Consider the following 288,358-nt stretch of genomic DNA (forward strand, 5'->3'; position numbering starts at 1 on the left):
TGCTGTTACCCTGCTTGTGAGGCCATCCACTGAGTTTTTCAGTTCAGCTACCATGTTTTTCAGATACGTTATTTCAGTTTGGAGTTTTCTGATTTCTGTCTTTGTGTTCTGTTCAGATCAATCTACGCTTTCTTTGAGTTCTACAAAAATCTTCCATATTTCTATTCTAAACTTCTTATTTGAGAGGTTAATCAGATGGTTGAAATTTTTGGAGTTGTCCGAGCTATCGTCTTAATTCTCTGTGCATGGTGTTTGCCTGCAAGGATTCCCCATAGTCACGCTTGTAGTGAGATTTTTTCTGCGTATTGTGGTGGGGTTCGTTGGTTAGAAAGTGTGCATGGCCACGAGGTGAAGCAGAATGGCTGAGCTCTTATGCGGCTTCTAGATGACAGGTTTTTTTTTTTTGGGGGGGGGGGATGCACTTCCTATGCCTCTGAGGAGAGCTTCAAGTATTCAGGAAAGACAAATAAGCAAAGAAAAGAGTTCCTCTCAAGTCCTCAGGGTAATCCAAGGCACAGCAGGAGGGCGGAGCCAGCCAAGAACTCTCTGTAGCAGGGAGGATCACAGGCAGGAACCCTAATGAAATCCAGTGGCAGGTGGCAGGAAATACCATGGCCCGAGATGGCTTCTGCGACCTTCTGACACCCAGCAGAAACCAGCAGGAATCAGTGTGCATAGGTCCGGACCCACCTCTGAAGCAGACAGGATCACTGGCAGGAATGCTGATGAAATCCAGTCTTAGGCAGCTGAAAACTGCATGGCCCAAAATGGCATCTGCGCCCTTCTGAATCCCAGCAGAAACCAGCAGGAATCAGTGTGTGTACGTCCAGACCCACCTCTGAAGCAGGCAGGATCACCAGCCGGGACTATATTTTATATGGGACATATATGGGATTATATTAAGCTTAGAAGCTTCTGCATCTCAAAGGAAATAATGCCTAGAATACAAAACCCACCCACAGAATGGGAGAAACTATTCACTTGATACCCATCTGACAAGGGGCTAATTTTCAAAATATACAAGTTACTGACAGAACTTAATAAGAAAGAAACATATAATCCCATTAAAATGGGGAGAAGAAATGAACAGACACTTTCTCAAAAAAGAAATACAAATGGCCAAAAGACAAATGAAAAATGCTCCACATCACTAATCATCAAGGAGATGCAAATCAAAACTACAATGGGTACCATCACAAACCACAGAGACTGGCACACATCTCAAAGAAGAAGATCAATCAGTGCTGGTTGGGATGTGGAGAGAAAGGAACTCTTATTCACTAATGGTGGGAATGCCATCTAGTCCAGCCTTTATAAAAAATAATATGGAGATTCTCCCAGAACCTGGAAATTGAACTCCCATGTTATACAGATCTTCCACTCAAAGGGATATACCTTAGGAATACAAAATACAATTCAAAAATCCCTTCTGCACACCTACATTTATGGCTATTTACAATAGCCAGACTGTTCATTGAAGCGCATTTACAATAGCCAGACTCTGGAAACAACCAAGATGCCCTTCAACAGATGAATATCTAAAGAAACTGTGGTACATATACACAATGGAATATTATGCAACTGTCAGGAGAAATGAAGTCATGAAGTTTTCTATACATGGATGTATATGGAATCTATTGTGTTGATGGAAATAAGTCAGAGAGAGAAATAGACACAGAATAGTCTCACTCATCTATAGATTTTAAGAAAAATTAAAGGCATTACTGTGATAAGGTCCAGAGACAATAGAGTTAAAGGCTGGAAGGGCCAGAAGTACCATCTCACAATCTGAAGCCCACCACAAAGAGTGGTGAACACTGTTAGGGAAATAACTACACTAACAACTAGCATGACAATATTAAAGAATTAGAGAAGTAGAATGCCTGTTGTGAATGCAGGCAGTGGTGGGGTGGAGGGGGCCATTGGTAGTGGGAATGTTAATGGGGTGAAGGGGGTTACTCTGTGACTGAAGCCCAACTACAGACTTGCTTGTTATTATGGTGCTTAAATAAAATAAAGTTTATATAAGAAAAATAATTATATAAAACACTCAAATTAATATGTAAATTAAATTTATATTAAATTATCAACATTTTTATATTTTTTGTTTAGGTCATACCAGGAAATGATAAGGATCCACTCCTGGCTCTGTTCACACTAATCATTTCTGCTGGGGTCTAACAGACCATAAAGAGTTGGTGGAAAGGATAAAAAATGAGCCAACTGGGAAAAAGTCAAGCATCCTACCTACTGTAATATTTCTCAGACCCAAGCATTATCAATTGTTTTTATTTGTTTTTGAGTCCTACCTGGTGATATTTCGAAGTTTACTATTGGCAGTAGTTAAAGGGACCATGTGTGGTTCATATTTATCAAACTCAGGTTGGCTGTGTGCAAGGTAAATGTCCTGCCTTTTGTACTATCAATATGGCCTCTAAATATTATCAATTTTTTAAAAAGTACAGTATATTTATCAACATGCTTATTATAAAGAAATTGCAGAGAAAAATATATTTTCCTTTATTAGATTCTGAAATAAGACACATAAGAGTCATGTTTTTTAAAAGCAAGCTATTAAATAATTTATCAGTGAGAGACTGTTGGCATATAAGTACACCATTTAATAGTGTATATCCTATGAGACTATAAGTACTTTAGTATATTTGGTGTGAAAAATGTTTCAGGAGAAAAGTGGGAAGATATTATTTAGAAGTCAAGTGACAACTTAGCAATAGATACTATTCATGGTAAAAAATAATTAAGCATTGGAAATAGATGGGAAAAGAAAGATTTATTGTTAATATGATTTATTGTAGGCTGCTATTCCCTTCCTTTTTATGATGCAGATACATTACCTTTATACAATGCTGATATATCAATTCTAGCATATTAATGATAACCAGTGCTAGTGATAGTTCAACAGAATACTTGGTTTTCCTTGCTTTTCAATTCAATGCAGGGAGATTAGTTTCAATCCCCATTTTATTTCTTAAGCATATATCTAGAAGTTTCACTGAACACTAACAGATATGGTCCACAATAAAATACAAAAATTGGCTTCAAAACTTCTATTAAGAACAGTACATAATGAAGTTGGCAGAAAAATACCACATGCCAGTAATTATAGTTGATTTAATGTAGCTATTTATTTCCTATTGTGTTAAACTAATAATATATCTTTATATTATAAGGATCTGTGAGTTGTTTTCTTTAAAAAGTACTATATTCATGTCACTATCTCAATTTGTCAATTATGGGGATTCAATAAACAATGTAATCTCACGTACATATTGAAACATATCAGGTCCTATAATGTCCCAAATAGTATATTTTACAGTAGTGTGTAAAATTAAATAAAATGTGTTCTTTGAAAGATCACAATTTGGCAAGGGGACTTATTTAAAAACATTGTTATAGAAGACAGAGAGATAGGATGGTGGTTAAGTACTTATCATGTATGAAGTTGACTTGACTTAAATTTCCAGCACCAAATATGGTCTACTGAGATGACCAGGACTGATCCTTCAGTGCAGAGGTACATTTAAGTCTTAAGGATTAATTGGTGTGGCCCAATATCCCCCAGAAATATAAACAAGCAAAAACTCTATTGTTAAAAATGACTTAATTTAAGAGACTGGAAGGATCAATTGCATGGTTTTTTGGAACACACAGGAAAGCTTTGTTCAACCAACCTGTGGATAAAGAGCAATTAAACATAGTATGTGATATCTGAGATAATATTGTCATTTCTATACTGAGTGACTGAGTAAATAAGAAATGAGTTAACCATAAAGAAAGTGCTGTTATCAATAATTGTGGGGGACCTTAAAACGGCTTTGTCAACACTGGATAGGTCAACCAGACTGAAACCCAACAAGAATATACTAGACCTGAGGAGAGAAATGAAAGAAAGAGGCCTAGTGATATATATATATATATATATATATATATATATATATATATATATATATATATATATATATATATATATATAGGACACTCCATCCCCAGAAACCTAGATACACATTCTTCTCTAATGTACATGGGACATTCTTCAGAATAGACTACATGCTGGCACATAAAACATACTTCCATAATATCAAGAGCATAGAAATTTTGCAGACTACCTTCGCTGACCACAAGGCTCTGAAATTATTTGTGAATTCCAAAGAGACTCAGAAGAAAAACTTTAACACCTGGAAGTTAAACAGCCTCATAGTCAATAACCAGTGGGTCCGAGATGAAATCAAGGAGGAAATCAAAAGGTTCCTGAAAACAAGTGACAATAAAGACACAAACTATCAGAACTTATGGGACACAGCAAAAGCAGTACTGAGAGGAAAATTTATAGCTTTGCAAGCACACATCAGAAAGGAAGAAGGAGCTTACCTGAGTAGCTTAATGACACAGCTAATAGAACTAGAAAGTGCTCAACAAAAGGACCCAAAAATAGGAAGACAGAAGAAAATAACAAAGCTGAGAGCAGAAATCAATGAAGTGGAAACCCAAAAAACAATCCAAAAGATCAACGAAAGCAGAAGTTGGTTCTTTAAAAAAATAAACAAGATTGATAGACCACTGGCAAACCTAACAAAGAAAGAGAGAGAGAAACTTGGTAACTTGTATTAGGAATGAAAAAGGAGAGATCACTACTGATATGACAGAGATTCAAAGGGTAATCAGAAACTACTTTGAGAAACTCTATGCCACTAAAAATGAGAATCTGGAAGAAATGGATAAATTCTTGGACACTTATAATCTTCCACGGTTGAAGGAAGAGGATGTAGCATATCTAAACACCCCCATCACCATTGATGAAATTAAAACGGTAATCAAAAGTCTGCCAAAAAACAAAAGCCCAGGCCCAGATGGATTCACTAATGAATTCTTTCAAACTTTCCAAGAGGAACTACTACCAATCCTGGCAAGACTCTTTCATGAAATTGAACAAACAGAAACACTTCCAAATAGCTTTTATGAAGCCAACATCACCTTGATACCTAAACCAGACAGTGATGCTACGAAAAAAGAAAATTACAGACCAATATTGCTGATGAATGCAGATGCAAAGATCGTCAACAAAATCCTGGCAAATAGGATTCAATGCCTCATTAAGAAGATCATCCACTATGATCAAGTAGGTTTCATCCCAGGAATGCAAGGATGGTTTAACATCCGTAAATCTATCAATGTAATACACAACATCAACAACAAGAAAAATAAAAACCACATGATCATATCAATAGATGCAGAGAAAGCATATGATAAGGTCCAACACCCATTCTTAATCAAAACTCTCAGCAAGATGGGAATGGAAGGAACCTTTCTCAATATAGTTAAGGCCATCTACCACAAGCCAGTGGCAAATATTATCCCCCAAGACAGTAGCAATTTCTGAGGGCATAGCCAGAAAAAACCCTTGAGCCTCACCGGTGTTGGCCACCCAAAAACCATAACAAACACAAAAAAAGAAATGTAATAAATTGACCTTGTTAATATAGATATATACCTATTCTCTTTACAGACTGGTTGGATTCTTTGATGAGATTATATGTAATATAACAATATCAAATAAGACTAAGTATATATATGTAAGTGAGTTATTTCACACATTCATGGATAGACAGCCAAGATAAAAGTTCCAGACTCAAGAGCAAGCCTTTGGCCAGCTTGACACAGATTGTAAGGGAACTAAGACAACCTGCATCTTAAGTACCTGCCAGTCCAGACATACACTCTGATAGTGAAAGGCATTTAGTTCTAATCTACCACTGATATAGTTGTAATTAAAACTCAGCACAATTTGTAAGAAAGACATTTTATTTGGGTCACCATTTGTCCATGGAAACATATTCATTACAATTATTTTAGTGAGTACAGTACAGTAGTAGGGTGTTTGCCTTGCATGCAGCTTACCAGCATGAATGCGGGTTTCATCCCTCGCATTCCATATGGTCCCCTGAACGAGGAGCGATTTTTTAGTGCAGAGCCAGTAACCCCTGAGCACCAGTAGGCATGGCCCAAAAAACAAACAAATAAAATTGTTTCAGTGATCTAAAGCATTATATTTGCTTCAAAAAAGCCTGCAATCATTATGTTGTCATTTTTAACACTTTTATTATTACGCTAAAGTAAAATAAATGTGCATAAATTTAAATTTAATGACAATTTTGATCATATAAATTTCTTTGAATGTTATCTAAATTTTGTTGTAACTCATAAGGATATTGAGATATCAGGTTGATATAAAAGTTTTTAAACCAGGTTTATTACAAGTCTCTTTATAAATTTCATATGGTATTTCAAGTAGACCTCAAGTAGTAAGTTCTCCTTTTTAATTTACTTTTTAATAATATATTTATTTAAGCATCATGATTACAAATATATTTGTAGTTGGGGTTGGGTTTTATTTATAGGAAATAACATCCCCCTTCACCTTCCCACCACCAATGCTTCCCACCTCCCTCCTACCCCAACCCCTGCCTGTCTTGGAGATAAGCATTCTATTTCTCTCACTCATCACCATTGCCATGATATTTGTTAGTATAGTTATTTCATATTTTAATATGAAATGGTAACCGTCATATTGTATGCAGGTCCTTTCAGTCCTCATCTCTGTTGTCTCTGACTATTTTGACAATAATGTCTTTTATTTTGCTTAAATCCCACAGATAAGTGAGACTATTCTGTCTCTATTTATCTCCCTCTGACTTATTTTAAGCAGCATAAAAAATTTCATGTCCATCCATGTATAGGAAAAAGTCATGACTTCATTTTCTTGACAGCTGCATGGTAGTCCATTGTGTATATGTACCACAACTTCTTTAGTCACTCGTTTGTTGTTGGGCATCTGGGTTGTTTCCAAATTCTGGCTATTCCTGATAATGGCGATGAGCTCAATGCAGGCACAAAAACCAGAGACCCTTTCAAAGAAATCAGACTTCCCCTCATTAAAATGAATACTGGCCTCATAAACCATCCCTGACACCCCCCGAGTGGCAGTAGAGTAGATAAAATTTGACTCAAACTGCTTATCCTTCCTCTAGTGTCTTGTTTTCTTCCAAGTAGTCCTTCCTCCAAAATATCTTACTCTATCTGTTGAATGACTTTTTCCTCATATAAAACCAGCTCCTTTTTGTGACTCCTGTTCTTATGATTATATTCTAAATTATCTTATGTAAAGAGCTTTTTTTCTATCATATCCATAATAAACTTCCTAAATTAAATCTCTTCTAATGAACCAGTAGGTGTAAGTTTTCATTTTTCAGTCAGTGCTCTGACAGATATAATTCTTAAGTGAAGCAAACAGACAAGAAAACTGAGGCATCTTGGCTGCCTGATATATGTTTCATCTATGATATATACAAGAGTGCTAACAAGACAATAAATTAGATTGTTTGACTTTTGCAGTAAACAGAAATGTTCCAGGCTTCTGAGCCACAATGACATTGTGATCCACAATGTCACAACTGCTCAACTTTTAAAATAAAAATAGCCATAGATAAAGCATAAAATATGCAGGCAAAGCTGTCCTTGAGAGTATTTTGTGAGGTAGATTTGGCTTAAAAGCATTAGTCTGCTGACCCTTGTGCTGAGTAGAACAAGGTAGATTGCAAAGTTCATGGGTTTCCAATATATTGCATATATATTACCTGCTGATGTTTCCCTAGTGATTTGAATCATTTTTGATTTTTCAGAAAGACTCTAAGAAGGAGCCAGCATGGATAGTGTTAATAGACTCTTGATTAGAAAGTTCTAAGAGCCCATCTGGATGGTGGAATGATAATTACAGACAATGAGAGACGCTGGAGGCTGAATTAGAAGCTTTGATCCATTTCCTCAAACTTATAGATGAGAATGGAATCTAGCATTCACAGTAATTAGATCCTTTTTTTATTGAGAAGAGGAAAAAGGAAAAAGTAGAAAGATAGAGAGTGGGAGGGAGAGAGGTGGAAGTAGAAATTAGGAACTTATTTTGCTGGCAAATTCCAGAAGCTTTCAGCTATCTTTGATGATACAGTCATTGGTGTGCTCTATCTTCTTTACTCTTGATTCAAAACGTTTTTTTCTACACAAATTTGAAGCCCTAAAAGAAGTGAGAGCCTGGTTTGTGACACAGTGATAGGACAAAAGCACTGTATGTATAGGTCCTGGATCTTATATTCTCCCCGCACAATAACAGTAACAATGAAGCACAAAATTAAACCTAGCTTAGTAAATATTAAGGAGTGATCTGATCTGATTCTGGTAAAGTGCTGTGACAACTCCAGGCATTAGTTTTATCTAAAAAGTTCTGTCATCTGCATTACATCATTTATAAGATATCGTTAAACGTTGCCTTCCAGAATGCCTGTTTTAATTTTTAAGGCCACATAATTGTGTTCTAGTTCACCAGAACTCAGGGAGTTCCTGAAATAAATAAGAGAGATGAACAAGAAGCTTTATGCATTTGTCATTTTCCCTGCACAGTAGCTTGACAAATGGCTCAAAGACTAAGATTATATTTATTACCTAAAACTACATTCCACTGTGTCAATTAAAAGCTTAGATTAACTTCAATTTATAGTAAAACAAAGAATTACCCTCCAGCCTGATGAGAATCTGATGTCATATCTGTGGCAAACAAGATATGGGTATAGTCACATGGCCCAAAGGAAAAAATATTTATTTTACATGTCTCAGGGTCAAGGCACACTTTCCTGGAGCAAAGCAAGAAATCAGTTGATGGTCGATGGTTTGGAGACCAGCAGGGAATTATAATCAGCACAGAGTTTGAATGAGCACAGGGGCTTTAGATATAGCACAGGAGATAAGTAATTTGCCTTACATGCAGCAGACCCGGGTTTGATCATCATCCCATATGATCCCCCTAAACTTTCTAGGAGTAATTTCTGAGCACAGTCAGGAATACTCCCTGAGTGACGCTGCCAGATGTGACACAAATTAGTATCCATCAATTTCAGGGAAAGATTTTAAGCCTTACATAGCCCAAGGTGTGTTAATGAGTTTTTCTTTACTAATTCTTGATTAAAGCCATCAAGACTCAGTGTATAGAAACATTAATTAATAAATGTTCTAGTCATGAGTCTCCTGCCAGAATACAGGATGCTGAAGCAAGATTCATTGCCCTGTAATTATTTTAGCTTAAGTCTTGAGCAAAGCTGAGTACCACTGGGCTCCCAACAAAGCAATGTACTCTCTTTAAACACTAACAAAGAAAATATCAAAGAGGATTCATTTCTGAAGATTTCAAAAGTGAAGTGTGCTATGACCTGAGAGTGGAGCATAATAGACAATAAAAAGTCAAAGTTCACTCATGTAGATTACCACACACATATTTTTTTATTTTCTAATAACTGAACCAAGTGCCTCCATAATGAAGTACATAGAGGCTAAATAGATAAATGTTACATTCATACAGTAGTCTTCACTGTAGGTTGAAAACATTCTGTGATAGTTATTAAAAACTGGCTGTTCAGGCCATTTTGCTACATAAACTACCGTGAGGTATACTCACAGATCTCTGCAAGTAGAATTTGATCATTAATTCAGGGTGAGTCATTATTTGCATTTTCAAGCTTTATTTTGGCAATAAGTCACGTGCTATTTATTCTAAAAAATATAATAGGTTATGTATGTATGTGTGTGAAATCAGATACAATTGATTGTGTGTGTGAGAGATAGGAGAGTGCAAGAAAGCATATGCTTCAGTGTATAGGCCTTCTAATGTTTCAGTATGTGGGCTCTGAGTATTTGATACACTAATTTCTGTCTTTATTTGAAGTTAAAAGTGGACTAGTTAAATAAATTATGGATAGCAAGGCTTTTATTTGTCTTTTAAGCATTCATTAATCATTTCTCATGACTTTCCTAGAGATGTCATATAGGTAATGAATAAAATATGGATCATGGATCATGGATCACTTCATGTTTTATATCTAAACCAAGATTAACATGCTTGAAAAATGAACCATCACACACAAACATATATGCAAATACAGAAAGATATGGCATAACAATAACTTTATTAATTAATATATAAACATATACATATGCCTATTAAATACTTATTAATTATTTTCATTAAGTCAGTATATTCTATGTTATGTATATATTCACGACAAAAACAAGCTTTATTTGGGGGAAGCATTCTTTTGTGCTCAAGGCTTACTTCTGGTTGAGCGCTCAGGGAAGCACTCATAGAGGTTTCACAGGACCATATGGTATGCCAAGGATTGAACCTGGATAACATCCTGAAAGGTAAGCGAAAGGTAAAACCTAGTGCTAAAGTAATTGCAACATTTACTTCAATAATTTAAGTGCTATGCATAGAAGTACTGAAATGACAACATAAAGTTGAACTTTAGACACGTTTCAAAATGAAACATAAATGAGCATTTAATGGAAATATTCATTTTTATATGTTTGGAAGTTACTAAAATTCTTTCTTGTCAGTTTCTTGCTTTTCTGTTTTTTTTTTTTTTTTTTTTTTTTGGTTTTTGGGCCACACCCGTTTGACGCTCAGAGGTTACTCCTGGCTATGTGCTCAGAAATCGCCCCTGGCTTGGGGGGACCATATGGGACGCTGGGGGATCGAACCGCGGTCCTTCCTTGGCTAGCGCTTGCAAGGCAGACACCTTACCTCCAGCGCCACCTACCCGGCCCCTTTTTTGTTTTTTTTTTTTTTTTGGTAGTTTCTTGCTTTTCTGTGATATATTTATACTTAGAATATCTTAAATGGATTTCTTTACTAAGCAGCTCATCTACTTGAACATATTTATGCCTCAGCATTAATATAACTTATACATTATCATTTATAGTTAAACTTTTATTCATTTCAAAGATTATAGATATATGTACATATATACATAAAACACACTAGAATAATACTCAGCTACAATAAAGATAACATAATACTATGCGTTGCTCTGTGAATGGAATCTGAAAGTATCATACTTTGTAAAGTTAATAAGAAAGAAAGAAAATATAGATAAATATCTGTCATATATATTGGGCAAAAAGAAACATTGTAAGGAAATCACAAGTATGTAAAGACTACATAAACTGAAAATGTCTACATAATGCTAGATAAGAGGGTTAATGGGGGTGGATTGGTAGTGACACTTTGGATGATGGTATGGAGTAGGAAAGCCTATGCACAAAATGCTATAATTAATAATATAAATATTATAAGCCATGTTCTTTTATATCTGACAAGAGAGTGAGATCATTCTATGTATATACTATGTATATTTCTTTCCTGCTAACTCATTTCATTCAGTATAATACTCTCCATATCTATCCATGTATAAGCAAATTTCATGACTTTATTTTTCTTCTCTTCCTTCCTTCCTTCCTTCCTTCCTTCCTTCCTTCCTTCCTTTCTTCTTCTTCTTTTTCTTTCTTTCTTTCTTTCTTCCTTCCTTCCTTTCTTTTCTTTCTTCTTTCTTTCTTTCTTTCTTTCTTTCTTTCTTTCTTTTTCTTTCTTTCTTTCTTTCTCTTTCTTTCTCTTTCTTTCTTTCTTTCTTTCTTTTTCTCTCTCCCACTTTCTTTTTTCTTTCTTCTTTCTTTCCTTCTTTTTCTTTCATTGTTTCTTTCTTTCTTCTTTCTTTCTTCCTTCCTTCCTTTCTTTTTCTTTCTTTCTTTCTTCTTTCTCTTTCTTTCTTTCTTTCTTTCTTTTCTTTCTTTCTTTCTTTCTTCTTTCTTTCTTTTCTTTCTTTCTTTCTTTCTTTCTTTCTTCTTTCTTCTTTCTTTCTTTCTCTTTCTTTCTTTCTTTCCTTCTTCCTTCTTTCCTTCTTTCTTTCTTTCTTCTTCTTTCTTTCTTTTCTTTCTTTCTTCTTTCTTTCTTTCTTTCTTTCTTTCTTTCTTTCTTTCTTTCTTTCTTTCTTTCTTTCTTTCTTTCTTTCTTTCTTTCTTTCTTTCTTTCTTTCTTTCTTTCTTTCTTTCTTTCTTTCTTTCTTTCTTTCTTTCTTTCTTTCTTTCTTTCTTCTTCCTTTCTTTCTTCCTTCCTTCCTTTCTTTTTTTTGGAGGCCACACCCGGATGCCCTAGTGCTGTGCTATAGCTCTGGCTCCAGACTTCATTTTTCTTAACTCCTGCAAAATAGCTTATTATTTGGAATTCCAACTTTATTTAGCTACTCATCTTTTCTTGGTAAATTGGTATGCAGAGAGCTTTTCCACTTGGTGTTTAGGGTTCCTCTGTACATTCCTAGGAATAAAATTGCTGAATCATTTGGGAGATCAATTGCTAGTTTTTTGGGGTTTTTTTTTTAAGTAATATTCGTTTTTTTTCAAGAGGGAATGTATGACAATAATATCCAGTAAAGAGGCTCAGGAGGACCAGATATTGATAAGGAAGTTTGCCACAAATAATGGAGCAGTGTATTTCAGATCAAGAAGGGACCGCTATGACAGTGACGATGGTAGTTAAATTTTATAACTTTGGAGAAGAATTGGCTGCTGAAAGGTGATAAAGTGATATGCATTTTACCACTTCATTAACAGTAGTGCAAACCACAATATTTATAAAGGAAAAAAGGAAGAAAGGCAAACACAAAGAGATGTAAAATACCTGTATAGAGACAGGCAGAAGGGAGGGTGGGAGGGAAATGAGGAAGTGGTGCAGAGAAATGGGTACTGATGACAGGCTGTACATCTTTAGATTGAAACTCAATCATGTACAATTTTGTTACCACAATATTTAAATAAAATATTTATTTTATTGAAACAATTAAGAATTGTGAGCTACAGAGTCCTCTATAGTTAAATTTCAGATATACAATTTTTCAAGGCCCTTCCCACCACCAGTGTCAACTTCCCTCCATCAATGGCCCCAGAGTGCATCCTATCCCACCACCCATTGCCCCATGGCCTGCCAGTGTAAAAGGTCCTTTCGAGTTTAGATTGTTAAAGTTTAGGTTCCTTGAATTCTATAGTCATTGACTTTGGCTTGGATATTTAATTTTGTCTTTATTTATTTCCCTACCAATGCATCCGAGTCCACTTAGTCCCTGGCCCACAGCCTTTTATTTGTTTCATAAAAATTGTATAGAAAGATGTGGGAATATGTGGTAAAATAAATTAATCCATGTTCCAGGGTTCTATTAAAATAAAGTATTTAATTGATAAAAATAATATTATAAATCATATCTAAAAAGGCAAAACAAAGAAATTAAATTGTAAAAAGAAATAGTCAAATATAAAGTACATGTTTGCATATAAAACTATATATGGATGATAAAAATGGAGAAAAAGTAAATTTTTTAGGGTTGATGTTCTCTATATTGTGGTAGGAAAAAATAAATGGATAGAAGGATGGACATGTTATTTTGCTTAGACTCTGGGGCCATCTTTACTCAAAATAATCTGTATTTGTGATATCATAGTAACAGTTCCTACTGAAGCTCATTGCAAGTCACCTGACCTTACATTCATACACCTACATTATTATATGACAAAAAAATCTACTCTGGATATTTTGAAATATATCAATTTGATTTTTTTTGCAGCTAAAGATCATATAAACCTTTTGCATTCTCTGGTTCACTATTTTCTGCTATTCTTATCCTCCTTAGAATTATTGGAATACACCTACACACATTATTCTGTTCCATACAGAAATAAATATGAAAGCATAGCAAGCTAATGGTCTGTGGTGTACAGAGTTACAAATTAAGCAAGTTTACTTTTATTTATTTTTATTTAAAATAATTATTTAAGCACCATGATTACAAATATCTTTGTAGTAGGTTTCAATAATAAAAAAAGTACAGCCCCTTCACCAGTGCAACCCTCCCACTACCACTGCCCCCATCTCCCTGAAGTCTGACAAATTAATGTTGGTGTTACTATATAATATGTCTTTAGAACCCATAATTATTTTGGGGGAGCATAATTAGTGGTGCTTAGGGATTTTTCCTGGCTTTGTGCTTGGGAACACACCTGGGACATCTAAGGAGACCATATTGGGTAGCAGGAATTGAACCTAGGTTTGCCATGTGCAAGGTGAATGTTATTAAACCTATGTTATTATCAGCTATTAGAAGCATAGTTCCTAGAAAGAATAGACAGATGAGAGGGAGTTCAATCTAACACAATTTGCCATTTGAGTTCCATAATCTTATGGTTAGGGACACCTTATATCAAGAATTTCTAGTGTTCAGATTAAAATAACTTGACCCAAAGGGTGAGACATCACCATTTCACCACTCTTACCTTGTTTTCAGTTTTCTTACCAGTAATAGTTCTTCTACCTCATGCTTCAATTACATACATCTATTTTGTGCCTGAATTTTTAGATAAAATAAGTAAAATGCCACTTTTCTTCAAAGACTTCAGAGGAGAGCAGGGGTGGATCCTGGCATTTCTTATACAAATGTAAAACTTACATGAACTAAAAGTTTCAGTGAGAGGTAATAATAACTATATTTATGAGTCTGGATAAATTTAAAATATAACTGCAGAAAGAGGTGTCAAGAATTTTAAGTATAAACACATGTGCTTAGATTCTCAATAGACAGTAACTTAACTGTGGTACTTTACATGTCTTTATGAATTTTGTTCCATCAAAAATAAAACAATAAAATGCATTTTGTTATAACATAACTTTTCAACATAATCTAAAGCAATGTGAGTGATATTTCTCTGGAATTTAATACTAATTTATCCAATTTCCCAATACAAAAAAATTTGTAAAGTAGTCTTTGTGAAAAATTAATCTGTATAAATGAAGGACAAATTAGAATTTTTTTAGTGTGAATTACAAGAATTTGCTGCCTACTTTATCAGAATAACCTACAGCTAACTATTTAAATCATCTACCTAATTAAAGTAAATATTCTTGACTTTATTATTTAGAGTTTTTTATTTATTTTGTTTTTGAGTCGCACTTACTATGCCTCTGTACTATAACTCTGGTCATTTTTCTTGAAGTTGATCAAGAAAAACTAAAAACTCAAATTCTAAAAAAACATACTTTGCTTAAATCCCACAATTATTTTTGTTAAAATAGAATGACTGCCTTTCTTTCATGCTCCTTTAATGTATATAATAGATATACATAGAATTTTCACCTCAATAGTTCCCTTTATTTTTCTTTATATTTTTTTGTTTTGGTTTGGCTTTTGAGCTACAGTCAATAGTGTTCAAGTATTACCCCTAGATCTCTTCTCAAAGTCACTTTTTTTTTGGGGGGGGGGACTGTGGGAACCATGCAGACCACCTGCATGCACTTTAACCTCTATACTATCTATGTATCCTTTCTTTTTTTCTTTTTTAACTTAATTGTATCAGTTATCGTTGGTTTTCCTGCTTATTATGTTGTTTATAAAATATTATCATTGAGGGCGCTTGATGTGAGCATGGTTAACAACATAGAAGATGTAGAACAAGCTCACCACATTTCTTGCCAGGAAGTGAGCAGAGAGCCCACAACACAGAAGAGGTGTGGCCAGTACATGGCAAGAAATGCATGTCATTCCACTTGGAAGCAACCATATTTCTTCTAGTCCATGAACTCTAGCACAACACATAAAAATTAGAATCACACTGCAAAGGTCAGTGTAGGAAAAAAAAAACACAGAAACTCCAACATGCTTAGAGAATGGATATTATATCTCTGGAGAACCAAGAAGTACTGACTACCTATACAGCCTAATAAGGACTTACAGAGGAGATATTAAGGGGATACAAAAATCTAAAAATATGAAATGAAACAAACAGTAAATCAAATTCCAAAGAATATGAATGTAGAAATAAGAAAACTTCAAATATAAATAAAGACTGAAAATTTTGGTAGGTAAAAATCCTAACTGGAAGTCCTAACCAGTAGAGTAACAGCTGCTGAGGACTGCTGAATCAGGCAGTTGGAAGATTAGCTATATAAAACTTTCATACAACAGAAGAGTTTTAAAAAAGTTTTAAAATGAACGGAAGATAGGAAAAATACACAAAATAAGGAAACAGATGAGAATCGAACTCTGAGATAAATTTAATAGAAAGAAAATACCCTGGAAGAATGACTGAAGAACATCAATCTGAGATATACTTAGAGCTGAAGAGTGCATGCACCCACATCCTGTTTACCCAAATACCAGCTGAAAAAGATTAAAGAAAAGCACCTCAAGACACATCCTAAATCACAATGATTAAAACCATAGAAAAGCATAGAATAATGAAAGCTGATAAAAGAAATATTTAAAAAAAATTACTTACAAAGGAACAACCTTAAGGTTTACAGCAGATTTATCATAAGCAACCCTCCAGGCCCAAAGACAGTGGTGGGATATACAAAAAAAAATTCAATGAAATAAATGCCTCCCAAGAATAACCCAGCCAGACTTTCATTCAGGTTTGAAGGAAACCTTAATGAATAAACAACAGCTCATAAAATCTACAAACTCAAACGGTCTTAGAAGAACTGACAAGAATACTTTAAAACAAGAAATTCCCAAGAAACACACCATACTTCCACAAAGAGATGACATAAAATGTCATGACAATCATCACACTCAATGCCCATTGACTAAATGTACCCAGTTTGAAGACACAGAAAGGCTAAATGGGTTAGAAAATGGAATCTAACGTATTGCTGCCTAAAAGAAACATATCTGAATATTCAGAGCAAACAGACTCAAAGTCAAAGATTGGAAGACAATTCTTCAAGTAAAAAATTACTTTAAAAGCTGGGATGGTGGGGCCGGTGAGGTGGCGCTAGAGGTAAGGTGTCTGCCTTGCAAGTGCTAGTCAAGGAAGAACCACGATTCGATCCACTGGCGTCTCATATCGTTGCCACAAGCCAGGGCAATTTCTGAGCGCTTAGCCAGGAGTAACCCCTGAGCTTGGTCAAACGGGTGTGGCCTCAAAAAGCAAAAAAAAAAAAAAAATTGCTGGGATGGCCTGTTACTAATATCAAGTACTAATATTACTGGTATCAGTAGTGATACTAATATCACTAATGTCATATAATAGTAATATAAGATGACACAGACTTTTAGGCTTAAAATGTTTTAAGACATAGGGATGGGCATTTCTTCATAATCAAAAAATTGTATATCTGGAAGAAATCACACTCCTAAACATATATGCAGATAGTAAGGAGCCAGCAAAATAATTAACGAATTGCAAATAGACTTGAAAAAATACGTCAATAGGAACACAATAAGAGTAGGAGAATTCAACACAACACTGTCTCCTTTTGCTAAATCACCCAGGCTAAAAATCAACAACGATATACTTCACTTTGAAGTAGTAAATGGAATTCAGAAGGTTAATTTAAATAGAGGATTTTTCATCCCCAGAAAGTTGAATACCCATTCTTTTCTAGTGCACATGGCACATTGCCCATGATAGATCACATGCTGGGCCATAAAACATACCTCCACAAAATCAAGAGTATAGAAATTGTACAAACTACCTTCACAGATCATAATTTACTAAAAATAGAAATGAAAACAAATATAGACAAATAAATAACTTTAATACCTGGAAATTAAGCAGCTCACTACTGAACAGCCAGTGGTTCAGAGAAAAAAATCAAGGAGATAATCAAACAATTTCTGGAAACAAATGAGAATAAAGACACAAATTATAAGAATTTGTGGAACACAGCAAAAGTTTTACTAAGAGAAAAATGTAAGCATTCATCAGGAAGGAATAAAATGGCTACATAAATAACTTAATGGCACGGATTAAAATTTGGAAAATGACCAACACCATAAACTCAAATAGGCAGGCAGAAGAAAATTAAAGAACAAAATAGAAATTAATGAAAAGAAACCTCCCTAAATATAAAACAATTGAAAATATCAAGGAAAGCAAGAGTTTGTTCTTTAAAAAATATACAATATCAACAAATGATTAGCAAGACACCCAATGAAAGAGAGACAAACTTAATAAAATAAATCAGAAATGAAAAGGTGGGATTACTATAGATACTAATGAAATTTAAAGGGTAAACATATATTACTTTGAGAAAATTTATGACACAAAACAAGAGAAACTGGAAGAAAAGGAAATATCCTTGGACTCTTAAAACCAAGGTTGAACTAAGATAATCTGAAATACCTGAGCAGATTTACCATTGTTGAAGAAATTTAATGGTATTCAAAAGGCTTCACAAAAGTTAAAACAGAGTATCATATAGATTCATTAGTGAATTCTATCAAAACTTTTAGGGCTGGAGCAGTGGCACAAGTGTGCCTTGCACACACTAACCTAGGACAGACTGATCTCCTGGCATCTCATATGGCCCCACAAGCCAGGAGCTATTTCTGAGTGCATAGCCAGGAGTAACCCCTGAGAGTCACAAGGTGTGGCTTCCCAACCCTTACCAACAAAATATTTTAAGAGGACCTACTGCCACTCCTTTTTAAGCTCTTACAAGAAACTAAAAAAATGGAAACACTCTCAAATACTTTTTATTAAGCTAGAATCACCTTGATATCAAAAGTAGACAAAGATACCACAGAAAAGAGAAAATAACAGGCCAACAGATCCATTACCACTTGTGCCACTGCTCCATGAACACTGTGCCATGATGAACACAGTGTCACATTCAACCTTGTGTAATGAACTCTGATATGAACACTACACATAGATTTGGAGTATTATATCATTAAAATAGCAATACTTCCCAAATCATTGTACAGATTTAATACAATTCCTATAAGAATACCCCTGATGCTTTTCAAAGAAATGGATCAAGCACTCTTGAAATTAATATAAAATAATAAATAGCTAAAGTAATCCTGGGGGAAAAAGAAGATGGGAGGCAACACATTTCTTTAGTTAAACTATTATAAAGCAGTTATCATTAACACACATGGTATTGATATAAATGCAGACTCTCAGATCAATAAAATAGATTGAATAATCAATTAATCTTTGATAAAGGGTCAAGAAATACAAAATGGAGCTAGAAAGCCTCTTCATGAAGTGGTGTTGGGAAACTGATCAACTACATGCAAAAAATTGAACTCAGATCTCTCTTTAATGTCACACACAAAGGAAAATAAAAACTTTAATATCAGACTTCAATCAATAAAGTACATAGAGGAAAAAGTAAGCAGGGAACTCCATGAAATTGAAGCTAAAGTCATCTTCAACAATGAAACTCCACTGTTCAAGTAAGTGAAAACAAAGACAAACAAATGGGACTACATTAAATTGAGAAGCATCTGCACTTCAAAGGAAACAGTAATGAACATAAAGACTACCCATATATTGGGAGAAATTATTCACTCAGTATCCATTACTTAAGGGATTAAAATATATGATATACAAGGCACTATAAAATCTTATCAAGAAAAAATATCTAACCCCTCTGAACATAGAGAGAAAAAATGAACAGATATTTTCTTATAGAAACTATACAGATAGCTGACGTGAGCACAACACTGGTGGTGGGAATACCCCTGATTCAATGATACTATGTACCTTAAATATTACTGTGAAAGACTTGTAATTCACATTGGTCACAACAAAAATTATTTAAAAAATAAAAAGAAACTATACAGATAGCCAAAGGAAATGAAAAATATTTCATGTAAATAATCATTAAGGAGATGCAAATAAAAACAATAATGAGCATCACCCAGACTACAAATATTGGCACACATCACACACACAAATAAATAAATTCAGTGCTGGTGCAGATTCAGGGATAAAGGGACTTTTTCTGCTAATTGGAATGTAGATTAGTCCAGCCTGTTTTAAAAACAATATGGATAGTTCTCAAAACACTAGGAATTGAGACCTAGTATATCTAGCAATACTGTTCCTAGAGATATACTCTAGAATCCCCAAAACACCATGCATGAAAACCCTCTGCATCCCTATGTTTATTGCAGCACTGTATGCAATAGGTAAAATATACAAACAACCAAATTGCTTGAGAAAATATGAGTAGTTAAAGAAACTGGTACATCTACACAATGGAATACTATGCAGCTATTAGAAAAAGTAAAGTCATGAAATTTGATTATCATGGTTGAATATGGAGATTGTTATGCTGAGTGAAATCAGTCATAAAGTGAGGGATAGGCAATAATATCGCTCGTTTGTGGAATATAAAAAATAAAAGATAATATAGTAATCATATAGACAGACAATAGAGATGAGGATCAGGATGACCAATCTATGATAGTAAGCTTGCCACGAAGATTGTAAGCGTGTTAAGCAGATCCTTCGTGGGGTCCGGGAACCTTTCACAGGGAGAGAAGTGGAAGCACGAGTGGACGAATATGAAATATAAAATAATGAAATAAATGAGACCGCACAACATGCACTGTATGGGGACCCTCCTAGAAGGGACGGGAGACAAATTTATGTTTCAGAGGATGACATTTTAAGCACAAGATCTGGAATGCAGGGTGTCATCAGGGAGAACAAAAGAGTGGGAGATGTTCCAGAGAAAGTACAATTAGGGACAAAGCCTTAAATTTACATATTAAAAGACCGTTTTTCAGGTGAGAGAGAACTCTGCTGGAGGGTAGTGAAACCAGAACTAGAGATGTTTTTTGTTTAGTAAAAAGCAGGTTTTTAAGATACCAGGAGGAGAGAGACAGAGATATTTATGATGTCTATGTAGTAGCCACAAAATAGATTTTAGGGGGGACGAAAATAATTGTTTACCATCATAGAGCTAGACTCAGAAAAACAAGCTGTTGGTGCCAGGTTATACGAACTAGCCAGCAGGGAACTTTTGGAGGACTTTTGGTACTGACATTTCTTTGTCTGTAGGAGAGCTGACGCTGGATTTCTATAGTGGCCAAATAGAGAGAAAATGTAATGTTACAGCCATGTTGGAATTACCGCCAATGATCCACGCAAAGGGTCAAATGATTGACTTTGCTAAGCAGGCCTTTTGGCAAATAATTCTTTTGGAGGAAGGCACTGCACCAGGGGGAAAAAACACATCTGGTGCGTGCTTTCCTTAAATGAAGCTGATCACTCTGGACAAGAACTGGTTGCTAAGAGGGAATAGAGTGATAGGCATAGATCACCTTTATTAAGAATAATGTAAAATACAGTGCCCAAAACGAAATAGAGAGAGATGAGAAAAAGGTAAAATTACTGCCACAGAGGTAGGTTGGGGAAGGGCATGCTAGGAAACTGGGACATTAATGGTGAAAACTGCACTGGTGAAGAGTGTAGTACATTATATAAAAAATTTAATCATGAACATTTTATGACCATACTATCTAAATAAAGTAATTATAAAATAAAAACTATTACTTTATTCTTTTTGAATACCACTAAAATATGTAATTTACTTAGGGAATTGCTTTGAAAATGTCATTATTTTCAGAACTCTTAGACCTTTCTATGATAATTTGTTGAATCATTGAGAACTCTGACTTCCATTGGGCAAAAAAGGAAAATGTAATGTAAGTAAATTCTTTGTAATTTTACCAAACGAGTTGTTTATTTTTATATATCTCTATCACTTTCTTTGCCTATGTAGTACTTGGTCATAGTACATCTAGTTGGACAATGCTTTCAACTCTTTGCTGCATGTAATATAGCTACCTGCTTTCATATGCCTACATTAATATATTGCTAATATCACATATCTCCAAATGAATTCAAAAATATCTATTATGTGGTACATTTATAATAAAAATTCAATAAAATTATGTTAAATATTCAACTGGCTTTATTAAATAATTCATAAATTAGGCATCATTCAACTAACAAGTATAAAAATAGACAAGAAATTGCACACAATGGAAGATGGTTACTGGCAAAATTAGTACACAGACAATTAAATATATCCACATAGTTTTTGTCAAAACCTAAATTTAGTTTTATAAAAAAAAGTGATTTAGCATGTTGATTATCTCAAATGTGCTGGCAGAGATATTCTGTTTATTTAAGCTTGGCACTTTTGAAAGATTAAAAATAAAATAAAATTTAGGTGAATATAGAGTCTTTTTGTAACATGCAAATGATTTTATGAAGTGTATTTCTTTTTTTATGTCGAGCTTTACTACTCAATAAAGCTTTCTTTATCAAGTGATAAAGCTCTCGAAAAAGTAGCTGTGTGTTAAAGAATGGAGCTTCTGAAGTGTTATTTCTTATACTATATTTTAAAACCAAAAATATTAAATTATTTTAATTCCTATTTTGCTATATATTTTATGTTAGCTATCTATTGCATTTCATCAATCATATAACCATTGTAAATACTCACTGAGCTATCCCATAACTGGGGTAGCACATGCCTTTTACATAACTATAATGCTCTTATTGTTCTTAAATACAGTTTAATACAGTTATAATACAGTTATAACCTTCTTTAAGGTAAAATTTAATATAAATTTTATATTATATAAAATATAATATAGATTTTAAAATATAAATATATTTATAATAAGATATAAACTTAATATACATTAAATAAAATTTAATACAGTTATAATCTTTAAGGTAAAATTTAATACATAGTTAATAAAATCATTTCTCTATTTTTGAAGTCTCAGTATTCTCTTGTATCAATATAACCAAGATTATTATTTGCTCTTGCCTTTATAATTTTAATTTTTTAATATAATGCTTGTCTTTATTTTTATTTTCCATGAACTTTATGCAGATTTTTGGAGCAAGGTACAAAATTTGTCTTCCCATTTCTTATATTGTCATAGAGAAATATCCATAGTATATGAGAAATTAGACACAATATGGCTTGTTACCTCACTACCAGATTTCTTGCCACATTGTAATGAGTATATTCAGTTCCTGGGGTGCTAAGAACTGGGTTAAGTAAAGATAGAGAATAAATTGGGTAAAGATTTCGCTAATCTTAACACCAAAGTGGCATCAAGCTGTACCAAATATCTATTGAATCTATATACCAGGGAATTGATCTCTGCCACCTAGATATTAGGTAGACATTGTTGACAGCCATGTAAGGACATGCATTGAAAAGAAGGAACTTAGCTTCAATATCCATTGAGAGTCCACATCCTTGACTTTGCAGAAAAGAATTTCAGGAGTAGATAAACAGTATAATAAGTAGAAAAAATATCACGTAATGGAACACTTTCCAGGTAGAACTTTACTTCTCTAGGTAGAGAAGCTATAAAACAAAACAATAAAGAACATGCACCAAAAAGAGAAATACAAGTATCTCCAATAGAAAATACCGTGGACTGCTTTGGAAAATTGGTTACATATGACTCTTTCATACCCAATCTGATTTGGCTTGAGCTAAGTGTTTTTACTAGGAACTTGTCAAGGAGAGAAACTTTTAGCTATAGGGGTAGATTAAATCATGTTACTCTATAAACATTAGCTTCTTCATGCTAATTATTCAAGGAAGTGGTCTCTCCTGTACTACGCACTATCAACAGGATGATTTTATTTATATTACATATTGTCTATCCAAACATTTTTGTTTTGATGACTTCCTTTTTACCAAACTCTCCTTGATTTTATGAATTTCTGAGATTTATTGCCAAGGGATCTTCACTAACTGACTGCTTACCTCAATTTTGTTTAATTCATTCCCTAACTGGTATAATTAAAATTCCTTGTGGGAAAGTTATAAAATGAATTATTGTTATTATCATTATGGCTTTATTACAGAATATTTTATAAAAGTTAATGTTAAGTCAGGGAAAATAAAGAAAATGATAATAGTTGGTGGAGTTTTAGAATCCATAAATTAATAAATTATGATTATATACATAGGTCACTGTGAAAATAATGTTCTTTATTAAGTACCTATATAATAATAAAACAGATCCATAACAACAGAACCTAAATAAGCTTAAGCTAGTACACAATCAGTTGGAAATGAACACATAAAATGAATATACAACTTTCTTTTACTGACGTTCAATGACAAAAAAAGAAAATAATTCTGAAACCATAAATATAGTAGTTTGAATAAATAATTATTAAGCTAAATCCATTTTTAAAAGACATTTTTGTAAAAGAGGGATGTGCTAAGATATTCAATGTCTATAAATCAGATTTTCTTACTAAATCTATCAATCATAATAGACCAGCCATGTCACTTGTACTAGAAAGCACTCCTGTTTCAATACTATCATATTCAGAATCTGACTATCTTTTGCTTAATAATATTAATTGATTTTTTAACTCATTTATCACAATATGAGAAAAAGTGGGTATTTTCTTAACTACTTATATATCCATATCTATTGAATAGTATAAGTGTATTCTACTCATTTGATTATATATATGTGAATTTTTTACTTGTTGTCAATATATGTATATACAAATACACATATAATTACTTGATTCACAATATAAGTTAAAATTTAATGAAAAAATATCATTATTGTAGATATTATCAAAGATTGTTTTAGGGATTGAGGTTCTTTCAAGTAAAGTATATTTATGGTTGAATAATCTATGCAAAGAATATTATTTATAAGTAGGAAAGCTTTCAGTTGCAAATGAAACAAAAATCTCTGGTCTTGCTTATCAGAGAACCTGACACTAAAAAAGTCTCAAGAAAGCTTTATGCCCAGGTCAAAAGATTTAGTGGTAAATGGATACTGATAAATATCCTGTGATAAATTCAAGACTCTTTTTCCTAGGGTTTCTGGGTCATACATGACTTTGCTCAGTATTATTCTGGGCTATGTACTCAGGGGCACTCTAGAAGGGAATTGGCAATCTATTTGTCAGAAATAGAACCCACTTGGTCTTGTAACAGGAAAAAAATTTATCTGCTCTGCTATCTCCCAGGTCCAAATTAAGCACACTATACATAGGAGCTTTGGTACTTTTCACCATGCACATAACAATAATTAATATATGAGCATACTATTTTTTTACAAAAGTAATAAGACAATTATGGACTGAATTTAACTTATAAGTATCCTACAAGGAATTTTTAATTATATGTTATTATTACAGTTGTGTTATATATTAATTATGCAGTTTAGGGAAGACTATACCAGGGTCCTTGACATATGAATTTTAATAAAAAAGCAAGTTTCAAAAAAACCTAGGAAAAACTTCTTGGCTTTCTATTAAGTTCATAAAAATGTATAGGAATATATTTTAGTAAAGACATTATAGTGTAGACAATTCTAACACAATGAAAGTTTGGTGTGATAGTGCAGAACCAAATTTAATTTGTTTATTAAGTGGCCAAATGATAGCATAATAGATAAGGTACTTGTCTTGCATGGTCCCAACACCAGTTCAGTTCTCAATACCCCTGAGATCTATCAGGAGTAATCTCTGATCAGACAGAAGTAAGCCCTGAACAAAACTAGGTATAGCCCAACAATCAAAAAGAAAAGAATGAGAGCTCTACTACTGATTTTGTGACTCAAAATGTATTTTATTCTCATATGTCATCATTTTATTTTTTTATGTGAATCTTCCCATTTTTTAAAAATCTCAGATATTCATCAATCTCCTTAGTTTTGACAAATATAGCCATCTAACTTAAACTCATTCATAATCTTTATGTCTAGATAGATTACTCTGGATGGAGATAATTAATTTCAAGCAATTTCTATATTTTAAACTTTTAATATGTCTAGTATTCAATTTATTTTGTCCAGCATAAAAAGAACCAAGAAAGGAAAGAGGGAGTCTATCACCCCCATATTACCTCTCTCTGAAAGTTTATCTCTTAAAATGGAGGTAAGAGCAATAAAAGGAGTCTGGAGAGTTCTGAGTTGGACAGAAATCAGATTCTGTCACAGGATCCTCCTTTAATCAATAAAATCTCTTACTCCATTTGAGGAACAATAATTTTAGTTTTAGCTTATGGATGACCTGTGGGAGTAGATGGAAACAGGCCATAAAAATGAAAACAGAAGGAAGGAGGAGTCACTCACATTAGTCACCCGAAAGCAGGCTAAATTATCAAGGAACCTTGAACTAACATTGATGAAACTTAGAGCTCAACTACTAGCATAATTTTTCTTCTACACCAACCCTCCATAAATCTGTTTCCTATGATGACTTTCCTGTTTAATTGAATGTATTTTTTATGCTATTGCATCTCCTCAGCTTGGGTTACATTTCTACAAAACTTTACCAACTTCTGTTACTTAGAAAGCACAATCTAAGTCTTGAAGTGTACTTATTTAGTGAAAATAATGCTGAAATTCCTATGGAAAACTAAAAGGTTCAGAAACGGGAGCTATAATAATGTAATTATCAGTCAAATTGATGAGAAAAGTTTAAAAGGGTTTTTTAAGTATGTGTATACCTCTAATATAAACAGAAAAAGTAATCCAAAGCCACATAGTTTACCCACTTACTTTTAGAAAGTAGTTTGAAAACTTCAGTAAAAGAATGGGGGGAGAAGAACAGAAAAGTAAAGTCAGTGATATTACAAAAGAAGCTGAACTACAAGAAGTATGCATTTTTAAGTTTTACATTCTTTATTAAAATATGTAAAAAGCATCAGAGGCGACAGTATAGGTGCTAAGGTGTTTGCCTTACATAGATCCAAATGTTATAACCCCTCAGCACATAGCCAGAAGCAAGCATCCTGTGCACTTCTAGATATGCACCCCCTGAAAAAAATATAAATTTAAAAACAAATAAAGAAATTGAGATTTCCTTTATATATAAAATATCCAGGTAAATGCATACTTCATAAACAACTTGTGTTTTGTCAATGTCTTATTTTTGATAAACCTCCAAAACATGTCTTGGAGAGGTCAAGTGACAAAATTTGTTCACAGACCAATGCTTATGTACAAGTATAAAAAAAAGTACATGCCAAATAGATAACATAAAGGTTGTGGTAAATGCCTTAATGTGTGCCTCCCTTTGAATCCCAAAACTACAGAGTGATACACACATGCTCAGTGTTGCCCTGAAAGTACCTATTCTAGCAAAGCCCTAGCCACATGGAGTATGAAGATCACTGCATCCTCACATAAAGGTATAATCATTAAGCAGCCAAGATATTAGGCAAAAATGCAGAGAAACCATAGTATCCACTAAAATATTGTTTGGAAGGTCTGGAAGAAAAAAGAAAAGAAAAGAAAGAAGGAAAAAAGAAAAAGAAAGAAAGAAAGAAAGAAAGAAAGAAAGAAAGAAAGAAAGAAAGAAAGAAAGAAAGAAAGAAAGAAAGAAAGAAAGAAAGAAAGAAAGAAAGAAAGAGAAAGAAAAAGGAAGGAAGAAAGGAAGGAAAGAAGGATGAAAAGAACGAAAGAAAGAAAAAAAGAAAGAAGAGAGAAAGAAAGGAGGGAAAAGAAAGAAAATGAAAAGAAAGGAAAGAAAAAATAAGGAAAATATAAAGAAGAAAGAAAAAGAAAAAGAAAGAAGAGAAAAGAAAAAGAACAAAGAAAGAAATAAGAAAGAAAAAGGGAGAGAGCAGGAAAGAAGGGAGAAGGAAAGAAGAAAGAAGGAAAGAAAAAGAAAAAAGAAAAAAGAAAGAGAGAGAAGAAAGAAAGAAAGAAAGAAAGAAAGAAAGAAAGAAAGAAAGAAAGAAAGAAAGAAAGGAAAGAAAGAAAGAAAAGAAAGAAAGAAAGAAAGAGAGAGAAAGAAAGAAAGAAAGAAAGAAAGAAAGAAAGAAAGAAAGAAAGAAAGAAAGAAAGAAAGAAAGAAAGAAAGAAGAAAAAGAAAGAAAGAGAGAGAGAAAGAAAGAAAGAAAGTAAGAAAGAAAGTAAGAAAGAAAGTAAGAAAGAAAGAAAGAAAGAAAGAAAGAAAGAAAGAAAGAAAGAAAGAAAGAAAGAAAGAAAGAAAGAAAGAAAGAAAGAAAGAAAGAAAGAAAGAAAGAAAGAAAGAAAGAAAGAAAAAGAGAAAGGGAGAGGGAGAGGGCAAGAAAGGAGGGAGAAGAAAGAAAGAAAGAAAAAGAAAGAGAAAGGGAGAGGGCAAGAAAGGAGGGAGAAGAAAGAAAGGAAAAGAAAAACAAACATCAAAGCTTAAGCACCTGCTTGGAAGTAATTCATCTGAGATTAAATTTATATATAGCTCTGGCCCTAGAAAATAAATTTTATTTTCAACTTTAGGAAACACAGATGTCAAGCCTTTTAGAAAATCAAAGTATAAAATGTGATCAAAACTTGGTGTTCCTGATTTAAAATATCCTCCTTTCTCAACTTTCCTCACTCATTAGTAGGATATGCAATTAAGGCAAGCATGATAACTGTTTTAAAGATTGCTTTAAATATGAAGTAAACTACAGTATGGCCTGTATAGTGCAATTCAGTCTAAAGTATAAAATGCAAATATATATTAATAATTACTAAATATCACTAAATAATACAAATTATAATTGGTATTAATTTTGGATTGTTAAGTCCAATTTAATATTGTTTAATATTAATATTTAATATTGTCCATAATAATATTGTTTTATGATTTATTTTTATTAATATTTTATTTAAACACCTTGGTCACAAACATGATTGTGGTTGGGTTTCAGTCATATAAGAGGACACCTCCCCATCACCAGTGCAACATTTCCACCATCAATGTTCCAAATATCCCTCCACCTCACTCAACCCCCACCATTCTAGACAAGCTTTCTGTTTCCCTCATACATTCTCATTGTTAGATAGTTCGCAATGTAGTTATTTCTCTAACTAAACTCATCACTGTTTGTGGTGAGGTTCATGAAATGGGCTGTAACTTCCAGGCCTCCTTTCTTTTGTCTCTGAAAATTATTGCAGGAACGTCTTTCATTTTTCTTAAAATCCATAGATGAGTGAGACGATTCTGGTTCTTTCTCTCTCTCTCTCTGACTTATTTCACTCAGCATGATAGATTCCATGTACATCCATATATAGGAAAATTTCATGACTTCATCTCTCCTGATGAATGCATAATATTATTGTGCATATGTACCACATATGTATATGTATCACATATACATATGTGTATATGTACATATTGTGAATATGTACCATTCATCTGTTGAAGGGCATCTTGGTTGTTTCCAGAGTCTTGCTATGGTAAATAGTGCTGCAATAAAAATAGATGTAAAGATGGGATTTTTGTATTGTGTTTTTTTATCCCTAGGGTATAGTCCTAGGAGTGGTATAGCTGGATCGTATTTCCAGTTTTTAGAGGAATCTCCATATCGCTTTCCAGAAAGGTTGAACTAGATGGCATTCCCACCAGCAGTGGATAAGTGTTCCTTTCTCTCTGCATCCCTGCCAACACTGCTTGATCTCATTCTTTTTGATGAGTGCCAATCTCTGTGATGTGAGGTAGTACCTCATCATTGTTTTGATTTGCATCTCCCTGATGGTTAGTGATGTGGAGCATTTTTTTCATGTGCCCTTTGGCCATTTGTATTTCTTCTTTATCAAAGTGTCTGTCCATTTCTTCTCCCCATTTTTTGATGGGATTAGATTTTTTTTTTCTTGTAAAGTTCTGTCAGTACCTTGTATATTTTGGAGATTAGCCCCTTATCAGATGGGTATTGGGTGAGTAGTTTCTCCCACTCAATGGGTGGCTCTTGTATACTGGGCACTATTTACTTAGAGGTGCAGAAGCTTCTCAGCTTAATATATTCCCATCTGTTAATCTCTGATTTCACTTGTTTAGAGAGTGCAGTTTCCTCCTTGAAGATGCCTTTAGTCTCGATGTTATGGAGTGTTTTACCTATATGTTATTTCCTATATCTTATGGTACAGGTCTGATATCGAGGTCTTTAATCCATTTGGATTTTACCTTTGTACATGATGTTAGCTGGAGGTCTAAGTTCGCTTTTTTTGCAAGTGGCTAGACTAGACAGTTGTGCCAATACCACTTGTTGAAGAGGCTTTCGTTGCTCCATTTAGGATATTTTGCTCCTTTATCAAAGGTTAGGTTATTGTATGTCTGGGGAACATTCTCTGAGTACTCAAGCCTATTCCACTGATCTGAGGGTCTGTCTTTATTCCAATACCATGTTGTTTTGATAACGATTACTTTGTAATACAGTTTAAAGTTGGGAAAAGTTATGCCTCCCATATTTCTTTTCCCAATGATTGCTTTAGCTATTCAAGGGTTTTTATTGTTCCAAATGAATTTCAAAAGTGTTTGATCCACTTTTTTGAAGACTGTCATGAGTACTTTTAAGGGGATCGCATTAAAAGTATACAATGCTTTGGGGAGTATTGCCATTTTAATAATGTTAATCCTGCCAATCCATGAGCAGGGTATGTGATTCCATTTCCGCATGTCCTCCCTTATTTCTTGAAGCAGAGTTTTATAGTTTTCTTTGTATAGGTCCTTCACATCTTTAGTCAAATTTATTCCTAGATATTTGAGTTTGTGTGGCACTAATGTGAATGGGGTTGTTTTCTTAATGTCCTATTTTATGATTTCTTACATAAGGTCACTGAATTCTCACATTGTCCTAGAAATTAGGGACCTTTGCTAAGAGTAAGAGATGTAAAGTACCAAGGTAAAATTTCAAAAACAAGAAATATGCCACTGACTGTTAGAGACTTTGTTTTTATGAATTATTATTTGAACACAAAAATATGAATTTCAACTCAGCTTTTAGAAATTTTATGTAATTTTTGCACCTGATCTCCAATTGCAAACCTTTGTGTAAGATTAGACCCAGAATCAATGTGATCATGGAAATGTGTGCATCCAGCTTTCATCTGAATATGAATTTATCATCAAATGTGTAACTATGCACTGCTCGATGCCAGTTCAGTGAGATGTAGAGGTAGATTTAATAAATAAATGCAAGGTGGAAATGTGATAATATCCATATCCTTTACCAGTTGGAATTGTTCTTTTCTTAGCTGAGTAGAACTAATTTAAAGTATGGAGATCAAGCAACCAATTGATAAGAACAAAAAATGTTAATAGATTCCCTACTGACAGGAAGTTAAAATTGATATGCGTTGCTATTTATGGATCCAGAATACATATATTCATAGTGGAAGTTAGGTGAATTCACAGCTATATAGAATAGATGACTGAATAAAGATCAGTGAAATAATCAGATATTTAAAGTCTTTTATGTTTGAAAATTGTACTATTTAGACATTTCACTTGAGGACATCAGTAAGTTGTTTCACTTAATCATGCAAGCTGGTTTACATAAGTACTAGGATAAAGATAAAATGTCTTCCATTCATACAACAAGCCTGCACAAATAATTAATTGGCTATTTTTTAAGTGGACAATTTCATTTCTCCTTTGTTTAAGATTTACATCTCTAGAAAGACTCAATTGGTACTCAACTGATTTTCGTTCCAAAAGTGTTTTCTTTTCTGTTAATAGTGAGACATTGTTAAAGCTGGAATATTCTGAGTGAAATTAAATTTAATAAAAGAATGTTAACAATTTTATTCCTATGCATTTATTTTATATTTCTTTAATAATAGTTTTATAATATTATACTATGTGGCTGCTTAAATCTATAGGTGAATTTTTAACATCAAATATTCTAACATAAATAAATATCAAGTGAATTGTGGATGAATATATATATATTTATGCATGTGCACACATAAATGCATATGTGTATAGTGAGAGACAAAATTTATTTTGGGGCCACACACAGCTGTGTTAGGACTTACATTTTTTGCTCTATATACAGAGATCACTAATGAACAGGCTCAGGAAACCTATGGGATGACAATGATTGAACCTATGTCCACCATATTCAAGGCAAACACAAAACCAGCTATAGCCCCTTCATTCTAGACAAAGCTATATTTGCTATAGACAACAAAGACCTCATTTTATTCTAGCAACGATATTGTGATATTAAAATACAAAATAATTCCCATTTCTGATTGATACAAGTTCAAGGACAAGCAGTTTTCTAGAAGTAAATAAAGTTGCAAATTTGATGTACATTCTAAGAAAAATCTGGCTGTTAGCGTATATATATATATATATATATATATATATATATATACATATTTTTCTGTGAAAGATAAAAAGACAATGATTTCTCTTCATCTGTTGCCTCTTGCATAGAGAGGTTTTCATCGACTATTCAGTTGTGGATTTGCAAACCTTAATTATAAGCACATTCATTCTATTGTTTCCATGTACTATAGGACAAAGAAATACAATTAGTCACATATTGTAATTAACCTTCCTGATCTGCTTGCTTTTGTATATTTGAAGGACTAACTGGAGACCATAAAGTCTTTTGTATTAGGAAGAGCAAGTCCTGGGATTCATCAGCAAGAATAATCAAGGTAATTTATTCTGACAAGAAAAGCACATTGCTTTCCACATGCAGATGACCCAGATGGGGATGGATTTCAATATAAAATTTTAAAATTTGGTAAATATTAACTTAGAATGTACTTATTTGCATATGTGTGATTGTTTTAACTCATTATCTTCCTCCATTCTATGGCTTGCTCTTTTTAAGAAAGAAATAAAATATAAAAATTTGATAGACAAAATTATAATGATGCTAAGCTTATGTTTATTTTTTAACTGCTAATGTAATTCACACTTACTGCAACCAGATGCAAAATTAAAAACAAATACTATTCTTTCATGCAAAAATCCTATAGTTTAAGTTTAATTTTCCTTATAGAGAGTAAGGTGACAATTATTGAGAGAATGAAAACAAATTGTTCATATCTAAGTCCCAACAGAGAAATGATACACTCATAATGTTCTAAGTACATAAACACTAAAGTTTCTTCACTTGTAAAATTTGGCTTATAAATGCATCACATGAGATTTATCTAGTTGATATTTAAGTAAAACATGTGATGCTTAATAAGATTTAAAAATAGTTTTAAATTGCTCAGTTTTAATATCCGGACTCTGTTCTTGGGCTGAAAATAAGCAGCATGTTTGATTCAGGAAAGCAGAAAATTTATTCACAAGTCAGTAAGACACAAAGCAAGATATGCGATCCCTATATTTGAGTCAAGAAGGGTTTTATGACTATTTTTCTTCTTAATTCCTATTGTATTTTTGAAAAAAATAGTGAATAAGAACCATTCTTCTGCCACACAACATCTGTATTCCTGAACAATACCATACTTTGCCAAAGTGTTGCAATAACTACCTTAAAAGTCACCATTGTGGGAAAAGTGAGTTAGTGTAGTACTGTATAAGTCGTCAAACTAATTTTTAAGAAGGTGGAGGTCTTGTGGCAGTAAAGATAATACAGGGATTAAGGCACCTGTCATGCCTACAGGTTACCATGTTTCACCTTTAGACAAGTTATTGTTCTCTGAATACTACCAAGAATGATGTTTACTATAGACTTAGGAGAAAGCCCTGGAATAAGCCTACCAGGTGCAGTCCTGAGAGAGAGAGAGAGAGAGAGAGAGAGAGAGAGAGAGAGAGAGAGAGAGAGAGAGAGAGAGAGAGAGAGAGAGAAAATGTAGGTATAAAACTGAGAAATAAATTTCTAAATTTGTAAAATGGCTGAGAGTTGCATAAAGTCTACAATAAATATGACTTCTTTGTATTCAAAGAAACTGGAGCTTACTTTTAAACCAGTGATTAAAAGTTTTAGCTTAGGGGCCGGCGAGGTGGCGCTAGAGGTAAGGTGTCTGCCTTGCAAGCGCTAGCCAAGGATCAGGACTGCGGTTTGATCCCCCGGCGTCCCATATGGTCCCCCCAAGCCACAGGCAATTTCTGAGCGCTTAGCCAGGAGTAATCCCTGAGCATCAAATGGGTGTGGCCAAAAAAACAAAAAAAAAGTTTTAGCATATAAATTATTAAAATTGGTACAAGAATTAAATAAAATAATAAAGAAAAATTACAGCATCTTACCATTGTTTTGTGATTGATTCCAGGTACATCGTAAATGTTTAACACATACATATTATTTTTATGTTTGTAGGACATTATTTGAAGCTTTTGAATTACATGGAATCAATCAGGAATTAGTATTATATGCAAATCAATAGTGTTGGAATAAATTTAAGTTTTTACATTTATTGAATAACTTTAATTATAACAAATATTAGCAGTGAGTTGTCATGGTTGTCAGTTAGTTTAACCATATTATTTGAATAACTCTGTAATTTGTCTTTTAAACAGCTTAGAGAATAGCAATTATTAATAGTAACAAGAAAATATCAAGATACATCAGACCAATCCGAATTTATGGCTGACTAATTTACTTTTTATGAGATACTGTCCTAATTTAAACCTTTTCTTTCCTTTTCTTTAAAACACTGTTTTTCAACCTTTTTTGTGCAAAGGCAAACTTTTTTTAGGAAAGAAAATATTACCAGGCACACCAACATTAGAAAATGTTAAAAAAAAAATCAACTCTGTGCCTATATTGACTATATATTAAGTAATTCTCTTGAATAGAAATCAAATAAACACAAAATATTTTATAATTACTTTATTATGAAATAATGAATCATTTTATAATTGTTCATATTTCTGTTCACTTAGCTGAACACAAAGCTGATATTCTGGAAGGAATTGAAAAAAGCCACACATATAGCTCTTTGTCAACAGCTCTCAGACTCTCTCTGTCTTTAGTTTTTAATGCAATCAGGCTTGAAAAGCTCATCTCACAAGGATATGTAGTGGAAAATGGTAGCAATGTCAAAATAGTTTTGTTTGCCACAACAGAGTATGCAACCCAAAACCGGCTAAAGGTAGATCAGCAAATCTTAAATTAAAATCACGATTTTGTCTCAGTTCAGTTAGTTCCTCCTGCTCCTGTAAAGTCATGTCCTTTCCACCAACTGATACTGAGTTATAAGGGTTCCTAACCCAGTCAAGGCATTCAGTTGAGACTGAAGAGAAATAAAATAACTTTTCCTTGATTGTTTAAAAATGTTTAATTATTATCTCACATGGTGCAGCATTTATGGACACCTTGCCATTGCTTGATGAGTGTGAACATTTCAAGATTGCCACTTTTCACATGTGGATACCAGACTTGCACCTTTGAACGGAATCCATTATCTATACTTCTAAGCAGGTTTTCATTTCTGCCTTGCAATCGTGTGTTCAGTTCCTTCAGATGATGAAAAATATCTTCCAGGTATGGCAGCCTTGCACACCACTCATCACTCGCAAGCAGCTTAGCGTAATCTGACCTCTCATTTGTCAGAAACACTTTAAGTTCCTCCTGCAGCTCATACACACTAATCAAGACCTGGCCACATGACAACCACCATACCTCCGTATGAAACAGCAAGGTTTTATGCTTCACTTCCTTCTCCTCACACAAAGCTGCAAACATGCAACTTTTCATGGGTTGTGACTTTACAAAGTTTACCATGCACACAACATCATCCAACACAGGAACTAGGTCTGTTGGTAAAGTCTTGGCTATGAGGGCCTCATGGTGTAAAAAAGCAATGCATTCACAATCATATCTGGATTTCTTTCTTTCACTCTGCTTACAAACCCTTTGGTGCATCCGACCATGGCTGCAAAAAGCTTCTCAGTTTAATGTCATCCCATTTGTTTATATCTGCTTCTACTTGTTTGGACCATGGCTGCAGCTCCATCAGTGCAGACACTTGAGCAGTTTTCCCAATTAAGATCTCCGTGTTCAAGGTATTTTGATGTGACCCCGAAAATTTCTTCTCCTGCTGTTTTTTTCTGACAATGCCTTGCAAAAAAGGAAGTTTTCTCTAATTGCATCACAATTCACAAAACACACATTGACCAAGAGTTGACCATGTCCACTGATATCAGTAGACTCATCAAGTTGCAATGCAAATTTCTCACTGATATAGATCTTTTCCAAACCACATTTTTGATGTCTGAAGACATGTCATTAATACGTCGAAAATTGTGTTGTCTGAGAGAAGGACTTTGGTTATTTCCTTAACTGCTTCAGGTCCCAGCATCTCCTCTACAATAGATTTGCAGGCGGGAAGTATTAATGTCTCTGCCACAGTGTGAGACTTTTTTGACTTGGCTATAAGTTCAGCAACTTGATAGCTAGCTTTAAGATCTCTTTCATTTACCTTTGAGGTTTTTCTCATGAAAGTTTCCTGTTTCTCTGTGTTTTCACGCAGGAGAACAAAAACGTTTGCATTCTTGTTTTGGAGATGGAGTTTAGTTTTACTCTGGACCATAGCCCTGTTAGATAGCTTTTCACCATACACCACGCACAGTGGAGTTGGTTTCTTTGCATCTCCAGTGAAAGTAAATCCAAATGAAATATGGCTTTCACTATACTGCATTGTGCCAGAGAATTTGCTTGAGCTAACTATCTTTGCTTTCTTTTGATCCCCACTTGGGCTCTCATCTGGCTCTGAATTTTTTTCAGAGTCCAGTTCTTTCCTTTTCAAAAAGCTGCTCATCACTGCAGTATCTGCTCCTGTCTCACTGTCCCTCACTACTTATTGTGCTTGTCTCCTCCAGATAGCTGCTGCCCATCACACTCAGCACTCTTCTACACATGTCTCTATCCAAAACCTTCAGTCGGTGCTCTTCTGCTCATGTCTCCTCCAGACCTATCACTCAGTGCTCTTATGCACTGCTTCTGTGATAATCCTCCCGAGTCCAGATGCTCTTCTTCTCATAGGCAATCTATGGCGATTTTTCTTCCTGTCAGTGTAATCATGATACTAGAGACATTTATAGTTCATAACGTGCAGCTTCAGCTCACAATTAGGCCAATCCAATGATTTTTCTATTTGTGAGCCAAAGCTTCATGTTACGAATAAAATTCAAATTTTTCCATGGCACACCAGACAATATCTCATCACACACTAGTGTGCCTTGACACAGTGGTTGAAAAATGCTGCTTTAAAACACACACACACACACACACACACACACACACACACACACACACACTTCTCTTAAAATCTCTTTCTTGTTTGTTTTAGTTTGGGGTCATATCTAGCAGTACTCGGCACTAACTCCAGGCTTTGCTGTCAGGCATCTCTCCAAACAGGGCCAGTGAACCTATATGTGGTGCCTGTGATCAAACTTGGATTGACCACATGCAAGGCAAGAGCCATAACCTCTGTACTGTTGCCCCAGCACAATCGTACAAACTTTTAAGATAGTTATATATGTATATATAACTATTATATATATATATATATTGATTTCTTTTAGGGACAATCTTTCGTCTACACCTGGCAGTGTTCATTGGTTAATCCTGGCTTTATGCGGAAATCTCTCCTGGCTTGGGGGACCATATGGGATGCTGGAGATGGAACCCGCATCTCACCTGGGTCAGCTGTGTGCTATAACATTTTTATAAAAGTTGTTTATTAAAAGCTAAGTAAAGGAGAACAGAACTGGAGGGTAGACTCTGGCTTACTTTATAGTATACTATAAAATTGTAGTAATCAAATTAGTATGCTATTGGTGAAAGATTAAGCAAATAGATCAATGTAATACAAAAATGGGAACCAATAAATAAGTCTATATCTATGTCTATATCCATATATGACAAGGAAATAAAGTCAATGTATCAGATATTCTCTCTTCAATAAAAAATGCCAGGAAAACAAGGCATCCACAGAAAGAATTTGGCATAGCTATATTACTCCATAAGAATTGATACAAAATAAATTGCAGACATAAATGTTAAACATAGTACTGTGAAAGTACTGAAGGATATATAGACTTTAATAGATTTAATGTCTTATTATAATAAATTAATTAAATAATTGATAAATTGTACGTTAGTAAAATTCAAGGGAGGTCCAGAATAATGATGAGTCAATAGATCTCTTGAATTACATGTGACAGATGTGGGTTCTATTCATAGATTATTCTATCATTCCCTAAATACTGTCAAAAGTTATTTGTGAATACAGTGCCAGGATTGAACCCTGAACACTGCCAAATGTAGACCCAATACCAGAAACAAATAAATAATGGAATTAAGTCAAACAATTTCCATATATAGAATAAAGATAAAAGAATGTATATTGAAGTACAAATAGAAATAACATATACTCAAAATATCTGCTAAAATAGAATCCAATTCAAAATACAAATATTTTCTTAAAACTACAAATAGAACAAGGATTTTAACACTTACACAAACTATTTATAGATGACAAATTACTATAAGAATATATGCTGCAAAGTATATATTATAGATATATGATAGATAGATAGATAGATAGATGATAGATAGATAGATAGATAGATGATAGATAGTCGAGAATGGCAAGATAAAATCACAGAGCTCTCCTGTATGAATTTTTGAATATGTAAATACGCTGGAAAAAAGTGATGTTGAGAGCTTGAAGCAATAAAAACTTTTTTAAGTGTTTAATAATATTTTTATTTAAGCACCATGATTACAAACATGATTTTAGTTGGGTTTCAGTCATGAAAAGTACACTCCTTTTCACCAGTGAAACATTATCACCGCCAATGCCCCCCTATCTCCCTCTCCTCTGGCCCCCTTCCTGTATTCGAAAAAGGCATTAAACTAAAATACATTGTTAGTGCAATGTAAACCAATACTATAATTTGGGGTCTGAAGAAATAGTACAGGGTTTTAAAGTATTTGCCTTTCAACACTGCTGATCCATATTTAAACCCTGGCATCACTTATGGTTTCCCAAGCCCCACCAAGATTGATTCTTTAACACAGAGCCTAGAATAGCTCTGTGTACCACAAGGTGTGACCCTCCTTATGCTACCAATTTGGAAAAAAGTTTGTTAAAATTGTACTTACATTTTTATGTTGAGTTCAAATAATAACATCTTTGTTATGATCATTATACATATGTGTATATTTACAAATCGGAATTACTATGCCGAAAAATTAGAAACTTTAAATTTCCATTATACTTAGTGTACACTGTCATTTGAAAGCATACCTTTCACTTTTAAGTGCATATAAAATATGCACTATGAATTACAATCACTTTTCATAAGACAAATATTATAAAATAAAAAAGCCCTAGTTTAGGGCTTGAACTATGACCTGCACAATAATCATGATCCCCAGTCCCAAAAGGTCCGGCAGAGATAATTGTAACGGAATGGGGCTTTTGGAAGCACAAAGAAAGACGCTATCCTAGGTGCCACCCTAGGTTCAGTGCAAAGACCAAGATCACCAACCACAGAAGATGGATTAAAATGATACTGAGGTAACAGAACCTCTAGAACCACAAAGACTGACTTCATCATATGTCCCACCTCAGGATCTGTGCAGATACTGAGACCTCTAAACATAGAGCAGAAGTCTTCCACACACCAAAAAAAAAAAAAAAAAAAAAAAAAAAAAAAAAAAAAACAAAAAAAAAACAAAAAACACCATCGGGAAAGTAAAGGATCCTGATCCTGAGCAATGTCTAGAGTTGATCCCATGACAGTATGCTCCAAGGACAGAGAAACCCCATATCTCTTAGGCCAAGTGAATTCCTTTTTGAATGACCCCAACATTTACTGTGCCAGGGCAGGAGGGAAAAAACAAATACAAGAAGCACAAAATCTTGGTTATTTTTTATATAAATAAATATATATATATATTACCTTTATTTATTATTGTTATTATTATTTTTGATTTATTTATCTATTTTGGTTGATTTTTCTGTTTGGGTGCGATTATTGAAAGTGTTGTCCCCAATTATTTTTTTTTTCTTTCTTCCTTTCTTCTCTTTCGTTATGTGCTATACCATGTTTCTTAATTCAAGATTCAAGACCATGGCGTGATTTTTGTTTGTTTGTTTTAGTTTTTTTTTTTTTTTGGTTTGTTTGTTTTGTCTGTTCTTTGAGGTGCTTATCGATATAGCTGGAGCCCTCAATTCATGGGAGGACTGCCCTGGTTTGTCTCTAAGGAGGCGAGATTGGGGAACAGGTGACTAAGCTGGTAGAGCAGTTCACATGATCTGTGGTGGTTATTCATTGAAAATGTACCTCATTATATCTGCTTTTGCTTTTCTTGGGCAGCCCTGTCAGCCAACCCACCAGCTGTTAAGCAGTTTACAAGTAAATGTAATTTTTTTTTGTTGTGGGGTTTTGGTTTTTTTTATATTTTATATTACATTTTGTTTAAAGTCCTATGAATGTATATGTGTGATTAAATGGCTTTTTCTGTTTGAAAAAAAATAAATAAAAACCATTACCAAAAAAAGACAAATATTATATTAACTAAAAATTAAATATAACATCCACATTTGCATAATTTAGGTGTACATATATTTTATTAATGTATTTACTTCAGTACCATGACTATAAACATGTTTGTAGTTGGGGTTTAGTTATAAAAAAAAGAACATCCCTGTTCACCATTGCAATCTTCCAACCACCAATGCCCCCCTTCTTCCCCAACCCTTGCCTGTATTCAAGACAGAATTTTATTTCTCTCTCTCACTACCATTATCATGATAGTTGTTGGTGTAGATATTTCTCTAACTGCATTCATCAATCTTTGTGGTAAGCTTTATATCATGGGCTGGTCTTTTCAGCCCTCATCTCTATTGTCTCTGGGTGTTGTTATTATTATACTGTCTTTGATTTTTTTTTCTTTTTTTCTTTTTGTTTGGTTTTTGGGCCCCACCCAGTTGACGTTCAGGGGTTACTCCTGGCTACGGACTCAGAAATCGCTTCTGGCTTGGGGGACCATATGGGACGCCAGGATTTGAACCCAGGTCTGTCCTTGTTCAGGTTTCTGCAAGGTAAATGCCCTACTGCTGTGTTAATGTTCAGGCCCCCTTTGAGTTTTCTTAGATCCCTGAGATAAGTGAGACCATTTTTTGTTTATATTTCTCCCTCTGACTTATTTCACTCAACATAATATTCTCAAAATCCATCCATATATAAGCAAGTTTTATAACTTTATTTCTTCTAACAGCTGCATAGTATTGCATTGTATGGATGTACCACCATTTCTTTAGCCATTCATCTGTTATTGGGCATCTGAGTTGTTTCCAGATTCTGGATTTTTTTTTTTTTAGTTTTTGGGCCACCCCTGATGATGCTCAGGGGTTTCTCCTGGCTATGTGCTCAGAAATTGCTGCTGGCTTGGGGCACCACATGGTACACTGAGGTACTGAGCTGCAGTCTGTCATAGGTTAGCACAGGCAAGGCAGATGTCTTACCACTTGTGCTACTGTGCTGGCCCCTAATTCTGGCTATTTTAATAGAGCAGCAACTAACTTAAGCATTCAGAGGGCATTTTTCTAATTTTATTTTTTTTATTTTTAATTATGAGAACAAAGATGCAAAAAAAGAGGACAAGGTAAAGTTACAGTGGAAGGACAATCACCCATAACATAATTCTCAGAAGTCCCCTTGCTGATATCTTAACTTTGAAATTTCAGCCAAAGAACATTAAGATAAATAAGACAGAGGGCATTTTTTTTGTGTGTGTTTTTGTGGTCCTAGGAATTCTGGATAGGAGTAGTATAGCTGGATCATATGAGAGCTAAATGTCCAGGATTTTTTTTTTTTTAGGAATATACATATTATTTCCCAAAACGTCTGGACTTGATGGCATTCCCAACAGCAGTGAATGAGTTTCTTTTTCCTAAATCCCCTTCATCAGTGGTTGTTCTTATTCTTTGTGATGTATGCCAGTCTCTGTGGCGAGAGATGATATCTCATTGTTGTTTTGATTTGCATCTCTCTGATGATTAATGATGTGGAACATTTTATCATGTACCTTTTGGCCATTTGTATTTCTTCTTTGAGGAAGTGTCTGTTCATTTCTTCTTTCCATTTTTTGATGGAGTTTGATTTTGTTTCTTGTTAAGTTCTGTCAGTATATTGTATATCTTATATCTTGTATACATATACACCTTATCTGATGAGTGTTGCATAGTATCTCCCATTCCATGGGTGACCTTTTTTTACCTTACTCATTGTTTCCTTTGGGGTGCAAAAGCTTCTCAGTTTAATGCCATCCCATTTGTTTATATCTGCTTCTACTTGTTTGGACAGTGTTGTTTCTTCCTTGAAAATGCCATTAGTTTCAATGTCATGGAGTGTTTTCCTACTTTTGTTCTATATACCTTATGGTTTCAGGTCTTATATCAAGGTCTTGAATCCATTTAATTATAACCTTTGTGCATGGTGTTAGAGTTCTGAGTTTGCTTTTTTGCATGTGGCTGACCTGTTGCCCTAATTCCCTTTGTTGAAGAGGCTTTCCTTGTTCCATTTTGAGTTTCTCGCAACTTTATCAAAGATTAATTGAGAGTATTAATTAATAATTAATTAATTAATCAAGAGAGTCCTCTTTATTCTTATATGTGGCTCATTCTTTTTTTTTTTTTTTGAGTTATATTGGGATCCTCCATATTGCTTCTCTAAACTCCTTGTCTGATAGGTTAAATAAGTTTTCTGAACTTTTCAGGTCATGGGGCTTCCATCTTATTCTCTATGCACGGTATAGGCATACATTGTTTTCCCATTGTTTCAGTTGTCATGTGGTGTTTTCTATGTGTTGTGCTGTGGTTCATTGGCTGGGAGATGTCTGTGAACAAAGCAAAACTGAATGGCTGGACTCCTCTGGCTCCACTGTTTATGGGCGGGGTCATGTCACCTCTCTGACTTGCCATCAGGAGCTCTCCCGGGCAAGGTAGTTCACAGATGAAACAGAGCAGAAGCAGATCAAAATTGCCTCCGTGTGCCATTTGTATAATAATTGCCTTTGGTCTAGTGCAAAGCTCTATGACCTAGCTCAGCTGATACAGGTAATGTTATTTCTCTGTAATGGTTGATCAATTTCTTTTTAAAAATGACACCACGAATGTCATTTTTATAGTAGTAATCATTCTAACCTTGTTTTATTTTCTGTAATAACTCTTCTCTTATTTTCTAATTTTAAACAGCCACTACTATGAATGCTAGTTAATGTTAATCAGGAGGATAAATTCTAGTGTAACCTAGGTTAATAACTGTCTGTGAATATACAGATATAGATACACATATGCATTTCTATATACTGATCACAGAAAAATAAACATATACTTAAATGATATAATTTTAAAGAAAGGAAACAAATGTTTTACTGCAAAATGTAAGAAATAAAAGAAATGTAGGAAAAACAAAATTTAATAATTGTGAATAGTAATTTATTGACTTCAGTGGCAAGAACAGAGACATTTAAAATTATGACATCCCTTCATAAAGCATATATACATTTATCTGTTTTATAAAATATTTCCACATGTCTATGCCTATATATAGTTATTCACAAACAGTAATTAACATAAGTTACAATTGAATCTAGCCTCCAGACATAATATTAACTAGTATTCACTATATTGGCTATATTTCGAAAATAAAATTTTATGGCAGCTTGATATTAAAAATTAAGAGAAGTATCAGAACAGAGACTACAACATTATTACTTTTTTTTACCTCATATTTCTTAATTTTTCTATTTAATTGAGAATATAAAAAGAGTATGGGGATCAGGGACAAAGTTGTCACAGAAGCATTGGTAGAGATAAAAAAAAGGACAAAACTAAATACCAAATCCAAAGTCAACAACAATAAAATCAAGAGGCACAAAACATAACAAGTTAACAAAATAAACCTGTTACACTAATAGACAAAGGGCTAATGGTGGAGGTATGGAATGCATGATGGGAACTGGGGTTGACGGAAGTCAATGCTGGTGTTGAGAATGGCCCTAATTCACTGTCACTAAATGCCTGGAATACAAGATTTGTCACTCACAGTGGTCTCAATGAAAAATTAAGAAAAAGAGAGAACTAAATACTCAAGCCAAAGTCAACAAAGATAGAATCAAGAGACCACAATTATAACAGTCTAAACTTAAAATGGGCCTGTTATACTGGCTGGCCAAGAGGCTAAGAGTAAGGTATAGGATGCACACTGGGACCTTTGATGGAGGGAGGTCAACCATGGTGGTGGAAATGGCCCTAATTCACTGTCACTATATGCCTGAAATACTAATATATAGGACTTTTAATTCACAATACTTTTAATAAAAAATTATTTTGAAAAAAAAATTCAAAGCATTTTAGATGTCATAACCAAGTGGCAAGCATGTGTGAGCAGTTGGCTCATCCAACAGAAATGCATTGCATTTTAATGTTTTTTCTTTTGCATTTTTTTTTTTTTGGTTTGGGGGCCACACCCGATGATGCTCGGGGCTTACTCCTGGCTATGCGCTTAGAAATAGCTCCTGGCTTGGGGGACCACATGGTACACCAGGGGATCGAGCCATGGTCCATCCTAGGTCAGCCGTGTGCAAGGCAAATGCCTTACTGCTGCACCGCTGCTCTGGCTCCACATTTTAATGTTTTGAATTTGATAATAATTTTTGATACTGTAGAAGCTTATGAAAATTTTATTAGAAGTGTCTAGAGTCATTATTTAGGTGTGAACTAGACCCAAAAAATCAAGGATCTTTAAATCCTCCTGTGTCCTTGAAATGTGTTTTCTACTTTCCTTTTCAACTGCAGAAATTTCTTAAAGGAAATATATATGACACAGTTGTGTTTGTTAAGATTACCTCAATAGGGCAAGAGAGCTAGCACAGCAGTGGGGCATTTACGTTACATGTGGCCAAGCTGGGAGAGACCCAGTTTGATTCCTGCATCCCATGTGGTCCCCCAGCCTGCCAAGGGCGATTTCTGAGTGTAGAGCCAGGAATGACTCCTGAGCACTGCTGGGTGTGGCCCAAAAACCAAACAACCAATCAATCAATCAATTAATAGTTTAATACAAAAGATTATCTCAGGCTGGAGAGATAGCACAGTAGATGGACGTTTGCTTGCACATAGCCGATTCAGTACGGACAGTGGTTTGAATCCTGGCATCCAATATGGTCCCAGTGCCTGCCAGGAGCAACTTCTGGGCACAGAGCAAGAAGAACCCCTGTGTGCGGTCAGGTATGACCTAACTGCCCCCTTCAAAAAATGATCATCTCAAAAATACATACAACTTTTTAAGACCAATATTTTGTTTACTAATACAGGGATTGTAAAATACAGCATTTTAAAATCTCATAACTGTATTTCTATTTGTGGCATTTTGTACCTCCATAAAAATTTTGAAAACAATTATTTGAAGGTCATTATAAATATTTGGTATGATTTGGGTGAAAAGTTCATTTTAATAATGTTAATAACTGCAATCCAAGAACCTAGATCACCTTCTATTTTCTTGAGACTTCTATTTTAACAATAATATATAGTGTTTAGTGTAAAAGTCTTGCACTACCTTTGCTAATATTTAGGAATTTAATTCTTTTGTGTGTGTGTGTGTGTGTGTGTGTGTGTGTGTATTTGGGCCACACCCTGTGATGCTCAGGGGTTACTTCTGGCTGTGCACTCAGAAATTGCTCCTGGATAGGTGGACCCTATGGGATGCTGACAGATCAAACCACAGTTTGTCCTAGGTTAGCACGTGCAAGGCAGATACCCTACTGCTTGCACCACCGCTTTGGCCCCTAATTCATTAAATCATTGTGAAACAGTTAAAATGTTGTTAATAATTGAATTTTAGTCATACAGCACCATCCCTTTACCTGCATTCATTTCCTACTACCAATTTCCCTACTTTTCCTATCATATCCCTCTCTCTCAACTTTCTCTATTGAAGACATTTTACTTCCCTCCTCCACTGTTTTTAAGCTCTGTGGTTTTCAGTGCTGTTGCTGAAGGATATCATGGACATCACTTTACTTGCTTTGAATGTCCAGTTCTTGTCTAGAGTGATCATTGCCAACTATATTGTCATCACTTTGTCCTAACTGCACACTCCTCACATCTTGATTTCTTTTTTTTTCTAGACCATTATTTGCTTATAGAAATACAGACTATTGCTGTTTACATTTCTATATGCAAAGATTTGGAAGATATGTATATTTTAATTGTATTATGTGAAAAACCAATATGTAGGAATCACCATGGCAATGCAAATCTTACACATGAAAGTCTTATACATGAATAACACTACAACAATAAATGGCAGACACAATAAATGAAAAAACACTCCTTGTCCATTAATGAAAAGAATTAATATTGTTAAAACTACCATATTAGTCAAATCAGAAAAATTTTATACATTGGTTCATTTTATGCCTGGATATTTATTATTATCAACATTATAAATGATTATGCCTACTAATTTACATTATATCTATATATCAAGATCAGATTCCAAGGATATATAACAAATGCTACTAAATTTCTATAGAAATATAAATCTTCCAAAATAGCAAGAGGAGTTCTGAGAAATCTGGATATTGCACTTCATTATTTTAAAACATTCTATAAGCTGTTTAAGTCAAAAGACTGTGAATTTGAATAAAAATAAACTCTGGGGGCCAGAGAGATAGCATGGAGGTAAGGCGTTGGCCTTTCATGCAGGACAGTGGTTGGAATCTGAGCATCCCATATGGTCCCCTGTGCCTGCAAGGGGCGATTTCTGAGCATAGAGCCAGGAGTAACCCCTGAGTGCTGCTGGATGTGACCAAAAAACCAAAAACAAACAAACAAACAAACAAACAAACAAACAAAAAACCAAAACCAAACAAACAAACAAACAAAAAATAAACTCTGAGACTATGGATAGTACCAAAAGTTCAGAATTATAATCTCAAATGTATGGATAATTATATATAATAGAATATATTCACATATATTATATTAATATAATGTTAATATATTAATACATAACACAACACATATTTAATATGTAATATATTAAATATATATGTATATTATATAATTATATATATAGTCATATATACCCTCCACCTGTCACCTTGGGGTCTAAACTTTTGTTAGACTGGGAATATAACAGTGGTATAGTAATACATCCAAAGCAGTTTCAACAACACTGAAAAGATTAGATCTAAGCTGAAGCCACCAATACTTAATGTTTCTGCCAAGGTGGCAGGTGGAGAGTAGGGGAAGTTTTGTGAGGAAATGGGATGGCAGAGCTTGAGAGCCCTGGTGAGAGGAGTTGACACTGGTGATGGGCTTGGTAGTAAAATATTATATGCCTAAAACTCAATTATAAATAACTTTGTAAGCCGAGTTCTTTTATTAAATAAAAGTTTGGAAAAAACAAAAGAGAAAAAAATCCTCACTATTGTGGTTTTTTAAACTAATTCAGCCTCCATAGAATGCAATATGGAGACTTCTTAAATAAAACAAAAGTAAAACTACTAGTATAGCTATATATGTATTGCATATTGTATGCATAAGCATATACATTTATGTGTACATAGGTGTATATGTATAGATAACTATATATGTACACATAAACACACCATATGCATAGATACATACATGTATATATACATGTATACACACACTATAAGTATATTTGTACAATATTTGTACAATATACATGTGTGTATATGTACACACATGCATATATGTATATAGTTATATATATATGTATTGCACATTTTTAGTTTCATTACGGTCTGAGAATTACAAGAAATGTTTCCTGAGAGCAGAATCTGAAGTACATAAATTACGAGCACAACTCATTGTACTTATAAAACAAAAACAAAAAAAAATTGTTAAAATATTTTTCGTAAAATTATTTTTAAATAAAAGAATTTTTAATTGTTGAAGTAATAGTGTAACTTTCTAATTTAATGAACTACTACATTTATGAGTTCCAACTTGATACAAGCAGATTTTTATTTTAGAAATAAAAATATAAATATCTTCAGCACTCTATTGCTATCGTTTTAGATAGAGTTATAGTCCACTAAAATGAAGGACTTTTTTTTTCTAACTTACATTGAACTTGAGAAACCTTGACAGTGGCCTTTTGATTGCCAGAAGGAACATAGATATCATTCTGTATTTAACTAGTGTTCATGTTGTCTGTTGTAAAAATCCAATAAACCTTTCTCTTTAAAGAGAAGTTATTTATAGTGAGTGGTGTTTTTTTCCCTCAAGGGGACACATTTACTGTTTCTGTGTCAATAATTCTGTGAAAAAAAGTGATGATTACATTTGGAAAAAAGTGGCAAAATGGAATTAAATCAGATTGTGATTTCTGGTTTCTTACCCATGCTAGAAGAAAAACAATTGTATACTGAAAAATGGCAATTTTAAAATAAATATACTTCTTTAATTATTATTTACATACACAATAGTATATGGTGAAGATTATTATGTAAAATAAGCTTCATATATATTAATTATAACATATCCATTACTGTCAGAATAAAGATAGTACTAAGAAATAAAATATATCTAAGGAATGTGAATAAGTTAAAGCACAATTTAAAGTGACATTTGTGTACAGTTATATATAATATATAACTGATATATTTATTTTAATGTATATACACATAAATATTGATAGAGGTTAATATAAGATGTAGATTATTTATTGAATAAAGAAAATATGTCTTCTTCTAATTCTCTGAAACCTTAAAACTTTAGTTTCTTCAAAAAAAGACTATCAGTCATCTCTGAGACAGGCCAGACATGTAATCATTTATGCCATGTTTGCATATTTACTCTGGGGACAAGTTATATAGTTAAGCCAGAAATATGTATTGGTATTTTATTTTGAATATACTTAAATAAAAGTTTATAAGCTGCATGAGGCATATAAATGACACAAGAGTTATGCATTTTATGCCCAAACTAACTGGTCCCAATGCCTTGACCAACAAATTCTGAATTTAATATGACTCATAGGTAATTCCTTTCTGTTATTTTGATTTCCTGACCTGTAGAGTCATAGAAAGTGGACATTTACTGTAGCTATTATTAATTTAAATTAATTGAACAAAAATTATCTCCCAAAGCTCCCTTATGCCCTGTAATCATTATTTTATAATTACTTTTTAGCATCATGGTTTACTAATATAAGCATCATGGTTACAAATTTGTTCATACTTGAGTTTTGGTCAAACGTGTACACCACCATTCATCAGTGCACATATCCCACTACCAGTGTCCTCAGTTATTCTCCCTTCATTTTGCTTCTTTCTTCTTTCTCTCTTTCTTTCCTTTCTTTCTTTCTTTCTTTCTTTCTTTCTTTCTTTCTTTCTTTCTTTCTTTCTTTCTTTCTTTCTTTCTTTCTTTCTTTCTTTCTTTCTTTCTTTCTTTCTTTCTTTCTTTCTTTCTTCTTTCTTTCTTTCCTTCCTTCCTTCCTTCCTTCCTTCCTTCCTTCCTTCCTTCCTTCCTTCCCTTCCTTCCTTCTTTCTTTCTTTCTATTTCTTTCTTTCTATCTTTCTATCTTTCTTTCTTACTTCCTTTTTTTATATCTTCTAACTTTCTTTCTTTCTTTCTTTCTTTCTTTCTTTTCTTTCCTTCTTCCTTCCTTCCTTCTTTCTTTTTTTCTTTCTTTTTCTTTCTTTCTTTCTTCCTTCCTTCCTTCCTTCCTTTCTTTTTTCTTTCTTTTTCTTCTTCTTTCTTTCTTTCTTCTTCTTTCTTTCTTTCTTTCTTTCTTTCTTTCTTTCTTTCTTTCTTTCTTTCTTTCTTTCTTTCTTTCTTTCTTTCTTTCTTTCTTTCTTTCTTTCTTTCTTTCTTTCTTTCTTTCTCTTTCTTTCTTTCTTTCTTTCTTCTTTCTTTCTTTCTTTCTTTCTTCTTTCTTTCTTCCTTTCCTTCCTTCCTTCTTCCTTCCTTCCTTTCTTTTTTTCTTTCTTTTTCTTTCTTTCTTTCTTTCTTTCTTTCTTTCTTTCTTTCTTTCTTTCTTTCTTTCTTTCTTTCTTTCTTTCTTTCTTTCTTTCTTTCTTTCTTTTCTTTCTTTCTTTCTTTCTTTCTTTCTTCATTCTTTTTCTTTCTTCTTTCTTTTTTTATTTTTTTTTCTTTCTTTTTCTTTCTTTTTTCTTTTTCTTTCTTTCTTTTGTGGTTTGCACTATTTTTTAAACAGGTCTATTGTGCATATCACTTTTTCCCCTTTCACATTCTATATCTTGTCCACAGTGATCAGTTACAACTACCAGTGTAGTTGGAACTACCCTTCTCTATTCTATCTGCACTCATTGCTCTTTGTGGCAAGTTTCCTACCATGAACTACTCCTTCTGGCCCTCATTTTGAGATACTAAGATCAACATCTTGGTCTTTTATCATTCCTGGTTTTCATGTATTTTCAATTTTAGACACTGTTGAAATGTGAAAATTTAACCAAGATATTATATACAATGAAATATCAACATTTCTAGATGAGCATTGAAGATATAAAGGAATATATAATAAAGAATCTGTAGGACCAGAGAGCTTCTAGGGTTAGTGTTATCCCTCCCCAAAGCCAAATGCTAATCTTACCTGATAATCAGACCAGCCCACAGCTGGTAGTGTTCTGTGGTTGTTAATTAAGGCCTGGGGAAAGGATGAAAGACAAAAGCAGCAGGGAGCAAGACAGGTAGAGAAGAGACACAGGTTGGGTGCAGAGAAGCTGGTTAGCTTAGAAGCCATGTAAGATATGCACATGGCAGTTAGATCCTTGTAATAAAGCTGGATATCTCCTGAAATCTGACTGCTGTGGGTCATTTCTTTGCCATCACCCTGATATTACAGACCTGCCAGGCCGAGGGGCTGCAGAATCTGATCTGGCCCAGAAAGTCCTCACCATCTTTCATCCATACTAGAACTCACTATAATTAATAATTAATATAACAGGTTAAGATCTTGTTTTTTTTTTTTGTTTGTTTTTGCCCATATACCATATACTGTCAAGAATAATCTCTGACTGCCAATCCAGGAAAAAGACCTGAAAACCACCAGGCATGACACTAAAAATATGTGTAGCATAGCTTAATACTTGTGCAATGTTAATTCCATAGATATAAATTCTTAATAGATAAGGTATAATAGTATAGTTACAAATTATAACACTCATTTAACATTATTATCTTCTAAGCCATTAATTCATTTTTACTAGCATATCTTTAAGTGTTATGGCAAATTGTATATAGATTTTATAAATTTATGTTAGACTTACTATAAAGTCATATTTCAAATCTGCTGTGATACAAATAATGTGGTTTGAATACATATACACATAAGTCACTATACTAAATTGGATCTTTATAAAATTAATATGTAAATAAGTATCCAATTATATTTTATTTTATTATAAAATTCATATGTAAATAAGTATCCCATTATATATATCTTTTACTAGAGTCTTTAGGATTTTCTTTTTTTTTTTTTTTTGGTTTTTGGGTCACACCCAGCAGGGCTCAGGGGTTACTCCTGGTTCTATGCTCAGAAATCGTCCCTGGCAGGCACAGGGGACCAAACGGGATGCCAGGATTCGAACCACCATCCTTCTGCATAAAAGGCTAATGCCTTACCTCTGTGCTATCTCTCTGCCACCCCAATTGTATTTTAATAAGACTATCAAGATCCCTGGGTTTGGAGAAAGAATACAGTGGGCAGTTTTCTTGTATGACATTAACCTGTGTTAGATACCCAGCAGTTTATATAGTTTCCTTATCCCATCAGGTGTGATTCCTGAGTGTAGAGTTAGAAGTAACCCCTGAACACTGCAGGGGCAACTTTCCCCAAATAAAGGAAAAAAGAGTATCAAGGTCATTACATGAGATTCTCATAAAAATTAACTGTTTCTGGGACCAAAGTTGTAGTACAGTGGATAAGACATGCCATTGAGCTGAGGTTGATCCCCGGCCCCACATATGGTTCCCCTATCTCTAAAGAAATGTTTCTTGAGCCCAGAGCACATAAGTAAACATTGAGCATCACCAGGTGTGCCTCCCACCAAATGTAGTACGATATCCTTAAGACACAGTCAAGCAAAGATAAAAGTAATTTCTATTTTGGGAGAGGACAACTTCCAATTACATATTTGATAAGTTTATATTATTTAGAAATTGCTAAAAAACTTTATTTCAAAGCATCAGTAATTCAAATAAAATATGCAAAAGATTTGAATAGATAATTTTATAGTACAAGAAAATCATGTAAGTAATATTAAAATATTTGCAATTGTTAAATACTATATTAAAATTGATACTGCTTGAAACCTATTAAGAAAACCATTAGAAATAATGTAAATCAACAAATGTTAGGGAAACAAAGAACGATGATGATACTGATTATTTTTTATGATATCTCCCATATCTTTCTTGCTGGTTGGTATGTAAAATATATCAACTCCCTGCAGCTGTAACCATGCCCACAAATGCAGTCGCCATGTTGGAACCAGGCCAGCTCCATAGACTCTTTTCTCAAATGAGAGATGAACCTAGCCATGAAAGATTATGGCTATGCCAGCCCACACAAAACAAAGCTGCCAATCTCAGTAGGAGAGGGTGGGCCAAAATTCCACCATCTGAAGGCATACATGCTGCCTCAATCATCCTGCATTACTAATTTCTCGATGGCCTCCCTTATCACTGATGCTCTAATCCCCTGCAAAGATGCCATCTGACCACACTTTAAATACACAAGTTGTTGCACTGATATTACCTGGGCTTTTTTGGAACAAGTGAGGGCACACTCTCCTATATCTTCCTTCTTATAGGAAAGCCTGCTATCTGTAATCATCGATGCAGTTGCCATGTTCAAACTGGACCAATTCCATAGATTCACTCTGATCTCAAGTGAGACATAAACCAAGTTATGAGTGATTATGACTACATTGTCCACGCAGCACAACTGCTGGTCGTCTCAGGAAGAGAAGGTAGACTAAGTCCTCACCTGCTGAAGCCACACTTGCTGCTTCCATCAGCCAGAATCATTGTTTCCCTTATGGCCTGCCTCATTATTGACACTGTCATTCCCTTTGGGGACACCAATCTGACTCCACTTCAGGTATACTAGGTGTTGAGCTGATATCCCCAGAGCTTTTTAGAGTCAGTGCAAGCACCATTCTTCCTTTTATCAAGAGGTCCTATCCCTAAAGTTTGTATTGTCATAGCTTTGAATTTATGAACAACTTTATTTGTTTGATGCTTTCAACTCTAAAGAAACAACACAATTTAACAGGCTGGACATATAAAAACAAGCTCTTACTAAGCTTTTTACCATTGTACTTTATTGGTGATAGAAAAATTTTCACGGGGCCGGGCGGTGGCGCTAGAGGTAAGGTGCCTGCCTTGCCTGCGCTCTAGCCTAGGACGGACCACGGTTCGATCCCCCGGCATCCCATATGGTCCCCCAAGCCAGGAGCGACTTCTGAGCGCATAGCCAGGAGTAACCCCTGAGCGTCAAATGGGTGTGGCCCAAAAACCAAAAAAAAAAAAAAATTTTTTTTTCACAAATGTGCTTGCTATTCTACTTTGTTCTTTTTCTTTCCTTTTTCCCCTTTTCTCTGCCATCTTGTATTTTTAATTTAATTTAATTGAATTGAAACTATTGTGATTTATAAAGTCGTTCATAGTTGGGTTTCAGACATACAGAATCAGAGTCAACCAGATCAACTTCCCTCTAACATGTTTCTAGAGTGAGTCCCAAACATAACACTTTGCCCCCACCCCCAGGCTGCCAGTAAAACAGGCCCATTTAAAGTTTAGATTGTTCAAGTTTGGGTCTCTAGATTCCATTGTTGTTGGATATTAAGTTATGTCCTTTGTGTTGATGGCAATGTACCTGAGACTCCTTGGACTCCGACTCCCATGCTTTCATATTTGTATTTCTCCTCCTCCACTAAGTTTTGTTCATGCAACTCACTATACTCTGAAGCCTAGAGTGTTCAAGACAACTCCCATTTAGACCATTGCAGTTCTCTATGCAATTATTCTAAATGCCATATATAGGTGGTATCTTTCTGTATTTATCATTCTTATGGCTTACTCTATTTAACATAATATATTCCAGTTCTATTTATGGTGCTACAAATTGCATAATTGCAACTTTACTTACAGCTATGTAGTATTTCATTGTATATATGGACCACATTTTCCTGATCCACTCATCTGTTGGTGGACATCTATGTTTATTCCAAGTCTTAGCTATTGTAATGAGTACTGCAATCAATAGCTGTATGCATCTACCCTTCCGGATGAATGTTTTTCTGTCCTGGAGATATATACTCAAAAAAGTATTGCTGGGTAATATGGCAGCTCAATTTTGAATTTATTGAGAACCCTCCATACTATTTTTCATAGGGATTAGACCAGACAGTATTCCCATGAGCAGTGGATGAGAGATCCTTAGATCCTTTCTCACCACATCCCCACCAACAGAGATTGTTGCAAGTGTTTTGATATGTGCCATCCTCACTGGTTTAGGATGTTACCTCATTGTTGTCTTGATTTGGATTTCCCTAATAATTATGATGAGCATGTTTACATGTTTCTATTGGCCATCATAAGATAAGTGTCTGTTCATTTACTTTCACCAATTTTGATGGGGTTTTTAGGTTTTGTGGAGCTAATCTTTGTGAGTACTTTGTATATTTAGATAATAAACCTTGATCTGATGTGTTGAGTGCAAAAATTTCTCCCAATCATTTATCTGTCTTCGAAATTTAGCCCATTTTTTTTGACATTCAAAACTTTTTACTTTGATATAGTCCCATTTCTTCAGAATTGATGCTATATTCCATGTCATTGGCATTCTATCATTGAAGATTTTCTTTGAGGCATAATTATTGGAGTGTTCTTTCTAAGTTTTCCTCAATGAACCCTTTGAATTCAGGTCTAATTTTAAGGTCTTTAATCCACTTTGAATTAACTATTGTGTAAAGTATGAGATATTGATCTATCTTTAATTTCTTACATGTGGATATGCAATTATTCCAACACCATTTGTTGGAGAGATTGTCTATTCCATTTTAAGTTCTTGGTTTCTTTGTAAAAGATTATTTGATTATATATTGAGGGTTTGTAAGTGACTATTCTATTCTGAACCATTGGTCTGAAAGTCAATCTTTGTTCTAATATCATGTTGTTTTGATTACTATGACTTTGTAATAGAGCTTCAAGTTGGGTAATAAGATGCCTCCCAGTTTCTTATTTTTTAATATGAATTATTCTAGGTTTTTATGGTTTCACACAAACTTTATAATTGATTGTTCAATGTCTTAAAGGATCTTGTCTGAATTTGGATAGAAATTTTATTGAATCTATATAGTAGATTAGGTAACATAGTCATTTTGATAATATTTTATTCTTCCAAAACATAAGCATGAAAATTTTTATCTTTTTTAAGGTCTTCTTCAAATTCTTCCTTAAGTGTTTTAAAGTTTTAGTGGTATATTTTCTCATCTCCCTTGTTAGGTTGATTCCTAAATGCTAGTTTTGGGCCCTATTTTAAATGAGATAGATTTTTTGATCTCTTTCTCATCTGAGTTGATATTTACATAAAGGAATGCAACTATCTTTGGTGTATTGACTTTGTAGTGAGATTTTTTGTTGTATTGGTTTATTGTTTCTAGCATGTTTTAATAGACTTTTAAGGCTCTTCAATGTATATTACTAGGTCATCTGCAAATAAAATGTGACTTCCTCTTTTATAATTTGTATTTCTTTGATTTTCTTTTCTTTTTTTATTGCTATTTCTAGAACTTCTAAAACTATGTTAATAAGAGTGAAGACAATGAACATTCTTGCCTAGTTCCTGACTTTAGGGAAATGTTTTCAGTTTTTCACCATTTAGAATAATCCATGATGGGCCTTAGAGATACATAGAGGTAAGGCATTTGCTTTGATATGCAGAAAGACAGTGGTTCAAATCCCGGCATCCCCTTTGGTTCACTGAGCCTGCCAGGAGAGATTTCTGAGTGTAGAGCCAGGAGTAATCCCTGAGTGCTGCCCAGTTGTGACACAAAAACAAACAAACAAAAAAGAAAAATCCGTGATAGGAAGCTTACCACAAAGAGTGGTGAGTGCAGTTAGAGAAATTACTCTTCTAACAACTATCATGATAATGATAATGATTGAGAGAAATAGAATGCTTCTCTAGAATACAGGCAGGGCTGGAGGAGGACAGAAATGGGGACATTGATGGAGGGAATGTTGTACTGAAGGGGATGTTCTTTTTATCACTGAAACCCAACTACAAGCATGTTTGTAATTATGGTGCTTAAATAAGGTTAATATTTTAAAACGTAAGCAGCTGATCTCTGTATGATCTCTATATGCTTCAATAATTATATTTCTACAGATAAAATTATCAGAAAATAAGAGTAATATGTAGAAAATAAAAAAAAGAATGTTGGATAGATAGCTTATACTATCTTGAGGAAGGTTCATTTCACTCATATTTTTCTGAGGGTTGTAATCATGAATGGCTGTTGGATTTTGTTAAATTCTCTCTCTGCATATATATATATATAATCCTATGATTTTATTCAGTCTTTTGCTAATTTTGTGTATGATATTAATTAACTTACATATATTAATCCACCCTTGCATCCTGGGGATAAAGTCCTCTTGCTCATGTTGTATAATCTTTTTGATGTGTTGTCAGATTTGGTTTGCTTTTTAGTTATTTTCCCTCTTTGGTTCCATTTTTCTCCATTTTTTTAAGTAACTCTGCCTTCACTTATCTGGAAACAATTGTATTATGACCAACTATGTCAAGTATGTATGCAATTTCTTTAAATAAATTGAAAAATAATATATAAATAAATTTTTTTTCATATCTGAGTAACATTTTAAATCATGCCATTAAGATAGTGTGGTTAAAATTAATTGTGTTTATTTTATTGTCAGGCATTTTTTTCTTTTTTTTGTTTTTTATTTTATTTTTTATTTTTTTATTTAAACACCTTGATTACATACATGATTGTGTTTGGGTTTCAGTCATGTAAAGAACACCACCCATCACCAGTGCAACATTCCAATCACCAATGTCCCAAGACTCTCTCCTCCCCACCCGACCCCCAGCCTGTACTCTAAACAGGCTTTCCATTTTCCCTCATACATTCTCATTATTAGGACAGTTCAAACGGTAGTTATTTCTCTAACTAAACTCATCACTCTTTGTGGTGAGCTTCCTGAGGTGAGCTGGAACTTCCAGCTCTTCTCTTTTGTGTCTGAAAATTATTATTGCAAGGGTGTCTTTCATTTTTCTTAAAACCCATAGATGAGTGAGACCATTCTGCGTTTTTCTCTCTTTCTCTGACTTATTTCACTCAGCATAATAGATTCCGTGTACATCCATGTATAGGAAATTCATGACTTCATCTCTACTGAAAGCTGCATAATATTCCATACTGTATATGTACCAACAGTTTCTTTAGCCATTTGTCTGTTTGAAGGGCATCTTGGTTGTTTCCAGAGTCTTGCTATTGTAAATAATGCTGCAATGAACATAGGTGTAAGGAAGGGGATTTTGTATTGTATTTTTGTGTTCCTAGTGTATATTCCTAGGAGTGGTATAGCTGGATCGTATGGGAGCTCGATTTCCAGTTTTTGGAGGAATCTCCTTATCGCTTTCCATAAAGGTTGAACTAGACGGCATTCCCACCAGCAGTGGATAAGAGTTCCTTTCTCTCCACATCCCCGCCAACACTGTTTATTCCCATTCTTTGTGATGTGTGCCATTCTCTGGGGTGTGAGGTGGTATCTCATCGTTGTTTTGATTTGCATCTCCCTGATGATTAGTGATGTGGAGCATTTCTTCATGTGTCTTTTGGCCATTTGTATTTCTTCTTTGTCAAAGTGTCTGTTCATTTCTTCTCCCCATTTTTTTGATGGGATTAGATGTATTTTTCTTGTAAAGTTCTGTCAGTGCCTTGTATATTTTGGAGAGTAGCCCCTTATCTGATGGGTATTGGGTGAATAGTTTCTCCCACTCAGTGGGTGGCTCTTGTATCTTGGGCACTATTTCCTTTGAGGTGCAGAAGCTTCTCAGCTTAATATATTCCCATCTGTTAATCTCTGCTTTCACATGCTTGGAGAGTGCAGTTTCTTCCTTGAAGATGACTTTAGTCTCAATGTCCTGGAATGTTTTACCTACGTGTTGTTCTATATATCTTATGGTTTTGGGTCTGATATCAAGGTCTTTAATCCATTTGGATTTTACCTTCGTACATGATGTTAGCTGGGGGTCTAAGTTGAATTTTTTGCAAGTGGCTACCCAGTTGTGCCAACACCTCTTGTTGAAGAGGCTTTCTTTGTTCCATTTAGTATTTTTTGCTCCTTTATCAAAAATTAGGTGTTTGTATGTCTGGGGAACATTCTCTGAGTATTCAAGCTTATTCCACTGATCTGAGGGCCTGTCCTTATTCCAATACCATGCTGTTTTGATAACTATTGCTTTGTAGTAAAATTTAAAGTTGGGGAAAGTAATTCCTCCCATATTCTTTTTCCCAATGATTGTTTAGCTATTCGAGGGTGTTTATTGTTCCAAATAAATTTCAAAAGTACCTGATCCACTACTTTGAAGAATGTCATGGGTATCTTTAGGGGGATCACATTAAATCTGTACAGTGCTTTGGGGAGTATTGCCATTTTAATGATGTTAATCCTGCCAATCCATGAGCACGGTATGTGCTTCCATTTTCGCGTGTCCTCTCTTATTTCTTGGAGCAGAGTTTTAAAGTTTTCTTTGTATAGGTCCTTCACATTTTTAGTCAAGTTGATTCCAAGATATTTGAGTTTGTGTGGCACTATAGTGAATGGGGTTGTTTTCTTAATGTCCATTTTTTCCTTATTAGTATTGGTGTATAGAAAGGCCATTGATTTTTGTGTGTTAATTTTGTAGCCTGCCACCTTGCTATATGAGTCTATTGTTTCTAGAAGCTTTTTGGTAGAGTCTTTGGGGTTTTCTAAGTAGAGTATGATGTCATCTGCAAACAGTGAGAGCTTGACTTCTTCCTTTCCTATCTGGATTCCCTTGATATCTTTTTCTTGCCTAATCGCTATAGCGAGTACTTCCAGTGCTATGTTGAATAGGAGTGGTGAGAGAGGACAGCCTTGTCTTATGCCAGAATTTAGAGGAAAGGGTTTCAGTTTTTTTCCATTGAGGACAATATTTGCCTCTGGCTTGTGGTAGATGGCCTTAACTATATTGAGAAAGGTTCCTTCCATTCCCATCTTGCTGAGAGTTTTGATCAAGAATGGGTGTTGGACCTTATCAAATGCTTTCTCTGCATCGATTGATATGATCATGTGATTTTTTTTTCTTTTTTTTTTGTGGTTTTTGGGTCACACCCGGCAGTGCTCAGGGGTTATTTCTGGCTCCAGGCTCAGAAATTGCTCCTGGCAGGCACGGGAGGACCATATATGGGACGCCGGGATTCGAACCGATGACCTCCAGCATGAGAGGCAAACGCCTTACCTCCATGCTATCTCTCCGGCCCCGATTTTTATTTTTCTTGCTGTTGATGTTGTGTATTATGTTGATAGATTTATGGATGTTAAACCAGCCTTGCATTCCTGGGATGAAACCTACTTGATCGTAGTGGATGATCTTCTTAATGAGGCATTGAATCCTATTTGCCAGGATTTTGTTGAGGATCTTTGCATCTGCATTCATCAGCAATATTGGTCTGTAATTTTCTTTTTTGGTAGCATCTCTGTCTGGTTTAGGTATCAAGGTGATGTTGGCTTCATAAAAGCTATTTGGAAGTTTTCCTGTTTTTTCGATTTCATGAAAGAGTCTTGCCAGGATTGGTAGTATTTTCTCTTGAAAGGTTTGAAAGAATTCATTAGTAAATCCATCTGGGCCTGGGCTTTTGTTTTTGGGCAGACATTTGATTACTGTCTTAATTTCCTCAATAGTAATGGGTGTGTTTAGATATGCTACATCCTCTTCATTCAATCGTGGAAGATTATAAGATTCCAAAATTTATCCATTTCTTCCAGGTTTTCATTTTTAGTGGCATAGAGTTTCTCAAAGTAGTTTCTGATTACCCTTTGAATCTCTACCATATCAATAGTGATCTCTCCTTTTTTCATTCCTAATACGAGTTATCAAGTTTCTCTCTCTTTCTTTCTTTCTTTCTTAGTTTTGCCAGTGGTATATCAATCTTGTTTATTTTTTCAAAGAACCAACTTCTGCTTTCATTGATCTTTTGGATGGTTTTTCGGGTTTCCACTTCATTGGTTTCTGCTCTCAGCTTTGTTATTTCCTTCTGCCTCCCTATTTTTGGATCCTTTTATTGAGCACTTTCTAATTCTATGAGCTGTGTCATTAAGCTATTCAGGTATGCCCCTTCTTCTTTCCTGATGTGTGCTTGCAAAGCTATAAATTTTCCTCTCTGTACTGCTTTTTCTGTGTCCCATAGGTTCTGATAGTTTGTGTCTCCATTGTCATTTGTTTTCAGGAAGGTTTTGATTTCCTCTTTGATTTCATCTTGGACCCACTGATAATTCAGTATGAGGCTGTTTAAATTCCAGGTGTTAAAGTTTTTCTTCTGTGTCCCTTTGTAGTTCACATATAATTTCAGGGCTTTGTGGTCAGCAAAGGCAGCCTGCAAAATTTCTATCCTCTTGATATTATGGAGGTATGTTTTATGTGCTAACATGTAGTCTATCCTGGAGAATGTCCCATGTACATTAGAGAAAAATGTATATCCAGGCTTCTGGGGGTGGAGTGTCCTGTATATATCTACTAGGCCTCTTTCTTCCATTTCTCTCCTCAGGTCTAGTATATTCTTGTTGGGTTTCAGTCTGGTTGACCTGTCTAGTGTTGATAATGCTGTGTTGAGGTCTCCCACAATTATTGTGTTGTTATTGATATTATTTTTCAGATTTCTCAACAGTTGTATTAAATATTTTGCTGGCCCCTCATTCGGGTGCATATATGTTTAGGAGGGTGATTTCTTCCTGCTGTACATATACCTTGATTAATACAAAATGTCCATCTTTGTCCCTTACAACTTTCCTAAGTATAAAGTTTGCATATCTAATATTAGTATGGCCACTCCTGCTTTTTTATGGTTATTGTTTGCTTGGATGATTTTCCTCCAGCCTTTTATTTTGAGTCTATGTTTGTTCTGACTATTCAGGTGCATTTCTTGTAGGCAGCAGAAGGTTGGATTTAGTTTTTTGATCCATTTAGCCACTCTGTGTCTCTTAACTGGTGCATTTAGTCCATTGACATTGAGAGAAAGAATTGTCCTGGGAGTTAGTGCCATCTTTATATCAAAGTTTGGTGTGTCTGTTGGTAAGCCTTGTCTTAAAGTATGCCGTTCAGTTTTTCTTTCAAGAATGGTTTTGAGTCTGTGAAGTTTTTGAGCTGTTGTTTGTCTGTGAAACTATGTATTGTTCCTTCAAACCTGAAAGTGAGTTTTGCTGGGTGCAGTATTCTAAGCGAAGCATTTATTTCATTGAGTTTTGTCACTATGTCCCACCACTGCCTTCTGGCCTTGAGTGTTTCTGGTGACAGGTCTGCAGTAAATCTCAAGGATGTTCCCTTGAATGTAATTTCTCTTTTCAATCTTGCTGCTTTCAGAATTCTGTCTCTGTCTATGGGATTCGTCATTCTGACTAGGATGTGTCTTGGGGTGTTTTTTCTGGGGTCTCTTTTAGTTGGCACTCTTTGGGCATGCAGGATTTGATCGCATGCATTCATAGCTCTAGCAGTTTCTCTTTAATGATGTTCTTGACTGTTGATTCTTCCTGGAGATTTTCTTACTGAGTCTCTGGGACTCCAATATTCTTAAGTTGTTTCTATTGAGCTTATCATAGACTTCTATTTTCATTTGTTCCCATTCTTTGAGTAATTTTTCCATTGTTTGATCATTTGCTTTGAGGCTTTTTTCCAATTTCTTCTGCTGTATGGTATTGTTATGCATCTCATCTTCCAGTGTACTGATTCTATCCTCAGCTGCTGTTAACCTGTGGGAAAGCTCAATCATGTTTTTCTTCAATTCATCTACTGAGTTTTTCAGACCTGTTATTTGATCTGAAATTTCAGTTTGGAGTTTTCTCATTTCTATCTTCATATTCTCTTGATTCTTATTAGTGTTCTCTTCTATACTTTGTTTGAGTTCTTTGAACATCTTCCATATTGCAACTCTAAACTCCTTATCTGAGAGACTGACTAGGTGGTTGGTCAGGCTCAAGTCATTAGAGTTGCCATCTTCATTCTCTATGTCTGGCACTGGCCAGCGTTGTTTCCCCATTGTCGCACTTGTATTGCGGGTTTTTCTACGTGTTGTAGTTGTATTCATAGGCTAAATGATGTGCACCGTTGGGAAGGGGAGCGGAGCAACCATGCTCCTCTGGCTTCCTCCCTTTCTGGGCGTGTCGACACACCTCCATGGGCTCATGGAAGGCAGGCTTGCAAATGAGCTGCACCCAGGATGAAATCAGGCCGAAAATGCAGGACAGCAGAGAAGAGAGGCAGAAGGGTGCTGGCATCTGAGATCCAGCGGAGTTCAGTGGCTCCTCCCTTTCTGGGCGTGTCGACTCACCTCCACAGAAGGCTCACGGGAAGGCAGCCTCCCCAGAAGCTCACAGGAAGGCAGGGCTGGCTGATGAGCAGCACCCAGAGAGTGAATCAGTGCCGAGAAATGCAGTGACAGCCGAGAAGAGCAATAAAATAAAATTTAACATTAAAAAATAACAACTACTATGATAAATACTATGACTAAAACTGTTAATGGTGGAAATTGTTTGCAACTATCATTTGTATTATTAGCTGTATACAGATACAAAAATTAAGACCAATTGTTATTGTATTATTGTTGCTCATTACTATGGCAAACACATTCCATAATAGCAAATGTTCCTTTATAGCAAATTCATATAAATAAATATACTAAACTGCATATTTATAAAATGGTATATTATTTAATCATACCATATCATTGTACTACAATCTATTGTGGATGAACTTACACAACGAAAATATGTGCATTAAATTTTAAACTCCATATTCACATAATCAATCTGAAGACAACTCATTATGTTTCTCATACAATATTTTTTCTCACTAGGATGAGTGTTCCTCAGTTCTTTGTTATTAAGTTTTTGTTATTTATTTCCTTTTTCAATTTAAATAATCACATATGAAAGACTAAGCTTGATAATGTACATTTTAATATAGCGCACCTATACTGGAAAAATCTAACAAGTGCTAGGTACTTAAGAATACAGACTGTTTAGAACCTAATTCCAGAAATAAAGGTAAAAATCTGAGAGATGTCATAGTATCAGATGTTTGTCCTTATATCTAGAATAGTTCAGTATTTATAAATATATAATGTTTAGTATTTATAATATCATTTATTCATTCTGTCAAATCATTGTATAATTAACTGCTGTGATTGTCTTACATTGTCAATATTTATAACTCCTAATCTTTTGTAGATTGACAATGTACTTTGACATTTTTGCATGCTCTGAACATAGCAAACATCATCTTATTTATTCATAAATAAACATTGCAAAACCCTAGAAACTATATTGTCCAGAAAAATATAGATTTTAATATTGATTAATTATAAATTATACTAAAAATAAAGATATCTTTATATCTCAGTACTACTTTATAAGAATAAGTATTGCTGAATTTTGTTGATTATGTACCACATGGCTTTGTTTTGTGCCTGATTCATGTTTAGTATCTAGTAATGCTTTCTATTCCTCATGGTCCCTACCTTTGGAAAACTCTCTCTCTCCTCTGTCTGGAGAGGGATATTCACAAGGAATAACTACAAGGAATGACACCCAATAATTTAGCTCCACGCACTACAGTGAAGGGCTTCTCACAAAGTAGTTTTAAATATTTAAAAAGATATCATTATAAACTAACAATTCTAGGTCCATTCCTGACATGTACATTCCTTAAGGACATTTATCTTTACTTTGGAATCTATTCAGTGGAGAATCATAGTTAATTGTGTTTTCTTAGAGTTTTCTACTGAATGCTTAACTGAATGAGATCATAGAACTTTTTTGAGAGTCTAAATTAGCTTTTGAATAATAAGTTGCCCTGTAATTTAAAGCAAAGGAGAATATAATGTATAAACCGGTGGAAATCACTCTCAGGCAATGAAAACTATATAAATAAAAGAACCAAATGGAAGTTGTAAAATAAAAAAATATAATAAATTTTAATTGTACATTTATTTTTAGAAATATATGAGAAAAATGATCTAGGAAGAACAAGATAAGTAATAATCATAAAATCATAATAATCATCAGAAAGTGTTTTGTAAAAAAAACTTTAATTGGAGGATGCTCATTCCCTATCTTGAGTAAATATAGAAAAATATGTGCTTGACTTTGAATCAAGCTACTAGGTGTCAAGTTCTATACTTACACCATTCCCTGGAGGTAAGATCTGTAAAACCAGTGGACCAGTCCAGCCTTGTACCTACTGCACAGCGAATGTTTTACACCTCATTGAGGACTCTCAAATGGTCACCTCACTAAAGGTAGTTGAAAATATCACAGAAATCATTGCCGTAATGAGTTTTCATGTTTAATAACTCCAAGCATAAAGAATAGCTGGCTTTTCAGAGAACATCTATTCAAAAACGTGGTTCACCACACCTGAAGCAACCCAAATCGCACAGATTTTTGTCATTGCCAGAGACATAGATTGAATTGAGGATAGTGTATATGAATGTTTTTCATCAAAAAGGGCAGAATTTTCATCAAAAAGGGCAGAATAACCAAGCTATTGCCTTCCAAATGGCCACTTCATGAAACTTCAAATCATCCAGAAAGGACACTTGAGAATTTCATTGCAGTCACAGGACTTTGTAGCAATAATAACAATGTATATATTAACAAACTTAATATATATATATTTATCACATAATCTATAATTTATTTTGAGTTAATTATATTTAAATTTTTTAAATAAATATACAACCTACCATTTTGCCTAAGTTAACTTAAAGAAAGCATGTTTTATAATTTACAGTGAGTATTCTTATAATTCAAATCACTCTTCTTTCTTTTTACAGAACACTCTGAAATTAATGGAGTGACTAAATATTGTATTAATTAAATTAGGAAGTAATACTAGCAAACAGTAATCAACATATATGGACAGTTAGAACTTCTACATAATCTATAAATAAAATGTCACTATTACAGACATGTTTATAGTTGGGTTTCAGTCAGGAAAAAAACATACCCCTTCACCAATGCAACCTTCCCACCACCACTGCACCCTATCTCCCTTCTCCTCTGCCCACTGCCTTATTTGAGACAAATATTCTACTTCTCTCACTCATTACATTGTCATGATATTTGTTAGTGTAGTTATTTCTTTAACTGCACTCACCACTCTTTGTGGCAAGCTTCATATCATGGGCTTGTCTTTCCAACCATCATCTGTATTGTCTCTGGGTATTATAATAATACTGTCTTTTATTTTTCTTAAATTCCACGAATTAGTGAGACTATTCTGTGTCTACTTCTCTCCTTCTGACTTATTTCACTCAGCATAATATTTTCCATGTCTATCAATGTATAGGAAAAATTCATGACTTTATTTTTCTTAACAGTTGCATAGTAGTCCATTGTTTATATGTACCACAGTTTCTTTAGCCATTCATCTGTTGTCTGATATCTAGATTGTTTCCAGATTCTGACTATTATAAATAGTGCGGCAAGGAATATAGGTGTTGCACACTCTTTGTAAAGACTTGCACCTGGGGGGCCGCAGCAGTGAGGCGGAGTGGTAAGGCATTTGCCTTGCAAGTGCTACCCTAGAACGGACCTTGTTTGGATCCCCAGCATCCCATATTGGTCTCCCAAACCAGGAGCTATTTCTGAGCACATAGCCAGGTGTAACCCCTGAGCATCACCGAGTATGCCCTCCCTCCAAAAAAAGACTTGCACTTGGTTACTGTAAGCTGAAAATTGCATAAGTAGTTCATAGAAAATCCCAAAAAATTGAGTAATGTCCAGCAAGCATGAATAGAATCATAGGGATTACATTCCAGATATCATACTAATCAGGCACCTGCTTTTTATTATTGAACCATTCCCTGTGCTCTCATATAAATTTGTTTTAGGAGTGGAAATTTTCTGCTTCAAAGTGAATTAGATTATTGAGAATAATAAACTGTAAGTGAATTTTCTTTTATTGCCTTTCTAATTTTAGCCCAGATCTTGAGAATAATCACAGCAACTAGGGGACTCTTAATCTTAATTAAAACCTATAGCCACACACAAGTCAACAAAACTCTTAAATACCATTATTTACCTGACACATGACACCTTGTATCTTATACTATCATGGTATCATTATTTATTATCAATTCACCCACAATTTGTATTTACATATCTACATGGGCACAGAGAGTTTGAACAATTAGCTATTTGATTTTGTATCATCAACTAACACATGAATCTATCTTCTTATCTCATAGCCCGGATACCTCTCACTTAATAGACCAATTCATCCTGACCAGACAGCTCAACTAAGAGACAGAGAATGACAGCAAATCTCCTTGGAAACTTCGTTCACTCTAAAGAATACTGAGCTAATGGCCCTTCATAAGAGTTCTCAAAACAACATATGCTCGGTCATATTGACAATCACAGTGTTGTCATTGCCTATTTTATTGTATATCTACCTTGACAGGATATAGCTTCTCTACAGCTAGAGATTGTGACTATATAGCCATCCTGAAGATTGTGTTATACTTTGAGTAAGTATCCAAACAAAATAAATGTATATATACATATACTTATAAATGAGAATTGATAAATACTAGGAATAAAGAAGAAAAAAGAGTAGTAAGGAAAGTTACACTTTATAATTTAATAGACAGAGATAGAATAGTGGGGAATGTGACATTTGATGAGGTCAGAAGAAGTTTAAAAAACAAACTTCTGTATTAAAAAACAGGATGGTGAGGGCACAGGTCTACAAACATTACTAGAAAGGTACAAGTCAAAAAGAGGTAGAACAATTAAGGTCAGAGGAAAGAATATTTCCTTTCTATAACATTATAACTGTCAAATACAATACAATACTGTGTATTTTTCCTTTTATTCCTAGAATAATGGAGTGATTGAGACAGTTTAAAAAGAAACACAATGATACAGGTTTAATCTGATCTGGCAATCAATTTTATATGTTTAGTTGACCAGGCCATGACTTATGGAAATATTTTATTAAACATTATTCTCTGTATGACTTTGAAAGTATTTTTGGATCCTATTAGCATTTTAACTGGAATGTTGAGTAAAGCAAATTGAGCTTCCTATTGTTAAAGGATATAATCTAATCTATGCAAGAAAACCCAAATTTGAAATGAAAATTCATTTTCTCCTTAACATACTAAGATAGGATATTGGTATTATTTTGCTTTCAGACAGACAAGAACTGAAACCACTGGCATCTTTTCTTCTCAACTACCAATAGTTTTCAGGATTTTTCAACTTCTAGAAATAATATGTCTTTTTATTCTGCAAAATTCTGGGTGCTGATGCCTCATAATTAATCTATTTATATATATATATATTTGTTCTTTTTCTGGAAATAATCATTATATACCAAGAAACTATATAAAATATCTTTATGAATATTCAATTGAGAATCCATGAGAGCTAAATGTTTTTCAGAACATATGAACATCCATTCAGAAGTATTTCTTAGATATATTTAGGAAAGACATTTAATAATTCTTGAATGAATAAGTCTGACATACTGCATTCAACTGGTAAATCATATGGCCAATAGGATTTCTACTTCCACACTTGAAAAACCCTGACATTTTATATAGATAACAGAACTTTAATATTTTGTATTAAAATACAATAGCTATACAGACTTCAGGGAAACTCAAAGTATTACATACAAACACATTTTCATTCTTACCTTTAAATCTACAATTAATACATATTAAATAAAACTCTACATAAATAATTCATATGGTTTTTACCTTTAAGAATACCTATGTCAAGGTAATTATTCCAAATATATGTATCTATAAAACATGGATAAAACTACTTACTTCCCAAAATCTGAGGAGTATTAAATTAGATAAATGGGATATTGTAACACACAGCAGGTATACAAAATATATGAAGCCTTTTTGCTTATTGATCTTAACCATATACTAAGTACACACTGGTAATGTAAAATCATATTGTGTTCTCAAACAGGAAATCCTAGCTTCCTCTATATTAAAATATTAGATTTACAATGTCTTCAATTGCCTATATTTCCATCATTGGAAATTGAATAAAATAAATTATGAGTTAATCTAAAGTTTAAAAAAACAACTCAGAATTTCCATAAAGCAGTTGAATTGTAAAATGTTACTTCTAAAGGATAAGATAGAGAAAATCAATATAAAATACAGAAATATGGTATTATTAGTTTTCTTTTTCCAAAGCATCATGGTCACAGTTCCTCTGAACAAGTTATTGTTTTTTATGAGCATTGTGTAAAGCACGATAGATTTTTTCTCTTTCTATGAGTTGAAATATTAACAGCAAAGACAGAAACAAATGTAGTATGCCAATATTTTATTTATAAAACTTCCAGGTACTATAGTGATTTTGCTTATTTTTCTGTTGAAAATTTGAGATTATTTAACTCTGTGGCATTTGTGACTTTTTTCTTTCTTTTACTGTACATCGTGAATAATATCTTTCAAGAAATAGCTCAAATACTATCTCTGTGATTCACAAGACCATAGAATCACAAAGTAGAGTGTTGACAAGTTTTACTACCTATGCAATCATTTTTTTGTAGATTTTATTGTAGTTTTGGGATATATATTTCAAGTTATGATGGTGCTTGTTTTATTGTCTCATGGTTTCTTGCTGCCACAGCTGTCCTCTCACAGATTGCTGAGAGCACCTCTTGAGTGTCTGATTAAAAAAATGGTAAGAAAAAAACAAGAGAAATAAACAAATTCTGCTTTGTTGATTAAATTATATTCATCCCACTGTTGGAAGTTTGAGAAGAAGGTTAGTGGGATGTAAGAGATATACTAGATATAAGTGACGACTAGAAGAACAGGGAAAAATGAAGAAAGTAGATAATTCCAGGGAAAAGAAATCTATGCATAAAGGCCAATGGAAAGGATCTATACCCAAGTTTTAGAAAAGTGGAATAGCAAGTAGTGATCTCAAATAAATATCCTAGAGTTAAGAATTTAGAGTATCTGTTAGAATAGTCTAGAAAATATATGTGAATTTTTTGTTTTTTATTGTATAAATCAATTAGATCCTTGGCTAGTATTTACTTATGTCACCATGTTCTAACAAGGCCATCACCATAGACTCACTCTTTTCTCGAACTACTTGTGAGCCAAGTCGTGAAAGGGTATGGATACACAGGCTTATGCAGCAGAAAGTTGGCCAACTATGGAGGAGAGTACAGGATAAGCTTCTGACCTATCAAAACCAAGCTGCTTCTTCTATCATCCAGAAGTATAGGTTTCCTGATGGCCTTATCTATTGGCTCCTCTCTGATTTCTTTCAGATACACAGAGCTGAGCAAACTTCAGATGCACCAATTGGGGTGATATCACCAAGTTTTATTAGTTTTGGGATGATATTTTGGAGCAATTACAGGCACATGCCATCCATAACTTTCTTCTTTAGGAGGCCTGGCAGCTGAATATATGCCCCTAAAAGTCTCAGTATCTTTAATAATGCTTTCAATTTTTGGACAATTTTATGTCTTTGATACTATCACCCCTATAGGAACACACCAGTTTAACAGAATGTACAGCTAGCCATAAGATCTTACTAAACCATCTCCCATTGTGTTAATAATGACTTCATTGGAAATACAATAATTTTCACATATGTACTGTATTCTTTTATTTTTCTTTTTTTATTTTAAAGCTTTCTCCACATCTTTTTTCTATTTTTTCTATGATTTTGCTTTAACTTATCTAAAAACAAATTTATTATGGTCAACTTTAAATACAGTAAAAAATAGTTGGAAAATCTAATACACATTGATACCTCAGGAAAAAAAACAAGTACTGTGGAATCAACTTCACTGAAGGTGTGAAAGATGTATACAAAGAAATCTATAACTCACAACTTCAAGAACTACAAGAAGTCTCAAGTAAATTGAAACATATCCCCTACTCTTTCATTGCAAGAATTAATTTCATTAAAATAGCAATACACCCCAAAACATTATACAGATTTAATAGTTATTATAAGAATAGCATGACATTATTTAAAGAAATAGATTAAACACTTCTAAAATTTATATGGAACAATAAACCTCCATAAGTAGCTAAAACAATATTCAGCTAAATGAAGATGGGGCATCATGTTCCTTATCTTTTAACTGTACTAGAGACATAGTCATTAAAATATATGGTATTAAAATAAAGGCAGGCTCCCAATTTAATAGATTAAAATTGAATATACTTAGATATGTTCCCAGATATATAAGTTAATTTTTAGTAAAGAATCAGAACATGTGAAGTGAAACAAAAAATAAGCACCTTTAATAGGTGGTATTGAGAAAAATAGTCATCGATATCCAAAAAAATAAACTCAGACCTCTTACTAGCACCATGCTCAGAAATTAAATTAAAATTTATTAAAGACCTTGACATAGACCTGAAATCATAAGGTACACTAGGGAAAACATAGATTTCTCCATAATATTGAAGCTAAAGTTATCTTCAAGGATAAAACAATACTGACTCAGCAACTGAAAGCAAAGATAGACAAATTGGACTCCATTAATTAAACAAATTCTACTCTACAAAGGACATAATGGCTGAAATACAATGACTACTATGGAACGGGAGAAATCAATCACTCAATGCCCACAATGATAAGAGATTAATATCTCTGATATATAAGGCACTGAGAGGGTTTAATAACAAAAAAATCATTCCATAAAACAATGTGGAAAGGATATGAATGAATTTTCTTCCAAAAAGAAACAAAAATGAAAAAAAAAAAGATTAAGAAATGTTCCAAACCATGAATCATCAGTGAGTTGAAAATCATAATAACAATGAGATATTACCACCTTACACCATAGAAACTAATACACATGAAGAACAACAAGAACAATTAGTGCTAGTGTGGATGTAGGGAAAGGAACTCTCATTAACTGCTAGTGGGAATGTTGATTGGTGGAGTATTTTTGGAAAAGAATACAGGCTTTTCTCAAAAAAAGAACTAGAAATTGAGCTTCCACATGACACAGTAATACCTCTTGCAGGACTGTACCCTAAGGGTCCCAAAACACAACACAGAAAGTCATCTCCATTCTTATGTTTATTGTTATATTTTATTATTAATATTCATAAATACTCTTATTATTTATTTTTATTTTATTATTACTTTTATTATTCACAATAGCCAGTTTCTGGAAACAACCTGATTGTTTGAGAAGATATGAATGGATAATGAAACCTTGGTATATCTATACATTCTAATACAATGCAACTTTTAGGAAAAATCAAGTTAGGAAATTTGCTTATACATGGATATATTTGCATAGTATCATGCTGAGTGAAATAAATCAGATAGAGAGAGCAGATATAAAATAATGACACTCATCTGTGGGATATAAAAAAAATAGTATAAAAATAATTCCCAAAGATACGATATACAATGGGTTGAAAGTGCTTTTAAAACAGAGAAGAAAGCACTATGATAGTAATAGTTGAAAATAATTCTTGTGTTCAAGAACTGGGCTTTTAAAGGAAGTCAAATGATCTGCATGATATGCTTTCAGTAGCAGTATTAAAAACTAGAGTGATAAGAGGAAACAATGATTTAAAAAATGGTAAGTAGACACACACACACATGTAAAATTGCTTGGAATTTGACAATAGAAAAATTATTAGTGCCCAGAATACAAGAGCCACCCACTGAGTGGGAGAAACTATTCACCCAATGCCCATCAGATAAATGGTGAATATCAAAAATATACAAGGCACTGACAAAACTTTACAAGAAAGGAAAAATTGTTGAGATTTGTTGGTCATCAATACTAAAATTTTATAATTCAACCTGCTAATTATTATTAGAAAATAAACATTATACATTAATATTCTACATAAAAATTATTTTATTGTACAGCACATTTTACCCGTAAAAACATTTCCTGCCACCTATGTTTCTCATCTCCTCTGCCTGCCTTTGAGGCAAACATTTTACTGTTCTCTCTCTCTCTCGCTCTCTCTCTCGCTCTCTCTCTCTCTCTCTCTCTCTCTCTCTCTCTCTCTCTCTCTCTCTCTCTCTCTCTCTCTCCTTTTCTTCTTTTAGACACTGGTTGCACTATTAGTAATGAAGTGGCGCCATGTGTTTCACTTTATCTCTGTTCAGCAACATGTTATTTAACAGAGTAATCAGTTTCGATTATCATACAATTTACATTTTAAATTGGCAATGGCACATTTTATTGATTGGGTCATAAAGGAACTAAGCAGAGGATTTCTTCAGGTACTGAAATTTCTGTGAAAATTCATCTGTTGGGGCCGGAGAGATAGCATGGAGGTAAGGCACTTGCCTTGCATGCAGAAGGTTAGTGGTTGGAATCCCGGCACCCCATATGGTCCCACAAGTCTGCCAGGAGCTATTTCTGAGTGTAGAGCCAGGAGTAACCCCTGAGCGCTGTCAGGTGTGACCCAAAAACCAAAAAAAAAAAAAAAAAAAAAAAGAAAAGAAAATTCATCAGTTTAACTACTGTAGTCTACCATATTTTTCTACCACAGCTGTGCTCAGGGATTACTCCTGGCTCTACACTCAGAAATAGATCCTGGCCGGCTGCGAGACCATATGGGATGCCAAGGATCAAACCTGGGTCCATCCAAGGTAGGCAAACGCCCTACTGCTGTGTTGTTTCTCTGGCTCCAGTCTATCAATTATTATGAGGCATATTAATTTCTTCTGGATAAAAGCTTGAATTTGTTTTTAGCCTGTAACATTTTTGTGTAGTTTTTCACTTGACATAAGCAGACAAAATATTGAAATTTTAGACAACAGATTCAAGGAAAATATTTTTGAAACTAATGTGAAGAATGGGTTGGCTGTTAAATAGTGTGGGTTGTTGAAGAACATATTCTTTTATGCATTAATCTGTCTGAATTTCATAGCTCAATGTATTAAAATTGAACAAACTCATATGAACATGAGGATATCAGTAGGTTTCTTTTTTTTTTTTTTTTTTGGTTTTTCGGTCACACCCGTTTGATGCTCAGGGTTACTCCTGGCTAAGCGCTCAGAAATCGCCCCTGGCTTGAGGAGACCATATGGGACGCAGGGGGATCGAACCACAGTCCTTCCTTGGCTAGCGCTTGCAAGGCAGACACCTTACCTCTAGCGCCACCTCGCCGGCCCCTATCAGTAGGTTTCTAAGTACAGATAGGAGTGTCATTTTAAAGACTGAGTCCTGAGAGCTTTCTGACATATTTATAATCTATGTCATTAGCCGAATGTCAAATTACTGTTGTCTCCTCTGGATGTTCTATTATGATTTCAGTTTATATTTGTGACAAAAATAAAGCTGTCTTAATACAAAATAGCTCCCTCTTGGTTGCTCACAGCTTATGATTATTAGACTGAAAACTAAATAAATCTTCCAGTAAGAATATCTATAGACTAGATGTCATCTACAAGTGAAGAGTTTAGGGATAATTTGATTCCAGGGACTGTATTTTCAAAGTTTGCCTGATAGATTATAATGTTTGAGTTTCATTAATTTTGCTTCTTCTTTTGTTTTTACAAGGCATCATTTTTATTCAATGACTAATCAATCTATTGGAGGCCACTGTGTACAATTAAGAGAAGGAAGTCTTATTTTTTGGTCTATTCCTTCTTACAGAGTCTTTATAATTACCCTCTTATATGCCTGAAGTGCTCCTCTTTACATCTGCATGATTCCTTGTCTTAGACTGCAGGCTTCAGCTCACAAGCCTGCCTTCCTTTCAGTTGTGTATATGTTCCAAGAGAAGGTGCTTTTTTTTTTTTTAACAATGTTTCTTATCACTTTTAGGCACACACTATGAATTATGTGGTAGCAAATCTTAGATTCACATATCTCTGAATCGCAAGTTAGGAATTATTTTTTATCTATAAAAATTACCTTCTTAGACCTTCGAGCATTGGCTATGCCCTTTGCATATTTATGGTCATGCGGGGTCTGCAAGTAGGCAAATTTGTTCTTTTTTTTTATTTTCATCTTTGTTAATGGGAATGAACAATATCAAACATTTGAATTATGAACCCTTCTTTGAAGTTTCCAGATCTCATGACAGGATTTGCATAGGCTATTTCATCGATCTCACTGGGGTAAAACATATTTTCTTTTTCCCACAATGGAATACACTGAAACTGAACTTTCTTTTAAGCCTCGAAATCACATAAAATTAGCCACAGAATCTAAAGGACGTGAGTTTCAAAACTTACTCCTCACTCTGTGCTCAGGGGTCACTCCTGGTAGCTCAGGGGACTATCTCAATTAAATTAAACCTGGGTTGTTTGCATGCAGGGTAAGCACTCTAACTACTGGACTTTGACTCTGGCTCCCTCCTGTCTTATTTTAAATATATATCTTCAGTTTCATTCTAAGGCTTTGATTTCCAAAATGTTTATTAATATAGATACATTTTAAATCCAAAAGCATCATTTGGTAAATCTATCGTTTGTCTGTCTATCTATCTATCTATCTATCTATCTATCTATCTATCTATCTATCTATCTATCTATCTGTATATGTTTGTGTGTATATACCAACACCTAGAATTATAGATTATACCATCCACTTTCTATTGTTGATGCTTTTCCATCATAATTCTCAACGTTCAGAGCTTACTCTTAGCTTTGTGCTCTCCTAGAAGCACCTGGAAGACTATATGTGGTGCCACAAACTGAACTGGGATAGACTGTAAGAAAGACAATTGCCTTAACCCCTGTACTATCTTTCTTGGCTTTATAATATCAAACTTTTTTCCCCTCCTATTTATTTTCTTTCCTTCGTGGGTAAAGAGGAAACATACTTAATGGTGGTCAGGGATTACTTCTAACCTTGTGCTCTGAATTGTTCCTGGCAAAGGTCTAGGGACCATACATGGTCCTAAGGAATGGATCCTAGTTAACTGATTTTTGTTACATTTATTTGAGCTATGATCACAGTATTTAAGGTAAAAAGCACTTTAATGGCTGGACAATATGTTAGTTGGCCAAAAATCACCTAAATGCATAATCAGAGACTAGTCTCACTATGAAAATATTCTGCTCTTATCTTTCTAGTATTTTTTTAACTTTTATTGTGGCCAAAGCAAGTTACAAATCTTTCACAGTAATATTTAAGGTACATAGTGACAATAAACAAGAAACAACACCAGTGTTGTCCTCCCTCCATCCCTTTTCCCAGCATGCATCTCACTTCTCCCTCCTTACCCTCACAGGATGCTATCGTAACTGGTCCCCACGTTGACTTTGGGTTTGGTGTTCAAGTCTGATAATATTTTATTTCCACTAAATGTTCATATGACTGTCTGGTCCTGGTACCATCAATTTTTCCCCCCAAAAATAATGAGGCTTAGCAAGATGATTCCAGTAATATGGTTCTGTTGGAGTTATAAGAAAAAACATATAAAGAAAAAAAAATAACAGGCACTCTTCCCATAAAAAAAGAAAGAAGAAAAAACTAGAAGGAATCGTCTATGTGTTATAAATATCAATTTAAAAGAGGAAAGGGAAAAATGGAGAAAAAGGTAACAAATCAGCACAAAAGAAAAAAAAGCAGTAACAATAAAAATACAAAAAATATCAAAGAAAGAACAAAGAAAAACATAGTTGTTGGCAACTACGAAAGACAAAAAAAAAAAACAGAAAACAAACAAGAAAAAAACCCAAGATAAAACAATAGCACAGGAGTCAGAGGCTATGCAATGTTGCAATATCAGTCATGGATATAGGTTAAATCAATCCTATTTGACAAATAACTAGTTGAATAACTCTAGGTAGGTATATTATATATAATTAACTGACATGTGGCATACACTCTTATTTTTATGCCATATAGCAAAGACAAGCGACTAAAAATCAATATTTATTGACAATAAAGCTTCTGGATGCAAATACAAAATTTTAATTATATGGCAGTTAGAGTGAGGTGAAGGTGATATTTCTGTTTTTGCAGGCAAGTCATACCACTGTGTTTGCCAAGAATTTGTACAGTAGTAAAAATATCAGCTTTATAAATGCTTTCTAGCTTCCCAATCTCTGTTTTGAAATGTATTCTAACCTCAGCTGTTTCAAGGTTTTGATTATTCTTTTTCCACTAATTCCAGGTTATTAAGAATATTGGTGATGGGAATGTTGCACTGGTGAAAGGGGGTGTTCCTTTTATGACTGAAACCCAATTACAATCATGTTTGTAATTAGTGGTTTAAATAAAGATATTATTAAAAAATTAAAAAAATTAAAAATACATAAGGTGCCTGAGCAATAGCACAGCTGTAGGGCATTTGCCTAGCATGCAGAAGATCTTGATGGACCTTGATTCCATTCCCAGGCATCCCATTATGGTCCCCAGAGACCAAAGCAATTTCTGCATGTATATTGCACCAAGAAAAGCCTCAGAATTTTCTGTCATAAATTACTATTTAAAGCTCATATCTCTTTCCCAATATGTAAAAGCATACATTTAGTAACATTTTAGACATCTCTATCAACATTTTCTTCCCAATAATATCAGAATATAAATATATTTTATCTATCCCCAAATATGTTTCCCATCTCATATTATTTTAAAAAATAGAAAAAAAAATGTGGGGGTTGGAGCAATAGCACAGTGAGTAGGGCACTTCCCTTCCTTTTTTTGCATGCATCAAACCTGAGTTGAATTCCAGGCATCCCATACAGTTACCTGTATTCCACCAGATATGATTCCTGAGACCAAAGCCAGAAGTAATCCCTGAGCACCCTGGGAATTACCTAAAAACAAAACAAAATAACGTCTTTATTCCCATATTCCTCAATTAATCACTCAAAAATTGTAGTATAGTGTTATCTGTTTTTCTCTTGGGTTTATAATAAAAATAGTAAATGATATTTATGAACACAAAGTAGATTGTCACCTGGCTTCAAATCTGTTAACATCTTGGTCTTACACTTCTGGACTTAAAAACTCTGAATAATAGCTGCTTATAAGTAAAATCAGAGCCTACTATTTACTTAATATACCTACAATATTCTACCAAAATCATAACAAGTTACAAATTAGTATATAAAAATAACTTTATATAATTATTTCTATAATATTGAGATCACTTAAAATCTTTGAAGGATACCCTGACCACTTGCTAGAGTGAAGGATGCAAGAAATTAATAATTGTTTGCAAATCTTCTTTATCCTACAAATATTCTGTTTTCTTTAAAATTAAATAAAATGATAAATAGAAAATCTTTTAACATAAAAATTAATATTTTCTTCTCTCATCATCATAAATCACACTTTTTTCAGAAGAAGTGTAAATGTAGAATCCACACCACAGTTTTTCTTATTACTTAGGATAACAAAGGATGGGGAAGATATATTTTATATTTAATGTGGATTGGTGCATAGGAAGAATCTATACTTACATGTTATCAATATATATAAATATATCAATTTTCATGGTTGATCTATGGCTGTATTTTTACAAGACTATGTTGTATAGTGTCACACTGGCTTGATATTTAATTTGGGCTAAATACATCTACATATTTTGAAGCTATTGGTCCTTTAGCAAAGAGCAATATGAGCAATGCATTATGCAGTGCATTATGAGAAATAAGAGACAGGAGGCTAATATATTATCCTGTCCTTCTTGAATTCAAACAGAAATAATTTCTCATCCACATAACTTACGTGTGCGTGTGTGTGTGTGTGTGTTTTATTTTTCATTAGACACCCAAAGGGGTTTTAATGGCTTTATTTACAAAACCTATACCAGGCAGGTATTTTTTTCTTTCTCTTTTTTTTTCCCATCATCTATTGACAAGAGAGTTTAGGGAGAAGGTGTTTTTAGTCATTACTTTTCTTGAGCAGTCAGTATTGCCTCAAGAAAGAAAAAGAAAAAAGGCTAGAATATAACAAATCAGGCTTCATACTGAGTATGTGACAGTTAAGGCAGAAACCGCAGAAAGCAGAATTGCATGGGGTTTGAAATAGCTGCTGATGGATTTCCTGCCTAGAAAAACCTGAACAAAAGCCAAGAGATTGAATACAGTAACCTGTTGTGGGAAAGGAAAATACAGGGAAATATTCAGAGCTTATTTAAGTTAATATTCAACTTACATACCCCGGTAACATTTTTGCTGTTAGTCAACCAGAGTTTTCTGCAAAAATAATCACTTTTTTTTCTTTGTAATTTCCATTATTTTATCAAACTCATTGCGAATTTTGGAAACACAAACTGGACACTCAGAAAGTTTCATATGACTGTCATCCATATTCTAGTTGATTTCTTACCAAAATGTTATCTTGATTGATATAACAGGCAGAAGAAATTTCTGTTTACCAGTCTGACCAACATGGTAGACACAGAACATGGTCATAATCAGGTATTTTGACTTCAACATACCATTATACTAAAGTTCAGTTTAATATTTTTACCATTTCATTTAACAATTGTCACTGACGTATTGTTTTGTAAACCCTAAAGCAGTTATTATAAAGACTAACTACTCTAGTTAAGAAATTTTTCAGGGGCCGGAGAGATAGCATTGAGGTAAGGCGTTTGCCTCGCATGCAGAAGGACGGTAGTTCGAATCCCGGCATCCCATATGGTCCCCTGTGCCTGCCAGGAGCGATTTTTGAGCGTAGAGCCAGGAGTTACCTGTGAGTACTGCCAGATGTGACCCAAAGATATTCAAAAACAAACAAACAAAAAGAAAGTTTCCACTTCTATGAATGACTATTCTAATTTTCTTTATTATTTCATAATCGAAAAATTGTACTTCAGGGGCCGAGAGATAGCACAGAGGTAGGGAATTTGCATTGCTTGCAGCCAAACAGGGAGGGAACCGGTTCAATTCCCAGCATCCCATATGGTTCCCCAGCTTGCCAGGGGAGATTTCTGAGTGTAGAGCCAGGAGTAGCCCCTGAGCACTGTTGCTTGTGGCCCAAAAATCAATCAATAAATCAATAAAATAAATAAATTAAAAAATAAAATATAAATAGTACTTTAGATTGATTAATCTTATTAATTTGATAGTTATTTATACATTTATTTCTCATTGTTTTTACTCATGTAATATAATGCTTGGAATCTCTTTTCTTCTATTTTCTTTATTCCAGTCTTACTCCAATGCAATTCTTCTGTTAGGGACTTTTTTACTCTAATTCAGTTGTTCTATTTCTGATCCATTAATTATATTTGTTAGTTATGTATTTCCCTCTTATAAAATTCACACAGGGGCTGGAAAAATAATTTCACATCAGGTAGCATGCATGCCTTGCATGCTGCCAACATGAGTTTGTTGTCAACACCTCATGTGGTAACTGTAAGTCCTGCCAAGAGTGATCATTGAGTATAGAACCAGGAATTTGCCCTAAATACAAACAGGCTGGCCCCCAAAATAAAACAAAGAAAAAAATACTGCCAATATAATGAGTTATACTTTTGAAATGAACACAATATTTACGGTTGACAATAAATATAGATAAGTGTTGGCTAATTTATTTTATATTATAAAAACATTTTATAAACAATGTAATGATATATGAAAAATGTTTTCAACATTTATATAAACTCTTAAAAGTCAAAATTAGGTTTATGTAATTTTCCTTTTAATTTTTCCAATAAAATAGATGGATAAGAATATAAACAGTTTACAGATCAGAAAACAAAGGTCCAGAATTTTCTGTCTATAATACATTGAAATTCAGGTAATGAAAATCGCATGTTATTTCCCAAAAATAACTGTAGAATTATAAAATAAGGCATTGCCAACATAATTTTCAAATTGATTTGTCACATGTCTTCAGAGTATTTTATAATTTAAATAGCATAAAGATGCCCTTGACTTGCTTTCCCAGGTGAGTCCAAAATTAGGAAGCTGAATAAGCAAAGATGTTCACTAGAAAAGTTTTATAAGTATACTTGGAATTCCCATGGAAGTTGACACGGAAACATGTCCTGATATGGAAACCTCCAGCTTCCTTTAAATTCCTGGTTTTGTGCAAGATTAGTTAGTTATTCATAAAAGGAAGTGAAAATACTACAAATATTACAGGAGAGAGCAAGAAAATAGTGATTTACACAATCTGTATTTTATCATTTCCCATGAATAACTAGTAAAAGCAAAGAAAAATAACTTATTCCTGTTGAATATGTTATGAAATTTAAAATACCGGGGTTGCTAAAAGGATTATATTGAAGCTTTGGGAGGTTAAAAACTTGCTCAAAATCACTAGTTTCAAAGGATTAATGGCCTTGTCCACTGTAAATCTGTCTAGAATTGTACTTTTGATTTCAGTCTCTTGGAATGTTAAAATAATACATTAGTAGACTCCATCAAAATGAACAGATCAGAGTTTTTCTTCTACTATTCTGAAAATAAGACCCTTAAAAATTGTGTTGTACATTTGAATCAATTCTTTGTAAATATATGAATCCAGTAAACACATGAAATATTATTTAAGTTTGAAACTTTTGTGGTTTTTATGTTTGTTGATTATGTAAATTTGTAGATAATTATGCAGTATTGCAGCCCTCTGCCTACTCTGGAGTTCGTGACTAACCCAGAAAGACTAGGCAAGCTTTGATCCACTTCAGTACATCAATTTAGATATTCAATTTTATACAATAGAGCCTTCTCCCAATACTAGTGTCCACATACAGGCTCAGTAGTTAAGCAGAGGCTGATTAGGTTCAGGATTACACATTTTCTTCTATGAGTAAGTGTAATGGCACCAAACACCATATTTTCTCCCAGGGAAAGCATGTCTGGAGCAAGGGTCACTGCAGGAAATAATCCAAACAAAGCTGAGAGTGAAATACTCTTGGCAGAATAGCAACCTATCTGATCAAACCGAAAGAGAAAACTGTCTGCCAGACTGCAGTTTTTTGTTAGTACAGAGACCACTCCCACAGGGAAGTAAGGACAGAAGACCTATTTATAGTGAGCCAGTCCCACCAAAGTTGGCTTGATAGCTAAGTAGGAAAATCTCTGTTTTGGGTAAAACCAAGTTATAAACAAACAAATACAAATGAACCAGGGACAGTCTTTGTTTTGGGTCATAAATAAACAGATACAAAGGAATCAGGGATGATAATTGTTGTGGGTGGAATTTAGTTGTAAGTTGTAAATTGTAGACCAGCTGGTAAGAAAAACTTGTATCCAACTGACCTGTTCCAGTTAAGAAAAAACAAAATGCCCTCTTCTCTCTGGATTAGGCTCCAGTGGGAGGTAAAATGGCAAATCAGCACTGATGACCACTTGACTAATTATCTGCAGAGTTGAACTGATTACAGGTCCCTGGAGCAATTTTTATCATAATTAACATTGTTTCCACACCCCAAAACCATATACAAAGCTGTCCAAAACCCACACCAGGAATTATATAATATATTTTATAGTTAACCTAGGTCAGAACAGCAACTAGAAAACAAATATATAATTCCTTTATAATTTACTTTATAAACTTTTCCATCAAGATGATTTTGTCATGGTTCTTGATGTGTGATACAGAACAGTGAAACACATCTTATCGTTTCTCATTTTACAGAGAAGAAAGTTGTAATACAGAGGGCTTAAAGGAATCCTTTTCTCATTGTCTTCATTCTAGTGATATTTTAAGTTCACTTATGATAGCTTCGGACTCTCCGAGAAGAGAACAGAGAATTATTAGAAATATGAGACTTGCCTTGTTCTTCACTGTTAGAAAAGTATCAAAAGTAATCACACATTTGGAGCTCAGGTTATTGTAGTAGGGATAAAAGCCCTGAAATAATCCAATACTCTCTAAATAAAATGCATTTTACTTTGTAATGTGTAGGCTAGACTTGTTAAATATATTACAGAAGCTTTTCACATTTTTTTCACTTTGATTCTCTATAAGAAGTCGAATTAAATAGGATACTTAATTGTACTTACTGTTTTCTCAAAGTTTTGGCTTGCCAAAGAAAGATGAGTTTTATTCTCATGTTTCCTACCATGTTTTTAAGCATCTACAGTAGGAAGTGTCATTCACCATCTTCTCTTCACTGCTCTGTTTCTTAGGATGCAACATTTAGAATAATTTGCTTTCTCCAGATCTTCTAATACTGATAATTTATCACCTCATTGGCAGTGACAAAGTAAACTAGATCACAGGGACACTAAAGATAAGCAAAAATACCAGCGAGGTGGCGCTAGAGGTAAGGTGTCTGCCTTGCAAGCACTAGCCAAGGAAGGACCTTTGTTCGATCCCACCAACGTCCCATATGGTTCCCCCAAGCCTGGGGCAATTTCTGAGCCCTTAGCCAGGAGTAACCCCTGAGCATCAAATGGGTGTGACCTGAAAAACCAAAAAAAGATAAGCAAAAATAGAAGTCAGGTTTGGCAATTTATTTGTGCATATGTTATATATAGCTATAAATCCTGACATTTTGGTTGTATTCCAAACATATTCATTCATTTGGATACTAAGCAAAATTAAAGCCCCATCTTCTGTCCTGTTGTTTATCTCAAATGAATTACTAATAGTATATAGTAAAAAATTAACAGTGTAATAAAAAGTTATAGTATCAGCAACAGTTGATAAACATTTGAAAGGAAATAATCTTCATGGTTACTGACAAGCTTAATCTGTGCATCCCCAAACAAAGGGGACAAATCTGCACTTTATTTAAAAGGAAAAAGGGGAGAGTGGAGAGATAGTACAGTGAGAAAGGTACTTACTTCACATGCAACTGTCCCAAGTGCAATCACTGGGACCCCATGTGGTCCTGTGAAACTGCCAGTAATGATTCCTGAGGAATGCAGAGCCAGGAACATAGCCAGGTATGCCCCCAAATTATAAATAATCAAATAAATAAATAAATAAATAAACAAGAATAAATAAAATATAAAATAAACTGGCCAGACATTGATGAGCAATGATGGGAGGCATTGTGATTCATGAGATGTGTAAATGCATCTTACAATCTGACATTATCCCAATCAAAATGGGCAAAAATGGGGCCGGATAGATAGCACAGCGGTGGGGGTTTGCCTTTCACGTGACTGACCCAAGACCAACAGTGGTTTGATTCCGGGCATCCCATATGATCCTCTGAGTCTGCTAGGACAATTTCTGAGAGCAGAGCCAGGAGTGACCCCTGAGCATTGCCAAGTGTAACCCAATAACAAACAAACCAACAAAAATATTAGGAATATTTTCCTATATTTTGGTCTTCTTTGTTGCTTATACTTATTCTAATACAAGACACACTATAAATATGTTTCAAAGCTTATTACCTCTGCTTTATTTTAGCAATGCCCTATCAATTAAGTTATAAATAATCAAAGTATTGAAAAACTTAACAAAGAGAGTTTATGTTTTTTTTGTTTTTTTTAAACTTTATTTTTAAAACTTTTTATTTTTTTATGTTTTTAAAATTACACTTTCACTGACATTTAACATATATATAATTTAACACAGTACATACATGAGGTTGGTAGCCAATATAGCATTTTATATGCATATAAATATTTAGGTTAGGAATTTATATATCACTTTGGTTTATAGCATGAATATGTAATAGCTACTACGTATCATGTAATCTGAATGCTAGCACAGGAGAAATTGTGAAAAACTATGTGATAAATAGACATGTTATATAATTATTTATGTTCATGCCTCACATGTATAAAATAATGATATTATAATACTCCATCTGTATTTTAGTAATAACTAAAAAATTGTAGTTCTCTCTGTGTTTGCACTCTTCTCTAGTGTATATGTTCCGCAAGTGCAGATACGATTACATATATATGTATATATATTTATGTTTGTTTCACTATATATTTTATAAAACACTATGTTTTATATTTGTTTTACTAATCCAAGAATTTACATATACCGAAATGCAATTAAGCATGAACTTGGAGGTAATTAAATGAATAGAAATATACAGATCATGGTAGTATAATGGTATTGATAAACATAATCTTGTTTCCTTTTGTTTGTTTTGATCATACCTGTCTGTGATCAGGGCTACTTTCTAGCACTATGCTCAAGGATCACCCCTGACAGGCTCAGAGGCTTTTTGGAGTGACAGGAATCGAACTTGCATGATCTGCATGCAAGGCAAAAGACATGTCTGCTGTCACTCTGCCACTGATATTTATTGCCTTTTTATGTACAGTAGGAATTCTAGAAATCCTCATAAAGCTCCTTGTATTGTTCTCATTATTTTCCATATTAAAAAACTGAAACAACTGAATAAAAAAGTATGTACTGGACAAGAAAGAAATTCCTTTGTAATCAGAGTTTAAAGCTTAAAACTTTGGGCCAATGGATGAAATAGTACACTGAAATAAGCCAAATAAAGTTTTGGAGAGAGTAAGAGTTAGCAAATATAAAATTTAAGTAGTCAGACAATAATACATGCCAATTTCCAAATTATTGCACTGTATTTTTTGAATTAAATGCTTAAAAATTAGTGTGGAGGGGCCAAAGAGATATCATGGAGGTAGGGCATTTGCCTTACATGCAGAAGGATGGTGGTTGGAATCCTGCATCCCATATGGTCTCCAAAGCCTGCCAGGAGCAATTTCAGAGTGCAGAGCCAGGAGTAACCCCTGAGCAGTGCTGGGTGTGACCCAAAAACAAACAAACAAACAAACAAACAAAATAAATTAGTGTGGGAATTTGTCTTGTGGTATTGGTTTTATGCCAGAAACATACCAATCATGTTCGAAAGTCATGCAGTATTAAGGCTTAAACTTACTATTTCTTGCATTATGACATCTATTCTATACCTTGAGACAAATTTCTAGCCCTAAAATATAACATTTGAAACATAGAAATCATATATTGAATATTGTTTTAGCCTTCATGTAGTAATCTGTTTTTAGAAACAAACAAATCATCAATGGATCACTAAAAAGGTTTGGTTTAAGTTCAGTTCTGTTCTTATTAATCCTCTATCCACAAGCAATAAAAATAGACTCATATTTCATTCTATGCATGTGGGTTTCAGCACATGCTTGAGGCATCCAAACTGCTAATAATATTTTTTCCTTCGTATGTATCTTAAGAATGTAGGAAAATATATGTAAAATATTCTGCAAATTTGTTTAGCTAGTTCCACAACTGTGTAAGTCCAATTCCCTGTAGTAAATAGTACATACATCTGTGTATATGTGTGCAAATCTTACTTAAGAAAGTATTTTAAACTGTAGGCAAAAGAAGGAATTTATTTTAACCAAAAAAATGGGCATAATCAATATGACTCCCTAATGATTCAATGGTCTCTATTGAACCTGAGGCTTTCTAAGTGGCATGTCTTGGAACAAACTTGAGTTCTTTAGCCACTCCAAATGATACAGGTTACTCACAATATAGGACTTACAACTGACAACAGTATCAGGAGATTAATTCTATAGTCATGGAAAGTATTTGAGTTATAGATACTCATTAAAACATTCCAGTAGAATCCTAAATAGAGGCATAGAGCTAAGATATTCCTATGGTTCTATTGATGACTAATTTTAAGAAACTATAAAATAAGATATTGAAGAATATTAAATTTTAACATGCTTTCTTTTTAATTAAATAAGAGAAATATGTGCTCACTTTGGCAGCACATATACTAAATAAGAGAAATATGACTAATATCCAACTACTTGGATTTGGATTTTCAGCTTGAGTTAAGAAATTTCATGATCACACTATAATTTGTTTCATTTTTAGCTAATATATGTATTTATTTATAATATTCTTATAAAATAATATAAAATTATATTAACTATGAGCCTTGAGCTTTTTAAATCATTTATTTATTACTTTATTAAATTTTGAAAATATAACAACACTAGTAAGAATGATAACAGTAGGAAAACCTTAGGGCCTTGGATAAGAAAAATTCATTAGTAAATACATTTGGGAAACAACAAATAAAAAATGGAGAACAAATAAGATGTGAGTATTATAGGAAATGGATGAAATGCTGATCAAGGAAGGTAGCCTTGAGAAAATGATGTTTTTATTTTTGTGACCCACCTTGTGCACACAGGTAAATAACTAAACCTGAGTCAGAACAGGTAGCGTCTGCTATAAACACCTATATGGCACGGATGCCCATCAGTCCTACAAGGTGCTGAAGTTCACTTATTCTTTATAGCACTGGAAATAATTCCCAACAGTTAAGGATTTTATGGTATTTAAAAATGATTCTTTTATGCAAAGCATAAAGGCTCTGAACATTTTGAATTTGACTCTTGTTTTTATAAATAAGTTTCCAGAGGGAAATGGAAAACCAAGAATATGTGTTTAAAAATAACTTTATTTAAACTCTATGGTTTTGTCATAATGCAGTTTGGCCATAAAATGTTATTTTCTACATTCAATATTTCAACATCAATCTCACCACCAGTAGTATATTAACATCGATTCCTCCACCATAATCCCCAGTTTCCTACCTATCTCCAAGCTTGTCTTCTTAGCAGGCATAAAACGTTCCATTTTATATTAATTTTTTACAAATAAATGGCTAATGAACTTATTAATGAAATACTTCAGAAAAATAAAATTTGAGAAAAATGCTATAGATCACAATTGGATCATTAAGTCATCAAGGTCATTGTCTGTGGGTTTAATATGCTGCTTGTTGCTCATTAAGCATTCTGTATTGTTGCTATTTTGTATTGAATTTATTTGTCTTCTATGTTACTTTCACATCTAATACTGGGCTGTCAGTATTGAGGAATTTGGAGGCATTGTATGGCTGCATACTCCAGGAAATAGAAGAGTTGAAGCAAAAGTATAGTGGGTAAGGCATTTACCTTGTCTGTGAATAACCTAAGCTTGATTTTCAGCACCCCATACAGTCCCCTGAACCCACTAGGAGAGATTCCTGAGTACAGAGACAGGAGTAGTCCTCAACAAAGTCAGATGTGACCTAAAAAGTATACAAACAAATGAACAAAAATAAATAATGTAACTTTCTCTGTAATATAACTGTAAAGGGCACATTTTCATTTTGACATGCATACTCAGTCTGTCTGGTTAGCTTCTAAACACTGTAACTATTCTTATAACAGAAAGAAAAAAGTGATATTAATAATTTCTACCTCAGCTAAACCTAAAGTACTATAGTCAGATATCTATATACAGTATTGTATGTTACAGAAGACTTATACTTTAATTTTAGTAAAGCTGAAAATATACCTCTGAGAATTGTTTAGAAGCTTCTGAAATACTTCTTAAATGTGCTTTAAAATTTCATTATTGTTGATTTCTTAGTATATTGTCCATTCCTCAGGTGGTTGACCAGAGGTAATCTTGTTTTTTCTTTCTCCAAATACACAGCCAAGCTGTTAGATGTAGCTTTATTTCAAGTAGAAATGAAGGTGCTTATTTCTAAATTTGTTATTTCTATTTTTATCACATTTATTTGTACTCCTCTTTTCACTTCTCCAAATACCTTCTGCTTCAAAAATTATACATGAGAATTATGTATACTTTTTTACATACTTAGCTTATATATATGATCTTGAATAATATATCTCATTATAATGCCTTTTTAAATGTCTTCTAATCACCCCACTGCCAAAATATAAATCAGCCTCTATTTTTAAATTTTTTCTCCACCAATGTCCTCTACTAGTTCTTTAAGTCCAACTATTTCATTCAATGCATTTATCAAATATGTTTTAAGCACTCCTTCCATGTCAAAGTAAAATATCTATTATTGCTTACAATCTCTTGTAAATGTAAATGTAAAAACTGTTTTTATTCATATTGTGCATTTAGCCTAACAATTTGTGTTACTATACTTTTTGTTATCTCTAGGCTTGTGTTTATTTCTTCCAATGCACAATACATGCACAGCCAACTTTTCTAAAACAAAGTAGAATTGATTTCTCTGTATCTCTGATAATATTCAATGGGTTATACTGATTTAAATTATGATATATCTGGAGGAAAAGAACTATCCATTTGACAGTAAAAGCTAAGTGAGTATATACAGAACAATTGCACATGGTGAATAGAACTTTGAAATTAAATGTGTGTATGTGTGTGAGAAAGAGACAGAGAGACAGAGAGACAGACAGAGAGAGAGAGAGAGAGAGAGAGAGAGAGAGAGAGAGAGAGATTGCTTCTATTTCCTTACGTAACTGTTAAGATCAGTAGTCAGTGATGAAGTCATGTTCCCTAGCAGAACTTGGGGAATTTAACAATGCAGCCCAAGAGTTTAAATAATGTTTTTCACTGGTTCATGTAGGGGCAGCAAACATTGTTCTTCCTCTATTCTTGTTTTTAGGAAGATGGTTAGGAGGTATCAAAAAGTGAAAGGTATTTCAGAAAACAAAATAGTTCCAGCTTGTATGGCTGTGAATGAGTCTCATTCTTTATTGAGGGACACAAATCACTTTTCTTTCTTTAAATCTAAACTACTTCTAGGGAAACTTCCATGATTCATCTCTCAGAAAAAACTTAATGTCATACCCTTTTTAAAAATGATATGTGGAACTCCATTATAGAAGTTTCTATACTTCACTAAAAAATGTTTTTTACCTTTATTTTTCTGCTGAAATACTCATGCTGGGAATTGTCTGCTTATCACCTTTTCATCAGTGTCTAACATAATGGAAGGCAAAGTTGATACCAATTTGAAGTTAAGTACCGGGACACCACACACACACACACACACACACACACACACACACACACACACACACACACACACACACACACACACAAGCCCACTGTATTCCAAGCTCAGGTTTCAAGTTTTCTAAAGTATAGGATTTTATTCTGTATTGAATTTCAATAATTCCGTAACAAATAAAGTCATTTGGATAATATTAAACATATAAAAGAAAACAAAGACCATTTTATGAATTATACTTTAAAACAGAGAATTAACCAAATATATAAAATTGGAAATGAGAGAACTGTAGTCAAGATAACAACAGTGTAATTACCATGGCTTGAACTCAAGGTCTAACCTTTACTAATTTATCCTAATGAAACACTATGTTTTGCCTACAAAAATTATATATTTCTATTTAATATTTTGTTTAAAAATGCCAATTTAAATAGTTGAAAAAAATTTCTGGCTACATCTAGTTTCTTGTGGATATAATTTTGGTTCCAAACTTACTATGTGCATTAACAGAGAAGAGGTCTTCAGCCTTTTAATGAAAATTTGATAAAAAACTAAATTAGGTATTGAAATTAAATGTAATTTCTCCAGCTAAGAATAGGAAAAACATATTGAGTGAAGCACTTTATAGCTTAGAGACATGAGAATAAAGGTTTAATCCAATTTAACTATTCTTGATGCATTTCTCAGTAGATAACTTTTCCTCTTATCCAAATTGAGTTTCCCTATCTCATTCCCATTAATAACTGTTTCACTAAGATATTGATGAAGTGGGAAAATGACCATGACTGTTTCCTTGATCTATAGAGGGTTAGGTACTTCTAATATACATTGAATTATGATAATTATATCATTTGTTGACCTATTACCAAATACTGTTAAACAAAATTTAAAAAATATAATTTTATTATTTGTTTACTTTTAGATATAAACTGAGTTCATTGGATAATACTTAATTATCAATATATGTGAGCTATTCTACAAATGTTGAAAAAACAAAAAGCAGAAGAAAGCAAAGAATTAAAAACATTGTCTTTAGATATATACCCCAAAGTTTACAAGTTAGTAAGAGTCATACATGTAATAAGATTTTATCTGAAATAATAAAATTATATATGTAGCATAAGCTATTAGAGCAATTTCTTTCTGGAAATCTATGTTCTTTCTCAAATAGAAAACACCATCCAATTTCACTTGATTGTAATAATCACCCATCTTTGATTATCTTACATGTACCTTCCAAAGGCCAACATCACACCCTTTGAAAAACATTAAATTATTGTAAACTGTCCTGAGGCTTAACAAGTGACTGTCTTTTGTAAGTAAGAAGAAGATAAGCAACTCTTCAATGAGGTTAGCACTGGAAGAAAATGAAGCACTAGGTTATTCAGATGTAGGTTACTTCTTTTACTGATGCTATGAATAACTACTCTTCAGTTCTTTTTCAATTATATGGGAACTTAGAGTCCTATCATTTTTTATTTCTACTCAATGTTCATATGACTGTTTGATTTTGGTACCATCTATTTTCAACTTATGAGGTAGAACAAGATGATTCAATTTATGTGGTTCTGTTTGAAAAAATAAAAAAAAAAAAACAAATATATAAAAAATTAAACCAACAAAAACAAAAATGGGAGGAGTCAGTCTACAGGTTATAAATATCAATTTAAGCAGAAGAAAGAGGAAATAAATGAAGAAAATCATAACAAAAATAAACAAAAAATCAACAACAACAACAACAACCAAATAGACAAAACACAAAAAGAAAGGAAAATCAAACAAAAGACCAAAACCAAAAATTAGATCTGACCTTTTAATTTTTTTTTAACCCAATGCTCCTGAGACCATTTGGCCTCTGTGCCCATACACTTTTTCAGTTTGTAGGAAGACATAGAAATATGAGGCAGGTCAATGATAACGGAATCAAGAAACCCAAACTATAACAAGCTGAACACAAAAGTGGACCTGTTACACAAGAAGTCCCGGGGGTTAAGGATGGAGGTCTGAGAGGCATGCTGGGAACTATGGTGGAGGGAGGTCAATACTGGTGGTGGGAATGGCCCTAATTCAATGTCACTATGTGCCTGAAATACAATTATGAAAGACTTGTAATTCACAATAATTTCAATAAAAATTAAAAAATAGCAAACCCTAAATTATTGTAAAAAATAAAGAGTAAAAGAAATAAACATGTTATGAAACTACATTAATGATTACAAAATAGAAAAAACACAAGTGAGTCAGAATTATAGTGCAGAGAAGAATATGTTTGCCTTGCACTTGGCTGACCCAGGTTGGATTCCTGTCATTTCGTATGGTTTCCCAAGCCTGCCAGTATTGACTCCTGAGTGCAGAGCTGGGTGTAAGACTTAAGCACCACCAGAATGTGGCCTAGAAACAAAAAATAAAAAACAAATACATAAGAAAAACTGATAAGTGCTTTGTGGTTAGAAGGAATTAAGTATTAATTTAATTTATTAAAAATTTATTACTCTCATAGTTATTATATATTTGCTCATATATAAATTGCTCTTATAGTTATTAATTAAGTAATCAATTTAAGTAGAGTTGTCTAAGAAGTAATTTATTATTTATTTACCCATTCATTTGCTTTTGGAGCCACACCCAGGCGTGCTAAATTAGGTAAATTTCCTTGAATGGTGCAATAGTGTCAAGATCTTCAATAACTTAAGTTAAGTTAAAAGGTAATGTATGTGCTTAGGAAGGATTAAAGTCTCCAGGGAGTTATTTAGTTTCTACAATTTAAGAGCTTAGCATTACTGTAAGAGTCTTAAAAACAAATAAAAATAGACTAAACCAACTGGAAATTAATATTCCCTTAAATCTCTCAAAAATGGAGTTGGTAGCATTCACCCCTGATCTAGGGAAGCCATCTATGAAACATCCAAGATTGTCTATAACATCACCTGGAAGCAATCCTCTACCAGGGGAGACCCTACCGCTGCTTTGACATCGACCTACTCAAAGGAGACTTCCCTTAACACTGAGAAGACATAACAACAAAAATGACCAGCTTATTGGACAGGGCTTTCTGCATTGCCCTTTAATTGTGAGGTGAAATGAGAGGATGCTCCGCACCAGCCTGACTTTAATGTAGGATATGCAGATTCCAGGATCATTAATACAGAAACCTGATGCCAACAATAGAGACTGCGTAAAAATTAAAACTGTATTGGCGCTACAGACAATGACTTGGATTGAACAAACTAGTTTGCCTGGAGCCTAGAGTTGGTCTTATGCCAGGAAACTTCAGGGGTAGGGTCTCCTTGTATTTAGGCTAAAGCTTTTCCTTTCCATGTCCCCCATATTTTGGTGGGCCTATGCAAACAATATTTGCCACTCTAACACTGTTTTTACTGTGCTCCTTTGACTCTAAACCTTAAAAAAACCACTTAAACTTTTGATGTTAACTTAAACTAATATGCATGTGCATGAAAATGAAAAAAAAAAACTATACCTTCAATGTTTAAGGAGTCACATAAATTTCATGGCCTTATGTTGCTTTGTGTACTGCTAAGAAAAGTTATAATGTACTACAATCTGGGGACTTGTGAACTAAGTAATTGTACATGGGTTTTGTTTTATTTTTCTTAATGTTCTTTGACTGTAAGTTCAAAATTTAGGCGTCAGCAAGGGGATTTATTTTGAGAACTCTGTTTATCGGTGATTGTCCTTCCACTGTAACTTTACCTTGTCCTCTTTTTTTGCATCGTTGTTCTCATAATTAAAAATTAAAAAATATGGAGTTGGTAGGACAAAGAACCACCTCAAATTTGGTGAGACAGATAATATTGACTAACATCCAAGATTACTTTACACAAAACAACAGTGAATAGTGCTGGGGTACTGGGGATCAAACTCCTAAAGTTAAGTACTAGGCTTCCCATACTAATTTTTTTTTTATTTTGGGGCCATACCCAGTGATGCTCAGGGGTTACTCTTGGCTATGAGCTCAGAAATTGCTCCTGACTTGGGGACCATATGGGATGCCAGCAGATCAAACCACAGTCCATCCTAGGTTAGCACTTGCAAGGAAAATTTCCTACTGCTTGTGCCACTGCTCCGGCCCCCATACTAAAATTTAATTCCTGGGCCAGATTGATAGCACAATGGTAGGGCATTTGACTTGCATTAAAACAAACTGGGAGAAACCCGGGTTCAATCTTCAGCATCCCTTATGGTTCCCTTAGTCTGCCAGGAGTGGTTTCTGAGCAGAGAGCCAGGAGTAATCCCTGACGTCACCGCATGTGCCCCACCCCAAAAGAAAATAGCATAGAGGAAAATATAAATAATTTTAGATTTGGAGATGAGTTATTTTAGCACAATAACAGAAGACTATTATATCAAATAAAACAAAGAAAATATTATTATAATATCAAAATTAGATGATAGGGTAAAAAGACAATAAATAGGCCATATGTATATATATTTTTTATTAATTTTATTTTAACCAAAGTGGATTATTTTATTAATTTTATTTTGACCAAAGTGGATTACAAATCATTCACAGGAGGGAGGGACTTCAGAGCATAAAAACCGGCTAAGCTTTGCAAAAGCCGGCTCCCTGTGTGTGACACCAGGCAGGGAAAATCCGCGAAAGTACACCGGCCCAGTGGGGTTCAACTGTGAAAGACTGTGAGTGTGACCTGTCTATGTCTGTCTACTGTCCTCTTGCGTGAAACTCTTGCGAGTGGGGCAAGGAGAGGCTCCAGAAACCTCGCTCGCCCAGACGCCATTTTCAGGGAGGGACTTCAGAGCATAAAAACCGGCTAAGCTTTGCAAAAGCCGGCTCCCTGTGTGTGACACCAGGCGGGGAAAATCCGCGAAAGTACACCGGCCCAATGGGGTTCAACTGTGAAAGACTGTGAGTGTGACCTGTCTATGTCTGTCTACTGTCCTCTTGCGTGAAACTCTTGCGAGTGGGGCAAAAAAGGCTCCAGAGGAGCACGGCCGCTCCGCTTCGCTACACGGCCGTGCACTCTTTCTAAGGAAAGAACTCCATTGCAACAAGAAGGAAAAATCACACTAAGAACGGCGCTATATCACAGAAGCAAACATTTCTCTCTGGACTGTCTTCTCTGTTGCATGCTCGGGTCTAAGATTTGACCCAGTGTGAGGCTTCATCTACGGAGGACTCCCCTCCCTTAGAGGCAAGTCAGCCCATCCAGAAAGGGAGGAGCCAGAGGAGTGTGCTGCCTACATCATATAGACAATGAATACCACCACAACACGTAGAAAAACTCACAATACAAGTGTGACAATGGGGAAACAACGCAGGCCAGCATCAGACATAGAGAATGAAGATGACAATTCTGAGGACCAGATAATGACTGACCAACTAATCAACCTCTCAGATAAGGACTTTAGACTAGCAATATGGAAGATGCTCAACAGACTCCAAGAAACCATGGATCGAGTTGATCAGAACACTAATAAGAACCAAGAAAATATGAAGGCAGAAATCACAAAACTCCAAACTGAAATAACATGTCAACTAACAGGACTGAAAAAGTCAGTAAACGAAGTGAATGACAAAATGGATAAGCTCTGGGACAGGGTATCAGAAGCTGAGAATAGACTTGGTGCTGTGGAAGATGAGATACATAACAATTCCATACAGCAGGAGAGATTGGACAAAAAACTTAAAGCAAATGAGCAGACAATGGAAAAATTAGTCATAGAATGGGAACAGACGAAAATAGAAGTCTATGATAAGATCAACAGAAACAACTTAAGAATCATTGGAGTCCCAGAGACCCAGGAAGAAAATTTCCAGGAAGAATCAATGGTCAAGAACATCATTAAAGAGAAACTTCCAGAGCTAAAGAATATATGTGATCAAATCCTGCATGCCCGAAGAGTACCAACCAAAAGAGACCCCAGAAAAACCACCCCAGGACACATCCTAGTCACAATGACAAATCCCACAGATAGAGACAGAATTCTGAAAACAGCAAGATCAAAAGGGGAAATCATGTTCAAGCAAGCTTCCCTGAGATTTACAGCAGACCTGTCACCAGAAACACTCAATGCCAGAAAGCAGTGGTGGGAAATTGTGACAAGACTGAATGAAATGAATGCTTCACCCAGAATACTATACCCAGCAAAACTCACTTTCCGGTTTGATGGAAGAATACATGGTTTCACAGACAAAAAACAGCTCAGAAACTTCACAGACACAAAACCAGTCTTAAGAGAAAAACTGAAAGACCTAATCTAAGACAAGACTACCCAAAAGACACAACAAATTTTGAAATAAAGATGGCGTTAAATCCCAGGACAATTCTTTCTCTCAACGTCAATGGACTAAATGCACCAGTTAAGAGACACAGAGTGGCTAAATGGATCAAAAAACTCAATCCAACCTTCTGCTGCCTACAAGAAACGCACCTGAATAGTCAGAACAAACATAGACTCAAAATAAAAGGCTGGAGAAAAATTATCCAAGCAAACAACACCCATAAAAAAGCTGGAGTGGCCATACTAATATCAGATAATGCAAACTTTATACTCAGGAAGGTTGTAAGGGACAAAGACGGACATTTTATATTAATCAAGGGGTACGTAGAGCAGGAAGAATTCACTCTCCTAAACATATATGCACCGAATGAGGGGCCAGCAAAATATTTAATACAACTGTTGACAAATCTGAAAAATAATATCAACAACAACACAATAATTGTGGGGGACCTTAACACGGCTTTGTCAACACTGGACAGGTCAACCAGACTGAAACCCAACAAGAATATACTAGACCTGAGGAGAGAAATGGAAGAAAGAGGCCTAGTGGATATATATAGGACACTCCATCCCCAGAAACCTGGATACACATTCTTCTCCAATGTACATGGGACATTCTCCAGGATAGACTACATGCTGGCACATAAAACATACCTCCATAAGATCAAGAGGATAGAAATTTTGCAGACTACCTTCGCTGACCACAAGGCTCTGAAATTATTTGTGAACTCCAAAGGGACTCAGAAGAAACACTTTAACACCTGGAAGTTAAACAGCCTCATGCTCAATAACCAGTGGGTCCGAGATGAAATCAAGGAGGAAATCAAAAGGTTCCTGGAAACAAATGACAATCAAGACACAAACTCTCAGAACTTATGGGACACAGCAAAAGCAGTACTGAGAGGAAAATTTATAGCTTTGCAAGCGCACATCAGGAAGGAAGAAGGAGCTTACCTGAGTAGCTTAATGACACAGCTAATAGAACTAGAAAATGCTCAACAAAAGGACCCAAGAATAGGAAGACAGAAGGAAATAACAAAGCTGAGAGCAGAAATCAACGAAGTGGAAACCCAAAAAACAATCCGAAAGATCAACGAAAGCAGAAGTTGGTTCTTTGAAAAAATAAACAAGATTGATAGACCACTGGCAAACCTAACAAAGAAAGAGAGAGAGAGAGAAACTTGATAACTCGTATCAGGAATGAAAAAGGAGAGATCACTACTGATATGACAGAATTCAAAGGGTAATCAGAAACTACTTTGAAAAACTCTACGCCACTAAAAATGAGAACCTGGAAGAAATGGATAAATTCTTGGACTCTTATAATCTTCCACGGTTGAAGGAAGAGGATGTAGCATATCTAAACACCCCCATCACCATTGATGAAATTAAAACAGTAATCAAATGTCTGCCGAAAAACAAAAGCCCAGGTCCAGATGGATTCACTAATGAATTCTATCAAACTTTCCAAGAGGAACTACTGCCAATCTTGGCAAGACTCTTTCATGAAATTGAACAAACAGAAACACTTCCAAATAGCTTTTATGAAGCCAACGTCACCTTGATACCTAAACCAGACAGAGACGCTACCAAAAAAGAAAATTATAGACCAATATCACTGATGAATGCAGATGCAAAGATCCTCAACAAAATCCTGGCAAATAGGATTCAATGCCTCGTTAAGAAGATCATCCACTACGATCAAGTAGGTTTCATCCCAGGAATGCAAGGCTGGTTTAACATCCGTAAATCTATCAACATAATACACAACATCAATAACAAGAAAAATAAAAACCACATGATCATATCAATAGATGCAGAGAAAGCATTTGATAAGGTCCAACACCCATTCTTGATCAAAACTCTCAGCAAGATGGTAATGGAGGGAACCTTTCACAATATAGTGAAGGCCATCTACCACAAGCCAGTGGCAAATATTATCCTCAATGGAGAAAAACTGAAAGCCTTCCCTCTAAATTCTGGCACAAGACAAGGCTGTCCTCTCTCACCACTCCTATTCAACATAGCACTGGAAGTACTTGCTATAGCGATTAGGCAAGAAAAGGATATCAAGGGAATCCAGATAGGAAAGGAAGAAGTCAAGCTCTCACTGTTTGCAGATGACATGATACTCTACTTAGAAAACCCTAAAGACTCTATCAAAAAGCTTCTAGAAACAATAGACTCATATAGCAAGGTGGCAGGCTACAAAATTAACACACAAAAATCAATGGCCTTTCTATATACCAATAGTTATAAGGATGAAATGGACATTAAGAAAACAACCCCATTCACAATAGTGCCACACAAACTCAAGTATCTTGGAATCAACTTGACTAAATATGTGAAGGACCTATACAAAGAAAACTATAAAACTCTGCTCCAAGAAATAAGAGAGGACACACGGAAATGGAAACGCATACCCTGCTCATGGATTGGCAGGATTAACATCATCAAAATGTCAATACTCCCCAAGGCATTATACAGATTTAATGCCATCCCTCTAAAGATACCCATGACATTCTTCAAAGAAGTGGATCAGACACTTTTGAAATTCATTTGGAACAATAAACACCCTCGAATAGCTAAAGCAATCATTGGGAAAAAGAATATGGGAGGAATTACTTTTCCCAACTTTAAACTGTACTACAAAGCAACAGTTATCAAAACAGCATGGTATTGGAATAAGGATAGGTCCTCAGATCAGTGGAATAGGCTTGAATACTCAGAAAATGTTCCCCAGAGATACAACCACCTAATTTTTGATAAAGGAGCAGGAAATCCTAAATGGAGCAGGGAAAGCCTCTTCAAAAAGTGGTGTTGGCACAATTGGATAGCCACTTGCAAAAAATTAAACTTAGACCCCCAGCTAACATCATGTACAAAGGTAAAATCCAAATGGATTAAAGACCTCGATATCAGCCCCAAAACCATAAGATATATAGAACAGCACATAGGCAAAACACTCCAGGACATTACAGGCATCTTCAAGGAGGAAACTGCACTCTCCAAGCAAGTGAAAGCAGAGATTAACAGATGGGAATATATTAAGCTGAGAAGCTTCTGCACCTCAAAGGAAATAGTGCCCAGGATACAAGAGCCACCTACTGAGTGGGAGAAACTATTCACCCAATACCCATCAGATAAGGGGCTAATCTCCAAAATATACAAGGCACTGACAGAACTTTACAAGAAAAAAACATCTAACCCCATCAAAAAATGGGGAGAAAAAATGAACAGACACTTTGACAAAGAAGAAATACACATGGCCAAAAGACACATGAAAAAATGTTCCACATCACTAATCATCAGGGAGATGCAAATCAAAACAATGATGAGATACCACCTCACATCCCAGAGAATGGCACACATCACAAAGAATGAGAATAAACAGTGTTGGCGGGGATGTGGAGAGAAAGGAACTCTTATCCACTGCTGGTGGGAATGCTATCTAGTTCAACCTTTATGGAAAGCGATATGGAGATTCCTCCAAAAACTGGAAATCGAGCTCCCATACGATCCAGCTATACCACTCCTAGGAATATACCCTAGGAACACAAAAATACAATACAAAAACCCCTTCCTTACACCTATATTCATTGCAGTTCTATTTACCATAGCAAGACTCTGGAAACAACCAAGATGCCCTTCAACAGACGAATGGCTAAAGAAACTGTGGTACATATACACAATGGAATATTATGCAGCTGTCAGGAGAGATGAAGTCATGAAATTTTCCTATACATGGATGTACATGGAATCTATTATACTGAGTGAAATAAGTCAGAGAGAGAGAGAAAAACGCAGAATGGTCTCACTCATCTATGGGTTTTAAGAAAAATGAAAGACACCCTTGTAATAATAATTTTCAGACACAAAAGAGAAAAGAGCTGGAAGTTCCAGCTCACCTCAGGAAGCTCACCACAAAGAGTGATGAGTTTAGTTAGGGAAATAACTACATTTTGAACTGTCCTAATAATGAGAATGTATGAGGAAAATGAGAGCCTGTCTAGAGTACAGGCGGGGGTCGGGTGGGGCGAAGGGAGACTTGGGACATTGGTGATGGGAATGTTGCACTGGTGATGGGTGGTGTTCTTTACATGACTGAAACTCAAACACAATCATGTATGTAATTAAGGTGTTTAAATAAATTAAAAAAAAGAAAAAAAAAGAAAACTATACTGCAATAAAAATAATAGAAAGTAACTGCTACAATATTAAATTGTGAGCTAGTAAAATAGGATAATGATAAATGGCTTTTTAGAAATAAGAAAGGGGAGACAGAAAGATGGTTCAAAGGGCTAAAATTCAAGTTTGGTTTGGGGGACCCCTGAATCACACATTTCCCTGAGCACCATGTCAGGTCTCACCCCTGCTGTATCTAAACAGCAAAAAAAAAAAAAAAAGGAGGAATGATATCTAAACTGCTCCTCATATATCAATAAAAATAATTGTAAACTAACCATATACTGAAAAAAATTCGGAATGATCAAATAAATAACTAAGTTTAATTCATATTAACCCACATATTCATCAGATCATCAAATATACCAACTGAATACTCAAAAGTCTATAAAGATGTTTGTGTATGGATGTCTACTATAGTACATTTTCAGAACAGAACACCGAAGCCTACCTAATGACCATCAGACAAAGACCAAGGAAAATGGTTGGTTTATGTTACATAAAATATGTAATTAGTAATAAAGATTAGATATATAGACAGAAAAAAAAAACAAAACAAATCATTCACAGTAGTATTTTAGGTACATAGTGACATTGACATTGAATCAGGGGTATTTCCAACACCAATGTTGTCCTTCCTCCACCCTTGTTCCCAGCATGCATTCCATATCCGTTGCCCCCGGGCTGCTAGTATAAGTGGTCCCTTCTGTGTCTAGCTTGTTGTAGATTGGGTATTGATTCTGTTGTAGTTGGCTGTGGATTTGATGTTTAAGTCTGATTATTTTTGATTTCTACTCAATGTTTAGACAACTGTTTGGTTTTGGTGCCCTCCATATTTCCCTCTCAATTTGTGAGACAGAACGGAGGTGGTTAGTATTTGGTTGTCTCTTTGTTGCTGTGGTGCTTTTCATATTTTTTTTTTTTGTTTTTGGTTGGTTGTTTTTGTTTTGTTTTTGTTTGGGGGGGGTTTGGGGTTTGATGTTTTTGTATTATTTTTATGTTTTCCTTCCTTTTTCCCTTTCTTTCCTTAAACTGATTTTTATAGTCTCTAGAAGGACTCCTCCCAATTTTTGTGTGTTTGAATATTTTAAAGAACATATAACGAATATGCTCAACAATTAGAAAACACTCTGTATTATAGCCAGATCAGTAGTACAGTAATTCAGGCACTTGTGTAGCATGTGGCAGGCCAGAGTTTAGTTACTAGTATCTCAAATAATTCTCTGACCATTGCCATAGTGTTCTCTGCTCACAGAGCCAGAAATAAGCATTACCAGATGTGCCCCCTCCCAAAAATCCAATTTTAAGTGGTCAAAATATATCACAGATATGTTCTTTACTAAGATATAATTATAGAAAATATAAATAAGAATTAGAAATATATAAGAATTATAAAATATTTCCAATATTATTATTAAAATTAGCTGTTGTTTTTTTTTTTGCTATTGTTTTGATATTCTGGCAAGATTTAGTGGTTACTTGTGGCTTAATCCTGGCTCTGCTCTCTGTGTTTGTTCCTGGTGGGCTTGGGAGATCATATGCATCATAGGAGATAGAACCCATATCAGTGGTGATAAGTACTAAAATTTAAAGCAAATAAGTTAAGATTAAAAACTTAAAATGTCAATTGCTATGAGGGTGTTGGAACAACACAAAACACAAACTTATGAATTGCTAATGGGAATTTAAGATGGAAATTAACTTACTATTTTTCTTACTTTTTAAATCTCACCAGAGAATCCACCAACTATGCTTACTCAATTGTTTAAAAACTACAATTTCATAGAAAACATCTTCACATAAATATTCTAGCAACTTTATTTGTAATCACTAAAGCCCTGAAGCAACCAAGATGCCCTTTAACACATGAATGAATATACAAATTATGTTACATCCTTTCAACAGAGTATTGTTAAATGTTAAAATAGTAATGGTCAATCTTAACACAAAAATCTATGAAAATATCTTATATGTATATTGTTAAATAAAGTAAAGAAGTAAAGTAAAGAAGTTGGAAAATGTGCTATATGATTCAAACTATAGAAAATATTGGGGAGGGTAAATGTACAGGGACAAAAACAAAATCAGGGGCATATATATAATAAATACATACATATATATATATAGAGAGAGAGAGAGAAAGAGAGAGAGAGAGAGAGAGAAATATCAGAGAATAGAAATGTGAATAGCAGTGTAATGCCATGTTTCCATTACAATGTTCTGGATGAATTATTCCACATTTTCAAATTCTTTTATTTGCACAACACAAAGAGAAAAACTCAAGGTAAAATCTATCATTTAGTTCATAATTTGTATAAACATTTGTCTACTGAATAAAAAACAGTAGCACTATGCTATCAAGACATTAGCAACATGCTATTAATAGAGAAATGGGGTAAATGGACTTGGAACAACTGACATAGTAAAATACAGAACTAAGTTCATAATACTAGATCAATATTAGTCTATTAAGTTATATTTGCTGCACATAATGCAAGATTGAACTAATAGGGAAGGCAGTTTGGTAGGGGTATTGGTTAATGAACTTGGAATTTTCTGAGTTTAAATTTGTACCTGCCATACACAAAGGATAAGGAAAAAATAAAGAAAAGGCAAGCCACTCCAGACTGTTAGTTTTACTATTTTTTTATAATGTAACAAAATTATTTCTGGGTCTTGTTTTAGGTTTCTATAAGACAATTATTTATGTGAGTAAATACTCATGCAAATGTTTACATGAAAGCTTTAACTTGGTTGAGTCATATAATCCATCCAGATGATCTCACTTGCACTTTTCTCTCTCGAGGTCATGTCCTTGGAAGCAAGTGCCACTGTGGGAACGGTTGGTAGAATATTCATTTCAATCAATAGTTGAAAAGCCTGCAATTACCTAGTGTCAGTTCAAAGATCAATTAGTGATCACACACACACACATATATTTCAATATATATTTTAATTTTCCTGAGAATTCATATTTTTTATTATATAAAATTTTTATTTTGACCATATTGGCTTACATATCTTTCACAGTAGTATTTTAGGTACATATTGACATTAAATCAGGGGAATTCCCTTCACCAAATTTATCCTTCCTCCACCCCCGTTCCCATCCTTCTTCCCATTTCCCCCACCCTCATCCCCCAGACTGCAAGAGTGAATGGTCCCCTCTGTGACTAGCTTACTACATAGTGATCAAATATTTGTTTGGTCCTGGTACCCTTCCTTATTTCCCCTTCTATTTGATAGGCAGAACAGATAGTTCAAGTTATATGGTTTTGTTTGAAGAAGAGGAAAGCAATAATTTTTTTATATATTTATTTTTTAGCCACACCCGGTGACACTGAGGGGTTACTCCTGGGTCCTGGCTATGCACTCAGAAATTGCTCCTGGTTTGGGGGAGCATATGGGACCCGGGGGATCAAACTGTGGTCCAACCTAGGCTAGTGTGCACAAGGCAGACGCCTTATGCCCCATGTCATCACTCCCACCCTGTTCATATATTTTTCTTTTCTTTCTTTTATTTTTTTTTTTTTTTTGGGTTTTGGGCCACACCCGTTTGACGCTTAGTGGTTACTCCTGGCTATGTGCTCAGAAATCGCTCCTGGATTGGGGGTACCATATGGGACACCGGGGGATCGAACCGCGGTCCGTCCTATGCTAGGGCTTTCAAGACAGACACCTTACCTCTAGTGCCACCTTCCCGGCCCCATATTTTTCAATGGCTTCCACAACAAAGGAAACAATAGCTATTTCAAATCTGCTGTTTATATTGTAAATACAAATTTGTGAAAAAAATATACAAATTATACAATTAATATAATTGCATTTTAATACATTCAATTCTGAAAAACTGGGGTATGTTGAGCAGGAATTAAAATGATCATTAAAAGAGTCAAAAATATCTACAGATTAAACAATTAATATAATTGCATTTTAAACCATTCAATTCTAAAAAACTCAGGTATGTTGAACAAGAATTAAAATGATCATTAAAAGTCAAAGATTAAGGAAGAACAAAGTTTATTTTTTTAATTAGCAGAGAATTTTATATATAACTAACTTATATATCAGTGATGACGAATAAAGTTTGATATTCTTTTTAAGATGTAAGTCAAGAAATGTCACACATTTTTATGTTTATCAGTGTAATTGCTCCTTCTCTATATATTTATATCAGGTATTGAAATATTCTGAAACTTAAATGAATATTCTGAAACATAAATGTAGAACCATAAAGATTGTTTCAATGGAACATAGTTAGCAAAGACTAAGATATTTTGTATCTTGATTAGGCCATAACTCAGGATTCTCCAGAGACAAATTGAGGAATAAAGACTAGGGTTACACAATTCACTCACTATAGCTCTGTGGGTGTGAGGTCAGAAAGGACAGGGAGGACAAGTAATGTGTGCCCTTCAGTAGGAGGATGTTATGTTTTTGGTCACTATCATAGGAAAAGTTTAGCTTTCTACATGCATAGCTTCTTGCCTATTGTTTGGGGTCATCAAGATAAATCCTGTCATTTTGTTTTGCTTTCTGGCTAAATAGGAACACATAGTCCCTAAAGAGGTGTAAATCAAGCATTAGAGAAGATTGTGGTTGATGATTTCCTTGGAGTTTTGCATAATTTACTAACTCTTTTGAGTTAGTAAATTTGAACGGATCATTTTGCCATCTTATAGTATAATACAGTGAATTTAGATGAATGGGTCAACAAGGATTCCCTAGATATAAGAATCTCCTAAACAAAGAAAAACAAACTCAGGAAGTAATTATATCACAATTATTGCTTAGTTTTAATGCCAATTTTCTAGCAAAAGTACAAATTTTAGGAGCTGGAGTGATACATGCAGCCCACCTGGAGTTTGATCCTGGCCTTGATATGGTCCCCTCAACCTTCCAGGAGTAATTTCTGAGTGCAGAGCCAGGAATAACTCCTCAGCACCACAGGGAGTGGCACAACAACCGAAAACCAACCAACAACAAACCAAAAAAGTCAAGAAATATAAAAGGCATTGATTTTAATCTTATCAGTTCAAACATATTCTGAATTGGAACACTAAGACAATGACATATGTGTCCCTATTTTAAACAATCAACCACAACTTTCTTACCTGATGTAATCAAATGATATGGCTACTGGGTACATTTTTCTTTAAAATATCATAAGAAATGAAACTAAAGCTAACTTTATTATCATGGTCCAGTGGCTATAGTGTCAAATTAATTGCTTAGTTCATCTGTTCCCACATCCTTGTCAGCACCAGTTGTTGTTCTTTATGCAGGCTGCCATTCTCCCTAGTATGAGGTGATATCTCATTGTTTCAAGTATAGTATACAGATCCCTTTTATAAACTGAATCACCATGAGACAGTTAACAAATTATTGATGTTTGCATTCTATACAATGTTCCAATACTCATTCCTTCACTAGTTTTCATCTCCCACAACCAGCATCCACAATTTCCCTCCCCTTGCTGCTTCCAGCCAGCTTCAATGAGACACATTTCTTTTCTACCTTCCTTTTTTTTTTCCTTTTAGACACCATGATGTGCAGTACTTTTACTGAGGGGGGATCATGTGTACCATTTTTCTTCCTTTCAGCACCTACTTCTTATCCAGAACGATCATTTCTGTCATTGTCATAGATATAAGCACATTTTTATATATCTTTTGACCATTTGTATTTCTCCTTTGAGGAAGTTCCTATCTATTCTCTCCATTTTTGAAGGGGTTAAATATCTTTTTTTTTTCTGTAGAGTTCTACGAGTCCTATATATTTTGAATATTGACTCTTTATTAGAGGAATTGTAGGAAAAATAATTACTCCTGTCAGTGGGCTGTCTTTGTGTTCTGCTCATTGTTTCTTTTGAGACACTGAAGCTTCTTAATTTAATGTAGATCCATTTCTTTATCTTTACTTCTTTGGTCAGTGGCATTTCATTCTGTTGCACTAGGGTGATAGTTTAGAGAGATGATAGTTTAGAGAGATGAAGAGCATTCTCTGCATGCATTAGTCCCTGAGTTTGATTCCCCAATATGCTTCCTTCCCCTTCACTTCTAACACACGAAGCATAGTGTTGAGGGCACTCAGCCAGCAACTTTGAGTCACAGCACAAGCATCTAGTCTACGAAAAAGTGTGGTGAGATATATAAGAAAAAGATATGCAAAAAGCTGATTGTTTGGGAATGATGTATACAGTTTACACTTTGATGCTATTACAGCATTATTGAATTATAAATTATTATGTTAAACTTTTACTGTGTCCATGCAAAATAGCAACGACTTTTGTAAGTTCTCAGCTGGGGTTCCTCCTGCCTTTTGCAGAGAATAATAGAATACTTAGTTATGTACCCCTCTCAATTTCTTTTGAACAAAGAAGGGACAGTTGTTAGGATACACCTTATTATACCTAAAACAAAGATCATTCTTGGTTACTTTGTATGTATGTGTGTGTTTTCTATATCTTTGTTTCTTCTTTTTTTATATATCATATTGAAACTCTAAACAAAGTGAAATTTTTGTTACCTCTGATGTTTTCAAACTGAATGGAAGAAGTCATAGAAGTTAAAGAAAATCACACAGCATTCAGTATTATGCTTCTATTCTTCCAAAAATTATCTCCAGGCTTAGGTTCCTTAGGACAGGTGGCAACTATATAAGGTTTAAGTCAATACATTTAAGGGAGAATTATATTTTGGGGAGTCCACATCAGTCTATGATAGGGGCTAAACCCTATATTGGTACTCATGCTTCAGTCCTTGTGGTCCTCAGATTACTGTACACAGTGAAGAAATAATGTTCAACACTTGAGTAAGGCAAGTGTTCTACCAGTCTACTGTTTTCTGGGATTTGGGAAAACTTCATTATCATCAAATAAATTGTAAAATGGCCTTTTCATATTTGAGAATATTAGTTTCTTGATGAGTTTGATAAACCCAGACCTAAACTCTGTTCAATGGCTCTTATCCTTTTGAATGTTTTTATCCTGAGTTGCTGGGCTTCTTGGAAATGGTCTAAGCAGTCCTTGTTACAAAATCTTCCCAATGGGGCCAGAAATTCCTGGGATCATATCTGGCATAGGGTAGGGTACCAAACATTTATTAGTTGTAGCAACAAAAACTCTGTCATATTCGAACAAAATCATGTAAAAAAAATACTCTTCTGAGATTCCAACAGGAAAAGCAGACTAAACATTCTGAAATAAAACCCTAGTGATTTCTGCAACAAGCATACTCTCCAAAAGGGTATAAAAGGCCTCTTCAGAACCTTAGCTGATGAGGACAAATAATATTTTTCCTATTTATCATATTTCTAACATCTTGTCTTATGTAGGAATGAGATAAATAATGCTTAATACATGTGAAGGACATAATGCAATGATAGTTCACAAAAACAATACCATTTAGCAAAACTTTTGTAGAATATTTCCTTCCCTAAAATATTTAACCTCACCAACAGAAATTTAACAAATTTGCAAGTTATATGTGCCTGAAGGACATACATTATATATTTGAGAGTACTTAAGAGGAAGAGAAATGAAGACAAGGGAAGACAAAAAAGACAGCGAATAAGGTAATTCTATTATATGCAGACAATCCTGGCACTACATATATGCCCTCAAGCACAACTAGAAGTGATCCCTGAATATAGAATCAGAACATTCCTGACTAGGCCAAGTGTGCCACATCAATTAAGAAACATAAATAAAATGTTAAGACTAGACTTTGATACCTTTATTATTATAAATATTAAGTGAATTCAACTCCTAAACATAAAAATATAACCATATCTCAAATCATAGTTTATAAAATGAACATTTCTGTCTGCTTCTTTACTTTTTTCCTCTAATATTTTGCTGATTCTAAGAAGCATTGTCAATGTTAGAGAAAATTACATATATTTTTGTCAGATTTTTCAACCCATACTTCCATCAACTTTAAAAAGCAGTGATGTATTCTATACCTATCTGCATACTTGGTCAGTTATGGAAGCTTAATTGGTCTGATAAGTAACCAAAAAGAGATAAACAAATCAGAGAAAACTTGGGTGTTTCCAATTTGTTAGATTCAATAGACATAACAAAAATAATTAGGCATTTGTTAATGTCAAAGCACTTAAAGATGTTATAAGTAGATTACTTTGACACTTCACTTATAGCTCACAGTCCTGCAAGTCAGTATTACGTTAGATCACAAAAAGTATGTAAGAATTAGGGAGAGTATATATTTTTACTTCGAATTATATTTAATCACATGATTTAAAATTTTATTCATAGCTGAGTTTTAGATGTACAATGATCCCAACAACAATGTCATCACCAGTGTCTATTTTTCTCATTAGCCTTCACAAGATCCCTCCCATACCACGACCATCCTCTGTAGACCATCTTGACAGGCACCATTTTAAGTTCTGCTGTTAAGGGTTAGGTAATATGTGATATTAAACTGGATAAAAAAGTGCAATGGCATAAAAGAGGGATACCTGGATACCTCTTGTCTTTCTTCTAGTAACAAGTTACAAAATTTGAATAACATTTGTTCTAGAGCATAAGAAGGTAAGTCACTTTCTTGGAACTCAGTCAAAAAGGATTTATTTTTCAGTACCCCATATGGCTTTCTGAACATTTTCAGTAATAATCTCTGAGAAGAGAGCCAAGAGTAAGCCAAGAGTAAGCTTCCAACAGTTGTGCTCACAAAAGCAAAATTTGAGTACTACATTATTCATTTTGATTGTCCCTTTAAAGACTTTATCAAGATTCTCATAAACACCATTAAAAGTAAACAAATTCATTTCCATCAATTGTTGAGCTTTTTTTTTTCTGTTTGTTTCATGCTGTGAAGGAATTGCATGTTATATTGTGATAGAAAAATATTCCCTTCCTAAAACCAAAATAGCTGGAATAGTATTTTTAATACACTTCAATCACAGAACATTGCCATATGTTAACATTTTATAATGCTCAGCCTCCCCTATACTTATGACAAGAATGAAACATTATGGTATGGATCTACTGCATATAAAGAATAAAGCTCTAATAAGCTCTGGATAGGCCACTTCTCTATTATAATTCTGTCATACTTTGACAGTAATGACAAATATATACTATGTTAACACCTGATAGACTCAATATTATAGCTCTAAATCATTACCATTGTATATCTTAGATGTTTTACTTTGGTAAGCCTTATTTTCATATTAAATAATTATATAGTAGTAATAGCAGCAGCAGTACTAAATTAACATTAGTAGTCACATCAGTTCACTCATTCTAGTAGTTTAAGCCAGAACACATAGCTATATCTATTCTTACTAATACTACTAACACTATTTCAAGTATTCAGTATATGAAAATTATTATTCTTATGGTTCATTAACGTTTTAACCTTCCAAGCAATACAACAAAGAATTTATTAAGTATTCTTACAGTGTGAATGGAATTGTTAGAATTCAATATCTGTCCAAAGATTGAACATTTAGTGAACATGAAATTTGAACTCAAAAATGTCTAACTTCAAAGTTTTTCATTTCTTGACCAAGTGACTCTGTGCCTATGCTTTGTTTATTTGTTTCTCTTTACTCTAATTTATTACCAATATTGACAAAGCCAGCAGTGAGTTCTTTGAAGTTAGGTAAAAATATGTCCTTATCCATTTTATTATTTTGTAAATACACTCATTTTTAAAGACTTGAAAGTAGCTAACATCTCTAGCACCCTCTAACATATGACATATACATGAGTCAGTTCATAACTAATTTTGAAAAGTTGAAAGACACCGGATAGCTCCAGGAAGAATTACCTTCAAGCTAAAAACCATGAGGCCTTCTCAGAAGGGGATTTGGCCAATTCCCCTCCCTTTCAAAAAGAGCACAGGAACTACCACAGCAGACCTACTTAAATATTCAAATGGTCCAGTGCCACATGTCCTGGACAATTTGGCATTTGACATTTGACAATTTGGACATTTGACAATTTCTCCATATTTTACATATTTTATATCAGTACCATAGGAACATAGCAACTTTGATTAGAAAGTTGCATAGAAGCCTGCTGTATTATTGATCCTACCCTGTTGCATTAAATAATTAAAGATTGAGCTGGATGGTGAAGGATGGAGGCCTTTGTGCTTAGGCCCCAGCCACGTGGCTTCAATCCCCATCCAGCCGGCCGGGTTCCAAGCCCAGGAAAGCGACAGGTATAGAACTCACTTACAGGCAGGCATCAGGAAGCATCAGCTTTATTCATGCCCTATCCACCACATGTGTGTGGCCTATCTCATAACCTTTCAAGCATTCAGCCATTCTAGACTAGCCCTGCCTCTTAACCCTTTCAGCCATCTTCCCTTTGGGCTCCATGCTGGTCAAAGACCAGAACACAGAGGCCCCAAAGCCAGAGCGCCCAGCAGCGCAGAAAGGGCCCAAATCCCCTTGGTTCAAGGCTTATCTAACTTTTCCAAGACCCCTCCCAGGAATGGGCCGGGTCTTGCAGGTAAGGTCACACCTAATATCTGGTTCCCAAGACCCCTCCCAGAAATGGGTGGGTCTTAGGTATCTACACCCAAATCCAGGGTCTCAGCTAGGTACACCAACACTACCCTAATCAATATTCATACTGCCCCCTCTGGTGTGATCTAGTGATGAGATTTATTGGATTATTCCCTATTTGGTATTCCACTCCCAGCCTGGAGGGTGGCCTAGTTCTTGTCACAGAAAGCAGGGGTCTGAGAAAGGCAGACTCCCATTATTTGATCTTTCTGAATTAAGCAGCTTTCCTTCTTAGGAGCAGAAGCTTAGGGATTCAATGCTTGAATGATGGATTTCCTGAACCTGTTCTTGTATCTTTCACTGTGTAGATTATTTCCTGAGTCAATGTTTGTTTCCAGACCTGTATCTCACCAGATCTTTCTTTTGAAGTTCTGGGCTCCATTAGTAGAGAAGCCCACCAAGCTCAGTGAGCAAAAACAATAATTCAGAAAACAACTACCACCAAGCAGCTCAGTAAATTCTTAGACAATGACTTTAGCAACAACATTGAGATATATAGCAATGCTCATTGTTGGACTGCAGATATGACCCAAGTCAAGCATTCCAGGTACTGCCCATATGTGAGAACATTCTGGAAAATATGGCCTTAGAGTCAGCCCACCCAAAATGCTATGGAGCCTGGCACACATGTTCATAAGAACCAAATATATAACAATATCATCATTACAATTAGAACATGCTACATAATAACTCTTGGCTTTCTTTCTTTCTTTCTCTCTCTCTCTCTTTCTTTCTCTCTCTCTCTCTTTCTTTCTTTCTCTCTCTCTCTCTTTCTTTCTTTCCTCCTTTCTTTCCTCCTTTCTTTCTTTCTTTCTTTCTTTTCTTCTTTCTTCTTCTTTCTTTCTTTCTTTCTTTCTTTCTTTCTTTCTTTCTTTTCTTTCTTCTTTCTTTCTTTTTCTTCTTTCTTTTTTCTTCTTTCTTCTTTCTTTCTTTCTTTCTTTCTTTCTTTTTCTTTCTTTCTTTCTTTTCTTCTTTCTCTCTTTCTTTCTTTCTTTCTTTCTTTCTTTCTTTCTTTCTTTTCTCTTTTTTTCTTTCTTTCTTTCTTTCTTCTTTCTTTCTTTCTTTCTTTCTTTCTTTCTTTCTTCTTTCTTTCTTTTCTTCTTTCTTTCTTTCTTTCTTTCTTTCTTTCTTTCTTTCTTCTCTTCTTTCTTCTCTTTCTTTCTTTCTTCTTTCTTTCTTTCTTTCTTCTTTCTTTCTTTCTTCTTCTTTCTTTCTTTCTTTCTTTCTTTCTTTCTTTTCTTTCTTTCTTTCTTTCTTTCTTTCTTTCTTTCTTTCTTTCTTTCTTTCTTTCTTTCTTTCTTTCTTTCTTTCTTTCTTTTTTTTGTGGGGAGGGTCAAACCTGGCTGTGCTCAGGGGTTACTCCTGGTTCTGAACTCAGAAATCGTTCCTGGCAGGCTCAGGGATGCCAAGAATCAAACGCAGATCTGTCCTGGGTTGGCATCGTGGAAGGCAAACACTGTATCACTGTGCTATCTCTTCGGCCCACTCTTGGTTTTCTTGTGCAAGTATATGGCTTCCATCTCTTTACCTGGCTTTTCCATCTCTTTAAGAATAGACAAATATCCTATATATCTTATGGTTTCAGGTCTGATGTAGGCAAAACTTCCAGGACATTGAGACTACAGGCATATTCAAGGAGGAAACTGCACTCTCCAAGCAAGTGAAAGCAGAGATTAACAGATGGGAATATATTAAGCTGAGAAGCTTCTGCACCTCAAAGGAAATAGCGCCCAGGATACAAGAGCCACACACTGAGTGGGAGAAACTATTCACCCAATACCCATCAGATAAGGGCTAATCTCCAAAATATACAAGGCACTGACAGAACTTTACAAGAAAAAAACATCTAATCCCATCAAAAAATGGGGAGTAGAAATGGACAGATACTTTGACAAAGAAGAAATACAAATGGTCAAAAGACACATGAAAAAATGCTGCACATCACTAATCATATGGTCACTATAAGGTCACATCACTAATCATAAGGGTGATGCAAATCAAAACAATTATGAGGTACCACCTCACACCCCAGAGATTGGAACACACCACGAAGAATGAGAACAAGCAGTGTTGGCGGGGATGTGAAAAGAAAGGAACTCTTATCCACTGCTGGTGGGAATGCCATCTAGTTCAACCTTTATGGAAAGCCATATGGAGATTTCTCCAAAAACTGGAAATCGAGCTCCCATATGATCCAGCTATACCACTCCTAGGAATATATTCTAGGATCACAAAAATACAATTAAAAAATCCCTTCCTTACACCTATACTCATCGCAGCACCATTTACCATAGCAAGACTCTGGAAACAACCAAGATGCCCTTCAACAGACGAATGGCTAAAGAAACTGTGGTGCATATACACAATGGAATATTATACGGCTGTCAGGAGAGATGAAGTCATGAAATTTTCCTATACATGGATGTACATGGAATCTATTATGCTGAGTGAAATAAGTCAGAGAGAGAGAGAGAGAGAAAGATGCAGAATGGCTTTACTCATCTATGGGTCTTAAGAAAAATGAAAGACATTCTTGCAATAATAATTTTCAGACACAAAAGAGAAAAGAGCTGGAAGTTCCAGCTCACCTCATGAAGCTCACCACAAAGAGTGATGAGTTTAGTTAGAGAAATAACTACATTCTGAACTGTCCTAATAATGAGAATATATGAGGGAAATGGAAAGCCTGTCTAGAGTACAGGCGGGGGATGGGTGGGGAGGAGGGAGACTTGGGACGTTGGTGATGGGAATGTTGCACTGGTGATGGGTGGTGTTCTTTACATGACTGAAACCCAAACACAATCATATATGTAATCAAGGTGTTTAAATAAAATAAAATATATTTAAAAATAGACAAATATCCTCGGTTTTCTTATATTAATATTTGGCTTTTTTTTCCTTGCTGTAGGCACATCTTTAGTTTTGTTCTCATTCTTTTAGCTTTGGTTCCCCATTCTCTTTCATACCTTGTGATTAATTACCCTTGTTAATAGACATCTGGACATAATCATGTGAAGCAGAAAATAGTATAGATTACAAAAAGCAGAAGTTCTAATAAAGATGCTATTTGACCAACAGTAGAATATCTAATTTTTAGGTCTCATGTGCCAGGTACCCCAAATTGCTGTATGATATAAATTCAAAATGACTTTTGCTGGTATATTTTTGATAACTCCATTTGCCATTTTGTTTCAAAAATCAATATGAAGTAAATTTGTCCCTATTAAGGGACAGAATTGGGGAATGGTTGTAAAACTGGGGACATGGGTATAATGACATTTCATATTGGTGATTGGAACACTAAACATCTGAATGCTTAAAACAACTGTATATATTAAGAATTATTTCATGGGGCTGGAGTGGTGGCACACTTGGTAAAGCATCTGCCTTGCTGGCGCTAGCTTAGGACGGACTTCAGTTCAATCCCCAACATCCCATATATTTCCCAGGAGCAATTTCTGAGCACATAGCCTTGAGTAAACCCTGAGCGTCACCCACATTAGAGCAGAGAAAATTGTTAACAACATTGAAAAAAGAGGGTGACTGGGAGGAAAGATCAACAAACCATGTGTGGACTTTCAATTTCTTCCAAATGAAGTTCAAAATTTCTGAATAAGCTTTTGTCAGAATTAAATTTTAAAACTGCATTCTTGACGAGGGTGGGAGAGATGGTTGGTAAGATTTTTATAGTGGGTAAAGTGCTTGCCCTGAAAATGACTGAACTGAGCTTAATCCTGACACCATCCAGAGTGATCACTGGATCACTGAAATGAAGCCAGGAATATGCCCTGAGTACTTCCAACTGTGATCAAACAAACAAAAAAATAGTGCTCAGTACTTTGAAGAGAAGGTACTAAGAGAAGCCTGGATCAGGAAGGGGTCTTTGCAAGTTCAATTAGTGGCCCCAGTGGCATCCTCTATGGTTCACCAGGAATAATTTATTAGTGCAGATCTAGAAAAAAATAACTTTTTGGGTATTCATTTAATTTATTCTGGAATTCTAATAATAAAATGGATCTAGATCCTCTCAAAATATTAGTTAGCAGCTAATTGGCAAAGAATTTAGTGCTTTTGTGAATTTATTCCTGGTATTTCTATGAAAATGCCATTATAAAATAACAGAATGTGAGATAAAGAATGTTTTTTGTATGGTAGTGTTGGAGGAAGATCAGTAGTGATTTCTGATAGTGTACTTTTGAAAATCATATAATTTAAGAAGACATTGCCTAGGACTAATGTAGGCCCAAAGCATGAAAACCACATTGCTTTGAAATATAATTTCTGAACTCTGAAAAAAACACTGAGATGCCATCCAGATGCCAAAATTCAAGTCCTCTTGCTAGAAAAGGGTGAATTCCTCAGAAAAAGAAAAACTACAGAAGTATTTATGACATTCTGAAATACCATCAACGAGGCAAAAAGTGAGCTGTGAAAAGGGAAAAATGAGTTATGAAAAAAGCATCAACTATGCAAGGTTTCTTCTGTAACAGTGCCCATATTTTCTATGTATGGTATATAAAAAAATAACCCAGGATGAGGGGAGAAGTTTTGGAAGAAGTTTTTTTCCAAATCTTCTCCTAAAAGCCAATCTGGACTTGCTCTTGAAGTCCAAGTTCTCCCTTGACTATTTTTTTTTTTTATGTGCCTATCTCTTTGCTGATGGATTTTTTTTTCCCATTCAGGAGAAGCCTACATTATTTCTTGAATATGTATATCCTTTATTTACCTTTACATCTTTTCTGTTTTGTTTTGTTTTGGGACCATCCCCAGTGCTGCTCAGGGGTTACTCCTGGCTATGTGCTCAGAAATCGCTCCTGGCTTGTGGAACCATATGGGACGCTGGGGATCGATCCCAGATCCGTCTTGGATTAGCTCCATGCAAGGCAAATGCCCTACCGCTGTGCTATCACTCTGGCCCCAACCTTTACATGTTTATAAGTAAGATTTGCTTAACAAAATCTAACTAGCTTTTCTATAGTTCACCTCCTCTGGAAATTCTTTTCTTTGAAGAAAAGGTAATTGTCCCATAATGCCTTTGCCAAGGTTAAAACTGCCTTTCCTTTCTTGCAAAGAACAGTTCTTCACTCCTGCCTCAGTGCACAAAACTCCATGTAACCAGGTGGCAGGTTTCATTTTCCACATCGTGCAAACCAAGTGAACAGACCCCAGGCACAGCTTGACAGCTGCCTTGTGAGACTGATGGGACCTGAAAATCTGTGACTATGCTATGTAGGTGTTTACAGCAGACTTCACTAATCCTGACTAAGGCATTTATTTCTCCAAGTGTGGATGGCCAAGACAGCTTGAATAGAGAGGTAGAAGTATTGTTCTCATGGTTACTCTTTGCTTTAGAGAGCAGCCATCAATATTAGGAAGGTCCTGACTGTTTCCTCTCTCTTTTACCAGACTATAATTAGGAAGAAAGCCATAAGAGCATGGAAAAAATAGTATAAAAGGAACATGTGTACCTACCACCTAATGCTTAAGATATATTAAATTAGGTTGCATACAAAATTGCTTAGATATAAATTTTGCATCGCTGTAACCAGAGTTTAACTTGAGAATATAACTTTTTCTGAATGTCATCTGCTGAGGTCTATAAAAATTGAATAATTATATCTAATAAGCAAAGTTGAAACTTTAAAATGGTTTCTGTATTCTATTTGCCTAAAGGAAGATCTATTGGACATGGTAGAATGTCCACTGTGATGTCAGTATATGAATTTAGAATTGCTAGGTAATTGGTATTTCTGAGACAGTCTCACTAGTGTCAAATAACACATGAAGACATATTTTTCTGTAATAACAATAACAACTTTTTTTAAACAAGAATATTATACCTGAAATCACTGAACTTCATTATCAAATAATTCTCTAGAGGACCCTCTTGGTAAGTTTCATGCTTTTCATTTACAACAGAAAATATGAGGCTCACGGAGGTCAAGCTAATTTGTTGAAGGTCACACAACTCCTACCTGAAGAAGGAAGACAGGGTTCTAACCCAGGCTTGCTTAGCTTCCAATTCTCCACTTTTTTATTTCATTTGTCGGGATTCTTGTAGGCATGCTAGATTTATTTGCACACACCTCATTCCCTTGTCTTTTCCAAACCTTATCATCTCTCTCCTAATCATCTCTCTGAAATCTATGCTGTTGATTTAATGAAATGCAGGCCTCTGTGACAGGATCCAAACACAGAGGGGCCCTCAGGATGGGCGGAGGTCCAAATTCCTCCAGTGAGGGACTTGAAAAAACAGCCTTTCTCATTAATCATGCAATGTCACAAGCACACATACTTCTGATCCAAATGAATTCCAAACACAGTCATCTTCCGCAAGAACAATTAGCAAGTCATACATTTAATATTGAGGAAGCAAGTCAATGTCAGGGGTGAGCTATCTAAGAGGCTTCATTCCTTCCTGCCCTTGGACATATGGAGGAGATGTCTGTCCTCCCACAGAGAATTTGGAAAGATACAGATTTTATTTCTCTGGAGGTTCTGTGCTATTCCTTGGCAATTGGCCTTCTGCCAAAAACACTAATCTGATTTCTCAGGCAAACTAATCCTATTTCTCCCTCAGGTGCAGACTCCCCTCTCTAATCATTCCCCTCTTTGCACCTTTAATTAACAAGCTGCTGTGATCATGCAATCAAGCCTTTTAAACCCATGTTATTCTTACATTTAAATAGCTGATGAAAGAATGTATAGGGAAAGGCATGAGCTCTCTGCATGATTCACAGTATTAGCTAGAATAATATTACTTTTATTGGGAGAAGGGATTGCTTACTATTTCTGAGAATTTTCATGACTGACATCTTATCAATTCCAGGCTTTCAGTCAAGTAATGGTAACGCACTTTCTACATGAAAGGGATTTTATAAAGTATTATTTTAGGCAAAGACTGATCATCAGCATATATTTTATTAATATACTTCACAATTTATAAAGTTGTGTAACATTTATCATCTAGACCTTGCCTTTCTCAAGGCTAATTTTTCCACCCTAGAATTACTCTTTATTACTCCACCCAACTATACTTCACACCAATCATAGTCGCACTTCCAAGCACCTTAGTAAACTTTGTTCCATGTCTCAGGGGCTCATCCTTCCACATGGGTGATTTCCTCTACGAACGTTTCTCCCCATTCATTTTATACTTATATTTTATTAAAAAAGATTTACTTCCCTAAAAATTCATTCCTGATTCTATTGTAAGTCAGAGACTTTAATTCTCTATTTCTAGCAATTGGATTATTCTGCATAGTAATTAAGTCAGTTGTGATCAAATTCTCTATATCAACTACACTTTGTATTATAAGTCTAACCCACACACACACACCAAGTTCTAATTTATAGAGATGATAAATATTTTGTACTTTTCTCCATTTTTCCAAGTGTAGAATTGTATAGTGTAGTATTGTATACTGTGCAACTTTAATATGTATTCACTGAGTGATTTAAACTTTTATTGAAGAGAAATAGAAACACCTGCAGTTATTGAATTTGAAGCTCATAAAAATAATGTAACTGATTAAATATCTCTGTTAATAAGTAATTGCAAAGATAACTGTAAACAAATGCAAAACCAGTTGCGTTTAATTTTCATGACATTATAGTTATCACTATATGCACCATCTCTCTCTTTTTGTCTTCCTTTGTTTGTCTTTCTCTTTCATACACACACATTGCTGTTGTTATGGGAAGATGAAGAAGACTTTTTCATTAGGATGTGTATCTGTAGTTATGGAAACCTGCTGTATGCTCTTCTAATTGAACAATAAACGGAAAATTTGTGTTGAGACCTCCTTTTCTTCAGTGCTCCAGAAAAGTAAATTTTTATATCAGGTCTTAAACTTTTGTCATTTTGCATCATTTCCCTTCTGTTCTACTTTGATTCAACCATTAAAGTTTTTATCTTAAAAAATGGCAATAATTTTTCTATTTGACAAAGTGAAGGAAGAAAACTGAAACACTGGAGAAGCAGCAGAATTGTATTTCTCTCTATTTGCTATGTATATGACTTTGGTTCATGTGTTTGTGACCATCAATGAAGCATTTCTTTGACTAAAAATGCAATTTTTTTTCAGTTTGCAGAGTAGTCAACACTCAGAGAAGATAGAGAACCTTGCTATATATCAGTAAATGCCAACATGATATAATCAAATGACTTCCTCAGACCTCTAAATTTTAGTTTGCAGAGCTGTTCCTTTGAATTTTCAATTATTAATCATTCCAACTTTCACTGCTTTCTTCTTTAGTCTTTCCAGATATTTAAGAGCTTAATAATAATTATTATACTAACTTTTATAGATATAAAGTAAACAAGGATTGGAGTGGAATAGGTTGGGAAGGGACTAGTTGGAGGAGGCTCTTAACCATTGATGACAGGAAAGGGACAATATAGAGGGAGCTATGGTGTTGAAAATTGTATGCATGAAATTTCATCATTGGCAGTATTGTAAATTATGTTGATTCAAATAAAATAAATACATAATATTATTTCTATGTTCTTTGCTTTTTTTTGGTTTGGTTTTGTAGCCACACCTGACAGTGCTCCAGGTTACTCCAGGAGTAACAGGGTTACTCCTGGCTTTGCACTCAAAAATAACTCCTGGCAGGCTTGGGGACCATATAGAGTGACAGAAATATAACCTAGCATGGCCACATGTTAGGTAGTCTCCTACTTTCTGTGCTATCACTTTGGCCCAGCTTTCTGTGATCTAATTAGATACTGCTGATAATGTGCATGTGAATTAGATATGTCACATAAAATTGTGACAATTAAATGATAATGTATGGGGAAATACTTTCGAAATCATAAAAAGCAATATATTTGTTACCTTGTAGAGTAATATATAACAATTGCCTATGATTCAAGGTAATATAATTAAAGTGGTTTTGGAAATGTTACTGGAGCCATATTTTGTCTATGCAAAAAATGAAAGTTATTTTTAAAGCATTTATAAGTGAAGATGATTCATTATGATGTCATGATTTTTTAAATCAGTGAATAAATTGAAACAAAGTTTCATTTAAGCTATATGACTTTTATACATATTGCATGAGAACTCATTTTTTTACCATCTGCCTCCTGATTAACAAGTTTAATACTTGTTTTGTTTATATTGTAGTGTAAAACATTTAAAGTAGTGGAAAAAACCTATTCAATTTCCATGAACAACTTATATTTTAGAGCTGGAGATAAAATTATATACCAAGGAGTATAGTGCATTTGGTTAAAAAATTCTGTAAATATCAATGCCCATTTTCATGAAACCAAGGAGACAGGCAAAAAAACCTACGTAATGTGTAGAAAATAGAAACAAAATATGCTTTATAGCCAAGGAATAAAAATACAGGGTAAAACATTTCTGAAATATTATTAGGGAATGTAGGTGGGATCAAGAGGGAAAATAAGGCATCTGGAAATAGAACATAGTGAGAGGATTGATTATCATATGGCCAATCTGGATTTGATCTGCAGTACACCATATTGTTTCCACAATCTACCAGGAGGTATTACTGAGTGCAGAAGTAAGAGTACCTCTAAATACTACTGGCTGTGGGCAAATAGAAACATAAATAAAAAAAAAGAAAATAATAGATGAGAAATAAGTCAAAATAAAAAATAGAGAAATAACTCTGATCTGCCTCTTTCTATCATTATTATCATCATAAATACATATCATAACATATCATATATTATCAATCATCATCACCTTCATTTTCTCTCTCTATGTTTATATGTGTTTTTAGGATCACATCCCAAATACAGTTGGGGATTACTCCTGGCTCTGTACCTTGGAATTATTCTCTATGCTTACCCCAGAAACTGAACTAGGGTCAGTGATGGGCAAAGCAAGAGCTTCAGCTCTTGTTATATCTCCCTAGTTTCCATTTTCTTTTTATAATATTGATTTCAATTTGTCAGTATCAAATTTACACAAGGAGGTAATGCAAACACAATGAAAGTTAAATATATTAATATATATATATATATATTTATATATATATGAGATTTTTAATGTAACCTATCTTATTGTACCTATTTATTCTGTATTTTTCACTACTGGGAAATCAGGGATGTATTACAAAATGAAAAATGTTGAAAGACCAATGCACTGTCTTAATACGTCTCTTTTCACTAAGGCATCTATTGTTATTCTAAAGAATATAGTTAAGGGGATCCCAGAAGTTATATTGGCAGCACTCAGTTGAGTACCAGGAATCCAAGGCAGGTATCCAGAGCCATGGAATCCATATCCCACTAGAAAAAAAGCCCATAGCAGCAAACTTAGTGGATTTAAGTCCTTGGTGGCATCCAAGACAAAGAGCCAAAGGAGCACAGCCACTCCACTCTGCTCTGCAACCAAATATGCTCCTCCTAGTCAAAAATGCCAGAACAGAACAGTAGTAAACATTAAACTACAACAGTGACATAGGAAATAAATTCAGGCCCTACACCATTCATAGAGAATTGAAGATGGCAGTTCTGATAACCCAAAAAGTGCTGAAGACCTATTTAGCCCTTAAATGGCTTTAGAGAAGAAATATGGAGAATCCTCATAGAACTCAAAGAAAGCATTCGAATAAACTAAAACTTGCCACAAGGAAGAGTCAAGAGAATATGAAAGTAGAAATAAGCAAACTTCAAACTGATATAACATGGCTGAAAAACTACTAGACAAAATTAGAACACCCCCGGAAAGGCCTATCAAACAAAGGAACAACAGCTGAAGACGGAATCAGTTAAACCGGAATGAGAGATGATAATAACTCCATACAACACAAAAGGGTTATAAAAGAGCCTCAAAATAGGTTATAAAGAGGCCTCAAAACAAATGCTCATAAATGAGAAAAGTCCTTAAAGAAATGTAAACAGATGAAAATAGAAGTTTTTGATCATTAGAGTCCAGAGACTCTGGAAGTTAACCCCATAAAATCTCAAACAGTCAAGGACATTATTACAGAAAAGCTCCCAAGAATTAAATATAATGAAACCCAACCCTACATGCCTAAAGATTATCAGCCAAAAATAGATTCTAAAATAGCACCCACAAGACACATAGGGACAGAATAAAGCAGCAAGATCAAAATGGGAAATTACATTCAATTGAATATCCTTAAGGTTTCTGCAGATTTGTCAAAAGAAACCCCTTAAGGCCCAAAGCAGTGGTGACAAAATTAAACAAAATTTATGCTATCACAAGAGTACTTCACCCCTACCCAGACTAAGATTCAGGTTTGAAGGAAGGATACACAGCTTCATGGGTAGAAAACAGTTCAGAAACTTTACAGACTCAAAATCAACCTTAAAAGATAAACTGAGAGATCTACTTTAATATAAGTTACACCATAAGACGCACAAAACTCCTACTAAAAATGGCACTAAATTCCCAGGACAACCATTCTCTCAATGTCAATGGACTAAATGCCACAAGTTAAGAGATACAGAGTAGAAAAATGGATTGAAAGATTAACCCAATGTTTCGCTGCCTACAAGAAACACATTTGAAGAGTCAGAATAAATACACTCAAATTCAAATTTTATAAAAGAGCAACTCATACCCCCAGCTAACATCTTGTATGAAGGTAAAATCCAAATGGATTAAAGATCTTGATATCAGACCTGAAACCATAAGTATATAGTACAACATGTAGGTAAACACCCCCATGACATAGAGAATAAAGGCATCTTCCAGGAGGAAACTGAACTCTCAAAAAAAAACAAGTCGAAGCAGAGATAAACAGATGGGTATATATTAAGCTGAGAAGCCTCTGCACCTCAAGAAAATAGTGCCCAGGATACAAGAGCCACCTCTGAGTGGGGAAACTATTCACCCAATACCCATGAGATAAGGAACTAATATCCAAAATATACAAGGCACTGACAGAACTTTACAAGAAAAAAAAAATCTAATCCCATCAAAAAATGGGGAGAAGAAATGAAATACACTTTTACAAAAAAGAAATACAAATGGCCAAAAGGCACATAAAAATGCTCCCATCACTAATCATCAGCGAGATGCAAATTAAAACAACTGTGAAGTACCATCTCACACCACAGAGATTGGCACACATCACAAAGAATGAGAACAAACAGTGTTGGCAGGGGGATGTGGAGAGAAAGGAACTCTTACACCACTGCTGGTAGAATGCCATCTTGTCCATCCTTTATGGAAATCTATATGGAGATTCCTCCAAAAACTGGAAATTGATCTCCATATGATCCAGCTATGATATACCCTAGGATCACAAAAATACAATTCAAAATCCCTTCCTCACACCTATATCCTTTGCAGCGCTGTTTACAATAGTCAGACTTTGGAAACAACCAAAATGCCGTTCAACAGATGAATGGCTAAAGAAACTCTGGTACATATACACAATGGAATTATCAGGCAGCTGTCAGGAGAGATGAAGTCATGAATTTTCCTATACACAGATATTCATGGAATATATTATGCTGAGTGAAATAAGTCAGAGGGAAAGAGAGATGCAGAATAGTCTCACTTATCTATGAGTTTTAAAAAATGAAAGATAATTTTGCAATAATTCTCAGAGACAAAAGAGAGGAGGTGTGGCAGGTCCAGCTCATGACATGAAGCTCGCCACAGAGTGATGAGTGCAGTTAGAAAAATAACTACATTGAGAACTCTCATAACATTGTGAATGAATGAGGGAAGCAGAAAGTTTGTGTAGAGTACAGGCAGGGGTGGGGTGGGGAAGAGAGAGATTGGAACATTTGTTTTTTTTTTTTTTTGTTTTGTTTTTTTTTAGAGAAAGAAATTATTTATTAGTCACAGAAGAAAAAGTAAGACTGATGTAGCATAAAGAGAAAAGATGCATTTGACCAAAAAAGATATATAAGAAAAAAAACAACAGGTAAAATATGATTACATTTGGAGCAAATTGCTATACAAGTAAAGTGAGTCATATTTTCCCTCAAAATGCTCATTTTGTTGGGTGAGAAATAACTAGCAATAAATCCAATAAATTTTATTTGATTTGATATATAGACACTGAAACTCTCTGCCCCGAGGAAAATCTTTGTGAATCTAGCTATGTACTGCTTATTATGAGGTTTTTCAAGTATTTTTCTAATTAAAATTGTTTCCTTTAGTATCAATGTTTCATAAGAAAATACTTGAAAATAAAGTTTGATCATATCTTGTCCTTTCTTTACATAGTTTTATTTTCTCCATTGTGCAAATAATTTTTAATTGGACAACTTAGGAAAGATAGTCTGGGAGCAGTGGAATGGAACAATGACCCTGGGAAGAACATTCTCAAGTGTTTTTGAAGTTGTTTAGATAGAAGCAACAAAATGAAATTCAAGGATAATCTGCCCTCTTTAAAGTATTTTCACTTATTTTTATGGTTTAAAGCATAGTAAAATTACAAGAAGATTTAGCAGTGTATAGAAGTCATGGGCTCTAATGGGTGTCCATTTTAATCTGGAAGATTTATCCATGTGAAGGACCTCTCTGCTATTTGCATAGAACCTTTGTAAAGGAAGGGCAGAACTCCACAATTAGAGTTGATGTTTATTTTAATTAATTAATTTATTTCTGGTTACTCCCAACTGTGCTCAGTGTTTACTCCTGGCTTTGTGCCAAGGGATAATATCTGGCAGGCTCAGGGAACCATATGGGCTGCTGTGAATTGAACTAGTATAGCCTTACTTGTCATACTATCTTTTCTATCCCTTGAGTTGATGTTTAAAGAAGTAACAGAGTAAACAACATACACTTCTGTTAAGGTGATTAGTTAAATCTTTTCTTTTGTTTGTTTTTTTAGCCACACTCGGTAACTCTCAGGGGTTACTCCTGGCTATGCGCTCAGAAGTCACTCCTGGATTGGGGGACCATATGGGACGCCGGGGGATCAAACCATGGTCTGTCCTAGGCTAGCGCTAGCAAGGCAGACACCTTATCTCTAGCGCCACCACGCTGGCCCCAGTTAATCATTTTTTTTTTCTAATATTGAATTTGGATTTTTCTTTTTTTTTTTTTAATTTTTTTTTATTTAAACACCTTGATTACATACATGATTGTGTTTGGGTTTCAGTCATAAAAGGAACACCACCCATCACCAGTGCAACATTCCCATCACCCAAGTCCCAAATCTCCCTCCTCCCCCCCCCCCAACCCCCGCCTGTACCCTAAACAGGCTCTACATTTCCCTCATACATTCTCAATATTAGGACAGTTCAAAATGTAGTTATTTCTCTAACTAAACTCATCACTCTTTGTGGTGAGCTTCCTGAGGTGAGCTGGAACTTCCAGCTCTTTTCTCTTTTGTGTCTGAAAATTATTATTACAAGGGTGTCTTTCATTTTTCTTAAAACCCATAGATGAGTGAGACCATTCTGCGTTTTTCTCTCTCTCTCTGACTTATTTCACTCAGCATAATAGATTCCATGTACATCCATGTATAGGAAAATTTCATGACTTCATCTCTCCTGACAGCTGCATAATATTCCATTGTGTATATGTACCACAGTTTCTTTAGCCATTCGTCTGTTGAAGGGCATCTTGGTTGTTTCCAGAGTCTTGCTATGGTAAATAGAGCTGCAATGAATATAGGTGTAAGGAAGGGGTTTTTGTATTGTATTTTTGTGTTCCTAGGGTATATTCCTAGGAGTGGTATAGCTGGATCGTATGGGAGCTCGATTTCCAGTTTTTGGAGGAATCTCCATATCGCTTTCCATAAAGGTTGAACTAGACAGCATTCCCACCAGCAGTGTATAAGAGTTCCTTTCTCTCCACATCCCCGCCAACACTGTTTATTCTCATTCTTTGTGATGTGTGCCATTCTCTGGGGTGTGAGGTGGTATCTCATCGTTGTTTTGATTTGCATCTCCCTGATGATTAGTGATGTGGAACATTTTTTTATGTGTCTTTTGGCCATGCGTATTTCTTCTTTGTCAAAGTGTCTGTTCATTTCTTCTCCCCATTTTTTGATGGGGTTAGATGTTTTTTTCTTGTAGAGTTCTGTCAGTGCCTTGTATATTTTGGAGATTAGCCCCATATCTGATGGGTATTGGGTGAATAGTTTCTCCCACTCAGTGGGGTGGCTCTTGTATCCTGGGCACTATTTCCTTTGAGGTGCAGAAGCTTCTCAGCTTAATATATTCCCATCTGTTAATCTCTGCTTTCACTTGCTGGAGAGTGCAGTTTCCTCCTTGAAGATGCCTGTAATGTCCTGGAGTGTTTTGCCTATGTGCTGTTCTATATATCTTATGGTTTTGGGGCTGATATCGAGGTCTTTAATCCATTTGGATTTTACCTTTGTACATGATGTTAGCTGGGGGTCTAAGTTTATTTTTTTGCAAGTGGCTATCCAATTGTGCCAACACCACTTGTTGAAGAGGCTTTCCCTGCTCCATTTAGGATTTCCGGCTCCTTTATCAAAAATTAGATGGTTGTATCTCTGGGGAACATTTTCTGAGTATTCAAGCCTATTCCACTGATCTGAGGACCTATCCTTATCCAATACCATGCTGTTTTGATAATTGTTGCTTTGTAGTACAGTTTAAAGTTGGGAAAAGTAATTCCTCCCATATTCTTTTTCCCAATGATTGCTTTAGCTATTCGAGGGTGTTTATTGTTCCAAATGAATTTCAAAAGTGTCTGATCCACTTCTTTGAAGAATGTCATGGGTATCTTTAGAGGGATGGCATTAAATCTGTATAATGCCTTGGGGAGTATTGACATTTTGATGATGTTAATCCTGCCAATCCATGAGCAGGGTATGTGTTTCCATTTCCGTGTGTCCTCTCTTATTTCTTGGCGCAGAGTTTTATAGTTTTCTTTGTATAGGTCCTTCACATATTTAGTCAAGTTGATTCCAAGATATTTGAGTTTGTGTGGTACCATTGTGAATGGGGTTGTTTTCTTAATGTCCATTTCATCCTTATTATTATTGGTATATAGAAAGGCCATTGATTTTTGTGTGTTAATTTTGTAGCCTGCCACCTTGCTATATGAGTCTATTGTTTCTAGAAGCTTTTTGATAGAGTCTTTAGGGTTTTCTAAGTAGAGTATCATGTCATCTGCAAACAGTGAGAGCTTGACTTCTTCCTTTCCTATCTGGATTCCCTTGATATCCTTTTCTTGCCTAATCGCTATAGCAAGTACTTCCAGTGCTATGTTGAATAGGAGTGGTGTGAGAGAGGACAGCCTTGTCTTGTGCCAGAATTTAGAGGGAAGGCTTTCAGTTTTTTCTCCATTGAGGATAATATTTGCCACTGGCTTGTGGTAGATGGCCTTCACTATATTGTGAAAGGTTCCCTCCATTCCCATCTTGCTGAGAGTTTTGATCAAGAATGGGTGTTGGACCTTATCAAATGCTTTCTCTGCATCTATTGATATGATCATGTGGTTTTTTATTTTTTTCTTGTTATTGATGTTGTGTATTATGTTGATAGATTTACGGATGTTAAACCAGCCTTGCATTCCTGGGATGAAACCTACTTGATCGTAGTGGTTGATCTTCTTAACGAGGCATTGAATCCTATTTGCCAGGATTTTGTTGAGGATCTTTGCATCTGCATTCATCAGTGATATTGGTCTGTAATTTTCTTTTTTGGTAGCGTCTCTGTCTGGTTTAGGTATCAAGGTGACGTTGGCTTCATAAAAGCTATTTGGAAGTGTTTCTGTTTGTTCAATTTCATGAAAGAGTCTTGCCAAGATTGGCAGTAGTTCCTCTTGGAAAGTTTGATAGAATTCATTAGTGAATCCATCTGGACCTGGGCTTTTGTTTTTTCGGCAGACATTTGATTACTGTTTTAATTTCATCAATGGTGATGGGGGTGTTTAGATATGCTACATCCTCTTCCTCAACCGTGGAAGATTATAAGAGTCCAAGAATTTATCCATTTCTTCCAGGTTCTCATTTTTAGTGGCGTAGAGTTTTTCAAAGTAGTTTCTGATTACCCTTTGAATCTCTGTCATATCAGTAGTGATCTCTCCTTTTTCATTCCTGATACGAGTTATCAAGTTTCTCTCTCTCTCTCTTTCTTTGTTAGGTTTGCCAGTGGTCTATCAATCTTGTTTATTTTTTCAAAGAACCAACTTCTGCTTTCGTTGATCTTTCGGATTGTTTTTTGAGTTTCCACTTCGTTGATTTCTGCTCTCAGCTTTGTTATTTCCATCTGTCTTCCTATTCTTGGGTCCTTTTGTTGAGCATTTTCTAGTTCTATTAGCTGTGTCATTAAGCTACTCAGGTAAGCTCCTTCTTCCTTCCTGATGTGTGCTTGCAAAGCTATAAATTTTCCTCTCAGTACTGCTTTTGCTGTGTCCCATAAGTTCTGAGAGTTTGTGTCTTGATTGTCATTTGTTTCCAGGAACCTTTTTATTTCCTCCTTGATTTCATCTCGGACCCACTGGTTATTGAGCATGAGGCTGTTTAACTTCCAGGTGTTAAAGTGTTTCTTCTGAGTCCCTTTGGAGTTCACAAATAATTTCAGAGCCTTGTGGTCAGCGAAGGTAGTCTGCAAAATTTCTATGCTCTTGATATTATGGAAGTATGTTTTATGTGCCAGCATGTAGTCTATCCTGGAGAATGTCCCATGTACATTGGAGAAGAATGTGTATCCAGGTTTCTGGGGATGGAGTGTCCTATATATATCCACTAGGCCTCTTTCTTCCATTTCTCTCCTCAGGTCTAGTATATTCTTGTTGGGTTTCAGTCTGGTTGACCTGTCCAGTGTTGACAAGGCCGTGTTAAGGTCCCCCACAATTATTGTGTTGTTGTTGATATTATTTTTCAGATTTGTCAACAGTTGTATTAAATATTTTGCTGGCCCCTCATTCGGTGCATATATGTTTAGGAGAGTGAATTCTTCCTGCTCTACGTACCCCTTGATTAATATAAAATGTCCGTCTTTGTCCCTTACAACCTTCCTGAGTATAAAGTTTGCATTATCTGATATTAGTATGGCCACTCCAGCTTTTTTATGGGTGTTGTTTGCTTGGATAATTTTTCTCCAGCCTTTTATTTTGAGTCTATGTTTGTTCTGACTATTCAGGTGCGTTTCTTGTAGGCAGCAGAAGGTTGGATTGAGTTTTTTGATCCATTTAGCCACTCTGTGTCTCTTAACTGGTGCATTTAGTCCATTGACGTTGAGAGAAAGAATTGTCCTGGGATTTAACGCCATCTTTATTTCAAAATTTGTTGTGTCTTTTGGGTAGTCTTGTCTTAGATTAGGTCTTTCAGTTTTTCTCTTAAGACTGGTTTTGTGTCTGTGAAGTTTCTGAGCTGTTTTTTGTCTGTGAAACCATGTATTCTTCCATCAAACCGGAAAGTGAGTTTTGCTGGGTATAGTATTCTGGGTGAAGCATTCATTTCATTCAGTCTTGTCACAATATCCCACCACTGCTTTCTGGCAGTGAGTGTTTCTGGTGACAGGTCTGCTGTAAATCTCAGGGAAGCTTGCTTGAACATGATTTCCCCTTTTGATCTTGCTGTTTTCAGAATTCTGTCTCTATCTGTGGGATTTGTCATTGTGACTAGGATGTGTCTTGGGGTGGTTTTTCTGGGGTCTCTTTTGGTTGGTACTCTTCGGGCATGCAGGATTTGATCACATATATTCTTTAGCTCTGGAAGTTTCTCTTTAATGATGTTCTTGACCATTGATTCTTCCTGGAAATTTTCTTCCTGGGTCTCTGGGACTCCAGTGATTCTTAAGTTGTTTCTGTTGATCTTATCATAGACTTCTATTTTCGTCTGTTCCCATTCTTTGACTAATTTTTCCATTGTCTGCTCATTTGCTTTAAGTTTTTTGTCCAATCTCTCCTGCTGTATGGAATTGTTATGTATCTCATCTTCCACAGCACCAAGTCTATTCTCAGCTTCTGATACCCTGTCCCAGAGCTTATCCATTTTGTCATTCACTTCGTTTACTGACTTTTTCAGTCCTGTTAGTTGACATGTTATTTCAGTTTGGAGTTTTGTCATTTCTGCCTTCATATTTTCTTGGTTCTTATTAGTGTTCTGATCAACTCGATCCATGGTTTCTTGGAGTCTGTTGAGCACCTTCCATATTGCTAGTCTAAAGTCCTTATCTGAGAGGTTGATTAGTTGTTCAGTCATTATCTGGTCCTCAGAATTGTCATCTTCATTCTCTATGTCTGATGCTGGCCTGCGTTGTTTCCCCATTGTCACACTTGTATTGTGGGTTTTTCTACGTGTTGTAGTGGTATTCATTGTCTATATGATGTAGGCAGCACACTCCTCTGGCTCCTCCCTTTCTGGATGGGCTGACTTGCCTCTAAGGGAGGGGAGTCCTCCGTGGATGAAGCCTCACACTGGGACAAATCTTAGGCCCGAGCATGCAACAGAGAAGACAGTCCAGAGAGAAATGTTTGCTTCTGTGATATAGCGCCGTTCTTAGTGTGATTTTTCCTTCTTGTTGCAATGGAGTTCTTTCCTTAGAAAGAGTGCACGGCCCCGTAGCGAAGCGGAGTGGCCGTGCTCCTCTGAGCCTCTTTTTGCCCCACTCGCAAGAGTTTCACGCAAGAGGACAGTAGACAGACATAGACAGGTCACACTCACAGTCTTTCACAGCTGAGCCCCACTGGGCCGGTGTACTTTTGCGGATTTTCCCCGCCTGGTGTCACACACAGGGAGCCAGCTTTTGCAAAGGTTAGCCGGTTTTTATGCTCTGAAGTCCCTCCCTGAAAATGGCGTCTGGGCGAGCGAGGTTTCTGGAGGCTTTTTTTGCCCCACTCGCAAGAGTTTCACGCAAGAGGACAGTAGACAGACATAGACAGGTCACACTCACAGTCTTTCACAGCTGAGCCCCACTGGGCCGGTGTACTTTTGCGGATTTTCCCCGCCTGGTGTCACACACAGGGAGCCAGCTTTTGCAAAGGTTAGCCGGTTTTTATGCTCTGAAGTCCAGATTGGAACATTTGTGATGGGAATGTTGCACTGGTAAAGGGGAGTGTTCTTTACATGACTGAACCCCAACTATAATCACACTTGTAATCAAGGTTTTAAATAAAGGCATTAATAAAAATCTCACATAATCATAACAATAGATGCATAGAAAGCATTTGATAAGGTCCAACATCCATTCATGATATAAAATATATAATGCTCTCACAAGATGGGAATAAAAGGACATTTTCTCAATATAATCAAGGCCATTTTCACAAGCTTATGGTAAATAATATACTAAATGGAGGTAAATATAAAAATCTTTCATATAAAATGTGCTACAAGATTAGGGTGCCCCCTCTTGCCACTCATATTCAAGATATTACTGGTAGTACTTGTCATAGCAATTAGGCAAGAAACAGATATTAAGTGCATCCAAATAAAAAAAGAAGAAGTCAATTTCATTATTTATAGATGGCATAATATACTTAAAAATCCTAAATACCTTACCATAAAGCTCTTAGAAAGAATATATTTATATAGCAATATACAAAAACTTAATGGGCTTCTCATACACAAATAATGATAAAGAAGAAATAGTCATTTAAAAATTCCCATTCACAATAGCACCACAGAAATTCAAATACATTGGAGTCAACTTAACTAAAGAAGTAAAAAACCTATACAATAACCCCTAAAATACATATCATTTATTTATAAATAAAAGAGGGCACAAGTAATATATCCTGCTCATGGATTGGGAGGATTAACATCATTAAAATATTAATACTCCCCAAATCATTATGCAGATTTAATGCAATCACCCTATGGATACCCATAACATTTTTTAAAGAGTGGATCAAACATTCCTAAAATACATTTAGAGCAATATTGTTCAACAATAGCTAAAACAATTCTTAGGGAAAATATATGAGAGGTGTCACTTTTCTCAACTTTAAATTGTACTAAAAATAGTTATTAAAACTGGAATAAAGACAGTTTCTCAGATCAATGAAATAGATCTGAGTATTCAGAAAATAACCCCTAGACATACAATCAATTAATCTTTTACGAAGGGGCAAAAAACACAAAATGGAGCAAAAAAGCCTCTTTAATAAGTGGTGCTAGGACAACTGGTCAGCCACATGCAAATAAGCAAATTAAGACTTTTATCTAACATTATGTACAATGGTCAAATCAAAATGGATTAAAGACCTTGATATCAAACCCGAAAGTATAAGGTATATAGAAGAAAACGTGGGCAAAAGACTTCATAACATTGAGACATCTTTTTTTTTTTTTTTTACAGAAACACCACTGTCCAAATAAGTGGAAGCAGAGATAAAGAAATGTGATTACTTTCAATGGAGAAACTTCTGAACTTCAAGGGAAATAGTAACTAGGATAAAAAGGTCACCCACATAATGGGAAAAACTATTATCCCACTGCCCATCAGATAAGAGCCTAATACTAACATATAGAAGGTACTGACAGAACTTAACAGAAATTTTATCTAACCCCATTAAAAATGGGGAGAAGATATTAGTAGATATTTGCTTAAAGAACAAATAAAGATGGCAAAGAAGTACATGAAAATTCTCTACATTAAAATCATCAGAGAGTTGCAAATCCAAATAACAATAAGATATCATCTCACAACACAGAGACTGGCACACATCACAAAAAAGAAGAATAAAGAATAATTACTGCTGGTATGCATGTGGGGAGAAAGAAACTCTCATTTACTGCTGGTGGGAATGCAGTCTAATTCAGCTTTTCTGAAAAACAATATAGGTATTACTTTAAAAACTCAAAATTAAGCTCCCATATGAACTAGCAATATCTTTCCTAGGTATCTATCACAGGATTTCAAAAGCACTATATGATAATGCCCTCTGCACTCTTATTTTCATAGTAATGCTATTTACAGTAGCCAAAATCTAGAAACAACTCAAATGCCCTACAACAGATGAGTGGCTAAATAAACCATGGTACATATACATACAATAAAATATTATGCATCTGTTAGAAAGAAATAAAGTCATGAAATTTGCTTATACATGAATAAATATGGAGACTATTTTATTGAGTAAAATAAGTCAGAGGGAGAGAAATAAACACAGAATAGTCTCATACATCTGTGGGATGTAAGAAAACTAAGAGAGCATAGCAATAATAACCAGAGATAATAAAGATGATGACCAGAATAATCAGTCCATAATATAAAACCTAGCATAAAAAGTGGTAAGTGCAGTTAAAGAAATAATTACACTAACAACTAACATGACAATGATAGATAAATGCAATGCCTGCCTTGAAGATGGGCAGTGGATGTGGAGAATGGAAAGGGGGACATTTGTGGCAGGAAAGTTGCACTGGTGAAGGGTGTGGGCATTTTATGACTGAAAACAAATTAAGAACAACTTTGTAACCATAGAGTTTAAATAAATTATTTTCATCGAAAGAAAAATAAAGCATATCATTAAGGCAATTGAAGTTTGGAGAGACTCTGTGGACTTTGCCCTGTGAAGATAATACTGCATATATAAAAAATGCTAGCTAGCCCTGCCTACAGTTAGAGGGGGAGATAAAGGAAGCATCAAGACCAAACAGGTGCAAGACTACTAGGTAGTGGGTTGGATACAGAGGGGACAACATATTCTAGCCGCCCTGGGGGGTGAGGGAAGAGGAAATGGGAGGTAGGACAAAAACGGAGGTGTAGGGAGGACAATTTGGTGATGGGAATCCCCCCTGATTTTATGTAAATATGTACCTAAAATGTTATTGTCAACAATATGTAAGACACTATGATCAAAATAAAAATTATATTAAAAAAAATGTCACATCAAGTCCTTAACAAAATCTCACTGCTGGAGTCATATGTTTGCTGTTGAAAATGTTTAAATTATTTTATGAGATTTCAAACTTTCATTTCAAAGTAGAATTTTTGCATTCCTTGTTTCTGGTATTATTAATTCATTTTATTTTCTGATATTGCTAAAAAGCACAGGAAAATTTTGGATTCAGGCAAAGTTGTTTGTTTATTACTTGCATCAGTTACCAGCACTAGACAGTGGAGTGTAAAATTAAGCAAACACTTTTCAGGATTTGTTTGGATTTTATGAATAGGCTTAACCTGTTTTACTTATATAGATTTAACAGGTAAAACTTGGAAGAATTGCTATAAAAAGTAGAATTAACTTATAAAAACCTGTAGAAGACATTTGGGACAATAGAAACATCAATGCAAGTTATTTTTCAAATTATTTGAATCCCGCATATACGTTCCTACTGACAAGTCAATCTTCAAGCAATCTTTGAATCCTACTGATTTTATTTATTTATTTATTTATTTATTTATTTATTTATTTAGCCAAATCAGTGTGTGCTCAGGGCTACTCCTGGGTTTGCACTCAGAAATTCTTCCTAGCAAGCTCAGGGAACCAAATAGGATGCTGGGGATTGAATCCTAGTAGGCTGTGCTATCTCTCTGGCTCCCTTTTTACTTTTCTATTAAGACAATAATGAGAAGGACCCAACTGTGAAAAATTAATCACATAGTTATAGTTTGGGGACAGAGAATAGTGTGCCATATTAATTTATTTCACTCTCTGCTTCTTGCTATTTTTAAAACTGTTAAAAGTAAATCCATTGGAGGAAAATATTATTTTTGTTTTTGATTATTGATAGTTCGACTATCTACCGTTTTAAAACATGCAATATCAGAAGTTAAAATGTATCAAAAGATAGAGATCAGTTGGGAAACCTTAAGCAGACAACCTTCAGAATCTTAAAAAACTATAGTAGATTGTGGTTTTCATTGGCGGTCTAGAACCCATCACAACATTGTTTCATCTAGTAAGAGGTAAAGTTTTGTTATTAGAAAAGAGTGAGACTCAAAGATTTAGCAAAATGTGTTGACAAGGAAGAAAGCCAAAAATTCTCAATTCTAAATGGAGCATGAAATTATTAAGTGTTATAAACAATATCACATGTTCTGTTTTCTAGCAGAATAATTAAAAAGTATTTATGTTTTTCTTCAGGACTTATAGAAACTGGAACAGAGATGTGTCTCAATTATGCAGTTTTATCATATATTTTCACCTCGGGAGAAGAAATAAATGGGTAACCAAGAAACGAATAGAATTACACCAATATTAATCAAGTATGAGTGAAATGGGGAAGTAATTATTGTTCAGTAAGGAAAGATCTATAAGAATTCAATTTGTGATACACATAAACACATAACAGATAAATATAAGTGAAGAACATATGCATACAAACACATAATATTTTGCTTTCATACATATGGGATACATACAATGCACAATCATAAAATTCCATTATAAATGTAGGATTATAATGAACACATATCATATTCATATTTACAACTATACCTATAAATGCTTATATTTAATTGTACTACATTCAGAATTTTTTAACCAAATTGGGTAAGTTGTGACTGTAATTACATTGGGAAATTGTGTGATATTTTTAAAATATAATTTTTATTTGAATTGTAGTGGGTTACATATAGTTCACAGTAATATTTTAGGTACATATTAACATTGAATCAGGGGAATTCCTATCACTGAATTGTCTACCCTCCACCTCCGTTCAGTCCTGCCTCCCATAACCACCACCCCCACCCCCAGGGCTGCTAGAATGAGTGGTCCCCACTGTGCCTAGCTTACTACTTAGTGATCTTACAACTGTCTGCTCATGGTATCTCCATCATATCCCCCTCTAATTGGGAGGCGGGTCTAGATAGTTCAAGTTATGTGGTTTTGTTTGAAGAAGAGAAAAGTAATAAAAAATGGGGGTAAAAATCAAATACGCCGAAAATGGGCGGAGTCCTTCTAGAGGCTCTCATCCTCTGTTTGAGAGACAAAAGGGAAAAAGAAGACTAAATGCCACAACCGTATAAAAAGGAGTATCAAATAAAATATCCAGTGGGCACTACAGCAATAAAGATAGGCACCACATAATAGCCATGGTCTTGAAATAAAAAACATGCAGAACACAAAACGGAAGAAAAAGAGAAGAGAAGAAAGAAAATAAATAAATAAAAATGGAGACAAGTTCAATATCCACACCAAATCAGATAAATCGACACAAACTAGATAGATGAATTAAAAAAATTATTTTGTGCTTTTTGTCTTTTTTTTCCCCTCCTGCATAGGCACAATAAAAATTGGAGTCATTCGAAAAGGAATTCCCTTGGCCTAAGAGATACATCCTTGAAGTATATTGTCAGGGGATTAACTATAGACTCCTTTCTAGTTCATTTCCTCTCCGGTTGGTACTTTTTTGTTGTATGGAAGACTCTGCTCTGTCCTGGGTGATAAAATCAGGTCTCTGTATCTAGAGATCTTGGTCTCTGCACAGGTCAAGAACTTATGAAGTCTTTGTGATTCTAGAAGTTCTGTTCCCTTAGTGTCATTTTAATCTGTCTTCTGTGGTTGGTGGTCTTGATCCTTGCGCTGATCCTAGGATGGAGCCTGGGATTGCGTCTTTCGTTATGTTTCCAGAAGACCCATTCAGTTGCTATTGTTTCAGTCAGACCTCTGGAATTAGAGATCATGGTTGTTGTGCAGGTAATAGATCAAACCCTAGACTAGGACATTTTTTTTTTTTTGGGTCACACTCGGCGGTGCTCAGGGGCTACTCCTGGCTGTCTGCTCAGAAATAGCTCCTGGCTGGCACGGGGACCATATGGGACACCGGGATTCGAACCAACCACCTTTGTTCCTGGATCGGCTGCTTGCAAGGCAAACGCCACTGTGCTATCTCTCCGGGCCCAGACCAGGACTTTTTATTGGTCCCAGGATACATACTGCCCAGTCATGGTTCTATTAACCAGTCATTTGTATATCGCGATCTTGGCTTTTGCACAGACCAAAGGGTGACAAGTCTTCTGATTTTGTCTTATCGTTAGCTGGTAAGGTAGGATAACCTGTTCTTAGGTCAAGTTTTTCCCAATTTTCTCCTTGTCAGGATATCATATTAGAGCTGGACATGTTGGTGTCCGAGCAGTATTAAGGATGTCCCAGATGGGATTTGGTTCCTATAGCTGTTGTGAAGAACTGTGTTGTTTCTATGTCTGGGATCCAAGGTTCCAGGCTGGATGGTCGGTGTCTAATCACCTGGGGTCTAAATTGGGTCCACATGACATATTTTCAAGGTGGGAGATGCCCCTGTATTGTAAAAAAGTATGAGTTCTTATCCCTAGTAGATAAGAGCTTGTTTTGTGCATAAGATTTCCCCCTTTTTTTAGTGTGTCTTTGCAGGAAGAAATGGTGCCACATTATATTGCCGGTGAATTTGGGGGTGGAAAGGGAAGAAAATAGAAACAAGTACACACCCAAAAAAGATAAAAATAGAAATAAAAAATATTCGCTTACATATATATGAAAAAAATTATTAAAAACTGAAATTAAAAAGTAAATAAAGGAACAAAGTGATGCAGTAAACTACCTTATTTATGGGGAAAAGCAGGTAAGGAGGAAATTGTGTGATTTATAAGTGCTCTTCCATACATCCTTTCATTTGAGCATTCTTCTTGCATGGGATTATCATATAACTGGCATGAGGCTATCCAAGCTGACCAATGCTAAGGGAAATTCCTATTACAATATTCAAACAGTCAGAGTAATGTCCTTGAGTGATTAGGGGACAAAACTAACATTGTGTAAGTAATATATGCATATGCCAGAAATGCACTGGTCCCATTAATTATTAATTACCCCAAATTATCATTAATGGAAACATTAGTCTGAATACTGTCTTAATGAAAAAAGGAAATAAATACATTTAAAAGACATCCTGCTGAAAATATATTACATATTTTGTCCTGAACTAGGAGCCTTTGGAGTAACTTGCCTATTTTATTATTAATTTCTAAGTAAAATATTTTACGTGCACATTTATCTTAAAGGCTTAGGATTTGGAACATGCACTTTATCATAATTTATCCGAAGAAATGCAATTCTGAAATTTCAATTTCATATTGGAATTAACTTAATGAGTAAAATTGATGTGCACAATTATAAATTCTTTATATACTGATCAAATATCTAGTGAAATTTGAGACTTATTAAATTTTATTTTAAATAAAAGCTATGGACTACTCATTTTAAGTAGTTATTTAAAGGCAATATATTTTCATGAGGATTCATAAAGATGGATTTATATTATTCTTAACAATAGTTAAGACACACAAAGACTGGTGAGTTCAGTTAGAGAAATAACTACAATAACAATCATCATGACAAGGGCATTGCTGGAATTACACTTTGGGGTTGATTTTCATACCTTGACTATTGTAGTCAGTCATGGGTATATCTCTATAGGTACAAATGAATGTATTTATGAATAAGATAGGAAAGAATCACCCTGTCACCTGGCTCTTTGATTCTTGAATGCAAGAAGTATTAACAAATATTTAATTTCTACATTAAATTGTTTGAGATAGTTTAATATTTTTATTCTATCAGTTTGAGATATTAACATTTACATAATCTACTTTATCTTGAAATACAATATACTCTGTTGTAAAGACATAATTTAGTTGCATTTGACATGTTCCACGAACCAGTACCCAGCACCCAAGCGAAGGAACACCCAGTCAACCCACATCTTGTCCCTGATGAGGAAAGACAACCAACTCCCCTGCTGACTCATGCTACGTTGCCCTTCTTACCAACTCCTCCTAACATGGACTGTTACTTGAAACCGAACTTAGTTCTGAAAGGATCCCCAATCCAAGAACTCTTCCCTAAGACCTCCCTGCCACAAATTGTTTGCCAATCTCAAGAAGGTCAGGGTGTGTGATGAAAGGGCGCCCGGGAACCCACACACCATAAGAAAATCTTAAAAAGACGATAGGGAAACCTACACTTCCATCATAAGTATAAGTCCTGTATTACACTACCTCTTTAACTGCTTTGCTCCAAATGTAAGGTAGTCTCTCACATCACTTTGTTCCTTTAATTACTTTTTAACTTCATTTTTTAAATCTTTTTTCTTTTTATACATAGATGTGCAGATTTTTTATGTGCCTTTTGGCCATTTGTATTTCTTCTTTGAGAAAGTATCTATTCACTTCTTCTCCCCATTTTTTGATGGGGTTTGATGTTTTTCTCTTAAGTCTGTCAGTACCTTGTATATTTAAATATTAATCCCTTACTTGATGGGTATTGGGTGAATAGTTTCTCCCATTCTGTGGTTGTGGGAATATTGGACTAGTGAAGTGGGTGTTCTTTCTATGACTGAAACCCAACTACAAACATGTTTGTAATCATGGTGCTTAAACAAAGATATTATTTTATTTTTAAAAATAGTGCAACTTGTGCTAGCTTTGGCAGCACATATACTAAAATTGGAACGATACAGAGAAGATTAGCATGGCCCCTGTGCAACGATGACACGCAAATTCGTGAAGCATTCCATATATAAAAAAAATAGTGCAACTTCAGGTGAATGGATCAAGATGCTTTTAATATATACAATGGAAAACTATGTAGCTCTAAGAAAATTAAATCACACAATTTTCTGAAACAGGGATGGAACTGCAGTTAATCATGTTAAATGAAATATATCAAGGATAGATCAAGAATAGAATTTAATCTATCATCTGTAGACTAGAGAGAGTAGAAATAAAAACACAAACTGCATTGAACAATGATAAAACCTTGACATTGAACTAAAAAAATCTAATTACCATACAGATGGAGGGAGAGAATACCAAACTAGAAAAATGTTTATATAGTGATGAATTGTGTATACTGGAGCCAGAGTAATAGTACAGTGGGTAGGATATTTGCCTTGCATGTGCTGATACAAATTGGATCCAAAGTACCCTATATGGTTTCCTGAGCCAGCTCAGATAAATTTCTAAATGAGATATAGGAGTAACCCCTGAGCACTTACCAGTGTGCCACAACCTTCCCCTTAAAAATGATTGTGGATATTTTGGGAGTGGTGGTGTGGTAGTAGAAACTTTCCTGATTTTATTAGATATAAAATTAAAAAATTGAAATATAAGATATGCTTATTATATATATATATATATATATATATATATATATATTACAAAAATAGGGGATTTTATTTTTAATTTTAAACTTGGAATGACAGACCATGGAATATTTCCATTTGGGAAGTATTTGTGATAGAAAAGTCATTCCACCATTTATTTGGAGCTGAAGGAGTGGGACATTTCCCTTAGTCTTTGGGAATTGCTTATTGCACTGTTTTTTGGACCATTTCTATGGCAACCTTTATTGAGAAGATATTCACATTGAAGAAAAATGGACTTTGGAGAAACTTTTATATTGAAGCATGAGCTTAAAGCAATGTGTGATGGGGGTGATTTTTCTGGACACCTCATTTCTTACAACTCCCGGGTCTTACATGTTATCATAAAGTGGACCACATGCCACATCTGCAGCCATCTTGACATATATGCTAATATATTTTGAGAAAATAGGTTCTTGAGAAAATGGATCACTTTCTGAGATTTGTATCATCACGGATTTTTGGTGTAAAACTTTGTCAGTATCTTTTTCTTCAATGCATATAGAAATGGTACCTGACTCCAAATACTTAAGCTTTTACTGGAGAATGCTAAATGTACTTTTGGTGCTTACTTATTTACTTCTTCTTCCTTCTTTAGTCAGATCTCCAGTTCATTTCCAGAGTCTCAACAATTACCTTGTCTCTAGGTATTTACTTAATGAAATTTGAGAAATCCACTTACCTTATATAGGTCAATATCTGATTTAGATGTCCTTATTTACATTGAGTTATTCCTTATTTTTAAATTTTGTACAAGAGCTCAAGAATATATAATTATTTTAGCTGAACTGTTAAGAAATGGGGAGTTAAGCAAGTTTAAGTTAATGGTTCTAAGTCTGCACTAGTGATAGGGATGAAATATATTTAATGTTTTAATTTCATTTAATTTAATATTTAAAGGAATATCCAGACTTGTCAATGCAATCTCACAGTATTCATTCAACAAATAGTCTTTGATTCACTAACAAGTATATTATTGTTGTTTTCTTCTCCTGAGAATATTCAGTAAAGAAATTGAAACTAATGCTATTCCTAAAATTTTCAAGGAATGCAGGGTTAAGGTAATCACAAAGAATGGTCATCACCCAGAAGACAGGTTGCTGTCAACTTTATTTTCATGGTGCTCATACTAAATTTACCAAATTCATTTGAACCTGTATACCCCTCTCAGGCTATCCCAAGCATTGTCAAAATGCTTAAAAATAAGGAACACCAGAGCCAGAGAGATAGCACAGTGGTAGGGCATTTGCCTTGCACGTAGCCAAGCCAGGACAGATAGTGGCTTGAAACCTGGCATCTCATATCATTCCTCATGCTTGCCAGGAGTGATTTCTGAGTGCAGAGCCAGTAGTAACCCCTGATAGCCACCGGGTGTGACCCTCACCCCCCAAAATAAGAAACACCACCAAATATAATTGATTACATGAAGAGATAGTACAGTGAATAGGGTGCTCACTGCATATGACTGACCCATGTTTGATTCCCAGCATCTCATAAGGTCCATCATGCTCAATCGAAAGTCATTTATAAGTGCAGCAGGTGCAAAACCTAAGCACTGCCAGGTGTGACTGGAAAAGTAAACAAACACATATATAAAAATAAATAAATTTGGAGGCAAAAGGATGTCTCCATTCATTGTTGATGTTTATTTAGTTGAAATCATATTCAGTGAAAGGCTTATTCCTTTTACAGACAATAGTAATAAATTTAATTTATAAATTACATTTTTAATAACCAATCAAACCGAGTATACTTCTCTCAGGAATATTTGCCACTTTCATAATGTTTAATATCACACATCAAGGATTTAATCTATGCCCCTCTTAGAGCATGTCAAATGCAACTAAATTATAATGTCTTCACAACAGAGTATATTGTATTTCAAGATAAAGTAGATTATGTAAATACTAATATCTCAAACTGATAGAATAAAAATATTAAACTATCTCAAACAAGAGTTTTAATGTATAAATTAAATATTTGTTAATACTTCTTGCATTCGAGAATCAAAGAGCCAGGTGACAGGGTGATTATTCAAAGGTTATAGCTCAGCTCATCAAGTTGCTCAGACATTAAATTATAAGTCTTGTTCTGCAGAATTATGTAGTAGAAGCAATTTTCTCTCTCCCAGTGATAAGTAAAGCCAGTTGCAAATGTTGATACTGAATTACACACACTCCTTATTCATTTTACAGTTTTTCTACCTGGGGCTTCTCTCTGATACAAATGGATTTGTCCAAATTATAACTTTAAACATAATAGATATTGCCTAATCAGATATTACTAGTTTACTGTGAAGGAAGAGAAAAAGGAACGATAGGGGAAAGAAAGAAAAGGAGAAAGAAAGAAAGGAAAAAGAAAGAAAGGAAAAAGAAAGAAAGAAAGAAAGAAAGAAAGAAAGAAAGAAAGAAAGAAAGAAAGAAAGAAAGAAAGAAAGAAAGAAAGAAAGAAAGAAAGAAAGAAAGAAAGAAAGAAAGAAAGAAAGAAAGAAAGAGAGAGAGAGAAAGAAAGAAAGAAAGAAAGAGAGAGAGAGAGAAAGAGAGAAGGAAAGAAAGAAAGAAAGAGAGAGAGAAAGAAAGAAAGAAAGAAAGAAAGAAAGAAAGAAAGAAAGAAAGAAAGAAAGAGAGAGAGAGAAAGAAAGAAAGAAAGAAAGAAAGAAAGAAAGAAAGAAAGAAAGAAAGAAAGAAAGAAAGAAAGAAAGAAAGAAAGAAAGAAAGAAAGAAAGAAAGAAAGAAAGAAAGAAAGAAAGAAAAAAGAAAGAGAAAGAGAGAGAGAAAAAAGAGAGAGAAAGAAGGAAAGAGAAAGAAAGAAAGAAAGAAAGAGAAAGAAAGAAAGAAGGAAAGAAAGAGAAAGAAAGAAAGACAGAAAGAAAGAAAGAAAGAAGGAAAGAGAAAGAAAGAAAGAAAGAAAGAAAGAAAGAAAGAAAGAAAGAAAGAAAGAAAGAAAGAAAGAAAGAAAGAAGGAAAGAGAAAGAAAGAGAGAAAGAAAGAAAGAAAGACAGAAAGAAAGAAAGAAGAAAGAAAGAAAGAAAGAAAGAAAGAAAGAAAGAAAGAAAGAAAGAAAGAAAGAAAGAAAGAAAGAAAGAAAGAAGGAAGGAAGGAAGGAAGGAAGGAAGGAAGGAAGGAAGGAAGGAAGGAAGGAAGGAAGGAAGGAAGGAAGGGAGAGAGGAAGGGAGAGAGGGAGGGAAGGAAGAAAGAAAAAAATAATGGGAGATATGCATAGACTCAAAATAAAAGCAGTATTAGCAAATTCTAAATACATTGAAACACTGTAGTGAAGGGGAGGCAAAAACAATATGGCGAAAAATGGTGTTTGGTAAAACTGGTCAAACACATGCAAAAAAGTGAACTCAAAGTGCTCTTTAGATCAGGCTGACTGCTGGACCCCTAGGCCCGGCAGACATTTTGGGACCTCCCCCAGCCTGCATCAACCTGGGAACTTTGACCTCATTCAGCATTAATCTCTTCAAGGCTTGTCTCGCTGGGGCGTGTGTTTTCTGTTGGAGTTGTGGATTGTGCTGGTTTCCTTTGCTTGGCAGACATTTGGGGGCCTCCCCAGGCATCCCCTGATGGCTTGCCTCGGCTGAGGTGAGTGTTTGGGGGCAGGAGCGCGGCCGCTCCGCTGCGCTTCACGGCCGCGCACTCCAACTCGCCAATGAGTACCACCACAACACGTAGAAAAACCCACAGCGTAAGCGAGACAATGGGGAGACTACGCAAACCAACTTCAACCATAGAGAATGAAGATGGAAACTCTGATGACCCAACAACGACCAACTACCTAAGCAGTCTTTCAGAAATGGAGTTTAGAGATGAAATATGGAGGTTGCTAACAGATATCAAAGAAAGTATAAATCAGAGCACTAATAAAAATCAAGAGAATATGAAGATAGAAATCAGAAAACTCCAAACTGAAATATCAGATCAGATAACAGGTCTGAAAAACTCAGTAGACGAATTGAAGAACATAATGGATGAGCTTTCCAACAGGTTAACAGCAGCTGAGGATAGAATTAGTGCTTTAGAAGACGAGATGCATAACAACTTTACACAGCAGAAGAGATTGGAAAAAAGCCTCAAATCAAATGATCAGACAATGGAAAATTTACTCAAAGAATATGAGAAGATGAAAATAGAAGTCTTTGATAAGCTCAACAGAAACAACTTTAGAATCATTGGAGTTCCAGAGACCCAAGAAGAAAATCTTCAGGAAGAATCAATGGTTAAGAACATCATCACAGAGAAACTACCAGAGCTAAAGAAAACATGTGACCAAATCCTGCATGCCCGAAGAGTACCAGCTAAAAAGACCCCAGTAGAAACACCCAAGACACATCCTAGTCACCATGATGAAACCCACCGATAGAGATAGAATACTGCAAGCAGCAAGATCGAAAAGGGAAATTACATTCCAGGGAGCATCCTTGAAATTTACAGCAGACCTGTCACCAGAAACACTCAAGGCCAGAAGGCAGTGGTGGGACATAGTGGCAAAACTCAATGAAATAAATGCTTCGCCAAGAATATTGCACCCAGCAAAACTAAGTTTCAGGTTTGACGGATGTATACACGGCTTCACAGATAAACAACAGCTCAAAATCTTTGCAGACTCAAAACCAGCCTTAAAAGAAAAACTGAAAGATCTACTCTAAAAACAAGACAGAACAAAAAACACACCAAACTTCTACACAAAGATGGCAATAAATCCCATGACAATTATTTCTCTCAATGTCAATGGACTAAATGCACCAGTTAAGAGGCACAGAGTGGCGAAATTGATCAAAAAACTGAAGCCAACCTTCTGCTGTCTACAAGAAACACACCTGAATAGTCAGAATAAACATAGACTCAAAATCAAAGGCTGGAGGAAAATCATTCAAGCAAACAACACCCTTAAAAAAGCAGGGGCGGCCATACTAATATCAGATGACACAAACTTTATACTCAGAAAAGTTGTAAGGGACAAAGATGGATATTATGTACTAATCAAGGGATTTGTACAGCAAGAAGAAATCACTCTCCTAAACATATACGCACCGAATGAGGGTCCAGCAAATTATTTAATACAATTGTTGACAAATCTGAAGAAGGATATCAATAATAACACAATAATTGTGGGAGACCTCAACACAGGCTTGTCAACACTTGATAGGTCAACCAAATGGAAACCCAACAAAAATATACTAGACCTGCAAAGAGAAATGGATGAAAGAGGCCTAGTAGATATATATAGGGCACTCTATCCTCAGAAACCTGGATACACATTCTTTTCCAATGTACATGGATCATTCTCCAGGATAGATCATGTGCTGGCACATAAAACATACCTCCATAAAATAACAAAGATAGACATTTTGCAGGCTGCCTTTGCTGACCACAAGGCTCTGAATTTAGATGTGAACTGCAAAGGGACACAGAAGAAAAAATTTAACACCTGGAAGTTAAACAGCCTCATACTCAATAACCAGTGGGTCCGAGATGAAATCAAGGAGGAAATCAAAAGGTTCCTGGAAACAAATGACAATAAAGACACAAACTATCAGAACTTATGGGACACAGCAAAAGCAGTACTGAGAGGAAAATTTATAGCTTTGCAAGCACACATCAGGAAGGAAGAAGGAGCTTACCTGAGTAGCTTAATGACACAGCTAATAGAACTAGAAAGTGCTCAACAAAAGGACCCAAAAATAGGGAGACAGAAGGAAATAACAAAGCTGAGAGCAGAAATCAACGAAGTGGAAACCCAAAAAACAATCCGAAAGATCAACGAAAGCAGAAGTTGGTTCTTTGAAAAAATAAACAAGATTGATAGACCATTGGCAAAACTCACAAAGCAAAAGAAAGAGAGAAACTTGATAACGCGTATTAGAAATGAAAAGGGGGAGATCACTACAGATACTGCAGAGATTCAAAGGGTATTCAGAGAATACTTTGAGAAACTCTATGCCACTAAATATGAGAACCTGGAAGAAATGGATAAATTTCTGAACTCATATAACCTTCCACGGTTGAATAAAAAGAGGTAGCATATCTAAACACCCCCATCACTATTGAGGAAATTAAAACTGTAATCAAAAATTTACCCAAAAACAAAAGCCCAGGCCCTGATGGATTCACGAATGAATTCTTTCAAACCTTTCAAGAGGAACTACTACCAATTCTGGCCAGACTCTTTTATGAAATCGAAAAAACAGGAATACTTCCAAATAGCTTTTATGAAGCCAACATCACCTTAATACCAAAACCTGATAGAGATGCTGCCAAAAAAGAAAATTACAGACCAATATCCCTGATGAACACAGATGCAAAGATCCTCAACAAAATCCTGGCGAACAGGATCCAGTGTCTCATCAAGAAAATCATTCACTTTGATCAAGTAGGTTTCATCCCAGGAATGCAAGGATGGTTTAACATCCGTAAATCTATCAATATAATACGCAACATAAACAACAACAAAAATAAAAATCACATGGTCATATCAATAGATGCAGAAAAAGCATTTGATAAGGTTCAACACCCATTCTTGATGAAAACTCTCAGCAAGATAGGAATAAAAGAAACCTTTCTCAATATAGTCAAAGCCATCTACCAGAAGCCAGTGGCAAATATTATCCTCAATGGAGAAAAACTAAAATCCTTCCCTCTAAATTCTGGTACAAGACAAGGCTGTCCTCTCTCACCACTCCTATTCAACATAGCACTGGAAGTACTTGCTATAGCGATTAGGCAAGAAAAAGATATCAAGGGAATCCAGATAGGAAAGGAAGAAGTCAAGCTCTCACTGTTTGCAGATGACATGATACTCTACTTAGAAAACCCTAAAGACTCTACCAAAAAGCTTCTAGAAATAATAGATTTGTATAGCAAAGTGGCAGGATACAAAATTAACACACAAAAATCAATGGCCTTTTTATACACTAATAATGATAGGGAAGAAATGGACATTAAGAGAACAATCCCATTCACATTAGTTCCACACAAACTCAAATATCTTGGAGTCAACCTGACTAAAGATGTGAAGGATCTATACAAAGAAAACTACAAAACACTGCTCCAAGAAATAAGAGAGGATACGCGGAAATGGAAACACATACCATGCTCATGGATTGGCAGGATCAACATCATTAAAATGGCAATACTTCCAAAAGCATTGTACAGATTTAACGCGATTCCTCTAAAGATACCCATGACATTCTTCAAAGAAGTGGATCAAATACTTCTGAAATTCATCTGGAACAACAAACAACCTCGAATAGCTAAAGCACTCCTTGGGAAAAGGAATATGGGAGGCATTACTTTCCCCAATTTTAAGTTGTATTACAAAGCAACAGTTATAAAAACAGCATGGTATTGGAATAAAAACAGACCCTCAGATCAGTGGAATAGGCTTGAGTACTCAGAGAAGGTTCCTCAGACATATAACCACCTTGTTTTTGATAAAGGAGCAAGAAATCCTAAATGGAGCAGGGAAAGCCTATTCAACAAGTGGTGTTGGCACAACTGGTTAACCACTTGCAAAAAAGCGAACTCAGACCCCCAACTAACACCATATACAAAGGTAAAATCCAAATGGATTAAAGACCTTGATATCAGAACTGAAACTATAAGGTATATAGAACAACATGTAGGTGAAACACTCCAGGACATTGAGACTAAAGGCATCTTCAAGGAGGAGACAGCACTTTCCAAGCAAGTGGAAGCAGAGATAAACAGATGGGACTATATTAAGCTGAAAAGCTTCTGCATCTCAAAGGAAATAGTGCCCAGAATACAAAGGCCACCCACTGAGTGGGAGAAATTATTCACCCAATACACATCAGATAAAGGGCTAATATCCAAAATTTACAAGTTACTGACAGAACTATACAAGAAAAAAACAACTAACCCCATCAAAAAATGGGGAGAAGAAATGAACAGACACTTTGAAAAAGAAGAAAGGCAAATGGCCAAAAGGCACATGAAAAGATGTTCAACATCACTAATCGTCAGGGAGATGCAAATCAAAACTACTATGAGGTACCACCTCACGCCACTGAGATTGGCACACATCACAAAAAAGGAAAACAAGTAGTACTGGCGGGGATGTGGAGAGAAAGGAACTCTTTTTCACTGCTGGTGGGAATGCCGTCTAGTACAACCTTTATGGAAAGCGATATGGAGATTCCTTCACAAACTGGAAATTGAGCTTCCATACGATCCAGCTATACCACTCCTAGGAATATACCCAAGAAACACAAAAATACAATACGAAAAACCCTTCCTTACTCCTATATTCATTGCAGCGCTATTTACAATAGCCAGACTCTGGAAACAACCAAGATGCCCTTCAACAGATGAGTGGCTGAAGAAACTGTGGTACATATACACAATGGAATACTATGCAGCCATCAGGAGAGATGAAGTTATGAAATTTTCCAATACATGGATGTACATGGAATCTATTATGCTGAGTGAAGTAAGTCAGAGGGAGAGAGAAAGATGCAGAATGGTTTCACTCATCTATGGGCTTTAAGAAAAATGAAGGACATTTTTAACAGTATCTCAGAGACAAGAGAGAAGAGGGCTGGTAGGTGCAGCTCAGGACATGCAGCTCATCACATAGAGTGATGAGTGCAGTTGCAGAGATGACTACACTGAAAACTATCATAAAATGTGAATGAATGAGGGAAGTAGAAAGCCTGTCTCGAGTACAGGTGTAGGGGGGTGGGGAGGAGGGAGATCTGGGAAATTGGTGGTGGGAATGTTGCACCAGTGAAGGGGGGTGCTCTTTACATGACTGTAATCATACAACTATAATCATGTTTGTAATCACGGTGTTTAAATAAAGATAAAAAAAATGAAAAAAAAACAATATGGCATCATGCAAAGCATCATAAAGGCAGAAAATATGTACAAGATTACATAATTAGTGTGACTGCTGCATCATCTCCAATATATGTTAACTTTGGATAAATCTGCTTAATATGAAGTGAGTACAAAAGTAATTTCCGAACCTATGACCAAGTTCATTATGAAAATTAGATGATACAGTGTACAGGGACAAATTGCATGGAATAACAAAGAAGAAGAGGAGGATGAAGAGAAGGTGAAAGAGAAGTAGGACAAAGAGAAGAAAAAGAAGGAAAGGAGAAGAAAAAGAAGAGCAACAGACTCCTGGTATTCTATGTTAAGAGTATTTACAAATTCCAATACTTCAAAGATTTTGTTTAAACAATACATATAAAACTCAGCTTTGTAACATATAAATATTTATCACCAGAAGAGAATAGCATGTTTCATTTAACTTTTTAAAATTTAAAATGCATTCATCTGGGCCAGAGCAATAGCGAATAGGGATTTTGCATTGTGCTCAGCTGAACTGGCATCCCTAATGGTTCCCCAAGCCTGCCAGGAATTATTTCGAAGCACAGTGCCAAGAGTAAACCTTGAGTGCTGCCGGGTGTAGCCCCAAACCAAAATAAAATAATAAAATAAAATAAAAAACAAAATTCAGTCATCTCATAGCCAGTCCACTTTTACTTAAAAACACTTGCATTCACTAGTGAAAATTAGTTTTTGTCTTTACCAATGAAAAATTATTTTAAATAAAAGAATCAAGAATGCAATGTATCTAAATTTTTGTCTTTCAAAGTTGTTGACATGCCCAACTAAAGAACATAATAATATCATCAGAACCTAAATGATTATTAAAACAAATTGTTTGCTGTTTATTAGTTTTATACCAAGGTACCTTTTATTTAAAATGTTTCAAGATGCTCATAAATTTTATGATACAAAAATATATGCTTATGAAAATTCAGGTACACTTTGGTTGCATGTATCTTATTATATCTTAAAATGTATGTATATGATAAAATATGTACAGATTTGAAAATACTAGAAATGAGACTAAATTTATAAAGTATGATTGCTTGATACATGTATAGCAATAACCGGTAAATAGGAAGATAAAATCCCTACATTTATTTTGGCAAATGCTAAAGAGACCTAGAGATCACTCCCACCAATACATATTCTGTTCAGTCTTGCAGTGCAATGCCACTTGGATCCAGCAAGGCTGCTGGGGGCCTCTTGGTATAAACTTACTGATTCCAATGTTGAGGGTGCTTTAAGACATGCAATATAAATATCCAATGGGAGCTCTCAAGGCATGCTATTTTTCTTTTTCTTTTCTTTTATTTATTTAAACATTTTTATTTTGACCAAAGTGGATTACAAATATTTCACAGTAATATTTTAGGTACATAGTGACAATGACTCAGGGTCATTCCCACCACCAGGGTTGTTCTCCTTCCACCCCTTTTCTCAGCAGGTGTCCCATATTTCTCTCCTTGGGCTCCTGGAGTTCTAGCATAACTGTTTCCCTCTGTGTATAGCTTGTTGTAGATAGGGTAATGATTCTGTTGTTGACTTTGGGTTTGGTGTTTAAGTCTGATCATTTTTTATTTCCACTTAATATTCATATGGCTGTTTGGTCCTGGTACCATTCATTTTTATTAATATCTTTATCTAATCACCATGATTACAAACATATTTGTATTTGGGTTTCAATTATAAAATAGAACACACACCCTTCACCGGTGCAACCTTCCCACTACCAATTCCCCCATATCTTTTCTCCACCACCCCCTGCCTGTATTCCAGATAGGAATTTTATTTCTTTTACTCGCTACCATTGTCATGATAGTTGCTAGTATAGTTATTTCTTAACTGTACTCACCACTCTTTGTGGTAAGCTTCGTATCTTGGGCCAGTCCTTTCAGCCCTCCTCTCCATTTTCTCTGGGTATTATTACAATAACGTATTTTATTTTTCTTAAATCCCACATATAAGTGAGACTATTCTGTGTCTATATCTCTTTCTCTGACTAATTTCACTCAGCATAATAGTTTCTATGCCCATCGTGTATAGGAACATTTCATGACATCATTTTTTCTGACAACTGCAAAGGATTCCATTGTGTATATATACCACAGTTTCCTTTGCCACTCATCTGTTGTCGGGCATCTCTCTTCCTCGCCCCCAAAGACATACTTTTTCTGATACACTGAATCCTAACCTAGAGAAAAGATTAGTAAAATAACAAAGAAATGAACTTCTTGTCTCTTGATCAGGTTCAGTCACCTAAAACAGTACACAATTTAGAGTAGTATCCAGAACTAACCTTTAATTAAATGCAATAAATAAATGTTCTGTGCTAGACAGGAAGAGAAGAGTTGGTGATGTTCATTGCTTGATCTGGGAAGTAAACAGTGAATGTTATCCAAAAAAGGAAAACCTAGTGTATGAGAACCATTCAGGGAAATGGTATTTGTGTATTACATGACTCTTATTGACAAGAATAAAAAGCAACATTATAAATCTACTTCCTCTTAACTAGAGTAAACCTGGATGAATGCTTAATAAACTTGAATATCCTAACAACATTCAAGAGTGATATTTTATGTTTCCAACAGGAACAAGGAATAACCATGAAGCCATGGTTGCAATAAAGACTAATAATCAATGAATTTGAATAATTAATAATTTTTCACTTTATCATGACCTGTAAAATAGTAAAACTTGTTGGTGGGGGGAATGGTAACACAGTGAGTAGTTGTTTGCCTTGAACGCTACAGATCCTGGTTAGATCCCCAGCATCTCATATGGTCCCCAAGCCTGCCAGGAGTGATTTCTGAGCACAGAGCCAGGAGTAACCTCTGAACACCACTGCATGTAGTCCAAACACAAAAACAAAACAAAGAAACAAAAGAAGTAAAAATTGTTAATGCTAACTTCAGGGTATTACATGAATCATGCAATCTATTATTATCTAGGTGACCAACATCTGAGATAACAGTCATATAATTTTAATTATATTTTTATTTTAGTCTATGAATAATTCTATAATTAAACATTTTTACATAAAATTTAAATTTATAACATATAATTTATAATGTGTATATTATAATATAATAAATAATTACATATGATTATTTTAAATAATCATATACTTTTAAAATATTTAATATTTAAATATTTTATTTATATATAACCTTATGTGTAGTTTATAAACATATAATACCTTATAATAACATAAATTTATAATAACATATAATGCTATATGCATATACTGTATGCATATAGTGCTCCTATTATAATTTTTGTGGCTTTCAAAATTCCTTAAGACAATTGTTTCTAGTGACCTTTATAAACTGTACTTGTTTTTGTTCACATAACCATTGATTTCCTGTTAAAAACCTGCTCCAGACACTCTGATATTAGTCTTTCCTCTTTAAAACGCCAACTATTTTCTCTCAAGAAAGTTCTTCCTGTGGCCAGTGTGATATTGCTACAGGTAAGACTCTTGCTGGTACCCCATATGATTCCCTCATTCAGTAAAGAACAATTTCTCAGTACAAAATCAAGAGTTCAAGCCAGTGTTTACTCTGGATGGGAACCAAATAAATAAATAAATAAATATTTTAAAAGAAAGCTTTTCCAATGTTCATGAACCATTATTTTCATATGTTGGCTTTTAATTTTTCCATATATCTTAGCTTAAGTGAATCTCATTGCATGATATAAGAATTTGCTCTTGTTAACCAATCATAATTATTCTTTTTATTGTAATGTGTGGAATTGTTATTTTCTTGCTATAAGCATTACAATGACAAGACATAGGCTCAGTCTAGTTTGGGATTAGTAACAGCACAATATGTAACATACTTGGATACATAGGGGTATAAAAATATTGTGTGTGAGTCTGATATAAAACCATTCTATTTATGAAACTGTAATGCTGAATCAGCTTATTATTAATCATCCCTGAACATCATAAATTAGCTAACTCAGGATTTATTTTATGTGTCAGCATAGATACTAATACACAAATGACTTGTTAATGCATGTTTATTAAATTAAATTTATTAATTTAAGTGCATGTGTATTATGCACTTGTTAGAAGAAACTAAAATATATCACGTTTTAAGTATTTAAATGCTGTATATTAAAGCAGCCTTAATATATTACTTTGAGATTCATATAACATCATCACAATGTATCTATGCCTAGCTAATAAACTGTCAAAATTTAGCCTTATTACCTCTCCTTAAAATATTTTGCATAATGAAGGAACAAATTCATGGAAGTTTGTCAATAAGAAAAAAACAGGTTTCATGTTTCTGAGATGGACATGCCATTTAACACAGAAAGGTTTGATGTCTGCAAGAAATGGTTTCTAAGAAAAATTATAACTGCCTTGACAATTTTTAGGTTTTGTTGCACAGACTGTCAGTTGAAGAATAAATAGGAAAAAATATGAAATGCTATAAGTCAAGCACTACTACCGTCAGTCATTTAATCACCACTGGACCATCAGCTCTTCAATTAGGCTTGAAGCAAACTGAGGAAAGATTAGGCTCATTTCAGAATGGATAAATTCCTTTCCTATTGCCTTGGTCAAAACATAGTGGACTGGAAGATTAGTGCTCTCCTATGTGGAGACTTTGTTCTTGCTTAAGTATTAAACATCTCTCTGACCTTGAACTTTGTAGTTTACTCATATTTCAATTGTTTCAGGAAACAACAGAGAACAAAACTAATATTATAGAAATTTACTTTAAATTAAATTAGACTGCTTAAAGCTTACTGCCTCAACTTGAGAGAAAAAAATTATTAAGTAAAATTAAAAATAAAATTGTTCTAACATGCCCTCCATCATATCAGGTAGTATACTTATACACTATAAGTGAATTATATATAAATATACATATTTATATAAAATATATTTATATATATATTATATATATATTATATATATATAAATATATAAATAAATATATTTTATATAAATATACAACATATATAATACATTACACATTACACTTATATAAATATCCATTTTGCGGGTAAGCAGCATAATATATAACATATATAACATATTTGCAAAGATTGCTATTAAGTTCTAGAAATTATGAAAATCATGAAAAAATAAGAATCATAAATGGAAATATGTACATATTCTGAATATATAAATTTAATCTTAGTTATTAGTTGACAATTTGGATAAAATTCACAGAATTTCTTCAAAATTATAGACTCATGATACAAATGAGGTGTAAATATCATAGTTTCTTGAATTAAAAACTACAGTAAACAAGGGCCAGATAGATAGCACAGCAGTAAGGCATTTGCCTTGCATGCGACTGACCTGGGAGAGACCTGGTTTGATTCCTGGCACCCCATATAGATGCCCAGCCTGCCAGGGGTAATTTACGAGTGCATAGCCAGGAGTAAATCCTGAGTACTGCTGGGAGAGATCCAACACCTATGGACCAATAAATAAATAAATAAATAAAGTTTAAAAAAAAGGAAAAAAAGAGGCCGGAGTGATAGCATGGAGGTAGGGTGTTTGCCTTGCATGCAGAAGGACGGTGGTTTGAATCCTGGCATCTCATATGGTCCCCCGAGCCTCCAGGAGCAATTTCTGAGCATAGAGCCAGGAGGAACACCTGAGTGCTGCCAGGCGTGACCCAAAAACAAACAAACAAAAAAAAAAAAAAAAAAGAAAAAATAAACTAGAGTAAAAATATATATATATATTAAATAAATTGTGTATATATGTATACACATCATATATTTATATATATAAATTGTATATATTAAATAAATTAACTTTAGTTAATTTTAGTCCAAGAAACAGAGACATAATAAGTGAATATTTAGCTATTTTTTATTTTATGCTAATAACCATGCTGTATTTATAAAATTTTTGAGTATTTTTATCTTATTCAAATGGCATGCATAATCAGCATTTTATTTTATAAACAAATAATTTTACACAAGTAAAATTATACATTTTTATAAAATTATAAACAAACATGTATTTATAAAACTTACAAAATTATAAAGGTACTTGTACCAGCTTTGATATGACATCCTAACACAAAGAAACAGCAACAGCTTGATCCAAGAGAAGGTTGCCCTATCTCATCACCTAACGGTCTGATGAAATCAGAAGACATGTGATCCTTTTCTCTGTGCAAAAACCAAGATTGCTAACTACAGAAAACTGACTTTGACAACCATGACTTGGCAGAATGTATTCTGGGACCAATAAGGAAGATTCTAGCTTAGGCCTTGGCCTAGGATTCATACAAAAACCAAGATCTCTAATTCCAGAGGTCTGCCTTTGACAACTGAGACTGAGCAGATCTTCTGGAACCATAATGAAAGACTCTATCCAAGGCTTTGTCCTAGGATCTGAGAAAAAACCAAGACCACTAATTACAAAAGACTGATTACAACAACAGTGTTGGAACAGAACTTCTAGAACCATAAAGAAAGACTCTATCCTAGCCTTCATTCTATGACCTACACAAATACCAAGATCTCTAACTACAGAGGCCTGATACTATCACCCACAACTGATCGAAAAGTTTCCTGGCACCATAAAAAGAGCTTAGGGTGTGAAAATGAGAGTGTATGAAGCCTTTAGTAGTTCCCATCGCAGTATACTTCAAGGGAGGAGTAACCTTGTATCTCTTAGGCCAAGGGAATTCCCTAATTTACTCAATACTTACTGTGCCTATGGAAAAAAAAGGCACAAAGCCTTGCCACACCTTTTTTTCTCTTTTTCTTCTCTTTTCTCTTTTTCTTCTTTTTTATTATTTCAGTTTTTTATTTACTTTCATTCTCATGGTTATTATATGATGGTGGTTGTTTTTAGTAGCTGGATGCCTTTTTTCTTTCTTTTTTCCTTTTTTCCTTTCTTCTTTTAAATCAATATTTAAAAAATCTAGAAGGAATCCTCTCAGTTTTTTTTTCCAACAGAAGCACATAACATGAATCACCATGTTCTGCTTCATAAATTTGAGGGGGAAAAATAGAGAGTACCAAGATCAAACAATTGTATGAACACTGAGTAGAAATAACAAATGATCAGACTCAAACACCAAATTCAAATTCAATATGAACAGAATCGATACTCAATCAATAATAAGCTACAACACTAGTGGTCGGAATGGCCCTGATTTATTGTCACCATGTACCTTAAATATTAAGGTTACTGTGAAAGATTTGTAATTAACTTTGGTCACAGTAAAAATTATTAAAAAAATTATAAAGGCTGGGGGCCGGGCGGTGGCGCTGGAGGTAAGGTGCCTGCCTTACCTGCGCTAGCCTAGGAGACGGACCGCGGTTCGATCCCCCGGCGTCCCATATGGTCCCCCAAGCCAGGAGCGACTTCTGAGCGCATAGTCAGGAGTAACCCCTGAGCGTCACCGGGTGTGGCCCAATAACCAAAAAAAAAAAATTATAAAGGTATAAACAAATATATATTTATTAAATGTGTGACTAGAGTCAAGAAAATATAGGCAAAGAACATGGGAGATACTACAGTAGATACTGCACCTACTTTTACATGTGACTAAGTATAACTTGATCCCCAGCACCAAATGGTCTCCAGAACAATGCCAAGAATGATCCCTGAGCACTGTTCCAGAAGCATCTCATGAGCATTGCACCATGTGACCCCGAATTATTAGAAAAAGAAATAAAGTCCAAATAAACTGCATGTAAAAGAAAATAAAATCACATTATTTAATATTGTGATAATAGCTCATGATGCTTCATGAAGCAGGTTGACATTTAATTAGAAGTAGATCTCTAGGTAGAAATGTTCTGTTTACAGTCAGGTCACATGGCTTTCAAAGAAAATTTTGATAACTACTTGCACAAAGATTAATATAATACACTTGGCTTAGCCATGGGATCATAGAACCCATTAAATACTTCTAAGCATGTTGATGTGTATTGAACTAGATTTTAAGTATCAGTTAGATAACTATAATTGCACGGAACTCATACGAGAGCACTTTCCATATGGGTACAAAATGAGGACCAGATGTATCCTGGATTCTGCCCAAAGTAGTACAAGGCCTGCAGAAGGAAATCAGCACAAATTACAGAAAAAGGCCACAGGATCATTCTTGGAGATTTTGCAGCCTGTAGAGCTATTGTATGATGTTGTAATCAAAACTTCTCCCCCTAGTATGACTTGAATACAAATAAAAATCTCGGAGTACCCTTTTGTTACCTCAGACACTTTATACTGTACCTTCTTAGCACTTCATCCCTTTTTCCATTCATTTATGCATTTATGAATTTACTTAGGAAATGTGCATTTTGAGCTTTCTGGACTATGCTATGGAAATAAAAAAAAAGAACAAGTAAAAAAAATTTAGAAAAGCATATATTTCTTTTCCATCTTCTTGAAGTGGCTATTTTCTCTATTATTAGCTAATAGTTTTCTATGTGTTCCAAAACAATTCTCACAGTTTAAATGGGTTGAGCATTGAACTGAAACTGAAATATTCCTTAATCATATCGATTAGACCGGATAGCAGTTTTTCAATATGAATTAGTCTTAAAATCTGGTATTGAATGAAATGATTATATAGCAATATTTATTAGTTATTCTGACTTCTTTAATATTTAGTTCACAGTTGTCATATACTTATTTTCATGACAAAGGAAAAATGTCTACATATCATAATTTTAGTACCCAATCATCTTTTATTTGATATTTGGGTTGATTTTGTATACTCTTTTGTTGTAGCTAACATTGCTAGTGATATGGGTGTGCAAAGATGTGTTTTGTTCTTGAGTAGATTCCAGGAAGTTTGATCATAAGAAAGGAGGAGGGAGATTTGGGACATTGGGGATGGGAATGTTGCACTGGTGAAGGGGGTTGTTCTTTACATGACTGAAACCCAAACATAATCATGTTTGTAGTCAATGTGTTTAAATAAAGATATTTAAAAAAAGAAAGCTCTATTCTAAGATTTTCACAGAGGTTGAACCAGATGACATCCCCAATATGAAAATGTTTTATTTTTCACATCAGTTTTACAAACCTACTTGTTTCTATACTTAATGATACATGTTATACCGCTGGTGTGAGATGATACTATCACCCTCCTTTAATTTCCTTGCTGATAAGTATTGATAAAAACGTTTTTCATGCCTATTATCAGACAAGGGTATGTTTCTTCAGGGAATAACTCCTTCTCCCATATATTTTTTTGTTTTGTTCAGTTGTGTTTTCTTCTTTATTTAAGCCCAACGATCATGCCTAGCAATAGTCAGAAGATTATTTGGGATGTTAGTATTGAATCCAGGTTGGCCCTATACGAGGCAAGTGCTATAGAGTCTGTCCTATCTCTATATCCCTTCTTAATCCATGTGTTGGTTTAGTTATTATTGAAAATTGTGAGTACTTTTTAGGCCATAGATATTAACTCTATCTGAAGTATGATGTCACAATATTTTGTTCCATTCCATAAAAATGACTATAATAATTACAGTAATAAAATGATAACATTGATTTTTTATACTAGGCATTGAGACAAGTTCTTTAACTGATTTTTTATTTAATCTTGCACCCATCTTGAATATTTAAGTGTGATTAAAATACTGAACATTTGTGCTAAGTAAACTAAGGTATTGGGAAGGCAAAGATATTCAAAATGTCACATAGTTATAAAGTATGATTGAAAATGATATATCTGACTCTAGATTCATAAATTATCGTTAATCTATATAATTTACCAAATTAGTTCTGCACAGGTGACTCAAATATGTGATTAAATGGATACATTAGGTTGGAATTAGATCAAGAAACATAAAAAACTAAATTCAGGCAGAAAGGAAGTTGTTACTCGCTGGGAACTTTGGTGGAGGGAAGTCAACGCTGGTGGTGGGAATGGCCTTAATTCACTGTCACTGTATGCCTGAAATCCAATGTTGAAGAACTTCGTAAATTGCAATGATTTCAATAAAAATAAAAAAGCAAGGGAGTAGTTACAGATATGTATGTTTATTTTAGCAACATTCTTTTTTTTCTTATTACTAAATATGAACCTTGGAAAACTCAGTAGTAAAAATTTGAGGAAAAAGAGTAAACTCTACATTGGGAGGCATGATTAGAAACTGAGCGCTAAAGTATTTATTTAAACTAGAGATGGCTTATCTAGGTACTCAGAGAAATCAAGTAAAACTGTATAGTTTTATAATTCTTATCTCACAAAATTAACAATTTTACTTTGGAGTAAATTTTAAATCCTTATATAAGAGATTTAAAATAAGTAATGTTGATTTTAGGGAAGCTCACTTTTATTTTTTTATTATATCTGATTACTTGTAGGTGGAGAAGTATGAAGCCAGAAGCCAAAACACAGTAAATGACACATGCAAGACACCTGCTCTATCTATAGCCTTTGAGCTATCTCTACAGATAGTTTTTCATTTTGAGTTATAAAAGTTTTCATGAAAATTTAATATCTTAATTGATTATCATTGTATATATTATGTAAATTTTTATGTAAAAAGGACCAGATGGATGGCATGGTGCACTGTGCACTTATTCAAATAATTTTTATCTCTCAAGAATATAAAAAGCTCCTTAAACATAGCTGATAATAAAATGTAAGTGAAATATATCTTAGATTGAACATTTGTACAAATGGAAGAAAGAAAGAATTCCTTAAAGGAAAATAAGTGGATCATATAAACAATATTAGATTGTAGTGGGTTATGTTCAAAAGAGAACAAATTATATGGCTGGACATAAGCTAGAGTAAAAACAAAGGTTAATAAAATGTGGGAAATATGGAACTATAGATGTCTTTATGCTTTAAAATTGTCATTTTAAGATATAATTTTACTTAAGAAACATTCCCAGCCTCTTGAAAAAATGACTACACCTCCCCAAACATATTTCAAGCATCTATGGGGCCCATAAATTCATGAGCCAAAACTAAGAGGATTGAATAGAAAAATCGAAAAAAAACAAAATTCAACAATAATTAAATATGTTTTCACATCTGGAGATGCTCAGGGTTTACTCTTGCCTTTGGACTCAGGAATTACTCTTGGCAGTGCTTGGAGGACTGACTTTTATACCAGGGATTGAACCTGGATTGGCAACATGCATGCAAGGATGCAAGGCAAGTGCCCTACCTCCTAAACTACCAGTCAAGGCCAATAATTAAATATTTTAACACATTGTTTTTTCCAGTAAATAAAGTAGATTATGTAGAACTCTAAGGAAATAAAGAACTTGAACAATTCAAACCCATATATTTCTTACTTTACCTTAAATTGATAAAATACACATATTTTAATATAGAAAAACAGTGGCTCAGAGAGATAGTGCAGTACATAATCCTTATACACAAATGAACCCACTTTTAATCCCCAGTGCTATGTAAGGTATTTGATCCTGTGATAGAATGATTCCTTAGCACAGATCCAGGAGTCCAGTCTGAGTAAGTATTAAAATAAGCACATCTGTATATGGTTCAAAAGCAAAAAATTAAAGACAATAATATTTAGAAATCTAATTTGAGATTTTAGTATAACTTTCCCTAAGTCCTCTTAAAATTCTTTTGAAGCTTATTCCATATTAGAATGAAATAACAGTGAAGAAATCTTTGCAAGGACTGAATTCTAGATCAGTTTTCTCAACTTAAAGAAATTCCCTTTTTTGTTTGTTTGTTTTTTTTTTGGGAGGGGGCACACCGGTTACTCTCAGGGGTTACTCCTTACTATGAGTTCATAAATGACTCTTGGCTTGGGGGACCAAATGCTGGTGATTGAACCACTGTCCATCCTAGTTCAACTACGTGCAAGGCAAACACCCTACTGCTGCACCACCACTCTGGCCCCAAGTTCTCTTTTACTATGGTCTTTGTTAATGCTTAGACAGGAGAATAGGATTTACTTAAGAAACTCCCTAAATTGGTCCCCTGTGCCTGCCAGGGGCGATCTCTGAGCGTAGAACCAGGAGTAACCCCTGAGCGCTGCCTGTGTGACCCCCTCCCCCCAAAAAAAGAAACTCCCTGACTAATACTTAAAGTAAATCAACATGAAGAGGAAGAAAGTCAAAGTCAAGTTGGTGATAAATAGCAATAAACTCTCTCTCCCTATATTCCATTCACCCCTCTCCCTCTTTTTATCTAGCTCTCTCACACACAATTAGATGAGTTCTATTAATCTATGCTACTAAAGATTATAGAATTGTGATTTATCTGAGAGGTTGATTAGATAAATCACAATTCTATAATCTTTAGTAGCATGTGTTTCCAAAAAAAAAGAATTGTGGTTTAAATGAGGACACCAAAAAGTTCCCAACAAAAATATTGAAAACCAATGAGATATTAGATTATTTATCAAAGATCTTTGGCTTGGGTGAAATTACAGATAAACCAATAACAAAATACAGGATACTCTGTATTTTACCTTTATTCAGATAATAAGCAATATATATTGATATGTATTGATTGCATGATATATACCCATGCATACATACAGATTGATAGAGGAAAACATACTGCAAGTCCTTTAAGACAAATTATATTTATTATGGCATGGACTACATCACTTATCTTGCATGCTGATGGCCCAGGTTTTGATCCAAAACATTTCATAGAATCTCCTGAGCCCTCCAGAATTGACCCCTGACCACAGAGTCAGGAATAAGCCCTAGGTGTGGCACAAGAACAAACAAAATGCTGTATTTGCTGAGAATTCCCTTTATCCTAACATTAATTTAAACATTATGGTTACAAAAACAGTCCAAAGGAAAGCTGTAATTATGGAGTTCTTAATTTCCTTCCACCTTTCTGCTAATAGCATACATTTTCATGAAAATCAGTCTCATCCAATCCTAACTCATAACACAAATTTTTATTTGAACTGGGAAACTTGACTTGGTCCTATAAAGTTTGTTTTCTTTCTAGGAACTTGGGAAATTTGGTTTCTGCAGAAAAGTTTCCCCATAGTTTCATCATTTATTTCTCAGAATTGGCTCACCAGTAGCATCAGACATGTTATGATTTCTCAACTTAATATTCCTGAATGTATATATTTTTTCTAATTTATAGATATGTTTAGCCTCCAGCAATCAAACACAAGGTTTCTAATACCTTATCTGTTTCTTCCATGTTATACCTTCTGTACTATGTTGCAAGTTCCCAGAAAATATATGATAAATGAATGATTTATTTTTTCTGTGGGTTTTATATAAATTGAAAAAAATAATAACAAGAAATGTAATGTGTTCTATAAAGGTACATTATGGTATAAGGAAGAAAACATATAGTGGAAGAGGCAGGCTCTTCCTTAGAGAGTCAGAAAGTTAGCAAGTTAACTGAATACGAAGAAAGTGACTCTGGAGAAGTCTGTTATGCACAGTTGTGTGCCAATAGTGGGGACAGGAAGCTTTATTAATAATTTAGAAAACCATATAAAAGTTAAGTGTAAATTTATTCATTCACAAACTGTTTACACCACTAATTGACCATCTATGCTGGATAGTTTCATAGTTCAGAAGTGGAAAGTTGGAGGCAGACAAGAGAACAACAGAGGTCTAAGCCTTCTAGGTTATATATCTATTTCTCAGAGTGCTGTGCTTGTTACAACAAACATACAAAAGGTCAGTATCATTTCTGCTTCCCCCAGTGCTTCCACCAATATTACTGTCTTTTCTGTCTTGTTCTCTTCCACAAATCCATTTCATGGTCTATCTATTTTTAATGCTTTATTCTTCACCACATCCTTGACCTTGCATGCACTATAGGCTTAATAGTATTACTTGGTTTTCACTACCTTCTTATATAGGATAGGGTTTCATCATTTCTGCAGTAATCTTTCTTGGATACAACTGGTTCAGCTATCATGTTGTTCAATATGACTTCAGTCTGACAAATACTTGTAACTTTTGCCTAACCTATATTTTGTTTGGCTATGAAAAAAGAAAGTAAATAAGCAAAACATAAAACCAAATAGTTAACTTTATGTGTCAATTTTTTGTATTACGATATGAAACTCACAACAATGTGGCGAATGCAGTTAGAGAAATAACTATATTAACAACTATCATGACAATGTTAATAAGTGAGAGAAGTAGAATGCATGTCCTGAATACAGACAGGGGGTTGGGGAGGAGAGAGATGGGGGGCACTGTTGGTGGGAATGTTGCACTGGTGAAGAGGGTGATATTTTTAAGACTGAAACCCAACTACAAACATGTTTATAATCATGGGGTTTAAATAAAGACAGTATTTTAAAAAATAAAATAAAAGTAAAATAAAAAATGTTCAAGATCTTGATCCAGGAAACAGATTTCTTAAAAATAAATTATTGGATTACAGATATTTTGTCCTATATTATTCTGAGAATTTATATAAGGTTATTTTAAAATAAGATTAAAATTTAAATTGGTAATTAGAATGTATTAGTATCTGATACGAGGTATATGAAATCTGATATGACTATGTAAAATAATTATGCTCTCCAATGTCTTTATCTTAGATCCTAAATTTTTATTTTGCTTTTGATTTGAATTGAAATACCAAGTCCTTCCTAGTCCAAAAATCTGAAGATTGTTTAATGAAAACTTTACCACTAAAGCTCTAAAAACTATAGTTCTTCCCAAAGTTTAGACTCAGACTAGGGTTGAAACTCTATAATTGACTTCCTGGGTCCACATCTTGTTGACAAACCTGCAAATGTTCTGACTTACCTGATTCTGTATTTAAATAAATAGATTTTGTATAATAATAATAATAATATGCTAAATGTTTTATTTATTAAAATATAAATATAATTATATTCTATAGGTTCTATAAAATATTTCTTCAGACAATATTAGTGCAAATAATTGTAATTAAAATGAAATATAAACATAAAAACTATTCACTAATATAATGCTGAAAATTTAAGACATGATAGTAAATGTCTAACATTTTATTTTTGGGGTTTTAGGCCACATCTGTTAGGGCTCAGAGGCTACTCCTGGCTCTAAGTTATCTGTTTAAATATCTAAACAGGGGCTAAACATAGGTTCAGGGGATCATATGGGATGCAGGGCATCAAACCTAGGTCAGCCGGGTGCAAGGCATATGGCTTTCCCTTTGTGCTATTGCTCTAGCCCCTCAAGTGTATAACAATTAATATTCTATCAATGTAGTGAATTTTTAATTTGACGCCAAGACAGAATCTTCTCAAAAGCTTGACAACAACCTGCACTTCTCCTTTATCTGGCACCTAATCAAAGGGTAGACACAACTTGTTTGATTATCAATTTCCATTTAATACTGTCTATTTATTCAACTTATCCAAATTTCCATTCACCTGCCTATTCTTTCCAATAATCTATTTGTTGTTTGTTCTAACTTATAAGCAATTTCTGTGTACAACCTAAGTAGGAGAACATGTTCTGAACTTCGTAGGAGTTCAGAAGAAATATATGAAACATAACTACAAGCAGCTAACTCTGACTCCTAGATACAATTCAGTAGAGAATGGAAAAATAGGGATACTTTACTCTTAGGAAAAGTGACATCCTCCAAAAGTACAAGTGATATGGTTGTTCAAAGGTTCTGGGACATTTGAAGAGCAAGGTGAAGAATAGGAAATAAATAAATATCAACACAAAAACAACACATCAAAATATTTATTTTATCAATAACAAGAATTTGCTAGCCATATCCAGAAGTAGCATAAAGCACAGAGCATTTAATTTATTATACTTGCTACTACTACACTAATATAGTAGTGGTGAAGATATGTAATAGTAGTATTGAAGATAGGCCAGAAAGATAAAGCTCTTGCCTTTTATCCTATCAACATTTGTTTGAATCTTCAGCACCATATAAAGTCTCCTAACCACTGCCAATATTCACTCCTGAGCTGATCCAAGAATAGCACCTGAGTACCTTTGAGGGTGGCTCCAAACCCTCCTCTTCCCCCTCCAAAAAAAAAGGCAATAATGTTTTCTAAACATATTTCTTTAATTCTGTAATGGGAATGATAAATTCAGCCTCGCTCTTTATTATGCATAAAAATTGATGTAAAAATGAATACCTATAATACTGTACCAGTACAGAAAAGGCACAGAGAGTTCAGCCTCAATTCTATCTAGAGGATGACATGGCATTCAATATTGTTCTTGAGTGTTAAACTTGAACATTAACTAAAACACATACTCTGCTATTGCTTCTTGATAAAAATGTGACATGCTGCATTATAATATTTGTTTAAAGGACAAATTTAGGACACAAAAATAGCTTAAGTAATAAAGGATTTGCTTAGCTTGTGTGAGACTTAAGCTGAAACCCAGTATTGCATGTTCCCTGCAAGCACCTCTAGGTTTAGTCCTTTGCTGTCAAAAGCACTGCTTGTCAGTACATTAAAATCTGAGTCAAGCACCAAACAGTCAGACTAACATTAGTGGTGTAAATTTCTAGTATGCCCACCTTCCTACACCACTAGATTTAAATTATATTAAAAACTAAATTTTTTAAAATAAAATCTTTATTTAAACACCATAATTACAAACATGATTGTAGTTGGGTTTCAGTCATAAAAGGAACACACCCCTTCACCAGTGCAACATTCCCACCACCGATGCCCCCAGATCTCCCTCCTCCCCCTGTATTCCTCCTGCCTGTAGTCGAGACAGGCATTATATAATACATGAAATTACCAATAATAAATAATATTATGCAATTTTAACACACTTTGGCTATAATTCAGCAATCTAGGAGTCAAAAGCAATGATTCTTTGTGGCTCCTACTTCACGCAGGTTGCTTTATTTCGCTCATATCTACATCTAAAACTATCTTTTTCAGATCTAATGCTTTAATTTATTAACCAAGTTAAAATGAATCATGTAGTAGAAGCCTTCTGTTCAATAACACATTTTGTATCTTACAAACTTGGTAATGCATGACCCATCACTGAAGGCTGAAACACTTCAGCTCCTTCCCTAATAACTGGGGGTTGCCGCCTCCCCAAATCCATTTCTGACAACTCAGGCATAGTTGATTAAGTTGCTCATCTCTCCTCCCCTTTCCTGTTCAAAAATGTAAGGTGCCCACATTGAAAATATGTTGATTAAGATGATGTTAGACAATTAATCATATTCCATGATAACCTCTGACCTTTGCAAGTTCCATTTTAATCAGTTGAGACTCCAAATTAGCAGATAATTATATTCTTGTGTTTTAATCAAGTCGTGGGCAGCAGGGAAAGATAGTGAAGTATGACTCAAGTAGAGAATTCATTTTGAGATGATTTTTTTTCAACTACAGGTTTGAAAAGGATAATTATTTCAATTATTTTACTTCTGCTACCTTTAGTTCTCTTCAAATAAGAATTTTGTGTTAAGTATAAACTCTAATATGGTACATGAATTTGGATATATAAAAAACTACCAAATATTAAACAAAGAACAGGAAGTCTATATCTGATCAATTAATATATAAATATTACCAAATACATACCCTCAAGAGGCCAATCTATTCTTTTAAAGTAAAACCTTAGGAATAAAACATTGACTTTAAACTTTTCGACTCAATAAACTAAAAAAAATTTGATGTGCATAAAACTAAGTAAGCAATTGTTAGTTTCATTGTTATAATTGACAGATAAAATAAATAAAATAATATAACTCAGAGAAAACTCAGAAAATATCTTATTAGTTTCATTTGTATGTCTTATCAAATAGCAAGCATTTATTTTTTAAAAAGAAAATATATGTATTTTAGTAGCACTCATATAATCACATTGAGTTTGGTGTTGTTTTTATAAACTTTAAAAAATTTATGCTTCTCAATTAACATGTTTTTAATTTACTCTTTTCAAGATAAGGAACATGCAAGTTTTGGTGCCAAAATAGAAACCATAGCTTCATGGACACATGATGCAAATCTAATCTGACATATGATGCATATCTAATCTGATTGATTTATTGTTAGCAGATTTTTCTGATTCTTTGTATTGAGAAAAGTGAGTGCATGACTAAGCTGATCAGTAAAGAATATTGATTGCAACTTCTTTGTCTGATACAGACTTCTGCAAACTTTAGTGTGTAATATTTGATGAGTGGTGAAACACGATAGAGCAGCTTAAACTCTAGTCTATATATTATGTAGAGAAAGGAACTCTCTAGGGATTGCACTATGAAAAGTGGTTAGCAACGCCATTTTCTAAGAGCATGTTGGAAATGTAAAATCTCAAGCTCTCCTCCAAAAATATAAATTAGACTGATCAGAATGATCAGACTGATCACCTTGGCAAGATCTCCATCTTCTAGCTCTCTCTGCAATTGTTAAGGAGTTTTGTGTCACCCAGTACTTGATACTGCAAGTGGCTTGGCAAGAGAGATGCCCACAAACAAAGAGAAAAGCACGATTACACCTTCTGCTAGACTCACTTTAGCTACCCCCAGTCTGGTTCAGGACTGGTAAAGTTTGTTAAAGAGCACTTAAGCTGCAGTTTCTTTTCATGTCCCACCAGCCACTGGAGGCAGCTGTTAAACTGTGCATAAGAAGTCTCCTTCTTATGCAGGCTAGAGTGAGGAATTGTTTCTTGCAGAAAAGAAACCTTGACATAGATGTTGCAGGTCCTTCCTCTTCCCTTACAGAAACAAGTGTAAATAGGAGGCAAACTAGTGAAATAAAATAGTTTTGTTGAAAAATTTAGAGAGGTGAGGGGACAGTAAGATAGAGAGGGATACACATGTTCGAGATAGAACAAAAATGCTCAGAAAATGCCTAGTATGCTCTTTGGGATATTATATAAAATCCTTGCAAATTGTTTTGACCCAAAGTTATCTGCCTACCTAAATGTTAATCTAGGTTTTATCACTGGAAATCATTATATTCTTTATGTCTTTTGGGGCCACACTCAGCAGTGCTAAGGGATCACTTTTGTTTCAGAGATCATTCCTGGTGTTACTAGGAATTGAACCCAGGTCACCAAAGTACAAGGCAAATGCCTCACCTACTGTACTATCATGTCCTTTAAATTTTTCTGTAAATGGGGCTGGGTCAATAGTACATCAAATAGGGCACTTGCCTTGAACATGGTCAACCCAAATTTGATCCCAAGTGTCCCATATAATCCCTGAACACAGCCAAGAGTAACCGCTGAGCACCACTAGGTGTGACAAAAAAAGATTCTTTAGTAGCATCTTCTTTGTTGAGAGGTCCGTCCTTCTCTGATTTCTATGTGAGATGTTGATTCAGTTTCACCATCTCCAGAGTGTTCAATATTTGTATTTCAAAGGGGTGTGGCCTTCATGCCTTTTAGGCTATTTCAGGTCTGGACAATTTCATCTTAATTTTTGCTATTTCTCAAAAATTATTATCAGGGATCCCTATCTGCCTGCAATAATATTCTATAGTGGGCCAGATCACAATTGGTAGAGTGTTGCTTTGTATGTAGTCGAAGCTGGGTTTGACACTTGAGATGCAATATGATTTTCTGATAATACCAGTGATTTTTGAGCAAAACCAGGAGTAACCCCTGAACACCTCTTGGTCCTCACCCCCCAAAATATATTCAATAGAAAGATTCATAATATTAGTTTCCTATTGATAATTTCTGAAATAAATATGATAAGTGAAATGTTTAAGGCAATGCCTAATGTATTACTATGCTTTATTATGCATATAATCATGTTTTTCCAAAACATTTTTCTGAGCTCTTTTATCATTACAAATATTGGATTTTATCAAAGACTTAAAAGTTCATAAGAATATTAACTCTAGCTTAAGAGAGAAGAAAATCAAGCTCCTTAATATATATTATCAAATTGTGCATTGTAAACATGAAAGAGTCCCAAACTGCAAGAACTTAGTTATAAAAGAATTATGTCAATATAAGTAAAGGTTAAATATTTATGTCATTTTAATGAGCATAAGTTTTTACATTTCCCTCAGAAAGTTTAACTACCAGTTCTCCCTCTGTTAAAGCCCGTTCAACTTCTTATTCAAATACACAAACTGGCCCCATTACCTCCAAGTCTTTCAATCCTCTCCTTTAGACATTTATATTTTGGAACTGATGGCAATATTTACAGCAGTGCTTTAACAGATATAATACACAATAACATATAGGTGTGGAGTGAATTCTAGCAATTAGAACTTATGAATGTGTTATCTCAAAGAGGATTTATTTGCACCAGTGAGTTCTTGAGACCTGTCTGAAAGATTTGCACACAAAACTGAGAAGAATACTAAGTTAGCTTTTATAGTTCAAATTGATGGGTCTATATGCTTTCTTCATGGCCCAAATAATAGCCTCATGCCCTGACTCATATTGAATGACCCGAGTGTCACATGATGCTGGTTCATTGTACAAATTCTTTAGTCTTGTCTCTCATCGTTGCATTGTTACCTGAGTAAAATGGGCTGGCTTTGCCCCTGTAGAAATCTCTGTCCAGTGCATACTTTACTAATCAAAACACTTGTTCCTGGGTCTCCCTAGGACTCAATCCCCCCTCTTTCTTTCTGCAGATTTCCCTTCTCTGGCCACAGTCAGAATGCTCATGGATGAGATTCCTGACTCCTGTGCTCAGCACCTTATCACTAACTGGGTTCTTACATCCTGCCTAAATGTTGCCTATCCAAGCCCAAGAGCCCTGCCTATATTCTGCCATCTGCCTGGAAATATAAGTCTTTCCTGACACCCACATCCTGATCCTGTAGTCAACCTGGGTATTGTGAAAGGTGAGTGTGAGGAAATTAGCTGAGAACATCCATTAACTGCCATTATCTCCTACCTCCAGCAGCCTGAAAACCTATTTTTATTCTATATATTTTTGATAGATGATATTTAAATTGAGCACCTAAATTCACCTGATGCTCTACCCTTTGATTTACACTATATCTAATAAATTTATCAATTTTGCACAAGTTAATATATAATTTTCATATGGATTATGATAAGGTGGCAGGTAAATGAATGAGATACTGGTAGAATGGCAGAGGCATAGAATATCCTTAACCAATTTTTAGTGATATATTAGTGATATAAAATTTAGGTCTTAGAAAAGTTCATGATAAATATGGAAATGAATAATGCCCTCACAATGTGAACCAGAGCAGTTCCATTACACTTTGGGCCTCAATATAGGAGAACAAAATGTAGACCAGCCCTCCCAGTTCCTAGAATGAGAACAAAATGGAGATCAACCCTCTCAGTGCACTTTTTACTAAATCCCCCATGACCTCATTTCAGGTCTCTGACAGAGAAAAGATCAGAAAATAACAAGAAATGAGGGTCCTAAAATAATATATGGATTAATATAACATCAGATTTACTTAGATAAGGGTTAGGAATATGAATATATGCTTTAGATATGTAGACTGAAATGTATAGCTTGTATGCCTACCCCTATCCTTAGGGTACCAAGTCTCTGACTTCTGGGCCCTCAGCACTAAGTCTTTTTTTTTATTATTATTACAAAAAAGACTTTATTTAAGAGAAGGGAAGGGACAGAAAAGCAGTTTGGGAAGTTTCCAGATTATGGAAGTTTCTCTTAAAGAAGTAAAAATGTTATTTTTGAACACTAGCCTAAAATAGTTTTATTTAAAACAGGTTAAAAACATTAATCCAGTGTTGTTCAGAATCAAAAGTAAGTCCTTCAGGTGTCTATTTAAAAAAAATTAAACGACAACAGATGAGTAGCTAAAGAAACTGTGGTACATATGTACAATGGATTATGTAGCCATCAGGAAAAATGAAGTCATGACATTCTCCTATACATGGATGGACATGGAAACTATTGGGCTCAGAGAAATAAGTCAGAGGGAGAGAAATAGATACAAAATAGTCTCACTCATCTGTGAAATTTAAGAAAAATAAAAGACAGTATTGTAATAATATCCAGAGACAATAGAGATGAGGGCCGGAAGGACTGGCCCATGACATGAAGCTTACCACAAAGAGTGATGAGTGCAGTTAGCGAAATAACTACACTGACAACTCTCATGACAATGGTAGTGAGTAAGAGAAATAGAATGCCTGTCTTGAATACAGGCAGGGGGTGGGGAAGGGGAGATGAGGAGGCATTGGAGATGGGAATGTTGCACTGGTGAAGGGAAGAGGTGTTCTTTTTTTATAATTGAAATCCAACTACAAGCATGTTTGCAATCATGATGCTCAAATAAAGATATTAATTAAAATATAAGAAATAAAAATTAAATTAAATTAAAAATAATTTTATTTAATTAAGGAACTGTGATTTACAAAGCCACCGATAAAGCTTCATCTTAATCATCTCTTAGCTTTCTTATGACATTTAATTACTCTTTATTTTTTGTCAAAAATGTCGGCACTGAGACTTAATGAACTATCCTTATGCTCTATTCTTTGTGTCCTCTATTTTGTGAGGTAACATGCTGTCTAACAATAGGAGAAGCAATATATGTATGATGTGTATACATATATGTATATATTGAGATATATGAAATATATGTATATGTTGAAATATAAATATAAGAATAGCCATTAACAAGCTTATCTTTTCTGGACACCATGACTCACAAGGAGAGAAGTTGTGATATGGGGCATTGCCAGATGCAAAATTAGGAGGCTAGAACAACATTGTTGGAACAAAATATTGCTCCAAATAAAAATAGGGTATTGAGAAGCGGAACTTCATAACCAAGTTGAGAGAAGAGACAGGAGCAAAGGTAGTCTCAACACAGGCAACAAACAGCCATGGAACTATTTTTTGCTGTGGGTTCCTAAGGATATCAAACATCCCTTGAGACTGCCAGCACAACCCTAGTCTAGGGTGGTAAATGAGAAATTAGTCTATGATCCTTAGCTCTAGAGCAAGCAATTTCTAGAGTGAAGCAAACTAAAACTGTGGAAGAGAGGTGACTGAAAAGCTGGTTAGAAACTAATCAAACTCCTCCAGGAACTGCTAATTAAACTTTGTTTCTGCTAACTAAGCTTATTTCTCTCTACCTCTGACTTTGGGTTATGTAGAGCACCCACTGCTTACAAGTCTGGGGCAATTATAGTGATTGGTATCCATGCCTTTTGGTCAGTGCCCAGAGCCTAGAAATCAAATTCAATTAGTAAGAGATGCTATTTTGTAATTAAGCACACATAAACTTGGAACATCCTTATTATTAAATCTACTTGTGATCATTACAGAGATGATAGACCGACCAAAGTTTGAACCTGTAGCTCTCTTTCCACTTTGTTTACAAACCAGAAACAGAATCTACAGATCAGGAGTAAAACAAAACACATAATCAAACCAAACCAAACAAAATACCCACACAAGGCAGAATGGAATAGCACAATGGATTTTGAACTAATGTAAGAGTTACTGACTTAGGGGCCCTAGCGGTGGCCCTGAGCGGTAAGGCATCTGCCTTGCCAGTGCTATCCTAGGACAGACCTCAGCTGGATCTCCCAGAATCCCATATGGTCCTCCAAGCCAAGAGCGATTTTTGAGGCCATAGCTCATAGCTCAGGAGTAACCCCTGAGCGTCACCGGGTGTGGCCCTCAAAAAAACAAACAAACAAACAAAAAAAAACAGCCAAACAAACAAAATAAAAACTAAAGAATTTCTGACTTAAAAAAAAAAAAAAGAATTTCTGACTTATCAAATTTCAGAACGACATCAAAATAAAAATTATGGAAGAAAAATATAAAGAAATGAAAAACAATGATTATGTTTTATAAAAGAGATGGACATCTGAAAAATCTGAAGAGCAAAGATAAATTTTAAAACCATTCAAACAAGTAATGAAATGGGAATAGAGATTTCTACTTAAAAAACTACTTTAAATATTGGTAATGAAGAAATTGTGTTTCTGAAGCAGAAAGTAAACTCAATCTACTTATAGCAGTCGGCCTTTCAAAAGAGAATTCTTAATCCAAGAGGAAAAGAACATAATCAGCTAATAATTGCGTGTGTAATAATCCTTATTTCTTGATTTTAAGTTAATTATAGACATTCTTTGTTTTGGACAGTATTTGTGGCACTTGAATAGTCACAAAAAATATGTTAGAAAGGATTTGGACCCACTTTTGGTCTTGGACATGGAAACTAGTTCTAATACAAGTTCTAATACATTTGAATTTTCCCTATTGGCTGTTTAAATACAAAAAGGGAAAGCTTTTATAACCAGAAAAAAAATGCCCTTTAATATTCCTGTAAACCACTGATTGTTCTTGGGTGTATTTTTTTTTTTTTTGTGAAATAAGTCAGAGGGAGAGAGACAGATACAAAATAGTTTCACTCATCTGTAGGGTTTAAGAAAAATAAAAGACAGTATGTTAATAATACCCAGAGACAAGATGAGGGCTGGAAGGACTGACCCACACTATAAAGCTTACCATAAAGAATAATGAGTGCAGTTAGAGAAATAACTACACTGACAACTATCATGACAATAGTAGTCTGTGAGAGAAATAGAATCTCTGACTGGAATATAGGCAAGGGGTATGGGAGGAAGAAGATGGGAGGCAATGGTGCAGGAAAACTTGCATTAGTGAAGGGGCCATTCTCTTTTATGACTGAAACCCAACTACAGACATATTTGTAATTATGATTCTTAAATAAATATATTATTAAAGAATAAAAAATAAAATAAAAAATTCCTATAAACCAGGCTAGAGAGATAGTAGAGCAAGGAGGGTGCTGGCCTTGCAAGCAGTTAATCTAGGTTCAATCCCAGAATCCCATATGATACTCTGAGCACCACTAAGTACAGCATCAGGAATAAGCCCTAAGAATTACTGGGTGTGGACAAAAAATAAGATTACTATACACTATTGGGTGGTTTCAACCTGTGAATTTTCCATCAGTTTAGTTTTAAATTTAATAAAATACTTTTAAACAAAAGTTGGAAAAATAGTAGAGCATAAGTATAGTTGAGGGTAAGGTATGTGCCTTGCACCAGTGAACCTGGATTCCATCCCTGACACCACATATATGGTCCCTGAACCTCACCAAGAGTGATTCCAGAGCACAATTGATTTTGTCCAAAAAGAAAAAACAAAATATAATATACTTAAGTAATTAAAAAACAGACAGTTGGATATTCTATGTGATCTGAAAGGAGAACAGTTCATTCTACAAAATAGTGGCTTATATTTTGTGCCAGCTATCGTAACATTGTTTGTTTTACATTTCTTTTAAGTGCATACTCATTGTTACACTGGTGAAAGGGGTGTTCCTTTTTATAACTAAAACCCAGCTAAATACATGTTTGTAATCATGGTGCTTAAATAAAGATATTAAGAGATAATAATATTAATAATCAAAAGAAAATAACAGCAAAGACATTGCTTTTTAAGTGAGATGAAAATACTTATTTGCAAATATTGGCAAGCTGCTAATATTTATATTTACTTTGTGCTTTGTTTTACATTCTAACTAAAATTGTATTTTTATGTTAATTCTTATAAGGACTCATTTTTATAATGGTGGAAAAAACTATGTCATTTGTTCAAGGTCAAAGATTGATAAATGTATATACATTTGAAATTCAAAAAAAAATAAAAAGCTGACTAAATTATAGGTCCTTGGCTAAATTTTAGAATTCTAGCTCTCTTAGCCCTATTATCAAAGTAAAAGCTTAAAGATCTGAGCAAGTCCAATCACTTACTTTCATACGTGTATGACCTTGACAGAGACCTGAGTGGTGTTTATTTGGGAGGAAACTGGGGGTGGGGGATGCTTGCACAAATTTGTTTCTAAATATGCACTTGAAAACCACACAGCTACTCTAAGTTCTTAAAACACTGGCAAGCCATCTTTGGTTTAAACAGCTAGAATTTAAATTTAGAATTTTGGTTAAACTGCTGTTATTAGCCAAGGCAATTTGGAGCCTTTCCTGTAGTGACAGACTCTTACTAGCTAACAAAAACTTATTTTCTTTTGTGTTTTGAGTGTCCCTTTTAGGACAGTTTCCTTCTCGAACATAAATGCCACCTTTCTTTTTTTTATTATTATTTTTTGGCTTCAAATTTTATTATGATCCATAAAATATAAAGAACATAAAAGTGTGATGCCATCTTTCTTTCAATAGTGACTTGGGTTGTATTGATCTCCTGAGCACCTTGATGTCTCCAATTGTAGAGTAGAAAGATGATGGACAGAAAGAGATTTGGATTTGATATTTATTTCTTTTTTTGTTTGTTTGGTTTTTGGCCACACCTGGTGACGCTCAGGGGTTACTCCTGGCTATGCGCTCAGAAATTGCTCCTGGCCTAGGGACCAAATTGGAAGCCGGGGATCAATCCTGGTTCTTCCTGGGTCAGTCACGTGCAAGGCAAATAAATGCCCTACTGCTATGCTATCACTCCTGCCAATGATGCTTATTTTTTAAAAATTAACTCTATCTCTAAATTGAAGTAAAATCTCTTAAATTTTCATTTAAAGCAGTGTCAGTAACTTGTGCCCAGGTCTAGTGTTGGATAGTTTGAAAACTTGTAAGGAAAGACAAGTAAATACAGTCCCAATGACCCTGGCTTAATAAAGTTCCAATAGCCAAACCGATATAAATTTTAATGTGTTGTATTTACTGGTAAGAATATTATCTTGGTGCTACTTCTTAGGGGTATTGTTAGAAAATGCCACTTATGGTTAATAAGAGAGATACAAAAAGTTAAATTTAACTGTGGCTTGAAATTCTGCCAACTGTCTGCCAATAGTAGGGGCTTTCAGTTTCTGTAATCTAATATTCTGTAGATACATTATTTGTCTGTAATTTTATAAGTGTTCTTTTTTCTCATTTTGCATTATGTAAAGTGTACAAAATCTCAATGTATAAAATACTGCTTATATTGCTTTTAAAAGTAAATAAGTACCTTAAATATTAAACACCTAAATTTACAAATAACAATTTTCTTTCATGTAAAGTTGTGGAATATAAACATGTCAAGTGGCAGAAAAAAATCTGGGGTCAAAAAGAACAGGTTTAAAATAATTTCCTGGCCTGTGATTGACTGAATATTACTGCAAATAGTTCCTGAGAATAGCCAGGTGTGGCTCAAAATGCATATATATATATATACACACACACATATATACACATATATCCATATATATGTGTCTGTCAAGTTCATATGTATATGCTTATATAAGTTTATATATTTCATGAAATATGTATATCTATGAAATATATAAAACATATATAAGTATATACATATGAACTCTACATATATTTGTGTATCTACATATGAAATTTTACATATACATATGCATATGCATATATACATCTGTATATGCATATATATAAGAAAATAAACATTTGGGGCACCCAATCAATGGCACAAGCAGTAGGGCATTTGCCTTGCATACCCTAACCTAGGACGGACTACGGTTTGATTCTCCAGCGTCCCATATGGTCCCCCAAGCCAGGAGCAATTTCTGAGCATATAGCCAGGAGTAACATTTGGGGCCAGGGTGATAGCACAAAATGTAGGGCATTTGCCTTGTATGCAGCCGACTAGGGTTCAATTCCCAACGTCCCTCAAACCTGTCAGGAGTAATTTATGAACACAGAGATAGGAGTATACCCGGAGCATCTCTGGGTGTGACCCCCCCCAAAAGAAAATCAAAAATCAACTTTGGGGGTGGGAACCATAGCACAGTGGGTAGGGTATTTGTCTTATTCACAGATGACTTGAGTTTGTTCTCCAGCATCCTATATGGTCTCCAAGCCTGCCAAGAGTAATTTATGAGCACAATGCCAGAAGTAACCCCCAAGAGCTCCCAGGTCTGGCTCCAAAATAAAAACAAAAACGAAAATCATCTTCTTCTATATATAAGATATGTTGCAAGTCAGCCCCTGAAGAGGTTGACTGATGGAGGGATGGAGGATGAGACCTTTCTCCTCCAGCTCGGACCACAAGTCTGTTACCCTGTTCAATCGGCGGTTCTGAGGTGAATGCGGTGGGAAGGCAGTCAGGCTTCCGAAGAAAACAGCTCTTTATTCCGTGAAGAGGCCGAAGCCAAAAGGCCTAAGAATAGGTCCAGGACAAAAAGCACCTCGCCTTCCACAGACCCTTGTTTTTATGCCCCAGAATCAGGTACCACCCAATGGTGGGATCAGGAACCACCCAATGGTGGGAACAGAATCAGGAACCACCCTAGGGTGGGAGCAGAATGCCAGGTCACACCCTAGGGTAGGGCACAATACCAATCAGGGTAGGGTCAGACCCTAGAGTAGGGCACAATCACCAATCAGGGTAGGGTCAGTAACATAATAATCCCATTAAAATGTTTACATACACAACAAGATACACATTTAGATTTCAAGATAATCACAATATTAAAAATTAGAAAAAATATTTTAAGTAAAAAGTTATTTTTGAAAAGGTAGGTACATGGGCTGGGAAAATAATTCAAGTGCTAGAACAAATCTTTGCATAAGCATAGCTATATCTAAAAAATAAACACTGTATTGCTTTGTCAAAGAACAACTATTTAGACGTGTGCCACTGTATTGAGAACACCTTAGCAGCCCTTGCCTCAAACCTCATTAGGGTGGCCCCTAGAAAAATACACTTGAAAAGGAAGATACATTATATTTATATTAGATAGTATAAATATTTGGAAGAGTAAATTAATACAAAAATAGTAATGCATATTATAAAATTAGTTTAGGTATAGGTATTAATAATTTACAATATACTTGGTTCTTATAATATGTGAAGGTTTCAGAAGAGATGCTTGAAATCAGACCTCACTGAGTCCAAATCTTGGGTAAAATAAGCTACTAGGAGAAAGATGGTTTAGACAGAAAAAAATTGGTTTATTGAAAGAGGTAGAGATCCTTGGTCAGACTGACACAGCTGAGGCAGAGAGAGAGAGAGAGAGAGAGAGAGAGAGAGAGAGAGAGAGAGAGAGAGAGAGAGAGAGAGAGAGAGAACTCTTAGGGGGCACTTTTTTATCTGGGATACTTCAGGCTTAAAATTCTGCTTTCTGTACATTAGTTTAGTCCTAGTAAGCGGTGAGTTGGAGACCAGAACCCAATTTTGTGAAGAAAGTAAATTGTATATTGAATACTAGAAACCAATAGCATAAAAAGAGTAAAAAAAAATAAATTGGATCAACTATGAAATATTCTAAGTCAATCCTATGAATATCATAAAATTTTATTAACAGTGTTGGTATACCCTGGGAAAGTCATAGACAGTACTTGGAATTTTGGTGACAAAACATAAAATATATATCTTGCTGTGACCAATTGATAATATAGAAGTGTTTTGGCCAGTTCTGGGAGCTATGGGGCAGAATGGAACAAAGACATACTTTAGAGCCTTCTGGGCACAGCTATAAGGAGTGTTGCAGCCTGCCAGGCCTTTGAGATGGGGATTTAATGCTTTTAAAATAAGATACTTTTGCTAATCCACTTCAATATGTATGCACAGTGAAGAAGCACAAAAACAAATTAAGTCATTATTATACAATATATACTTAAGACATAGAATAAAAGAGTAATAAAATAAGAGCAGAGGTATACAAAGATACACTAAAGTGATGATATAATTATAAAGTGGGCTATTTTGACACACCACTTACAAACCAACAAAACAATAACCACCATGAAGGTGAACTGTGATTAAATGTACTTAATAAAATATTTGTATTCTACTTTACTAGTAAAATAACAGATCAGTGTTTTACAAATGCAGATGTTTTAAAAATTAACCTAAATTCTAATAACAAATAGTGTATCAAGACTAATATCAAGACCATCAAGTCTGTAAATTTTAAATCGTACCATCTATTGGTTTTGATAACAATGCTTTAAATGAACTATTTAAAAAACTTAACACATGGAATACTATCCTTGTGATCAATTGGCTAGCATGGAAAGTAAATAAGAATTGGGAAGGAAATTTCTGGAGACAAAAATGAAAACAAAATTTCTTAGAACTTTTGGAATGTTTGGAAAGAAGTGAATGTTACATTGAGAGGGAAGTTAATAAAAGTACATTAAGGGGCTAGAGTGACAGCACAGCAGTAGGGCATATGCCTTGCACAGGGCTGACACAGAACGAACTTGGATTTGATCCCCGGCATTTCATTTGAGCCCATAGCTAAAAGTAACCCCTGAGCATCACCGGGTGTGTCCAAAAAAAAAGGACATTTTATCATATAGAAAGTTTAAAAATCATAGATAGCAGGGGCCTGAGAGATTGCACAGAAGTAGGTTATTTGCCTTGCATGCAGAGGGACAGTGGTTCGAATCCCAGCATTCCATATGTTCCCCCAAGACTGTCAGAAGCGTTTTCTTGAACATAGAGCCAGGAGTAAACCCTGGGCGCTGCCGGGTGTGACCTAAAAACCCACTTCCCCCAAAAAATTATAGATAGCAGGGCAGGAACAATAGTATATTGAGTAAAGACATTTGCTTTGCACATGGCCAGCCAGCTTTCTATACCCTGAATCTGATATGGTCCCCTGAATTCACTAGGAGTAATCCCTGATTGCAAAGCCAGGAATAATCCTTGAGCATTTCAGGGTGTGACCCTAAAACCAAACCAACAAATGAAAAATTCACAGATAGTAATTTAATATCACAGTTAAAGCAAATAGTTAAAGAACTGATAGTACAGGTTTAAGTCACTTGTGATTCAACCCTCAGCACTATATATTTCCACAAAATTGCTTCGTGAGTATTTGAAGGCCCCAACTACCAATGCCATGATTTTGGTAATTCCTAGTATCATCCAGTACATAGGTTGCAATCATGGCACAATTATCCAAGAATGACCTGAAAGGCCTTCACTGAAGGGCCTCAACCTCTTGAGAATGGCTTTATGTACCCTTCATCCCCCACGTTAAGTCAACATTTATGTGAAGGAACACATTAAAAAAAATCAGAGTAAAGGAACTGTATAGGTAATGCATGAAAGACTGCAAGCATATCTGGCACTATATAATACACCAGATCCACTAAATATAAGCCTAATGGTTAACATGAAAACCTTCATGGTAGTCTTTGGTGACATCTAAGACCACAGGTAACCAATACTGGAAAGCTACGCTCTAGTGCTGAATAGGACTATACTGCCCAAACACCATTGTGAAGAAAAGCCAAAAGTCAAAGTGGAAATAAGTGAAATAAAATCCAAAAGAAAAAAACTAAAAACAATAAAACTAAAAGATTTTATAAATGTTAAGTTCTTTTAAATGTCAAATAAGAGGCCGGAGAGATAACAAAGCATTAGGACATTTGTCTTGCATGCAGCCAACCGGGAAGGGACCTGGTTCGATTCCCACAACCCATATGGTCCCCAGCCTGCCAGGGATGATTTCTGAGTGCAGAGTCAGGAGTAACTCCTGAGCATCGTTGGGTGTGGCCCAAAAACCAATCAATCAATCAATCAATCAATAAAGCTAAAAAAATAAAGTACCAAATAAATAGATTAAAATAATCCTAATAAAATAAATTAAAAATTTACAGAAAAGTGTAAGATTTCAAAGAAATAAAAAAGACTGTTCAAGGATACAATTAAGAAATATATGTCATATATATTCAATAATTGATGAATAAAAAGATATTTATAAAATAGTACTTAACAATATTTAACAATATTTAAATTAAAAAACAGAAATTTAAATAAGCTTATTTTGAGTATGAAAAACTCGTATATAATAGGAGTTAAAGCCAGATTATTTAGTGGAGAGTTTTACATAACATATATATATACATATACATATATATATATAATATATATATACACATTACATATATATATACATAACATATATATATATACATATACATATATATATTTGGTTTTGGGGTCACACCCGGCAGCATCCAGGGGTTGCTCCTGGCTCTATGCTCAGAAATCACCCCTGCTAGGCTCGGAGGACCATATGGGATTCCGGGATTCAAACCACCGCCCTTCTGCATGGAAGGCAAACGCCTTACCTTCATGCTATATTGCCGGCCCCACAAAACATATATTTTATGGGCCAGACCCAATAGCACTCAGGTGTTACTCCTGGCTCTGCTCTCAGAAATCACTCCTGGAAGGCACAGTGTGCAAAGCAAAGTTCCTACCTGCTGTGCTTTGTGCCAACCTCTTAAAACATTTTTATTAATTAATTTTTATCTTTTCATACTCTTCAAAAAGATTTTAAAAAAGAATATTTTGAATAACATTTCTCAAGGCTAATATTTGTGTAATAATAAATCTAGGTAATACATAACAAAATCTAAGTAGAAAAAAAAACAAAACATACTTTCATACCTGAAGAATAATGATGCAGACATTTTCAATAAAGTAGTAGCATATTAAGTTCAATAGTGAACTGAGAAAGAATAAATAATATGACCAAGATAGAGGATGCAGCAGTTGAACAGCAGGTAGGGCACTTGCCTTGCATGCAGCAATGTGAGTTTGATACCTGACATCATATATGGTCCCCTGTTTCTACCAGGAGTGATTTCTGAGTGCAGAGCCAGGAGTAACACCTCAGTCCTGCCAGGTATGCCCCCAAAATATACATTATGTATTATTATATTATTATATATCATATATAGATGATCAATATGAATTTTAAACAGTTATGCATAGGTTTTTAACATATAATCAATGTAGTATATTATATAAATCCAAAAATTATGTTAATATCAATAATGATAAAGCCTTTTTATAAGACTCAGTACCCACTTATAATAAAATTTAATAAATGAGGATAAAATATACATTCCTGTGTATAATAAAGGTCATATACTATAAATTCACAATTAATATCATACTAAATTTTGTAAAGCTAAAAATATTTTTTCATCAGCAGCAAGAAAAGATAATGCAGAAAAAAACTCACTTCTTTTTGTTTTTGTTATTGTTGTTTTAGGCCATACTCAGAGATATTCAGGGTTACTCCTAGCTCTGCATTGAAGAATACTCCTGGCAGTGATTTGAGAATGTTCTAAAATGTCAGGCATCGAAAAAGGCTTGTCTGCCTCTGAAGCAAGTTCCCTACTTGCTGTACTGAATAATCCAGCTCCCTCACCACTTCTATGTGTTTAAAGAGATTAAAAGTTTTAGCCAAAATAATTAGATTAAAAAAAATAAATAAATAGGGGCTAGAGAGACAGTGTAGTGGTAGGGCATTTGCCCTGGCTGACCCAGGATAAACCTAGGTTCAATCCCCAGCATCCTATATGGTTCCCCCAAGCTAGAAGTAATTTCTGAGTGCATAGCCAGGAGTAACCCCTGTGCTGGTGCAAAAATAAAAAACTAACTAAATAAATAAATAAATAAAGGTAAATAATTAAAACCATCATTATTTATATATGGTATGGTAATATGTATATTGAAATCACCAAAAGACTGTATTTCAAAGAAATTCAGTTTTTCTACTACTCCTAGTGATATACCCTAGGAACCTATCAACAGAACAGGGGCCGGGCGGTGGCACTAAAGGTAAGGTGCCTGCCTTGCCTGCGCTAGCCTTGGATGGACCGCGGTTCGATCACCCGGTGTCCCATATGGTCCCCCAAGCCAGGAGCAACTTCTGAGCGCATAGCCAGGAGTAACCCCTGAGCGTTACCGGGTGTGGCCCAAAAACCAATAAAAAAAAAAAAAACAGTGACACACCCAGATTAAATTTTATGTAGGTGATAATGAAATCCCTTAAGTAACAGTAATAGAAAAAAATAGTGCAAACTTTTATGTATCTAAAAAGTGTCCCTTTTATAGGCAGTCTGATGGGTAAGAGGGAAATGGGCTGGGAGTTGATGGCGAAAAGTGGGGACTGGATAGGTGTTGAAATAATGTATACCTAAAATCCAATCATGCCTATTTTTGTAATTTCATGGTGAATAAATAAAATTTATTAGAAAACATAAAAAATAAACACAACCTAATATCTGTAGATTTGGTTGCAAATGTGAAAAATACATAAATAAATAAATTTTACGTAAGTGGAAGTTTCAGATCCCAGGACAATTTAGAGAAATTTTCTGTAAACGTCCTCCCCTGCAAAAGCCATTCAAGGTTTTATATCAAGTCTGTGTTCTGCTTTCCAAGTATGTGTCTTCTCTCTCTTCTCACGCTTCACTAAATAAATTTTTGTAATACAATTTTTGATTTGCTAAGAGACAAAAATAACTTATTTTATATAAAACTATTTTGATTTTCTAATATATAATATAATATCTAATATATATACAAATCAAAAACATGACTGGAGAGATAAGTTCTATGTGGCCAGTTCTGGTTTGATAATCTGACAGCCAGGAATGATATTTGAGCACAGAAGTAGAAATAATCCTAGACCAGCGTGAGGGTATGACCCCAACATAAAAGAGGCTTGATATCAACCAAACAAGAAGTGGTATTGGGGGAGGCGGATGGATTGCATGGAGGTAGGGCATTTGCCTTGCATGCAGAAGGACTGTAGTTCGAATCCTGGAATCCCATAGGGTCCCCCTAGCCTGCCAGAAGTAATTTCTGCCAGGAGTAACCCCTGAGCTCTGCTGGGTGTGACCCTCCACAAAAGAAAGTAGTATTGTGAGAAATAATTCTTTAATCGTAAAGGTAAAGATATGCACTTAACAGCAACATACTAGGCATTTTGGTCAAGGTCAACAGTGAGTATGAGAACCATCTTTTGTGCTACACTATCTCTCCAACTCATGTAACAAAAATTTTTTAAGATATAGGGAAGGGCCTCAGGTAGGTACACCAGGTAGGTAGTTTGCCTTGCATGCAGCTGACCCAGGTTCAACCCACAGCATTCCACATGATCCCACAAGCACTTTCAAGAGTAATTCCTGGTTGCAGAGACAGGAATAAACCCAGAGCAACACTGAGTTTGAATTAAACAAAAATAAATATTTGATTTAAAGCATGAACTACAGTACACTGGAGAGGACATTTGTCTTGCATTGGGCAGACCTAAGTTTGATCCCCAACATCACAATTCCTAAAAGCTCTTTAGTAAAGCAAGCATGACCCAAAAGCCAAAAATCAAAAAAAAGAAAAGAAAAGAAAATATATAATGAAACATACAAATAAAATGGAAATGGATAGAAAACATATCCTATCCTGTTAATGCGAGCCAAATAAAACTTAGTTGTAACTTTATATGTATAAAAATATTGAAAAAAACTGTAATAAAATACAAAGAACTTTATGTATTGGTAAAAAGATTAATAAAACAAAATTATCCAAGAGTTGTAATTATGCAAGTGATAAAAATATTAAATATCAGAAGCTTATATAAGCACAGCTTAGGCAGAATAAGGAAAGAAATAGTATGAGAGTTAAGTATGTTAACTCCTTACATTCATAGAGATATGGCATTTGGATAAAAATAATTAGAAAATTCAGACTTAAACTTATCAGATAAGGCTGGCTAAAACTTACATAGCAATTATTACATTCCCAAATAGAGAATGCACATTATCTTCAAGAGTCAGAAAATATGCTGAGCAGAATATACCAATGAAATGGGGACATAGGTTCTGAGGAGAGGTTACACCTACTAGAACATTTGCCTTGCATGAAGCCAACTCCAGTTCTACTCTCAACATATAAGACCATCTTCTGAGACCAACAGGCATGATTCCAGAGTAACCTTGAATATTATCTGGTGTAGCCCAAAACAAACAAATAAAAAATACAGAAAGTCTGGATAATCTAATGAAAGAGAAATTTTACTAGACTATATGACTCAAAGCATTGATATACAGCTCTCAGGTAGATATCTTATTTCTCATCAAGAAAGAGACTTAGAGATTGACTGAATACTTTTTCAAATTTCATTTTAATGGATTAATATTTAAGGGCTGTGTGTGTTTTCATGGAGTCTGTTGTAGTAGTTACAAAGTACTATTGTGGTCATGAGACTTAGGGTTCTTCATCAAGTATGTGCTGAGCTGACTGTACAGACTAGGACATAGATGAAGCTATGTCAAACATAGAATAGTTTAAACTGCTTAGTTCCCAACTGCACACATTTTGCTTCTAAGGAGTAATTGGATTTGAGATGGAATAGTGTCCTGTTGAATATTGTGCCTGGAATGAAACTTGGAGTCTTCTAATACCTCTTGAGATATCAGACAATTTTAAGGGAGCAAGGAGTGTGATATTCAAGTCCACATTGAAACATACTGGTATTGGGTGGTTCACGATGACAGTGACATTTCTCAAATGCCTGGTCTGGGGCAATGTAGGGATTTCTTGGCCCAAGCAATAAAGTATAGTTTGCATTAGTCAGAATCTGGGGGTGTTGCCTAGCTCCCAAAGCATTGCATGTCTGTGGATGACAATGAACTGGACAAAGAGAAGGATGACCACTTTTGAATGACTTGAGTAATACTGAAAAATATGTGATATCAGAATCTAACATTGAGATCTTGTTTATTCCAAGGAAAGGAATGTCAAATTTGCAGGCTTGAATTTGAAACTTTACTAAATGTAATCGACTACTTATTAGGGTTTTCATGCCTGTATGAGATTATATGTGCATATATAGACCATGCATATGGAGGGGGGCTTTACAGACCCTAGTCAGGATTTCAAGTTACGTTATGCAGCTTTAACTACATTGATTAGGTTAATAATGGAGTTGAGGTACAAAAGAACCTGAGTGTCCACATAAATACATTTTGCTGCTTACCATAAGGTAGGGATAGTGACTGTGTCTGGGAAGAAAACTGGGGACTTCTGGTATCCTGTGATCTTTTAAATTAGCTATTGTTCAACAAGAAAATGTATTCTTGTATTCTTGTATTCTTGACAAAATTGAGTACATCACTATGAAATATTGTGTTTGGGGCAGGGTATAAACTAGTTGGACTCAAATACTATGTAGAACCTGCACCCATGCCCAGATTTGTGCCTCCGTCTGGGTTCTGTGTTTATACCTCTGGGTTTCTATTGAACTAACAATACAAAGGACAATCCATGAACATAGTACATAGATGTTTTATACCAAAACACTGATTGGTATTTGATGTTGACAGAAGCAATGGTCCTCAGAGGAGGTGGAAGCAGAAATTTTATTTCTTTTTCATTCCTTCATATTTTATTCCTTATTAGTATTATTGTTTCTGTGTTTGTGTGATTCTATATGTCTTTACCAGGGAATGGGGATTCCTAAGCCCTGCTTTATTTTTTTGTTGTTGTTGTTTGTTTTGGGGGAGCCACACCAGGTGACGCTCAGGGGTTACTCCTGGCTATGCGCTCAGAAGTCGCTCCTAGCTTGGGGGACCATATGGGACACCAGGGGATCGAACCACGGTCCATCCTAGACTAGCGCTGGCAAGGCAGACAGCTTACCTCCAGTGCCACCGCGCCGGCCCCCCTAAGCCCTGTTTTAATAGCCACTGTTGTAATGTGCTCACTCACTTTTTCCTGCTGATTATAAAGTCTGCTCTCCACTGAAATGAGCGGACTAGAAGCAGTTCTGAGTGCTGTTTCAAAATCAAAGGAAGATGGCAGTGTTTGGAAAGGAAGACATGGTACTTCTCTCAAGAGCAATTACTGTAGCAAGAATAAATTCTGTGCCATTTAATGGACCTAAGATATCATCCAGACCCTGAAAATGAGTTTCAGCCACATTGTGACAAACTGGACTCGGAATTTATTTGAGTCATAGTTTTCCATTTTCATCTTGAGGGTTTCTTCTGCCATAACAGTATTTAACATTTAGGATCTTTGACTCTAGAGCACCTAGTTCCTGGGAGAGATCATGATTAAATTAGGCAAAAAAGAGAAGTAACCTGGGCAAGCAGAGATTGTTGGTTGACTCCCTTGTATTGATGCCCAGATTTATTTTGCCATTACAATCAGAAAATTTTAAAACATCAATGAAGTATGAAGGAATTAACTGAGAAAGTGAGTATTTCTCCAGTGGGTTTTCTAGGGTGACTCTTTCTAGGAATAGTTTGAAGAAAGAAGATTTCCTCCCGTTTATATAAACTGTGGAATATCAGAAGTTCAATAATGAAGGCACCTAAAAGAGAACTCTGTATCAGACTGGAGTCAATATATATATATATATATCAATATATATATATATATATATATATATATATATATTGCTGATATATCTGCAGGAAAAAAACAACTACTTGAGATATTATACCACCAAGAGGGCTCTGCTGTGATCTCACTGGTAAAAAAAAAAAAAAAAAAAAAAAAGACCTCAAACAGCACACCAACTGAACAACTCTTTGATTCTTCAGCCTTGCAAGACCATAGCAGCTAATACATGGAGACCACATTGTTGCACCCTACCTTCTACTTTGGCTACAAGGATGTGGAGCTGTTTTTGTCCAGCTTGGTGATCCACTGTGGATGCAACATGCTACTTGCTTCCCTGTTGATATTCTGCCTGGACCTCTGTTATGAAAGTCTCAAGGTGGTTCAGAAGAAATTCATAAACAAGGCCAAGATCTCTCCACAATAACCAGTGCTGAGATGGCTTCACCTTGCTCAACAGCTCTGTAACTGCTCCAGGTGGTGCTGAGCTACGTGCTCATGCTCACCTTTATGACATACACTGCCTACCTTACCCTGGCTATACTGTAATGGGCTGGCATGGGATACCTGATCTTCCACTGGAAGGACAGTGTGGAAGGACCACATTCTTGACTCAGACTTGGAAGATCATTGCCACTAATCTGTAAGTGCTCCCTTGTTTGCCAGGTACCAGAATTCACAAGACAGGTCTGGGCTCCTCCTACCTTTTTTCCTCAGTTTTTCTTTCCTCAATTTCTGTCTGCTGCACCACACACTACCGTCAGTCCTACCAAATCTTGTGATGATTTCTTATGCTGGGAAAGTGGAACAGCACCTTAATGAAATGTGTGTCCTTGGGGAACCCAAAATTCATCTAGCAAAATGAGAAAATTTGAGTCCTTGGCTCAATCAATCCTGGAGGCTGCTTGTCTATTCTTGGAGGGGTGCTGGAGAACTCAGTGCCTAGACAATGGAGCTGGGTTTCAGGGAGGTGATGGAGGATGAGGGGCTGTTCATGGCACAGAAGAAAGTTGAAGCCCAAACACTCCAAGGGCCCTGTTGGTACAGCATACTTTTGTCAACTGTAGCCATTTTTCTTTGAATGAATAGGTAAATGGAAAGGGTGGTACCTTATTTTATGCTCTGTCAGGGCCAGGGACTGATGGTCCTCTTGGAGTAACTATTAAGTGGTGCCAAAGTCCAAGAGGTTATTGATTCACTTTACTCAGGCAGGGTAGGGACTTCTTGGACATAGGTATCTGGAGTAAGTAGATTCTGAACAAATGGAGTAAATCCTGGTTGCTCTTAGGTAAAGGACACTCAGGAAGTATCTCTTTGGGAGTGGCAATTTGTCAAACATAAAAGAATTTGTGGGAATTCAAAAGTATACTTTTTAAAATCAATTTTTGATTTTAGACTGACTTGGGCTGCTCACAGGAATGGATGCCAGTTTGATATTAGTATGTTTAACATTTTGAGTTTAGGGCTGGAACAAAAGTGCAGTGGAGGGGCCGGCGAGGTGGCGTTAGAGGTAAGGTGTCTGCCTTGCAAGCGCTAGCCAAGGATTAGGACTGCTGTTTGATCCCCCGGCATCCCATATGGTCCCTACAAGCCAGGGGCAATTTCTGAGCCCTTAGCCGGTAGTAACCCTGGAGCATCAAAAGGGTGTGGCCCAAAAACCAAAACAAACAGACAAACAAACAAAAAAGTGCTGTGAATAGGGCATTTGCTTTGTGCACAGTTGATCTGGGTACAATCTCTGACATATCCTATTCTATACTGACCCTGCCAAAAGTCCTTCCTGAGTGAAGAGCCTGAGTGAAACAAACAAACAAACAAACAAACAAACAAATAGCATAGGCAATTGTGACCCAGAAACCAATAAAAAAATAAACTTTTAATTTAATTGAAAGATTGCTAGATTTAATGTGATTGCTCAAACTCTTTTTTTTCATGTGTGGTAAGTTGTGTTCTGAGCTTTGTCCAGTTGAAGTCAATGTTTTGTGTGCTTGTGTACCTTAGCAGAGATGAAACTAGGTGGTTCTCTAATGCCCCATCAGCTCTTACAAAGCCCTGTGAGTGCTGCAAAAACTATGGACTCATCTCGGTAATAGGAGTTGAAATTTTGTAAGCCAGGATTGTGTCAAATGGAAAGAAAAAAGTATATATTTAAAAATAAAATCTGTGGGGTCAGAGTGATAGCACAACAGTAGGGTGTTTGCCTTGCACAAGGAAGACCCGGGATGATCCTGGGTTTGATCCCAGGCATTTTATATGATCCTCTGAGCCTACCAGGAGCGATTTCTCAGCATAGAGCCAAGAGTAATCCCTGAGCACCACTGGTTGTGGCCCAAACACCCTGCAAAAAATCAAATTAGTGCTTTTGACTCTGTGTTTCCTCATGAGTGAAAATAGCCTCATTCTTATCCATGACTCTGACTTGTTGTTATGGTCAATTGCCCAAGAAAGCAGAGCAATCTAGAGCCTTGGTGGCATTCTCTTAATAGTCCTATTAATTTTATACTTCCTAGTGTTTCTGTGAGTCTCTGTGTGTGACTATAACTGTGATTGTGGATTCCTAAACTGCCTCTGGTGGAAATACCTGGAAAGAACATTAGTGCCTTAGATGAAAGTTCATATCAACTCAGGACTCTGGTGGGGCTCATAAGTTTTATTGTAGTACTCTCTGTACCCATTTTCACTGATAAACCATTCATCCCAAATGTGTGGACTGTGGACGCATTTAATATGAGGCACCTGCAGATAGAAATGAAGAATGGAAAACAATCTGACAGGTACACTGGATGACTAAGGTAGACTTGACGTTAGTGTATATCTATTGGCCCTGATGTCATTAGTCATTTCCTAGAAATGATTTTGAAGTCTATATTGACTACCTTTGACTTGGTGGTTAGGTATAGCAATTTTTCACATTTATGTTGGATTTCTATTGACTTGATAGTTTCTAGTCACTGTGGGGCCAGGGTGATAGCACAGTAGGGCCTTTGCCGTGCATACAGCTGACTCGGGACAGACCAAAGTTCGATTTCCAGCATCCTATAGGGTTCCCTGAGCCTTCCAAGAGTGGTCTCTGAATTCAGAACCAGGAGTAACTTCTGAGTGCCACCAGGTGTGGTCAAAACAAAAACAAAAGCAAAAAGTCATAGTCACTGTGATCTCTTAATCTTAGTAGCAACTGAATTCTGGGAGAGGCACTGAATCATCCAAGAGGAAAAAAAGAGGGGGAAACAAGAGTGTCAGAGATTACTGATTACCTCCTAGGTGAGTTGTGTTTTGATCCTGCTTAGTCTTTCTCTTGCCCTCAGGGAATTTCAGCACCACGTACAATGTGATGCGCTTTGCATGTCAGTCTAAGGACGGTCTTTCCAGGAAGTCTCCTGTAGGGCAACATAAAAAGAAACATCTGAAGCTCAGTGACTGCTCAAGGCACACAGAGGAGGCTTTGATTCCAGGCTTGAATAAACTGCCTGCCTATAAAAGACAGACCTTTGCTGAAGCATGCCACGTCTATACCTCTAGGACAGGGCTGCTGAAATCTCATCTATCCCATGGACCTAAGCAGCTCCTCATCTCCCAATTCGTCAGAACCCTCAATCCTCTCAGGACTGCAAGCACACGGCAAAGACAATGTTGCCCACTGCCATGTACTTTGGCTACCAGAATGTGGAACTGTTGTTTCAAGGCTTGGTGATCTACAGTTTCATTTTCATGATCATTGCCAACCTGGCCATGTTCTAACTGGAGCTCTGCTATAAAATCTCTGTAGAAACTTCTGTGAAGGACAAAGAGTGACCTTCTGGCAATAGTTGCTGAGCTGGTTTTGCCTCACTCAGACCATATTGCATGACCTCCGTTGGGGGCCTGACTATGTGTTCACACTGTCTTTCATGGTCTACAATGCCTACTGCAGCTGTGGCTAAAAGAACTGCATGCTCCTAGAATTTCACTGTCATTTCCTTGTCACTAACCTGAAGAAATTGCCTGGTGTGGCCAGTAGCAGAGGCTTTAGGATGCAGAGAAAGACCCACTTCTTCCTCTGACTTCTATTTCTTGATTACTCCATCTCCCACAGTTTTTGTATCTCTCTTATTACCCCTATGTGTTTGAATTATTGTGCAGGAAAGGGGTCTCATGCTTCAAAGAATTATAGCCCTAGGAAATCTAGAACTCAAATATTGTAATAAAAGTTTGAGTTTTAAAACAAAACAAACAAACAAACAAAAAAAAACCAAATAAAGCGGCCAAAGAGGTGGCGCTAGAAGTAAGGTGTCTTCCTTGCAAGCGCTAGACAAGGAAGGACCATGGTTCAATCTCCTGGCATCCCAGATGGTCTCCCCAAGCCAGGGGTAATTTCTGAGTTCTTAGCCAGGAGTAACCCCTGAGTATCAAATGGGTGTGGCCCAAAAACCCAAACAAAAACAAAAAAACAACAACAAATAAAAGCAAAATTTTGAGTCTTTGTCTCTGTCACCACTGGAGATTGACTGTGTCTGTTTTGGGAGGGCTCGGGGTAGTTTCTAGATATCTAGAATCTAGATATCCAGATTTCTGATGGAAACATTTAGAAAGGCTTGCTGGAAGTTAAGTCATCATATAGAACACAGAAAGTTACATTCTAGTATGTTGAAAATGACTGGCTGGCTCACCACAGATCTAACCATCACCTTATAGATGACCATTTATTAAGCCATAGAATAAGATATGAAAAAAATATGTTATATAACAAAAAAGTCATTTATCTTAGTCTGATTGGTATTTGGTTATTGACTATCATGGTTAGTCCCCATGCAGAAAAACTAGATTTATGGGTCTTCTAGCTGAAAGTTAATTAGAATGGACCAACATTTCAGTGTTTATTCAAGTTTACAGAGGCGCTTTGGGGGTTGTGTGGCCTTACTAGACTTTTCTAGTTAGGAGTTACTGATCTGGCTCTTTAAATAAGATAGAGGTAGAGAACTAATTCACCTGGGTCACTGATAGTGCTGCTTAGCTTTGTTCAGTGTGTCTTTGTTGCCTCACAATAATGAGTAGAGGTAGAGGATACATTTTGCTTTATCCTTGGTAGGCATGTAACCTGGTCCCCTCTAATGTCTCAGGAGCTATCACACTTGCCCTGTGACTGGTGCCAAAGACCAATTTTATATTTCTGGTCTTGTGTGGCTTATGCTGAACCATATATTAAACTCCTTGTTTGTTGAAGGGATGGGACAATAGGGTACAGGTAACTGATGTAGTGGAATCTGAACCAATTCTATGAAGAAGATAATTTGTCAACCAGAATGCTTACTGATGGAAATTTAAAAACATTTAAAAAAATTTTTTTGGCTTTGACTCTGACTTGGATTGCTCACCATAGAAGGCAGCATGATCTGATAGCATGATCTTTCAAATTGTTAACTCAATTGATGGACTCCTAGATTGTCTGTGCCTTTTGGAGATTTTGCATATATTTTGTTTTACAAATATGTGGGGCTATGCTATGTGTAATGTTATGTTGAATACTCTGAGATAGAATTGTGGGCTACTAACAGTCCATGAATCCTCATAATATCTCTGAGGGGTGATATACAAGTCACCAGGTTGAAAAGGTTGGAATTCAATAGTTATGGTGAAAGTGACATTCACAAAGTCCTTGTTTGACATAGTTATGTGTATTGTTGGACTCAAGAAACCAGTAGTAGCCTGTAGCTGTCTACAAAAGTCAAAAGTGCTGCTGGATGACCTTAAGCTCTCCACACATACTACACTAAATTGTTCACTTGTATAGTGACTAATTAAAATACCAAGATAATATTAAAGAATCCAATCTGTGATGTCAGACACTGACTTAAAATTACAATTGCTTGAGTCTGCTCAAAGACTAATCAAGGCTGTCTGATATCATGATCTTTATACATTTCATAAATGTTTTCTCGTTTTAGGGTTCATGGACTTTTGTGATACAGTAGGTGTAAGTGTGTACATTAGAGTATGGGTTTTCCTAGACACCATCTTGACTGATAGGGCATATTTTGTTGCATAGAAAGAGAAAATTAGTTCAACTATGATTCTCTGGAATACAGGAGCCCAAAATGTGGTGTGTGAGCATTCCCACAGCACAGAATTTTTTACTGAGGAGTGAATGGGATTATGGTTTGTAGTGATATCCTATTGGATACTGTGATGATACTAATGGATTCAAACCGGCTTCCTGTCACCTTTGAGCTATCACAGAGGACCCTGGGTATAAAATTCAAGTGCCTTTTGACAGGGCAAACTTGGAGGATGTACTATATCAGTTTTAACTTCAAGTGTTGGTTTGAAAAAGCACAGGAACTGGCTGGACCCAATTAATGATGTGAAGCCTGTACTCTATTCAATTTTCAGATACTGCTTTGCTACCTCCAGCTCACTCTAAATGCACAACTTTGTATGTCTGTAGAAATGTCACTTCATAGGAATCCTGTGATTGAAACACATAGATTAAAAAAAAAAAAGATGTGCAACTTTTTTTTTTTGAGGGTGAAACACATGTAGTCTGGCAGTCTTCTACCAAGTATGGAGCCCCCGCTGCCTGCCAGAACTGCCATTTTTATTGAGTTATTGAGTGCAGGGACCACCCATGGGTGGGGAAATAAACCCACCCAGATTTACAAGTAAGACAATCTCTGTTTGGGGGTAAATCCAAGATTTAAACAAGCATACAAAGAAACTAGGAATGATCTTTGTTTTGGGTAAAATAATGTTTAACCCAACAATTACCCCTTTTTGTTAAAACAAAGTGTGGGGTACATAAGCCATGTTCTATTGTTCTCTGCTAGAGGAAGGAACCTCAGATCAGAACTTACAAAAGTGGTTCTGGACCAGAGTGGTGGCACAAGCGGTAAGGTATCTGCCTTGCACGCGCAAGCCTGGGAAGGACCACGGTTTGATTCCCTGGTGTCCCAATATGGTCCCCCAAGCCAGAAACAATTTCTGAGCCCACAGCCAGGAGTTACCCCTGAACATTATTGGGTGTGGCCCAAAAACAAACAAAAAAGAGTGAAAAAATGTGACTATTACTTTTGCATAATCACAGTAAAAGTTGACTGTAATAGTATCAAAGTGTAAACTGTGTACATCACAGTTTTTTTTCATATCTTTGCTTTATACATCTCACAACTTTTTTCATACACTTCTTTGAACATAAACATTAGAACCTTTCTGCAGATACACCTAAATCGAAAATTCTTAAACATTCTTACACTGGGCACTGTAATACAAGTCTAAAACCTCTGAGTTCCTTTTCATAAACTTCGTTAAACAAAATCACAAAAACATTTCTGCAGATATATATAGTTTGAAAATAATTTTGCTGAAACATTCTTATAATGATCATTGTAATAAGAGTCTATAACATCTACGTTCTTTTTTCGTTGACTTATGTAGACAAAGAGATTAGAACATTTTTGCAGATATAAATTGAGAATAAGTTGTTACATAATAATACACAACAAAACATCCTAGCAATTGGGAAATATTCACTAGGATAGCTGAGAACTTTTAAATATAACAACATTATGAATTTCCCCCAGAATTGTGCACAATATTAAACCACTAAAGTGGGATACAAGATCTGTTTGCAGTGAGACTTAGAACTAAACAATTCAGATCCCTACAGATAAAACAAATTTCAACCAGCAATATAGTGATAAATGCAAATAGGGTCAAGAGATCAATCGAGGGAAAAGTTACAAAAGGTTCTAAAAGCAGCTTCTCCTATGTTGGGCTTTGGCTGATATTGGATCCTTCATCTTCTGTGGTGGCTGCTGCAGATCAGGAGGCCATGGTCCTGGCAAAAAAAAAAAAAGCTCATCATTTTTGGGAGATGGTGTCTCTCTGGTTTAGTGCCAGTAGTAAATTGTAAATTACCAAACCTGAGAAGGCCTTTAGATCGAGAACTCATCACCACTGGGAAGGCACTCTTCCCCTCCTGTGGCATGAGTGCAGGAAAATCTCTAGGGAGCCTGGCACATACTTTCCAGATTAAGAAAGGCAGGTAGATAGACCAGAACAACATGAAGCCGTTCAAAACAAGAACCATGTTTATCGATGTTGCAGTGAGAGGCATAAAAAAATTCAGTCCAGCTCGAGGGGGTCGCTATGGTGATTTTCTACTAGAGAGTTAAATAATCCACCATCATTGCACTTTTCTGGGGTCCCTGGGTCTAGGTTGCTGTTCAGGAGCCAGTTGTAAAATCACCACAAGTGCTGTATCTCCAGACCCAGGTGAAAGAGTCTGAATCAGGGTGTGCATGAAATAAACCAAACCAGGATGAGGGTGAAACATGTTTAGTCTGGCAGTCTTCTACCTAGTATGGAGCCCTCAGATGTGCAACTCTAACTTGGGATTGAGACAGACAGGTAGATAGGGAAAGATAATCACTCATTAGAAGTAATAAAACAAAATAATCTAAACAAATAACTAGTGGCCAAAGTCTGATAAGCTCTTTATGTGGCACCAGAATAGATCCAGAAAAAAATGGACTTTCTCTCTCTAAAAAAAGCACCAGCAGGAAGAAAGGCCAAGGAATGAATGTCAAGAGCCAAATCATCATGACTACAAAGATTACCTAGGCAACAGACTATATGTGAGTCAGTTTGGGAGAAACCCTATATAAACCAACTTGTAACAAAGGAAACATTTCCATGTGCTTTCTGGAGCCATATGTTGGTGTTATGCGCATGTGTGTTAGTAGCCAATGTTCATGAGTACATGTTGCCTACATCTTCCCTCATGAGATGTGTACTTTCTTGCCTTAATATTTCCATACTGGGTTGGGTATTGAGGGTCTCTTTACCTTTGGATAAAACTAGATTCTCTCTGGATTGCATTACTCTCATTTTATGCTTATCTGCCACCTTCTCAGAATCTCCAAATACAGCATGCTTCTATCCTGGAAATTCTTTTTTTTGTGAGGAAATATGATATAACTTAAAGACATAGGGAATGTCTTAGATGGTCATTGCATTCTGTGCTAGAGCAAGGCTCAGAGTTCTATATCTCAACAACCTTTCCCAGGTGGCTGAGGTGGAGAATGAGGGAGCTGCATATTCTCTTCTCTGGGAAGCTTCTTCACTAACTTTACGTATGTTATCCTGGGAACTCCATCAGCATCAAGATCATGCTGGTTCAGCAAGAAAGCAAGCTGAACTTTGAGTGTCATTCTTTGTACATTCCTATTCATTTAATTAATTACTAATATTTAGAGTAATTGTTTGCATATTTGAATCTATGAGTCAGATATGATTCTATCTGTGGTCTGCATTTCTACAACCTTTTCAGAGGCATAAAGAGTAAGTACACTGAAGCTTGGATGACCGGCATCAAAAATTTAATCTACCTAAGGACGATAGATGGGATCTATTGTTGTAGAAATGCACTATATACACTATACTATATACACTTCCTCTTGTGAAACCCTTTATGCAGAGTGGTTGGGCACAGAGGTCTGTTCCACAGTGGATGTAGGAGCTTCAATGAGGGAGTGAAAAACAGAAATCTCTCAGAAGCACAGTATTACTGAGGCAGTTATGACATCAGGGCTGTCAAGACCCTCCAGACATTAAAATTATTTTGAAATATACTTTAAATATGGTGGGGCCGGGCGGTGGCGCTAAAGGTAAGGTACCTGCCTTGCCTGCGCTAGCCTTGGACGGACCACGGTTCGATCCCCCGGTGTCCCATATGGTCCCCCAAGCCAGGAGCAACTTCTGAGCACATAGCCAGGAGTAACTCCTGAGCGTTACTGGGTGTGGCCCAAAAACCAAAAAAAAAAAAAAAAATATGGTGTTCTTGGGTGGTTAGGAGAAATAGATCTCTATTTTTATTATTGGCTTTATTTTGACTTGCTATTTTTTAACCATTGTGATCTCAACCAAAAGTAATTGTTCTGAGATAGCTGTTGATCCAATCAGAAATGTAAAGAAATAAGGGGCCGAAGAGATGACATGGAGGTAGGGCATTGCCTTGCATGCAGAAAGATGGTGGTTCAAATCATGGTGTCCCATATGGTCCCCCAAGCCTCCCGAGAGCAATTTCTTAGCGTAGAGCCAGGAGTAACCCCTGAGTGCTGCCGGGTGTGACCCAAAAACAAAACAAACAAACAAAAAAAGAAATATAAAGAAATAAGAAGTTCAGAGAGATTAGTGGTTAGTTCTCTTCTAAAGAGTGTTTTGAAAACATTAATTTTACTTTGTACTCGGGTATTTTCAAAACCAGGGTGATTGTGAGGGATTGTCTGAGAGGAGAGTAAGAGGATCTTTCCATCTAAAGTCTTCTCCATATGGACATGAAAGAGAACATTAGAAACTCAGTGAGTAACAAGACACAAATCACCCACTGCCACCCTCTGCTATCACTATTTCTCCACCTCTACTGTGCAGTGCCGTAGATGCAAACACAAATAAACCATATGGTCAAAGGATGGGTTAGGACTGATTTGTCCTGAACACAGTGGGACTGTTAGGCACTGATAATTGGGAACTGTGAGAGTGTCCAATGATAATTCAGGTACTAAAGCAGGGCAGAAATGGTCAACTCCAGGAAACAGTGGGACCCAGCACCAGGGTACATTCTCAATAATGGCTTCATTGCTTGGGCAAACTGAGCTCTCAGTAAGTATGGATACCTATAAAAAGGTCAAGAAACATGTAAACAGAAAACATAAATTTTACATCAATACCACTACTTTATAAATAGACATAGGATCATGATACTGAGGGAAAAGGAAGCAGGAGCTAGAGTATCACAATCTTCAACTTTGTACAACTGGCATTTCTTTTTAGACCCTGCTTGTGTTTTGATATCTTTGATTATATGTGTGTTGATTCCTCTGGGCATAGACTCCTAATCACTCTCCTTTGTACATCCAAAGAGAGAAAAGATGGTGCCTGGGAAGAGGAATTGAAAATTTTCAGGTTAGAGCAGGACTATGATGGGGGCAATAATTGTCTTGGAACTGCAACCCTGCCCAGTTTCAACAGTATCCATAGAAGTCCCATAGGTGGAATCAGTGCATGAGGCATACTAGGGCACTGGGTCTAAGATGGGGTGGGGGGTAGATTGAAACAGAGACCAATCTCATGATGCCAGAATCAGAAATGATTTCTGGTGTGTGTGTGTGTGGGGGGGGGTTTCTCGGGGCTCTTGAGCACAAATGATCCATTGGAAAAGACTAACATATTCACTTAAAAAGTTGGGTCTACACTCATATGAACATATAGTGTAAATAAAAAATGACCAGACTGGAACACCAAACAAAATAGATACCCAACCTATAACAAGCTGTAAGGTGGAGACCATTTGCAGTAGGATTCTGGGGGGTAAAGGAAGGAGTTGTGGGAGACATGCTGGGAACAAGAGTGGAGGGAGGATAACATTGGTGGTGGAAATGCCCTTCATTCATTGTCACTATGTATCGTAAATAATTCTGTGTAAATGAACTTCAGTCACAATAAAAAAAAAATAAATAAAAAAAGTTGGGTCTAAAATCTTAGGAGATGTGGGCTTTGTATTTAGTATTACATTTATATGGATTGCCCATCTATGCACTGAGTATAGTCTGTAACAATTTGCCAGCCATAATGTGGTTGAAGAGTGCCACTCAAAAAGAAATAGCCCAAGATGAAAGAGTGTCCAACGAGTGTATGCTGTGTCAGATATCATATATTAATTCAATCATATAAATCAACTCTTTGTGGCTGACTCAGAATGCTACCAAGGAAAAGAAGACCAAGAGCGAGAGCAGAATTTAATAAAGTTCCCAACTATTGATTTGAGATGGAGGTTTCTCTGCCTGCATACTCATGTGGAGGGGGATGCATTTGCGGGGCCTAGAAAATGGAACTGTTTGGGAACAGTTTGACATGTTGAGATTCAAATTTCTTTGAAGTTTGGACTAGGTCAGCCATAAAACCACCCTATCGTGCATGACTCTCGAGCTAAGATTGCAGGCCCATTCCAATTAAGACCACAGGGAACCCAGATCTTAGAGCAAAATAAAATAATTGAGTGTTTAATAAATCAAACTTTAGGCTCTTGTTAGTTCTTGGTAGTTTTCTGAAGAACAAAGTATAATACAGTGCAAGTAAATTGGTTCTGTCATAACATGTGTATCTGTAACCTGGCATGTGCTCTTTTGCTGACTGTTCACCCACAGACTTGTACTTCTCAATTTACAAGACTTTCCCCAAGATGAATAAAAACCATGATCAGTTATAGAAGGAAACCTGCAGTCATCAGTTATTTAGGATTATGGTAATTTACAATTCTTCAGTAGCATGGCAGGGATTTTTCTGTTTAGTTTTCAATTCAGTTTGCTCAGATGGATCTTATCAGATTAGTTATAAAGACTTAATGTTGGGGCCGGGAAGGTGGCGCTAGAGGTAAGGTGTCTGCCTTACAAGCGCTAGCCAAGGAACGGACCGCGGTTCGATCCCCCGGCGTCCCATATGGTCCCCCCAAGCCAGGGGCGATTTCTGAGCACATAGCCAGGAGTAACCCCTGAGCGTCAAACGGGTGTGGCCCAAAAACCAAAAAAAAAAAAAAAAAGACTTAATGTTTTCAATTTAAAAAATGCATTGACGTACCTGAAGAAACTTACATTCATGATTTGCTTTGTGGTGGTAGCTCTTTATAAAAAAAAAGAAAAACAGGTAGGAACCCTTACACTCAGAACCTATTTTTAACTATTTGACATTTTATCCAGTTGCTTTGGATGGAAAACAGGTTTCTTGTTTTTTATTTGGCAAAAGTTCACATTTTAGCCCAGTAATGCTCAAGGATCTATTACTGGAGATGTTGAATAATGCAATAGTCCACATTTTTATTGCTGAACAGGGTTCAGGTTGAGACTAACTTGTGTCACTTGAGCCATGATAATCAAAGGGGAAAGAGTAGATTATTCTATAATTAGTAGGCCATTAAACAGAAGAGTCCATGAATGGATTTCACTTCCAATCAGAACCAAAGCAAATGAAATTGGTGGGCTGTGGATGGGATTATGGACAAGTGTCACACAGTCCTAAGTATTAGAAAGTTGAAGCTTAGAACAACAAATGTGAGTGCATTTTGTATTGATTAAGCTGGTGTTCAAACCCAAGGAATGGTGACAAAAAAGACTCAGGTGAAGAGGCTGGTGGATGTGGGGTCCAGAGACAGTGACAGTTGTTACAATGCATGCCCAAACCACTCTAGGTCCACCTACCCAACTCACCACTCTTTACACTTTAAGCCATAGAGGAGGCTTCTGTGTTTTAGAGTAAAAGAAGGCTGTTGAGGGAGGGTGAGAAAGTTTCACATTCACTAACATTACCTTTTATTGTATTTATTACTAGTGTTACTATGATTTTTTGTGTGTGGTGCTTAGGTGCCTAGAGTGTCTCAGTGAGTACCTAGGAATGGATAGTGGATTCATTTTCTGTTTCTGGAGGAAATTTCGAGGGCAAGACACAGGTACCCCATTTCCCTGCATCGAATCAGGCTAGTATACAGTGGTAGGGTCCATGGGTTCTATTGAATACTCTCCCAATGAGAACCCACACACTCAAAATGGGGGGGGGGGTTATAAATGGGCTTCTGGAAAAATGATACACAGTTCTAAGTACTAGAAAGTAGATGGTAAGAAAAACAAGTTCTCTTTTCAGCAACACTGGGTGACTGAGGTAGCAATGGCTTCTGAAATTTTTTACTGGCCAGGAATTCAGTCAGCAAATAATGTTTTTTTTTTTCATGATTTATTTAATTGCATGTTGAGAACATTTTTCACATAGTGGCATAGTTGATAATAAAGCCTTTGTTTCCAGGTGAGGTAAAGCAAAAAGGCTGAAAAGATGAGGAAAATTGTATAATAAATTGGAAGGGAAAAGGCAAATTAAAGAAATAAAGAAAAAAACAAGGAAAAGTCCAGCAGCAAATTTATTTGTGCAAATTGTGATGAAGTCATTAATACAATGGCTGAAAGATGAGTATGATCTTAAAGAGGGGAGGCCATTTTGTGCAATAGGAAGGCTCCAAAGTGGTTGACAATGTTCAACAAAGGAAGTTGAGCAGAATCTCCTAGCACTATAATTTTAGGGGTGTTTCCTCAGTTGCCATGGTCCTGTAGAGGGAGACACAGGAGCTGGTGGTGAGGGGGGTTCAAACTCAGTGCAAGAGGCTTCTTGTACTGGCCCATTCCATGGCTCACTCATACGACCAAGTCTTCTTCCATCTAGACACCTAGGCACCACACCGAAAGCATCATAGTAATACTAGTAATACAAACTATGAAAGGGAATGTCAGCAGTTGCCAAGTGAACTCTTATTTTGCTATCCTGCTCAGGTTTCTTTATGTATAATGGTCTTTTTTTTTTTTTTTTTTGGTTTTTGGGCCACACCCAGTAACGCTCAGGGGTTACTCCTGGCTATGTGCTCAGAAGTTGCTCCTGGCTTGGGGGACCATATGGGACACCGGGGGATCGAACCGCGGTCCGTCCAAGGTTAGCGCAGGCAAGGCAGGCACCTTACCTTTAGCGCCACCGCCCGGCCCCCATGTATAATGGTCTTGATCCTCAGTCCAGATTCTAAATCTGACTCCTGATTTCTTCAATGACGTGCCACCATGTGAAATCCAAATGAAGGAGACTGATTTTTATAAAATTTCCCTTTGTCTTCACACAGCACACCCATTCTGTGACAAATGATCACTCCTAGTGAAAATATTTACTAAAAAATAAATATTTACCAATATTTTGAAATCACCAAAGAGCATGCCAGTTATCAGCTTCCTTATGACTAAACTCTAATAAACAATGATGTCCAAATGATCACAGATCTGCTTCAAAACACAACTGAGGGAATTAAAACCATCTCAATATGAACCTTGCCCAGCAATGAAATAGTGGATCTCGCATCATTCAATCGTACCAATGATAGTTCTCAGAGCATTAAAGTACCTACAATTTATAGAGAGCAAAGGGAAAAATAAGGAGCTGACTCTTTATCCAAAGGAAAGTTGATATAAACAGTGTCATGCAACAAAAGCCGAAGTTCTGTTTGTACTGGCTCCAACCTTATCTCAGGAAAGTGCTAAAGGAGAAAACCATCTCATAAGGGTGTTGAGGTATTCCAATAGATCTGCACAGCTGAAAACAGTAAGACTTTGTAGAAACCCCACATTTATCTGAGTAACCTGAATTAAAGACCAAAAAATTCTGCTATTCTCAAATATGCTAAATTACTATAACCCCTAGTAGCTTATAAAGGACACGAGTATCATTCTATTACTCATCATGGACTTTATTCATCTTAAGTAGTATTTTGGTCAATTGAATATCTTGAAGAATGGTGGAGCCACCAGTATAGGAGCACATGAGAGGATTCAGACATAAGGGTCATGAACTGAACGAATTCACCTTCACAGTCATGATAGTTTGTACTCAGAAGACTTCCAAGACCATACCAAAGAACCTACAGAATGATGTGGGGTCCTCACACAGTGAAATTTGTTAAAATGCATGCCCACACCGCTCTAGGCCCACCTCTTCAACTCACCACGATGCACACTCTAATCTCCAACCTAAGAGGAAACCTCTGTGATTGAGACAGAGACAAAGAAGACTATTGGGGAAGAGAAAGAAAGCTTCCTGAGAACAGAGCTCCAGGATGAGTAAGGATGCCACACATGGGCCCTGTACCATTGGTCTGGGACTTGCCTATGATTTAGATAGCTATTTTCTCATTATTAAAAAGTTAGGATTTTGTGGTAGGTCAGTGTTTCTCTGTGAATATTTGTGTCACTCCAGTGGATAGTCAGTACATTGATCAAAGGGATAACTGAGCCATTCCATCCTAGGGTTAATTGCCTTTCCATTCAGGCAAAAATAAAAAGTTTGTAACAAAGAGATCAAAATTGGCTCTCTGATAGGGTGTGTGTGAATTTGGACCCTCCTTTTCATTACAGTTTCTTTTAGAAAAAGGGTGTGAAGGGATCAGCTTTCGGAAGGTGGGTCTTTCTAGGGTGGGTCTTGGCAGGGAGGATCTCCTGTGTTTGTACATAAATGAAGTCACTGTTGAAGACCTGTAACTTCTCAGGCTCCTGCTGTAGACCTGAAATTTTGCCTGCCTGCCTTGTTCTCCTACCAGAGGCGACCCTTTGCTGGCACCATGTGTCATCTTCACAACCACGAGGACACAGCTTCGATCTCCTCTACTCCGGAGACCTCCAACAGCACCCTGCCTCCTGGCTTCACCATGGAATCAACCCCGCACTCGGAGCACATGTCGATGCACACCACCTTCTACTTTGGCTACAAGAACGTGGAGCTGCTGTTTCCAGGCTTGGTGATCCAATGCAGAGCTGGCATGCTGCTCGCTTCCCTGGTGATGTTCTGCCTGGCTTTCTGCTATGAAGGACTCAAGGTGGCTCAGGAGAAACTCACAGACAGGGCCAAGATCTCTCCACAAACCCATGTGCTGCGATGGCTTCATATTGCTCAGACAGCTCTGCATATGCTTCAGGTGATGCTGAGCTATGTGATCATGCTTACTTTTATGACCTACAATGCCTACCTCGCCTTGGCCGTGTTGGCAGGGGCAGGCACAGGATACTTGGTCTTCCGCTGGAAGAATGCCAGGCTCCTGGACCCAGCTTCAGCAGATCCTTGCCACTAGCCCCAAGAAGTCTCTGTGATTTGGGAAGGACCCAGATGATTCAAGCCACAGGACAGGATTTCTTTTTCTCTGTCCCAACCCCTTCTTTCTGCCCTTCACTGTCTTCTGTGAACCTTATCACAAAGACTAGACTTACTCTAAAATTTGTTGACTGACCCATTCTACCTACACTCTAATGGAAACCTAAACCCAATTTGCAATAAAAAGGTTGATCTTTGAGATCCAATATTTGACAGACTTGTGTCAATTCTTTGTGCTTGTCTTTTTGAGGTCTGATCGAAACTTTGTACTTCTGAATTTGTTGTTCCTCTAAGCTTAGGTCTGATGTTGAATTATGCATAATAATTTACTTCTGTTTAGGACAACGCCTGTGGCACTCAGGTGTTCCCCATTTCTTCTCTCTCAAATTTCACATCTGAGAGGTTCTTGTAAGCTAACCCGATTCGATTGCTGACATCCCCTATGTTCTCCAAGCCTGCTAGAGGTGATTTCTGAGTGAAGAACCAGGAGTAACCCCTGGGCATTGTTGTGTGTGGCCAAAGAATCAATCTAAAATAAATTTAAAAAAGTTTAAATATAATGGCAGGCCTCTTCTAAATTGATACTTCTAACAGCTAGAATGACTCCTCCTAGGTTTTTTTTATTTGTACTTTACCTTTTCTTTTTCTATATCTCCAAAAGAACCACATTGCTTCATTAATCTTGTTCAGCCCCATCAATTGAGGGAAGAAAACGAATGGTACCAGGTCCAGACACTTGCTTGAATATTTGGTGGGAATAAAAATGGTCATACCTGAACATCAAAGTCAAGAACAAAAGAATCTCTACCTAATCCACAGAGAGCTGCACAATTGGGGACCAGTTATACTAGTGTCTGCGGGGTAAATGAGGGAGTAATGAGATGCATGCTGGAAATAGAGGTGGAGTAAGGACATCACTGGTGGTGTGGTTTCTCCTAATTCATTGTGACTATGTACCTTAAATATTATTGTAAAACTCTTCAGCCACAAAAATAATTAAAAACACACACAAAAATAATGGACAGGATAAAATATTCTGCCCGTACTTATGCTCTAGCTCCAGAACCTCTGTCCCAACTTGTGTATTACTTGGCTCACAATAGGCTTCCCACACCTTTATTGTCAGTGAAAATCTCACCATAGCCAAGGATGGAGAACAGAGGTTCCCTGCTCCACAGCTAGCCCTTCATCTCTATTGTCACTGGATACTATTAACTTGCTATCATTCTGCACCTAGATCCTCACAAAAATGTGGTATATTATTGGTGCCATTGAGTGATCCATTGTTTTATTGCTGGGTAGGGTTCATGTTCTCATGTTGAGGTGGTCTTATTTCCTTGAATTAATTTTGTTTTCATGCAGATCGCTGTCTGGTAGAGGCTAATCAGAGGAAGCTGATTAATGGCATGCTCTTTGGTGAATTTGAAACACAGTAAACACTTTTACTAGGAGTGACCATTTGTCACAGGATGGGTATATGGTGTGGAGACAAAAGTATATATGTTAATAATTAGTCTAATGCATTTGGCTTTGACATGGTGGCATGTCATTGAAGGAATCAGGAGTCAGACTTAGAACATGGACTGAGGTTCAAGGTCATTGAACCTAAAAGCAACTTGAGCAGAATAGCAAAATAAAGACTTAACTTGACAGTTGCTAACATTCCCTTTCAGCATATGTACTACTAGTTCTACTATGAGTCTCTTGGTGCGGTGTTTAAGTGCCTAAGTGAGTGACTAGGAATGGGATAGTGGATTCTTTTTCTGTCTCCAAAAGAAATTTTAAGGGCCAGACACAGGTCTGCCATTGCCCTGCATTAAAGTTACAGATCAGGGAAGTAAAGGGTGATGGGGTGCATGCGTGTTATTGGAATACACTACCAATGAGAATCCACACATCCAAAATGTATGGTTTGGATGGGCTTCTGAAAAAATGACTCTCACCTCTAAGCATTAAGAAATGGAAGCTGGGGCTGGGCGGTGGCGCTGGAGGTAAGGTGCCTGCCTTGCCTGCGCTAGCCTAGGACGGACCACGGTTCGATCCCCTGGCGTTCCATATGGTCCCCCAAGAAGCCAGGAGCAACTTCTGAGCGCATAGCCAGGAGTAACCCCTGAGCGTCACAGGGTGTGGCCCAAAAACCAAAAAAAAAAAAAAAAAAAAAAAAGAAATAGAAGCTGAGAATAACAAGTTCTCTTTACAGCATCACTGGGTTCATAAAAGTGCAATGACTTCTGAAATCTTCTAATGTCCAAGAATTCATTCAACAATTGAGCAATGAGTTTTCTTACACGATTTCATGATGTGAAAATTCTTCACATAGTTGACATAGTTGTTCATGATACCTTTGTTTCCAGATAAGGGAAAAATACCTGGCTGGAAAAAGATTGGTCAAAAATTAGATAATATAAGGGAAGGGAAGCAATAAGTTTAATGAAATGAAGTTTCAAATGAACAAGGAAGAGGCCAGAAGCAAGTGAACTTGTGCAAATTGTGTATCTCCAATGAAGTCATTATTACAATGGCTGAAAACTTAATAAGATCTTGAAGTGGGCAGACCATTCGTTAAATAGGAGGGGTCCAATATGGCTGACCACGTTTAACTAATGAAGTTGACCAGAGTCTCCCAACACTATTGTATTGATACCATAAATTATAGGGGTATATCCTCAGTGATCATGGTCCTGTAGAGGGAAAACAAGGAGCTGGTGGTGAGGGTTCCCAAACCTTATACAAGAAGATTTGGGGGCATATGTGATGCCCAGAAATGGCATGCAAACCTCAAATATGGTCAGACCCGTGTCCCAAAAGGGGGAACTGTAGAATGGCAGTGAGGAGGCAGGGCCCTGGCAGAAATGGTGTTTGTTGGAGAAAGAAGTTGCAGGCATGAGTTTGGAAGAACTGAGGCATGAACTACACTCTCCTCTCGAGAGTTCTACCTTTCTACTATATAGACTTATGTTGAAAGAATCTATCTCAGCTTCATTTAACCTTGATCAAAACAGAAATATTTCACAGAGCTAGAGTGACATCTCCCAAGACAAGGAGATTTGCCATGATTTGCATTGCTTTCCCAGTTCACTCATCTGATTACTTATTGCTTTTGATATTTCTGTTTACTGTTGTGCTTTCTGTGTGCATTCAGCTGGTGTTCACACCCAAGGAATGCAGTCAATACAGAAAAATTTAGGGGAAGTTGCCATTTGAAATGGGGTCCTTTGATAGTGACAGTTGTTACAATGCATGCCCACACCACTATCTGTCTACCTCTCCAACTCACCATGATATAAACTCTAATCTACTATAGAAGACCTCTGTGGCCTAGACAGAGTACAAATAGTCTTTTGTGGAAGGGAGAGTAAGCTTCATGAGAACAGAGATCCAGGGTGAGTGAGGATACCTGAAAGGCAGATAGTCCCTATGCCATCGGTCAGGGGCTTGCCTAAAATTTAGACAGCTATTTTTTCATTGGTAGGATGGTATGATTGTGTGGTAGGTAAGTGTTTCGCTTTGAAATATAGGTGCCTCTTTTCTCAATGGTCAGTTCATGATCACAGAAATGGCTGAGACATTCAATCCCAGCTTCAGATGCTGTTCCCCTAAGGTGAAAAAGAAGTTTGGCTCACAGAGAGCTAAGTTGGTTCTCTTGTAGGTTTTGTGTGTTTGGACCCTCCTTTTCATTACTGTCACTCTTAGACAAAGAATGTGAAAGGATCAGCTACTGGAAGGTGGTTCTTTCTAAGGAGGGTCATGACATGGAGGATCTTCTGTGCTTGTACTTAAAGGGAGTCACTGTTGAAGATCTGTGACTTCTCAAGGCTCTTGGAGGAGGCTCCTGTTCAAGACCTGAAGTTTTGACTGCCTGCCTACCTTGCCTGTCCGCCTACCAGAGGCGACCCTTTGTGTCATGACCCATGTGTCATCTTCACCACGACGAGGACACAGCTACGATCTCCTCTACTCTGTAAACCTCCACCAGCATCATGTCTCATGACTTCACCGTGGCTTCAGCCTCACACTCACACAGTGGTGTACACTAGGAGCACATATTGATGCACACCACCTTCTACTTTGGCTACAAGAACTTGGAGCTGCTGTTTCCAGGCTTGGTGATCCAATGCAGAGTCAGCATGCTACTTACTTCCCTGGTGATATTCTGCCTGGCTCTCTGCTATGAAGGTCTCAAGGTGGCTAGGGAGAATCACACAAACAAGGCCAAGATCACTCCACAGCCCCATGTGCTGCAATGGCTTCAAATTGCTCAGACAGCACTGCATGTACTCCAGGTGTTATGGAGCTATGAGCTCATACTTACCTTCATGACCCACAATGCCTACCTCACCCTGGCCGTGTGGCATGGGTTGGCACAAGATACCTGGTCTTCTGCTGGAAAAATGCCAAACTCCTGAATACAGCTTCAGTGGATCCTTGCCACTAGCCTCGAGAAGTGTCTGTGATTTGAGAAGATTCAAGCCACAGGTCAGGATTCCTCTTTCTCTATCCTTCCTTCTTCTTTGTGCCCCTCCCTGTTTGCTGTGAATCTTATCACCTGGTTTAAACTTGCTCTAAGCTGGTTGAATGACCCATCCTCCACACACTGTAATGGAAGCCTAAACCCAATTAAGAATAAAAATTTGATCTTTGTGATTCAGTGTTTGGCTGCCCTGCATCAATAATTTGTGATTTTTTTTTTTTTGAGGTTTGATTGAAACTTGGTACTTTGAACTTGTTCCTCTAAGCTTAGCTCTGATGTTGATTTCTGCATATTTATTTCTTTCTGTTTTGGACAACACCTTGTGGCACTCAGGTGTTCTCCCTTTCACCTCTCCCATAGTTCACACCTGAGAGCTTCCGGCGAGCCAAATCAGGTCAAAAACAGGCAAGACTGGGGCCAGAGATACAGGTAGAACAGCACTAGAGCATTTAACTTCCATGTGGTTGACACAGGAGCAACCTACTTCCATTCCTGGCATAATGCTGTGTGTTCCCCCAGCCTGACTGAGGCTATTTCTGAGTACAGAGCCAGGTGGTACACCTGGGTACCACCTGGTGTGGCCAATTAGACGATCAATCTATAAATAAGTGAATAAAGTTGAATAATGGGCTGGCTATAGTACTCTGTCCGCACTTGTGTTCTCCCTCCAGAACCACTGTGCCATCTTCTGTAGTAATTGCTCACAATAGGCTTCTCACTCCATCCTGTTCAGTGACAATCTCATCATAGCAGAGGATAGAGAACAGAGGTTCCCTGCTCCACCGATATTTCTTCAGCTCTTTTATCTCTTGATACGATGACCATGCTATAATTTTCGACCTTTAGGGCCACGCAAGTGTGACATTATTCTCTGCCTATTCGTTTGACATACCATTCTCCATAGCCATCCACGTATCACCAATTTTGATAATTTACTTCTAAAAGAGCAGCCTCTTAGGTCAGGCATTGACATCATAAAGATGCCTTATCCAATCATCTGGTTAGTTTGGGTTGCCATGGTTGTTCTAGACCCACTCTGTCCCAGCTATTAGGGGCCTGGTACATCAATCCAAAACCCATGTTGACCAGGCTGTAAATATGTGGCTTGGGTGACAACTGACCCGAATTTTTCAATTGCTCCAGGAAGGAAGACAAAGTTATCTCAGACTCAGACCTACACAGTGAGTGGAATCTGGAAACACGTGCCCACTGGGTGATCTCAGGAGAACCGACACTCTGCAAGTGCCTTGTCTGAGATGAGAGGGTTTTCATCAAAAGTGTTTTCTGTACCTCAACTCAAATACCTATGCCCTCATAGTTATGTATCATCTGTGCTCTGGCTGAATAGGCGAGCTTCCAAGTCAAGGGGACTGAGTCTGAGAAAAGCAGTTTCCTGAAGTTCCAAAAGGTTGACACATGATCAGATTTCCTGTGTGTATGCCCATGTGTGGGGTGAGTGCAGGTGTAGGACCAAAACAGGGGGTGCCCTAGTCCTGTCTGACAAGCTGGGCCAAGGTTGTTTTTGATGAAGTTGCACAATACCATGGGCATACAGTTCACAACAAATGCAGAGGAGTAGGGTCCTCATGACAAACATGGATGTCACTCTTCACAGGTTACAGCTGTGCTGGGCACATGTATTTGGTGGGACATCTCTGTGATGTACATGTATAGAACTTGTCGATTTTCGGCCATCCTGTAATGATCAGGTCGACACCAAGGAGTTATCTATGTTCACCTTGATACAGGAGAAATACAGATGGAAGAGTAAAGGAGTGAGGTTTGGTTCATTTGGGAACTGTGCGTGTTTCTCTTCAGAAATCAGGTTCTGAGGTCTGGAACCCATTGCACTCTTGTGTGCCAGGTGCTAGAGTTTGTAATTTATAGGACAAGACATGTGCCTTAATGGATACGTCTATTTCTTTGGATGTTCCTATTATTTCCTTTCCTATTTGCTTCACTCTTTATTTTACACTGCTTTTCTTCATGCTTTCTGTTTTCTTCCAAACTTCATTCCTCATTCTCTCACCTTCCTTAAATTACTATAAATTTTACTACAAAATTTACATAACATTACTACATATACTTTCACCTATTTAATGTTCTTTCTTTTGTTCCTTTCTACCTTCTTTCCTTCCTTCATTCCTGCCATCCTTCTTTTTTCTGCTGTCCTCTCTTCCTTTCTCCCTTCTTTCATTCTTCTAACCCAGTCAAATTATACCACCCTATCATGCATAATTCTTACACCAGGAATGTAGGCTCAAAAGAGTTGTGACCACTGTGAACCCAGAGGTCTAGTTGCAAAAGAAAAGGTAAGAGTTTGAATCTATCAACGTTAGTAGGCTCTGTTTTTCCTTGGAATTCTTCTGAGTACAAAATATGACTCTGTAGATGAATTGGTTCAGTTCATGACCCGTATGTCTGAATCCTCTTATGTGCTACTATAATCAAGGTTATCAAAGGCTTCTACTCCACCATTATTCAAGACGTTCAATATACAAAGTATATCTTAAAATGAATAAAGTCCATGAGCAGTAATAGAATGATACTGGTGTCCTTTATAGGCTACTAGGGGTCATGGTAGTTTAGCATACTTGAGTAGCATAGAAGTAGCTTTTATTTAATTCAGTTTACTCAGATGGATCACGGTTTCTACAAAGTCTTATTTTCAGCTGTGCTGATCCATTGGAGTATGTCAACACCCATATGAGATAGTTTTCTCCAGTGGCACTATAAGATAAATTTGGAGCAAAGACAAGCATAGCATCAGCTTTTGATGCATGAGACTGTATATTATTTCAACTCTTCTTTCAATAAAGAGTTGGCTTCTTATTTTTCTCTTTCACTCTATAAATTGTGGACCCTCTAATGCTCTAAGATCTATCATTTATGAGATTGAATGATGCGAGATTCACTATTTCATTGCTGGGCAGGGTTCATGTTGAGATGCTCTTCCTTGAGTTGTAGGATAGTAGGATTGTGTGGTAGGTAAGTGTTTCTCTGTGAAACATTCGTGTCTATGCTGTCGATGGTCAGTACATGATCACCGAGATCGCTGAGCCATTCCATCCCAGTGTTAGTTGCCATTCCATTCAGGCAAAAATGAAAAGTTTGGCCCACAGAGATCTAAGCTGGTTCTCTGGTAGGGTGTTTGTGTTTAGACACTCCTTTTCATAACAGTTTTTCTTAGACAAAGGGCGTGAAGGGATCAGCTTTTGGAAGGTGGGTCTTTCTAGGGAGGGTCTTGGCAGGGAGGATCTCCTGTGCTTGTACTTAAAGGGAGTCGCTTTTGAAGATCTGTGACTTCTCAAACTCTTGGAGGAGGTTCCTGCTTCAGAATTGAAGTTTTGCCTCCTGCCTTGCCTGTCTGCCTACGAAAGGCGACCTTTTGCTGGCACCATGTGTCATCTTCACCACCACGAGGACACAGCTATGATCTCCTCTACTCTGGAGACCTCCACCAGCATCATGTCTCATGGCTTCACCACGGCATCATCCCCGCACTCACACAGTGGTGGACACTCAGAGCATGATTCGATGCACACAACCTTCTACTTTGGCTACAAGAACGTGGAGCTGCTGTTTCCGGGCTTGGTGATCCATTGCAGACTCGGCATGCTGATTGCTTCCCTGGTGATGTTCTGCCTGGCTGTCTGCTATGAAGGTCTCAAGGTGGCTCAGGAGAAACTCACAGACAGGGCCAAGATCTCTCCACGGCCCCATGTGCTGCGATGGCTTCACATTGCTCAGACAGCTCTGCATATGCTTCAGGTAATGCTGAGCTATGTGCTCATGCTTACTTTTATGACCTACAATGCCTACCTCGCACTGGCCGTGTTGGCAGGGGCCGGCACAGGATACTTGGTCTTCCGCTGGAAGAATGCCAGGCTCCTGGACCCAGCTTCAGCAGATCCTTGCCACTAGCCCCAAGAAGACTCTGTGATTCGGGAAGGACCCCGAAGATTCAAGCCACAGGACAGGATTTCTTTTTCCCTCTATCCCACCCACTTCTTTGTGCCCTTCAATGTCTTCTGTGAATCTTATCACAGGGACTAGACTTACTCTAAAATTTGTTGACTGACCCCTTCTACCTACACTCTAATGGAAACCTGAACCCAATTTGCAATAAAAAGGTTGATCTTTGAGATCCAATGTTTGACAGTCTTGTGTCAATTCTTTGTGTTTGTCTTTTTGAGGTCTGATCGAAACTTTGTACTTCTGAATTTGTTGTTCCTCTAAGCTTAGGTCTGATGTTGAATTACGCATAATAATTTACTTCTGTTTTGGACAACACCTGTGGCACTCAGGTGTTCCCCCTTTCTTCTCTCTCAGATTTCACATCTGAGAGGTTCTTGTAAGCCAACCCGATTCAATTGCTGACATCCCCTATGTTCTCCAAGCCTGCTAGAGGTGATTTCTGAGTGCAGAGCCAGGAGTAACCACTGGGCATAGTTGTGTGTGACCAAAGAATCTATCTATAAATAAATTTTAAAAAGTTTAAAAATAATGGCAGGCTACTTCTAAATTGATATTTATAACAGCTACAATGACTCCTCCTAGGTTTTTTTTTATTTTTACTATATCTTTTTCTTTTTCTATATCTCCAAAAGAACCACATTGCTTCATTAATCTTGTTCAGCCCCATCAATTGAGGGAAGAAAACGAATGGTACCAGGTCCAGACACTTGCTTGAATATTTGGTGGGAATAAAAAAGGGTTATACCTGAACATCAAAGTCAACAACAAAAGAATCTCTACCTATCCACAGAAAGCTGCACAACTGGGGACCAATTATACTAGTGTCTGCGGGGTAAATGAGGGAGTAATGAGATGCATGGTGGAAATAGAAGTGGAGTAAGGACATCACTGGTGGTGTGATTTCTCCAAATTCATTGTGACTATGTACCTTAAATATTATTGTAACTCACTTCAGCCACAAAAATAAAAACACACACACAAAAATAATCAACAGGATAAAATATTCTGCCCGTACTTATGGTCTCGCTCCAGAGCCTTTGGAAAAATATTGGTCAAAAATTAGATAATATAAGGGAAGGGAAGCAATAAATTTAACAAAATGAAGTTTGAAATGAACAAGGAAGAGGCCAGAAGCAAGTGAACTTGTGCAAATTTTGTTTCTCCAATGAAGTCATTATTACAATGGCTGAAAGCTTAATAAGATCTTGACGTGGGCAGGCCATTCTGTTAAATAGGAGGCGTCCAATGTGGCTGACCACATTTAACTAATAAAATTGAGCAGAGTCTCCCAACACTATTGTATTGATACTATATATTATAGGGGTATGTCCTCAGCATTCATGCTCCTGTAGATGGAGACAAAAGGAGCTGGTGGTGAGGGTTCCCAAACCTGATACAAGAAGCATTGGGGATAAATGTGAGGCCCAGAAATGGCATGCAAACCTCAAATATGGTCAGAACTGTGTCCCAAAAGGGGAACTGTAGAAGGGCAGTGAGGAGGCAGGGCCCTGGCAGAAATGGTGTTTGTTGGGGAAAGAAGTTGCAGGCATGAGTTTGGAAGAACTGAGGCTTGAACCACACTCTCCACTCGAAAGTTCTACCTTTCTATTTTATACACTTATGTTGAAAGAATCTATCTCAGCTCCATTTAACCTTGATCAAAACAGAAATATTTGACAGAGCTAGAGTGACATCTCCCAAGACAAGGAGATTTGCCATGATTTGCATTGTTTTCCCAGTTCACTCATCTGATTACTTATTGCTTTTGATATTTCTGTTCACTGTTGTGCTTTCTGTGTGCATTCAGCTGGTGTTCACACCCAAGGAATGCAGTCAATACAGAAAAATTGAGGGGAAGTTGCTGATTGATGTGGGGTCCTCAGACATTGACAATTGTTACAATGCATGCCCACACTACTATCTGTCTACCTCTCCAACTCACCATGATATAAACTCTAATCTACTAGAGGAGACCTCTGTGGTCCAGAAGAGTACAAATAGTCTGTTGGGGAAGGGAGAGTAAGCTTCATGAGAACAGAGCACCAGGGTAAGGATGCCTGAAAGGCAGATGGTCCCTATGCCATTGGTCTGAGGTTTGCCTAAAATTTAGACAGCTATTTTTACATTGGTAGGATGGTAGAATTGTGTGGTAGGTCAGTGTTTCCCTTAAAAATATGGGTGCCTCTTTTCTCGATGGTCAGTACATGATCACAGAAATGGCTGAGACATTCAATCCCAGCTTCAGATGCTGTTCCCCTCAGGCAAAAAAAAATTTTGGCTCACAGAGAGCTAAGTTGGTGCTCTTGTAGGGTTTGTGTGTTTGGACCCTGCTTTTCATTACTGTTACTCTTAGACAAAGAATAGAAAAGGATCAGCTTCTGGAAGGTGGGTCTTTCTAAGGAGGGTCATGGCAAGGAGGATCTCCTGTGCTTGTATATAAAGGAAGTCACTGTTGAAGATCTGTGACTGCTCAAGGCTCTTGGAGGAGGCTCATGTTCAAGACCTGAAGTTTTCACTGCATGCCTATCTTGCCTGTCCACCTACCAGAGGTGACCCTTTGTGTCATGACCCATGTGTCATCTTCACCACCACGAGGACACAGCTACTATCTCCTTTACTCTGGAGACCTCCACCAGGATCCTGTCTCATGGCTTCAACAAGGTTTCAGTCCCACACTCACGCAGTGGTGGCCACTCTGAGCACATATTGATGCACACCACTGTGGGGGGAGGTCAAACCCCTTGTTGATGGTCTCCAAGTCAAAGAATGATTCCCAAAAAGATAAATTGAATCCCATCCTTCCGTCCCCCCTTTTGGGGGAGACTTTCATAATAATGTCCGGAGTAAATAATCAACGAATGCAAAAGAATAGGGGACCAAAAGTTCAGCAAAGAAAGTCTTTTGTCAGTTGCAGCCAGCTCCAAAAAGCAAACTGAACCAGCAGTCAGTTCTGGCAAAAGAGCCCCCTATGCCTCCCCAACAAGCTATTTATTTATTTATTTCCTTAACCACCCCCACCTGGAAGATCCAGGTGAGATGACAGGCAAAAACATTATTACAACAGTCACACAACAATTCCCCCTTTTTTGTAAGCAAACAATAATAGTATACAATACAATACAATAATAATATACAATACAATACAACACTACATAATTACAATTACAAAACTTTAATGAAATATTAAATACTATAAAATTAAAAACATTAATTTCAATTAATTAAAAACATTTAATTACACTAGTCATAAATTAAATATACTTTAAAAGATTTTAGTCATAAAAATACAAATATATAAGTTAAAATTTTTTTTTACTAAGTTCAAAGTTACTCTCAAAAAATAAGGAGTATAGAACTCCTAAAAGTCCAATCAAAGACATTTGATGAATCAGGAAAGACGAGTTGTAACTTGATATAGAACACAGCACTAGAACAGTTAATGATGTATTCCTCAGTTCGATATCAGGAGGCTTGCAATTGTGATGAGATTCCTACAAATAAAACGTTAAGAACTAGGAAGAAAAGATGAATTGTGAGAAATAATAAATTAAGGCATAAAGTGTCAGAAAAAAAACCATAAACAAAAATTACAAAACCGATAAACATACAAATACATACTATACAAAATTATGGGAATAACACTCATTTATAATTGCCAGAAATATCTATTAGACAGGAATCAAAATAAAGCCAAAGAAAAATTTGAATTGAATCAAAAAGAAAAAAGAAAAAACACTTTGAAAATACAATAATGAAAAAACTGTTTAAATGAATATTTCAAAATAACAAAAAATTATAGTAACGAAAAAAATTTTTTAAATCAAAGTCGAGTGAATCTAGATGATCAAGAATTTCATATACACCATAACCATAAAATTCTATAATGCAAATATGAAACAATAAATGTATTATAATCAGTCATTAATAATGAGCATTGTGAACAGTCTACCCAAAATTATGGTTTTATCAAAACTATAATTATACGTCCATCTCAAAACCTATGTTGAGAGCAATAAAGCACTGATGTTACAATGAAAAGTCAAAAGTTGCCAAATGAGCATATATCGATACACAATCATAAAGCAACATTAACATGATTAAGAATCTTTCTTTCATATAGGTCTTAAGTAACATCAATATATTGCAAAATCTTCTAATTAATAGTAACCTAAAACAATACTGAAATTAAGGCATAAATACATCATACAAACAACCACAATGGGGATTCATTGTATTCTTTCCTATTAAGAAATCATATTTAAAAAATGACCAGCAAAACATCAATGATAATCGACAAATAAAGGAAATGATTATTAAGTCTTCATAGTAGATCTCTGAGAAATATAAAACAAGATATATGCTGCTGTAGATTTGACCGATGCAATAGGGATTTTCTTGATCTTCTTATCATCAAAATTGATCCAATACTGTTCTGTGGCAATTTTACAATATGAAGTACAATGTCCATAATGAACTTGACCAAAATGATTTGATACTGATGATAAATTATATTTTTCAATCTTGTTATTATCTTTTTGAGTGAATTCTGCTAAATTGAGGTCTTCCAAAGGAAAATCCACATAAGTGTATAATTTTTTAATCTGTTTTCCATCAAAAGCAAAACGTTTCAAATGAATTATCAATATGGGAGGTATTTTCCATAAATATGTTTTCTTTGAAAAATCTATTTTAGTGTTGCAATTATAACAGTGAATTCTGTTGTCATCTCTCAAATCTTCTTCTTTAAAGAATTCAACAAGGCATTCCTGTAAAGTACATTTATCTGCAGACTTGACAGCCAGGGACAACTGAACAAATGTTTCATAAACCTCAGACTTTTGGTAACATGTAAGACACTGTAGTATAGATTTAAACTGTCCTTGAAAGGTATCATAGATCATAGATTTGCAAGCTCTAAATTGTTCATATTTATCATTTTCTATAAAGTGTACAGTTTTATCTGTTATTGAATTTTTAAGCAAATCTTGATGTAATCCTTCTATAAGAAACATTAATAATTTGTGAGGATCCTGTTGGTTGTGTCCAGCAAATTGGTCATTGAGTAAACTTATTGTTGCTTTGAAACTTTCAGGATTGAAATACTTATGGCATCCATTTCCCATGATTTTGATAAGATGACCAAATTCATCTGCTAATTTACCTTTATGTCCCTTTGGATTTTCTCTGTTAATATCTTTTTTATAATGATCTTGATAAAAAATACGGAGTCAAGTCTGTAATATTATACAAACATTGCAATATTGAATTCATGTAACATGAGTTACCCAAATTTTGTAATCCAGTGAAAACAGGTTTCTGTTTTTCTGTTTGTAGTCCAGACTGTAAGGATTTTTCACTTTTGTCAGATTCACTGAGAATATGAGGTATGAAAGTTAATCCCTCACTTACTTTCCCAGTCACCTCAGCAGCACCACAACTGTCAATATCTTGAGCACTCTGTACTTGATGTGGGGAGGAATCTATAGTCCTAGCAACCTGACCTTGATCATCAGCGCCAGTCCGATTTCTAACGAGGCGCAAGGGGACCCAAAATTTCTTAGGAGGGTTGTCATTTGTAGATACATAAGCATAACCCCTCCCTCTCAAGAGGAGATAACCAGCAATCCATTGTTTATCCTCTTTTATCCAAATTGGAATATTTGTTGTTTCTTGTCTCTGATTATCTTCTTTAAAATGTTTTTCCCCTGCTGTATAGCTCTCTCCCTGAGGTAAATTTAGATAATTTAGTGTAATGAGAGTCAAAGATAACAGCTCCGTTGGCATTAAACCTCTTTTTCTATTCTTTTGCAATTGAGTTTTCAGAGTTCTATGGGCTCTTTCCACAATTGCCTGTCCTTGACTATTGTGGGGAATTCCTTTAAGATGTTTTATTTGCCATTCATTACAAAAAAATTCAAAAGTTTTACTTATATAAGAGGGTCCATTATCAGTCTTAATAGAATATGGAATACCCATAACAGAAAAACATTGTAAAAGAAAACTACAAACTGCCTTAGATTTTTGGGAAGACATAGGAATTGCCCAAATAAATCGAGAATATGTATCCACTACCACATGAAGGTATGGTTTTTTTGGGAAATAAGTCTGTTTGAGTTACATCCATTTGCCACAATTCGTTAGACTGCAAGCCTCTTGGATTTGCTCCTGCTATATGAGTCTTTTGTGCTAGTGGGGCACATATGTTACATCTTTTTATAATTTCTCTCGCTTGCCTCCATGGAATTTGATAATTTACATGTAAACGACGAGCATTTGTGTGTAAGGCTGAATGTTCCTCTACAGGTGATTTAAATATAGGCATTGCCAACAAATCAGCAGTTTTATTTCCTTGAGCCATTGGCCCTGGAAGGCCTGAATGAGCTCTAATATGTGTGATGAAGATAGGTTCAGTTCTTTTTTGAATAATGTGTTGTAACTTTTTTAATAAATTCTGTATAATAGGACTATGAGAATTGAGGGAGGCAGTGGCTATCACCGGGCATAAATTTACAACATATAAAGAATCAGAAACGACATTCATGGCTTCAGATACATTTTCTAATAGATAAATTAACGTTGCTAATTCAACTTTCTGTGCAGACTTATATTTGGTTTCTATCGTTATATTCATATTTTCTCTGGTTATTCCGACCCGTCCCCCAATTGATCCATCTACATAAAAAAACTTTTGCATTGGGAATAGGAGAATCCCTCACAATTGAAGAGATAACAAACTGAGTCTTTTTCAAAAAGTCCCAGGTCTTTCCTTTTGGATAATGAGAAGAAATCTCTCCTGTAAAATCTGAGAGAGCTCTTTGTAGAGATTCATTAAGAGGCAATATTAACTCAATTTCCTTTTTTGGTATTGGCAATACTATTATATCTGGATCAAAACCTAACAAAGATATTGATCTGAGTCTTGCTTTGATAATCAATTTTGAGATTAGTTGCAGGTAAGATATCACAGACTGAGGCTGTTTGTTATGTAAATACACCCATTCCAAAGGACCAGCCTGTTGCATTAAAGCCGCAGTAGGTGTTTCTTTTGTAGGGAAAATTAGTAAAAATACCTTCTCTCCAGGGATAAATCTTAAGAGAAATGATTTTTGCAGTCTATTCAAGATTATGTCCAATTCATTTTTAGCAGCTTGTGTTAAATTTCTGGGACTATCTAATGCAGGATTACCTTCCAAAGTTTTAAACAGATTAAACAGTTCTGCATTTGAGATTCCTAGTGCTGGGCGGAGCCAATTTACATCACCCAAAAGTTTCTGAAAGTCATTAAGCGTTTTAAGGTTCTCTTTTTTTTATGGAAATTTTTTGTGGATGTATTGATGTTCTGTTCAAAATAAAGCCCAAGTATTGATATGGTGGCATGGTCTGTATTTTTTCTAAAGCTATTTTCAGTCCTGCCATTTGCAAACAATTGATCACATAGCATATAATTTCTGTAAATCTGTTTCATTATTCATTGTAATTAAAATATCATCGGTGTAATGATAAATTATAGCTTGAGGAAATCTTTCACGAGCAGGGCTCAAAATTTTGTCCACAAAATATTGACACATAGTTGGTGAATTTAGCATGCCCTGAGGGAGAACAGTCCATTGAAAACGCCTGCAAGGGTGAGTATTATTAATAGAAGGAACTGAGAATGCAAAACGGTGTTTATCATCTGGGTGAATAGGAATATGATAGAAACAGTCTTTTAGGTCAATTATAATTAGTGGCCATTCCTTAGGGATTACTACAGGTGATGGTAAACCTGTCTGTAATTTTCCCATAGGTACCATAGATAAATTCACAGCTCTCAGATCCATTAACAATCTCCATTTACCAGATTTCTTTTTTATGGTAAATACAGGTGAATTCCATTGAGAAAACGAAGGCTCAATATGTCCTAATTTTAGCTGTTCTTCCACTAATTCTGTCAGCACCTTTAATTTATCAGTTTTAAGGGGCCACTGGCCTATCCAAATTGGTTCATCAGATTTCCATTTTATTTTTATTGGTGCTGGGGTTTTTCTGGCAGTGGCCCCTACCAAAAATTTTGGGTTTTTAATTCAGAAGAAGGTTCAGACTCACCTTGAGCTAATGGAATATGGAATTCTGCCTTCCATTGTTTATGCAAATCACGGCCCCATAGGGATGGTGAGAATGGGCCCACATGAGGTCTGGTTATAGCCTTTTGATTTTCTGGGCCATAAAATACCATGGTTCTTGTGCTTAACAAGCAAGAACTCAGGCCTCCTATTCCTTTTAATGAATATGGAATTTCTTGTAGAGACCAATTTTTTGGCCATTCTTTATCAGAAATTACAGTGACCTGAGCACCTGTGTCTATCATGCCATTGAAGACTTGCCCTTCTAAATTAAGTTTAATCATTGGATTTTCATCTTTACATTTAGTAATCAGAGCCACTAATGGGTTTTTGGCAGCCCCTGGATCTGTGCTTCCAAAACCTCCAGTTCTTATCTTATCTGAAGTCCCAAATTTAACATAAGGTATTATTACTATTTGGGCAATCATCTCCCCATTTTTAAAAGTCCAAGTAACTGGCACATTGATAACTACAATAATTTCTCCCTTTGAATCTGAATCAATAACACCTGTAGTTACTGATATACATTTTACTTTAAGGGAACTTCTGCCCAGAATCAAACCCATTGTATCTGGGGGTGGTGGTCCCATTATGCCTGTGTGTAACATATAAGGGCATTCTCCTGCGTAAATTGTAAGTTCACTGGGCAAGTTATATCAAGCCCAGCACTGCCCCACAGTGGCATGTGTTAATTCATTAATTGAGATTAATCTTCTTGGGCTGGGCTGGGGAGAATTATGGTTTGATGACTTTGCCCCTGATTTGTAAGGGCCTGGGGATTGGCCCTGTAGGAGTTTCCCTGTTTTTTAATTGTAGATCCTGGAGGAACTGAATTTAACAAAAGATGGCAATTCCTTTTAATATGCCCTTGTTTTTCCACAATGGTAACAGGCAAATTGTCTCCTAGGGTTTGTATTAAAACCTCTTCCTATGTTATTATTAGGGGGATTTCCAGATCTACAGTCTTTCGCCCAGTGGTAACCCTTATTACATTTTGGGCAAAGACCTGGTTTTTGGGCAAGTTTTTGTCTCCTTTGGTAAAGAGGTATATTTCCTTTAGTAATTGCAAAGGTTTGCACCTGATCTGAATTTGCTAATGAATGGGGTATATCATAAACATTCCTACAGGCATATAAAAATTCATTTAAATCAGCTTTTTCCTGCAACGGAGCCAATACCAATTTGCAAGCTGAATTAGCATTATGATAAGCCAAACATTTTTCTAGAAATTTCCTCACCTCATCATTTTTAACTTGTATTTTTAAAGCATCTTTGAGTTTAGCCACAAATTCTACATAAGGCTCTTGGGGACCTTGGATGATTCTTAAAAAGGTTCCCTCACCAGTACTGTTAGTATCAATTCTTTCCCATGCAGATAATGCAATGTCTTTAATTATTTCTTGAGATTTCCTTTGGTAAAGCTGCTTGTGTCCTGTATATCTGAATATTGATTTTTTCCCATTAATAATTCATATGAGAGATTAACCCCTGCCACTCGTTTTTGGTTCCATCTGGACTATATATTTGGATTTCACACCCTCTGGCATATAACATTTTCCCATTCAGTTCGCTGTTTAGATGGCAGGCATATTTCAGCAAGTTTTTTAAAGTCAGCAGAGTCCAAATTGATTTTCGACACCACATGCTTAGTACCCTCCTGAACAATATGGAGAAGGTAGCCCCAAATTCTTTACATGCTTTCTTAAAACGTGTTCCACATCCTCCATTCAAGAGGTTCATAATTTGAAACATATACTGTTTGCAATGGAGTTTTGGCCGGATTAGCAGAAGTATCTTGCACAGGACTCTGATGCCTGAGGTGCGGAATACTAGAATGTGGTTCATTGTCTGAGTTGGCACTAACATGTGAGTCCATACTGTGAACAGAATCAGGACTCCCTTGTGGACTTAGCACTGGAGGCTGATCATCAGTGTCAAGATCTTGATCTGGATTATGAGTATCTAAATTACGTGTCCGAGTTGATTTTTTACCGGCAAAAATACCTATACTTTGTGCTGCCAGTGTTAGATTTATCAGCCTGTATCTTAGTCTGAATTTTCGTAGGAAAAATTTTTTATTGTCCATACTGGTCATCACTTTACAATTTCCACATTGTCTATTTCCTAACCACCAGCTAATGCCTATGCATATGGTAGTCATATTAGCCAACACAGAAATTCCACAAACTATGACTAATGGAGACCATTCAAGCAATGCAAATATTGGAGTAGAAATGTTCAACTGAATTGTAAGCAGCAACCATCCAACGACAATGATATTTACTAGTATCAAACCAAGTGGTTTATATCCAAGCAGAGTAATGCACTTGAGTAATGCCGAACTGATGTATTTAATAACAGATGGCATAGTGAGTGTGAGTATCCATAATAACCAGCCAAGGATCTCCAGAGGTAATTTCCAATGAAACATCTCACTTACAGTTCCAGAGGGTCCAGATTCACCTGTTCCGGGTGCCAAATGTGGGGGGAGGTCAAACCCCTTGTTGATGGTCTCCAAGTCAAAGAATGATTCCCAAAAAGATAAATTGAATCCCATCCTTCCATCCCCCCTCTTGGGGGAGACTTTGATAATAATGTCCGGAGTAAATAATCAACGAATGCAAAAGAATAGGGGACCAAAGGTTCAGCAAAGAAAGTCTTTTGTCAGTTGCAGCCAGCTCCAAAAAGCAAACCGAACCAGCAGTCAGTTCTGGCAAAAGAGCCCCCTATGCCTCCCCAACAAGCTATTTATTTATTTCCTTAACCACCCCCACCTGGAAGATCCAGGTGGGATGACAGGCAAAAACATTATTACAACAGTCACACAACAACCACCTTCTACTTTGGCTACAAGAACGTGGAGCTGCTGTTTCCAGGCTTGGTAATCCAATGCAGAGTCAGCATGCTACTCACTTCCCTGGTGATGTTCTGCCTGGCTCTCTGCTATGAATGTCTCAAGGTGGCTAGGGAGAATCTCACAGACAGGGCCAAGATCACTCCACAGCCCCATGTGCTGCAATGACTTCACAATCTCAGAAAGCTCTGCATGTGCTCCAGGTGGTAAGGAGCTATGTGCTCATGCTTACCTTCATGACCCACAATGCCTACCTCACCCTGGCCGTGTTGGCAGGGGTTGGCACAAGACACCTGGTCTTCTGCTGGAAAAATGCCAGGCTACTGGATCCAGCTTCAGTGTATCCTTCCCACTAGCCCCGAGAAGTCTCTGTGATTTGAGAAGATTCAAGCCACAGGTCAGGATTCCTCTTTCTCTAATCCTGCCTTCTTCCTTGTGCCCCTCCCTGTCTGCTGTGCATCTTATCACATGGTCTAGACTTGCTCTAAGCTGATTGACTGATCCATCCTCCACACACTCTAATGGAAGCCTAAACCCAAGTAACAATAAAAATTTGATCTTTGCGATCCAATGTTTGGATGCCCTGCCTCAATACTTTGTGATTTTTTTTTGATGTTTGATTGAAACTTGGTACTCTGAACTTGTTCCTCTAAGCTTAGCACTGATGTTGATTTCTGCATATTTATTCTGTTCTGGACAACACCTTCTGGCACTCAGGTGTTCTCCCTTTCCCTGCTTTCGTAGTTCACACCTGAGAGCTTCTGGCAAGCCAAATCAGGTCAAAAACAGGCAAGACTGGCACCAGAGAGATAGGTAGAACAGCACTAGGGCATTTATCTTGCATGTGACTGACACAGGAATGACCTGCTTCCATTCCTGACATAATCCTGTGTGTTACCCCAGCCTTCCAGAGACTATTTCTGAGTGCAGAGCAAGGTGGAACCAACTGGGTACCGCTGGCTGTGGCCAATGAGACAATCAATCTATAAATAAGTGAATAAAGTGGAAAATTGGGCTGGATATAGTACTCTGCCAGCACTTGGGTTCTCCCTCCAGAACCACTGTGCCATCTTCTGTAGTAATTGCTCACAATAGGCTTCTCACTCCATCCTATTAAGTGACAATCAAATCACAGCAGAGGATGGAGAACAGAGGTTCCCTGCTCCACCAATATTTTTTCAGCTCTATTTTCTCTTGATACTATGACCATTGCTATCATTTTCGACCTTTACTGCCATGCAGTGTGACTTTATTCTCTGCCTATTCCTATTGACCCCCGCCTTATCAAACAAACATACCATTCTCCATAGCCATCCACGTCTCACCAATTTTCATGATTTACTTCTTAAAGAGCACCCTCTTATGTTAGGCATTTGACCATCATAAAGATTCCTTATCCAATCATCTGGTAGTTTGGGTTGCCATGTTTTTCTGGACCCCCCTCTGTCCCAGCTATTAGGGGACCTGGGTACATCAATCCAAAACCCACGTTGACCAGGGCTGTGAATATGTGGCTTGGGTGACAACTGACCCGCATTTCTCAATTGCTCCATGAGGGAAGACTAAAGATATCTCAGACTCAGGTCTACACAGTGTAGTGGAATCTGGAAGCATGTGCCCACCAGGTGATCTCAGGAGAACAGACACTTTGCAAGTGCCTTGTCTGGGATGACAGTTTTTCATCAAAAGTGTTTTCTGTACCTCAACTAAAATATCTATGCCCTCTATAGTTATGTAACATTCTGTGTGTCTGGCTGGAATCGGCAAGCTTCCAAGACAGAGGGGACTGAGTCTGAGAGAAAGCAGTTTCCTGAAGTTCCAAAAGGTTGACTCGTGATCAGGTTTCCCTGTGTGCATGCCCAGTGTGGTTGTGAGTGCAAGTGCAGGACCCAAACAGGGTGGGGTGCCCTAGTCCTGTCTGACAGACTGGGCCAAGGTTGTTTTTGATGAAGTTAGCACAATACCATGGGCATACAGTTCACGGACAAATGCAGAGGAGCAGGGTCTCATGACAAACATGGATGTCACTCTTCACAGGTTACAGCTGTGCTGGGCACATGTATTTGGGGGGACATCTCTGTGATGTACATTATCGAACTTGTCGATATTCGGCCATCCTGTAATGATCAGGTTGACACCAAGGAGTTATCTATTGTTCACCTTGATACAGGAGAAATACAGATGGAACAGTAAAGAGCGAGATTAGTTCATTTGGGAACTGTGGGTGTTTCTCTTCAGAAATCAGGTTCTGAAGGTCTGGAACCCATTGCACTCTTGTGTGCCAGGTGCTAGAGTTGTGTAATTTATAAGGACAGGCCTTGTGCTTAGTGGATACCTCTATTTCTTTTGATGTTCCTATTCTTTCCTTCCTAGGTTGCTTCACTCTTTATTTTACACTGGCCTTTCTTCGATGCTTTCTGTTTTCTTCCAAACTTCATTCCCGATTCTGTCACCTTCCTAAATTACTACAAATTTTCTACAAACTTTACATTACATTACTACAAATACTTCCACCTATTTAATGTTCTTTCATTTGTTCCTTTCTACCTTCTTTCCTTCCTGCCATCCTTCTCTTTTTCTTCTGTCCTCTCTTCCTTTCTCCCTTCTTTCATTCTTCTAACCCAGTCAAATTATACCACCCTATCATGCATAATTCTTCCACCAGGAATGTAGGCTCAAAAGAGTTGTGACCACTGTGAACCCAGAGGTCTAGGTGCAAAAGAAAAGGTAAGAGTTTGAATCTATCAACATTAGGAGGCTCTTGTTTTTCCTTTGGAATTCTTCTGAGTACAAAATATGACTCTGGTAGATGAATTGGTTCGGTTCATGACCCGTATGTCCTAATCCCTCATGTGCTCCTATAATGCTAGGTTATCAAAGGCTTCTACTCCACAGTTCTTCAAGACATTTCAATTTACAAAATATTTCTTAAAATGAATAAAGTCCATGATCAGTAATAGAATGATACTGGTGTCCCTTTATAGGCGACTAGGTGTCATGGTAATTTAGCATACTTGAGTAGAATAGAAGAAGTTTTTGTTCTTTTAATTCTGTTTACTTCTGATGGATCGGTGGTTTCTCCAAAAACTTATTGTTTTCAGCTGTGCTGATCCACTGAAGATATGTCAACACCCATATGAGATAGTTTTCTCCAGTGGCGCTTTAAGATAAAGTTGGAGCCTAGACAAGCAGATGCATCGGCTTTTGGTGCATGAGACTGTTTATGATTTCAACTTCCTTTGAATAAAGAGTTGACTTCTTATTTTTCTCTTACCAATCTCTATAAATTGTGGGCCCTCTAATGCTCGAAGATCTATCATTTATGAGATTGAATGATGCGAGATTCACTATTTCATTGCTGGCAGGGTTCATGTTGAGATGCTCTTCCTTGAGTTGTAGGACGGTAGGGATTGTGTGGTAGGTAAGTGTTTCTCTGTGAAACACTCCATGTCTATGCTGTCGTTGGTCAGCACATGATCACCGAGATCGCTGAGCCATTCCATCCCAGGGTTAGTTGCCATTCCATTCAGGCAAAAATGAAAAGTTTGGCCCACAGAGATCTAAGCTGGTTCTCTGGTAGGGTGTTGGTGTTTAGACCCTCCATTTCATTACAGTTTCGCTTAGACAAAGGGCGTGAAGGGATCAGCTTTTGGAAGGTGGGTCTTCCTAGGGAGGGTCTTGGCAGGGAGGATCTCCTGTGCTTGTACTTAAAGGGAGTCGCTTTTGAAGATCTGTGACTTCTCAAACTCTTGGAGGAGGCTCCTGCTCCAGAATTGAAGTTTTGCCTCCTGCCTTGCCTGTCTGCCTACGAGAGGCGACCTTCTGCTGGCACCATGTGTCATCTTCACCACCACGAGGACACAGCTATGATCTCCTCTACTCTGGAGACCTCCACCAGCATCATGTCCCATGGCTTCACCACGGCATCCGCCCCGCACTCACACAGTGGTGGACACTCAGAGCATGTGTCGATGCACACCACCTTCTACTTTGGCTACAAGAACGTGGAGCTGCTGTTTCCGGGCTTGGTGATCCAATGCAGAGCTGGCATGCTGCTCGCTTCCCTGGTGATGTTCTGCCTGGCTCTCTGCTATGAAGGTCTCAAGGTGGCTCAGGAGAAACTCACAGACAGGGCCAAGATCTCTCCAGGGCCTCATGTGCTGCGATGGCTTCACATTGCTCAGACAGCTCTGCATATGCTTCAGGTGATGCTGAGCTATGTGCTCATGCTTACTTTTATGACCTACAATGCCTACCTCGCCCTGGCCGGTGTTGGCCAGGGGCCGGCACAGGATACTTGGTCTTCCGCTGGAAGGAATGCCAGGCTCCTGACCCAGCTTCAGCAGATCCTTGCCAGACTAGCCCGAGATGTCTCTGTGATTGGGAAGGACCCCGAAGATTCAAGCCACAGGAACAGGATTTCTTTGTCTCTATCCCCACCCACTTCTTTGTGCCCTTCACTGTCTTCTGTGAACCTTATCACATGGGAATCAGACTTTACGCTAAAATTTGTTGACTGACCCCTTGCTACCGTACACTCTAATGGAGACCTGAACCCAATTTGCAATAAAAAGGTTGATCTTTTGAGATCCAATATTTGACAGTCTTTGTGTCGAATTCTTTGTGTTTGTTCTTTTTGAGGTCTGATCGAAACTTTGGTACTTCTGAATTTGTTGTTCCTCTAAGCTTAGGTCTGATGTTGAATTACGCATAATAATTTGCTTCTGTTTTGGACAACACCTGTGGCACTCAAGTGTTCCCCCTTTCTTCTCTCATCAAATTTCACATCTGAGAGTTCTTGTAAGCCAACCTGATTTTGATTGCTGACATTCCCTAGTTCTCCAAGCGTGCTAGAGGGTGATTTCTGAGTGCAAAGCCAGAGTATATACTGGGCATCGTTGTGTGTGACCAAAGAATCTCTCCTATAAATAAATTTAAAAAAAGTTTAAAAATAATGGCAGGGCCACTTCTAAATTGATATTTATAACAGCTAGAATGACTCCTTCTAGGTTTATTTTTTATTTGTACTTTACTTTTTTTTCTTTTTCTATATCTCCAAAAGAACCACATTGCTTCATTAATCTTGTTCAGCCCCATCAATTGAGGGAAGAAAACAAATGGTACCAGGTCTAGACACTTGCTTGAAAATTTGGTGGGGATAAAAAATGATCATACCTGAACATCAAAGTCAACAACAAAAGAATCTCTACCTAATCCACCGAAAGTTGCACAATTGGGGACCTGTTATACTATTGTCTGCGGGGTAAATGAGGGAGTAATGAGGTGCATTCTGGAAATAGAGGTGGAGTAAGAACTTCACTGGTGGTGTGGTTTCTCCTAACTTATTGTGACTATGTACCTTAAGTATTATTGTAAATATCTTCAGCCACAATAATAATTAAAAACACACACAAAAAGAATGGACACTATAAAATATTCTGCCCGTACTTATGCTCTTGCTCCAGAACCTCTGTCCCAACTTGTGTATCACTTGGCTCACAATAGGCTTCCCACACCTTTATTGTTCAGTGAAAATCTCACCATAGCCAAAGATGGAGAACACAGGTTCCCTGCTCCACAGATAGCCCTTCATCTCTATTTTCACTGGATACTATTAACTTGCTATCATTCTGCACCTAGATCCTCACAAAAATGTGGTATATTATTGTTGCCATTGAGTGATCCATTGTTTTATTGCTCGGTAGGGTTCATGTTCTCATGTTGAGGTGGTCTTATTTCCTTGAATTCATTGTGTTTTCATGCAGATCTGCTACCATTTTGACATCGCTGTCTGGTAGAGGCTAATCAGAGGAAGCTGATTAATGGCATGCTCTTTGGTGAATTTGAAACACAGTAAACCCTTTTACTAGAATGGGTGTCTGGTGTGAAGACAAAAGTACATATGTTAAAAATTAGTCTACTGCATTTGGCTTTGACATGGTGGCATGTCATTGAAGGAATCAGGAGTCAGACTTAGAACATGGACTGAGGATCATGGTCATTGTACCTAAAAGAAACTTGAGCAGAATAGCAAAATAAAGACTTAACTCGACAGTTGCTAACATTCCCTTTCATCATATGTACTACTAGTTTTACTATGAGTCTCTTGGTGAGGTGCTTAAGTGCCTAGGTGAGTGCCTAGGAATGGGATAGTGAATTCTTTTTCTGTCTCCAAAAGAAATTTTCAGGGCTAGATATAGGTCTGCCATTGCCCTGCATTGAAGTTGCAGATCAGGGAAGTAAAGGGTGATGGGGTGCATGCGTGTTATTGGAATACACTACCAATGAGAATCCACACATCCAAAATGTATGGGTTTGGATGGGCTTCTGGAAAAATGACACTCACCTCTAAGCAGTAAGAAATGAAGCTGAGAATAACAAGTTCTCTTTACAGCAAAACTGGGTTCATAAAAGTGCAATGACTTCTGAAATATTCTAATGTCCAGGATTTCATTCAACAATTGAGCAATGAGTTTTCTTACACAATTTCATGTTGAGAAAATTCTTCACATAGTTGACATAGTTGTTCATGATACCTTTGTTTCCAGATAAGGGAAAAATACCTGGCTGGAAAAAGATTGGTCAAAATTTAGATAATATAAGGTAAGGGAAGCAATATATTTAATGAAATGAAGTTTCAGATGAACAAGGAAGAGGCCAAGTGAACTTGTGCAAAATGTGTTTCTCCAATGAAGTCATTATTACAATGGCTAAAACATTAATAAGATCTTAAAGTGGGCAGGACATTCTGTTAAATAGGAGGGGTCCAATGTGGCTGACCACGTTTAACTAATGAAGTTGACCAGAGTCTCCCAACACTATTGTATTGATACTATAATTTATAGGGGTATGTCCTCAGCATTCATGGTCCTGTAGAGGGAGACACAAGGAGCTGGTGGTGAGGGTTCCCAAACCTGATATAAGAAGCTTTGGGGGTATATGTGAGGCCCAGAAATGGCATGCAGGGGCCGGGCGGTGGCGCTGGAGGTAAGGTGCCTGCCTTACCTTCGCTAGCCTTGGACGGACCGCAGTTCAATCCCCTGGCGTCCCATATGGTCCCCCAAGCCAGGAGCGACTTCTGAGCGCATAGCCAGGAGTAACCTATGAGCGTCAACGGGTGTGGCCCCCCCCCAAAAAAAACAAACAAACAAAAAAAAGAAATGGCATGCAAACCTCAAATATGGTCATACCCGTGTCCCAAAAATGGGAACTGTAGAATGGCAGTGAGGAGGCAGGGCCCTGGCAGAAATGGTGTTTGTTGGGGAAAGAAGTTGCAGGCATGAGTTTGGAAGAACTGAGGCTTGAACCACATTCTCCTCTCGAGAGTTCTACCTTTCTATTATATAGACTTATGTTGAAAGAATCTATCTCAGATTCATTAAACCTTGATCAAAACAGAAATACTTGACAGAGCTAGAGTGACATCTCCCAAGAAAAGGAGATTTGCCATGATTTGCATTGTTTTCCCAGTTCACTCATCTGATTACTTATTGCTTTTGATATTTCTGTTCACTGTTGTGCTTTCTGTGTGCTTTCAGCTGGTGTTCACACCCAAGGACTGCAGTCAATACAGAAAAATTTAGGGGAAGTTGCTGGTTGATGTGGGGTCCTTAGACAGTGACAGTTGTTACAATGCATGCCCACAACACTATCTGTCTACCTCTCCAACTCACCACAATATACACTCTAATCTACTAGAGGAGACCTCTTGATCGAGACAGAGTACAAGTAGTCTGTTGGGGAAGGGAGAGTAAGCTTCATGAGAACAGAGCTCCAGGGTGAGTAAGGATGCCTGAAAGGCAGATGGTCCTTATGCCATTGTTCAGGGGCTTGCCTAAAATTTAGACAGCTATTTTTTCATTGGTAGAATGGTAGGATTGTGTGGTAGGTCATTGTTTCCCTTTGAAATATGGGTGACTCTTTTCTCAATGATCACTACATGATCACAGATATGGCTGAGCCATTCAATCCCAGCTTCAGATGCTGTTCCCCTCAGGCACAAAAGAAGTTTGGGTCACAGAGAGCTATGTTGGTTCTCTTGTAGGGTTTGTGTGCTTGGACCCTTCTTTTCATTACTGTTACTCTTAGACAAAGAATTTGAAAGGATCAGCTTCTGGAATGTGGGTCTTTCTAAGGAGGGTTATGGCAGGGAGAATCTCCTGTGCTTATATATAAAGGAAGTCACTGTTGAAGATGTGTGACTTCTCAAGGCTCTTGGAGGAGGCTCCTGTTCAAGATCTGAAGTTTTGACTGCCTGCCTATATTGCCTGTCCACCTACCAGAGGCAACACTTTGTGTCATGACCCATGTGTCATCCTCACCACAATGAGGACACAGCTACGATCTCCTCTACTCTGGAGACCTCCACCAGCATTATGTCTCATGGCTTCACCATGGCTTCAGCCCCACACTCACGCAGTGGTGGACACTCGGAGCACATATTGATGCACACCACCTTCTACTTTGACTACAAGAACTTGGAGCTGCTGTTTCCAGGCTTGGTGATCCAATGCAGAGTCAGCATGCTACTCATTTCCCTGGTGATGTTCTGCCTGGCTCTCTGTTATGAAGGTCTCAAGGTGGCTAGGGAGAATCTCACAGACAGGGCCAAGATCATTCCACAGCCCCATGTGCTGCAATGGCTTCACATTGCTCAGACAGCTCTGCATGTGCTCCAGGTGGTAAGGAGCTATGTGCTCATGCTTACCTTCATGACCCACAATGCCTACCTCACCCTGGCCGTGTTGGCAGAGGCTGGCACAAGATACCTGGTCTTCTGCTGAAAAAATGCCAGGCTCCTGAATCCAGCTTCAGTGTATCCTTGCCATTAGCCTCGAGAAGTCTCTGTGATTTGAGAAGATTCAAGCCACAGGTCAGGATTCCTCTTTCTCTATCCTGCCTTCTTCATTATGCTTCTCCCTGTCTGCTGTGAATCTTATCAACTGGTCTAGACTTGCTCTAGGCTGGTTGACTGACCCATCCTCCGCACAATCTAATGGAAGCCTAAACCCAATTAACAATAAAAATTTGATCTTTGCGATCCAATATTTGGCTGCCCTGCATCAATACTTTGTGACTTTTTTTTTTTTTGAGGTTTGATTGAAACTTGGTACTCTGAACTTGTTCCTCTAAGCTTAGCACTGATGTTGATTTCTGCATATTTATTTCTTTCTGTTTTGGACAACACCTTGTGGCACTCAGGTGTTCTCCCTTTCTCTGCTCTCGTGGTTCACACCTGAGAGCTTCTGGCAAGCCAAATCAGGCCAAAAACACGCAAGACTAGGGCCAGAGAGATAGGTAGAACATCTAGGGCATTTATCTTGCATGTGACTGACACAGGAGTGACCTGCTTCCATTCCTGGCATAATCCTGTGTGTTCCCCCAGCCTGCCTAAGGCTATTTTTGAGTGCAGATCCAGGTGGAACCCCTGGGTACCGCTGGGTGTGTCCAATGAGCCAATTAATCTATAAATAAGTGAATAAAGTTGAAAAATGGGCAGGATATAGTAATCTTTCCGCACTTGTGTTCTCCCTCCAGAACCACTGTGCCATGTTCTGTAGTAATTGCTCACAATTGGCTTCTCACTCCATCCTGTTCAGTGACAATTTCATCATAGCAGAGGATGGAGAGCAGAGGTTCCTTGCTCCAGCAATATTTTTTCAGCTCTATTCTCTCTTGATATTATGATCATGCTATCATTTTTGACCTTTACAGCCAAGCAAGTTTGACGTTATTCTTTGCCTATTCGTATGACCCCTCCTTATCAGCAAAAATACCATTCGCCATAGCCATCCACAGTCACCAATTCTCATGATTTATTTCTTAAAGAGCAGCCTCTTATGTCATCATAGAGATCTTATGACATCATAAAGATTCCTTACCCAATCATCTGGTAGTTTGTGTTGCCATGGTTGTTCTGGACCCCCTATGTCCCAGCTATTAGGGGCCTGGTACATCAAACCAAAACCCACGTTGACCAGGCTGTGAATATGTGGCTTGGGTTGACTCATGATCAGGTTTCCCTGTGTGCATGCCCATGTGTGGGGTGAGTGCAAGTGTAGGACTCAAACACGGGGGTGCTCTAGTCCTGTCTGGCAAGCTGGGCCAAGGTTGTTTTTGATGAAGTTGCACAATTCCATGGGCATACAGTCCACGACAAATGCAGAGGAGCAAGGTCCTCATGAGAAACATGTATGTGTCACTCTTCACAGGTTCATGTTGAGATGCTCTTCCTTGAGTTGTAGGATGGTAGGATTGTGTGGTAGGTAAGGGTTTCTCTGTGAAACATTCGTGTCTATGCTGTCGATGGTCAGTCCATGATCACAGACATCGCTGAGCCATTCCATTCCAGGGTTAGTTGCCATTCCATTCAGGCAGAAATGAAAAGTTTGGCCCACAGAGATCTAAGCTGGTTCTCTGGTAGGGTGTTTGTGTTTAGACCCTCCTTTCCATTACAGTTTCTCTTAGACAAAGGGTGTGAAATAATCAGCTTTTGGAAGGTGGGTCTTTCTAGGGAGGGTCTTGGCAGGGAGGATCTCCTGTGCTTGTACTTAAAGGGAGTCACTGTCGAAGATCTGTGACTTCTCAAACTCTTGGAGTAGGCTCCTGCTCCAGAATTGAAGTTTTGCCTCCTGCCTTGCCTGTCTGCCTACGAGAGGTCACCTTTTGCTGGCACAATGTGTCATCTTCACCACCACGAGGACACAGCTTTGATCTCCTCTACTCCGGAGACCTCCACCAGCACCCTGCCTCCTGGCTTCACCATGGTATCAACCCCGCACTCGGAGCACATGTCGATGCACACCACCTTCTACTTTGGCTACAAGAACGTGGAGCTGCTGTTTCCGGGCTTGGTGATCCAATACAGAGTTGGTATGCTGCTCGCTTCCCTGGTGATGTTCTGCCTGGCTCTCTGCTATGAAGGTCTCAAGGTGGCTCGGGAGAAACTCACAGACAGGGCCAAGATCTCTCCATGGCCCCATGTGCTGCGATGGCTCCACATTGCTCAGACAGCTCTGCATATGCTTCAGGTGATGCTGAGCTATGTGCTCATGCTTACTTTTATGACCTACAATGCCTACCTCGCTATGGCCGTGTTGGCAGGGGCCGGTACAGGATACTTGGTCTTCCACTGGAAGAATGCCAGGCTCCTGGACTCAGCTTCAGCAGATCCTTGCCATTAGCCTCGATAAGCTCCCTGATTTGGGAAGAATCCAATTTGGGAATTCATGTCACAGGACAGAATTCTTCTTTCTCTATCTCACCCACTTCTTTGTGCCTCTTTCTGTCTGCTCTGAACCTTATCACAGGGACTAGACTTGCTCTAATCTGTGTTGTCTGACCCCTTTTGCCCATACTTTAATGGAAACCTAAACCCAATTGCAATAAAAAAAAAGTTTGATCTTTGAGATCCAACATTTGGCTGTCTTGTGTCAAATCATTATGTTTGTTTTTTTTGAGGTCTAATTAAGCCTTTGTACTTCTGAATTTGTTGTTCCTCCAACCCTGGCTCTGATGTTGATTTGTGCATATTCATTTGTTTCTATTTTGGACAACACTTTGTGCATGCAGGTGTTCCCTCCTTTGCCTCTCTCAAATTTCACATCTGAGAGGTACTGGTTAGCCAACTCAGGTAAAAAGTGGGCAAGATTGGGGCCAGAGAAATAGCATAGCACTATGGCATTTTCCTTGTATGTGGCTGACACAGGAGGGATCCGATTCGATTCTTGACATCCCCTATGTTCTCCCAGCCTGCTAGAGATGATTTCTGAGTGCAGAGCCAGGAGTAACGCCTGGGCACAGCTGAGTGTGGCCAAAGAATCAATCAATCTATAAATAAAAGTAAAAAGTTAAAAAAAATGGCAGGCCTCTTCTAAACTGATACTTATAACAGCTAGAATGACTACTCCTAATTTTTTTTTATTTCTTCTTTACCTTTTTCTTTTTCTATATCTCCAACAGAACCAGATTGCTTCAATAATCTTGTTCAGCCTCATAAATTGAGAGAGGAAAACCATGATACCAGGTCCAGACACTTGCTTGAATATTTGGTGGGAATAAAACGTGGTCAGACCTGAACATCAAAGTCAATGACAAAAAAATCTCTACCTAATCCACAGCAAGCTGTACAATTGGGAACCAGTTATACTAGTGTTCTGTGGGGTAAAGGAGGGAGTAATGGTATGCATGCTGGAAGTAGAGGTGGAAGGAAGATATCAGTGGTGGTGGGGATTCCCCTAATTCATTGTGATCATGTACCTTAAATATTACTGTATATCTCTTCAGCCACAAAAATAATTAAAAAACACACATAAGAAAAAATAATGGGCAGGATAAAATATTCTGACCCCACTTATGCTTTGGCTCTAGAGCCTTTGTGCCAACTCATATTAATTGGCTCACAAGAGCCTTCCCACACCATCATAGTCGGTAAAAATCTCACCATAGCCAAGGATGGAGAACAGAGGTTTCCTGCTCCACAGGTATCTCTTCATCTCTATTGTCACTGGAAACTATTAGCTTGCTATCATTCTGCACTTAGATCCTCGAGAAAACGTGTAGTTATTCTCTCTCTATTCATCTGCCCCCCCCACCTTATCACCAAACATACCATTCTCCATAACATCCACATATCACATATTTCATAATTTAATTCTTAAAGAGTAGCTTATTATGTTAGGCTTTGGCATCATAAAGATTCCTTATCCAATCATCTGGTGGTCTTGGTTGCCATAGTTCTTCTGGCAGGGCCTGAACTCAGCGCCCCCCCTCTTGTCCTGCTATTATTACAGAAGCCTGGCTCATGGTACCAAATCCCAAATTGACCCGGCTGTGAACATGTGGCTTGGGTGAAAACTGACCCAATTCTCCTAATTGCCTCAGAGAGGAAGGCCATGATATCTCGGACTCAGATCTACGGGGTGATTGGAGTATTGAATAAGTGCCCACTGGTTGCTCTTGGGAGAATGACACTCAGCAAGTGCCTTGCCTGTGATAACTGTTTTCATCAAAAGTGTTTTCTGTGCCTCACCTTAAATATTTATGCCATCATACAAACCACCCTTGTGTTTCTGGCTGAGCTGGGGAACTCCACAGGAAAGGGGACCAAGTCTGAGAGCAGCATTCTCTGAAGTTCCCAACAGTTGACACATTGATCAGGGGTTCTCTGCTTGCATTTCCATATGTGGGATTAATGCAAGTGCAGGACTCAAACATGGGGCAGCCCTGGTCCAGTTTGGCGTGCTGGGCCAAGGCTTGCTTTGGATGAAGTTGCTCAATGCCATGGGTGTACATTCATGACAAGTGCAGAGGAGCAGAGTACTCATGGCAATCATATATTTCACTCTTCAGCTCAGTTTAGGACTGTTCTGGGGGCATGCATTGCATGGGACATTTCTGTGATGTTCTTGTATAGAATTTGTAAATGGATATTCTGTAATGATCGGGGTGACACCAAGGAGTTATCAATATTCACTTTGATCCAGGAGAAATACAAGAGAACATCAAAGGAGCAAGGCTGGGTTAATTTGGGAACTGTGAGTGTTTCTCTTCAGAAATGAGGTTCTGAGACCTGGAACCCATTCCACTCTGGTGTGCCAGATGCTCTAATCCATAAATTAAGGATGGACTTGTGCCTTAGTGGACACTACTCCTATTCCTTTTGATGTTCCTCTTTTTTCCTTTCCTATTTGCTTCACTCTTTATTTTATGCTGTTTTTCTTCCTGCTTTCTGTTTTCTTCCAACCTTCATTTCACATTATGCCTTCCCTTCCTTCAGTACTTTGTTCTTCCATCTATACAATGATCATTCATTTGTTAATTTGCTCCTTCATTCACTTGTTCATTATTTATTTCTTCCTTTCTTTCTTCCTTCCTTCCTTTCTTTCTTTGTTTCTTCCTTATTTCCTTATTTCCTCTCTTCCTTCCTTCTTTACTCTCTTGCTTCTCTCCTCCCTTTCATTCTTTTTACCCAGCCAAATAATACCACACTATCATGCAAAATTCTTATGCCAGGAATGTAGGCTTACACAGGTTTTGATCACTGCCAACCTAGTGGTCTAGAAGAAAAAGAAAATGTTTCAGATTTTGAATCTATCAACATTGTAGGCTCTTGTTTTTTCTAGGAAGTTCTGAATACAATATCTCCTGACTGTGCAGGTGAATTAGTTCTCTTCATGATCCTTGTGTCTGAATCCTGTTTTGTGCTCTTTTGCTGGAGGTTCAATAAAAGGCTTCTACTACATCATTCTTCAAGATGTTCTATTGCAAAAAATACCAGTTAGGATGATCTAAGTCCATGATCAGAAATAGAAGGACACTGATGTCCTTTATAGGCTACTTGGGCTCATGATAATTTAGCATAATGAATAGCATAGCAGATAGTATTTGCTCTTTAATTCAGTCTAATAGAATGGATCTTGTGGAGTTTCTACAAAATGTTAGTGTTTACAGTTGTGCAGTTGCATTGAGATGCTCTTCTGCAGAGGCACTTTACCTGAGTTGAGGTTGGACCCAGACATGCAGAGCATCTGCTTTTGTTCCATGACACTATTCATTACATTTAATTTCCTTTGGATGGAAGAGACAGTTTCTTATTTTTCTCTTTGGCTCTCTATAAAATATGGGCCTGCTAATGCTCTATGATCTATTATTGGTGCCATTGAGTGATGCAATATTCATTGTTTATTGCTGGGTAGGGCTCATGTTTTCATGTTGAGGTGGTCTTATTTCCTTGAATTAGTTGTGTTTTGAAGCAGATCTGTGACCATTTAGACATTGCTGTCTGGTAGAGGCTAGTCAGAAGAAAGCTGATAACTGGCATGCTTTTTGGTGAATTCAAAACTCAATAAACACTTTTACTAGGAGTGACCATTTGCCACAGAATAGATATCTGGTGTGAAGACAACAGTATGTATGTAAATTCAGTCTATTGCATTTGGCTTTGACGTGGTAGCACATCATTGAAGGAATCAGGAGTGAAACTTAGAATATGGACTGAGGATCAGTTGAACTTAAAAGCAACTTGAGCAGAGTAGAAAAAAAAAAGACTTAATTTGACATTTGCTAACATTCCCTTTTATCATATGTACTACTAGCGTTACTATGAGTCTCCGGGTGTGTTGCCTAAGTGCCTAGGTGAGTGTCACCGTGAGTCTCTAGGAATGGGATAGTGGATTCTTTTTCTGTCTCTGAAAGGAATTTTCAGAGCCAGACACAGGTCGGCTATTGCCCTACATTGAAGTTATAGATTAGGCCAGTAAAGGTGGTGCTGTGCTATTGGAATACACTGCCAATAAGAACCCACACATCAAAAATGGGTGGGTTTTGGATGGCTTCTGGAAAAATGACATTCACCTTTAAGCATTAAAAGGTGGATAGCATGGAGGTAAGGTGTTTGCCTTGCATGCAGAAGGATGATGGTGTGAATCCCGGCATCCCATATGGTCCCACGAGTCTGCCAGGGGCAAAATCTGAGCATAGAGCCAGGAGTAGCCCCTGAAAGCTGCCGGGTCTGACCCAAATACCTAAATACCTAAATAAATAAATAAACAAATAAATAAATAAATAAATAAATAAAAACAAAAAAGTGGAAGCTGAGAATTATAAGTTCTCTACAGAATCACTGGTGCCAGAAATAGCAATGACTTCTTAAACTTTCTAATGGCAAGAAATTCATTCAGCAATTGAGTAATGAGTTTTTTTTTACAAGATTTACTTAATTGCATGTTGAGAAAGTTCTCACATAGTTGACATAGTTTTTTATGATACCTTTGTTTCCTGATAAGGGAAAGATACCTGGCTGGAAAAAGATTGGTCAAAAATTAGATAATAAAAGGGAAGAGAAGAAAAAAAGTTAAAATAAATGAAGTGACAAATAAGGAAGAGGCCAGAAGCAAGTTAATTTGTGCAAATTGTGTATCTCCATGAAGTTACTACTACAATTGCTGAAAGCTTAATAAGATATGAAGTGGGCAGGCCGTTCTGTGAAACAGGAGGGCTCCAATATGGCTGATTATGTTTAACTAATAAAGTTGACCAGAGTCTTCCAGCACTATTATATTGATACTATAAATTATACGGGTGTGTCCTCAACTGCTATGGTCCAGTATGGGGAGGCACAAGGAGCTGGTGGTGAGGGTGCCCAAACCTCATTCAAAAAGCCTTTGTGGTATGTGTGAGCCCCAGAACTGGCATGCAGACCTCAAATATGGTCAAACCCGTGTTCCTGAATGGGAACTGTAGAAAAGCAGTGAGGAGGCAGGGCCCTGGCAGAAATGGTGTTTGTTGGGGAAAGAAGTTGCAGGCATGAGTTTGGAAGGGCTGAAGCTTGAAGTACATTCTCCTCTTGAAAGGGCTAGCTTTCTGCTACATAAACTGATGTGGACAGAATCTATCTCAGCTGGGTTTAACCTCGATCAAAATAGAAAGATTCAATGGAGCTAGAGTGCCATCTCTCAAGACAAGGGTATTTGCCATGATTTGCATTGCTTTCCCAGTTCACTCATCTGATTACTTATTGCTTTTGATATTTCTGCTCATTCTGATTGCTTTCTGTATGCAATCAGTTGGTTTTCACACCCAAGAAATGCACCAATACAGAAAAATTTAGGGGAAGTTGCCATTTGAAGTGGAGTCCTCAGACAGTGACAGTTGTTACAATGCATGCCCACACCACTATCTGTCTACCTCTCCAACTCACCACTCTAATCTTTTAGAAAAGACCTCTGTGGTAGAGACAGAGTACAAATAGTCTGTTGGGGAAGGAAGAGTAAGCTTCATGAGAACAGAGCTCCAGGGTGAGTAAGGATGCCTGAAAGGCAGATGGTCCCTATGCCATCGGTCAGGGACTTGCCTAAAATTTATACAGCTATTTTTTCATTGGTACAAAGTTAGGATTGTGTGGTAGGTCAGTGTTTCCCTTTGAAACATGGGTGCCTCTTTTCTTGATGGTTAGTACATGATCACAGGAATGGCTGAGCCATTCAATCCCAGCTTCAGATGCTGTTCCCCTCAGGCAAAAAAGAAGTTTGGGTCACAGAAAGCTAAGCTGGTTCTCTGGTAGGGTGGGCATGTTTGGACCTTCCCTTTTATTACTGTTGCTCTTAGACAAAGGGTGTGAAGGGATCAGCTTTTGGAAGGTGGGTCTTTCTAGGGAGGGTCTTGGCAGAGAGGATCTCCTGTGATTGTACTTAAGGGGAGTCACTCCTGAGAATCAGTGACTTCTCAAGGCACTTGATGGAGGCTCCTGCTCTAGACCTAAAGTTTAGCATGCCTGCTTTGCCTGTCTGCCTACCAGAAAGACCCTTTGCTGGCACCATGTGTCATCTTCACTATCACAGGCACACAGTTACAATCTCCTCTACTCAGGAGACCTCTCCCAGCACCCTAGCCCATGGTGTCACTACGGCATCAGCCTTACTCTCACACAGCAGTAGACACATGGAGTACATGTTGATGCACACCACTTTCAAATTTGGCTACAAGAACGTGGAGCTGTTGTTTCCAGGCTAGGTGATCCAATGCAGAGTTGGCATGCTGTTAGCTTCCCTGGTGATGTTTTGTCTGGCTCTCTGCTATTAAGGTCTCAAGGTGGTTCGGGAGAAACTCACAGACAGGGCCAAGATCTCTCCACGGCCGCATGTGCTGCAATGGCTTCACCTGGCTCAGACAGCTCTGCATGTGCTCCAGGTTGTGCTGAGCTATGTACTCATGCTTAACTTCATGACCTACAATGCCTACCTCTCCCTGGCACAGGATACCTGGTCTTCTGCTAGAAGAATGCCAGGCTTCTGGATCCAGCTTCATTGGATACTTGCCACTAACCTCGAGAAGTCTCTGCTCTGTTATTTGAGAAGGATCCAGAAGATTCAAGTCACAGGACAGGATTCCTCTTCTTCTATCCTGTCCACTTTGTGCCCCTCTTTGTCTGCTGTCAACCTTATCACCTGGACTAGACTTGCTCTAAGCTGTGTTGACTGACAGTGACTCGTCTTCCACACACTCTAAAGGAAACCTAAACCTAATTAACAATAAAAAACTTTGATCTTTGCCATTGAACGTTTGGCTGCCTTGCATGAATTATTAGTGTTTTTGTCTTTTTAAGGTCTGATTGAAACTTGACACACTGAATTTGTTGCTCCTCCAATCTTAGCTCTGATGTTGATTTGTGCATGTTTATTTCTGTTTTGGTAGACACCTTGTGACAATCAGGTGTTCCCCCTTTTTCCTCTTTCTAATTTCACACCTGAGAGATTCTGGGAAGCCTACTAAGGTCAGAACTGGGCAAGATTGAGGCCAGAGAGATATCACAGCACTAGGGCATTTGCCTTGCATGTGGCCAACTTGGAAGGGATATGGTTTGATTCCTGGCATACTTTATGATCCCCAAGTCTACCAGAGTCATTTGTGAGTACAGAGACAGGAGTCTACCCTGGGCACTGCTGGGTGTGGCCAAAGAACAAATTAATCTATAAATAAATGAATATAGTTTAAAAAATAGGCAGGATAGTATACTCAGCCTGCACTTGTGTTCTTGCTCCAAAGCCACTGTGCCAAATCTTGTAGTACTTTGCTCACAATAGGCTTCCCACTCCCTCATGGGTCAGTGACAATCTCAGCATAGCAGAGGATGGAGAATAGAAGTTCCCTGTTCCACAGATATCTCTTCATCTCTATTTTCACTGGATATTATTACCATACTATCCTTTTATACCTATATGCCCACAAAAGTCTGATGCTATTCTTTGTCTATTCATCTACACCTCTCCTTATCACCAAACACACCATTCTCCATAGCCATCCATGTATCACCACTTTTCATGATTTACTTCCTAAAGAACAGCCTATTATGTCATGTTCTGACAGTCATAAAGATTCCTTATCTCTTCATCTGGTAGTTTTGGTTGCCATGGTTGTTTTGGCAGGCCTGGAACTCAGTGCTCCCCTCTTTTCCTGCTGTTATGGGAACCTGGAGTATGGTTACAAAGCCCACATTGACCTGGCTGTGAGCATGTGGCTTGGATAAAAACTGACCCGCTTCTCTCAATTGCTGCTAGGAAGAAGGCCATGATATCTCGGACTCAGATCTAAGTAATGAGTGGAGTCTTGAACACCTTCTGGGTGTTCTCAGGAAAATGACACTCCGCATGTGTCTTGCCTGGGATGACAGTGTTTTCATCAAAACTTTTGTTGCTGTTGTTGTTATTGTTGTTAATCACCGCAATAATCATGCCCTCTTACAAACCATCCCTGTGTTTCTGGCTGAGTCGGAAGCTCCCAAGGACAGAGGACTGAGTCTCAGAGCAGCAGTTTTCTGAAGTCCCCAATTGGCATACGATCAGGGTTTCCTGCCTGCATTCCCATTTGTGGAGTGGGTTCAAATGCAGTGCTTCAAACACAGGGCCACTGTGGTCCTGGCTGGCATGCTGGGCCAAGACTTGCTTTGGATCAAGTTGCACTACGTCAGTCACAATACCATGGGTGTACAGTTCATGACAACTACAGAGGAGCAGGGTCTTCACAACAAAAATGTTTGTCACTCTTCAGCACAGGTTAGGGATGAACTGGGTGCATGCATTTGGTGGGACATCTCTGTGATGTACATGTGTAGAAATTGTCAATTTTTAGCCATGCTGTAATGATTAGGGTGACACCAAGGATTTATTGATATTCATCTTGATCCAAGCTAAAAACAGGAGAAGCAGCAAAAGAGTGAAGCTAGGTTCATTTGGAAACTGTGAGTGTTTCTCTTCAGAAATCAGGTTCTGAGGCCTGGAACTCATTCCACTATTGTGTGCTAGGTGCTTGAGTTTTTAATTTGCAGGATAGGACTTGTGCCTTAGTGGACACCTCTCCTCTTTCTTTTCATGTTCCTGTTATTTGCTTTCATATTTGCTTCACTATTTTACACTGCTTATTTTCCTGTTTTCTGTTTTCTTCCAACATTCATTTCTCCTTCTGTCCTCCCTTCCTACAGTACTTTGTTCTTTTATCTTTCCAATGTTCTTTTGTTCATCTTTTCTTCTTTCTTCCATCTTTCCTAATTTTCTCCTTTTTTCTTTATTTCATCCTTCCTTCCTTCCATCCTTCCTTCCTTCCTTCCTTCCTTCCTTCCTTCCTTCCTTCCTTCCTTCCTTCCTTCCTTCCTTCCTTCCTTCCTTCCTTCCTTCCTTCCTTCCTTCCTTCCTCTCTTTCTTCCTTCTTTCATTCTGGATTCTTGAACATGTGCCCAATGTCTGTTCTCAGGAGAATGAAACTCCACAAGTTCCTTGACGAGATGACAGTGTTTTTATCAAAAAATATTTCCTGGAGCTGGAGAGAGAGCACAGTGGCAGAGGATTTGCCTTGCATGTAGAATGGGGATTTGAATCTCAGCATCCCATATAGTCCCACAAGCCTACTGAGGGTGATTTCTGAGCATAGAGCCAGGTGTAGCCCCTAATCCCTGGAGGGTGTGAACCAAAAACAAAACAAACAAAATGAAACAAACAAAAAACTAAAAAATTTTTTCTGTGCCTCATCTCAAATACCTATTTCTTCATACAAATCACCTCTGTGTTTCTGGCTGAGTTGGGGAGCTCCCGAGAAAAGAGGACAGAGTCTATGAGTAGCCATTTCCTGAAGTTCCAAATGGTTGACACATATTAAGGGCTTTCTCTGCCTGAATTTCCACCTGTGCGGTGGGTGCAAGTACATGTCCTCGAACACAGGGGATAACCTTATCTTGGCAGGTCTGCTGGGCCAAGGCTTGATTTGGATGAAGTTGCACTAGGTCAGCCAAAAAATGCCATGGGCATACAGTCCATGACAAGTGCAGAGGAGTAGGGTCCTCAATGCAAAACATGTATGGCACTCTTCATCACAGATTAGGGCTCTGCAGGGCGCCTGAAATCACGGGGATATTCTTTGTGATTATTCGTATATAGAACTTGTCAATTTTCAGCCATCCTGTAATGATCAAGGTAACACTGAAGAGTAATCAATATTCACCTTGATCCAGGAGAAAAGCAGGAAGAACAGTGAAGGAGCAAGGCTAGGTTCATTTGGGAACTGTGATTGTTTCTCTTCAGAAATTAGATGCTGAGGCTAGAACCCATTCCTCTCCTGTGTGCCAGTGCTCCAGTTTGTAATTTACAGGACAGGACTTCTGCCTTAGTGGAAACCTCTCCTTTTTTTTTTTTTAAATGTTCTTTTTATTTTCTTTCCTATTTGCTTCACTATTTTACAGTGCTTTTCTTCCTGCTTTCTTCAAACCTTCACTCCTCCTTCTGTCCTCCCTTCCTACAGTACACTTCGTTTTTCCATCTAACCAATGTTCTTTCTTTTGTTCATTTGTTCCTTCCTTCCTTCCTTCCTTCCTTCCTTCCTTCCTTCCTTCCTTCCTTCCTTCCCTCCATACTTTGTTCTTTTTTTCTTTCCTCCATCTTTCATCTCTTCCTTTCTCCTTTCTTTCATTCTGCTTACACAGCCTAAAAGTAGCACCCTATCATGCATAATTCTTATGCCAGGAATATAGGCTCATACCAGTTGTGACCACTGACAACCCAGAGGTCTAGGAGCAAAAGAGAATATTTGAGAGTTTGAATATAACAATATTTTAGGCTCTTGTTTTTTCTAGAAATTCTTTTGAGTATAAAATATCATGACTGTGCAGGTGAATTAGCTCTGTTCATGATCCTGGTGTCTGAATCGTCTCATGTGCTCCTTTGCTGGTGGGTCACCAACAGGCTTTTTCTCTACCATTCTTCAAGACATTCAATAGACCAAAACACCAATCAGGTGATTAAATTCACAATCAGTAATAAAAGGACATTGGTGTCACTTATAGTCTAGTTGGGCTCATGGTAATTTTGCCTACTTGAGTAGCATAGCAGATTTCTTTGCTCTTTAATTTAGGTTACTGGGATGGATCTTGTGGGGTTTCTACAAAGTCTTAGGGTTTTCAGCTGCGCAGATGCATTGGAGTACCTCAGCATGCTTATGAGATGCTTTTATGCAGTACACTTTACCTAAGAGGTTGGAAAACCAGACAAAGAGAATCTGCTTTTTTTGCATGACCTGTTTGTTCATTATATCCAATTTCCTTTGGATGGAAGAGACAGTTTCTTATTTTTCTCTTTGGCTCTCTATAAATTGTGGGTCTGCTAAAGCTCTACAATCTATCATTGGTGTCATTGAATGATGTGAGATCCACTGTTTTTTTGTGGGGCAGGGTTCATGTTGAGGTGGTTATTTCCTTGAGTAAGTTGTGTTTTGAAGAGATCTGAGACCATTTGGACATCGATGTCTGGTAGAGACTAGTCAGAAGGAAGCTGATAGCTGGCACATTCATTGGTGAATTTGAAACTTAGTAAACACTTTCACTAGTCATGACCATTTGTCATAGAATGGATATCCAGTGTGAAGACAACAATACATATGCTAAAATTCAGTCTCCTGCATTTGGCTTTGACATGGTGGCATGTCATTGAAGGAATCAGGAGTCAGATTTAGAATCTGGGCTGGGGATAAAGGCCATTGAACCTAAAAGAAACTTGAGCATGATATCAAAATAAGAGTTTATTTGTCATTATCTAACATTCCCTTCCATTAAATGTATTACTAGTGTTATTTGAGTCTCTGGATGTGGTGCCTATGTGCGTAGGTGTGTGTCTCTTGAGTGCCTAGGAATGGGATAGTGGATTCTTTTTCTGTCTCTGAAAAAATTTCCAGGGCCAGACACATGTCTGCTATTGCCCTGCATTTAAGTTTCAGATCAGGCCAGTAAAGCGTGGTGGATTCTGTGCATGCAATTGGAATACTTTCCCAATGAGAACCCATGCATCCAAAGTGGGTGGGTTTTGAATGGGATTCTGTAAAAATGACACTTTGCTCTAAGCAGTAGAAAGTTGAAGCTGAGAATAGCAAGTTCTCTATACAGCAGAAATAGCACAGCACTTGTGCATTTGCTTTGCATGTGGCCTACACAGGAAGGACCCGGTTCTATTCCTGGCATATCATATGTCACTCTCCCTCATACACACACACACACAGCCTGCAAGCAGCAATTTCTGAGAGCAGATCCAGGGGTAACCCCTGGGCACCACTGCGTGTGGCCAATGAACCAATCAATCTATAAATAAATGAATAAAGTTGAAAAAATGGGCAGGATATAGTACTCTGTCTGCACTTGTGCTCTTGCTCCAGAACCACTGTGCCATCTTTTGTAGTGCTTGGCTCACAATAGGCTTTCCACTCCATCATGGTCAGTGACAATCTCACCATAGCAGAATATGGATAACAGAGGTTCCCTGCTCTATTGGTATCTCTTCATCTCTATTGTCACTGGATACTATTACCATGCTATCATTTTGGACCTTTATCACCATGCAAGTGTGCCGTTATTCTCTGTCTATTCATCTTCCCCCCTCCTTATTACTGCACATACCATTCTCCATAGCCATCCATGTATTACCCATATTCATGATTTACTTCTTAAAGAGCAGTCTATTATGTCAGGCGTTGACATCATAAAGATTCATTATCCAATCATCTGGTAGTCTTGGTTGCCATGGTTGTACTGGCAAGGCCAGGACTCGGTGCCCTCCTCTTGCCCTGCTATTACGGGAGCCTGGAACATGGTTCTAAAGCCCCCATTGACCTGGCTGTGAGCATGTGCTTGGGGACAAACTAACTGCTTCTCTCAATTGCTGCAGGGAGGAAGGCAGGGATATCTCGAACTCGGATCTATGTGGTCAGTGGAGTCTTGAACATATGCCCTCTGGTTGTTCTTGGGAGAATGACATTTTACAAGTGACTTGCTTAGGATGACAGTGTTTTCATCAAAAGTGTTTTCTGTGCTGCACCTCAAATATCTATGCCCTCATAAATATGCCATGGCTGTGTTTCTGGCTGAGTAGGGAGCTCCCAAAGGATATGGACCGAATCTGAGAGAAGCAGTTTCCTGAAGTTCCCAAAGGTTGACATATGATCAGGTTTTTTCAGACTGCTTTCCCATGTATGGGGTAGGTGCAAGACCAGGGCCAAGGCTTGCTTTAGCTGAAGTTGCACTAGGTCAGCCACAGTACCATGCACATACAATTCATGACAAGTGCAGAGGAGCAGGGTACTATGGCAAACATGTATGTCACTTTCAGCACAGATTAGGGCTGTGCTGGACTCCTAAATTTCATAGGACATCTCTGTGATGTATATGTATAGAACTTGTAAATTTTTGGCCATCCTGTAATAATCAGGGTGACACCGAAGATTTATCAATATTCATCTTGATCCAGGAGAAATACAGGAGAAACAGCAAAGGAGTGAGACTAGGTTCATTTGGGAACTGTGGGTGTTTTTCTTCAGAAATTAGGTTCTGAGGCCTGGAACCCATTGCACTCTTGTGTGCCAGGTGCTTGAATTTGAAGTTTACAGGACAGGACTTGTGCCTTAGTGGACACCTCTCCTCTTCCTTTCCATATTCCTGTTATTTCCTTTCCAATTTGCTTCACTCTTTATTTTACGCTGCCTTTTTTTCTGCTTCCTGTTTACTTCCAACCCTCATACCACCTTCTGTCCTCCCTTCCTATTTTTTCATCTTTCCAATCTTCCTTCCTTCCTTCCTTCCTTCCTTCCTTCCTTCCTTCCTTCCTTCCTTCTTTCTTCCTTCCTTCCTTCCTTCCTTCCTTCCTTCCTTCCTTCCTTCCTTCCTTCCTTCCTTCCTTCCTTCCTTCCTACCTATATTATTTCCTTCCTTCCTTCCTTCCTTCCTTCCTTCCTTCCTTCCTTCCTTCCTTTCTTCCTTCCTTCCTTCCTTCCTACCTATATTATTTCCTTCCTTCCTTGGTTGCTTCCTATATTATTTCCTTCCTTCCTCCTTCCCTCCCTTCCTCCCTTCTTCCCTTTCTTGTTTGCTTTCTTCCTTCCTTCCTTGATTGCTTCCTATATTATTTCCTTTCTTACTTATTTCCTTGCTTCCTTTCTCTCTTTTTTTCCTCCCTCCTCCTTTCATTCTGCTTACCCAGCCAAATGTTACTACCCTTTCATGCATAATTCTTATGCCAGGAATATAGGCTCACATCAGTTGTGACTACCATGAACCCAAAGGTCTAGGAGCAAAAGAAAATATTTGCGACTTTGATTCTATCTACATTGTAAGCTCTTGCTTTATCTTGGAAGTCTTCTGAGTATAAAATATCCTGACTGTGCAGGTGAATTGGTTCTGTTCATGATACTTTTGTCTGAATCCTGTCATGTGCTCTTTTGATGGTGGGTTACCAACAGGTTTCAACTTCATCTTTCTTCAAGAAATTCAAGTGACCAAAACAGCCCTTAGGATGAATAAAATTCATGATCAATAATAAAAGGATACAAATGTGTCTTTCTAGATTTCTTGGGCTCATGGTAATTTAGCATACTTAAGTAGCATAGCAGATTTTTTTTTTTTTTTGCTTTTGAATTTAGGTTACTCGAATGGATCTTGTGGGGTTTCTACAAAGTTTTAGTGATAGCAGCTATATAGATTCATTGGAGTACCTCAACACCCTTATGTGATGGTCTTCTGCAGTGACACTTTATCTGAGATGAGTTTGGAGCCCAGAAACTCAGAGCATCTGCTTTTGTTGCATGACAGTGTTCATTATATCCAATTTCCTTTGAGCGAAAAGACAGTTTCTTTTTTCCTTTTTGGATCTCTAAAAATTGTAGGAATGCTAATGATCTACAATTTATCATTGGTGCTGTTGAATGATGTGAGATCCACTGTTTCACTGTTGGGCAGGGTTAAAATTGAGGTGATCTTTCTTGAGTTTTGTTTTGTTTTGGTTTTGGTTTTTAGGTCACATCTGGCAGTACTCAGGGTTTACTCCTGGCTCTAGGCTCAGAAATTGCTCCTGGCAGGCTCACGGTACCATATGGGATGCCGGGATTTGAACCACCGACCTTGTGCATGCAAGGCGAATGCCTTACCTCCATGCAATCTCTCTGGCCCCTTGAGTTGTGTTTTAAAGCAGATCCGCAACCATTTGAACATCGCTGTCTGGTAGAGGCTAATCAGAAAAAAATTAATAACTGGCATGTTCTTTGCTAAATCGAAACTCAGTAAACACTTTCACTATCTGTCACAGAATGGGTGTGTGGAGTGAAGACAACAGAGCATATGTTAAAAATTTCTCTCCTGCATTTGGCTTTGACGTGGTGGCCAATCATTGAAGGAATCAGAAGTGCAATTGAGAATCTGGACTGAGGACCAAGAACCATTGAACTGAAAAGCAACTTGAGCAGGATAGGAAAATATGAGTTTGCTTGGCATTTGTAACATTCTCTTTCATTGTATGTATTACTAGTGTTACTAAGAGTCTCTGAATGTGGTGCCCAGGTGCCTAGTTGAGTGTCTCCATCAATGACTAGGAGTGGGATAGTGGATTCTTTTTCTGTCTCTGTAGGAAATTTCTAGGCCAGACTCAGGTCTGCACTGAAGTTTCAGTTCAGGCCAGTAAAAGATGGTGAGCTCCATGCATGCTATTGGAATACACTCCCAATGAGGACCCACACATCCAAAATATGTGGGTTGTGAATAGGCTTATGGACAAATGTCACACAGATCTAATCATAGAATGTTGAAACTGAGAATAACAAGTTCTCTTTACAGTATCACTGGCCTCCTGAATCTGAAACTTTCTAATGGCCAGGAATTCATCAGCGATTGAGCATTGAGTTTTTCACACGGTTTATATAATTGCATGTTGAGACAATTCTTCACATAGTTGACATAGTTGATAATGATACCTTTGTTTCCAGAGAAGGGAAAGTAATGTGGCTGGAAAAAATATTGCCAATGAATTAGATAATAAAAGAAAATGGAAGGAAGAAGGTTAAAGCAGTAAAGTGAGAAAGGAACAAGAAGTCCAGAAGTAAGTTCATCTGTGCAAAATTTTTATTTCCATAGAAGTCATTAATACAATGGCTAAAAGCTTTGTAAGATCTTGAACTGGGAAGGCCATTCTATGAAATAGAAAGGCTCCAATATGGCGACCATGTTTAACTAAAGAAGTTGACTAGAGTCTTCCAACACTATAGTCTTGATACTGTAACATTTAGGGCTGTGACTCAGCTGCCATGGTCCCATAGAGGGAGACACAAGGAGCTGGTGGTGAGGGTGCCCAAACTCGGTGCAAGAAGCCTATGTGTGAGCTCCAGAACTGGCCGGCAGACCTGAAATTTGGTCAGACCCATGTACCCGAAGGGGAACTGTAGAAGGGCATTGAGGAGGCATTGGCCTGGGGGAAATGATGTTTGTGGAGGAAGGAAGTTTCAGGTATGAGTTTGGAAGGGCCAGGACTTGAACAATACTCTCCTCATAAGATGGCTGGGATGATGTGGGCATTTTCTTTTTCAGTTGTGGTTATCCTTGATCAAAACATATAGATTCAATGGAGCTAGAGTCCCATCTTCAAGACAAGGGGATTTGGCATGATTTGCCTTGTTTTCCCAGTCCACTCATCTGTTTACTTATTGCTTTTGGTATATCTATTCACTATAGGTACATTTTCTATTCATTCTGCTGGTGTTGACACTCAGGAAATGCTGCCAACACAGAACTATTTAGGGGAGGGGCTGGGTGATGTGAGGTCCTTACACAGTACAGTTGTTACAATGCCTGCCCACACCACTTTAGATCCACCTCTCCAACTTACCACAATACACACTCTAATATCCTAGACAAGACTTTGTGGTCAAGACAGAGTCAAAGAAAGCTCTTGGGCAATGGAGAGAAAGGTACATGAGAACAGAGCTCCAGGGTAATTAAGGAAGACTGAAAGGCTGATGATCTCTGTGCCATTGGTCTGGGATTTGCCTATGATTTAGACAGCTATTTTGTCATTGGTAGTATGGTAGGATTGTGTGGTAGGTCAGTGTTTTTCTTTGAAATATAGGTGTCTCTGCTGTTGATTGTCAGTACATGATCACAGGAATCACTGAGCCATTCCATCCCAGAGTTATTTGTCATTCTCATCAGGCACAAGAGAAAAGTTTGGCCCATAGAGAGCTGAGCTGGCTCTCTGGAAGTGTTTCTGTGTTTGGACCCTCCTTTTCATTACTGTTTCTCTTAGACAAAGGGTGTAAAGGGATCAGTTTTTGGAAGGTAAGTCTTTCTAGGAAGAATCTTGGCAGAGAGGATCTCCTGTGCTTGTACTTAAAGGGAGTCACTGATCAGGATCTGTGACTTCTCAAGGTCCTTGGGGAAGGCTCCTGCTCCATACCTTTCACCTGCTTGCCTGTCTGCCTACGAGAGGCGATCTTTTGCTGGTACCATATATCATCTTCATCACCGTGAGGACACAGTTGTGATCTCCTCTACTCCAGAAACTTCCACCAGCACCCTGCCTCATGGCTTCACCACACTGTCAGCCCTGCACTTACACAGCATTGGATACACGATGCACAGGTTGATGTACACCACCTTCTATTTTGGCTACAAGAAAATAGAGCTGCTGTTTCCGGGCTTGGTAATACAATGCAGAGTCAACATGCTTCCTGTTTATCTGGTGATGTTCTGACTGAACCTGTGCTTCGAAGGTCTCCAGGTGTTTAGGGAGAAACTCACAGACAGGGCCAAGATCTCTCCATGGCCCAAGTACTGTGATGGCTTCACGTTGCTCAGACAGCTCTGCATGTGCTCCAGGTGGTGCTGAGCTATGTTCTCATGCTTAACTTCATGACCTATAATGCATACCTCACCCTGGCCATGTTGGTAGGGACCGGCACAGAATACCTGGTCTTCTGCTGGAGGAATGCCAGGCTCCTGGACACAGCTTCATCAGATCCTTGCCACTAGCCTGGAAAAGCTCCCTGATTTGGGAATGAACCAGAAAATGTATGCCTCAAGACAGGATTCCTCTGTCTTTACCATGCCCACTTATTTGTGCCCCTCCCTGTCTGCTATAAACCTTGTCACCTGAACTAATCTTGCTCTAAGTTGTGTTGACTGACCCCTCTTGCCCACAGTCTAATGGAAACCTAAAACCTATTTGCAATAAAAGAGTTTGATGTTTGATATCCAAGGTTTTGCTGTCTTGAGCCAATTCTTTTGTGTGTCTTTTTTAGAACTGATTGAACCTGGTACATCTGAACTTGTTGTTCCTCTCAGCTTAGCTATGATGTTCAGTTCTGCATATTCACTTATTTCTGTTTTGGACAATACCTTGTGTCACTCAGGTGTCCCTCTTTCTTCTCTCTCAAGTTTGACACCTAAGAGGTTCTGGATAGCCTACCCAAAAGGGCAAGATAGCAAGGAGATAGTACAAGGATATAGCACCAGAAAGATAGCACAGCACTAGGGCATTTACCTTGCATGCAGCTAATAAGGTTCAATTCTTGGCATCATCTTATTGTTCCCCCAGCTTGCCAGAGGCAATTTCTGAGTGCAGAGCCAGAGTAACCCCTGGGCACCACTGGGTGTGACCAAAGAACAATTCAATCTATAAATAAATGAATAAAGTTAAAAAATGGGCAGGATAAAATATTCTGCTTGCACTTGTGCTCTCATTCCAGAGCCACTGTGTTAACTTTTATAGCACTTGGCTCACTATGGGCTTTCCATTCCATCATGGTCAATGACAATCTCACCATAGCAGAGGATGAAGAACAGAGGTTCCCTGCTCCACAGGTTTCTCTTCATCTCTATTGTCACTGGATACTATTACCATGCTATCATTATCTACTTATATCCCCATGAAAGTGTGCTGTTATTCTCTGTCTATTCATCTGTCCTGTCCTTTATCACCAAACATACCATTCTCCATAATATTCATGTATCACCCATTTTCATGATTTACTTCTTAAAGAGCAGCTTATTAACTCAGGGTTTTTCTGCCTGCATACCCATGTGTGGGGTTGGTGCAAGTGCAGGGCTTCGAACACAGGGCAGCCAAGGTCCTGGCTGGCATACTTGGCCAAGGCTTGCTTTGGATGATGTTGCACTATGTCAGCCACAATACCATGAGTGTACAGTCCACGACAAGTGCAGAGGAGCAGGGTCCTCATGACAAACATGTATGTCACTCTTCAGCACAGGTTAGGGCTGTGCTTGGTGCCTGCATTTGGTAGGACATCTTTGTAATGTACGTGTATAGAACATGTCAATTTCTGGCCATTCTGTAATGATCAGGTTGACACTGAGGAGTTATCGATATTTATCTTGGTTCTGGAGAAATACAGGAGAAGCAGCAAAGGGGAGAGGCTAGGTTCATTCGGAACTGTGAGTGTTTCTCTTTAGAACTCAGGTTCTGAAGCCTGGAACCCATTCCTTGTATGACAGTTGCTCGACAACAGGACAGGACTGGTGTCTTAATGGACACCTCTCTTCTTCCTTTCGATGTTCCTGTTATTTCTTGCCTATTTGCTTCACTCTTTATTTTATATTGCTTTATTCCCTGTTTTTTGTTTTCTTCCAACCTTCATTCCTCTTTCTGTCCTTCCTCAGTACTTTGTTCTTCCATCTAGTCTATGATCTTTCAGTTTTTTGTTCTTTCGTTCCTTTTTTCTTCATTCCTTTTTCTTTCTTTCTTTCTTTCTTTCTTTCTTTCTTTCTTTCTTTCTCTTTCTTTCTTTCTTTCTTTCTTTCTTTCTTTCTTTTCCTTTCTTCTTTCTTTCTTTCTTTCTTTCTATCTTTCTTCCTTCCTTCCTTCCTTCCTTCCTTCCTTCCTTCCTTCCTTCCTTCCTTCCTTCCTTCCTTCCTTCCTTCCTTCCTTCCTACTTTCATCCTATTTTTAGTTGTTCTCAATTCCTATTTTGCTATCTTTTTCCTTCCTTCCTTCCTTCCTTCTTTTCTTCCTACCTTCCTTCCTACCTTCTTTCTTTTTCTCTTATTTCCTTTTTTTACTACCTTCCTCTCTTCCTTCTTTCTTCCCTCCCTCCCTTCCTTCCTCCTTTCTTCCTTTCTACTTCCTTCATTCCTTTCTTTCTTTTTTCTTTCTTCCTTGCTTCCTTTCTCCTTCCTTTATTCTTCCTTCCTTTCTTTCTTCTTCCTGTGATGTGTCAGTGCATTCTATTGTAATGCACACCTATGACAACCCACACGTAATAACATGTGCATTGTATATTTGTTTCTGTACAAGGGTCACACAACTATAAACAGTAGAAAGTTCAAGCTTAGTAAAACAATTTCACTTTTCAGCAGCACTGTTTGCCTGTTAGCAATGGCTTCTGGGACTTTCTAAAGGCCTGATATTTAATCTGCATTTCAACACTGTTATTACATGTTTTATTTTCTTTAATTTTTAGAATTTTTTTTCACACAATTGACATAGTTGATCATGATACATTTGGGGTTTTTTTAATTTTCATTGCAACCAAAGAGAATTACAAATCTGTCACAGTAATATTTAAGGTATATAGTGACAATGAATGAGGGGCATTCTCACCACCAGTGTTGTCCTTATTCCACTTGTTCCCAGCATGCATCCCATATCTCCTTCCATTACTCCCTAGAATACTTGTGTAACTGGTTCCCAGTTTACAGCTTGTTGTAAATTGGGTATTTATTCTGTTGTCATTGAGTTTGGTTTTGGTGTTCAAGTCTGATCATTTTTTTTTATTTCCACTACATGTTCATGTGACTGTCTGGTTCTGGTATCATCCTTCCCCCCCCCCCGCCTCAATTTATGAGGCTGAATGATTCAAGTTATGCAATTCTGTTGGAGATAAAAGGAAAAGAAAAAAGAAAAGAAAAAAATTGGTAGCAATTACCAAAAAAAGAAAAAAAGAAAAAAGAAAAAAATGAATTCAACAACAACAACAAAAATCACCAAATAATCACAAGAGAGAAAAAGAAAGAAAAAAGTGAAAGAAAAAAGAGAAGGAAAATAAAAACAAAAACAAAACAAAGCAAAAAAAAGGAGTGCTGGTGTGGCAGGGTTTGGTGCTCCCCCACCTTTTCTTTTTTTCATAGGCACTGTAAGTGTTGGGGAAGAAAGGCAATTCCCTTGGACTAAGAGATTCAGGGTTTCTCCATCCTTGAAGCATACCCTCATGTGAACAACTACTGGTTCTATACAACCTCATTACCACATCCCAAGGGCCTTTTTGTGGTGCCAATAAACTTTCCTCTCAGTTGTGGATGAAAAAATCAGGCCACTGTAGCTAGAGTTCTTAGTATTTGTGCAGGTCATACGACAAGGTTTAGAATAGAGTCGTTATGGTTCTAGAAGTTCTGTTCCATCATTATTGTTGTGTTCAGTTTTCTGTAATAAGTGTTCTTTGTTTTTGCTCAGATCCTAAGCAAAAGCCTAGGATATATGGTTCCAAAAGTTCTGCATAGTCTCTGTAGTCAAAGGTGGGCCTCTATAATTAGAGATCTTGATTTTTGCATGAGTCCTAGGCTACAGCCTAGGATAGGGTTTTCCTTATTCGTCCCAAGGTAAGTTCTGCCCAGTCATGGTTGTCAAAGTCAGTTTTCTATAGTTAGCGCTCTTGGTTTTTTGCACAGATGAAAGGATGACACATCTTCTAATTTCCACTTACTGTTAGGTGATATGATAGGACAACCTGGTCTTAGATCAAGTTGTTATTTCCTTGTTGTTGGGATGTCATATTAAGAACTGGTGCAAGTTGATCGTAGAGTGGTGTTAGAAATTTCCCAGTAGAGTTTGGTTCCTGGTGTTGTTGTAGGGAGCTGTATCAGTTCTATGCCTGGGATCTGGGGTTCGGGGTTGGACTAACACTGTCCAATCTCATGGAGACTGAGTTGTATCCACATGGCACATGTTCAGTATGGGATGCATCCCTGTGTTATAAAAAATGTGGGTTTTTATCCACAGAAGATAACACTTGTTTTTGTGTCTATGGTTTCCCCCTTTTTACTGTGCCTATACAAAAGCGTATGATGTCACATTGTATTGCTAGTGCTATTCTGGGTAAGGATGAGATGCTACACAGTCTGTGGTCTGGTTTTGACCTGAGCTTTTATGCCAAGCAAGACTTTTTCTTGGTTTTTGTACCAAGAAATTATATATATATATATATAATTTAAGAATACACATCTTAAGATGCATCGTTATAAAGGTATTAAACATACAAAGGCAATATAGGCCTCCCAATTAGGTCTTTTGAGATATTCTTGTAGGGAGTGAAAACCAAGGCACTTTTTTTTTATCACAGACCTTGGTCTTGAGTTTGAGACATGATTTGTGGCATTACGGAATCCTGTAGTGTCCTTGAGCTGGTTTTTTTTTCTGAAGCTGAATCCAGTATCATGCAACAGTCCACAATTTGATGGTGTGAAAGGGGCCACATAGCATGAGTCAGCAGGCGTGTTGGTTGTAGTTTCTTGCCGAGGCATGAGATGGGGGACTGAGAGGGTGTCTTTTCATTGAGGAACTGGGTGGTGGTTTGTTGGGGCAGGAAGTCGATTTTAGTGCCTAACGAGGTAAGAACTGAGGGTAAAGGGTTAAAAAAGGAAAGATAACAGATCAGGATTGTGGGGTGAAGGTGTAGAAGGGATTCTGGAGTGGGAGAGAGGTAATATATAAGAGGGACTATATACACTACATAGATGGATTGTTTATGATTTAGGTTTGGCAGTCAGAGAGAAGACCACTGTATAGAAAATCATGCCCCTCCAGGGACCCAGCTGCCAGGCCTTTCCCTGAAGGCCGGTCTGGAGTGGGGGGCAATTTCAGTCCCCTGCACTAGAGTTCAGCACAGGGGGCCTTTTGGTTAGCTCTCTTGCTCAGTGCCCCCCACATACCAGTTGAAAGAGGAAAGGTGAAGTCCTGGCAAGTGGAGTCTGCTAAGCCTGGCTCTAGCCTCTCCTGGTTTTGTATATCATGATACATTTGTTCCCAGATGAGTGAACGTAAAATGACTGAAAAAAAAAGAAAAAGAATTATATAATTAAATGGAAGTGAAGAAAGACAGTTAAAAATAATAAGAAAATAATAATTAAAAGTCCTACAGCAAGATAATTCATACTTGTTATTTTTCTCCAATAAAGTTATTCTTACACTGCTGAAAGCTTAATTAGATTATGATATTGGCAGGGCATTCTATTCAGTAAATGATCTTCAATTTGGCCACAACGTTGAAGAAATGAACTTGTCTAGAGTTTCACTGCACCATGGTATTAATACTTCAAATTTTAGGGCTGTATACTCTCTACATAAAAGTATTATAGGAAATTAAAGTGCTTATACTCCATCTACACTACTAAGTTTCTTTCAGTGGTTCTTTATCATAATTTTTTGCCTTAAGAAATATCTGTTTGAAATTTACCTTGACTTTTTAATTAAAAAGTAGTTTATCATCAGTTGTTATTTTAAAGTTTTATAGTTAAATATTAGATAACGCTTTTATTAAAATAAATAGCTTGTGCAATTTTAATCTATACAGCAATTGTGCAACATATATGTAGGATGATTATTTTGTTTTTTATTTTTTTATGCCAGAACTGGCAGTTCTGAGGGGTCATTCCTGGCTCTGTTCTCAGGGGTTATTCCTCAAGGTGCTTAGGTGACTATATGTGATGTCAAAGATTGTCTCCACATCAATTGCAACAAGGCAAATGCCCTATTCACTGAACTATCACACCAGACCCTCGGATGATATTTATGTTTACTTTTTTGGTGTTTTTTTTTGGGGGTGGGGTGGGGTATACACCCAGCATAGCTTATGGATCACTCCTGGCTCTATGCTAAAAAATTACTCCTGGCAAGTAGGGACCATATTTAATGCTATATCTAACCCAGGTTGGCAAGGTAAATAAGTTACCCTCTGTGCTATTGCCTCATACCCTTTATCTTTACTTTTAGTTGTTAGTAGAGTACATTCAAATTTCTAAGTTTATCTAATATTAATAGTTAATGCAACATGACTATTAATTTTGTAAACATACTTTTCCTACTATGTCCATTGTATCTTTGAACACAGGCATTATCTTTTTATTTGTTGTTTTTTTATTTGTTGAGATTTGGCAAATGAAATTGTGCACAATTTGTTGAAATTATTCCATGATAGTCATCCTTTATGTTTATAAACTGAAGTGGTTCTATAAGATTGTGTAGGGAAATATGAGATTTATTTATTATGTATTTATGTATTAAAACAAAAGTGCAAAAATATTTTAGTCAATATGATATTAAAAATTACATATATTGTTCAAGTCCCTTAATAAGTCTGTGTCAATAATTCTAAAGTTATATTTACCTGCCTTCATGAATCCATTTCTAAATTTTATTTTTTGAGTTCTAAATATATACATCCTGTTCTTATAGCTTAAAAGAATCTTCTCTTCTTCTCTTTGGAATATCCTAGACTCCTGTAAAGCTTGAGTCATGTTTCTATTGAACTCTCATTTTAGTTGTTTAACACTTTTGTGTGATACTTGTACCTTAAATAATTGTTTTAGTAATTTATTTCTTTTTTTCTATAATTACTATTTTAAGTATCATCTTTCCAAGTAATCTTTAAACTCTTAGAAACCAAAGTTGTATCCTATGGATCTTTATATTTTGGGGATAATCCTTTCCTCAACATTGAATAGGTATTCTTTTATATAATTAAAATAGAGTACATATTTTCACAACATGCATATATTTTCCACAGCTCCTAATTAAAAATGTTATAATTGCCAAAAAAAAATAAGTCTTACAAATTTGACAGCAAATTGGTGATGCAAAAATCAAGCTATCCCGCTTCTATCATTTACTTCATTATTCACATGATTAAGGGTAAGAACTCAGACTTTGTTGGAACATAAATTGAAGTTAATGATAAACACTAAATAATCAGCTGCTCTGTTTTACATTCTAAGTAAGAAATGCACATTTACGTTACAACCCTCCACAATGTTGAATACTAATTATTATTTCTTGACAGTCCATGTCTATATTCATAAATAACTCTAAATTCTATTTTATATCAAATTTCTAAGAAGAAAAATAAAATTCAGCCTTTTTTCATGTTTGGCATTAGGTTACTGCTTCTGTCCGACCAGTTTACAATTTAATTGATAAACAATATTAGAAATAAAGTGAGGTCATTACTTTTAAAGATCTATAAATAAATCTGTAGGCATGGTAGAGAAATATTATATAATAGTGTTAAATTTGTTCAATAACTTTCTCATGTATTTGAAACCTCTGGAGAAGATAATAAAATGAATTTGTTTATTATATAACATGTATATCCAGACAATTTGGTGGGTGATGGAGTTAACTGACATTACACATACATATTAATTTCTTTATAAAACACACAGACTAGTTGAGAAGACAGATGCAGACTAAAATGGAATACATTTGAAAAGGTGTAGAATGTATAAAAATAAGATAATAAATACAGAAAACACGATAAAATGCAAACTCATGACTCTTACCAATTAAGGGCTACCATGAACATTTATATTTATTAAGCTACTCACTAGTTCTCCTTTCATGCTGAGTACCATTAAATGTTCAATAATTAAATATTTTTTAAAAAGCTCATCTGAAAATATAAGCTTCAAAACACAGATGTTGTGGCAAGACATTAATTTCTATCATATGTTAAACACTGACCACAGATGAGCTTTTTAAAAAATATTTTAAAATCCAGATATATATCTGGATTCTAAAATATTTTATATATATATATATATATATATATATATATATATACATATGTAGTTGGCTGTAGACAGACTCATGATTTCTTACAGGAAAAGTTGATGGGAGAAAGTGAATTAATACCAAAGGAAGCTTGCAGTGATTATTTTTAAAAATAATGTTATAAAATAGAGGGAAAGCAATCATTCCTCTTTGTGCTCTCCAATAGACAAGGAAAACCTTTAAATGACTGACGTTTTTCAATTTGAAACTCCTAATTGAGAAAATAAATTTTCATAGTTCTTCCAAATTTTATTTTCTTGTTTTTATAATTTTTAACAGACAGATGCATTAATATTTTCTTGTCTATAATTTTTTTCTGCTTCAGGCTTCATCTCAAGTTTATGTGTCAGAGCTGGAGATATAATATACTAAATAAGAACCTTACCTTGGGCCAAAGAGCTAGCACAGCAGTAGGGTGTTTGCCTTGCATGCAGAAGGACGGTGGTTGAAATTCTGACATCTCATAGGGTCCCCAGAGGCTGCCGGTGGCAATTTCTGAATGTAGAGCCAGGAGCAGCCCCTGAGAGCTGCTGGGTGTGACCCAGAAACCAAAAAAAAAAAAAAAAAGAAAGAGAACCTTACCTTAACGCAAAGAAAGATATCTGAGTGAAAAGTCAGGAGTAGTAACCCCTAGAGCATCACTAAGTGTGACCCCCAATTATGAATAAATAAATAAATATGCTGATTGATGAGGAAATGGGTTATTAATAACATGATAAGCAATACAGTAGTATAATGTGGAAAACAGGCATTGCAAATAAGTAATACAAATTGGAGTTTAAGATCACAAAGTACTTTGAGATAAATTTGCTATTTTATAATCAACTTGGTACTTCACAATCCAGTTATAATTGGAATTTTATTTTTAATACAAATTTTTCAAAAATATTTCTGCTAATGTTTGTAAAGTCCCAACATCATGCTAGTAGAACAACAATATATCATTTTAAATTAGGAAGATATTTTGCAGATTAAAACTTAAATGAATAGGGAAGAAATACCACTCCAATAGTCATTTTATACACATTGGAAACTACAAGTGATTTATTTCATTATAATCTAAGAATTCGCCTTCATCCTGAGTTCATCTTGTATGTACATCACCTCACTCAGGCATTATCTCTCCATAGTTGCCTTTGTGGGTAACTTCTTTCCACTTTCAAGTGCAAACCCAGATGTCAGAGGCTAGCAGATTAATCTGCCTCTCTCCATTAAAATACCAGCCAACCTCTTCACCACAATAATACATAGTATTACATAGAATTTATTGCATTAGCATAATACAACTTCATTCTAAATATGCTTAAGAATTAAGATGTTATCTATGCCTAAGTGTTCTAAGAAATTCAACTCATATAGTATGTCCCAGGGGTGAAGAGGCTTTATGAAGTCAATTTTCAGCAGTGAAGAGTTGAAAATAAAAGATTGGTTGCTTGTGGCATTATTTTAGGGAAATAAAAAGTACATGCTTTGTAAGCAAACAGACATTTAGTTTCAGTTTTCTAAGAGAATATGTGATAGAGTAAGGGGTAATACTTTGTCATATTGTCCAAAAGACATGTTTTTAAAAGTAGATAGTTATATTTATATGTGGATAAGATTATGGTGCTAATATGTAACAAATATTTTGGAGAAACTCTTAAACAAGCCCAGCTATAAATCTTTCATTGATTTCACTTGAATGATGCTAGTCTGATATCAGTTGCATGGAAACTCATGAACATTATAGCCACTGAAAAATTTATAGCTTTATATATTTTGAATAGTTCACCCTCTCCCTAGGTCCTATATATAGTGTATACAGCATTTCCTTCCTTCCTTCCTTCCTTCCTTCCTTCCTTCCTTCCTTCCTTCCTTCCTTCCTTCTTTCCTTCTTTCTTCCTTCCTTCCTTCTTTCCTTCTTTCTTCCTTCCTTTCTTCCTCCCTTCCTTCCTCCCTTCTTTCCTTCCTTCCTTCCTCCCTTCCTTCCTTCCCTCTCTCCCTCCTTCCTTCCTTCCTTCCTTCCTTCCTTTCTTCCTTCCTTCCTTCCTTCCTTTCTTCCTTCCTTCCTTCCTTCCTTCCTTCCTTCCTTCCTTCCTTCCTTTCTTCCTTCCTTCCTTCCTTCCTTCCTTCCTTCCTTCCTTTCTTCCTTCCTTCCTTCTTTCCTTCTTTCTTCCTTCCTTCCTTCTTTCCTTCTTTCTTACTTCCTTTCTTCCTCCCTTCCTTCCTCCCTTCTTTCCTTCCTTCCTTCCTCCCTTCCTTCCTTCCCTCTCTCCCTCCCTCCTTCCTTCCTTCCTTCCTTCCTTCCTTCCTTCCTTCCTTCCTTCCTTCCTTCCTTCCTTCCTTCCTTCCTTCCTTCCTTCCTTCCTTCCTTCCTTCCTTTCTTTCTTTCTTTCTTTCTTTCTTTCTTTCTTTCTTTCTTTCTTTCTTTCTTTCTTTCTTTCTTTCTTTCTTTCTTTCTTTCTTTCTTCTTTCTCCTTCCTTACTTCCTTCTTTCTTTTATTCCTTCCCCTTTCTTTACCATTTCATTTTTTCCTTATCATTGGTGTTCAGGAGACCAGAAGTCACTCTATGTCATGTTCTAGTTGGTGTTGTTAGTGTAATTATTGAGTACAATTCTAAGTGGTGCTAGGAGTTATTCGACTAATAAACACTGGTGTTTATTGGTCCATGTAATGAAAGGTAGTCAACTCAGTAACTATATCTTTTTCAGTACCTTATGTCTCTCCATTTCTCATGTTTTAGTTCTTTAAAGAAACACTTTCAGATACCTCATTTCCTCAATAATTATTTGTATGACAGTAGGTAAATCTTACAATACATATTCAGATTAATTCCTGATATGCTAAGAGAAACAGCATTAGATGTTCAAACCTGTCACCTGCACCTCTTAAGTACACCTTGTCTATCTAAATGTAGGCAGTTAATTGGTATAAATAAATTTTCACTTATCTAGGACAATTGCTTTTATATCAAGATATTACAATTCAATTTTCTATGTATCACTAATAAAGTAAACTTTTTATATTAAAATTATGCATAAATGTTATGACTCCAACATTTTTAATAATTTATTATAAGGAATGAAAAAGGTTAGGAGCCATTTTTGTCTTGATAGATTTTATTTTGACTGAGTTAAATTCGTATTTAAAAATGTCTTTTTCTTCTAGAATATTTTCCCCAAGACTTGTTGCCAGGGAACAAAGCTACAGGTTACATAGGGAGAACAGAGGGTTATAGAAAAGATTTGTTATAGCATCATGAAATGTAGACTTTAATATACATTTCTTTCTTCATCACAGAGACATTGCTAAGCTGGAAGTTTGAAATTCAGTTAAATGAATGTATTTTGAGATAAATTACATTAGCAGTTAAACTGGTATTTTTGGACGGGGTGCATACTCTACAGTGATCAAGGTTTACTCATAGCTCTGATCTTATTGATCACTCCTGGTGTAGTTCAGGGGAGCTCTGATCTTAGGGATCACTCCTGGTGTAGTTCAGGGGATAATATGTGGTGCTGAAGACTGAACCTGAGTCTATTTAAAGACAAACACTACACCCTCTGTACTATTGAGTCATCTCTTGAATAATAGGCATTATGCCACTGTATCCTATACAGAAAATACAATAGAAATTATATATATATTAGAAACATATTTGGGGCCAGAGAGATAGTACAGAGAAATCCTTATTCCTGCATGTGACCTACTCTCAGTGGAATACCTGTCACAATGTGTCAACATATATGCTTCTATGATTCCCACCCAGAATAATCCAGAATAAACCTGACAACAGAATTAGGAATAAACCCTGAGCACTACTGGGTGTGTACATAATCCAGGCTCAAGAGAGTCTATAAAGCATTATTTTCTAATTTTTAATTTATATGCCTACAAAAATATGAAGTAGACTGTGAGGCAACTAATTTTCTTACTTAGTCCATGACACTAGTATTATTAATCAAATATAAAACAACTTTGAACATGACATTTTATAGAAGTGTTTTAATAAATGTTTGTTTTATTTATAGATATAAAGTAGTAACTGCCTAAGGAATTAATAATTAATATACTTCTTCAAAACATAATAAGCACTTCTATATAATATCAGTGATATAAAAATGAAAATTAGAGTAAATGATCAATCATATTGAGAGAGAAATAAAGTTACATCTATATTTATAACAACTTATAATATCAAATTTATAGTTTATTACTACACAATTTTTTTGTTATTAAAGAATAAATTCCTGTATTTATTCTTTCATTTTTTAATTCATCATAATTTCAATTAATTTATAAAACAGTTATGGCACAAAATAATTTATTACTATTTTACATGTCACATATATCATTATAAATACTTTTTTCTTTAATACTTCTAAGAATGCAGCATAATAAATTTACTTCTATTGTCCTTTTTGCACAAAATATAAAACTTGAGCTTAGGGAAGTCCATGAATTTATTTTAGATCTTTTATTTAGTTGTCATTTTGGGGTGTAGGCACCCACACAATGAACAAGAGGCAAGGGATAATTTCCAGCTATAATCATCCAACCTAGCTAGGTGGTTTAGTGCTATGCTGGATAATATTGGTTGCCTGGGTCCTGTGTTCCTTGAGCTACCAGGATCACACCCTATGGTGCTCAAAAAAGTAGTGTTCTGTGTCAGTAATTGAATTATTATGCATGAAAAACTTATATAAGCCCTTGAACTCTCTCCAGTCTCTCTATTTATTGACTTCTAACCATCTGTGAGACAATAACTCAAGGATTAAAAAAATAGTTCTTGTCTTTATACTGCTAAATTCTAATGAAAGAAAAGAATGAAAAAATAGTTCTTGTCCTTATACTGCTAAATTCTAGTGAGAGAAAAATTTAACTGAACAGAGAAATAAGTATAATAAACAAAGACTTGAAAGTTTGGATATATAATTCTATACAACAAACATTAAAATGAATGGGATGAATTTGTGTGCTTGTTTGATTTGGCCTACACATTGCAAAGCTCAGAGCTTGCTCCAAGCTTTATGTGCAGGGACAAGGGCGGGTGTATTACATATGTAATTTCAGAGACCAAATCAGATTGGTAGTGTGAAAGGCAAACACCTTACCCTTTGAACTGTTTTCCTGGCCTAAAGAACAATTTTACCAAAGAAACTATATCTGTATATCTGTATTGGAGCATTAGTAGTTAGTAGAGTGTTTCAATCCCTACCCAGTACCCCGTATGGAATCTTACAGGACTGATCCCTAAAGTAGAGCCTAGATAATACAGAAGATTCATCAAGTGTGACCATATATATAAATATATATATATATATATGCCAGATATATAAGCATATAGGTATACATACACATATACATATGCACATATAAAATATACATTGAATTTTCATGTTTTAGCTGAAATTTTTATATATTTTTTTCTAGAAGTACTGTGATTTCATTAGTCATGTAATACTAAAGAGATCCTATAGCACTTCCACATAAAAAGACAGCTCCTGGGATCAATAAAAAAGATTCTAGTCTAGCTTTTGGTCTATAATCTGTACAACAACCAAGATCTCTAATTCCAGAGGTCTGACTGAGACAACTGCAATTGAGCAGAACTTCTGGAAACATAATAAAAGACTATCCTAGGCTTCATCCTAGGATTGGTGCAAAAACCAAGACCACCAACTACAGAAGACTGATTAAAACAATAGTAGTGTAACAGAACTTCTATAACCATAAAGAAAGACTTCATCCTAGGCTCCATCTTATAACCTGTGCAAATACCAAGATCTCTTTTTACAGAGGCCTGATTTTATCACCTACGATTGAGTGGAAAGATTCCAGATATCACAAAAGGAGATAGGGGAATGTAAAAGAGCATGTACGGAGCCGATAGTTATATCATGACAGTATACTTCAAGGGTGAAGAAACCCTATACCTCTTAGGCCAAGGGAATTCCCTTTCTAATCTCCCAAATATTTATTGTGCTTATGCAAAAAATAGCACAAATTATATTTTTGTAATTGTTGTTATTGCTGTGTGTGTGTGTGTGCTTTATTTTGTTTTTATTTCAGGACCCTGGTTATCGTTTGGTTGTTGTCTTTATTGCTGTGGTGCTTTTCAGGTTTTTTTGGTTGATTGCTCTTTTGTATTGTTGTTATGATTTTCTTCCTTTTCCCTTTCTTTTCTTAAATTGATATTTATAGCCTCTAGAAAAGACTCCACCCATTTTTTTTGCTTGTTTGATTCCCCCCTTCTTGTTCTTTTCTTTTTTTCTTTCCTTCAAACAGAAATACATAGCTTGAACCACCTTGCTCTGCCTCACCAATTGAGGGGGATATAATGGAGGGTACCAAGACCAAACAGTCGTATGAACATTGAATAGAAATAAAAAATGATCAGACTTAAACATCAAATCCAAAGTCAATAACAACAGAATCAATACCCATTCTACAAGGGGACCACTTATATTAGCAGCCTGGGGGTCAAAGGAGGGGGATGGGATGCATGCTGGAAACAGGGGTGGAGGAAGGACAACAGTGGTGGTGGGAATGCCCCTGTTTCAATGTCACTATGTACCTAAAATATTACTGTGAAGGATTTTTAATTAATTAATTAATTAATTAAAATTATTTTTAAAAGATATCTAGTAATCAAACATATCTCATCCCTTCTCTTTAGTAGTTTATAGTTCTTAAGGTTAGAAATGAGTAATGTGTAGATGTTATATTCCAGTCAGACTATTTTATCAGTATAACAGTAATGAAACCAGAGACTATTTTGTCAAATATGGCAGTATTAAAAAGAAGGAATGGGATGGGATGCCCAAGAAAGTATTGGAATCATAAATAAGTACTAAAGATAAAATTATAAAAATATATTTACATTATATATTATAAATTTTAGAGCCTAATAAATTTGGAACAAAAAACTTCCAAAAAATCCCTGAACAAGAAAACAAAATATATATTTATAAATAAAACAAATTGAATTCTTAAAAGTTTAGAATCTACAGGTAAAAAGATGGGAATACCTACATATAGAATACCTATATATTGATTCAAACCTTAATCATTCAGTATGTATATGATTTCAGGAATGTTAAATATTTTTGGTATCAGATTTTATTTTATTTTTTTTTTTGGTTTTTGGTTTTGGGACCACATCCAGTGACACTCAGGGGTTACTCCTGGTTATGCACTCAGAAATCGCTCCTGGCTTGCGGGATCATATGGGAGGCCTGAGATCGAACCCAGATCTGTCCTGGGTCGGCAGCATGCAAAGGAAATGCTCTACTGCTGTGCTATCACTCTGGCCTTTGGTATCATATTCTTATCTGAAAATTGGGAAAATCTTTTAATTACCTTGTAGAGCTGTTTTTATATCTATTTAAAGAAAATGCATTGCACAGTTGACATAGTTAATCATAATACATTTGTTTCCAGATAAGTAAAATAAAAGTTATTGAAAAATATAGAAAGAAAAGGTAAAAAAAAATATAAGAGAAAAAAAGAAAGTAAAAAAAGAAAAAAGAAGGAAAACATAACAGTACAATAGCAATCTCATTTGCAAAAACCATTAAGTTATGTATCTCTGAAGTCAATAAAATGACAAAAGTTTTAGTAAGCTCTTGTCATTATATGTCCTTTGTGGTAAATTGTTGTGTTCTTATCAAATAAATTAATTCGTTCAGAAATTCAAAGCACTATTATTGATACTCCAACTTTTAGGGGCATGTACTTAGCTGCCAGGCCTCCTGGAAGGATAATATGAAGGGTCCCCATATTTTCTCCACAAAGCCCTGGTGAAATCAGGCCCAAGTCTTGAAGTTCGGTCAGATTGGTGTCCTTGAAGGAAAGTGCAGAGGCTCAGTGATAGAAGGACATTCAGAAAAAATATTAATTGTGGATGAAGAAGGCAGCAGGTATGACTTTAGCAGGGCAGGGGTTTGGCTTGCTCGCTCCTCCAGAGATAGCCAGCTTTCTGCTGTGTAGGCTGGTGTACTCATGATATTTCACAGCTCAGTTTATATTTTGTTCAAGTAAAGAGTGAATCTAGGGAGCTGGCTTTGTCCAACCATGGTGACTGAATTTGTGGGCGTGTTTACAGCTGCCAGGCTTTCTGGAAGAAGGAAGATTTAGGGGGAGGGTCCCCACATTCACTTCAAAAAGCCATGGTAATATCAGCTCCCAAACAGGTGTCAGATTGGTCAGATTGGGGTCTCTAGTGGGAATCATGGAGGGTAAATGAGGCGGCAGGGTCATCAGGAAAATGGTCTTTTTGGATGATGGAGGCAACAGCCATGATTTTTGCAGGGAAGGGACTGGCCTGCTCTCTCTTCCCGAGATAGCCAGCTTTCTGCTATGTGGCTGGTGTATCAATGATCTTTCAGGGCGTCCTTTACATCTCGATCAAATAAAGAGGGAGTCTATAAAGCTGGACCAGTCCGATCATGGTGACTGCTTTTGTACTAGAACTGTTTAAAGGAAGACATGAAAAAAAAAAAACCTGAGTATTGAATAGCAAAATTAAGTACTTAACCTTTAATTTGTTTTAATTATTATCAACACCTTAATTTTTACTAGCATAACCTATACAAACAATTATGAACATCACTACAATTTTAAAACTTAAAATATATTCTTTAATAAGTACTAGTTACCTCCTCTGTTTTAATCTAGAGACTATAGTTCATTGCTTTCAGTAATTTACCATTACCTGACGAGTTGAAAAAAGTCATGTTTTCTGCACAATGATAAATATTTATAGGAAATATGCTTATAAAATAAAGCATAGTAGAACCAATCCACTCATTTAACTTACCCAATATTACAAAAATATTCAGAAACTCTGAAACATATACTTGGTAAAGCTAATTACCAATCCACTCATTTAACTTACCCAATATTACAAAAATATTCAGAAACTCTGAAACATATACTTGGTAAAGCTAATTTCTGGACCATTCTTAAAGTTGCTATTCTCAAGATTTTCCCAAAATATGATGACCTGACTTAAGTAAAATAGAAAAATAATATATGCAATACATATGGATAGGAATCAGGACTCTGCTTTCCTTAATGTGTAACTTCATTAAAATTATAATTTAATTTCCACCTTATGATAAAAAGACTTTTATCAACCTTATGATACATCATTCTGAATTAAATGATAATTTACAAAATTCAGGTTCATTTAAAATAGTGTCATTAACAATTTGTTTGGCAAATGTTAAAGGAAAGTATAGATATTTAAATATTTGCAATCAGCTTTGGGAAAGGTAGCACCTTAAATTCATGCAAATTAACTGAATCAAAATGAGAAAATTAGAAAGATAGGTGTTATGCCTCCTTGTCATTTAGATTCATGTGTAACATCCATTTACTTTGAACTAGTTTATTCTAGTTTACTGTGTCACACTAAAAGTTAGTCTATCCAATTAACTAATGAGACACATAATGTTGCACTCATTTTAATTATGAGATAAATCTACTTAGAATACATAGAAATTTGAATAAAGTTACAAAACAGGAAATAATTGGCCTATTAGAACCAAGAATATGTGGTCCCAAAGTTTATGACTACTATTTAACTCACTAAAAACTTAGCAAAATTATAATTATATTGATAGAACAGAGAGCTAGATTTATTTTGATTAATTTATTTTTGTTTTATTTTGGAGGTGCTCAGTGGTTATTTTTGGCTCTGTGCTCAGAAATTCCTCCTAGCAGTCTCAGGGACCCTCTGGGATGTGGGGATTGAACCCAAGTCCATCCCTTGTTGACTGCATGAAAGGCAGTTGTGCTATTGCTCTGTTCCCCATCTCTACTATTTTGAACCATCAGCTCTAGTGTCTGTGATGATTTCCAGCCACACTCCACCCAGATATATAGAAACACTAAAACTAAAGGAATGCACCCCTCAGCAAGCACCATGGTCAAGTATGAGAGTTTGTTATTGTTATTGTTATTGTGAAGGAAAAGTGAAGGGTGAAAACATGTTACTAAATCACTGTGATATATAGTTAAAAAGTTGTTTTAGTTGAGTTTCAGTCATAATATATTACACGTATCCCTTTACCAGTGCTCATTTTCTGCCACAATTTTCCCATTTCTTAAATGCTATTAAATCATCTAACTAATAGTAAAAATAATAACAATCTAATTTTATTAACAAAGATTTAAAGCAATTAATTAATTAAATTAATTAAATAAATAACTTAAAAGTTAAGGTCTTTCTGCCACTAAAACTTTGTATTTTTAATTAATATTTACTTGCTAAAACTATGCATTCCCATAATTCTCTATTTGTCCAATTGTGGTGAGGCACTCTGACCTTGGTTCTTTTATACAATAAGATAACTCTGTGTGGACTCTCTATTCAGTCATACTTATTTCTTACTAGAAATAGAACAAAGAATTTATAGCTAGTTATTCCTATGCCCATTGAATCTTCTTTCTTTTAAAAGGGGAGCTGTCACAGATGTTCACCAAAAATAACGTGAATTGTAGACATAATGCATAACAATACTTGGATTGATTGACTGCCATTTATAATACAGTGAGATAGTTGTCTACAAACTTACAAGTATTAGTTCAGTAATTCTTATATCAGTTTGTTTTATGTAGGTGAGGTTGCTATTCTCTACCTTGAGAGCTGCGTAATAAAACAAAAGGTTTTCTACTTTAGGACAGCTCAGCCCTGGGGAGTGAATCTAGCAGGGTGTCTTCAATACTTGACAGCTCCTTAATTTAGAGAATTCCTGAGCTTGCATCAGAGTCTCAATCAGTAACCAGAATCTATTCCATTGTGTCTGTTTTCAGCTTAACCTTAGGTTAAGTGACATGACAGGAGACCCTATTAGTGTATGGTCAATCAAAGACTGTGAAAGCCTCCTTTAGAAAGGGTGAAAGTATAAAAAGCCAATCACCCAGATAATGGCTCTAGGGCTAAATAAATAGTTATGCTTTGACAATTTTCTGACATTATGTGCAGTCATTTGTAAAAGACTTTCACATATATTATTTTTTTTATTTCCTCAAAATCACCTTGATGACAACACCAATAGGTACAAGTATTGGCGTTTTATTTTTATTTAATTTTTTTTAAGCAAGGACATTTTATAAAGAAGCTCATTCAGATGAAAAGAGCTTGAGTGGCTTGGAGATTCAATAGTTCATAATTGATTAACAATGGCTTTAACACATCCTTGTTTCCTTTAGGTTCTCAAATATGTAAATTTTATGAAGGCAGGTCACATTCATTGACTAAAAGATGGATTAAAAGATCACTAAAAATAAAGAGTCCAATGATATTTGATGTTTTATCTACCGTATATGTTTCTCCAAAATTTTCAAATTTAAGTACTGGAGTATAATTTTATTTGTCAGTTCATTTAACATACTCTTATAACAGAAATATAGAAAACATTCTGCTTCATGCTTATTCATATTTCCCATTTTTATTATGTTCACAACAGTTCTGTGAATTTAGTCTCCATTATCCATAGGTAACAAATGAGACAATTAAAATTCAGAAATATCCGAGGAATCCACTTTATAAGGCATATTAGAATATAGGATTTGACCCTTTAGTTTGACATTTTTCAGAAAAACCTTTATGCCAATATTTCTGAAACATGAACCTGTCAACATAGCCTTGTATTCTTAATTTTAATTAAAACTAACACCAACAAAAGAATATTTTGGATTACTTAAATTATGACTTAAATAAGTGAGTGTTGACATTTATGTTAGGAACCAACTGCTCAGTTTATTTTTCCAGGTTAATTATAAATCAAGGTAAGTGTACAGGACAGGTTATTATAATATAATATCTATTAAACTTTAGTAAGCTAGAAATTCTCAAGTTGTGGCATAGCATTTTATTTATTCCACTATGTCAATCAATCATGGTACAAATGATTGTACTACAAATATCCATTGTAGTAATTGCAGAAATTTATGTCTATTTTGTAACAAATGAGATGTCCTATTTTTTCTCTCCTTATTGTTTTTTGGAGGAACATAACTAGCAAAGCTCAAGGTTACTCTTGACTCTGTGCTCATAAATTACTTTGACTATATCCAGGAAAATATAATGGTGCTGGGAATGAACCTGGGACTGCTTATGTACTATGCAAGCACTTTACCCATTCTACTATTACTGTTTTTTTTTTTATGTTCTATTATCTGACAATACCCTAATAGTGTGTTAGTGTAGGATAGATTCTTACTCCACATGAGGATGTTGAAGGGGTTTTGCTGTGTTGCTTATCTGAGACCTTGATTCAATATGCCTTCAATTATATAAAAAACTCACACAGGGGGTCAGAGTTTTAGCACAGTGATAAGGCATTTATTTGCCTTTGTGGCTGACCCAGGACGAACACAGGTTTGATCCCCAGCATTCTATGTGGTGCCCCAAGCCAGAGCACAGAGCCAAGAGTAACCCTTGAGCACCACTGAGTGTGGCCCCCCAAAACATAAAATATATAAAAATAAATTTAGAAATTTATATAATTAAAGTAAGATACAACTAATAAGACACACAGTGAGGAGATTCTAAAATGCACTACTCAATAGTGATAAATTTAAGGAAGTAGTTGGTTATGAGGCAATAAGAAGGAAATGGAAAAAGTCAATAAAAAGTAATACAAGGAAAAGTTGCAGAAATGATGGTTTTGTCTGTCTTGTTTGCGGTAATGACTTCACATTTGTCTGTACGAATAAAAACATTTCAGTGTATTTCTGTGATTTATTCTTTGAAAGAACACATCAATTTTTAAATGATTTGCTGAAATTATGTTTCTCTTAATTAGCTTAAATTAAATTAAATTAATTTAATTTAGTTAAGTACTAAATATTTAACAGATAAGAAACTAATCAAAATGCTATATGTTCTACATATAACTCCTAGACTTTCTGAAACTTACTACTGTTTTTTTTTTTTGATACTGTTTTATTTGGTTTGTCTTTTTTTTTTTAATGATATGGCTGAATTCTTTTTTTCAAACTTTTTTTGTTTTTGTTTTTGATTTTGAGCCACACCTGGTGACACTCTGGAGTTCTTCCTGGCTATGCACTCAGAAATCGCTCCTGGCTTGGGGGACCACATGGGACACCAGGGGATCTAACTGCAGTCTTCCTGGGTCAGCCACGTGCAAGGCAAACACCCTACAGCTCAGCTGAGCCTCTGCTTCACCCCCTTTACTTCAAACTTAACACCCCACATGTGTTTACTCATCAGGACTCCATATGTTCCATATGGTTTCCAGAGAACTTTCTAGAATGATTCCTTAGCAATGTGTGTGTGTGTGTGTGTGTGTGTGTGTGTTTGTGTGTGTGTGTTTGGTGGGTTACACCCATCTATGGTCATCTTATTCCTGACAAATCTCTGGGGACTGTATGGGGTGCCAGCGATCAAGCACAGGTTGACTATGTGCAAAACTGGTGCTCTATTTGCTGTAATATTACCTGAGTCCTATTTTATCTATATAAATGTTATTAAATAATACTTTGATTATGAAAAATATATTTATAAAATATTCAAATTTTACATAAAGATTTTTTAAAAACAAGAAGTGCAAATCATGCCTTCAAGATTTTAAATTAAAATATAGTACTAATTCAATATTTAATGTATAGTAGAGCTGTGAAGATAACTTTGATATACAAAGCAGAAATGGCAAAGCACATTATGACATGTAAACTTGATGGACTTTTATTCAGCTATTAAAATTATAATCATGAAAGTTATAAAAGCTAAATGAAATGCTTATAATAAAATAGTGAGTAACAAACAGAATACAAAATCGTATCATTGCTACAATTAGGATTTACAAAATAGAAATTTATGAGATTCTCACTGTCTAACATTGTACTAAAACTAGCATTACTGAGATAAAGAATTTCACTTAGTTATAAGGATCTTTATTTAGATGGAGAGACTGACGTTAAGTGAATGTACAATAACCACAGAGGACCACTTTATAAGATTTGATGATGCAGATGTAAGTCAAAAGAAAGAGAAATAAATATCCATGAAGTGAGATTTAAAATCATGCCCAAATTATTAATATATCTATATGTTCACTGGCAGAAGAGCATCAGTATTTGTCATGAAAACATCCTTAGTGTTTCTACATGCATGTAAAGATAAAATTGATCATTAATTAGGATGGATAGATGGTACAGAAAATAACACATTTGCTTTCTATTCAGTAGCATTGGTTCCATACCTGGCACTGAATAACATCCATTGAGCACTTTTTGGGGGGAGTTGGGGTCACACTCTACAATTACTCCTGGCTTTATGCTCAGAAAGCACTTTTGACAGGCTCAGGGGATTAAATGGGAAACTGGGAATAGAATCCTGGTTAGTCGCATGCAAGACAAATGCCTTAACCACTGTACAATCACTCTGGCCCCTCATTGAACACTTTCAATATAACACTTTGTGCTATATTTTATATAACACAGAGATAGGAGTAATTTCTAAGCATTACTTTGTGTGGACTGCTTCCCAAACAACATACATTCCTTAGCAGCCACAAGAAATGGGTATGTCTGAATAGTGTTATTTTCTTTTTTACCACCAGCTTCAATTAACATTATTTGGAAAAAAAAAACACTTCCTGTTCCTTTTTCTTCATAAGAATTTTATAATTTATATTAATATATCCTTATAATTTTATTATGCTCCAATATTGCTGGGTTCCAAAAGGTCATTTATAGGACAATCTTCCTTGACTTGATATTTTAGGTTTTAGAGGTATATAAATTTAAATTTGTGGGTTTAGGGAGATAGAACAGTGTGTGGAGTGCTTGCCTTGCATATGTCCAATAGAGGTTGAATCCCTGGCACTGCATTTAGTTCCCAAAAAGTCATTAAGAATGGGAGTCAAAGCTTTATCACAGAGGGTCGGGCATTTGCCTTGCGTGTGGCCAACCCAGGTTTGATCCCAGGCATCCCATCCCATGTGGTCCCCTGAGCCTGCCAGAAGTAATTTTTGAAAGCAGTCAGCAGTTTAAGTGCTGCCCGTGTCCTTCCCCCAAAAATTCTCTAAGAATGTCTCTGAAAGTAGAGTCAGGAGTAAGCCAAAGATACATCCAGCTGTGACCTACATATAGGACATTGTGTTTAGGAAAATGAGAGCATGCTCTAAAGAAGAGCAAAGTGATCATCACATTACTGCTATAGCACTAGTTTATTAAAGAGTTTGCTTTATCTTCAATTTGAAAGCATACTTTGCCTTATTTTACAATGATTAAAATATCAGTATAAGAGCAATATCTACATTGCATCTATATACATATAGTCTACAATAAAACATAGTAGTCTACATACATACTAAAAGTGTCTGAATGCATTTTCAAAAACATTCATGCTCATAATTCTAAAATTTTAAAAAATAATATCATAAATTGTTTAATGAAATTAAATGTTTCAGGAGTACATTTTCACACTATTTTGCATGTATGTTGACATAAAACACTTATCAGCAGCATATTAATATTCTTCTACCAAAGATTTTCTCCTTCATTGCCTCACTCCTTCTCTAGTAATCTTACTACTATGATTTAAAAATCTTAAATTTTCAGTGTTTGCCATTTTAAAAAGTTCTTCCACCCCTTGATATATTCATTATAGCTCATATGTTTGTGAGATGGTGCAGCATGCAACTTTGTCAATATAACTTATATCTTCAAATTATGATGCTTTCCAATTCTATCCATATTGTCACAAACAGAAGATCCATGATTCAGATTCGTGATCTGAAAGCTGCAAATTTTCTAATTTACATTGCCTTTTATTTTATTTGTATAAGTGGGTAGGAATGGAATTACTGTCTCATATAGTTGTTTTTGTTTGTTTGTTTGTTGTTTTTGTTTTATGTCTCTGTGCTTGGTGTGACCCGGAGGTGCTTGGGTGACTGTGTATTGCAAGGGATCAAATTTAGGATGTTTGAGTTCAAACTATGTGATCAAACTATTATTTTTCCAGCTAATGACATTATTTTAAAAAAAAATTTAAAGTATCAGAGAAGATCACTGTAAACAGACATTTAAGAAAATAGTGTACAGGCATTTTCAGAGTAGAACCAGGTAAACTGAAAGAGAAAAAAAGACAAAAATGATATTTTGGGTGAGAGTCACAAGAGAAAGTTAAGAATAATGCCTTGATACTAATCCTGGAATAAATATTAATAGGGGATTTTGGAAGAAAGTCTGCAAAAAAAGATAAAAAAAAAACTGTGCTAGTTCTTGAAGAATTAATGAAAATAGAAACATTTCATGTCATTGGAAATTGAACGTATTTTTATAGTTTCTTCTATTTCATTTTGTTTTTGCAAAATACAAGAACAGTTCAGAAGAACAAGACTATATTTTGTGTACTTAACATCATTTTATTTATGACTTACTCATTCTCAGTCTGGATTATAAAAAACAGACTGAAACTTTCTATTGAGTTCAGTATATGTGTGCTGCAATTAATTTTTTTAAAAAAATATATTGAGTTGGGATACATCTAGTAATGCAGAATTTTAAATGTTGGGACAAAAACTATCAGGTACTTGGAGCAAAACATACCATCATTTATTAATGCTCAATTATCTTCAAATATCAAATCAAAGGAAAAGACGGCAAAGGGACACTTCATCAGAAGTGAACAAGTAGACCTGCCAAATAAATATAAAGCAGTTTTTCTTCTTTAAGTCTCTATCTAAGGAGGGGGAATTGAAGTGGTAGGTTTTGGATGACTTGTCTCAAACTATTCTAATGCCTTTACATGGCATTTTACTTTTTTACCATTTTCTCCTCCTTTTATGGTCAGTTCAAAATTCCCTTGATAACACTTAGAAAGCATTAATCCTAAAAATATAATGGGAGCTACAGCTATTGACTACCTTTCAGGTTATTTTCTTCTTAATATTGTGGATAATAAAGTTGACAAAGAATCTTGGAACCTTTCTCTGCAATCTTTCTTTGAGTTCCATTTTTGGTGGAGATAAAAGAGAGGTTGGAGTCTCTTCCTATTATAATGCTTATTGCCACTTTTAGAAGGGCACGGTTTTTCTGGCCAGTCCTATTAGATGTACAGTTATATATGTGACATAAACTAGCTGCATAAATGGGAACTATTTAAATAATATATGTGTATAATATTTTTATTTTATGTGAATATACTATCTTGTTATAGATACACACATAGATTGAGTTTCACTTGGAATTAAGTTACTGTGACATTAAAATAATCTTAATACACCTAAATAAATATTATTTAATATTCATAAATATTTAATATGATTTATACATATGATGTGATTTATAAATATTTACTATAATATTTAATAAATAAATAACATTAAAATTTAAATAAATACATAAAATAATAGAGAATGTGATTTTCTTTTAACATGCTTTTCATTTCTTGGCTACATTATTAAGATAAGATGCATAATTTTGTACAAATATACCTGTTTTACTACATTTAAACTTTGACTTCACTATTACCTGGTTACTTTTAATATTTCACGTAAATCATGCACATCCATGTTTTAGATTAAGACAGTTTCATGAAAGAATATTTGAATTATCTGGTTCTACCTCACATTTATATGTCTCCCTACAAACTCAGAAAAGGAAAAAAATGTGGATGGGACCCAGGGTCCAAACGGTTCCTGGAGCATAGAGTGGAATTAAAAAATGGTCAAATCTAAATACCCAAACATATGTCAACAATAGTAGAATCAAGAGAACCAATCCACAAAAAGCTATACACAAATGAAACCTGTTACACTAGCAGTCTAGGGGGCTAAGGGTGGAGATATGGGATGCATGCTGGGAGCTATGGTGGAGGAAGAAAAACACTGGTGGTGGGCACTGCCCTAATTCACTGTCATCATGTACTTAAATACAATGATAAAAAACATGTAAAAACAAATAAAAATTAAAATAAAAATTAAAAATATAAAGCACACTTTGGGCAGTCATGAAGTACTAAAATCATCATTTTAGGGGCCAAGAGAAGTAGTATAGCAGTTAAAATATTCTGAGAGTGACTTCTGAGCTCAGTCAGGAACAAATTTAGTCAGCATTAAAAATTATGTCTAAAATTCTAATGTAAAATATATAATCCATTTACTTATTTAACAAAATATTGATAAATCATAATGAAAGTTTTAACTATTGAGGATAAAGCAATAGTAAATTAAGAACTTTCTCTATGAACTTGAAATATGTAATTAATATATTGCCAGAAAAGTAACCTTTGATAGTGTGTTTTCCATGCGATTGACAGAAAAGGAAAAAGGAGAAAGACAACAAAAAGAATAAAAATCCTACATTCTTCTAAAATTATTATATCATAGGTCAGTAGTCTTAGATTAACTGATTTTAGTTATGTTAAAAATATTTTATAAATTGCCTTGCTTTCTTTTTGCCTTGCTTGCTTTTTGCCTTGCTTGCTTTTTGCCTTGCTTGAAGCCAACACGGGCTCGATCTAGGCGTCCTATATGGTTCCCTTAGCACTACCAGGAGTTAATTCTTGAACACAGAGAGCCAGGAGTAAACCTTGAGTACCAGGAGTAGCAGTCAAGTGTGGCCCAAAAACAAACAAACAAACAAACAAACAAATAAAAGAATTTGGAAACTTGTATTAGAATAATCTTTAGTTTGCCTTTTAACTCTGGCTTAATAGGAAGTCATTTTTTTCCCTATAGTTTCTGGTTAAATTTAGTTAGTTGGTAACTTTAATAAATCAAATGCGGGCCAATTTCCTCCGACATAACTTCCTAGTTTAGTATTCATTCACTAAGGATAGCAGTGTTGGTCCATGGATATTGTCAGACAAATGGCATTGCTCCTGACCCCAATATTCTTTTTGGTCTCCACACAGTTTATCATAAGTGTTAATCATTGAAATTGATTCATACTTTTTCTAGTTTTCTAGTGACTCACTACTTTAGGAGCATTTTCCCCCATTTCTATCACTATAGATAATCTCTATATTGAAATATTTTCATTTGAAAAATACAAGTTTAATTATATCTTTATGCTTGGATTTTAGATAGTATCACAATAATTAAGCCTTCAGAATTGTCTAATTTTAGAGTTTGAAAGAGAAGAGGAAAAAAATTCTGGTTATAATTCTTATGCTCTTTTGAGAACACACTCATGACATTTTAAATCAGGAAGAAAAATTATTTCTTTGCTGTTTGATTTTTAAATAGAATTTCATGACTAGTATTGAAAATGAAGTGAATAATATTCATCTTTGTATCAGAAATTGGATACTGTAGGAGACAGATATAATGATGTGTAATTCACCAAAATATGAGAATGTATAGGAATGGAAATGTTTCCAATCTCTTGCTAATAAATTTAAATTTTACTAATTTGATTTATTATATATAATGAGTTCATAAAAGAGAACACATTATTGGACCCGAAAGAGTGCATAAATTCTCCTGGCACAAGGCCAGTTCCGGTTTAACATCCAGCACCATTTATGATTCCCAAGTATCAACACAAGTTTAATTATTTGTATATAGAAAAGCCATGGAATTTTACATATTACCTTTGTAGCCTGCTACATTACTATATAAATCTATTGTTTCTAAAGATTTAGAATTTTCTAAATATAATAACATGCTATCTGCAAACAATGAGAGCCTGACTTCTTATTTTTCTTATTTCCTATCTGGATACCCTTGAAAGTATCTTCTTGCCTACTTACTATGGCTATAACTTTCAATACTATATTAAATGTGGGATAAGGGGCAACCTTGTATTGTACCAGATCTTAAATAAAAGGCTATTATTTTTCTTTACTGAGTATAATGTTTCTCATGATTATTTGTTGTGTCCCACACATTCTTATGATTTGTGTCTTCTTTCTCATTGTTTCCAGGAATCTTTTGATTTCCTCCTGATTTTGCTTATGACCCACTGGTTGTTTAATAGTGAGCTTTTCATTTCCTGGTGTTGAAGTTATTTCTCCTTGTCCATTTGTAATTCACTGTCATTTTTAGTTCATCATGATCTGAGAAGACGGTTGATACAATTTCTATCCACTTGGTTTTATGGAGGAATGACAGGTAGTACTGAAATATCTGAATACTATTGTGTTGCTATCGATGTCTTTAACTCTATTAACAGTTGCTTTGTGTATTTTACCTCTTTGGAAGCATATATATTTATCTATGTGATTTATTTCTGATGTACACATTCCTTGATTATTAAGTAATGAATGTATCAGTCTCTTATAATCTTTGTAAGCCTAAATATTACAAATATTTGTTATTTGTAATTAGTATGTTAGTATGCCCACCCCAGCCTTTCAAGAAAGTTGTTTGCTTGCAGAATTGTCCTCCAAATTTTGACTTTCACAGTATGTGTTTTCTCCTAATATTCACATCTGTTTCATACAGGCACCAAAATTTGGATTTAATTTTTATGGATTTTGCTTAACAGGCACATTTATTCCATTAAAATTGAGAAATATAATAAAAAATTGAGAAATATTATTGTCATGAGAAAAAAATAGACTTGTTTGGATCTAACTAACACCTGACTAATTTGGATTAAGGAAAATCAGATTTAAAAGGGAGAGTGAGAGGGACCAGAGAGAGAGAGCACAGTGATAGGGCATTTGTCTTGCACTCTGCTGACCCAGGACCTACAGTGGTTCCATTCCAGGCATTCCATATAGTTTCCTAAGCCTGCCAGAGATGATTTCTGAGCGCAGAGCCAGGAGTAACCAACCCCTGAGTGTCGCTTGGTGCGACCTCCAAAAATTAAAGGGAGGGAGGGAGAGAAGGAGGGAGGGAGGAAAGAAGGGAGAGAGAGAAAAGAGAGAGGGAGGGAGTAAGGGAGGGGGAAAGAGAGGGAGAGAGGAAAGGAGGGGAGAGAGAGGGAGGGAAGGAGGGGGAGAGAGAGGGAGGGAGGGAGGGAGGAGAGAAAGAGAGAGAAGGACAGAGGAAGGGAAGGGAGAGAGGGAAGGAGGGAGAGAGAGGGAGGGAGGGAGAGAGGAAGGGAGGGAGAGAGAGAGAAGTAAAATGGTGAAATATCTGCCTCAGAGGCAGGAGGAAAGGTGAGAGGGGAAACTGGAGGGGTGGTGTTTATTATATGACTGAAACTCTATCATGAACAATTTTGTTACCACAGTGCTTAAATAATAAAATAAAATAGAATAAAATATAAAAATTGAGGCCAGCAAGGTGGCATTAGAGGTAAGGTGTCTGCCTTGCAAGCGCTAGCCAAGGAAGGACCGCGGTTCAGCGTCCCATCTGGTCCCCCCAAGCCAGGGGCAATTTCTGAGTGCTTAGCCAGGAGTAACCCCTGAGCATCAAACGGGTATATAAATCTACTTTTACCCAAGAAAAAAAGGTAAGCTAAGCTAATATATTACTCTTTTTGTTTGTTTGTCTTCTTTTGTTTGAGGCAGCGTCTTATTTAACTGTACTAAGGGCTTACTTCTGGCTTTGCACATTAAGATATAGTGAACACAGGAGGCCTTCTGGGGTGCCAGGGATCCAACCTGACTCAGTCATACTTATGGCAAATGGCCGACTCATTGTTCTATCACTCTAACCCCTAATGTGCTGTTCTTAAATGTGGAATCTAAACATTAAAAATAAAAAATAAATGTATACATGTACAAATGTATAAAATGCTTTCAAACAGAAGCTGCTTATATTTGAAACTGATACTCTCATTAAATATGTTTATATAAAATTGTTTTGTTTTCATCTTAAATATGAAATTTATTTTTCTCAAGAATGTCATGTTATCTATATTACTAGTTATTTTTTACTGTAAAGAACAATTTATTAGACTAAGTCTAGAGGTTACATTATTCTTAGCAAAGATTATCCATTATCTTTGACATGACCAGAGGTTAACATCAATTTATTAAGAAGAAAGTTAAAATTTGTGACAATATAACAAAGCTAAATTTATTATTAAAACTCCAATATCCATGGATTTCACTTTAAGAATTATTAGTAGAAGAATATGGATATATAGTTCAGCAGTAATGTGATTCCTTGCAAATACTAGACCCAAAACAAAATGCCTAGAATTGCCTTATATGTGTGTAGCACACACAGTTCTGGATGTATTTTACTCTTTTGGAAAAAATAATCTTCCTCAGTCACCACCCAGGTGACTTGTAGAGTACACAGTACAACTTTAGCCAACAGAACTAGAGACAGGTAGTCTGTAAATAATGTCCTTTTTATGATTCAGAACACTTCTATGGTTTTTGTAAATATTTAAATTAAATAGTATATAACACAGAAATGTCCCTACACTATCTTTTTATTATTATATAACATTGCTTAAAATTTTTATAAGTGGTCACTTGTATGTCTGCACATGTTTCTATGTATAAATGACAAGCTTCACCAACTACCAATGATATAGTGCCATCATACTTCTAAATGCTGATGGGCTTGCAAACTTGGAACTTTATAGAAAATATGGGGGCAGAAAATAAGTAGAAAGTATGAAACCATGTTAGCAATTAAAACTAACAAGTTTGCCCATCAAGAATCTGAACAAAAATGATATGTTTAATTTTAAGGGTAGAATTCAGAGACTTTCTATTGAAACTATTCTAGACTTATTTAAACATATTTCAATAGATTATATTGCACATTGCAGAATATAAATGATATAATTGTATAAACAAAACACTTTCCCTTAGTAAAATTTTATTTTTATTGCAAAGGAAAAAAACAGAATTTGTCATTCACAGATAATTTCATTTGCTTGGTAATATATTACAGAGGTTTTTGTCTGTTTGACTAAGAAAACAAAGGGTGGTAATAACGCATTATAAGAACAAGTAGTTTATTTTTACATATGTGACTCCAATCATTGTCATGCAAATTTTAAATTATTTAATAAATAATGTCTTAATTTTCAAAAGAAAATAAAACAAGACAGATAAGGCAAAAATAATTAGACCATAATGCAAATAAGAAAATTAGAAACACATTGAATATATTTCAAGAAACACACCAATTTAATAATCAAAATCCTGGACTACTTATTTACAAAGTCAGTAAATAAACATACCAAAAGAAACCTGCAGGAAGACAGGTAGATATTTATGGGTGAATTACAACATCATATGTTTAACTGCTAGCTTCTCTGAATACTGAAACATATTCTTTAAAGGAATTATTGAGATTTAGATTTATTAAGTAAAGGGACATATCAAAAATATTATATGATTTCCATTAACAATTTATTAACATTTATATAGAGCTTTATTGGTATGTATCCAAAATAGCTATTTTGAAGCTGTTCTGAGTTTAGAAAACAGTGGAGGCATTGAAGTATATATATTTTTTATTTTTTAAATAATTTAATTAGGAAGCAAAAAAGAATGAGTGTAGGAATTAATGAATAATATGAGAATGAGATAATAGTTAGAAGACATTGTCAAAGAGCTTATTTCTCTAAACACAGAAAAGGCAATCAATTGAGTAGAAAACAAAGGGAGGGGTAGGTTTTTGTTCTACCAATATGGAAATGAGAAAAAGAGTTCCTTAACACTTGCTTGACTTATTCAAATTATTCTGAATATAAAACTTTCTATATGTTTAGTTTTAAATACTAATTTATTTATGCATTAACAACTTTATTTGTTAATTTAAGTGTTTGAAACATGATATATACATATATGTGCACACATATACCTATGTGTATACCTATAGAATGTATGCATATTTTCTCTCTTCTTTTTTTGGGGGGGAGGGTTACACCCAGCAGCACTCAGGTGTGCTCCTGGCTCACACTCAGAAATCACTCCTGGCAGGCTCAGGGGACCATATGGGATGCCAGGATTTGAATCACTGTCCTTCTGCATGCAAGGCAAACACACTGCCTCCATGCTATCTCTCTGGACCCTATTTTCTTTTATTTTTATGCCCAACACTTGGAAAAATAATTCTGTGTAGCAAAAATAGATGGTATGGAATGATGAATATTTGATGCACTGGGAAATAACAAATGTCAAGAGTTAATGTACTGGAAAACGAGGTAGTAGCATCTTCTCTAAGCATTAGAAGTGGAGAGATGACTCAGGTACATCAACACAATGGAAGAGTTATACTTTAGAAGATAAAATATATATTAAATTTTAGAAGAAAACAAAGAAATAAAAGGTAAGGTTTATTCAATGATGATGAGACTGTGTTGGAAAAGGATTTTGTGAAAGAAATATAATGGCTTGAGAATTCGGTGGATTATAATGATGAAATTATATTATGTTTTCAGTTATATCCAGATTTTGTTTTTCTTTTTATTCTTAGACTCAATGTATTTTATTTAGTGCTATACAATTTGGTCACTAAATTTGGTCACAAAATAATAAGAAAAATATAAAACATTTACATGATATATTTCTAGTGTTATAAATATCTTACATAGTACTCATTTTGAATCCACTTTCTCTCATGCCAACAATTTCTATGTTTTAGGTTGTAAAAACTCCAGCCCTGATTTTTGCTATAAAATTATGTCTTCAGTAAGAAGCAATGTTAAAATAAATGTGAATAAGACATTCCTTTAGTTATATTGATGACAGAAGTTTTGGAGACAGGAAATATAAAGTTATAATCAGAACTCAGGCATACTTTACAGCAATTTTCTATCTATGATAGAAGAGGGTCAATGCATTTGACCTGTGCCAGGTAACCAGTTAATCCGCCTACATGCTTATCCTTGGATCAGATTTAATTTCGCTCTTGTCAGATTTGCCATACATTTGCTTCTAAATTGTAGTTACCTGTGAAAACACTCCATTTTTCATAAATTTGTACATGCACTAATTTATAAGCTTGTGTTATGTGAGGAAGGGACAAGTGCTGTGGTTTATAGGATACACCGTCATTTATACTTAATTGTTTAGATCACTGCAAGGGTTGTTTAAACAGAAGCTGAATTGAGCTATTGATTAATTCAACATCAGTATCATGGGGTCTAATTATTATGTTCCCACATTTATTATAAAAGGTGTATAAATATGTTAGAAAAATAACATTAAACCCTTAATATTTTTCTTAAGTTTTTTTTTTCAAGTTTCTGATTTCCTGGTGCTTCTTTTATAATATACAAAGATTTTTGGATATCCTGCTACAAGTTCTACCAGAACCTAAATGAATTTGACTTACCACAGTTTTCTGGGCCATCACAAATATGAGCATATTTTAAAACATGACACTATGAATTCATAAAAGTTGGTTTTAATTATTATTTTTCTGATATATCTATTTGATAAAAGCTATGTGCAACCCCCAAATCAATACGCAGAATGCTCCTTAGGCGATATGTGTGTGGTTCTGAGAAAATGTCTTCCCACATTTACACTCGTAGGTGAAGATGAACAGACTTTATCATCTGCTTTTACTTCTCATACTATAAATACATATCTGTTCTATGGTCCATAAAAACCATGTTGTTAAGTTCTATTTTTCATATTTTGAGTTTATTCCAGTGTGATGTTGCTGATTTATTTATCTGTTATTTATTTTAGGAACTATGATTTTCAATGGTGGTACTAATAGGATTTTATACACCAAATGTGCAGCCACCATACCCCCATATCTTTCCTTGCTTCAACATACTATCTCCTATCCTTCATCATGGTCAACTCATGATGTTTCATAAATGTTCTGAGGCCCGGTTGCCTTTTGTCCTTTCTTATTCCCTTACTAAATTTATTTTTATATACTTCTTAAAAAGATCATTCTGGATATGTCTTCTTCTGACTAGCTTTATTTAACCCGACTGTCTCCAGATTCATCCACAAAAAAGAAAATTGTTGGATTTCATCTTTTCTTGTCATTGAATCCATATGCCATTGTGTATAATCACCACTGTTTCTTTATCAGTCATCTCTTCCTGGGCATTTGGGTTGTCTCCCTATTTTGACTACAGTGAATAGTTCTGGGTAGGGTTTTAGAAACCTACCTACATTCATAAAATATTTATGCAGTTAATATATACGTAGACAAAATATTAAGAATACCTTTAAAGCCAATTTCACCAGTAGAAAAATACCACACATTTTAGAGTATATATTAATGGAGTCAGTGCTCAGGGATAGCTGCCCCTTTAACTAAAAGAAGTTACTGCAGGCTTTGCAGTTGAAGGACAAAACATTTGCCAGTTCATTTATGTTAAAGTAGGCAGAGTGGAAAAGAAAAGTCTTTATATCTTTCACCAGGTTTACCTTTCCTGATCTCTGTTTTTGCCCTCTAGTTGACTGAATGCAATGAAAGATAATTGGAAAGACAGCATAATTAAAACAATCCCAAAAGGACAGGAGAGATAGTTGAAAAGGACAGGAGAGATACTTTATACAAAGCACTTGACTTGAGTATAGAGTAATACTGCATTTGGTCCCTACCCCCAGCACCACTAGAAGTAAGAGATTAGTAAAGAGCTGTGTGCTTGTCATAAATGGCTTTGGCAATATCTAAGAAAATTTCTTCTATGCCTATCTTGTTGAGTCTATATGAATTGGTGTTGGATTCTGTCAAATGCTTTCTCTGCTTCTATTAATAGTAACATATTTATTTTTATTATTTATGTATTGATATGTATATTATGTTGATTGAATTGCATGTGTTAGATGATTCTTGCATGTCCAGGATAAATCCTACTTGATTGTGGTTTATATTTTTGATGAGCTGTTGAATTCATTTGCTGTTGCAATTAAAATAGTATGGTATTGGAATAAAAACAGACTGCCATCTCAGATAAATGGAATAGACTAGAATATACTGAGACATACCTTCAGGATATATGACCAATTAATCTTTGATAAGAAAGCAAGGAAGGGAAGCAAGGAAAGCCTTTACAACAAGTGGTGTTTCGAAGACTGGTCAGCTATATGCTGAAAAATGAACTGAAACCTCTCTTCAATTCTGTGCACAAATTTCAAATGAAAATATATTAAAGACCTTGATATTAGACCTAAGATACAAAACTATAAGATATATAAAGAAAAACTTAGGCAGAACTCCACATAACATTGAAGCTAAAGGCATTTTTAAGGATGAATCACCACTGACCAAGCAAGTAAAAAAGTTGAACAAATGGGACTACATTAAACTAAGAAACTTCTTAACTTCAAAGGAAATGGTGACTAGCTTACAAAGACTACCCAATAATTGGTAGAAATTATTCAGCAAATACCCATCTGACAAAGGGGGCACTGGTAGATCTTAAAAAAAATTTAACCCCAGCAAAATTTAGCCCCATCAAAAAATAGGGGAAGAGATAAACAGAAACTTTCTCAGAAAAGAAATACAAATGGCCAAAAAGCAAGTGAAAAAATGCCCAACATAATTAATCATCATGGAGAAGCAAATCAAAAAAACAATGAGATGCAAATCAAAACAATGATGAGATACCACCTCAGACCCCAGAGAATGGCACACATCACAAAGAATGAGAATAAACAGTGTTGGCGGGGATGTGGAGAGAAAGGAACTCTTAGCCACTGCTGGTGGGAATGCCGTCTAGTTCAACCTTTATGGAAAGCGATATGGAGATTCCTCCAAAAACTGGAAATCGAGCTCCCATACGATCCAGCTCCTAGGAATATACCCTAGGAACACAAAACTACAATACAAAAACCCCTTCCTTACACCTATATTCATTGCAGCACTATTTACCATAGCAAGACTCTGAAAACAACCAAGATGCCCTTCAACAGATGAATGGCTAAAGAAACTGTGGTACATATACACAATGGAATATTATGCAGCTGTCAGGAGAGATGAAGTCATGAAATTTTCCTATACATGGATGTACACGGAATCTATTATGCTGAGTGAAATAAGTCAGAGAGAGAGAGAAAAACGCAGAATGGTCTCACTCATCTATGGGTTTTAAGAAAAATGAAAGACATTCTTGCAATAATAATTTTCAGACACAAAAGAGAAAAGAGCTGGAAGTTTCAGCTCACCTCAGGAAGCTCACCACAAAAAGTGATGAGTTTAGTTAGAGAAATAACTACATTTTGAACTGTCCTAATAATGAGAATGTATGAGGGAAATGGAAAGCCTGTCTAGAGTACAGGCGGGGGTCGGTTGGGGAGGAGAGAGATTTGGGACATTGGTGATGGGAATGTTGCACTGGTGACGGGTGGTGTTCTTTACATGACTAAAACCCAAACACAATCATGTATGTAATCAAGGTGTTTAAATAAAATATTAAAAATTTTAATAAAAAATAAAAATAATTTTTTAATTAAAAAAATAAAAAACAATGATATCCTCTGTGAGAGGTAATGGCACACAATAGAGAATGATGCTTAACAGAAAGAACAAGAAAAAGAAGTCTGGTGCAGATTCTGGGATAAACTGTTTATCATTCACTGCTGGTGAGAATATAGTCTGGTCCAACCTTTTTGGAAAACTATTTTGACATTCCTCAAAAAAAAAAAAAACCCTTGAGAAATTAAACTTCAGATGGCACAGCAATAAATATACAAAAGTATGCCCTAAGAGCCCCAAAACCACAATACAGAAAAAGCATCTGCGCTCTTATGTTCATTGCAGAATTATTCATAATAGCCAATATCTGGAAATTAGTACTGAATTCAGATGAGTGGATAAAGAAACTTGGTACATCTACACAATTGAATACTATGCAGTTGTTAGAGAAAATAAAGTTATGAAATATGTTTATACATGGATGGATATGGAGAGTATCATGCTGAGTAAAATTAATGAGAGGGCAAGAGATAAATGTAGAATGATTATACTCATCTGTGGGTTACATAAAAAAGAAAGTATATTAGTAATATCCCCAAACAGTAGAGATGAGGACCAAGAGGACTGTTCAATGGCAAGAAGCTTGCAACAAGGAAAGGAGGGGTGCAATTAGGGCAGAGAAGAGACCACTAGTTGAAAATGATTGTTGGAAATGATCACTCCAAACAAGAAATGGGTGCTGAAAGGAGTAATGTGATATATATTATATTGCTTAAGTAAGAATATTGCAAACCACACTGGCTAGAAGGGACAGAGAGAGAGGGACAGAGGGAGGGGGGGTAAAAATGTCTACCATAGAGGCAGCAGTTGGGACATGTAGAGGGAAACTGGGAACATTGGTAGCAGGAAATGTGAACTGGTAAAGGAATAGGTGTTGGAACATTTTTTACTGAAACTCAATTATGAGCAACTTTGAAACTGTATGAGTCAATTAAAAATTTATTAGTCAAAAACGTCATGAGATTTGGGATATATTCTAAAGAACATGTACAAGTGGAGGATGTATTATATATTTACAAATATATGTATATACTTATATGGTAAATATAAGTCAATACTTGGAGAATTTATAGAACTTAAGCATACTTTATAGAGTAATTTTAAATTTAACATAAAATATTAAGATGCCATTGGTCATCAACATTGATTGGTCAATTAGACAGTTGAATAGATCTGTAGATCTACATTGGTGATGGGAATGTTGCACTGGTGAAGATGGGTGTTCTTTACGTGACTGAACTCAACTATAATCATATTTGTAATCAAGGTGTTTAAATAAAGATATTAGTAAAAAGAAAGTCTTATTTTAAGATATAATTTACAATTTCATTGCTACTGATTAATAAAAATTTGTCAAAGTATCAGTATATTGATTAATTATAGTAAGAATTAAATAACTATAGAGCTCTTATTTCTGACAATTCTCAAACAAACAGTAAGATGATTCATGACATTGGACCCTTTCCTATCAGTTGCCTATAGAGTAAAGTAGGTAAAATGTTTAAGTAAAAGCCTTGGTATAAAATTCAATTACAAGATAAATGTTAAAATAAACATAATTATAAAACTAATTAAAACTACATGGTGTGCTATTTCTTGTGGATGAAATTGGATCTATGTATGACCTGGAGAATTCTCTGTAGTCTTTCACGATATCTCACTGAGCATATAATTGCCACGAAAGTTAGAAAGAATTAAGCATCAGAGTAATAACTATTGTATTGTCTTATAGAAAAAGGTTAAGAAAATCTCATATGCTATGAAGAGATGGAAAATATTATTTAAATCACCATGGAAAATCATGTCGATAGGAACATATAGTGATAAGGTCTACAAAGATATCTAAGATTTAAAAAAAAAACATTTTATTTCATAGACTAATAAATTAACAATTCTAATGAAAGGTTTTAAGGAAAAGCATTGATATTTTCAGCTTAAACTATTAAAATATGGATATCTTTAAAATATTGTTCAATTGATGTTAATATTTTTATTATTTATTTACAAATTATAATGCACCAAAGTAAGTTGAGACAAATATTCAAGCTAAAAATTTCTTCAACATTCTCTGGAATCTTTGGATTAAGAAGATATATTTGGTATAGAATTGACAGAAAACCTTGGAATATTTATATAAAACCCTTTGAATTTAACCTTTTGTGAAAATTTATATTCTTATTACATATGAGTGTGTTATTATTATGCTAATTGAATAAAGAGAGATAAGCTAGTA

General features: G+C 36.1%; 1 protein-coding gene and 1 non-coding gene across 2 annotated transcripts; both read left to right on the top strand.

The window, feature by feature from the left end:
• The first annotated feature begins 137,567 nt into the window (after positions 1 to 137,567).
• On the top strand, positions 137,568 to 137,674 carry LOC126021560 (U6 spliceosomal RNA). Its single transcript, XR_007500065.1, has one exon. It is a non-coding gene; the product is annotated as a U6 spliceosomal RNA (small nuclear RNA).
• Positions 137,675 to 231,899: 94,225 nt separating this feature from the next.
• Positions 231,900 to 232,406, top strand: LOC126020155 (high affinity copper uptake protein 1-like). Its single transcript, XM_049781621.1, has one exon. The coding sequence runs from the start codon at positions 231,900 to 231,902 to the stop codon at positions 232,404 to 232,406; it is 507 nt and encodes a 168-aa protein (XP_049637578.1).
• Positions 232,407 to 288,358: the final 55,952 nt, after the last annotated feature.

Source organism: Suncus etruscus, chromosome 10 (assembly GCF_024139225.1).
Source record: "Suncus etruscus isolate mSunEtr1 chromosome 10, mSunEtr1.pri.cur, whole genome shotgun sequence".
Taxonomy (NCBI): Eukaryota; Metazoa; Chordata; class Mammalia; order Eulipotyphla; family Soricidae; genus Suncus; species Suncus etruscus.

Excerpts from the sequence above, each read along its gene's own strand:
- LOC126020155 (XM_049781621.1), top strand. The coding sequence starts at position 231,900 with ATGTGTCATCTTCACCACCACGAGGACACAGCTTTGATCTCCTCTACT.